Source organism: Microcaecilia unicolor, chromosome 7 (assembly GCF_901765095.1).
Source record: "Microcaecilia unicolor chromosome 7, aMicUni1.1, whole genome shotgun sequence".
Classification (NCBI taxonomy): Eukaryota; Metazoa; Chordata; class Amphibia; order Gymnophiona; family Siphonopidae; genus Microcaecilia; species Microcaecilia unicolor.
This window is the reverse complement of record NC_044037.1, coordinates 103,700,616-103,941,613: the sequence shown is the minus strand read 5'-3', so window position 1 is coordinate 103,941,613 and position 240,998 is coordinate 103,700,616. Positions and strand designations below refer to the sequence as shown.

At 43.7% G+C, this 240,998-nt stretch overlaps 2 protein-coding genes across 13 annotated transcripts; one reads left to right on the top strand and one right to left on the bottom strand.

The window, feature by feature from the left end:
• Positions 1-17,041: 17,041 nt before the first annotated feature.
• On the bottom strand, positions 17,042-209,413 carry FGFR1OP (FGFR1 oncogene partner). Of its 10 annotated transcripts, XR_003942774.1 has the most exons (16): positions 203,815-203,899; positions 203,222-203,407; positions 197,812-197,865; positions 189,790-189,847; positions 170,206-170,294; positions 161,619-161,756; positions 140,051-140,134; positions 124,680-124,739; positions 89,447-89,673; positions 72,462-72,545; positions 71,756-71,865; positions 64,061-64,126; positions 46,238-46,280; positions 41,490-41,583; positions 19,016-19,966; positions 18,467-18,477 (listed from the first exon to the last, which is right to left on the bottom strand). XR_003942774.1 is itself a non-coding variant. In XM_030209094.1 (15 exons), exons 2-15 carry the CDS (start codon positions 203,303-203,305, stop codon positions 19,892-19,894), a joined length of 1,266 nt encoding a protein of 421 aa, XP_030064954.1. In that variant the 5' UTR covers positions 203,306-203,407; positions 209,330-209,413; the 3' UTR covers positions 17,042-19,891. The 10 variants fall into 10 exon arrangements, 9 of the variants coding, with proteins under 9 accessions (XP_030064954.1, XP_030064952.1, XP_030064955.1 ...); XM_030209094.1 differs by lacking the exon at positions 203,815-203,899 and adding an exon at positions 209,330-209,413 and having other exon boundaries at positions 17,042-19,966; XM_030209092.1 differs by having other exon boundaries at positions 17,042-19,966.
• A 215-nt stretch (positions 209,414-209,628) lies between these two features.
• Positions 209,629-230,813, top strand: LOC115474291 (keratin-associated protein 5-5). 3 transcript variants are annotated; one of them, XM_030209697.1, is made up of 5 exons: positions 209,629-209,826; positions 225,081-225,233; positions 225,510-225,653; positions 229,350-229,496; positions 230,424-230,813. In XM_030209697.1, the coding sequence occupies exons 2-5, from the start codon at positions 225,228-225,230 to the stop codon at positions 230,544-230,546; spliced, it is 420 nt and encodes a 139-aa protein (XP_030065557.1). In that variant the 5' UTR covers positions 209,629-209,826; positions 225,081-225,227; the 3' UTR covers positions 230,547-230,813. The 3 variants fall into 3 exon arrangements, with proteins under 3 accessions (XP_030065557.1, XP_030065558.1, XP_030065556.1); XM_030209698.1 differs by lacking the exon at positions 209,629-209,826 and adding an exon at positions 209,878-209,938; XM_030209696.1 differs by lacking the exon at positions 209,629-209,826 and having other exon boundaries at positions 224,731-225,233.
• The last annotated feature ends 10,185 nt before the right edge of the window (positions 230,814-240,998 follow it).

Below are 240,998 nucleotides of genomic sequence, written 5' to 3'. Positions count from 1 at the left end.
ACCTAGCAGCCAATGGGTAATGGAGCGAACATGCAAACTGAGGTCCCTTTTGGGTCTGCAGATCCACCAACATCAGTAGACGAACAGGATCAAAAGACCATGAGCTGGGAGTCCTGTGAGGAGACTGGAGATGAAGAAAGGATGGATTTTGAGCCTTTCTTCCCAGAGGTCCCATGTCATGATGGAGAGGGGGCACAGGAAATGGCTGATGATGGTGGCGAGGAGTGGCAGCATACATGTCATGGGCATCAGTAGGTGTGATGTGCAGAGAGACTCATGGAACAACAAGGACTGTGCTGGAGCAGAGGGAGAGGAAGCTACATATCCTATAGAGAATGTTGGACCTTCAGGAAGCTAGGGTGGTTGCAAGTCGGCACAGTGGTTCATGGACAGTTTTCTAAAGGACAAGTCCATAGACCGCTACTAAATGGACTTGGGAAAAATCCACAATTTTAGGAATAGCTTGTATAAAATGTTTGTACATTTGGGTAGCTTGCCAGGTGCCCTTGACTTGGATTGGCCGCTGTCGGGGACAGGATGCTGGGCTCGACGGACCTTTGGTCTTTTCCCAGTCTGGCATTACGTATGTACTTATGCTATAATAACATCAAGAATGGATTACTGTAATACACTCTACACTGGACTGATTGCAAAGGGATTACACAATCTCCTATTGATTCAGAATCAATTCAGCAAGACTGATAGAAGGTTGTAAGCAACGTGACCACATCACACCATTTTTGCAAAAATGTCACTGGCTAAATTTATAACTATCTTCAAAGCCCTTAAAGGAAATTACCTAGAGTACTTGAAGAACAAGATCTCTCTCTACATACCTTTAAGGTCATTAAGATCCTCCCAAGAATTATCCCTAACCACACTCTCTCCAAAGGACATCATATGATGTTTTACCTACCAGTGAGCCTTCTCTGGGTTTACAGAAGGTCCCAGTTTTGTATATACTAGAGTGTGTAATTAGGGGAGATCTTTAATTTTGGATAAAAGGGGTCTGTTAGGCAAGATCAAAGGAAAAGCCATACTATATGTAATAATTGTATTTACTGTAAGTATGCTTTGATAAAGTATTATACATCCAGGATAGCGGAACATCTTAGTAATTTGTGAGTATATAAACAGGAAGCGCAGTTAGTAGTGCATTGGCAAGAATATCACCATATAGAACAGGATTTACTTTACTTGGTACTTACACAAGTATATTTACTGAGAGGAGGTAACATTACAGTGTCTTTGATTTGGAAAGAGCAGAGATTTATTTTCTCTTAGAATACGGTAATTCCAAGAGGTTTGAATAGGGAGATAGAATGGTTAACATTGTAGGCCTAAGATTTATCCAATTAGATTTTGAGGGGAAGGAACCAGCACATATTCTATGAGATATAGTGTGCATGCATTGGCGTTCTGGGAAGGTTTGATAGTTGGAGCGAGTAATTATCATCCAAGATAGCTGTGAGAGATTTGTAGAAGCATTATATTAAAGGTATTGTGTTTTGAAAAATCCAAAGGAGGAGGCTCCAAGATGGCGGAGAAAAGCTCACCGCCGTCACCGTCGGTGAGTTCCGTATGGGCCTCGGAAATCGTGGCAGAGGTTAAGATGGCGATGGAAGACACCATGAATCACCAACTGCAACAAATAATTGACAAGCTGGATGGCATGGATCACCGGTTTACAACTTTTACAAAAGACTTTCAGGATGTCCAGCAGCGGCTGGGAGAAGTGGAAACAGACGCAGGAATCTTCCACAGCCATAGTAGACCTTACAAGAAAAATAGCAGTTTTGGAAGATAAAGTGGATGATTTAGAAAACCGTTCTCAATGGAATAACATCAGACTGGTAGGAATACCTGAATCTATAAAGGACGGTGAATCTGAGAGAATATTTGGAATCCTGGTTAGCTAAGCTACTGCCCACCGCAAGCACAGCAGGCCTCCTTAAAATAGCGCGGGCACATCGTTTGGGACCCAGGAAAGCCCCTAATGAGCGGCCAAGGGTGGTCATAGCGCGGCTGCTACACTACCACCACAAAATGGAGATCCTTACAGTGCTCAGGAAAGGAGAAGCTCTCGAGATAGAGGGTCACAAGATACTGTGTTTTCAGGATTATTCCACTAAAGTCTCTCTCCAGCGTAAGCAATATTCACAGGTCTGTGGGAGACTGCATAAACTGCAAATCCGTTTTGGCCTATTGTATCCAGCGAAATTACGGGTCCAGCACAATGGAGCCGTGAAGTTCTTTGAGACTGTGGAGGCGGCCCAGGCATTTGCAGACCAGATGGAGAGAGAAAGACCGAGTCCGTCTAAAAACAAGTAGACTGTGTTGGTGAGATGGGAATCCTGAGTAAATACGGGAAGAATAGTAGAAGAGATGAAAAAGTCTTATGCTGGGATGGAGTTAATTATCTCTGCAAAGGTTAAAGCGGTTAATGCTGTTATAAAAGTTATGTTGTACAAAGGGGGGGGGGCACACGGTTACATAATTTGCGACACATTTGTTAAAGGGAGTCCCCGATCAGAGACACGGAAGTCGAGCACCTTAGGTGCCCAGGAGGTCCGAGAGTAAGGGGAAGGAGGTACGACAGGGGGAGGGAGGGACGGAAGTAGAGCACATGGGTGCTGCAAGGCAAGGGGGGAGGCGGGGACACCAGGGATGGGATGGGGGGAGGGCAGAGGGGGGAACATTGAGGAACAAACATTTCGTGGTTCAAGGAGAACAGGAGAAAGTTGATAACATCTTAGAAATGACACGGAAAGCATATTCTTGTAGAACACTGTCTGACCACAGGTGGTGGGGGTATAGGCTGGGATGCCCCTCCTGCCCAATTAGCGAAGATATTGGGATCCTGTACCCTAGGTCTAAAGATCATACGTGATGACCCTTAAAGTAGTGACCTGGAAACGTGGGAGGGATCTCATCGCCGATAAAAAGACAGAAAATACTCCAAGCACTTCATAAACAACAGGTCTCAATAGCAATGCTTCAAGAAACACATTTAAATGCCAAAGAGCACGAGAAATTATGCCGCTGGTGGGTGGGCTCATATTATGAATCTCTGGCACAGGCTAAAAAAGCGGGGGTCATAATCTTGATTAAGAAAGGGGGTCATGTTATGACACACAAAATTATTGCTAATGAGGAGGGCAGATTTGTACTGGCACATTTAACAGTAGAGCATCAACCTATAGTCCTGTGTAATGTCTATGCTCCCAATACATATAGCAAGGTGTTCTACAAACAACTTTTGCACCATTTAATAAGTTTTGAAGGAACTCCCCTGCTGGTTGGAGGAGATTTCAATGCAGTGGGAGACCCTAGACTGGACAGGTCGCAGGGGGAGAAAAGGGGATTGGGAGCGGACTCCAGAGACATAGGAATGTTGAGTGAGGTCCTTGACCTGGTGGATGTGTGGAGAACCCTGCATCCATCAGAGCGTGACTATACTCATCTGTCTCGCGCACACGCCACCATGTCAAGGATTGATTACATATTCATTTCTCGACCCCTATTTACAAAAATTCGTGCGGCAGAAATAGGCCCTATCAAAATATCAGACCATGCTATGGTAACGGTAATGTGGGAAACATCAGAAGGAGATCCTGGCCCATTTCAGTGGCGATTTCCTATTCAGCTATATAAAGATCAGAGTTTTCGAGAGTCCATACTTTAAAAATATAAGCAATTTCAAGACACTAATCAGGTAAACAGGACGACTCCAATACTCTACTGGGATGCGGCCAAGGCATGGGAGAAGGAACAGCTTCGGTTAGAAAAGGAAGTAACACGGGCTCGGCGAGAATATGGACGCCATCATACCATAGCACTAAAAGCCCAGCTTTTGGAACTGCAGCAAACCATGAATGAGAGGCTGCATAGCAGGGCACAAAAAAGTTATGCCTATTATAGATATCATTTATACAAGCATGCCAATAAAAGTGGAAGAATGTTGGCTAGATTAGCAAAACCTCGGCAAGGCCTCTATAAAATAAATACATTGTACTCAGCTACAGGAACCTTGGAAAACGAGGATATTCAAATTAATAAAATCATGCAGGAATACTATAAGAAATTATATGCCATTCCAGATCCACCCCCGCTAGACAGTGAGATATATTTGGATGGGCAGGATCTTCCGCATATAGATACAAAGAGCCTAGACATGCTAAATGCTCCCATAACAGTAGAGGAAGTCTCGTGGGCTATACAACAGGGGCCCTTGGGGAAAGCCCCAGGCCCGGACGAGTATAGAGGAGAATTCTACAAATTATTAAAAGAAGAAATAGTAGCACCTCTTACCTCAATGTTTAATACCATAGCGCAGGAGAAACAAATGCCCACCTCTTTAAGAACAGCACAGATCATAGTGATCCCGAAACCAGGGAGGGATATTCAGAAACCTGAATCTTATAGGCCAATATCATTGCTTAATTATGAGGCTAAACTATTCGCTAAAGTCTTAGCCAATCGCCTATCTCGAATACTGCCAGACATCGAGGAATCTCAGGTGGGATTTGTACAGGGCAGAACTATTACCAAAAACATGAGAAAGATTTTGGCAACATTAGAGAAGACGTCCACACAAGCCATGCCGTCGGTATTAGTTAGTTTTGATGCCGAAAAGGCGTTTGAAAGGGTAGTATGGGGCTTTCTATTTGGAACTTTAGACGCCTATGGTATAAAGGGATTTTTTTAAGAGGCGATTCGAGCTTTATACTATTTACCACAAGCCCAGGTGTGGGTTAATGGTATTTTGTCTTCTCCCTTTCCCATATATCAGGGAACTAGGCAGGGCTGCCCACTGTCACCCTTATTATTTGTTCTGACCCTAGATCCATTGATAAGAAATATCCGGCAGACACCCGATGTACAAGGTGTTCAGATGGGAACAGAAAATTTCAAAATAGCAGCTTTTGTTGATGATTTACTAGCCCATGTAATTTACCCAGAAGAATCACTGATGGCTCTCTTAGAGTGTATGACAGAATATGGCGACTTCTCTGGATTTAAGCTCAATTAAGAGAAGTCTGAAGTTTTGCAGAGAGAGGGAGACCAACTAAGAGATAGGCTGGGACGGTTACCGTTAAAGTGGGCAGAGGAATCTTTTAGGTATCTGGAAATTCGTCTGACAATGGACACCACCAAACTTTATAAAATCAATATAGAAAAGCAATTACAAGATACTAGACACTCTCTTGAAAGATGGAACCATTTACCGATATCATTAATAGGTAGAATAAATCTATTTAAAATGATCATATTCCCAAGATGGCTCTACCTCTTGCAGGTACTGCCAATACATTTGATCAGTAAAGATTTACGACAGCTGAATGGGATCTGTAGGGGATTCCCATGGGGAGGGGGAAGAAATCCAAAGTGCGCTTTGAATATTTGAATGATGGATGGGCAAGGGGTGGGCTAGGATTACCTTGTATTAAATGATACAATCAGGCATGCCTTCTGAGACATCTTAGGGATTGGCTATTTAACACAAATCAATATACCCCACTTAGTTGGGAGCAGGCACTATTTAGGCCTTGGAATTTGAATTTCTTATTACAAGCAAAAACAAAAAGCTTACCACTTAGCATTCGGAACAGCATATTGCTTCAACCTCTGAGAAGTGCTTGGAGATTTCTTATCACCCCAATGTTAGTGACCAGCTCCCATTGCGAGGGAATGGGGACTTTCCACCAGGGCTGGAGAAGGGTTTATTTGATAGATGGTCGGCACAGGGGTTTACTTTGCTAGAACATTTAATGAATGAAGAGGGTGTTCTGTACAATTTTCCGGACATGCAGCAGAGATTCTCTTTAGCCACTAAAGATTATTACACATATCGACAATTGCATCACTATTGGTTCAGTATGGACCAAGATGCACTAGGCACAAGGTTGGGCTCTAGGCTTTGAGATTTTTTGAAAGGGGATGCACACGGACAGGTGTCAATATCGAGTTTACATAAAGTATTGGAGTCCCTTAGCCCTCCCCCCCCCCCCCCCCCCCCCCCCCGTGCCTATGAGATACTTGAAAAGACATGGAGCAAAGACTTGGGCTATGAGCTGAAAGGAATAAATTTTGCAAAATTGATAAAAGATATACCAAGACAAGTGGGAGGGGCGGAGCTGCAGGAGAGTCAATACAGGATAATTCACAGGGGGTACATATCACAATCACTAAGGGCAGGATGGATATCTGATGCTCAATGTCCTAAGTGTCATAGAGATAATAACACTTTTTTGCATGCATTTTGGCGTAAAACACTTTTGGAAAATGTTACAGAAATATTTTGAACAACTATTGGGACATAGACTGCTTCCCTCCTGGAGTGGAGTGCTTTTGAATAAAAGCAATGCTTATGGGATCTCAGACAAAAATCAGGAGTTATTCTTGTGTAAGGCCCATGCAATGGGGAAAAAATGTATACTCAGGCATTGGCTGCAGGCTGAGCCACCCCTCCTTTTGGTACTGGAGAAATAGGTTCCATGAGCTAATGCTCTGGGAGGCCAGGGAGGCTTACGGTAACCCAAAGAAAAGAAAGATCTTTGTTAATATATGGTCTAAATATTTACAAAATATCTCCCACAAGGCTAGAAGTGCAGTGCTTAACAAATTGTATATGTCCTACGCACTCGGGGCAGATCGGCCCTCCCGCAGGAAAGAATGGGGTCCGGGGGGGGGGGGGGTTCGCGCCGTACTGCACCTGGGGGGGGGGGGGGTGCGCAGCGGCGACCCGTCCCGGGTGTCATTAGCCCTCGCTACGGCACTGCGTCCTAGATAGTGAGACATCCAGCAGATATTTGCTCCGGATTTTGGACCGGTTAAGACCTGTAATAGATATTGCTAATTACCATGAAATAAGGAGATAAAGGTAAAGGAGTAAAATAAAGGGGAGGTTGGGGGGGGGGGGGGGGGGGGGAAGGGAGAGGAAAGGAAGTAAAATAATGATGATGATGTTAGACTAGATGCATATGTACAATTATGACATGACTGAATGTTTACAAAATGTTTGACTATTGGTTTTGTTTGACGTGGTACATCATCAATAAAAACAATTGAAATATAAAGGTATTGTGTTTTAAAATAAGATATTTTATGTAGTTAATTATATGTAGCTCTTTGAAGAGTGGGAAATGATTTGTTTTTCGTTTTCAGCTCTGTTCTCCTGACGACACTTTTGCTAGCAAAATATGGTTCCATGTCAGGAATGGAACAAGTAGGTAGAAGACTTTGTTCTCACTATATCATGTCTTGAACATTGGACTGTGGATTAGCATCATGGATTGAAAGGTTTGCTGGGACTAACATCAATGAGTATTCTGTTTAATGACATGAGGATTACATGATAGACTGGAAGACATTAGAAGATCAAGTGAAAGTTGAACAGCTGCAGATAAGTGCAAATATTAAGGTTTTTTAAGATGGACATTTGAGTATGTTAGAAGCATATATTATTATAGAAAGTTATAGATGGTCAACAATTATGATGCAGCAAGTTTTGAAACATCGCAATATTGTTGAAAAGAGGACTGGCAATAAGGGTTTGTAATTGTTAGTTTTTTTTATGACAAAGGCATCCAGTGTATATTAAGGTTAATATCCACTATTTTGAGCACATAAAACAATCTTTGATACATTAAAAAATAATAAGATTTGAATAAATAAAAGTATTACAAAATTTGAAAAAAATGATTGAGGTTTCTTAGTATTTTTTTTTTAGTCAATATTTTTGAAACTGGACATTTATTGATACCCCATTGTGTATTACATTAGTTAAAATTTAATGCCAAGAAGTGCAGAATGCTGAACTTGGGGTGCAGAAATCCAAAGGAGATGTGCCAGATAGGAGAGATATTAATAAGCACCGCAAAGGAGAGGGACCTTGGGGTGATTGTATGTGAGGATTTCAAGGTGACAAACATTGTGACGAGGCGGTGGTCATGGCCACAAGGATTCTAGGCTGCATAGAGAGGGGTATAACCAGAGGCGTAGTCAGGTTTTGATCTCAGGGGGAGCAGATTTTTATAAAATAGGCGCCAGTTGGTGTCAGCTAGACAGCAGTGTTTGTGTTGTTGCTCAAGGGCTGTGGTGGGCAATGATTAATACAGGCTGTCTCTATTGCGTCCTGTCTACAAGGAAACAGTAAGTTACATCAGGAGGCAGGACGCAGAAGAGGTCCATGGAGTGGCCTGAGCAGGTAACCTGTCTTCTTAACTTCAAATAAAAATATTCAAATCGAGACCATCACCTCAGGAATAGCACACCCAGTCCTTCCACTGCTAGACACCTTGTTTAAATCAAGATGGGCTTTTGTTTGTGTGGTGACTCTACAGGATGTGAAGAACACTAGTCTTGAGCATTTTTATTTTGGGTGACCCTTGCCCCAGAGCCTACTTTCAAACAGGGCTAGACACTTTGTGAAATAACAAACCCCTGCAAAAAGCCACCCAAAACCTACACTGAAAACTTACCACACCATAACAGCCCTAACCCACCTAGTACTATAAATATTACAGTGGGACCTAGAGAAGTGTTTCCATAGTTGGTCCTGGAGTATCCCCTTGCCATTCAGGTTTTCAGGCTATCCACAAAGAATCTGCATGAAAAAGATTTGCATGTAATGGAGGCAGTATATGCAAATCAATGTCATGCATATTTATTGTGGATATCCTGAAAACCTGACTGACAAGGGGGTACTCCAGGACTGCCCTAGAACACAAAACATACCACACCATAAAAATAGAAAAAAATGTACATTTTACAAAGCAGGTACATCTCAGTCCTTACAAAGTATTAAATAAAAATAATTTTTTTCTACCTTTGTTGTCTGGAAATTTGGCTGGTCCCAGTCTTTTTTTCCATGTTCCATGAGTCATCCTTACAAATTCTTTTCCAGGTTGGCCTTTCCATTTCTTCGCTTGCTTCTTGTCTTCTTCCTTTCCTTCTCTACATCTGTCTCCACCATCCTTTTTTCCTCTGCACCACTATTTGTCCTGTCCAGCATCTCCCTTCTGTGTCCCTTGTCCATATCCTACCCCCACGTTCAGCATCTGCCCTTTCTATGTCCCCCATCTCCCCCCCCCCTTTTCAGCACAAGCCTATCTGGTCTCTTCATCTCCCCCCTTTCTAGCATCTGGTGTCCCCACCTCTCCCTTTTTTTAACATTGTCCTGTGTCCCCATTTTCCCAGCATTACCCCTGTTACCATCTTTCCCCTTTTCCAGCATTACCTCTTTGTCCCCATCTCACCCCTTTTTCACCATTGTCCCTATATCCCCCTTCCAGTGGTGCCCGTGTCCCTATCTCCTTCTCCCCCTTTCCAGTAGTGCCCCTCTGTGTCCCTATCCCCCTCCTTTTCAGTAGAGCCCCTATCTCTCCCCCTTTTCCATAGTGCTCTGTGTCCCCATTTCTTCTTTTTTTAGCATTGCCTCTTTGTGTTCCAGTGTCCCTACCCTCTCCCTGTCCAGTATTGATTGTGTGTCCTTCTCCCTCCTTGTCCAGCATTTACTATATCCTTCTCTCTCCCCATGTTAACCTTCTTCCCCGTCTCTTTCAGCGCTCCCCATCCTCCTTAGGGCCATATATCTCCCTGGCCTGCTCCCACGGCCCATCCTCTGGCAGCTCCAAGGAGGTTTTAATAGAAAGGAGACCAAGTGACGTCAAAATGTTAAAACCAATTAGGCCAGTCTCAGTTTCCCCTTCCCCGCACAGCTGTCATCGCCGCATTCTCAAAAGAAAGCAAGCAAACCTATGAGTTGCTGCATCCACGTTGTCACTCTTTATTATTGGTAGCATTTGTATTTAATCTCACTTATATTTTCAAACATGTCGATTTGTGCAGTATACGGATGTACACAGAAGTATAATAACAGAATAACTTTTCATAGGAAGAGTAGTAATTTGTTATAAATCGTAATCAGTGTGTCATTTGGAGGGGCTGGTTATAGGGACACTCTAGCATGTGTTATATATAAGCCACACTGAATCCAACTTTGCTTGGAATAATGTGTGATATAAAGGTTAAAAAAAAATCCTTTATCCTCCACGACACTGCCTATCCTGCTGGATAGTGATGGCACAAGGAAAGCAAGTTTGGTCCAGTGAAGACTAACTCAAAATAACTTGTTCCTTAGCTGGGCCCTAGTATTAGCATATTAAAAATGCAACCATACCATGCTTTTGTGGCTATGTTCCACTAATGTTAAACAATTAACTGGATTTCTTGAAAGGATTATATAAATGTAGGATGCATGACTAGAGACCCAAACATATACTTATTTATCCAATATCACAATTCCTCATGCACTGCCACAAAACGAACTTTTTTTAGGGTGGATAGTGTTCCTTTATTATCGACCAGTTTTGGCACAGTATAAGTCATCATAAGAACAAAATATAACAAAACAAATGGACTGCATTAGGAGCTTATTGCCCATTTATGTTTAAACAAAAGAGATCTGCATGAAACAAAATATTTAATTTTATTTTGACTTATAAAATCACATGCCCCTAAAACATGTTCAAAAAACAGAATAATCCATTTGTGTATCTAAAAGGTAAACTTCTACAACACAGATGAAGATGTGATTCCATGTGCCCCAATGAAAGGAGAGTTTAATTCTATTTCCATTTAATTTCAGTATATTCTATCATCTGAAACAGCTTTAGCATTTTTACAGATGGACCAACAATAAAGAATGACAGCGTGTAAGCAGCAGATTGTAAGTTTGCTTGCTTTGAACGTCAACCAACGGCTGCGCGTGGGGGGGGGGGGTGGGGAAACAGATTACCAAAATTGGCTTCACCCTCTCTTCTGCCCGTCTCTCCCGTCCCGTCCACGTGGTCACTTTTTACATCCCTGAACCCTTCTCCGTCTCCCTCCTGCGCAGCACCGGCAATTCATTTCACAGTCAGCTTTCTGCCAGCGTTGGGGCCTCTCTTTCCTCAGGCACGTCCCGCCTACTCTATTGCAACTTCCTGTTTTCCGCAGAGGTGGGACGTTCCTGAGGAGAGAGAGGCCCCCGACGCTGGCAGAAGGCTGACTGTGAATCGCCGGTGCTGCGCAGGAGGGAGACGGAGAAGGCTTCAGGGAAGTAAAAAGTGACCACGTGGACGGGACGGGAGAGATGGGCAGAACAGGACTTGGGAGGGAAGGAGCAGAAAAAAATATTTATTGCCACGAGGCACATAGGCGCCATTTTTTCAAAACAGCTGTTTAGGGGAGCGACCGCTCGCTCCCCCTGCGCCCCACCTAGCTACGCCACTGGGCTGTATCTATATTTTAATCTGTTGGATCCTGACAGTAGACATTAATGAACTAAAGTCAATTCATACCATTCACAGGGTAATCAGAAGAAACTCTAGGGCACTGGAAAAGAATAGTGAGTTGGTCAGGCAGCCATATTCATCAGTAGCACAAAGTACAGCCTGAATTTGAGATTTTAGCTAACTATGCTTCTTCAGTAGCGAAGACATTCACTACTACCAATTTCCAAAATAACTACAGTACCACATTAATGAGGTGTACACAAAATGTACATTTAAGCAAATTTCCATGTAAAAAAGGATTCCAAAAGTGTTTACCATTCAGAATCATACCTCATCCTCTCTTGAGGGTATTTTCAAGAAAGAAGAAATACAATGATACCATCACAGCCCCAATACAGGTGAGTAAACAGAAGCACAGCAAGACTGTAATAAATGGATGACAATTTGGTGGAGAACAACAGGAGGCCCTTGGAAAACAGCTGCCTTCCCTTTGGGTTGAGCCCTCCAGTACTCAGAAGTTGCCAGGACTTAAAAGCCCAAGCCCAAGATGTTCTTTTCAGAGTTTAACCTGGATTGTCCAACCACATTCCCGACCCTTGTACAAAAACAAAGGTCAGGAACGTGGTTGGACAATCCAGGTCAACAGTAACGAATCAGGAACAGTACAGAATCAGCAGGCAAGAACATATTTTATAATCAGACACAGGCTGCAACTTGAGGAACAGATTCAGAAACTATAGACAAGCAAAGGTGGGCAATAAAAGACAAAAAGGAGTTGTAGTGCACTCAACTCTCACATGTGAATCCCTATCAAAGGGTAAAGCAGAATGAGAGTTCTCAGGTTTAAATAGCTTCAGGGAAGCAGAGCAAATCACATTATCAGGATGCAACTTGTGATGGCTTAAAATGGCAGGAGGAAGCCACAGCACGTTTCCCGTGAGGAGGGCATCTTGGGTGAATGTGTAATAAAAATAAAGTGAATGCCACATGATCAAAGAAGAATTATGACCACAACCCAGGAATTTGGACACCTACCCACAAGTCCTGATCAACATGAATAGTATCTGGTTATAGTATCTGTAATATTCTACAGCAGCGTTTTTCAACTGGTGTCCTACAGCACGTTTGTGTGCTGTGGCTGCTTCCCAGATGGTCCGCGGGCAGGGGCAGACTTTTTGGGCAACTGAGCACTGCCAAAGGACCCAGTGCACCAGGAGGCCCAGTGTCTCCCCCTTCGCAAACTTGTATTTCTCCCTGCTTCTTCGACTCTCCCTCACTCACCCCCCCCCCCCCCCCCCCCCCCCCGTCTACCTTAAACCACATCTTGAAGTAGATTCACTGACAGTGGCAGTAATTCACAGCTGCTATTGCTTGCAGCCTGCTTAGAGCATCTTTTCTGCCCTGGTCCACCCCCTTGTAAACAGGAAGCCACATCAGAAGAGAGACTCCTCGCAGGGTGAAAGCAGCGGTTGTGAATTACTGTCATTGCCGGGGAACCTCCTTGAAGAAGTTGTTAAAATAACCCGGGAGGGGAGGGGGGGAAGGTTGGAGACAAAGAGAATGATTGCACCCTGGGGTGGAGGGGGAAGGGAAGAAAAAGAGAGGTTGCACCTGGAGGTGGAAGGGGAAGGAAAGAAAGAGAAAAATGCTGGCACTATGAAGAGGACGAAGAAAGAAAAATACTGGACCTGAGGAGTTAGGGAAGAGAGAAAAGCCATGAACCAGAAGTGGGGGAAAAACAAAGGACCAGAGGGGTGGGGGGGGGGGGGGCGGGGAAGAAGTGATGGATCCAAGGGGTGGAAGGAAAAAAAAAAAGAGAGAAATTATGGATCTGAAAGTGGAGGGGAGGGAGAAAGATGTTGGGCCACAAGGACAGGTAAGGAGGAAGGAAAGGAAGAGAGAGGATGAGATATTGGATCACAAGGGCTGGGAGGGATAGAAGAGAGAGGAAGAAATATTGGACCACAGGGGCAGGCAGGGAGGGAGGGAGGGAGGTATGAAACATGCAGATGTCAAGCTACAAGGGAGGAGACAGGAAAGGATGCTGGCCAACAAATGGAGGCTGGAGGGAGAAGAGAAACTGGGAAAGGGGAAACCATGAGGGACAGGGGTCATGGGCGGTTGTCAAGGAGATGAGTGAGAGGAAAATAATATATACACAGGGTAAAAATGCAGTAGTGGGGAGTAGAGGAAAGATAGAAGGGATAAGGAGACAGGGGAATGAATGAGACGGGAACTGGGAGAGTTAGGGGGTGAAAGAAGGAAATGGAAAGTTGACAAGTAGTTGAGAAGTAAAAAGTAGATGGAGGAATGATGAGTGGTTAAAATCCGAGTTAACAGAGAAGCAGAAAAAGAACAAGAGAAAAGAGCTAAAAGAAAGATCAATATGTCAGAGATAATGTAATAAGGGAATGGAACAAGACAGGAGAGAAGAGAAATGAGAAATCAACAGCAGTCCCTGGAAAGAGAGCAGAAGACAAACAAGAAAGCAGAAAAGAAAAATTAGGATCAACACGATGGGAAAAATAAAAAAAAGTGTTTTATTTTTGAGTTTATTAACTACATTGTTACTTTAGGAAATGTACATCATGGATGTCTTTGCATTATGTTCAGTATAAGTCAAAATGCATTTCTGTTTTTATTTCTGCCATGTTGTGGTACATCCTAGTTTGACTTCTTGGGGTTCTCTGTTCAATGTTTGTCTTTATATATCTATTTCTAATTTGTGATCCTGTTCTGCATTTGGTGAGGGTCTGTGTTTTGCGTGTAACTGAGGTACAGTATTCTGTGGGCATGTAGCTTCTGTACAGAAAGCTGTCCAACTTGTTCTGTTTTACCAGTAGGAGAAGGTGTATTGGTGTTTTTGGGCCCAGTGAAATATTTGTTCTGCTGCCTATTTATATGTAGGGTTCTTACTATTTGAATCATAGGAATTAGTGCTACTGCTGTATGACATATTTGTACATGTTAAGGATTTTTTTTTTTTTTACATAATGTGCTTAGTAGTGGAGAGTTTTATTTTGCTATGGCTCAGATGACATGAGAATCAGAATATTTTTTGAATGGTGCCTTCCGTGTTTTTGAATGCATGTATTTGTGGCTAATTTTGTTATCTTTGCAGTGTTTTGTTGCCCTTTTGCCACCTTGTGTCTTCAGTAAAAAAAATTAAATTATAAAGATAGCACAATGATTAAAAATATAATTATTGAACTTTAAACACAATCTTAATATTTGTTTGTTAAATTACATATAAATCCTTAAAAATTGATGGCGTGCCTTGACAATTTTTGCTCCTTTTCAGTATGCCATGAGATGAAAAAGGTTGCAGGTCACTGTTTTATAGGGATAAATTACATTAAAAAAAGAAACATTCTGAAAATAAATAAAACATGATTTTTTTTTTTAAAGCTGGCACATTCTTCCAAATTTTTATTTTACTGCTAGAAGCACATCTTTTATAAACAAAATACAAAGAAAAAGAACAAAACTAGACAAGGTGATCAGGCCATTTTTCTACTGACTTTTAGGTCTCTATCCAAAAGAAGAGAAATTTGTTCTTACTTGTTAATTTCCTTTCCTTGAATCCTGCTAGGTCAGTCCAGACAGCTGCATGTATGTGCCATCTTGCCAGCAGATGGAGACAGAGAACACACTCTTTCTTGAAGCATTATCAGTAGTAAAAGGAGAGAGCTGCACATGAACTTGTTAGTTTACAAAAAATAAAAACAACAAATCTCAAAGAAGAAACTTTATAAACTCTTGAACAAAGCACTCCTGCCCCATAGGGACTGCCACCACCTCAGTGAGATGATACCCTCTTCCCTCTCCGGCTCTGACAAGGGAAAGAGCAAATTAAAGTTGCAGAAATTCTGAGCAGCTGTGGACATCCTGGGAAAGTACTAGACTGGTCTAGCAGGATTAAAAAAAGGAAATTAGCAGCTACTAGATCAGTCCAGACATGAAGTACCACCAGCCCTAAATGTAGAAAATTGCTTAGCTCTTGTATCCAGCTTGTGATGCTTGCCAAATGAATGCAAAAAGGACCTGTAGCAGCCACATAGATATCATCTGGCACTCCCACATTAGGTTCCCCTCAAAAGAGGCTGGAACCCTCATAGAATGCACCTGCCAGACCTCTGGCACCAGACAACCCTTCAGCAGATACACCAGTTATAGCATTTCTGATCCACCTAGACAGGGCTCACCAATACAAGGGTCACCAAACAAAACAAAGAGCTATCTGACTTCTGAAAGGTATTAGTAACCCAAAAATTGCAGAGAGCCCAGTGAAAATTCAGAAAGTGGAGATCTTTGCTTCCTCTGAGTAGTCTACTTTGGAAAACATTGGGAGGGGTTCCTCTTGGTTCAAATGAAACAGCAAAACCAATTTACGCAAGAGAAGAGAACCAGTAAAAAAGTTACAGTTCCAGGAAAAGATCAGCTACAGATTTTGACAAAATAGCCCCTCAATGTCTGAAATAAGAGCTGAACCAGCAGATTATCACAAGAAACACCATCTCGAAGAACAAATCTTTTAAGGTGGCATGCATCATGGGCTTAAAAGAAAAACGCCACTAAGAAACAAACGGATATATTGCTGAGGAACTAAAGCCTGGTATAGGGAGCTAATGTGCTAGATCAAACACATGAATTGGGCTACATCCAGGTACATAGCCAAGGAGGATCTCACAACACTGGCCCGTAGTAGAAAGAACCACTACCTGAATCTTTGAAGCGTTCAGGGCCACTTCTTGTGCAGACATTTCTTCAGGAAGGCTAGGATACTCACTATGTCTACATGCCAAGGAAAAATGCTACATTCCCAACACTAGTCTTCAAATAATTTGCACACACAGACACAGGAAGGTTTTAAGCTCCTTTCTTACACAGCCTGTCCCTTTTAAGAGCCAGGCTGTAAGCCAAAAAGGATTTGGATTTTCCAATAGAATTGGCCTTTTATGCAATAACCCATGACCTTGAAGAAATGGCTCCTCTAATTTCAGATGAACCAGATCCTTATGTCAGACACCACAATAATCAGCAAAGGATAGTTTTCTATTTTCTTTAGTATATGGTGTATGAGAGGTCAGAATAAAGCACAGAGCAGTTCATCCAATAGAGCAGGACTGAATCAGTCCTGTTCTTTCCTCCAACTGAAGAACTTCACTATGTCAGTCATACTCCCGTCTCCTCATATTGTATTGCTCTTTTCTCTTATTTTATATAAACTTTATATAAACTATTAGGCTGTTATGCTAAGTTATTCTTATGTTTATTGTTATTTTGTGTTGCGCATTTTGTCAATCCCAAAATAATGGGGTCAATATTCAAAGCAATTTAAGCAGGAAGGAGAGGCTCTGGTCTGCTTAAATTGCACTCAGCAAGCCGGATGCCAATATTCGGAAGCACTTAACCAGGAAGAACCGCTGAATTTTTGAATAGGGCTGGAGAGGGGCATTCTGAGGGTGGAACTAGGGAGGAGCTGGCAGCTATGTGGGTGCTGGCAATATTCAGTACCAGTGCTCGCATAGCTAAATGACCAAATAAGACTGAATAAATAGCAGTTCTAACTTTGGTTATTTAGCTATGTAGGTGCCGGCACGGAATATATGACATATGCTGATCCCACCCCTTCCCTCCTTCCCACTCCCCCAAACATCCAAACCTCCACTACGCCCCCCCCTTCTCCAGGATCCTCCTCACTCCCACCCCCTGGAACATCTTGAACCCCCCCCCCAAGTTACCCACCTCCCTTCCTTCCACTCTCTCAGAACATTCTGAAATCCTCTCCTTTCCTCTTACAACCCCCCCTCCAAGGGGAATATCCATGATTCCCCCCCAGCTGCCTCTTCAAAATGGGTGCCATGACTTCTAGCAACTGCCTCGCCGAACTACCGTAGGGAAAAATCCCTTGGAACCATTACAAGACCAAAGGGAAGGACTCTGAAGTGAATATGCCTCCCTAAACTGGAGAGATCTTTGCTGGTCCTCCTGGACTGGAATATGGAAATATTCCTCCAAGAGATCTAACAAAGAGAGAAACTCCTCTTCTGATTACCATGACAGATTTTTAACATCTCCATGTGTCAAAGACATCTGTTGATTCTTTTTAAATTAAGCATGGTACAAAAGGTGCCACTCTTCTTTAGCTTCTGAGTTGGGCTTTAAAGACCACATCTGCAGCTCAGTGATGCAGTCACAAGAACCTACATGCCATAATCACCAAAGCTGCCAACCTGGAAGATATACTAATTAAGTCATACAAGGAATCAGCCAAATAGGAAGCCCCCAATTCTAGGCATGCAACCTCCAAGCTCTAAGGGAGTTGCTGAATCCATGAGAGTAGGAATCATGTCATGTAGGCCCCACAAATCAAGACCTGAATGGCCATGGCCAAAGCAAAAATAAAACAAAAAATCCCCCCTAAAAAAAACTTTGCTTCAGCAAAGCTTCAATCCTAAGAAACTGGGGTTCTTCCAGAGTTGTTCCACTCTCCATGAAAACAGTAGTCTTGCAAGTAACATCTGATATCAGGGCACTGTGATCCAAGGAAATGGAATAGGGACTCCCTCTCTCCCAAGGGAAGGGAGTAAATCCTCAAAATCAATTTGGTCCATCTGAGAGTCCTACCTGGAGCCTGTGTTATGGAGAAGGAATACCCTCAAAAAGCTCCTCTGCAATGGGCTCCAATATGCACAGGGATGCAGTGACCTAATAAATAAGGACAGAGAGTTACTACTTCCAAAAAAGGTGAACTACAGAAGAACCATCCCTAACCTCTGTGTCCAGACCACCAAAGACACTCTAAAAGTCCTCCTCTTCCTTCCCAAAATCTCCCAATGGAGAACCCAGGGAGGGATGGGTAGTCAACAGGCTCATCTATTGTGTATTAGAACAATGCATCCCTGTGAGCTGCAGCCCCGTCCCCATTACCTCCAGGCTTCTGCATGCTGTAGACCACTTGGCACACTGCTAGGACAAACTCCAGGGAGAAGGAAGTCCAGGAGGATCCTTTGAATGACTGTGTCCTGCCCATTGGGCACCAGAAACAAGGAGAAAGAAGGGGGACAACCAGGAGGACCTGTGGGCACATTGCAGAGGACAAGTGACTCCAAGATGGTTGTCATGTCTGCCACAGTGGAAAAACCACCCCAGCATAAGGTAATGTATCAGCCTCTGGATCTAAACCTGGGAGCTTCTTGGGAAAGCCTGTCCAACATGTTGCTTATGCTACTTGGCCAAGTAAGAAGGAAGCATGCTGCAAATAGGATAAAAGAAGCCAGCTGTGCTTCTTACTTGCTGGACTCCACAGCTGCCACAGTTCCAATCCCTCTCTGCCACTGCTACTAAGAGCATAGACTTCCCTCCATATGGCCAGCCACTGCTCACTATTGCTGCAGCCCCAATTGCACCATGGGACTCCTCTGAGCTGCTCTGGATTCCACTCTTTGCCTCTCTAATCAAAGAAAGGAAGGGAGAGAAAGGGAAGAAGATTGCCCAGAAACAAGACCAAGGAGCTTTTAAAAACTAGGATTCCCATCATGGCCACAGACCTTACCAGAACAAGCTCTGAAGCAACTTTCCCCCACTCAACTAGACACCTGGAAGCCCTGGGAGCAAAAAGACATCTCTGATCACACTGTGCTACCAGAGGGTCCCCTCAGCCAGGGGAAGGTAGCCTATTGCTGTGGGAGGATGGATTCAGCTCCACCAGGGGAAAACAAATCACAGAACACTGCCCAGGATCCAGCTTCATTAGGGAAACATCGCATCTGCTATACAAATCAAGAATTCCTATGCTGCATCTCTCGTTATACTACTCCTGTCACAAAAAGTGTATGTTTTCTGTTTCTATTTGTTTGCATGGTGGCATATAAACTAACATGATTGGACAAATCTAGCAGGATGAAAAGGAAACAGCATTAAAACAAACCTGCAATTTGAAACAACTTGTTGAAGAATCACCAATGTCCATGACCTATACAAGTGTACTATGAAATGTCATTCATTTACATGAAATGAATCAATCTCAATGAACTGGTTAAAGCCCTAGTTTCAGTTTCATTTTTTGGATATTCTACCAGAAGCTACTCATAGGCATGTAAATGTGTCAAGTATGTACTTCTTGTTCTGGATCTCTCCAACGTTTTACCATCCTGAACATCTGAATGATAGATGAGCCACAAAAAGAAAAGCTGAAATGGTTAGCCAATTCCTCTGTTTCTTTCTTTGTGTATTGGTAATATAGGTGATCAACAAACAAAAGCACATTACAAATTCATGGAAACAGTAATGTGTTGATGACTAACACATATTGTAAACAGAACAACATCGCTTAACAGTACTAGAAGCCAATTTGTTGTTCTAGCGTCAAAAGAACCTGCTCTTTAAAAAATAAAGAATTATGACCAAGTTCATACCCTACATAAAATGGCCTACTCTGGTGAGTACCTGTTGTGGTGTGTTCACAGTTACAAAATAATTCAGAATTTATTTAAAATAAAAGGCACAAGCTGAGAGTAGACATTCCAGCAAACAGTGATTGTCTGAAAAATACAACCATCCACAAAAGTCTTCCCCATAGTCCAATAACTTTTTTTTTCCTTTAATATCTACTCAACATCTTCCAAATAATCCGCTACATTACTTGCATGAGAGAGAGTGTGATCCAGCGTGATATCATCAATCTGAAAAAGAAAAAAAAATTACAAGAAGTAATGTGTCCTGAACAGTTTTACAGGCTACTACTCAATATATTTGTAAAGCTATTTCCAATGTGAAAACCAAATTGATACCACCAATTTGCAACTGACAGCCTCCTAACTTAAAATAACCTGGACCCTCCATTGTTATATTTTGTACTTGTGTTTTTACAATGTACTGAAGGAACAAAGGCAGATCGTGAATACTTGGGCTTACATAATATTGTTTATTACTATCCCAAAACAGAACCAGAGAAGTGGGAAAGCAGCAGGAGATGGCTACTCATGTGAACTGTATAAACTTATACAAGATTACATCAATATTGATTGCAGTATTTAATGCAGTTTATAATCAAAGAAATCATCTGGATCTATGTAAAAGTCAAGATGACATAGGAACAAAAATTCACAATTATGCTAATTACAAGCCAATCTTGATCCTAAATAGTGATGTGAAGCTCCTAGCTAAGATACTGACCCAGGAAATATAACACAATAACTAAGATTGTTAGAAACAAGTAAGCTCTATTAAAGGCCACCAGACTGCAGATAATGAGCACAGAAGTCTTGATGCTTTAAAGCAAATGTGGGTTCTAGAGGCTATTGGCACTGGACTAGAGCCCGCATTTCCAAGTGCACATTACTCAGAGGCTGGGAGCACAGGAACCAATATGCTGAAGAATAGAGCAATAAGCATGAAAATATAGTCAAAGGGATGCAGATGAGGGCATTTCCTATGCCATCCAATGCACAGCAAACAGCACAGCTAAAAAGGGCGCTTTAATGCTGTAAATCCTACTCTAGCTCAGAGCTGGCGTTAGGGTGTTTGTGCTGAGTTGGAGTGCCCAGAAGCAGGTTTTGCCCCACCCCACCCCCAAAATCTCCCATCCTTGCTGAAGTGACAGAGATTTGGTCTGGCCTGAATTCAGCACTGTTAGCTCTTCTCTCAGGTCGAGCCCAGCCCAGCCAGTGCTCAGTAGGGCAGGATCTTTCCACAGTGGCTCTTCCAAAGACCTGCCTAAATCCGTGCGGATTGTCCCGGGAAAAGCTCTGCTCCATCTCGCATGCTGTAAGTAGGGGAGTCATGGCAGTTCCTCCTCCCCCCTCTGACATTTCACTGGGCAGTGGGCATACCCACAAGAGCTGTGCTTAACGTACAACTCGAGGGTGTGCACCAGCCACAATCCTCCCTAATGCTCAACGCTAACAGCGCACCTATACTTATACTTGCATAGAATTAGTGTTGAGCACTAGAGAGTAGTTTTGCTGCGCTCTTCCGGACAACGCCGGAGTTTTGATCATCATGCCAGAGTGGTTATTGGATAAAATGAAAAGAAGAAGGAGCTTTTACTACCTCTGGATGCAGAAAAAGCTTTTGATGGGATAGATTAGAGACACCTATATAATCTTTTAGAGAATGCCAAGACTCCCAAACACAACTCATGGACTTCATCTCGAACTCTTGCGTATCTGCCCCAAACATCCTTATACTAGGAGACATCAACCTACACCTAGAAGATGACACCTCACCAAGCACACGAGAATGCAAAGAATTCCTAAAACTCTGAGATCTACAAGCACCCAACACGCAACCAACACACAAAAAAGGACACACACTAGATATCATAACAAATTCGAACCAGACTCAAATATCATACTCACTGACACAAGATGGACACCTACATTATGGTCAGACCACCATAAAGCAAATGTCTCTCTCTGCTGGCGAAAAACACACATAAACACAACCAATAAACATGAGCGAACAACATACACAACGAGAGGAAAAATAGACCCCACAACATTCTGGCAACAGATCTACCAGAACGAATGGTCAACAAACGCTGACACCATCCAATTCCTCCAAGAATGGGACGATCTATGTACAACAACATTAGACAAAATCACCCCAATCCAAACCAGAACATCACACAGGAAAAAAGCAAATCCATGGTTCACCGAAGAGCTGAAAAAACTTAAAACACAAGTCAGGAAACTAGAGCGAGTATGGAACAAAAAGAGAGACGAACAAACACTAAACGCCTGAAAATTACTTCAGAGAAAATACAAATATACCATAAAACAGACCAAAAGACTACATTACAAAACAATGATAGGACCAAACTACAAAGACACACATAAACTCTTTAATCTTGTGAACAAACTGTTAGACACCACACCAGTTACAAACAACGGCAAAGACATACCAGATGTTGACAACCTTGCAAAATACTTCAAGGAGAAAATTATACAACTACAACTCAAAATACCCGCTAGCCCTATTGAATACGCCACACTTCTAGATTGTCTAGATCCAGAAGAAGGAACACACCCAGCAGACAGAACCTGGACCGAATTCGAACTACTAACAGAAGACCTCATCTCTGAAACTCTCAAAAGATATGCCAAATCCCACTGCAAACTAGACATATGCCCAAACAACCTCATGAAATCTGCTCCTCAACAATTCATAATAGACCTAACGAACCATGTAAACTTCATGCTACAAAACGGACTTTTCCCCAAAAGAAAAAGGAAAAATCTTACTCACCCCACTTCCTAAAGATACAAAGAAAAGCACGAGCGAAATAACCAATTACAGGCCAGTAGCATCCATACCACTAATAACCAAAATAACCGAAGGAATGGTAACTAAACAACTCACAAACTATCTAAACAAACACTCAATACTGCATGACGCCCAATCAGGATTCCGGTCGAATCATAGCACAGAAACAGTATTAGTCACCCTTATGACTAAATTTAAACAAATAATTGCAACTGGCAAACAATATACTCCTCCTACAATTTGACATGTCAAGTGCCTTCGATATGGTCGACCACGGAATCCTATTACACATACTTGAATACTTTGGCATTGGAGGAAATGTCCTGAACTGGTTCAAGGGGTTCCTAACCCAGCGTTCGTATCAAGTCACATCAAATTTAACCACGTCTAAGGCATGGACACCTGAATGTGGAGTACCACAAGGATCACCCCTCTCACCAACCATTTTCAACCTAATGATGATCCCTTTGGCAAAACTCCTATCAAACCACAACCTCAACCCATATATATACGCCGATGATGTGACAATATACATCCCTTTCAAACAAGACATCAAAGAAATCTTCAACGAAATCAATCAAAGTCTACACATCATGAACACATGGGCAGATGCATTTCGTCTGAAATTAAATGCAGAAAAAACTCAATGCCTGATACTCACCTCCCAATACAACACGAAGGAATTTACCACTATAAACACACCAAACCTAAACCTTCCAATCTCAGAAACGCTAAAAATCCTTGGAGTCACTATCGACCGCCATCTAACACTCGAAACTCACGCAAACAACACAACTAAAAAGATGTTCTACTGCATGTGGAAATTGAAAAGGATAAGACCATTCTTCCCAAGATCCGTCTTTCGCAGCCTAGTGCAATCCCTCGTACTCAGCCATCTGGATTACTGCAACTCACTATATGCAGGTTGCAAAGAGCAAATACTGAGGAAACTTCAAACAGCCCAGAATACAGCAGCCAGACTCATCTTCGGAAAACCAAAATATGAAAGTGCAAAACCATTACAAGAGAAACTACATTGGCTTCCACTCAAGGAACGCGTCACTTTTAAGTATGCACATTAGTCCACAAAATCATTCATGGCGAAGCCCTAGCCTACATGTCTGAGTTAATAGACTTACCACCCAGAAACGCTAAAAGATCATCCCGAACTTTCCTCAACCTCCACTTCCCTAATTGCAAGGGCTTGAAATACAAGACGCTACACTCGTCAACCTTTTCTCACATGAACACGCAGTTTTGGAATACACTGCCGCGCAACTTAAGAACGATCTACGAGCAAGCTTCCTTCCACAAATTATTGAAGACCCATCTTTTTGAAAAAAATCTACAGAGAAAGCCAAAACACAAAGTCCACACTCACTGTTCATTAATGCATCATACACCACCTTTGAACTCTCATTCCCCGTAATCTCACATCACTCATACCTTTACTCACAGAAATATGTATACCATATGTCTTAGTGTCTTATATTGCCCTTTAAGCTTCCCATTGTCTCATTCCAATGTTTCAATGTTTGTGTTCCATTGTTATATTCCTTAATGATACTTCGATTGTCTCGCATAACTCTGCACAATATAATCCATAACCAAGTTGTAACAAATTGTATTTCCATTATTCATATCATATTGTAAGCCACACTGAGCCCGCAAAAAGGTGGGAAAATGTGGGATACAAATGCAATAAATAAATAAATATCAACATGGAGTGTGGAGGGAGGACCTTCTGACCTTTACAGTAAGACTACAGTAGTAATTTAAGTGTATGGTTGAAAGATAGCACCCTTTGTTAGAAAGGAACCAAGCAGGTGTGTCCGATGCTCCCACTTTTGTTTGCATTGGTGTTAGAACTCTTTGCTTGTAAAGCAGCATTTTTCAACCGGTGTGCTGTGGCTGCTCCCCAGGTGTGCCAAGGGAGTTTGGGAATCCCATGGACACTGCCTGATTTTTTTTTTTTTTGGTTTGCAGCCACATATTTTTTTCCCTCTTGCTGCATTTATCCCTCCCTCCTCCCCAAGTGCAAGTCAGCAGGTCTCCTGACACTCCCCCTCTTACCCCAGGACTGAACACCTCACTCACTTCTCCCAATGTGGTGCTTTAAACTTTTCTCCAGCAGTGATCAACACATGCTGTCTGCAGCTGGCTCTGGAACCTTTTCTCAGCACGTCCTGACCTCTGCTGATGCAATTTCTTGTTTACACAGGGGCAGAGACATGCAGAGGAAAGGTTCCAGCATCAGCGGCAGACAGCATGTGTTGATCACTGCTGCAGCAAAGAGCATGGGCATGGGAAGAAGCTTGAGAGGTGCCTGGATCCGCAGGAGGCATCAGGAGAGCTGCTGACTTGTACTTGAGGAGGAGGGAGCATGGAGACAAGTTAGAAGCGCCACAGGGCTAGGCAGGGGAGGGATAGCTGCTGGATTCACGGAGGGAGGGCAGGAAAGATGCTTGACTGGCAGGAGAAGGGGCAAAAGAAAATCTGGACCTGCAGGGGAGGGTGAGATGCTGAACTATGGGGGGGGGGGGGGGGGGTCTAGAGAAGGGAGGTGCCAAGCTACCCAGAGGGGTTGGATTAACTACCAGGGGCAACTGAGCAGAGAGGGGGAGATTGAAAACTACCCAGGAAGACTCAGAGAGAGAGGGGAAGATGAGATGCCATAGTGGGGAGAGATGTGGGACTGTGGTCTGTGGGAGATAAAGGGAAAAGGGGGGCATTCTGGACTCATAGTCGTAGGGACACATGTTGCACTGGGTATTGTTAAAAAGAAAAATAGTAAATCAGTGGTTAGAATAGGACTCAAATTTCTGAAGCAAAAGGGTTTTCAAATATTTCCTAAAAAGAATATAGGACTGAGAAGATTTAAATATAGATGAAATCATAGTCCATAATCTTGCTGCTTGAAATGCCAACCCTAATTCAAAGAAATGTAATCTCTTTTTACCTTTTGATGATGGAAAAGAATAACCTACAGTACCAGTACGTCTTGTTCTCAAAGCATAAATGAATATAAAATGTGGATATAGGTAGTCTGGTGCCAAGCCATGTAAAAGTTTAAAGAGAAAACACGCAAGTTTGAAATAAATTCTAGCCTTTATAGGCAACCAGTGTAATGACAGATAACTGGGAGTGATCTAGCAAATGTAGACAGTCTGAAAATCATTCGAACTGCTGTATTCTGTATTGTTTGCAGTCTCCTCACCAAACTTTTACTATATCCTAAATATACCAGATTACAATAATCCAATTCAGAAACTAAGAGAGATTGAACCAGTATTCTGAAATGATCTTATTCGAAATAATTCCGCACGCATCTCAATTTTTTCATCAGGATATAACATTTCCTTGTTAACGAGGAGACCTGTTTTTCCATGATTAGAGCACTATCAATGAACACTCTTAATTTAATAACTGTAGAAAATTCAAAGGTAACTTGGTTAATAGTGATAGATTTTGGAATATTTTCTGATCCATCTAGCCTAAGCCCCCTGATTGTTCCAATTCAGCATGTCTCCTCTGTCCCCGCTTCCCCCCCTACACACACACCCATCCTTGCTGCTTTTCTAGATGAGCCGACACGCCCCCGTGAATTTTGGTCATCCCCGTGAAGGAAAGCAGTTGAGGACGCCCAAAATCAGCTTTCGATTATGCCGATTTGGGCGATCCTGAAAGAAGGACGCCCATCTCCCGATTCGTGTCGGAAGATGGGCACCCTTCTCTTTTGAAAATAAGCCTGTAAGTAATCTATCTGGGAGAGGGATAGTGCATGGCCCGCTTCCACTGACAGGTGTGCCAACAGATTAAATTTTGCCCCGCCAGGAAATAATAGGGGGACTACTGGAAAGGGGGAAAGAGACAGGGGTGGGAAGGGGAAATTATTGCTGGAGTGTATGAGATATAACTCTACCTCACATTAACGTGTTTTCACTAGGGATGCTGATCGCTTTGGGTATAGTTACATTACTGACATCATAGAAACTCTTACCTTTAAGTAAAATCATATGAGACATGGAGGGGCATTTTCGATCGGGGACACCCATCTCTAAGGGCGCCCATCTTCGAGGACGGCGCCGCGAAGGGGCGGGGCCAACCGTATTTTTAAAACGAAATGGGCGTCCATCTTTCGTTTCGATAATATGGTTGGGGGACGCCCAAATCTCGACCTAAATGCTGAGACTGCCGGATTTAGAGATGGGCGCTCTCAGTTTTTCCCCATAATGGAAACCGATGGCGCCCATCTCAAAAATGAATAAATCCAAGGCATTTGGTCATGGGAGGGGCCAGGATTCGTAGTGCACTGGTCCCCCTCACATGCCAGGACACCAACCGGGTACCCTAGGGGGCACTACAGTGGACTTCGCAAATTGCTCCCAGGTACATAGCTCCCTTACCTTGGGTGTTGAGCCCCCCAAAACCCACTCCCCACAACTATATACCACTACCATAGCTCTAAGGGGTAAAGGGGGGCACCTACATGTGGGTACAGTGGGTTTTGGGTGGGTTTTGGAGGGCTCCCATTTTGCACAAGTGGAACAGGTAGGGGGGATGGGCCTGGGTCCGCCTGCCTGAAGTCCATTGCACCCACTAAAACTGCTCCAGGGACCTGTATACTGCTGTCATGGACCTGAGTATGACATTTGAGGCTGGCATAGAGGCTGGCAAAAAAAAGTTTTGAAAGTTGTTTTTTTGAGGGTGGGAGGGGGTTAGTGACCACTGGGGGAGTCAGGGGAGGTGATCCATGATGCCCTCCGATGGTCATCTGGTCAGTTTGGGCACTTTTTTGGGGACTTGGACCTGAAAAAAAGGGACCAAATAAAGTGGACCAAATTCTCGCCACAGACGCCCTTCTTTTTTCCATTATCGGCCGAGGGCGCCCATTTCTTAACCACGCCCCTGTTCCACCTTCGCTACCCTTCTGACACGCCCCCGGGAACTTTGGCTGTCCCGGCGACAGAAAGCAGTTGGGGACGCCCAAAATCGGCTTTCGATTATGCCGATTCTGGCTCCCGTGAGAGAAGGGCGCCCATCTCCCGATTTGTGTCGAAAGATGGGCGCCCTTCTCTTTCGAAAATGAGCTGGTTAGTGTTTATGTCTATATATGTATGGGGACTTAATATCAAGCATCAACTTCTTTTTAAGGCGGCTGAATGTTTGATAACAGATGTAGAGTTCATCCAGGAGACTTATCTTTTGCATGCACATGAATGTCTTCTCTGTTATAAGAAATATCCTATGATATACTTAGCCTGCAATAGACTACAAAGGAAGACCAAGGGGGTGAGAATTTTCTTTCCAGCTTCCTAACCTTGGCAGGTGAAGAAGGTGGCTTGAAACCAGGAAGGGAGATATATTTTAGTTAAAGCAAAGATGAAACAACAACTTATATTCTTCTTAACATTTATGTGCCCAATGCAAAACAGGGCGAATTCCTGTATGGGCTCAACATGCTTCTCTCCAAACATATAGAGGGACAACTTTTGGTTGGAAGAGATTTCAATCTGACTTTGAATTCTTACTTAGGTAACACTGCCTCATCTGTAACCTATGCCCAAAAAGAAAGAGAAAAATTACAGAGCTTTTAGATTGCTGGGACCTAGGAGATTTTTGGGTACAGACAATCTCACCTTAATAGGAGAGATTTTACTCATTTTTCCCAGGTACACAGCACTTACTCTTATACAGACCTGTGGTTGGGCAACCCTCTTATCTCGCACTCCATGCAAAATGTCTCCATCCACACTCGCATGTGGTCAGATCATGTGTCTATAGCATTCATTCTCATTATCTAACCCAAGCACAGGGGACAAAGATATTCGAATTTTGATAATATTTTATTGGACGCCAAAAACAGAGAACAATTAGAAAGAGACCTGACAGAATATGCAAAGTAAAATAATAGCTATACAAGCCAACGTTAACAAGCATCGCCTAGCCCAAGAAACTCGGCTGCACTAGCAGACTGATGACTTGGAAGTCCCTTGCAAGACGGGGAAAAGCTCTAAACCTCTACTTGAATGTTTAAATCACTTAATAGACTTCACCTAGCAGAGGTCCAAAATAGCCTACAAAGGGCTTGCCAGGATATTTAGAGTTTGGGAATGGGACCAATCACCTACTGGCCCATAAACTTAAAAAGCAGTGTTTGTGCAATTATACATTTACTGGTGTTTGATTGAGTAATGTGTGGTCTTGTACCTTCTTTTGCATGATTGTACCCTTTCTTATCAAATTTTGGAATTGATTTTCTTTATGTATTTAATTTTTTTGACTGTGTACACCACTCTGCTCTGTTCAGGCAGTTTGAGCAGTCTAGCAAATCTAAATAAACATAAATATTACACATCACATGGGTATAATATGCTCAGATAGCAAAAAATATACAAGAGACTTTTGTACATTTTTATTGGACTCTCTATAGCCCAGAGGAGACTCCTTTCCAAGCGGCTTTAGATCAATACATAACTGAGATAGATTTGTCTCACCTGACACAAGCAGAGAAGAACCAACTGTCCCAACCCATTACTTTGGAAGAAACCTTATGGGCCATTTCAGACTTACCCCATGTGGTGCTTGCTCACACTTCTCATCAAAATATCCTCGAAAAGCAAGACAATGTCCCTCTATTATCTTACTACAGAGGTTGTTTTTAAAGCCAACTGAAGCAAGAGGAAAGCCTTTATTTTTCCAGCGGCAGAAGAAAAACAAAACAGCTTATTTTTGTAAAGGGGGTTAGATGTTGATTTAGGGTACACCTGGAGGGCACCATCCCCCGGCCACGGTGCAAAGTGGGGGTCGCCGGGCCCGATCCCTGGATGCGGATGCATGTTTTGACACCGCTCTCGCCCTCTGGATGTGTACAATGCTGAAAATCCTCACCGAGAAGCTCAGGAAGCAGAGTTTGAGCGAGCTGCAGCCTTTCCAACTGAAGATTTCATACTCCCCCCCCCCCCCAGCGACGAGGAGGGCAGTGATGATTCTGAAGGAGAAAACCTGGAACTTGCACAGATTGACAAAGGGAGAAGAGGCTCCTGTCTGTCTGAGCTGCGGTGCGAGGAAGCGAACCGGGATCCCAGCAGGAACTGCCTGGCCCTGACCCACGGCGGCTGACCGCCGAGCCCGCCGCCAGCGTTGCTGACCACCGCCCGCAACCACCTCCGACAGATTGTCACGCCTGGGCAAGGCGACTCGAGCAACCAGCTGGGACTCCATCATCACGGGTTCAGCGCTACCCGGACCCAACGGACGCGCCGCACTGCTCGGCATCGCTGAGGGAGGATCGGTGCCCTAGTCCAGGGGCCTACCAGGCGGAGGATTGGCTGGTGAGTGCCTCGACCGACCCGGGGTGCGCCAGAGATTGCAGACCAGGGCTGAATTCGGGTGAACTACCGGCGCGATCGGGTGGGCTGGAGGCCGACCGCTGCTACCTGCCAGCCACGCGACCGCCGCACCACGCTGACCAGGACGCATCGACGAGGTACAGGGACTGGGCAATCACGCGGGGACATAAGGAGAAACATGCTTTATAGCCATGCCTGATACTACAAAATTGCCTTTGACTTTACCTGCTTGCTTCTGAGTTTGCCTTATAGCCTGCTGACTTTGCAAATCACCCAGACTGCCCTGGACATCCAAATTGTGCACTGGAGAGTGCGATTCAATTGTCTGAATATAAGGAGATACAGGGCCCCTGCCGGCTTGCTTTTGATTCGATTTTGCTTTATAGCCTTGCATGACTTTGCAAATGCCTTTGATCTTGCCTGCTTGCTTTTGATTTGCTTTTTACCTTGCTTGACTCTGCAAATTACCTTTGATTTGACAAAAGACCTGATAAGAACTGCCACCACTGTTGCCAGGACGCATATGACCTGTCTGCTTTGCCTGCTCACTTTCGATTTGCTTATCGCCTTGATTTGATCTAGCAAAATTGCCTTTAACTGCTAGCTTTTGCTCTGCTTCTGCAATTCTGCAATACTGCCTACAAACACACACCAAAAGCCTACCCTATATACTGTAAGCACCTGCATTACAACTGAATGATACCCTTACTACTTAAATCACTAACCCAAAGGTCTAATTATGCTAGCGCCTTGTTGAATTAATTACTGCTATGGACCACCTGTTCTAAGCACCGCAATACCTGCTGACATAATCACTGTCCTGAACCAATTGTTAAGACAGTCGATGCACTACAGATATCACCGACACCGCCCAACACTGTCCACAAACAACTGACATCACCAACAACACCCAACACTCCTACGAATACCATCCACAAAGCCAACATGAATACCAACAAACTACTGATAATAATCTACCTCACTCCCATAATCTACCACGCATGGACCACCCCTAACATCAATAACAACCCAACCACAATCCACAAACTCTATGCACAAACAATCAACAACCCACCAGACCAAAAATACAACAACCAACCTAAAGGAAAAAAAACTCCACATATGAATCTCACCAACAGAAAGAAAAAAAGAAAAACAACAATGACAAATTCAACCACCGAGATAACAAACAACTAATAAAAATAAATACATCTAACCTCCCTACAGAACCATACCGCTTCATCCGAATAGGATACACCAACGCAAGATCAGCAGTAAGTAATTCAATAGACATACTAGACTGGATTACCACAGAGAATTTAGACTTTCTGTTTATCACCGAAACATGGTTCCATGGCCCCACAGACCCCGCCATCAAAGAGACATGCCCACCAGAATACAAAATCACCCATTGGGCAAGAACTGGAAAAAGAGGCGGCGGAATAGCCATAATTTACAAATCTGAGTTTACCATAACTACCACTGGCGAATCCACCTCACCACAACTCGAGATCGCCTCAACAAGAATCACTCATACAAACCTACAAGGACACCTCAACACAATACTATTCTACAGGCCACCAGGAAAATGGAAAGACTCCAAAATGCAACTCACAGACTTCATCTCCAATACATGTGTCTCTGCCTCAAACATCCTCATAATAGGAGATATCAACCTACACCTTGAGGACGACTCCTCAACAGGCACACAAGAATGCAAAGACTTCTTAAAACTCTGGGATCTACACGCACCTAATAATCAACCAACACACGAAAAAGGACACACACTGGACATCATTACACACAAATTCAACCCAGACCTTACCCTCCCCTACTTACAGATACAAGATGGACACCCACACCATGGACAGACCACCACAAAGCGGTCTCCCTCCACTGGCGAAAAATACACAGAAACGCAATTAACAAACATGAACGAACAACATACACCACGAGAGGAAAAATAGACCCCACAACATTCTGGCAACAGGTCTACCAAAGCGAATGATCAACAAATACAGACACCATCCAATTCCTCCAAGAATGGGACGACATATGTAGGACAACATTAGGCACAATCGCCCCAATCCAAACTAGAACATCACACAGGAAAAAAACAAATTTATGGTTCACCGAAGAACTGAAAAAACTCAAAACACAAGTCAGAAAACTAGAACGCACATGGAATAAAAAGAAAGACGAACACACACTGAATGCCTGGAAATCACTCCGGAGGAAATACAAATACACCATTAAACAGACTAAAAGACTACACTACAAAACAATGATTGGACCAAACTACAAAGACACACACAAACTCTTCTATCTCGTAAACAAATTGCTAGACACCACACCAGTAACAACCAACAGCAAAGATACACCAGGGGTCGATGACCTCGCAAAATACTTCAAGGAAAAAATCATACAACTACGGCTCAAATTACCCACCAGCCCCACAGAATACACAACATTCCTAAATTGTCTAGACCCAGAAGACGGAATATACCCAGCAGACAGGATCTGGACCGAATTCGAACTATTATCAGAAGACCTCATCTCTAAAACGCTCAAGAGATTCGCCAAATCCCAATGCAAACTAGATATCTGCCCAAACAACCTCATGAAATCAGCCCCTCAACAATTCATAATAGACCTAACTAACCACATGAATTTCATGCTACAAAACGGACTTTTCCCAAAAGAAAAAGGAAACATTCTACTCACCCCAATACCCAAAGACACAAAGAAAAACACAAGCGAAATAACAAACTACAGACCAGTAGCATCTATACCACTAATAACTAAAATAACCAAAGGGATGGTTACCAAACAACTCACAAACTACCTCAACAAGTTCTCCATACTACACGACTCCCAATCAGGATTCCGGTCAAATCATAGCACAGAAACAGTGTTAATTACCCTAATGACCAAATTCAAACAAATGATTGCAACCGGCACCAATATACTCCTACTACAATTTGACATGTCAAGTGCCTTTGATATGGTAGACCACGAAATCCTACTACACATTCTCGAATACTTTGGCATCGGAGGTAATGTTCTAAACTGGTTTAAGGGGTTCTTAACCTCACGTTCATATCAAGTCACATCAAACTTAACTACGTCAGCTGCATGGACACCTGATTGTGGAGTACCGCAAGGATCACCCCTCTCACCAACTATTTTCAATCTAATGATGACCCCCCCCTGGCAAAACTTTTATCTAACCATAACCTCAATCCACATATATATGCCGATGATGTAACGATATATATACCATTCAAAAAAGACATCAATGAAATCTCTAACGAAATCAGCCAAAGTCTACACATCATGAATACCTGGGCAGATGCATTCCGAATGAAACTGAATACAGAAAAAACTAAATGCCTCATACTTACCTCCCAATACAACACGAATAAATTTACCGCCATCAACACACCTAAACTAAATCTGCCAATCTCAGAAACCTTAAAAATCCTTGGAGTCACTATCGACCGCCACCTAACTCTCGAGACTCATGCGAACAACACAACCAAAAAAATGTTCTACTCCATGTGGAAACTGTTTATTTACACCTTATATGTGTGTAAACAAAGAAACTGACACCTATTATAAAGAAGAATAATCAAAAATGTTTATTTTTTCAACTGTCCTCCCTTGGACAGAGGCAGCATGAGAACATCACACTGGAAGCAAAGTATACTTACAAAATATATTTTTAGCAGTAATACAGAGATATATGTTTGCTCAGCAGTAATACAGAGATATATATATGTTTGCTTTGCTTTGCTTGTTTCACATATAGGTTGCTCTGTTTATATACACTTACTTTCATACTGCACCCAATGTGTGCACATCAGCAACCCTTTTCTTTGAAGCCTGTTCTCACATTTATCTAAAAATGCCAGCTACATTCTTTCTGCTACCTTGCACAGACTTTCTCCTCCGTCTCTACTTCACTGGCTACATAGCTCAAGGCTATTTCCATGACAACCATATTGCTCTCATATGTTTGTGACTCATAGTTCTTTTGCCTTAATACTTGCACTTCACTGACCATAGGAACTTTCTTTTTTCCTCATTATATTTAACAAATCCTCCCTTGAACCTTGTAAAGCAAGGTTCACCAAAATTTCATGGTTATAGTTTTCATCACTGTTAGACTGGGCATCATCCTATAAATAGGTAACACCTCAGGCCGTCATGGCAATGACAAACATTTTCTATCAAACCATAGAACTTTCGGGAGTCATCAGTAACCCAGGACAGTTTGGATCATAGTCACTGGTTTCAGCAGGTATTATATTTTGTATCTGAGTTACCATGGTCATTTTCAATGAATCTTGACATGCTCGTCTGCAACAGCCAAGCAAACAAGGCAAACAACATAATAAGAGTCCTGCAACACATATGAAAACAATACATCCAGTCACAATCCCTCTTAACCATGGACCTAATCCTCCAAACCAATTTTTTATGGTATCCCACCATGACGTGTCTAATATTCCTTCATAATCACTTACTTGAGTTCTTGCTAGAGAAAGAATGCGCTGCATTGCATTTTTCACTATTATTGATTTCTGATAACAGTACAACATGAGGTATCATTAATAAGATCACAAACATCATCATCAATCTGCCTTTGTAGGGCGGTTAAAGCAATGTCCAATTCATGGGTAACAACATGTAATAATGATTGTAAATTGTCTAATTGACATTCCTATTTCAGCAGTGGCAGCTGGTTCTGTAAAAGGTATCCAAGATGTTGTAGTGTTGCTGCGGCAGCTTCAGAGCTCTGGTATGAAGGAGGCTGTTTTTGAAATTCCTCATCTGCCTTCATGCATGCTGTTTCACGCGTCTGTGTCTCAATTTTCATTTTATCAGCATGGTATAAGTCTGCTGGGTTCAGCTGATTGACAGTCTATAACCTACTCAATCCAGGCTGGCCATTTCTGGAGATCATAGGAAAGAAAGTCACACGATTACCAATCCAAAAACTTAATCAGAACGACGGCAGCCGCGTCCTGCCGCGACCAACTGAAAAGAATTAGACCATTCTTTCCAAGATCTGTCTTCCGCAGTCTAGTGCAATCACTCGTACTCAGTCACCTGGACTATTGCAACTCATACGCAGGATGCAAGGAACAAATACTGAAGAAACTTCAAACAGCCCAGAATACAGCAGCCAGACTCATCTTCGGAAAACCAAAATACGAAAGTGCAAAACCCTTACGGGAGAAACTACACTGGCTACCACTCAAGGAACGCATCACTTTTAAAGTATGCACCTTAGTCCACAAAATCATTCATGGTGAAGCCCCTGCATACATGTCCGACCTAATTGACCTGCCACCCAGAAACGCTAAAAGATCGTCCCGAACCTTCCTCAATCTCCATTTCCCTAAGTGCAAAGGCATAAAATACAAAGCACTGCACGGATCAACTTTCACATACATGAGCACACAATACTGGAATACACTACCACGCAGCCTGAAAATGACCTACGAACTGACCGACTTAAATCTACGGCAAGGATCAAAACACAAAGCCCATACAATCTCATAGACACGCACCAATACACTCTCTGAACCTCTACTCCCGCGCTCTCACCACTCTTAAACCCTACCCACTGATAAAATTGTCAGACCTCCCTGTTCCCTCGATTATGTTTTGCCCCCCTCTCAACTCACCCCTGTTATATTCCACTGTTCTATCCCCTAAGAATATCCTGAATTTACTCTGTCTTATATAATTCTTCACAATGTAACCCATAATTGTACTGCAACCAATTGCACTTCCACCTTTTACAATGTATTGTAAGCCACACTGAGCCCGCAAATAGGTGGGAAAATGTGGGATACAAATGGAAATAAATAAATAAATAAATAAAAGGCTTCAGACGCTCAGTGAGCCAATCTTTTAAATTTATAGGCTCACTGACTCGTTTGGAGGCACTTTGATTACTTTACTCTGCAAAGTTTCGCCTACCACGAGCATCCTCATTAGCCGAAAAACCTCTGCATAATTTTTTAACTTTTTAATCCTTAGGAATTGTCACTTTACTTCATATTACTTAAAAGGTACACTTATCTTCTGCTGCTTTCTCATACAGGACTCCCGGTACGCCCTACAGCGAGCTCCCGTTTCGCCAACAGCTTCTTAAGGAGAAGTACCGTCTATCTCTAAAAATATATAACAAGCAGATTATTACTATACTAAAGAGGGTAGAGAAAGTCATACACCAACTGCTAGGAAACTTACTTGAGACCTTCCTGTACTGAACAGATGCAGCGTCCTGCCTTTCAAAATGGCGGACGCTATTTACCATGACGCCATCAACGTCTATCCAATCATATGCTCTTTGCTATTTAAAGAGCTAGATTATCAATTAAACTAGAAAAAAACCTTCAAGTCTACTCTTGTATTTAACCCTATGGGACTAAAGCTTGTAGTCTGTGTAACCATCTTTGTTCTTTACCGGGAGTCCTGTATGAGAAAGCAGCAGAAGATAAGTGTACCTTTTAAGTAATATGAAGTAAAGTGACATTACTAAGGATTAAAAAGGTAAAAAATTATGCAGAGGTTTTTCGGCTAATGAGGATGCTCGTGGTAGGCGAAACTTTGCAGAGTAAAGTAATCAAAGTGCCTCCAAACGAGTCAGTGAGCCTATAAATTTAAAAGACTGGCTCACTGAGCGTCTGAAGCCTTTTCTTCTGTAGTAAGATAATAGAGGGAAATTGTCTTGCTTTTCGAGGATATTTTAATGAGACTTACCCCATGGCAAGGCATTAGAGTTAGATGAGTTTACCAATAGATTTTATAAATGTTTTAGAAAATATCACCCCCCCCCCACTGACATGGGTTTTCAATACATTTGATGAGAATACTGAATTACCCCACTCCAGATATCTGGCGGAAGTGACAGTATTCATAAGCCAGGGAACGATCCAACATCTTGTGGATCCTATAGACCAATTTCTTTATTGGGAACACTTTACAAGATATACACTTAAAAGCTTGGGACAGAAGGGAGATCGTGGGTTTATTGATACTCAATTAAAAAGAAAACTTAATTAATTGCTTGTTTAAAGAATCTCAAAGCAATTTGCTCTAGCTTTATGTAGTTTGTTACAGCCCTAGAACAAATAAGATAGGTATTAAATTGGTGCTTGAGAATCCATTTGCCCTAGCTTTATTTAGTCTTCTTTCTTACCCCCTACCCCTATATACCCCTGGCACATCTCTTAATTTATAGGCATTTTTTCATCATAGGGTAATTTTACCACAATTAACACTGAACAATTTTTTTTTTACAACTGAGAAGCAAACATAAAATAACAACATAAAATATGCCAAATAATCTCTTTATAATAAACATTGTCATACTAGGACAGACTGAAGGTCCATCAAGCCCAGTATACTGTTTTCCAACAGTGGCCAATCCATCTTGTAGCTATAGTTTGGGTTGCTCTTCCTTACGTGCATCCCTTTGCACTTGCTCACATTAAATGTCATCTGCCATTTGGATGCCCAGCCTTCCAGTCTCGTATGATCCTCTTCAAATTTTCACAATCCTCTTGTGATTTGAATAACTTTGTCTCCTCAGGAAATTTAATTATCTCACTCGTTATTCTCATTTACAGATCATTTATACATTTGTTAAAAAGAAGACACCCAGCACAGACACCATTTTGATGATTGCTACCTAGTTCTTTAATGTTTATTTGTGTGTGTTTCATATTAGGGCATGATTTAACAAATATTGTAACTTAGTCTAAACGCAACTTCTCTTACCAATTTTAAATAACTAAACAACTTACCAATACTAAGATGCAGAAAGCAGTACAGCAGCTAGATAGGTGCTATCTAATCTTTCGTATTGAGTGATAACATGTACAATTAACACCCAGTTGGTGAGAGAGTGTATGCGTGCACTTGATGCAATAAGCTTTCTGGTTCTCAAAAGAATGATTCTGATCTCTTGAGGTAAGAGTAGCAGACTTAGAAGAGCTGAGGCAGACAGAGGTATACAGAGGAGACTTACAGGGACAAAGTAGAGAAGTCCCATCTCAGTTTGGCAATCTCTGAGCTATCTTAGAAGAGAAATGTCATCTGGGAAAAGCCAGGACTTGCTCTCCAGGGAATACAATATCCACTCCCAAAAAGGATGTATCTAAAGGAGTTAGGACAGCTGTTTTAGTTGGCAATTCAATCACTTGGCATGTAGATAGCTGGGTGGGAAATGGGTATGAGGATTGCTTGGTCACTTGTCTGCCTGGTGCAAAGGTGGTGGAATTCACCAATCACCTAGATAAGATTTTAGACAGTGCTGGGGAGGAGTAGTACAAATATTCTCTATGGTGGGGCAGGGTTGGAGGGGTGGGGTTGGGATGGGTATGATTACTGCCTTAATGGTGCTGCAGCTCCATTGTATGCATAGTTACACAAGGGTTGTAGATGGACAATGGCCACTGTTGGACAATAGATGGTAGTGGGCACTTGTAACAGTCAGCTACCATGTATAACTGGCTGCTATGGCATTGGGGTGGGGGACTTGCCATGGCACTCACTAAGGGACTAGTGGATTCCAAGCATGTGGTCAATGTTTGCCATGTGCTTAATCAGCAGATAGGCAGACAGGCACTCATCAGTGCTAGCTTCATGGCAGGTTTTATGTGGAAGGCTGGCTACACAAACTTCCAGGTACTGAATGGTCATTTCCTATTCCTGATCATGTATTGTCAGTGACTCTGGTAGTAAGGGGATAGCACTTAGCATGTATGTTGGCTGAGCAGGCCAATATTGCCAGCTTCCTTCTCTGATGCGAGTGTGTCCCATGGTTGTGACAGCATACACATCTTATAGGGGTTCACTGCGCTAGCTGAATGGTCTGGGCATACATATATGGATGCAAGCCTTTCCAGCTCACTTAACTTTGCAAACACCAAAGACAAGAGTGACACTAACTTTCTAAGTATGCTGCATACCCTTCTCAGCAGTCAGCTGCTGATGTATCTGCTGTGGTATGTTGAGGTGGGTCCTCCAGTTGGCCTCAATGTCCCAATCTTAAAGAGACATTCACAGGTTTAGTGGATGTCAGCCTCACCATCCCAGCTCTTTCTCACCCCGTGACTAGGTTTTGATCGTATTCTACAAAAGCAAGGCACATTAGAGGACAGGTGCTGGTGTACTTGGTAGAGTAAGAGCTGTATCATATTGATGGCCTAGGTTCAAAATGTGCACCTACCACTAAAGACCAGAAGACTATATCTGATGAAGAAAAGGGGCCCTGCATTTCAGGCCCTTAGCATCAGCTATGTGAATTTGGTATATATTGTTCCTCTGTTTCACACTATAATGTTGTGCATTGTGTCCATGATTCTGTAATGCTAAATTGCTGAATGTAGTATATGTGCTGTTCTGATTTTGTTTGGGGGAGAGGAGGCGTGGCAGGTTTCAGCCTGACTGCCTTGCCTTCTTGGATGGATATGGCAGATTGCAGATACAGTGTGGCTGTTGCATGCATGTAAGCTGTAACCATATAGGTTTATGGATCTCTTAGCATAAGAACAGTATAGAAAAAGAAGTTTTCAATACTCAGAGCCATGGCACTATACTTTGTTGAGGGAATCTGATGCAGGCTGACAGAGCATTTGTGCCAGTTAGGTGCCTATGTGCCATCCCCATAGATGGCACTCTTCAGCTATATGGTCGTAGGCAGGCCTTGTTGTGGGTATATGGGTGCACATGTTTCTGCTTACCTGGACAGGTAATCCAGATTCATTCCTTGACCTTCCTAGCTGCAGTATGGGCTGGCCTCTGTCTCAAAGGATGGAACAGTGTGCCCTTATTGGCAATTATAAGACATGCCAGGAGGCTGCTCTCTGTATCAGAGAAACTGCGCTTCCTCCTGGCAATATGTTGATGCTCTCTCAAGATGACCCACTAGAGGCCTGGGAGGTGCAGGAAGAAGTGTAAGTGGAGGGCATAGCTGCTAATGCATACTCTACTCATGAAGACAGTGCCATCTAAATGCGGGTATCCCCACAGGTATTTTGCGGCCAGGTGCCAGATACATATATCTCGATTCTCCCAGACTTACATATTTTGTCCCCCTTCATTTGCCATAGGCATCTTGCACGTGTTACTGCTGCCCATTTTGAGACAGTTGACCATAGATGCTCATAGCTCATGTTTCTCCCCCCCCCCCCCCCCCACCCCAATGTGGACAAGTCATTAAAATTTTCAGTCCACTGTGCCATAGTTGCCAAAAAAGCAAAACGAAAGTTATGGATTATTTGAAAAGGGACATCATTATGTCTTTGAATAGTTCACGATGCAGTAAAACTCTTTTGACTACCTGTACAGTTCTGGTTGCCCCATTTCAAAAGAAGGGCAACTAAAATGATAAAGGATTTGTCAGCCAAGAACAGAGAAAAGACAGACCACCCCCCCCCCCCCTTTCAATATTCAAAACCATTTAACCATCCAGGAACGGCACCTGGCTGGTTAAATGGCATTTAACCAGCTTTCTGGCGACATTCAGCAGGGGATAGCCAGTTATCTCCCACTGAATATTCCCAGTTAGCGCCTAGGATATAACCAGCTACACTGCATGATCTAGCTAGCTATCTCCGAATATTCAATTTATATCCAGCTATTGTACATAGCCACATTGGGCCACTTAAATAGCTGGTATATCTTTAGCCAGTTTGAAGTTAAACGGCTATCTTCGAATATCGACTTAGCCAGTTTAACTTTAAACCTCTAAAAATAAACCGGATATTCAATGCCAGTCACTAGAAACAGCCCAGCATTGAATATCCAGGCTGACCGCCGACTGAGGGAGTTAGCTGGGCACCCTCCTGCGACTTGAATATTGGCCCCAGAAGGAATATGATGCAAGTTTAGACAATCATGATTGGGGTGGATACTCTGTTAAATTAACAACCAACAGGCTGCTCAGTTAGAACGGCGACAAAGTGGAGGCCCCTCAGCCACCAGGGCTTTGAGAGGTGCATAAGGTCCAACTTTTGTGTAAAATGTCTACGCTAGCTGCCCTAAGTTCTAATCGAATAACATATTTTGAGAAGATATAGTCATATTTTCTGGGATGGGAGAAATCGTCAGAGGATTAACCCTGGGAAATTATTGAGATGGGGGAGGATGGTGGGAAAGGGTATATATATTATTGGAAAATAAATAAAACAGAGTTAAAAAAAAAAAGCCAGGAAGCTGAAAAAAAATTGTATAAAATATTCTTTTCATGCATATACTTAACCCGTGGAATCTACTGCCAGAGAACATGGTTAAGCGACTTACAGCAGGGGTTCAAATGAAGATTGAAATCATTAGTCAGGTACACTTAGGAAAGCCATCTCTTTAACCCTGGAATGACCTAAGAGCAGCTTGATCTACTCTTTGGGATCTGTTGGGTACCTGTGACTTAGACTGACCAGAGACAGGATGCTGGGCTTGATGGAGCTCAGTCTGACTTGATATGGCTCATCTAATGTTCTAATAAGAGAACAGAACACTAACTTAATTTTATTTTTAATATACAAATTAAAGAATGCCTTACTTTATCACTGGCATTGAAGTCTTCTCCTTCCACAGAAATTTCTTCTATCTCTTCACCAATACTAATTTCACTTTTATCAGATCGATGACTCATACTGGAGTATAACAAGAAAACATACATCAATATATTAAATCTTTTTTCTTCTTTTCTACTTATATTTCTTAGAGCTCTGTGTCATCTTTGGTGAAAGTATTTCATCCTGAATTAATCTGAACTAAAGTAAATAAGAAGAAATATTTTCCATTTCCTTTTGGTAGGAAATTAGGCTCTTAGATATTTCATCATCAGAAAGATTTATCTCCACGGGTCTTCTCAAAAGTGAAAGATAAAAGGGAACTGGTAGAGTCCAAAGGAAGGAGAACAGAGGTGATGCACATAATGGGAAAGGAACAAGAATGACAGGGAGGGAGATAAATAAGGGAGAACAGTACAGCCAAATAAGATAAGCACACTACAAACCCATGGATTTTTCTGGATTTCTGGTGATTTCACTTAAGGCTGAAATTAAATTAAGATGGAATTTTTAAGTGCTGACAATTTTAGACTGTTGGAAAATATAGGAAACTTGTAAGATTATATAATAAAGATAACTGGGGAAAAGGAGGAATTACAAGAAAACATTTTAAAAATGCAAATGAAGGAAAATCATGACTAGGTTTTTTTTTTAATAGAAACATTCAAAGTTAGTTAATATGATGCTGGCCTCATGGACTGACGTGCTGTATGAGATGAGTAAAGATGAGTAAGGTTTTTTGAAAGACGTTCTTACTGACAACAGAAATAGTGGCCTAGAAAAATCAGTACTTTGTTATATGGAACCTCATGCAGAAGTTACAAACATGTACCAGTTACTTTATGCCAAGTCAGATGAGGTCACTAACTGAAAACATTTTTGCACCAGTATCCTGCAGAAGCAGGAGGAGCACCAAAAGCCCACATTTCAGACATTCTCAATGACATTTAGGGGAATTCCCTGGCCATGGACTAAGGATATGATAGCCAGAGTCAGTCACTTTGTGACAGGTTTTATACCATGGGAAAGGTGCTCCATCATGCTGAAAAACAGTTACTCCACATATTGCCATGGAATTTATTATTATTTGTTACATTTGTATTCCACATTTTCCCACCTTTTGCAGGCTCAATGTGGCTTACATATAACCGTTAACGGTGTTAGCCGATTACGGTTTGAACAAATACATAGTATGAATGAATACAAAGTGATATTATGGTATAATGAGGTATATGTATGGTAGGAAACAGTTGGGGGGAACTTAGAGAGGGAAAGGGGGAAGAAGAGTCAGGTAATGTCCGTTGCAGTCTTTGGTTATGTTGTGTCACAAGTGACCGGTATTTTTATGTTGGGTCAGTGGGGTATGCTCTTCTGAACAGGTCTGTCTTTAGTGCTTTCTGAAAATTTAGGTGGTAGAACATAGTTTTTACTGCTTTTGGCAATGCGTTCCACAGTTGTGCGCTTAGGTAGGAAAAGCTGGTTGCATAGGTGGATTTGAATTTGAGTCCTTTGCAGCTTGGGTAGTGGAGGTTTAGATATGATTGCGCAGATTTTGTGGAGTTTCTGGTTGGCAGGTCGATGATGACTGTCATGTATCCCGGTGCCTCGCCGTAAATGCTACCATAATTGATGTAAAAGTTTTATCAAGGTACTATGTGCCAGTGTATGGCGAGGTCATAGCTATGAGCCTGCAATATATAATACATGTGCCATGCAGAGATGAATTCCCTTTCAAAACTTAAAGGGGTAATTTCTAATATCCAATCCTGTAAGTACCGCAATAGACATCCTGATTATATCATTTTAAGTTCAGAAGCCCCCTATCCTCCCTGCTTCCAATTCACGTGAAGCTTCACAATTTTCAATTTAATCACCCTCCCCCCCCCCCCCCAAAGCAAGACTTAGTGCACTCCCTAGACACACTTATCAGATCCTTTTTTGAGTAAACAAATTTGAATTTGCTGTAGAGTTCTGGGGTGTGTATGCCATTCGGCCCAGGTGATTTATCACTCATTAACTTGTCAATTTGGCTCAGTACATCTTCCAGTTCACCGAGATTTCTTTCAGTTCCTCCGCATCGTCACCCTTGAAAACCATTTCCGTACAGGTAGATCTCTTACATCATCTTCCATAAAGACTGAAGCAAAGAATTCATTCAATCTCTCCGCGATGGCCTTGTCCTCCTCGAATGTCCTTTTTGCTCCATCATAATCTAACAATCGCGTGGATTCCCTCACAGGCTTTCTGCTTCTGATGTACCTGAAAAAGGTGTTACTATGAGTTTTTGTCTCCATAGAAAGTTTTTTTTCAAATTCTCTTTTAGCCTTCTTTATCAGTGTTTTGTATTTAGCTTGACAGTGCTTATGTTGCTTCTTATTTTCTTCATTCGGATTCTTTTGTCATTCTTTGAAGGATGCTCTTTTGGCTCTGCCTCTTTCACTTCACCTTTTAACCACGCTATCATTTGCTTTTCTTTTCACCTTTGTTAATAAGTGGAATACATCTGATCTGGGCTTCCATTATGGTATTTTTAAACTAAGTCCAGCCTGATTTAAAGTCCAAACCTTTGCAGCTGACCCTTTCAGCTTCTTTTTAATCATTTTCCTCATTTTGTCTTAGTCACCCTTTCAAAAATTGAATGCTGCTACAGTGGATTTCTTTAGTGACTTCACTCCAGATAGCAGCTCAAATTTGATCCTGTTATGGTCACTGTTTCCCAGCGGATCCAACATCATTACCTCTCGTACCATGCCCTGCATTCCACTAAGGATTAGATCTAATGTAGCTCCCTTAACAAGATCGAAAGCCTTCTATGCATCAAACCTATGAGCAGAGAAGGCTCTCCTCTCTGTCTCAAAACCTCCAAGGTTGCCAAGATCTTTCAGATAATTTTAACTGCATACTGCCCCTGCACAAATCCCACTTTGGGTTCAGCCACCAAGGTAGGTAACACCTGGACAAGTCAGTTTGCAAAGTCCTTAGCTAGCAATTTAGCCTCAAAGCAGAGTAAAGAAATAGGTCTAAGATCAACGGATCCTTTCCTGGCTTAGCTAACACCACTATTTGCGCCAAAGACAGACAGATTTAACAGTCATTATCTGCTCAAACTTTGTGGTGATTGGTTTTATCACTTCATCTTTCAAAAGCTTATAGAACTCCACCTTGCATAGCGGGCTTCATTGAATAGCTTAACCCACCTCTTCCTCAGTAAATGGAACACCCAACAGTTCTCTATCCTCATTTGACAGATGAGAAATGTCTGGGCTGCCAGATATGTCTCACTATCCAAAACAGCTGGCTGGGATGTGGAATAAACCTGGGCTATTTTCCGATCCTAACGAACTAGCTATCCATACTCATTATGCAACAATAAGATCCTTCAGGGTGCACTCCAATTTTTAGCCAAACGAGCCAGCATCTTCCCATTTTTATTCTTAAAACGATGTAATTGGTACTGGTAATATAATGTAGTCTAATGGGATCACTGATCAGAAGGAATTCGTTAAAGCCGTTTGTGTGGCTAAGAACTGTGCCTTATTACCCCATGCTGGGAATTGCCCAAATTTTTGGTGATCCATTCAAACTTGGCGTTTTAACAAGATTTCACTATCTTGTGATTTCTTTTTATAGCTGGATTATGCTATGATTTCACCTTTTATGACTGGCTTAGCCATCTCTCAATACAAAAATGCATCTCTCACATGAATTACATTGTTAATCTTGTAATAATGGAACAAGAACAAAGGGAATAAACAAAAAACACTGAAAGAGAGCAAACACAATGAAGTTGGTCAGGAGTAGGATAAAGGAAGCAGCTTTATTAAATACCCAACACAGGCCATGTTTCAGCAGATTGCCTGTGTCTAGGGTCATTATCAAATACAAATAGTAGCATATGTGTTACATAGTAAATGATGGCAGATAAAGACCCGCATAGTCCATCCAGTCTGCCCAACAAGATGGCCAGAGTCATGCCTGCCAATCTGTTGCGGGCCCCAGTCACCCATGCTGCTTAAATGCTGGTTGTCAAGTCTCCATCTTACCAACCATATAGGCAGCCAAACATGATGGGGATGTTATGTGGTTATTACCAAGACTCCAAGTATTGCTGACAATATTCAATATTAAATAGTCAAGATGTCTTCCCCTCCACCTTTAGCTGCACAGCATCCTCACTCACAGCACATGGCAAAGTGATGTACAAAACTGAAGCTGCCCAATCTTCTTTTAGTCTTTTGCTATTTGCGGGACACAGACGTAGAAGTCTGTCCGGCATTGGCCTCAGTTCCCTCATGCTGGATTTGGCTAATCTTCTTTCAGTCTTTTGCTCCCACCCGCTGCCTTCCAGGTGCTGTGGAGGACTTGCAGCTCATCTGCATATCCTCATAGCCTTCTCCGGGGTGACTCCCAGGTCCACTCAGATCCACTCGGTGCCTTCACTCAAGGTGCCCAGTGCTCTCACCAGCTGCCTTCCAGATGCTGTGGAGGACTTGCAGCTCATCTGCATATCCTCACAGCCTTCTCCGGGGTGACTCGCAGGTCCACCCTGATCCTCCCAGGGCCCTCGCTCCAGAGCATTTTCTCTATACATTTTATATTTTCTCCCAGTTACTACTTATGGCTCCAGTACAATAGAAATCAGAAGAGGACAAGGAGGTTGACCATTTTAACTGAGTTTCCTTGTTGTATATTTTATTCAGAATGCATGCATTTTAAAGCTCAATATATATATTACCTGTTAAAATCATCAATATAATCATCATCTTCATCTCCAATTCCTAAATGAAACAAGAGAGGGTTTAATAAACATCCAAAATCAAAGGAATGGCTCCCAGTTGATCTGCTGACAGATAAGAATGACAAGGAACACTGCACAGAGAACACAGATTAATAGTATGTGGAGAATATCTGGTGGGAAAAGGATTCAGACTTAATTAAAAAAAAACTTATCAATGTAATGAAAAGTAATCTGTAGAATGATAGTGCTATGATGTTATAATCATTCTGACTACAGTATTGATAAGAAGGAAAAGCATGACATAAATTTTTACAATCACAGTTGTAGTAGTTACTCTTGTATTATTATGAATTTGGAATCCCATATTATTTTTCATTTTAAATTTTATATGTAACTTTGGCTTTGTCTAGATGTTATTAAAAATGATATGTATATATAGTTGTAACATGTTTTAAACATTGGATAGAGCGGGCTATAAGTTGTTTATTAATAATAATAATCCTATATAACAATTCTCATCTCCAACGTTCTATGTGTCTTGCTGCCTGTGTCCGTGGCTTTCTTTGGAGTTGGTCTGCTAGGCTTCGTAGATCAGGCTGACGTCACACGCAGCACTAACCAACCACATGATAGCAGCACGAGGCCCCGCCCCTGCCGCCCTCGCCCCCCCCCAAGGTCGCCACTGCTCACCCCTTCACCCCCCCCCGAGGTCGCCACCGCTCCTCCCCTCCACCCCCCCGAGGTCGCCGTAGCCACTGCTCCCCCCTCCGCCCCCCCCCTGAGTTCGCCGCCGCTCCCCCCCTCCGTCCGCCACCCAGCTGGGCCCCCTGCATTGAAATTCCCTCCAGCCACCCATGTCCAGCGAACCTCCTCTCCCCCCCGCCCCCCTCCAGCCACCCATGTTCTGCGACCCTCCTCTCTCCCCTGCCCCCCCCCTCCTGCCACCCATGTCCAGCAACTCTCCTCTCTGCTGAAGTCTCAGTGGCCATTTTGAAGAGCGATCCAGTAGCGGGGGAGGGTCAACGCCAGCAGTGGGCAGACAAGACTAGGGATCTTTCCTGCCTGCCCCGAATAATTCGCTGGACAACCTGGGTGGCTGGAGGGGGGACAGGGGAGAGAGGAGAGTCGCTGGACATGGGTGGCTGGAGGGGGGGCAGGGGAGAGAGGAGAGTTGATGGACATGGGTGGCTGGAGGGGGGGGGAGAGTCGCTGGACATGGGTGGCTGTAGGGGGGTAGGGGAGAGAGAGGACAGTCGCTGGACAAGGGTGGCTGGAGGGGGGCAGGGGGAGAGGAGGGTCGCTGGACATGGGTCACTGGAGGGGGAGCAGGGGAGAGAGGAGGGTGGCTGGACATGGATGGCTGGGGGGCAGGGGAGAGTCGCTGGATATGGATGGCTGGGGGGGCAGGGGAGAGTCGCTGGACATGGGTGGCTGGAGGGAGGGCAAGGGGAGACGAGGGTCGCTGGACATGGGTGGCTGGAGGGGGGCAGGGGAGAGAGGAGGGTCGCTGGACATGGGTGGCTGTTCAGAGTCTGTGTATCGCACACATACTCTCTCACACATACTGTATCTGTGTGAAACACACTTTCTATCACACTCACTGTGTCTCAGATACGCAGTCGCACACACTCTCATTCTCACACACACACTCTCACCCATTCTCACTCTCTCGGTCATACACACACACTCGTACATTCACTCTCTCTCTCTCTCTCACACACACACTCTCTCAAGCATACACACTCCGAGGAAAACCTTGCTAGCGCCCGCTTCATTTGTGTCAGAAACGGACCTTTTTTACTAGTAATAATAATCTTCAGTCTTCAGTTTTATGTTGTGACATCTAAATCAGGACTTCCCAAACTTATTCTGGATACTCCCACAGCCAGCTGTTTGTTTGTTTTTTTTACAGGATGTCCATGAAATAAATCTGCATAGGCTTTATTTCCAATACATATAATATATGAATCCATGTTGCCAGGATCAAAGCCCGCTGCAATAACCATTAAGCCATTCCTCCTCTGTTTTGGACGTCTTGCATTTGGACGTTTTTTGTTCTAAAATGGACCAAAAACAAGGACGTCCAAATCAGAAAGACATCCAAATCACAGGACGTCCTCGGTATTTTTGAAACAAAAGATGGATATCCATCTTTTTTCGAAAATAACCTTCTCCCCGCCTCTGAATTTGGACATCTTTGTAAAACATCCAAATTCCGACTTAGACGTTTCTATCTAAAATGCCCCTCCACATCTCCTTCAGTCACTTCTCTTATTCTTGTTGAAAAAGGACCTGCATAAATTTTATCAGGTATTATCAAAATTCTGTTGGGCAGGGAAGAAGCCAAAATTGCCCCTTCATCAGTTTGTGGGAAGCTGGAGTTAAGGAGGATTGGGCTTACCAAACTTGCACTTACATAACAAAGCATGCTTGTTGCATCACCTTAGGGACTGGACGTTAACTAAATCTCACTTTACACCTTTGGAATTAGAGTGGGCTCATTATGCCCCTTACAATGTATATTCCTTATTACATCATCCTAAGGCTCAACTTCCACCCAGGCTGAGGAAAAGTTTACTTCTTCGCTCGCTGTGGGATATTTGGAGACCCCTCATTCGAGGTCTGGGAGGCAGTGCACTGGTCACTGATTGTTTACCATTGGGGGTAATTTGGGTTTTCCTATGGGTATGGAAAATAAGACCTTCCAGGACTGGGAGCGGTTAGAATGGGCCTCACTAGAGCAGCTTTTGGATACTGGGGGTCAGCTCCTTCCCCTTGAGTTACTTCAACAGAAGTTGGAGATTGGTTGGGCGCATAGATACGCTTATTATCAGTTGCAGCACTACGTGGCCTCTCTGGATACAGCTCAGCTTAGGCTCAAAATGGGTCAACGGATTAGGGAAGTTTTTTTTAATGGCATTTCAGAGAGAACAATCTCTGTATCGATGACCTACAAAGCCCTCCATTAGTTTGAAAGGCCAAATCTTTGGAGGTAATTTGGACACGTTGGGAGGGGGAATTGGATTGACAATGAAGGTTTGGGATTTAATGTTAAATGTACAGAGTATCCCCTCTCTTACTGCCTGTGCCTGGTTGCATGAATGCTATTTTAGAGGCTTGCTTAGGGCTTATGGTACACAAATGCAAATGTACAAAGCGGGTCTACTCAGTATACCTACCTGCCCAAAATGCTCCAGAGAACGGAATACTTTTGTGCATTCCCTGCTGCACTGTATTAAGGTGCAGAGATTTTGGATGCAACTGCAGTGATATATCGGGCAGTCACTAGGTATTTCTGGTATAGGCTCGGTGGATCAAAATGGCCTTAATGGCAAGGAAATGTATTATGCAACACAGGTTGTCATCGGAAGCTCTGACCTATTGGCACTGGAGAAACGTGTTTCATCTTCTGGCTCAGTGGGAGGCACGGGATGCCCATGGTCCCCCCCAAAAAAGCAATTGTATTTATGGGTTTAGAAACCTCTTTTGCTAACCTTGCATCCAAAAGGCTGTAGCCAGATATTAAATACCCTGTAAATCTTAGTGTAAACTATTAGGAGGGGGGTAAGGGGGATAGAGTCTGGGGGGTGGTTGGTTTTCAGGGGTGGGTTAGGCAGTTGACAGCAGACTGAGAGGCCACACATGTCCTTCGCAAAGTTACATTTATTTGCCTTAGTCATCTAATATACTTTGTTTGTTAGAGCCATTTCGGGGGGGGGGGGGGGGGTTAAGAAATAAAGTTCCTCCTCCTAAAACGTACTGTGTCTGTAACTGAGGGTTGGGAGGAAAGAAGGGGGCTCCAGGGGGTTTGGGGAGGGAATAGTGTGGGTGGAATTGTTATTACACATGGTACGTTACATTAAAGTCTCTGAGTTTGTTTATTGCTAGTTACTCATAACAACTATACAACCTTACAATACTTTGAATGAAGGGTCGAGGGGGGGGGATAGGGCCAGAAATGTAAATTGCTAAAACTAATTGAACTACCTATGTTTCTGTTTGAACTGCTGTATTTTTATTCATTTGTTCAACAAAAAATTGTTTACACTAATAAATTAACAGAGAAACGAAACAGGTAACACATGAATTAAAAACATAACTTTAAAAAACACTTACTATTCTAGTGGAATAAAGCAGTCTTCAAACACACAGTGATGTGAAAAAGTCCACCCCCCTCCCAACCACATTCCCAGTTAGAGACCAAATGTACAGTGAATGATACAAACCTGTAGCAGGTGTTCTCCGAGGACAGCAGGCTGATTGTTCTCACGACTGGGTTGACGTCCATGGCAGCCCCCACCAACCGGAACAAAACTTCGCGGGCGGTCCCGCACGCAGGGCACGCCCACCGCGCATGCGCGGCCGTCTTCCCGCCCGTGCGTGACCGTTCCCGCTCAGTTGAATGACAAGCAAATGATCAAAACGCAACTCCAAAGGGGAGGAGGGAGGGTAGGTGAGAACAATCAGCCTGCTGTCCTCGGAGAACACCTGCTACAGGTATGTATCATTCACTTTCTCCGAGGACAAGCAGGCTGCTTGTTCTCGCGACTGGGGTATCCCTAGCTCTCAGGCTCACTCAAAACAAGAATCCAGGTCAATTTAACCTCGCAACGGCGAGGGTACAACAGAAATTTGACCTACGAAGAACAACTAACTGAGAGTGCAGCCTGACCAGAATAAATTCGGGTCCTGGAGGGTGGAGTTGGATTTACACCCCAAACAGATTCTGCAGCACCGACTGCCCGAACCGACTGTCGCGTCGGGTATCCTGCTGGAGGCAGTAATGTGATGTGAATGTGTGGACAGATGACCACGTCGCAGCCTTGCAAATCTCTTCAATAGTGGCTGACTTCAAGTGAGCCACCGACGCTGCCATGGCTCTGACACTATGAGCCGTGACATGACCCTCTAGAGTCAGCCCAGCCTGGGCATAAGTGAAGGAAATGCAATCTGCTAGCCAATTGGAGATGGTGCGTTTCCCGACAGCGACCCCTATCCTGTTAGGGTCGAAAGAAACAAACAATTGGGCGGACTGTCTGTGGGGCTGTGTCCGCTCCAAGTAGAAGGCCAATGCTCTCTTGCAGTCCAATGTGTGCAACTGATGTTCAGCAGGGCGGGTATGCGGTCTGGGAAAGAATGTTGGCAAGACAATTGACTGGTTAAGATGGAACTCCAACACCACCTTCGGCAGGAACTTTGGGTGGGTGCGGAGCACTACTCTGTTGTGATGAAATTTGGTATACGGAGCATGAGCTACCAGGGCTTGAAGCTCACTGACCCTACGAGCTGAAGTAACTGCCACCAAGAAAATGACCTTCCAGGTCAAGTACTTCAGATGGCAGGTATTCAGTGGTTCAAAAGGAGGTTTCATCAGCTGGGTGAGGACGACGTTGAGATCCCATGACACTGCAGGAGGCTTGATAGGGGGCTTTGACAAAAGCAAGCCTCTCATGAATCGAACGACTAAAGGCTCTCCAGAGATGGCTTTACCTTCCACACGATAATGGTAAGCACTAATCGCACTAAGGTGATTCCTTACTGAGTTGGTCTTGAGGCCAGACTCTGATAAGTGCAGAAGGTATTCAAGCAGGTTCTGTGCAGGGCAAGAACGAGGTTCTAGGGCCTTGCTCTCACACCAAACGACAAACCTCCTCCACTTGAAAAAGTAACTCTTTTTAGTGGAATCCTTCCTAGAGGCAAGCAAGACACGGGAGACACCCTCAGACAGACCCAACGCAGTGAAGTCTACGCCCTCAACATCCAGGCCGTGAGAGCCAGAGACTGAAGGTTGGGGTGCAGCAACGCTCCGTCGTTCTGCAAAATGAGAGTCGGAAAACACTTCAATCTCCACGGTTCTTCTGAGGACAACTCCAGAAGAAGAGGGAACCAGATCTGATAGGGCCAAAAGGGCGCTATCAGAATCATGGTGCCGCGGTCTTGCTTGAGCTTCAGTAAGGTCTTCCCCACCAAAGGTATGGGAGGATAAGCATACAGGAGGCCGGTCCCCCAATGAAGGAGAAAGGCATCCGACGCTAGCCTGCCGTGTGTCTGAAGTCTGGAACAGAACAGAGGCAGCTTGTGGTTGGTCTGAGAGGCGAAAAGGTCCACCAAGGGGGTGCCCCACTCTCGGAAGATCTTGCGTACCACTCTGGAATGGAGCGACCACTCGTGCGGTTGCATGACTCTGCTCAGTCTGTCGGCCAGACTGTTGTTTACGCCTGCCAGGTATGTGGCTTGGAGGAGCATGCCGAACTGGCAAGCCCAACGCCACAACCCTACGGCTTCCTGACACAGGGGGTGAGATCCGGTGCCCCCCTGCTTGTTGATGTAATTCATTGCAACCTGATTGTCTGTCCGAATTTGGATAATTTGACAGGACAGCCGATCTCTGAAAGCCTTCAGTGCGTTCCAGATCGCTCGGAGCTCCAGGAGGTTGATCTGCAGATCCTTTTCCTGGAGGGACCACAGACCCTGGGTGTGAAGCCCATCGACATGAGCTCCCCACCCCAGGTGAGATGCATCCGTCGTCAGCACCTTCGTGGGCTGTGGAATTTGGAATGGACGTCCCAGGGTCAAATTGGTCCGAATGGTCCACCAGTGCAGTGAAGTGCGGCAACTGGTGGAGAGGCGGATGACATCTTCTAGATTCCCGGTGGCTTGAAACCACTGGGAAGCTAGGGTCCATTGAGCAGATCTCATGTGAAGACGAGCCATGGGAGTCACATGAACTGTAGAGGCCATATGACCCAGAAGTCTCAACATCTGCCGAGCTGTGATCTGCTACGACGCTCTGGTCTGGGAAGCCAGGGACAGGAGGTTGTTGGCCCTCGCCTCAGGAAGGAAGGCATGAGCCGTCTGAGTATTCAGCAGAGCTCCTATGAATTCCAGAGACTGGGCTGGCTGGAGATGGGACTTTGGGTAATTTATCACAAACCCCAGCAGCTCCAGGAGTTGAATAGTGCACTGCACGGACCGGAGAGCTCCTGCCTCCGAGGTGTTCTTGACCAGCCAATCGTCGAGATATGGGAACACGTGCACTCCCAGCTTGCGGAGATACGCTGCTACCACCACTAGGCACTTTGTAAACACCCGTGGGGCAGAGGCAAGCCCAAAGGGCAGCACACAATACTGAAAGTGCCGTGCGCCCAGGCGGAATCTGAGATACTGTCTGTGAGCTGGCAGTATCAGGATGTGAGTGTATGCGTCCTTTAAATCCAGGGAACATAGCCAATCGTTTTTCTGAATCATTGGCAGAAGGGTGCCCAAGGAAAGCATCCTGAACTTTTCTTTGACCAGGAATTTGTTCAGGCCTCTCAGGTCTAGGATGTGACGCATCCCCCCTGTTTTCTTTTCCACAAGGAAGTACCTGGAATAGAATCCCTGCCCTTCCTGCCCGGGTGGTATGGGCTCGACCGCATTGGCGCTGAGAAGGGCGGAGAGTTCCTCTGCAAGTACCTGCTTGTGATGGGAGCTGAAGGATTGAGCTCCCGGGGGACAATTTGGTGGCAGAGAGGCCAAATTCAGGGCGTATCCGCACCGCACTATTTGGAGAACCCACTGGTCGGAGGTTATGAGAGGCCACCTTTGGTGAAAAAATTTTAACCTCCCTCCGACCGGCAGATCGTCCGGTACGGACACTTTGAGGGCGGCTATGTTCCCATGGATCCAGTCAAAAGCCCGTCCCCGGTTTTTGCTGTGGAGGCGCAGGGGGCTGCTTAGGCGCACGCTGTTGACGAGAACGAGCGCACTGGGACTGTCCCTGTGCCTGACGAGGCCTTCGGGCCGGCTGGGTGAACCTACGCTTGGTAAAAGCATAGGGCGCAGCCTGCCGGGCCCGGGAAAAACGTCCACCTGCTGAGGTGGGTGCTGAAGGCGCCCGGTGGGAGAGATTGTCGAGGGCGGTTTCCTGCTGATGCAGTTGGTCCACCAGCTGCTCGACCTTCTCGACTTATATTATCCCCCCGGCAAGGGACGTCGGCCAGTCTCTGCTGGGTGCGGTTGTCCAGGTCAGAGGCACGCAGCCATGAGAGCCTGTGCATCACTATACCTTGGGCCGCAGCACGAGATGCCACGTCACAGGTGTCATATATACCCCTGGACAGGAACTTTCTGCATGCCTTCAGCTGCCTGACCACCTCCTAAAAAGGCCTGGACTGCTCCGGCGGGAGCTTGTCAACCAGGTCCGTCAGTTACTTCACATTATTCCGCATGTGGATGCTCGTGTAGAGCTGGTAAGACTGGATGCGGGTCACGAGCATGGAAGATTGGTAGGCCTTCCTCCCAAACGAGTCCAGAGTGCGAGACTCCCGCCCCAGGGGGGCCGAGGCGGTATCCCTCGAACTCCGTGCCCTCTTGAGCAGAGTCCACGACCGCCAAGTCATGAGGCAATTGGGGCCGCATTAACTCTGGGTCTGAGTGGATCCTGTATTGGGACTCTGCTTTCTTGGGGATGGTGGGATTAGATAGTGGTCTCAACCAGTTCCGAAGCAGTGTCTCTTTGAGGACATTGTGCAACGGTACCGTGGAGGACTCTCTAGGTGGTGATGGATAGTCGAGGACCTCGAGCATCTCAGCCCTCGGCTCATCCACAGAGACCACGGGAAAGGGAATGCAAATAGACATATCCCTGACAAAGGAGGCAAAGGAGAGGCTCTCAGGTGGCGAGAGCTTCCTCTCTGGTGAAGGAGTGGGGTCGGAGGGAAGGCCCACAGACTCCTCTGAGGAGAAATATCTGGGGTCCTCCTCCTCCCCCCACGAGGCCTCTTCCTCGGTGTCGGACATAAGCTCGTGCAGCTGAGTCCTCAACCGGGCCCGGCTCAACGTCGAGGCACCGAGGCCTCGGTGGCGTCATCGAGCGGTGGACTCCCGCGCCGGCGGGGATGAAGCTCCCTCCATCGACGTCGACGGGGACTCCACCTGCGTGGCGGTCGAGACCGGCGCCGCAAGCGGCATCGGTGTCGAAGGCCTCGGCACCGGGCTAGAGCTCGCCGGCGCCACAGTCAACGGCGCCGAGGACGCAAGCACCCCCGACACTGGCACAGTCTGGCGCATCAGCCCTTCCAGGAGCCCCGGAAGGATAGCTCGGAGGCACTCGTCAAGGCCTGCTGTCGGGAAAGGCGAGGGGGCCGGTAGAGGCGTCGGTGCCGGAAGCTGTTCGGGTCCAGGAGACTGCACCGAAGTGCTGGGACCCTGACGCGGCGGTACCTCTACTACAGAGGGGGACCTCTCCTCTCGACGCTGCCGCTTCCTCGGCGTCGACTCATCTCCGGCGCCGGGAGCCGGATGCATCGAGGGCGACCGATGACGGTGCTTCTTCGTCTTCTTGCGATGCCCGTCATCGGCACTTGGTGGAATCGAGGAGGAGGAGGTCGATCCCCCTCGGCCTCGAGGGACCGGGTCCGACAGGGTTCGGTCCCGAGGGCCCTGGGTAGAGGGAGTGACCGGGGCCGATTGCCCACGCGGCCTCTCACCCCTGCCTTCACCGGAGGACCGGTGGGCCGACGGGACCTGTGCTCCTGGGGTCGATGCCATCGGTGCGAGGGGCCGGCGCAAGTTCCAAAAAGACGATCCCAAAGAACTTGCCTCGCTACTTGTGTCCGTTTCCGGAGACCGAGACACAAAGTGCACGTCTTGGTATCGTGCTCCGGCCCGAGGCACTGGAGGCACCAAGCGTGAGTGTCGGTCTGCGAGATATGCCGGCCACACCGACCACACTTTTTAAATCCACTCGGGACCTTCGAGGACATCGACGGAAAAATCGCGTCGGCGAAATCAAAGTCATCGATGGTGGCGGTAAAATAAACCTCGAAAACAAATCGACCGCGCGGCCACAAGGCCGCAGCGCGACGCCCCCGCTAAGAGACGAGGGAAAACAAAGTTCAGCGGGTTTTTTTTTTTTTTAACTAAACAGAAAAAACGAAGAACAATGAAACGAAAAGAGAAAAAGAGAAAAAAATTTGCGGTTAGCGCGATCCGGTTTCCGGGGCTGACAGAGAGAGAGACGAACATGGCTCTCTCCAGCGCGGAAAAGAAAAGACTGAGCGGGAACGGTCACGCACGGGCGGGAAGACGGCCGCGCATGCGCGGTGGGCGTGCCCTGCGTGCGGGACTGCCCGCGAAGTTTTGTTCCGGTTGGTGGGGGCTGCCGTGGACGTCAACCCAGTCGTGAGAACAAGCAGCCTGCTTGTCCTCGGAGAAACAAAGCTACCTCATGATATTCATTAAAGATATCCTGAAAAATCGACTGATCATTACGCCTCCAGGACAAGGTTAGCAAACACCAAAAGTAACTGAACCAAAAGCAGATCTGTGTCACACAAACGGTTATTAGGACAGACAATTCTAAATTTCAGTAAGTTATTGGTAGTATTTCTCTCCAAACAATCTTACATTAGTTGTGTATTTATAGTTTTGTACAAAGTCTGTAAACATTTAGGGCTCCTTTTACTAAGCTGTGGTAATAACTGGTCTTAGTGCGTCCTTACATGGATTTTCCCGTACGCTAGACCACTTGTACTGCAGCTGGAAAATGGCAGATTTTTTTTTTTTTTTACTATTAATGGCCATGCACTAATGTTTTCACACAATATCAATAGTAATGAAAAAATGTTCAAAAACTCTCCCGAGAACAGAGGAAAAAGAGCCTCAGTATAAATTGGACATATATATTTCCGGAAGCACTCAGTAATCTTCACTTAATTTCTTCCAGCCTAGTTTCAATCAATATTCTTAACATTAAACATCAATATTCATCCCAAGGATTCTTGAACCACTATATACCCAAATCAATTGTTTTTTTCATGCGGGTAAATCATAAAGCACTTATCTTTATCTAAGACAATCCTGATGGGGACCCGTTTCACAGATCGTTTCTTCATGGGATGTCCATTTGTGCTTGACTCTCTGCAACGCAAACATAGCACTTAACCACAAATTTTTATTCAGACACATATTGTTACAAACTCCTCTGCTATAGAACAGTTACTAAGTATATTGCAATCAGCTTCTTAAATCCAAGTATCATTCCAGGATATTTCAGCTTTAGATCACCCCTCCAGTGGTAATGAAAGTGGAGATGATTTTTTAGAAGGACCTCCACATGGAGGAAGAGGCAGGAACTATAGAAGACGGAGAGAGAGGTCGCGAAACAGAATGTGGGGATCAACTCGACCCCAGAGAATGTCCAGTCAGTGGTAATGAATTTATCTTCTCACAAGTTATCACCCTCTGATCTATCTCTGTTGACAAAGGGTCTTTCATTTGTACCGACCCAAAGTTTTGATGAATTTCAATTTTTTGTAGATCTTGAAGAATTTATTAGAGAGTTACAATTGAAAATACTTTTTTCAGACGAGGACAGTGGACATGATAAGTCACGGGTATCACTGAAGTCAACATGGATTCCCCTGATACCACTAGATCCAGTGGTGAAAGTATTTAAAGAACTAAAGTCTTTGAAGAAATTAAAGGATAATGACCAATTAGTAATTAAAAGGGCAAAGGGGGAGAAGTGATAGTACAAGACCGCTCTAAATATGTTCGTAAATATCCTCACATGGGGATAGTAGAAGTTTATCAGCCCTTGGATGTAGATTTAACTCCAAGAATACAACACACAGTTGACCAATAAAGGTTTTGAGCAAGGGTTTTTGACGGCTAAAGAAGTGAGATTTTTAAACAGCCCACATCTAATTATCCCATTTTTTATGCCTTACCAAAAGTGCATAAAGATGCTGAAAATCCATCAGGATGTCCTATTTTGTCATCTAAAGGATTGGTGTTAGAACCCTCTTTTGAGGTCTGTGGACATATTTCTTCAACCAGCAGCTCAGGTAGCCCCTTCGTACATCAAAGGCACTACTCATTTTTTGACATTATTACAGGAGATGGAATGCAATAAACAAAGGAAGTTTTTGATGGTGACCTTAGATATTATGTCACTATATACCTCGATACCTCAGGAAGAAGCAATTGGAATAATAGAGGAAGCTTTAGAGGCAAGACCTACACCTAATGAGGTTCCTGTAGACTTTCTAATAAAATTAGCTAGTATGGCTTTAAAAGAAAAAATTTTCTTTTTCAGGATACATTTACAAAAAATCGGAAGTAGCAATGGGAGCTACATTTGCTCCTAGTATAGCAAATCTGTATATGATGAAATCTGAAGATCAGTGGATTAAGCACTCCCATACACAGAGAAGATTTGCCTTTGGAAACGTTTTAAAGATTACATTTTCCTTTTATGGAATAGGTCAGAGTCTGAATTGCAAGAATTTTTTGAGTGGTTGAATCACCGTAATTCTGCATTAGTTTTTTTTTACACAAGAACATTCATTTGAAACTATTCACTTTTTGGATGTTCTTATTGTACAAACTGAAATTTATTTTGACGAAAGTATTTAAAAAAAACTGACTGTCAGGAACACAATGTTAGAATATGGAAGCTGTCATCCTAGAAGATTAAAAGATAGCCTACCATATTCCCAATTCCTCAGATTTAGAAGAATTTGTACTACAGTTTCTGATTTTAAAAAGCAATCAGAGGAATTTTCATCTGCACTGGAGCAAAGAGGATATTCCAAAAAAAGTCATTCATAAAGCACATACGAGACCTCGGTTTAAATGACAGAAGTTGGCTGTTACATAGCAGTGGACCTAATTCTATCTCTGATGATACAGATATTTGCGTTTTGAAATTTATGATGGAGGGGGGGGGGGGGGGGGGGGGAGTGGTGGCTAACAGTCTGCGTAAACATTGGGAAATCATTAAGACACATCCAGTTTTTTTTATAATAGATCATTGTGTATAGTGTATTCAAGGGGTTCCAACTTGAAAGAAATTTTGAGTACCACAGCATTACCAGCAACTATGACAATAAGATCAAATGGGAAACAATGAAAAAGCGGAATTAGAAAAGGTTCAAAGAAGAGCGACCAAAATGATAAAGGGAATGGAACTCCTCTCGTATGAGAAAAGGCTAAAGAGGGCTCTTCAGCTTGGAAAAGAGACAGATGAAGGGAGATATGATTGAGGTCTACAAAATCCTGAGTGGTGTACAACGATTGGTGTACTCATTCCAAAACTACAAAGACTAGGGGACATGCGAGGAAGTTACATGGAAATACTTTTAAAACAAATAGGAGGAAATATTTTTTCACTCAACGAATAGTTAAGCCGGAGGAGGTGGTAACAGTGGTTAGCGTATCTGGGTTTAAAAAAAGGTTGGACAAATTCCTGGAGGAAAAGTCCATAGTCTGCTATTGAGACAGAAATGGAAGCAAATGCTTGCCCTGGGATTTGTAGTATGGAGTGTTGCCACGATTTGGGGTTTTCTACCGGGTACTTGTGACCTGGCTTGGGCCACTGTGTGGAAAACATGATACTGGCTAGATGAACCATTGGTCTGACCCAGTATGGCCACTCTTATGTTCTTATGGACAGTGTAAATCTTGCAGTATCATGAAAGAGTGCATACTATTTATTAATCCAGTAGACAGAAAAGAATACGGTTTACGACATGTTACAGATTGTAAATCCGATTATGTGAGTTACACTTTGTGATGCCCTTGCAATACAATTTGTGGACAAGATGGCACGCCCTTTACGTACCAGGATGAACATTGATTCAACATCAAAAGCAGAGTGCACTGCTGGTAGTGCATTGCATGGCTCTCAAGCATAAAATGGAAGATTTTGAATGTATTGTCATTGATAGGATACCGCCAAACAGGAGAGGGGGTGATGCAGAAGAAACTGACTCAGTTTAAGCAGTGCTGGATTTTTCATCTAAAAGCACTGGAGCCAGAGGGCTTAAACAATATGACTGAATGGGCGATATTCCTTTATATTACAATTTGAAATGTATGCATGCGCTGGTGTTTTTGATAAATTGAGGAGCCATTTTGAAAAGCCTGTAGAGCAGAATTTAGGAAGCTGATTGTAATATACTTGAGAATTGTTCCCTAGCGCAGCAGTTTGTAACAATATGTGCCTGAATGAAAATTTGCAGTTAAGTGCTATACTTGCATTGCAGAAAGTCAAGCATGAAATACAGTTGGTTTGGGTACATGGTGGTTCAAGAATCCTTGGGATAAATATTGATGTTTAATGTTAAGAATCACGAAGAAATATTGAAATATATAAAAAAAAGAAATGATTGAAGAAATAATGTAATAAAGACTGTCAAGAGTTTTTTTAAGAGGTGATGATTGAAATTTGGCTGGAAGAAATTTAGGGCCCCTTTTACAAAGCAGCGGTAAGCTTACCGCTCGCTAAAAAGGAAGTACCGCTGGGATACTGCAGCAGCCCAGTGGTACTTCCCACCCCCAGTGCGACGTTATATCCGGTGCTTCAAAAATATATTTACTTTTATAGTGCTGGTGTGTACCCACGGTAATCGGGCAGTGCCACACGCTGCCAGGTTACCGTGAGAGCCCTTACCATTACCCAAGGGCTCACCCCCCCCCCCCCCCCCCCAAAAAAATGGCTGCGCGGCAAGTGCTTTACTTACCACGTGGACATTTCCTGCAGAAAAGCAAGACCTACCTTTTACCTGCTGTGGTAAAAAGGGGCCTCAGTACGCATCAAAAACACGTGCCGACGCCAGCGCAGGCCCCCTTTTGCTGCAGCTTGGTAAAAGGGGCCCTAAGTGAAGTACTGAGTGCTTCCAGAAATATATATGTCCAGCGTATAATAAGGCTCTTTTTCCTCTGTTCTCGAGAGAGTTTTTGAACATTTTTTCACTACTATTGATAATGTGTAAAAACTGCGTTGTAGTGATATATTCTTTATTTTCTCAATATATACAGACATGCACTAATGCTGACATTAGTGCGAAGCCATTAAAACCACTTACTAACACTATTTGTAGGCAATAAGGGCTCACATGCTAATTCTGTGCTAATCAGTTAGTGCATCTACTGCAAGGGAGATGGGTGAAGAGGAAAAACGGTAAGCGGAATCAAACATGCGTGGGATAAACATAAAGGAATCCTGTTCAGAAGAAATGGATCCTCAGGAGCTTAGCCAAGATTGGGTGGCAGAGCTGGTGGTGGGAGGCGGGGATAGTGCTGGCCAGACTTATATGGTCTGTGCCAGAGCCGGTGGTGGAAGACGGGGCTGGTAGTTGGGAGACGGGGATAGTGCTGGGCAGACTTGTATGGTCTGTGCCCTGAAAATGACAGTTACAAATCAAGGTAAGATATATACAAAAAGTAGCACATATGAGTTTGTCTTGTTGGGCAGACTGGATGGACCGTGCAGGTCTTTTTCTGCCGTCATCTACTATATTACTATGTACTGCGCTCTGATTAGCACAGTAATGCCCACTCTGCCCTCCTCCCCTCAGACATGCCCCCTCTGTGGAACAATTAAGATATTTTTTATTGTGCTGTTTGTGCGTTCAGATTAGGAACTTACCACAGGAGGCCCGAGCACATTCCATGGTGAGCCCTTTTAAGCTGCAGTAAGCACAGGCTAACGCTTATCGCAGCTTAGTAAAATAAAACAACCTCTTAGTGATGTTATTGGTGAAGAGTGGGTGGGGATGAAAGCATAGGCGTAGACTGGGGGGGGCGAGGGGGGGCAATGCCCCCCCCCCCCAAACGATGAGGACGTGGACTGGCGCTACAATGAAAAAAAAAAAACAAGCAGGCACGCGCTCGTCTCCGTCCGCTTCGCTGTTTCCCTGCCCTCTCTGTCTGCGTCCCGCCCGAAAGGAAATGACATCAGAGGAAGGCGGGACGCAGACAGAGAGGGCAGGGAAGCAGCGAAGCGGACGGAGACGAGCGTGTCTATCTACCCCCTCTCTTCCTACCCTCCGGCGCAGGCAGCACCAATCTTCTCTAAGTCTTTCTTGTTCCTGGCAGCGGTAGCGACGTACACGCTGCCTTCAGCTCTGCCCCGAAGCCTTCTCTTCAAGTTCCTGTTCCCGCATAGGTGGGAACAGGAACTTGAAGAGAAGGCTTCCGGGGCAGACCGAAGGCAGCGTGTACGTCGCTACCGCTGCCAGGAACACAGAAAGGCTGAAGAAGACTGCTGCCTGCACCGGAGGGAGGGAGGAAGAGAGGGGGTAAACGGAGTCACGATCCTGGACCTCGCGGGGGGGGGGGGGCAGCAGAGGGGAGATGAATGGGACTGGGAGGGTGGAGAGCAGAGGGAAGGAGTAAGAGATGAATGGGACTGGGAGGGTGGAGAGCAGAGGGAAGGAGTAAGAGATGGATGGGACTGGGAGGGTGGAGAGCAGAGGGAAGGAGTAAGAGATGGATGGGACTGGGAGGGGTGGGTGGGGAGCAGAGGGAAGGACCAGGAATTGGATTGGACTGGATTGGGAAAGGAGGTCAGAGGGAAGGAGCAGGAGATGGATGGGACTGGGAGGGGTGGTGAGCAGAGGGAAGGAGCAGGAGATGGATGGGACTGGGAGGGTGGGAAGCAGTGGGAAGGAGCAAGAGATGGATGGGACTGGGAGGGGTGGGTGGGGAGCAGAGGGAAGGACCAGGAATTGGATTGGACTGGATTGGGAAAGGAGGTCAGAGGGAAGGAGCAGGAGATGGATGGGACTGGGAGGGGTGGTGAGCAGAGGGATGGACCAGGAGATGGATGGGATTTGGAGAGGTCAGGCACAGCAGAGGGAAGGAGCAAGAGATGGATGGGACGGAGGGATGGTGAGCAGAGGGAAGGAACAGAAGATGGATGGGACTGGGAGGGGTGGGGAGCAGAGGGAAGGAGCAAGAGATGGATGGGACTGGGAGGGGTGGGTGGGGAGCAGAGGGAAGCACCAGGAATTGGATTGGACTGGGAAAGGAGGTGAGCAGAGGGAAGGAACAGAAGATGGATGGGACTGCGAGGGGTGGGGAGCAGAGGGATGGACCAGGAGATGGATGGGATTTGGAGAGGTCAGGCACAGCAGAGGGAAGGAGCAAGAGATGGATGGGCGGAGGGATGGTGAGCAGAGGGAAGGAACAGAAGATGGATGGGACTGGGAGGGGTGGGGAGCAGAGGGAAGGAGCAAGAGATGGATGGGACTGGGAGGGGTGGGGAGCAGAGGGAAGGAGCAAGAGATGGATGGGACTGGGAGGGTGGGGAGCAGAGGGAAGCCTACTGGAAAGAAGACACTGCATAAAACAGAAGACACTGGGATCAAAGCGAATAGAAAAACTACATGATCAGATAACAAAGGTAAATAAAAGTTTATTTTATTCATAATTTATTAATTGAAATGTGTCAGCTTTTTGAAATGTGCATCTGTGATATTTTGCCTGTAAATTTCATTTCCTTCCTCCATATTAGCATATTCATTTGCATATGTATATATGCAAATGATATGCTAATATGCTCCGCCCATTTTTTTGCCCCCCCAAATGAAACAGTCAAACTACGCCTATGGATGAAAGGGAAGAGTGGTTTTAATTTAAATGGATGACAATTCTGATCTGAGAATTTTTGTAATGTATTGTAGGGAATTAGAGGTTTGTCTGTCTAATGGATGGTTAACATTATTATTATATATTTATAGTTGCAACTGTACGGATCTGTTTTAAGATTTTGTTGTTGTTCTCATTACAATGATGTTACTGTTATTCTGTTTGCTATTGTCTTTTCAAATTTATATTTGTTGATTTTAAAATAATAAAAAGTGTTGAAATGAAAAAAAGAAACCACCCAACAATAATTCAAGCTCTCAAGTGCAAAAGAAACATCTCATAACTATACCATAGCAAAACCCTGGCAGCTGATGATGTACATAAATGTACATAAATTCATGAAATGGGACCAGAACCTGCCACTGTAAAACTTAAGTCTAATAAAATAATAGCACTTACCCAATTCAAGTGATCCAATGTTCTGGGTCATTGCCTTTAGATCCTTCAAAACTGTGCTTCTGTTTTCTTTAGTTATCAAAAAACATTGACAGAAAAAAAACCCACAGAAAATAATAAGCATAAAAAATTTCATAGGAAGGCTGGCTCAAAGAAGATATTGTAACCATCTGACTACCCTATATTTTGCCCTTTTGATGTTCCTTGCCCCACTACAGCAGCTCTTCATTCACACAAGTGTTGCGTTAACTGTGCTTTGGTGCTGAACACAGATTATTCCAGAAAAGCCTTTCGGTTTTTATGTGGTAGCTCCCATGCTGCTGCAACCATGCAACTCCCCTCTGTTCCATTATAAAAGCTTTGATACAGGGAAGAATAAATACGAAAATTAAGGAGAGAAGGTTGTGTTAATGGTGAGTTGCTGTACCTGGTCATTAGCACAGCAATAAGAAAAGCCTGAAGCCTATTCTTTAAAATACAAACTGCTCTGAGTGCCATCTTTGCATAGAGGTAATAGCAGAGGCATCGGCGCCAGATCTGTGGGTGTGAGTACCTTCAATATTCTCTCCTGTACGCCCCTTGTTTAGAAATTGAGAGCTTCACGCTGAAAGGAAGCAGAGAAAGGCAGGAAGAAAAGATGGTGGTTACTAGGCTCTGCCACCTACCTCCCCATGTGGTCTACAGGCTGGCTAAGGAATACCTGACCAATGGGCTGCAGAGAGTAGTGACAATATAGACCAGACAGGTTTCTTGCCTTTGGTTTGCCATATGGAGGAGGAGAGGAGCTGATGCTCAGAACTGCATTCCAGCACATGCATGGATACATGCAAACAACTCCAGATGCTGATACAGTTTTCTTATGCTTATGCTGCTGCTACTACAGACCATTGTGCACGTCTGTCTGGCACATACTCCCATGTGCACACAGCCTATTACCATACAATTTGCTTACTACACTGCAAGCAGATTTTTGTTTTTAAGAGTGCGTTTGATTGTAAGCTGCTCAGAAGTTTTACTGCAATGGGTGAATACTAAATTTTTAATAAACATGGAAACCCTGCGCTGGGATTTAGCACAGAGCCCTAACACATGGCTTTCTGCATTGGCCCCTCTTGAGTCTTTCCTGGTTTGGCTCCCTGGCTTCTTTCCTGTTTAACTGCTGAACTCCGGCTCTTCTACTTGCTTTTAATTAAGCTCTGCAGCCACCTCCCAGCTCTTGAATTCCTTGGCCATTGAAGCAGTATCTGGTAGAAGGCATAAGTGACTTAGTGTGACTGCATGCTTCCATGTCCTGGGCTGCTGTAACAGGCTCTCCTACCCAGTATTGTGATATCTGAAGTTTCAAGTTATGACCCTTCTTGTGATTCCAGGGCTTAGGAGGGGCATGTGGCAGAAAATCTAATGTGGACTCTACAGACCTGGGATTGCCACTAACCTGGAATCTGTGAGTACCATAAATACTGCAGGGGATGGGGAAACAGGACCAGTTCCAAAACACAGCAGGAAATGATCTCCTTTGGGAGATGGGGAACTACAAATTGAGAAGAGTTAAACCTGCCAACGAAAAGAAGTCTACCTGCAGAGAGAAATGAGAACTATGGAGCAGTTAAGGGGAGCTGGCTAGGGAGCCCGCTGGGAAATAGAGGGAACCAGAAGACTAGGTCATGAGGAAGTGACAAGCAGAGCAGGCTAAGAGGAATTAGGGAGTGTAGCAGGCGGAGAGCTATTAAACTTCCTGCCCTCAAATATTTAAAAAAAATCCAACAAAGCAAACAGGAACCAAAAAAATCCTATGTATAGTCCAACAGGGCACAAATAGGGGTGGACCAAAATACTTCCAGAAACCAAATTTGAATGAAGAATGTTCACTAATAGAGCATCTCACAAAACAAGACCCGTGTTTTGGCGGAAGGCTGCCTGCCTCAGGGGTCACATATACTATTGCAAGAAACAAGCTTGTAAAAAGGTGCTATGTATGTGATGGTCAAATACCACAACAGCTTTTCACAGCAGAAGATTAAGTACTAACGATTTATTAGGAGACTCTCAATATCTATGCAGTCAGCATAACATGGGAAACAAAATAAATACTACGCTGGCTGCATACATAAAAAGTCTCCTCATAAATTGTTAGTACCCATGTCGGGTCTTCTTTTGTGAGGTGCTTTGTTAATAAACATTTCTACATTCAAATTTGGGTTGTGGAAGTATTTTGATCCACCTCTACTCTTATGCCTCAAATATAAAAAGTCAAACTATGTTTGTGCAGGAAGGGAAGAATTATAAAGTGCAGAGAGAGTAATTAACTGCTCTTTTGAAGAAAGGGAAAAGATAAGAAGGAGAAATTAAGAAGAGAAATGTGAGAGAATAGGGTGAAGTGAGTATGGTGTAGATGGGATAAGGGAAAGGGAGAATGTTGAAAACTGGTTGGGGGGGGGGGTGCATGGGCTGAAGTGGAAGAGCATGGCATGGACACATGGACAGGCCACAATGGGAATAAGGGAAAGAAGTTGGCAGGATCTCGAGTACTTCCCTAGATTTTGATTTGGCTACAGTTGTCTTCCGAAGGGAGGGAGGGAGGGAGGGGGAATCTGTGCTTAGCTCATAAATTCAGCTCTGTCAATCATTTTTATAATTTGGCTCCTATGACCAGAGGTATTGATATGTGATAGTAATGGACAACTATAAGAACATAAGAGTAGCCATACTGGGCCAGACCAATGGTCCATCTAGCCCAGTATCCTGTTTCCAACAGTGGCCAAGCCAGGACACAAGTACCTGGCAGAAACCTAAATCATGACAACACTCCAAGCTACCAATACCAGGGCAAGCAGACGCCTGCTTCTTAAATATAATGAGGAAAACAAAAGCAGTGAAATCAAACAAATTTTCCTTCCCACAAAGATAGCCCAAGGAGAGGGAAAAAACTGCCCAGTTGGTCTGCTGTGCTAAAGTGAAAACACAGCTTTACTTAGCAGATTAACAAAGAAAAGAAATTTAACTACAAAAATTTGTCTGAAAATCTAATTAGGGCAGCGGTAGTCAACCACAGTTCTAGAGGACCACAACCCATTTGGGTTTTCAAGATTTCCACAATGAATATGCATAAGATCCATTTGCATACAATGGAAGAAGTAAATGGAAACAATCTCATGCATATTCATTGTGGAAATCTTGAAAAGCTGACTGGGTTGTGGCCCTCAAGGACTATGGCTGTCTATCCCTGAATTGGGGCAATCATGAAGACCTTCAATAAAAAAACCAGAGAGAAGAAACAGATTAGTTTCTTAAATTTCAAAGGGCCACAAAGGATGATTTTGGGAGACAAATGCATACTGAAGAGAGCTGCAGGGCACTGGTGTAAGGAACTATGGTGCAGGGTTAGTGAAAGGCTTTTGCTTTTTTCAGAAAGCTCTGGTAGAATCCATCTGTTTGGCAATGTGTTCAAATGACCCATGTGTGAGACTCTGTAAACCATCTGTCACAGAATGGACTAATCTCCATTCTTAACCAGGGCACTAATCATTATTGGAAATGAAGGACATCATCCTAAGTGACATTTCAATCATGCATATGCTTCATCACTAATCGCATATCAAGATTTTATAAAAACCTGACAATTGTTTAGATGTGTGGAGAGGAAACTTGGTTGTGACTGTATGATTCTTAGTACTTGAAGGCTGGTGATGAGATGATTTACTGATAGGTCTGGGGATTCTGGAAAGCGAATCAGGGATAGGTTGAAGAGCAGTTGATGTTGCTGAATAGTTGCCGATAGTTTCAGGACTAGGCTAATTTTCAATCTCTCTTGTTTGGGAGCCTTTTTTTTTTTTTGCCAATTTATCAGCACGCAGCATCATTACAAAATGCTTGTTTTGTTGGCTGTGTTTCTGGATTGAGCTTGGGGGGTTTCTTTGGGGAGTTGCTGGGTCTTACATTTGGTACCTAGATCCCTAATAGTTTGGACTGTAAGGTGGGTTTCCTATTCTATTTGCTTTGGCATCTTAGATACAGGAAATATTTGAAACAGCTGTCTGTTTGATGAAGGGGTTAGGTCTATATGCCCTGAATGCAGGGGATGTGGGTTTGATTTCCCATGTGGGTGTGTTTGGGGTTGCTATTGTAAAGTCCATAAGCCATTATTAAGATAAACTTGGGGGAAATCCACTGTTTATTTCCAGGATAAGCAGCATAAACTATATTGTACTGTTTTGGGATGTTGCCAGGTACTTGTAACCTGGATTGCCCACTGTTAGAAACAGCCTATTTGATAGCTTGGCAGGGGAGGGGAGGGGGAATTTTGGCAGAACAATTGAGTGATTAAGATGGAACTCAGACACTACCTTAGGAAGGAACTTAGGGTGTGTGCGGAGAATTACTCTATTGCGATGAAACAGTGTAAGGTGGATCTGCTACTAGGGTCTGAAGCTCACTGACTCTGCAAACTGAAGTGACTGCCACCAAAAACACACCTTTCCAGGTCAAATACTTCAGATGACAGGAATCAAGTGGCTCAAAAGGAGCTTTTGTCAGCTGGGTGAGATCCCATGACATGGTAGGAGGTATGACATGAGGATTTGTCAAAAGCAAACCCCTCATGAAGTGAACAACTAGAGGCTGTACAGAGATGGGCTTACCTCCCACACATTGATAAGCACTAATTGCACTGAGATGAACCCTTACAGAGTTGGTTTTTAAAACAGATTCAGAGAGGTGAAAGAGATATTCAAGCAGTTTTTGTGTAGGGCAAGTGAGGGGGATCTAAGGACTTGTCCACACACCAGATGGCAAACTTTCTTCATTTAAAGTAGCAACTCTTTGTGGAATCTTTCCTGGAAGCCAGCAAGATGCAAGAAACACCCTCAAACAAAGCTAAGGACCTGAATTCTAGGCTCTCAAGTCATGAGGGCCAGGGATTGGAGATTAGAATGCAGAAGGGATCTTCAGTCCAATCTCCATGGATTTACAGAGGATAACCACAGTAAGCAGAAGCAGCTCTCGTTGTCCACAGCAAACAACAACAGAAAAACAAAGCAGACACACGATAAAAGTCCAGTAAACTTTGAACAGTCCAAAAAGAAAATTTTATTGCACAAGTCCAGATGTAGCCATGTTCGCCAAAGAGGCTCATGAAAAAGATCTAGGTGTCATTATAGCCAATATGCTGAAATCTTCTGCCAGTATGCAGTGGTGGGCCAAAAAGCAAACAGGATGCTAGGAATTATTAGGAAAGGGATGCAAAATAAGACCAAGAATATTATAATGCCTCTGTATCACTCCATGGTGTGACATCACCTTGAGTATTCAGTTCAATTCTGGTCGCCGTATCTCAAAAAAGATATAGCAGAATCAGAAAAGGTTCAAAGAATTGCGACCAAAATGCTAAAGGAAATGGAACTCCTCCCATACAATGATAGGCTGAAGAGATTAGGGCTCTTCAGCTTGGAAAAGAGACAGCTGAGAAGGGATATGATTGAGGTCTATAAAATATTGAGTGATGTAGAATGGGTAGAAGTGAATTGATTTTTCACTCTTTCAAAAAGTACAAAGACCAGGGGACACTCTATAAAATTACATGGAAATACTTTGAAAACAAATAGGAGGAAATATTTTTTCACACATGAATAGTTAAGCTCTGGAACTCGCTGTTCCAGAGGATATGGTAACAGTGATTAGCGTATCTGAGTTTAAAAAGGTTTGGACAAGTTCCTGGAGGAAAAGTCCATAGTCTGCTATTGAGATGAACATTGGGGAAACCACTGCTTGACCCAGGATTCGTAGCATGGAATGTTGCTACTAATTGGGTTTTTGCCAGGCACTTGTGACCTGGATTGGCAACTATTAGAAGGATATTGGGGTAGATGGACCATTAGTCTGACACAGTATGGCTATTCTTATGACTCCAAAATATCAAACAAGAAAAGAGCGGGTTTATATGAATGGGAACCCTGTTCAAAAACAGTGATAAGGAAAAGTGGAAAGGACCTCAGATAAGTGACATACAGCAATAATGCTGAACAAATTGTGCTCTACATAAGCGTCACTACAAATCAATCACTGGTCACTTTCTCACCATCCTCCCATGTGCTCAAATTTTGTAACAAACAAATCAAATATTAAATATCAAATATTAAATATCAAAAGCTACATTGCCCATAATGTTAAACATCACTTAGCTGTGTCCTAAGGAAGCTACCTCCCCCAAGGGACTGGACAATGACCCACCTTGACGAACATCGACACCAACACTCTGTGGGGCACCAGCATTGATGAATACGCAACAGATATAGTGTCAGCCTTCAGGATAGCTCCAGTGGGTATGACATCAAAGCCCTTGATAACTGTGCACTGCACTGAGCCAGAAGGCACCCCATTTCTTCCTGAATAATCCCTCAGATCTACTCTTTATTTAAAGACACCTGGTCTACTAAGGTCTTTATTGCAACCTCACTATTGGGATGCCCTATCTTCACTGTTTTGATGATATCCTTCAAAGATACCTTGTTCCGAGCCATGCCCTTTTGAATGACTGTCGGCCTTCCCCCAGTTTCTAGTTTAAAAGCGTCTCTATTTTCTTTTCAAATGTTGATGCCAAAAGCATGGCTCCAAAAACTAATTTGCGCTGTTTCTCATGATCTCTAGTACTTCTACTTGACATATGCAAACAGAGTTTACAAGAAGGATTATGATCAGGCACCAGAAAATGTAGGCAACAGGTTATCAGGAGGGATATGGTCCTGGAGTACCAGGAGCACTTTTTTAAAACCACTGTGAATTTTCTGGGATGTAGCTGGAAAAATAGCCAAGGTGAAATCAGACTCTAGGATAGCAAAAATTCAACCCCAATCAGGATGCTCAAAGCCTAAGGGGGCCTAATGAGGCTCGGCAAAAAAAGAAAACTTAAAAGTGCCAAAAAACCTGGGACACTAAGAAAGGCACTGGCCCCATGAAGACATTTACATGACTGGAAAAGAACAAACAACACTATGAATCGCTACAGAGAGCATCAACAGAGGCGCAAGCTGAGGGGAGATCAAGAAGACATAATTTCTCTGCTCAGCAGAAAATTAGAGACTGGTTGGTCCCATGTGCCATTGGCAACAGGGAAAAAACACGCATACACAGTTGGGACACTTGTAAAGCTTCTAAAGATAGAACGTTGGAGGGTGTCTCTACGTTGGGGCTTCATCAGTGATGGGACTTTGTCAGTGATGTCACCCATTAGCGTGGATCCTTCATCCTGCTTGTCCTTAGAGAAATGTACTCATTTGTACCCGCAGAAGAAAGAAAAATGAGGTGGTCCCATGCAACAATCCACACATGCATAGTTATCTTGGTTTATTTTGCTATGTCGCGGGATCTATACTATTTTGCTCATTCACTGAGAATTTCTCTTTTCTGCCCTTTCTTTCCTCTGACTTCACCCTTTCACAATACACTGCTCTTTTCTCTCTCACTCTTCCTCACTCGGCATTTTACTTTATTTAGTAGTCTCTTTCCTGTATTTTTATCATCTCTGCCACAATATTCCTGCATTCTAATTCCTCCCTTCTGTATGTAATTCTTTTTCCCTCCTTATAGGTTTGCTCACTTCCTTTCTCTTACCCAACCTTCCGTAGTCCTCTTTTGCTATGATCACTACTCTATAGCTTGTTGGTATGAGTTCATTGGCAAGAGGAATTTGGATTATGTACTTACTTTCAGTATCCACAACTAAAGGTGCTCCAGTGAGGGAACTCAGGCCACTGATTAAACGGGGAGCATTTGAAAGAGATGCAAGGCCTCCGGTTTTACTGGGCTCATAACTCCTAAAAGGAATTTTTAAAAATGAATATACATATATATCATAACAAAGTTTCTTCTGCTTTGCTGCAGGACTTAGGGGCCCTTTTACTAAAGCTATGGGCTTCTTGGAATTTAGCGCATGCTAAGCTTTAGTAAAATGGGTCCTTAGTGACTCTGAATTTGAGGTTTGTGCATAACTGGTTTTATGTGGTGTTCTCTGTTTATGAATTATGAAATATTTCTTATATTACAATGTGATCTGCCAATAACTTCTGGACTGGTGGGACAGAAATGTTTATACAGTAAATAAATGGTACATATTTTCTGTCAACTAAAGTTAAAGAAATTTTGCTGAGATTTGAAGTGGAGGAGGAGCCTAGTGGTTAGAGAACTAGGCTCACAAAAATCCTACTGCTGCTCCATGTTATCTTGGGCAAGTCACGTAACTATCCACTGCCTCAAATACAAAATTAGATTGTAAGCCCTCCAGGGACAAATACCCAGCGTACCTGAACATAACTCACCTTGGGCTACTACTAAAACAGGTGCCAGCTAAATCCAAACAAATAAATGTGTCATCCAAAAATGCCATAGCAAGGGAATTAAGTCACATTCTCACCTCTCAGGACCAGTTGGATTGCCTCCTGTTTTAATAAGCTGATCATCTGCATCTTCTTCAGTATCACTATTTTTACCAGTGCTCCTATTCAGTTCACACATCAAAAAGCAATCAAGAAAACAAATATAGAGAAAATAAAACATAAGTAACAGTACTTCTCAACTAGGTGCTTTTGCATAAATTTAATCCTATCCTCAGAACAGTGTCATTCACTCAACGGTTTCTCCTTTTCTTAAATAGCTCATATAAAATGGAAACCTAATTCATTTGAATCAACCTTCACCAAAATATTGCAGACATTAACATAGAAGCTAGATTAACTTAAAATATAATATTTTAATATTTTAACAGTGCTCAGAACTGGGTGCGTGAGTGAAGCTGTCCAGCAGCATATCCCACCACCTTTATCGACATCACTGCACCGTCAGCCCTCCCTTCCTACCAAAATGTTGTACATATACTGTTACTAATACTTAACTTCGGCTGGCTGTACAAGGTCGGAGTACAATGCGCTGATCAGCTGTGCTTGACCCAGTTCTATTTTCTTTTGCTGTGTAGTTAATATTTTCAAATGTCACGCTCTCGTTTGTGCACTCAATAAATCACCAAATCACGCTCTCAACATGTAGTCACATGTCAACTTTTTGCAAGGACTAGTTTCTTCTGTTTTTTTGGACAGATGCCAACTGACACCAGGGCTTTGACTTTGATAGCCCCTAAACAACTGATAAGGCTACACAAACACTACCCCCTACCCCCATACCCATCCTGATGCCCAACCTATGACCTAATATATAACATTCCATTCCTCCAATCCTTGCTCCTGGGGACAGATGATAGATGTAATCATTCTAAATCAACAAAAAAGTTTTCTCTCTTTTGATAGTGCCTCAAGCTCCCTGAAGCTCCATTGTCAAAAGATTGGGAACTTTATTCCTCCATATTCAATAGGATGGTGGGTTTTCTTGGGTGCAGCATTAGAAAACAGATTTGAGACCCACTATGTTAGCCTTGCAAAGCAAAAAAAAGTTTTCCTCCTTTCCCTTGTGCATAAGCATCTGTGCTCACCAACAAAAATCCAAGGGGTCAGGTAATATTTATTGCTCAATCTTTCCAAATAATGAATGATCCATCTCCAATATTGCTCAATTATTCTACAATCCCATACTACATGACAGAGACCATTGTCCTCCAGTTTACATTTTAGATATATGGAAGTCTCAGTTTGGCCCGATTTATGAAACTGGGCTTGTGAGAAATACATTAGATAAAATGTCTCCTCACCACCTATCAAACACCTTTGTCAGATTGTGAAGGGGTAATGATTTGAGAGAGCACTCTGAAAATGAGAGATAGCCACTGTTCAATATTAATACCCATAAATTGCTGTACCTTAGTCCCATAATGAGTAGAAGGACGAATACTGTCCAAGAAGCTGCAATAGTGTTGTAATTGACAATATGCAAACTGAATTCACAATCCAGAGGCAGTTTTCTATTGTAGTTTTATACATGGCATGAGACCCCCCCCCCCCTCCTCTTAACGTGCTCAACCAAAGAGACTCCTCCTTGATAGCCCAGGAGAAAAAGCTGCCTTTTCTATACCAGGCCAAAAGTTAGCATTTCCCAGAATTGGTAGTAAACTGTTAGTACCCCGGTTCTACTACTACTACTTAACACTTCTAAAGCGCTACTAGGGTTACGCAGCTCTGTACAGTTTAACAAAGAAGGTCAGTCCCTGCTCAAAGGAGCTTACAATCTAATGGACAACATGTGCAGACAATCAAATTGGGGCAGTCTAGAGTTTCCCTGAATAGAGGTAGAATGGTTAGGTGACGAAGGCGACATTGAAGAGGTGGGCTTTGAGCAAGGATTTGAAGACGGGCAGGGAGGGGGCTTGGCATATGGGCTCAGGAAGTTTATTCCAAGCATAGGGAGAGGCGAGGCAGAAAGGGCGGAGCCTGGAACTGGCGGTGGTGGAGAAGGGTACAGAGAGGAGGGATTTGCCCTGTGAGCGGAAGTTTCGGGTAGGAGTGTAGGGGGAGATAAGGGTAGAGAGGTAATGAGGGGCTGCAGATTGAGTGCATTTGTAGGTAAGTAGGTGAAGCTTGAACTGAATGCGGTATCTGATCAGAAGCCAGTGAAGTGACTTGAGGAAAGGGGTGATATGAGATCTGCCATAGTTCACAAAAGGGCTTCACCACCACACACTACCTAATTTCTGAGGCAGCATGCTACTTCGGGTATGTAATAAATAGTTAAAATGCCGAGGAGAAGCAATCTGTTTCAAAATCAAGGGAAGAGTAATCTTGATGGACTAATATTCAGTCTCTAAGATGACAAAGTAAGCATGCCCAATTGTATTTAAGTCTGGTAGTCCTAAGCTTCCCTGATGCCAATTCACAAGTGCTCTATCCTTATTTCTGTTTTTTAACATCCCCCCCCCCTCCAGATACATTTAGAAGAGTGTCAGATTTGTTTAGACATCACTATCTACGGCTTCTTCCCAGGCTGCTCTCCAAAGTTACTCAGCATTCCACAGACCCACGCTCAAGCACTGCTGTGTCCAACAACCCTACCAACAGGAAATGTGTTGAAGAAAGGGGGAGGAGACACAGCAGTGTTTGATCACAGGCTTCTACTGTGCCAGTGCTGAGTACATCTGGAGAAGCCTGAGAAGAGGTAGGGCAACAACAGAGAGGGGAGATGCTGGGGTGGGAAGAAGGGAAAAGGTGTTGTAGGCCACTTTGGTGGTGGTGGTGGTGGTGGGGTTGAGAAGGGGCATGCTAGCTACCTGGGGAGAGGGGAAGGGAGATGGTGGACCATGGGGAGGGGCAGATATGGCCTTGAGCCATCTCTAGGAGTGGGGATATAGGGTTGAAGGTAATCCTAGGGTGTAAGATACACTTGGGCTCCCCCTGGATAAAGTAGGTGATAACAAACACCATTAGGATACTTGGATGAATAGGAAGAGGAATGGTCAGCTGGAAAAATGATATGATATTGCCTCTGTATTAGTCTCTGGTGAAATCTCGGAGTTCTTTGTATTGTTCTGGAGACTGTTCCTTTAAAAGGATATAAAAATCAGATAGAGATAGTTCAGAGGATGGCTAATAAAATGGCCAGCAGTCACTATAAAGCCCATGGGGGACAAAGATCTAAGCATGTATAGCCTGGAGAAAAGCTCATATAGAGAAGGTATGATAGACACAGAAATACTTCCAAGGTATAAATAAATAGAAGACAGTACTTTTTCAAGGGAAATAAGACTTTAGAATGAGGGGCCATAGGATGAGGGTGAAATGATGGGGACTCGGGAATAATCTGTGAAAATATTTCTTTACAGAAAAAAAGTGACAATGCATGGAACAGCTTCCCAAGAAAAGCATGGGCCACCAAAGCATCTCTGTGGGAGAAGAAAAGATAATACAGCAGTGCTGTTGGTGGGGATGTGCAGACTAGACAGACCATATGCAGTGGCGTACCTAGCATACTTGACACCCGGGGCTGACCTTTTTTTAAACCCCCCCCCCCCCCCCCCCCCCCCCCCCCCCCATGGAAAAATTATTTTTAGCAATAATCATGAAATGAGATAAATGGTCAGAAAAGAAATAGACAGTAAAAAGCAAAGAATTAATACTTTTTAATTACATTTTCTTTATCATTTTTCCAGCCAACTCTGGAACGCTCTCCCTAGACCTATCCGAGCAATCCATAACCACCTACCATTCAGGAAAGCACTAAAAACCCATTTATTCAAGCAAGCCTACCCAAAGGACCCAGATTAATCTTATGAACCCATCTACCTTTGATATACTGAAGAGAAAACGACATTGACCCAGACTCTCTCCCACCTTATCCTCCTCTCTATCACCTGTCTCTACCTACCCATCCATCCTATTACTATGTTATACTTAATTTCCTACTTTACATAACAAAATTCTGCGTTACCTATTACTATGTAAGCCGCATTGAACCTACTTTTAGTGGGAAAGTGCGGGATACAAATATAATAAATAAATAATAAATGTTTCCTTTTCTTATCTTCCTTTATTTTTCTGTGACTAGCTTTCTTTTCTAAGTTGAGATTATTTTGTTATTATTATGGAATAAATTATAGTTTATGTTTCATATGTAATAGATTTATGGTATTCTATATTATAAAATGCTAATAAGTACACCATTTATAGATAAATAAACAAAACGTCCACAGACATGGGATTCCCAGTTTGGTGACTTCAGAACCAGGAGCTCCGAGTTGTGGACCAAGAGTGTCACAAGCCGCAAGTGCTCCCTGTGTGACATGCCCCCAAAAGCTCCTGGTGTGCTCCCGCCCTGTCCTCTTGTATCTCATTGGCAAGGGAACCAATGAACAGGGTGCAAGTTTGGCACCCCAGCTTCCCTTGAGCTCTGTGCAACTACACCAGCCAGACATAGCTAACTATGGCCCTGTTAGGGACCTCCAGAGCCCAGAACCCCCCGTTGGCCCTGAAGCCCAGAATCAGGGATCCCCAGAACTGACAAATTTTCTTTGGATTTAGCAGCAAGCCCAAAAGCTTGGAAACCAATGGCTGAGACCTTCCCCCCACTACCACTACCATCAATTGCTTCCATTGAAGTGGGGAGTGGGGGGGATGACTCTGGAGGTCTGCCACAGCTCCTTTAAGACCTGATTTACTAAGGTTGTTTTCCCATTCTTTGTCCAAGGAAAAGAAAGCTTAGCAAATCAGACCTTTAATGTACCCTTAGAGCCAATGACAGAAATACATAGCCAGCAGCAACCCTCTCCCATCCAGTCTTTCAATCTCTCTCCTCCCCTCCCCACCTCATTATCACCCACTCTCTCTCTTTTGGCCCCTTCTTCCTACCAGTCTCTCTCCCCATCCCACCATTTCCCTCCTAATTTAAATTGGCCAACAACCGAACTCTCCACACACCAGTTTGCCCTCACCACTCAGCAAAAGCAAACCAGTGACTACCTACCCCCCTGTGCCTGTACTACCCCAACACATCAGCCACCCTCAGCTCCTACCCTTACTCCCATCAAAACAAATAGAAACACCCCTAGCCACCCCTATCCTTACCCCAGTCAGGAGCCAAACACCGAGAGGAGACCATCCGTCGTTGACGTTACTGCAGTGCAGCAGGAAGGTCAAGGCGCACTGGCGCGCAGGGGGCCGCAGGGGGAGAAACAAGGAAGGCGTCTGGCATCTGGCGTCATGACGTCAGATGGGCGGAACTCGACTCGGACAAAACAGAAAGAGGGAGAGAGAGGAGCCGCTGGGAGCGGGAGGAGACAAGTGAGCCCGAGCTGCAGAGGTGTGTAAGGCACGCGCCGCTGCAGCGTTAGGGCCCAGGGGAAGTCCAAACTGACAGCCGGAGCAGCGGAGCGCCAGAGCAGAAGGTAGAAGTTATAAGAACACCCCCCATTGGCTTGCACCCAGGGCGGTCCGCCCCCCTCCCGCCCCGGTACGCCACTGACCATATGGTCTTTTTTCTGCCATCATGTTCTATGTTTACAGATACTACAGAGAAAGTCTAAAACTAGATAGCCATTTGTTCAAAAGTCAGAACCAACATTTCATCAGGAACAACAGTTTTGCCTGGGAACCGAAATGTAAGACATTCATTTTCATGTTGATTTTTTTTTGGATTGTCTGATGTATTCTTCATCTCAAAGTATCCAACATCCCATTTCTAGGAAAACGTACAGAACAACTAGTATATGTTGAACTCAATTGGCTAGAAGAGAGAAACTGGTTAGATCCATGTCAATCTGGATTCAGAGCCAGTTACGGTCCTTGTATCATTACTAGATAATCTTCACAGAAACTGAGGCGGGAATTTGCCTCAGTATTACTATCCGCCTCCGCATACGGTTCAAACTTCTCCTTTTGACCTACAAGTGCATCCACTCCGCAGCTCCTCAGTACCTTTCCGCTCTCATCTCTCCCTACACTCCTCCCCGTGAACTCTGTTCGCTGGGTAAATGTTTCCTGTCGTCCCCCTTCTCCCCCACTGCTAACTCCCAGCTCCGTTCCTTCTATCTCGCTGCTCCCCTATGCCTGGAATAGACTCCCTGAGCCAGTACGTCAGGCTCAGTCTCTGGCTGTCTTCAAGTCTAGGCTTAAAGCCCACCTCTTTGCTACTGCTTTCGACTCCTAACCATGACTCTCTTACTCAACACCTTCACTTATCACCCCTACCACTGCAATTACCACCCCTAACTGTCTGTTCATCTGTCCAATTTAGATTGTAAGCTCTGTTGAGCAGGGACTGTCTTTTCATGTTAATTTGTACAGCGCTGCGTAAGTCTAGTAGCGCTATAGAAATGTTTAATAGTAGTAGTAGTATTAGTACTGCTAAATTTCTCAGCAGCTTTTGACACTGTGGATCATGATATCATGCTAGCATGACTGGCAGAAATCGGTATCAATGGAACAGTACTTGCTTGGTTCAGATCCTATCAGACAGGCAACTGTCCATAATGTTTGGCAGAACCTCATTACCACCATGGGCACTGATCTGCAGGTTACCACTTGGTCGGTGACTCCTAGCATGATGTAGCTATAATTCGGGTTCCTCTTTCCCACATGCATCACTTTGCACTTGCTCACATTAAACGTCATCTGCCATTTAGACGTCCAGTCTCATAAGGTCCTCTTGTAATTTTTCACAATCCTCCCGCGATTTAACGACTTTGAATAACTTTGTGTGGTCAGCAAATTTAATTACCTGACTAGTTAACCCCATCTCTAGGTCATTTATAAATATGTTAAAAAGCAGTGGTCCCAGCAAAGAGCCCTGGGGAACCCCACTATCTACCCTTCTCCATTGAGAATACTGACCATGTAACCCTAATCTCTGTTTTCTATCTTTTAACCAGTTTTTAATCCACAATAGGACACTACCTCCTATCCCATGACTCTCCAATTTCCTCTGGAGTCTTTCATGAGGTACCTTGTCAAATGCCTTCTGAAAATCCAGATACACAATATCAAACTTTCGACATGGTAGATCATGGAATATTACTACACCTGCTAGAATACTTTGGAATCGGAGGCCCAGTTCTCAAATGGTTCAAAGGATTCCTCACCACCAGATCCTACCAAGTAACAACGAATAATGACAGATCACCACCTTGGACACCGGAATGTGGAGTTCCTCAGAGATCCCCCCTTTCGCCAACTATTTTCAACCTTATGATGATACCACTAGCCAAACTTCTAGCCAATCAGAACTTTAACCCCTACATATACGCGGATGTCACGATCCACATCCCATTCAAAAGTAACTTAAACGAAATAACCAACGAGATCAACCAGAGCCTCCAAATCATGCACTCTTGGGCGGACTCATTCCAGTTAAAACTGAACGCAGAAAAAACTCAATGTCTAGTTCTCACTTCCCAATACAACACAATCAACTACCCTACCATAACCACACCATACTGCACACTCCCTATTTCAGAAAATCTGAAAATTCTTGGAGTCACTATTGATCGATACCTCACACTTGATACCCACGTGAAGAATACAACGAAAAAAAATGTTCTACTCGATGTGGAAACTCAAGAGAATAAAACCTTTTTTCCCAAGAAACATCTTCCGTACCCTAGTACAGTCATTAGTAATAAGTCATCTGGACTACTGTAACACTTCGTACGCAGGCTGTAAAGAACAGACCATTAAAAAACTCCAAACAGCCCAGAACACCGCAGCCAGACTCATCTTTGGAAAAACTAAATACGAGAGGGCGAAACTAAGAGAGAAACTACATTGGCTACCACTCAAGGAACGAATCGAGTTCAAGATCTGCAAAACCGTCCACAAAATCATCCACACAGATGCCCCACACTCTATATGTTAAACCTAGTGGACCTACCACCTAGAAACGCCAAAAGATCGGCCCGCAAATTCCTCAATCTGAACTTTCCCAGCTGCAAAGGAACTAAATACAAACAGTCATACACTAATACTTTTGCGTATAAAAGCACACAGATCTGGAATGCATTACCCATGGCCCTGAAAAATATGGACAATCTAACCAGCTTTCCCAAATCTTTGAAGACACACCTCTTCAACAAAGCCTACGAAAGACATCCTTAATAAATCATTCCTCAAATCACTCAGGTGCATCAAAAACGCCTCTCACAACACCTTTCTAGCACTTTGCATCTAATTCATCTACTTTCAGCTTATGTATTTAAAATCATGTAATGACCTTGCATCTAATTCCTTTACTTTCAATATATGTATTTAAGATCATGTAATGACTACATCATAACAACACTCTGTAAGCCACATTGAGCCTGCAAAAAGGTGGGATAATGTGGGGTACAAATGCAATAAATAATAATAAACGTCTCACCTTTATCCACACGTTTGTTCACCCCTTCAAAGAAATGTAACAGAATGGTGAAGAAAGATTTCCCTTCACTAAATCCTTGTTGGCTTTGTCTCATTAATCCATGCTTTTGAATATGCTCTGTAATTTTGTTCTTTATAAAATAGTCTCTACCATTTTGCCTGGCACCGACGTCAGACTCACCGTTCTATAATTTCCTGGATCTCCTCTGGAACCTTTTTTTAAAAATCGGCGTTACATTGGCCACCCTCCAATCTTCTGGTACGACACTCGATTTTAAGGATAAATTACATATTGCTAACAATAGTTCCGCAAGTTCATTTTTCAGTTCTATCAGTACTCTGGGATGAATACCATCCGGTCCAGGAGATTTGCTACTCTTCAATTTGTCAAATTGCCCCATTACATCCTCTAGGTCTATAGCGATTTCATTCAGTTTCTCTGACTCGTCAGCTTTGAATACCATTTCTGGCACCGGTATCTCTCCCAAATCCTCCTCAGTGAAGACCAAAGCAAAGAATTCATTTAGCTTTGTCTTCCCTAATCGCCCCTTTTACCCCCTCAGTCATCTAGCGGTCCAACCGATTCTTTTGCCGGCTTCCAGCTTTTAATATACCTCAAAAGTTTTTTTACTATGTGTTTTTGCCTCCAACGCAATCTTTTTTTCAAAGTCCCTCTTTGCCTTCCTTATCAGCACTTTCCACTTGACTTGACATTCCTTATGCTGTTTCTTACTATTTTCAGTCAGTTCCTTCTTCCATTTTATGAAAGATTATCTTTTAGCTCTAACAGCTTCCTTCACCTCACTTTTTAACCACACCGGCTGTAGTTTGGTCTTCCATCCTCCTTTTTTTTTTATGTTTAAATCATTTTTATTGGTTGTAACAAACAAATAAACCTTTCTTTGCCGAAAAAACAAAATTTATACACAAATTTGTCGACCAGCAGGCCGAAATAGCTTATCATGTTACAGTATAGTATTTGTATTTTCTCCCTTTCCTTCTCCTCCTCTTAACCTTTAGCACTCCCTATCTCTTACCACATTCTAGTATTACAAATGTAACAAACCTCCCAACAATTGACAAACGTCAGGCTAAATTATTTCAAAATAAACTCTCTGTTGTTCGGCTTCGACTTATATGAGTTATTTAACTACATGAATCTGGAGGAGTACCCTACCCAACCCCCCTGCCCTATCCCTCCCTCCCTTGACCCTACCCCTCCCCCCCTCCCCCCCCCCCCTTGCTCCGTTACAAAGTCAACTGTATTTGTAGTTTAGTGCACACAAGAAGTCAGCATCTAAGGAAGTGGCAGCTCTCATTGTACATAGCGTACCCGACTTTCAGTAATTATTGAGCCTTCTTTACCATAATCCATCGCCCCTCTGTTTAATAATAACAAGCCCATGCGACCTTGCATTGGTTTTAGAATTTCAGCAATAGGCTTTGCGCCTTAACCGGGAGGGTAATCCAAAGCATTTCCCACTGGGCCTTAAACTTGAGACCTGCGGGGCTTTCTAGATCAGGCACCCCACACATCTGTCTATTCTCATTTGTCGCACCATTTGTGCCCGCCAGGCCTGTAAGGGGGGTATTTCTTTTGCCCTCCAAAATTGCAATATGGTGGTTATTCCGAAATATATAGCCATCTTGGCAAATGCCTTAAAGCCCTCTGGAGCCTCTGCAGTTAGCTTAAAGCAGTTAAATAAAATTAGGGGATCATAGATGAGAGTGCAATTCCACAATTGGTCTATTCCCGCTATGATTTGCCTCCAGAACTTTCCTGCTAATGGGCAGCCCCAAAACATATGCCCTAGAGAAGCCGCTCCCTGGTTACATTTGGGGCAGGTTCCTGTAGTATCAAACCCCGCTCTTAGCGCTCTGTAAGGAGATATGTGTGTTCTCAACAGCCATCTATATAACCTCTCTCTCTGGGGTATGGATAGTCGTTGCTTATACATAGCTTTCAAATATGATCTACATTCTACCTCTGTAAATGTGCAACCCAGGTCCTCTGACCAGTCCCGTGCAATCCGTCTAAAGTCCAATTCTGCTGCAGTATCCTTCAATTGCCTATGATGGAATCTCAATGGTACTGAGAGTTGCGCTCCCAGAGTAAACTCCTCGGAGAGAACCTCCACCACATCCTCCGTGAGGTCGGTCCACTCTAGGGAAGCAACATAGTGTCGCAGCTGACAATATGCAAATTGATATGTCGGGGGGATCCTAAATCGAGTCTGAAGCTCTAGGTATGAGAGAATTTTCCCCTGTTCCGTGACTATGTGTGCCAGGTAGATTATCCCTTTTTGCGCCCACCTACTAAAAACACTAACCCCTTGTCCCGGGGGAAACGCTGGGTTATCGCATATGGACAGCCAGGGGGATGTACGGGCAGAGAAGTGATAACGTCTACACACCCATCTCCATGTTTCCCTGAGGGCCTTCAGTAGGGGATGCCTCCTGAATGCTCCAGTGGGCAATGGCGTTCCAGAATGAAGCAGATGACTAAAGTGTATGTTTGGGAACATCTGTGTCTCCACTGGCGTAATGGAAAACCCAGAGGTCCCTCGATACCAATCATTTATGTGTCTCATGGAACTTGCGATAGCCAAAAATTTAATGTTCATAAGTCCCATGCCACCCCCCTCCCTTGGGCCTATCATCAGATGATATGGAATTCTCGGTTTCTTCCCTTGCCAAAGGTACTTTTGTAGTAAACGTTGTAAAGACTTTTCATCTTTTCGTTTCAAAAACAACGGTAATTGCTGAAAGACGTATAGCCACTTGGGTGCTACCATCATATTAAACAGCGCTATTCTACCCCATATTGTAAGTGGTAATTCCCTCCACATAAACAACTTATTTTTAGTCATCTCCATCAGCGGACCTATGTTTTCTTTATATAGGGAGGCCCCATCTCTGGTTATATACACTCCTAAATATTTCATTTTTGTTGTCTCCCATCTCAGCAAAGCCTCTCCTTGCCAATTTAATTTAACGTCACTATCCATGGACATCGCGCATGACTTTGAGAGGTTAAGGCCAAACCCTGATAACTGCCCATACTCCTTAATCAGTGTTAAGGCAGCCTTAAAGGACTCTTGCGGGTTAGTTAATACCAGGAGGACGTCATCGGCATAAGCTAAAGCTCGAACTTCCTGTTCCCCTAATCTCACCCCCCTAATTCCCGGGTCTGAATTTAGATAACGTAGTAATGGTTCTAATGTAAGATCAAACAAAAGTGGGGAGAGTGGGCAACCTTGACGTGTTCCTCTACTTATTGGGAACCCCTCTGAAATCCCTCCATTTGCTGTGACATGGGCTTTCATACCGGAAATATAGGGCCGCTATAATTTTGCTTCATTTCTGCCGGTCATTCCTATCCAGTCTAAAACACAAAATAGAAGGTCCACTCGACCCTGTCAACAGCCTTGGCGGCATCAAGGCTCACCAAAATCCCTGGGATCCTCCTCATGCCGACACTTAGCCATTGCCAGTAAGACTCTTCGGAATGTGTGTACCGAGTGTCTTTTGGGATGAATCCACTTGTGTAGATTCAATCACACTTGGGAGATATGCATTGAGCCGTGTGCCCAAGATCTTGCAAGCAGTTTGATATCGACATTAATCAACGAGATAGGCCTATAGGATTCGGGTTCCTCCCCGCATTTCCCCGGCTTCAACAGTAGTGATATGGAGGCAACGTTTTCATGCAATGGGAATCTTCCCTCTCGAATTACCGCCTGGTGATATTCAAATAATGGACCTAGCAACTGAGGCTGGAGTATTTTGTAAAATTCTCCTGAATACCCATCCACTCCAGGAGCCGAGAAAGACTTTAGCCCTTTTATTGCGTCTAACAGTTCTTTATTTTGGATAGGGGCCTCCAGGCCTGCCACTTCAGACTCTCCTAATTTTGGCATTTTTGCCCTACTGAGGAAGTCATTCATATGAACCTCCGTGGCAGGCCTATTGGCCCTGTAAAGGTCACTGAAATGTTCCTGTAATATTTGGAGGATCCTATCTGGGTTATTAGTAAGGTCACCTGTCTTTTCTTTCAAGGCTGATATTGCTCTATTTCCCTCCCGCTTCCGAACTAGCCGGGCCAGCATACCTCCTGCCTCTGTTTCCAACAGCGGTGGAACTTATATTTTTGGAAAGTTCTATTCTGTAACATTTTTTCATGCAATAGGGAGTTTACCGCGGCCTGTAAGACAATAAGCTTCTCTAGCAGCCGTGGACTTTTGTTCTATATACTGAGCCTGGCTTCCGCAGCCGCTTATCAACTGTAACAGGCTAGCTGCATTCTTTTTCCGTTTACTTGCTACATATTGCTACAGATCCCCCCGCAGCACCGCCTTCCTGCACACCAAAACAACTGTGGATCGATTTGTGCTCTTTATTGAATAATTCATATTCTTCCCACTTTTTCGTTAGAATTTTTGAAACGATGTCTCCTTTATCAGGTGTCCAGGGAACCTCCAGCGCCTGGACGGCTGAAAGCCTCCTGGGGCCTCTAGCTCCAACCAGACCGGGCTATGATCAGATATCAGAACCTCCTCTATTTTCGTGTCCCTTACACTATGAAACAAGGCTGCTGAAATGAATATGTAATCTAATCTTCCCCATGACCCATGGGCCCTGGACCGATGTGTATACTCTTTTTGATCTGGATGCAAATTACGCCATGTGTCCACTACAGAGAGAGAGTTAGTGAACTCGTTTAACATCAGTGACCCCCTCCTACCTTCTACTCCCCTGCCACCCTCGCCTGAATAATCCATTCTGGGGTCTATGGAAATATTCATATCCCCTGCTACAATCAGGTGTTTGTCTTCATATGGTATCAGCCTCCTCAACAACCCTGGGAAAAAGGAGCCCTCAGGAGGGGTAGGAGCATAAACATTCAGTAGATATAACTCCCTCCCTTGTAACCAGAGCTTAACCAGGAGGAATCTTCCTTGGGATCATGAAAGATCTTCTCTACCTTACAGGCCAGTCGACGATGAATACATATTGCAACTCCCCCCCTTCGCCCATCTGCGGATGCATGTATCACCTGTCCTATCCATCCCTGTTTGAGTTTTTCATGTTCTGCTGCCGTCAACTTTGTTTCCTGTAAACAAGCTATGTCTGCATTGAGGTGTTTTAAATGTGCCAGAATCTTTTTCCTTTTAATGGGAGATGTAACGCCACCTACATTCCAAGTGACTATTTTACAGTGTGTGACTGTGTGGGTTTGCTATTTTCCAATATTTGTTCTCTGATAATTTAGCCCCTGGGTCCCAGCCCTTCCCCAGTGGCTTCATACATTTCCTTTTCCCCATTGGTACGCAGTTCCTATGTATGCTTCCCTTTTGCTTAACCCGTGTGTGCCACCCAATTCCTTTAGCTCTGGAGCACCCTCCCCCCTTAAAACATTGTGTCTTTCGAAGTCTCCATCCCCTTATCCCGTTGCCTGAGCCCCCCTCCCTTCCAACCCTAACCGTTGCTTCTCTGCTTCCAGGTGACACGTTACCGCTATGAGATTTCCCCTCCCCCCCCCCCATTCCTCCTCTCGGCCTAAGTGGTAGCTCCCCCCCCTTTTGTTTAGATCAATTCTAATATGGCCCTTGCATGTATAAACTTCCTCCACCATTAGTTTTATCAATCTGGCAGATATCATATTATCACTTTAACTATGTAACATCAGCAAATGCCTTATACAACCTTAGTAAATCACATCATCATGTTTCCTCCTATACTTGCAAAGGTTATGCGGTTCATCAACTGGATTTCTCTTTTCTCATAGTCAAGTTGGCGCCTCATCAGGCGCCTTTAATTCAGTGTCTATAAATTGCTGGGCCTCTTGCACTGATTGGAAGGAACGCCATTTGTTTTCGTGCTGAATCTTTAAAACAGCTGGATAAAGTAGCAAGAATCTTGTTTTCCGGTTGACTAGTGTCGTGCAGAGCGGATGAAATCTGCGCCTTTGTTCTTGCACTCCTGCAGAATAGTCTTGGGATATTCTTATCTGGTTTCCGTCATAGCTCAGAGTGTCTCTTTTTAAACGGAAGCCCCTCATAATTTCTTCTTTGTGCAAGTAATTGTGAACTTTGATTATCACCAATCTGGGTCTTTGCTGCCCCTGTTGCCACCGGCCCAGCCTGTGGGCCCTTTCGATGCACAGTTCTCCGTAGCTATCAGACAGAGCCAGCTCTTTTTTGAGCCACTGCTCCAGAACGTGCCCTAAGGTTTTCTCTGGAATTGCCTCTGGTAGACCCACAATGCGCAGGTTACATCTTCTTGCTCTGTTCTCCATATCTTCAATCTTGTCTTGTTGTGCCTTGAGTTGATCCGTCATCCGGGCTACATCTTGGGTGTGCTGTGCTCTGGTATCTTCCAAAGCGGATATTCTGCTTTCCGTTTCTCCCAGCCTCTTCACTGTATCTGCCATGTTAGCTTCCATGTTACTCATTTGGCGTTCTAGCAAATCAAATCTGGGGTTAAGTGCAGCACTCACTGCCATGGTGATTTGGGCCAATTGTTTTTCAGAGAAGTCCCCGAGTTTTTCAAGTTTGCCCTCAGCCATTCGCGCTCCTGTGGGTGGGGGAGTGTTTTTCCCCTTGTCGAATTTGGTGCCACTTCGGGTTGTGCCGGCAGATTTAGGCTTTAGGTATTGCTCCATGCAGTCTATGATTCGTCCAGTACTGTGCTTTGTGCACCTGCACTATGGAGCTGTCGTTCTTATCAGAAAATGTCTGTGGGACCGGATTTTCTATGCCCCGTGTGCACTGCTATTCCACCCTCAGGGATAGTTTGAATATTATGACCAGGGTAACACTCTCTTTAAGTTGATTCTTTATCCAACATATATTATAGAATCACTCTGAACACAGTTCTTCTCCTTTATATGCAGTTGTTTTGTCTAGAGATTGCGGGGCTGTTACAATGAGTTCTTTAATTTACCCAAGTCATTATTATGTCACTGCATCTCTATTGCGTAAGGCATTGGCTTATTTCCCCCTTCAACTAAGGAAATTGTAAGGGAACGGGCTAAAGCCCTCTTCAGATCGGGGAGGGAGCAGCAGAAAAGGAGTGTCTCTCAATCTCTCCTCTATTTATCGATCTTCCCTGCCTCTGGGCCCATTTCCTTACCAGGCCGCCATCCGCCGCGTTGTTATGCTGCCGCTCATTCCTCTGCCCGCTCTAGGAGTCTTCCGGCCGCCATCTTGAATCGCGGCACATGCGGTGGAATTAATTCGGCCACGATACCGCGGGGCACTTTTGCCGGCACCCGCCTGCATCTCCGTGCTCTCGGGACCTTTATGTATCGTTGCTTGCCGCGGGTGAGCCCAGTAGGCGGGGGGAGAAGGAGATCTCTCGCGCGGCGTCGCGGAGCCCTCTAGTCGGCGGCCATCTTCCCGCTCGGCTCCACCGGAAGTACCTCCTTTTTTAATATGTGGAATATATTTGGCCTGGGCTTCCAGGATGGTGTTTTTGAACAGCATCCACACCTGATGTAAACTTTTGACCCTCACAGTCGCTCCTCTAAGTTTCTTTTTCACAGTTCTTCTCATTTTATCATAGTCTCCTTTTTTTAAAGTTAAACAATAATGCATTGGATTTCCTGTGTATACTTACTTCAAAGCTAATATCAAATTTGATCATTATTATGATCACTGTTATCAAGCGGCCCCGGTACCATTACCTCCCGCACTAGATCATGCGCTCTACTAAGAATTAGGTCTAGAATTTTTCCTTCTTTCGTTGGCTCCTGTATCAGCTGCTCCATAAAGCAGTCCTTGATTTTGTCAAGTAATTTTACCTCCCTTGCATGCCCCGATGTTACATTTACCCAGTCAATATCGGGGTAATTGAAATCGCCCATTATTATTGTGTTGCCCAGTTTGTTTGTTTCCCTAATGTCATTTAACAGTTCTACATCCATCTGTTCATAGTTGACAGGCGACATTTTTCAGTGCGGGACCACTTCCGCATGTAGACGTTTTCCCGAGGGTTATTTTCCATTGGCGGACATTACTATCTGATAACTTGTATGTCAATCTGTGATGCGTCTATCGAAGACTTCTTTGGGGTATTTTTGAACATTGTCAGGCATCTTTCTTGGCAATCCGTTATACCTGTGGCTTTTCTGGACGTTTTAAAATACACATTTTTTCATTTGAACGTCATATTGAAAATGCCCTCTATATATCTATAATAGAGAAGATGTAAAACAAACTAACCATTGTGCCTGCATACACTGGTTTTGACAATGAAAAGCCTGCCAAACCATTTGCTACTGAACAATGGAAAACTACTGCAAGCAAATTTAAAACTATTAAAAGGAAGAAATATCTACATAACTAACAGGTGTAAGAAATTGATTGATTGGGATTTATTAACAATCTTTATGAAGAGACTCACCAAAGGCTCTGTACAGCATGTACACTAACATAAAACTTACAATTAACAATATAACAATAGAAAAATGACAAAATATAAGCATAAATACAATCAATGAGGTAAACCTGGAGATGGAAAATTGAAACCTGGATCATTACATGTAACTCAGAGTCAACTATTTAAGACTACGAAGATGACTTATTCATACTGTGAGGAGACCATATTAACTTACCAATCAAAAGACTTCTCAAGCTTATGTAAAGAATCATCAAAAAATGAGTCCCCTTCGATGTCATCGTCATTTTGACCCACGATGCTTCTCTCTCTGGCATCCCATGTTGTGGCAGAAGTGGTGGTGATTTTTGACTCTGGTTTTACCTTACTGGCTAAAGACTGGATGTTGCTTCTGCCTTTGAATTCTTTTGGTAATAGGTTGGTGTCATTATTACTTTCAATGACCTTCAAAAAATGGAGATATAGTGGTTCACATGACTAATGCATCTGCTTTTCAAGGAAAACTGAGAAAAAGTAAAGGATCCTATTTTAAATCAAGATTAAGAAATATTAACTATTAGAATTATATGTTGTATTACTACCAAACATGGACCATCAGATTCCAAGAAGCACATTTATTTAGACTTGCTATTCTGCCCTTCAATTATAAACACAAGGTGGATTATATAAACAAATACATAATATCAATACAAAATACATGTCAATATACAATCAAATCAATAGTAATAAAAATAAAACCAAACATAAAATCAAATAGCCCTAATAGCTTTTGTTCTAGCCCAAACACCTTTTTACAAATTTTCCAACCATATTCACAATCCCAACCTGATCACGGATAGCAATCTAGAAAAGCTTGAGTAAGGAATATGACATTTTCCTTACCTGTTAATTTCCTTTCCATAAGTTCTGCTAGACCAATCTAAAACAATGGGTTGTATTCCCACACCAACACATAGGAGGCAGAGAAATTTCTTCTTTACTCCAGCAGGATAGAAGGAAGAGGTGAACAAGTAGAATGTGGTCATTGTCAGTGGTGTAGAACAGGAATGATGGGCCCCATTTGGTGTGCCCCTGGTAGAGATAGTATCATTCGACTGAGAGAGAGAGTCACATGTGATGCGAGTAATGTGGTATACAGTATTATCTGTCCCTGTGGACTGATTTATGTAGGGAGAAGTGCTAGACCGATAAAAGTTTGATTAATAGAACACAAGTCCAGAATTACCACTCAGAATATGCAGGCACCTTTAGTAGCCCATTGGCTAGATAAAAATCATACGGTTGATGAGATACGTTGAAGAATCCTGGAGTATGTAGGCCCGGGGGAGGAGGGAGGCTCAGTTAAAAAGCAGGAGTTCGGAGGCTCAAAAGGAGGTTTCATCAGCTGGGTGAGGACGACGTTGAGATCCCATGACACTGCAGGAGGCTTGACAGGGGGCTTTGACAGAAGCAAACCTCTCATCAATCGAACGACTAAAGGCTCTCCAGAGATGGCTTTTCCCTCTACACGATGATGGTAAGCACTAATTGCACTAAGCTGATTCCTTACTGAGTTGGTCTTGAGACCCGACTCTGACAAGTGTAGAAGGTATTCAAGCAGGGTCTGCAAAGAACGAGGTTCTAGGGCCGTGCTCTCACACCAAACGACAAACCTCCTCCACTTAAAAAAGTAACTCTTCTTAGTGGAATCCTTCCTAGAGGCAAGCAAGACACGGGAGACCCCCTCAGATAGACCCAATGAAGCAAAATCTGCGCCCTCAACATCCAGGCCGTGACAGCCAGAGACTGAAGGTTGTGGTGCAGAAGTGCTCCGTCGTTCTGCGAAATGAGGGTTGGAAAACACTCCAATCTCCACGGTTCTTCGAAGGACAACTGGAGAAGAAGAGGGAACCAGATCTGACGGGGCCAAAAGGGCACGATCAGAATCATGGTGCCGCGGTCTTGCTTGAGCTTCAGTAAGGTCTTCCCCACCAAAGTTATGGGAGGATATGCATACAGGCCCTTCCCCCAATGGAAGAGAAAGGCATCCGACGCTAGTCTGCCGTGTGCCTGAAGTCTGGAACAGAATTGAGGCAGCTTGTGATTGGTCTGGGAGGCGAAAAGGTCCACCGAGGGAGTGCCCCACTCTCGGAAGAGCTTGCGTACCACCCTGGAATGGAGCGACCACTCGTGCGGTTGCATGAGTCTGCTCAGCCTGTCGGCCAGACTGTTGTTTACACATGCCAGGTACGTGGCTTGGAGAAGCATGCCGTGCTGGCCTGCCCAGCGCCACATCCTGACGGCTTCCTGACACAGGAGGCGAGATCCGGTGCCCCCCTGCTTGTTGATGTACTACATTGCAACCTGATTGTCCGAATTTGGATAATTTGGAAGGACAGCCGATCCCTGAAGGCCTTCAGCACGTTCCAGACCGCTTGGAGCTCCAGGAGATTGATCTGAAGACCTGCTTCCTGGAGGGACCACACCCCTTGGGTGTGGAGCCCATCGACATGAGTTCCCCACCCCAGGAGAGATGCATCCGTCGTCAGCACTTTTTGCGGCTGAGGAATTTGGAACGGGCGTCCCAAGGTCAAATTGGTCCGAATCGTCCACCAGCGAATTGCGACAACTGGTGGGCAGGCGGATAGCATCTTCTAGGTTCCCACCACTGGGAAGATAGGGTCCAGTGAACCGGCCTCATATGAAGACGAGCCATGGGAGTCACATGGACTGTAGAGGCCATATGGCCCAGGAGTCTCAACATCTGCCGAGCTGTGATCTGCTACGACGCTCTGGTCTGGGAAGCCAGGGACAGGAGGTTGTTGGCCCTCGCCTCAGGAAGGAAGGCCTGAGCCGTCTGAGTATTCAGCAGAGCTCCTATGAATTCCAGAGACTGGGCTGGCTGGAGATGGGACTTTGGGTAATTTATCACAAACCCCAGCAGCTCCAGGAGTTGAATAGTGCACTGCACGGACCGGAGAGCTCCCGCCTCTGAGGTGCTCTTCACCAGCCAATCGTCGAGATAAGGGAACACGTGCACCCCCAGCTTGCAAAGGTATGCCGCAACCACCACGAGACACTTCGTGAATACCCGTGGTGCAGAGGCGAGCCCAAAGAGCAGCACACAATACTGGAAGTGACATGTCCCCAGACGGAATCGCAGATACTGTGAGCTGGCAGTATCGGGATGTGAGTATAAGCATCCTTTAAATCCAGGGAACATAGCCAATCGTCTTTCTGAATCATGGGGAGAAGGGTGCCCAAGGAAAGCATCCTGAACTTTTCTCGTACCAGATATTTGTTCAGGCCTCTCAGGTCTAGGATGGGGCACATCCCCCCTGTTTTCTTTTCCACAAGGAAGTACCTGGAATAGAATCCCTGCCCTTCCTGCCCGGGTGGCACGGGCTCGACCGCATTGGCGCTGAGAAGGGCGGAGAGTTCCTCTGCAAGTACCTGCCTGTGGTGGGAGCTGAAGGATTGAGCTCCCGGTGGGCAATTTGGTGGGGTGGAGATCAAATTCAGGGTGTATCCGCACCGCACTATTTGGAGAACCCACTTGTCAGGGGTTATGAGAGGCCACCTTTGCTGACAAACTGTCAACCTCCCCCCGACTGGCAGGCTTGTCTGGCACGGATACTTTGATGGCGGCTATGTTCCCATGGATCCAGTCAAAAGCCCGTCCCCTGCTTTTGCTGTGGAGCTGCAGGGGGCTGCTTAGGTGCACGCTGTTGATGGGAACAAGCACGCTGGGACTGTTCCTGTGCCTGAGGAGGCCTTCAGGCCAGCTGGTTGTACCTACGCTTGCTGTAAGCGTAGGGTGCATTCTGCCGGGCCCGGGAAAAACGTCCATCTGTGGAGGTGGATGCTGGAGGCGCCCGGTGGGAGAGCTTGTCGAGAGCGGTTTCCCGCTGGTGCAGTTGGTCCACCAACTGCTCGACCTTCTCGCCGAAAATATTATCCCCCCGGCAACGGACATCCGCTAGCCATTGTTGGGTCCGGCTATCCAGGTCAGAGGCACGCAGCCATGAGAGTCTGCGCATCACTATAGCCTGGGCCGTGGCTCTGGATGCCACATCACAGGTGTCATAAATACCCCTGGACAGGAATTTTCTGCACGCCTTCAGCTGCCTGACCACCTCCTGAAAAGGCCTGGACTGCTCCGGCGGGAGCTTGTCAACCAGGTCCGCCAGTTGCCGCACATTGTTCCACATGTGGATGCTCGAGTAGAGCTGGTATGACTGGATTCTGGTCACGAGCATGGAAGAATGGTAGGCCTTCCTCCCAAACGAATCCAGAGTGCGAGACTCCCGCCCTGGGGGCGCCGAGGCGGTATCCCTCGAACTCCTTGCCCTTTTGAGAGCAGAGTCCACGACCGCTGAGTCATGTGGCAGCTGAGGCCGCATCAACTCCGGGTCTGTGTGAACTCTGTATTGGGACTCCGCTTTCTTAGGGATGGTGGGATTAAATAAGGGGTTCAACCAGTTCCGAAGCAGTGTCTCTCCTTGAGGACATTGTGCAACGGTACCGTGGAAGATTCTCTAGGTGGTGATGGATAGTCGAGGACTTCGAGCATCTCAGCCCTCGGCTCATCCACGGTAACCACTGGGAAGGGAATGCTAATAGACATGTCCCAGCAAAAGAGGCAAAGGAGAGGCTCTCCGGAGGCGAGAACTTCCTCTCCGGTGAAGGCGTGGGGTCGGAGGGAAGACCCGCAGACTCCTCGGAGGAGAAATATCTGGGATCCTCCTCCTCCACCCACGAGGCCTCCTCCTCAGTGTCGGACATGAGCTCTTTGAGCTCAGACCGCAACCAGGCCCGTCTCGACCCCGAGGAACCACATCCTCGATGATGGTACCGAGAGGTGAACTCCCTCCATCGACGTCGACTGGGATTCCAATTGAGTGGCGGTCGAGACCAGCGCCGCAAGCGGTACCGGTGTCGACGCCCGCATCACGGGGCCAGAGCCAGCCGGCGCTTCCATCAATGGCACCGCGGGTGCAAGCACCCCCGGTGCCGGCAAGTCCTGGCACATCAGCCCCTCCAGGATACCTGGGAGGATGGCTCGGAGGCACTCGTCTAGGCCCGCTGTCGGGAGAGGCTGGGGGGCCGTTGCGGGCGTCAGTGCTCGAAGCTGCCCGGGTCCAGGAGACGGTACCGGGGTACCTGACGACCTGCGTATCGACACCTCTACAATAGAGGGGGAGCGCTCCTCTCGGCGTGGGCGCTTCCTAGGGCTGCCCGTGCCATGCGCCGTGGGCGACCGATGACGGTGCTTCTTCGCAACTTTCTTTCGATGCCCGTCATCGGCGCTCCGCGGCATGGACGAGGAGGAGGTGGAGTCTCCGCGCCCTCTGGGGGTCGGATCCGACAGGGTTCGGTCCCGATGGCCCTGGGCATCGGGAGCAGCCAAGGCGGACTGCCCACTCGGTCGCTCACCGCCGCCGTCAGGTCGTCGGGCCAAGGGAACCTGTACTCCTGGGGTCGGTGCCATAGCCGGCGTCAGACGTCGACATCAGTACCGATACCGAAGTCCCGGCCGTCGACACCAATGCCGCCGACGAGCCGGCGCAAGTTCCAAAAAGACGGTCCCAAATAACTTGCCTCGCCACCTGCGTCCGCTTTTTCAAGCCAAGACACAAGGTGCACACCTTGGAATTATGCTCCGGAGCGAGGCACTGGAGACATCAAGCGTGAGGATCAGTCTGCGAGATCTGCCGGCTGCACCGACCACACTTCTTGAATCCGCTCGGGACCTTCGAGGACATCGACGGAAAAATCGCGTCGGCGAAGTCAAAACCGTCAATGGTGGCGGTAAAAAGTAACACCACGAAAATAAAGAAATCGTACGTGCGCGAAGCGAAACAAAAGAGAAAACTCGACGAAAGGGAATTTTTTTTTTAATGAAAGGAAAAAAGGGGCGCACGTGAATCAAAAGAAATCGCGGACTAGGCTGCAAAACGGTTTTCCGGGGCTGACAGAGAGGGACAAAAACGCGTCTCTCTCCAGCGCGGAAATCGAAAAAACTGAGCGGGAGCACACGAGCAGGAAGACGGCTGCGCATGTACGGTGGGCGTGCCCCGCGTGCGGGACCTCCCGCAAGATTTTCTTCCGGTTTGAGGGGCTGCCGTGGACGTCAACCCAGTCTGAGAACAAGCAGCCTGCTTGTCCTCAGAGAACCCAGTTACATCAGTGCTGCATTGGAGTAGCCCTCAGTGTTTTCTCGGTCTCCTTCACAGCTGGTAAGTATCTGGTCTCGTAGGAAGAGCACCAAAGATTAACCCCCCCCCCACCCCACCCCCCAATTCATCGATATGCTGATTTTACCAATCAATGAACATGCACAACAAAATCAAAGCTGGAAAAACGACACTACCAAATCTCTTACATGCTCCTCCATGGTGGTTATCATACTCTTGCTCAATTTAAGATCTAATTTTTGTGAGTAATTCCCAAATCTCTTAACTGTTGAAATCTTCTGCTCAACATGCAGTGGTAGACATTGTCAGTAATGATTTGGAAAGGAATAGAGAATAAAATATATATATATCATAATGCCTCTGTACTGCTCCAATGCAACCACACATTGATTATTGTGTTCGGTGTGCAATTCTGATCACCATAATCCCCCAAAAATATTAAACTACATTTTAATTCTCATTTTGGGAGGGTTGAATTCTACTAAAGTGATATTTGTGAACTGCTACTCTCCCCATCTTTTTCATATTAGCCCTGGGTATGCATCCATATCACATCACTTTTCAATGGCCATTTGTTAGACTGTTCTTAATTTATGCCAAACAAAATTGAAACAGTTATAGGTAATAGAAAACTGTGACATTTTAAGAAAAGTTCAAGACAGCCTGATCCAAGATGCAATAGGAATAATATAAAAGTAGTTCCAACATTAAAACAAGAATGTTCAACGATTTCAATTACATGTTCCTATTTGAATATCAGATCTATAGGAAATAAAATGAAGATACATACCTGTAGCAGGTATTCTCCGAGGACAACAGGCTGATTATTCTCACAACTGGGTCGTCATCCGTGACGGCCCAGGAGACCGGGAAAAAATTTGCACAGCGAAAAACAAAGCGCTTTCTAGAACGCTCCGTTGCGCGGGCCGAACACTCTGCACATGTGCGAATGGCTTCCCGCCCGCGACGCGAGTATGCCCTCAGTTGAATAAAAAGCAAAAAGAGAACGGAAACAACTCCAAAGGGGAGGAGGGTGGGTTTGTGACAATAATCAGCCTGCTGTCCTCGGAGACTACCTGCTGCAGGTATGTATCTTCATTTTCTCCGAGGACAAGCAGCTGGATTATACTCACAACTGGGGTATCCCTAGCCCCCAGGCTCACTCAAAACAAAGAAGATTGGTCAATTGGGCCTCACAAAGGAGAGGACATAACAGAGATTGACCTGAAACTAAACAAGTGAGAGTGCAGCCTGGAACAGAACAAAAATGGGCCTAGGAGGGTGGAGTTGGATTCTAAACCCCAAACAGATTCTGCAGCACCGACTGCCCAAACTGACTGTCGCGTCGGCTATCCTGCTGAAAGCAGTAGTGAGATGTGTGTGTTGACTGATGACCACGTTGCAGCTTTGCAAATCTCTTCAATGGAGGCTGACTTCAAGTGAGCCACTGACACAGCCATGGCTCTAACATTATGAGCCGTGACGTGGCCCTTTAGAGTCAGCCCAGCTTGGGCATAAGTGAAGGAAATGCAATCTGCTAGCCAATTGGAGATGGTGCGTTTTCCGATGGCAACTCCCCTCCTGTTGGGATCAAAAGAAACAAACAACTGGGCGGTCTGTCTAAAGGGCTTTGTCCGCTCCACGTAAAAGGCCAATGCTCTCTTACAGTCCAAGGTGTGCAACTTGTCCTCACCAGGGCGGGTAAGTGGATGGGGAAAAAATGTTGGCAAGACAACTGGCTGGTTCAGATGGAACTCCGACACCACTTTTGGCAAGAACTTAGGGTGTGTGCAGAGTACTACTCTGTTATGATGAAACTTGATATAAGTGCATGAACTACCAAGGCTTGGAGTTCACTGACCCTACGAGCTGAAGTAACAGCCACCAAGAAAATGACCTTCCAGGTCAAGTACTTCAGAAGGCAGGAACTCAGTGGCTCAAAAGGAGCATTTGTCAGCTGGGTTAGAACGACGATGAGATCCCATGACACTGGTGGAGGTTTGACTGGGGGCTTTGACAAAAGCAAACCTCTCATAAAACGAACTACTAAAGGCTGCCCAGAGATAGGTTTACCCTCTACACGTTGATGATAAGCACTAATTGCACTAAGGTGGACCCTTACGGAGTTGGTCTTGAGATCAGACTCTGATAAGTGTAGAAGGTATTCAAGCAGGGTCCGTGTAACACAAGAAAAACGATCTAGGGCCTTGCTGTCACACCACACGGCAAACCTCCTCCATTTGAAAGAGTAACACTGTTACGTGGAATCTTTCCTGGAAGCAAGACTCGGGAAACACCCTCTGAAAGACCTAAGGCGGCAACTTCTAAGTTCTCAACATCCAGGCCGTGAGAGCCAGAGACTGGAGGTTGGGATGTAGAAGCGATCCCTCATTCTGAGGGTTGGAAAACACTCCAATCTCCGTGGTTCTTCGGAGGACAACTCCAGAAGAAGAGGGAACCAGATCTGACGGGGTCAAAAAGACGCAATCAGAATCATGGTTCCGCAGTCTTGCTTGAGTTTCAGCAAAGTCTTCCCTACTAGAGGTATGGGAGGGTAAGCATACAGAAGGCCTGCCCCCAATGTAGGAGAAAGACATCTGACATTAGTCTGTCGTGAGCCTGAAGTCTGGAACAGAATTGAGGGCCTTTGTGATTGATCTGAGTGGCAAAAAGATCTACCGAGGGGGTGCCCCACGCTCAGAAGATCTTGCGGACAACATCCATGTTCAGTGACCACTCATGAGGTTGCATGATGCTGCTCAACCTGTCGGCCGACTGTTTACGCCTGCAAGATACGTGGCCTGGAGAAACATGCTGTGGTGGTGCACCCAAAGCCACATCTGGACGGCTTCCTGACACAAAGGGCGAGATCAGATGCCCCCCTGCTTGTTGGTGTAATACATTGCAACCTGATTGTCTATCTGAATTAAAATGATTTGGTTGGACAGCAGATCTCTGAAAGCCTTGAGAGCATTCCAGATCGCTCGTAATTCCAGGAGGTTGATCTGAAGATCTTTTTCCTGAAGGGACCAAGCTCCTTGAGTGTGAAGCCTATCTACATGAGCTCCCCACCCCAGGAGGGATGCATCCATCGTCAGCACTTTCTACGGCTGAGGAATTTGGAATGGACGTCCCAAGGTCAGATTGGATCAAATGGTCCACCACTGAAGGGAACTGCAAAAATCGGTGGACAAATGGATCACATTCTCTAGATCCTCTGTGGCCTGGCACCACTGGGAAGTTAGGGTCCATTGAGCTGATCTCATATGTAGACGTGCCATGGGAGTCACATGAACTGTGGAAGCCATGTGCCCTAAAAGTCTCAACATCTGCCGAGCTGTGATCTGTTGAGACGCTCAAGCCAAGGACACTAGGGACAGGAGATTGTCTGCCCTTGCCTGGGGGAGATAAACTCGAGACATCCGTGTGTCCAACAGAGCTCCAATGAACTCCAATTTCTGAAATAGGACAAGGTGGGACGGGATAATTGATTACAAACCCTAGTAGCTCTAGCAGTCGAATATTCATCCGCATGGACTGTAGAGTCCCTGCCTCGGAGGTGCTCTTCACCAGCCAATCGTCGAGATAAGTAAACACATGCACTCCCAGTCTGCGTAGCGATGCTGTACAACTGCCAGGCACTTTGTGAAGACCCTGGGTGCAGTTGTGAGGCCAAAGGGCAGTACACAGTACTGAAAGTGCTGAGTTCCCAACCAAAATCGAAGATACTTCCTGTGAGTTGGGAGTATCGAAATGTGAGTATAGGCATCCTTTAGGTCCAGAGAGCATAGCCAATCGTTTTCCTGAATCATGGGAAGAAGGGTGCCCAGGGAAACCTTCCTGAACTTTTCTCGGACTAGGAATTTGTTCAGGGCCCTTAGGTCTAGGATGGGACGTATTCCCCGTTTTCTTTTGCACAAGGAAGTACCTGGAATAGAATACCAGCCCTTCTTCCCCTGGTGGAACGGGTTCGACTGCATTGGCCTCTAGAAGCGCGGAGAGTTCCTCTGCAAGTACCTGCTTGTGCTGGGAGCTGAAGGACTGAGCTCCCAGTGGGCAATTTGGAGGTCTGGATTCCAGATTGAGAGTGTATCCTAACCGGACTATTTGAAGAACCTACCTGTTGGAGGTTATAAGAGGCTACCTTTGGTGAAAAAATATCAACCTCCCCCCGACCGGCAAGCTGTCCGGCATGGACACTTTTTCTGAGGCAATGCTGCACTGGAGTCAGTCAAAAGCCCGTCCCTTGCTTTTGCTGGAGAGCCCTAGGGGCCTTAGGTGCACGCCGTTGACGGAAATGAGCATACTGGGACTGAGCCTGGAGAAGCTGCCGAGAAGCAGGAGTGTACCTACGCCTATTACAAGAATAGGGAGTACTCTTCCTCCCTCCAAAAAACCTCCTAGATGAGGAGGTAGTAGCAGAAGACGCGGGAGAGAGAATCCATAGCATCATGGTGCTTTTTGATCTGATTGACCATGTCCTCTACTTTTTCTCCAAAAAGATTATCCCCCCGGCATGGAACATCCGCCATTCGCTGCTGGGTCTTATGATCCAGGTCAGAGACACGCAGCCATGAGAGTCTGCGCATCACTATACCTTCAGCAGCTATTCGGGCTGCCACATCAAAAGTGTCGTAAGTACCCCTGGCCAGGAATTTGCGACACGCCTTCTGCTGCCTGACCACCTGGTAAAAAGGTTCGGCGAGCTCCGGAGGAAGTGCTTCAACCAAACTGGACAGTTGCCTCACCGAGTTCTGCAAGTGGATGCTCATGTAGAGCTGGTAAGTTTGGATCTTGGCAGCGAGCATTGTGACCTGATACATTTTCCTCCCAAAAGAATCCAAGGTCCTAGACTCTCTGCCTGGGGGCGCTGAGGCATAGTCTCTAGTACTCTTGGCTCTTCTGAGAGCACAGTCCACCACCATGGAATCATGAGGAAGTTGGGCCTTCACCATTACAGGCTCTCCATGGACTCTGTACTGGGACTCAGATTTTTGGGGGACCACTGGATTAGAAAAAGGGAACGACCAATTTCGCATAAGTACTTCCCTGAGTGTATTATGCAAGGGGGCCGTTGCCACCTCAGTAGGTGGAGAAGGATAATCCAAGACCTCGAGCATCTCGGCTCTAGGCTCATCCACAACCTCCATAGGGAATGGAATGTCCTTAGACATTTCCCGAACAAAAGATGAGAAAGAAAGACTCTCAGGCGGAGTAGGATCAGAGGGAACCCCATATGACTCTTCCTCCAAAAAGTATCTGGGGTCTTCTTCCTCTTCCCACGAGCGCTCTTCATCGGTATCGGACAAAAGCTCCCTAAGAGCAGCCCGAACCCGAGCATGCCTCAACGTCGAGGAATGACGACCTCGTGGGGGGTGTTGAGAAGTCAATCCCTGCCTGGACTCCGGCAAAGCTTCCTCCACCAACGTTGAGGGGGAATCGACTCGGGTGGCGGCCGACACCAATACCGCAAGCGGCACCGAGGACGGGGACCTCACCACAGGCGATGACCCAGATGCCGCTTCAGCAGTCGATACAGAAGGCGCAAGCACCCCCGACACCGAAGCAGACTGGCGCAGCAACCCTTCCAGAAGCTCTGGAAGAAGGGCCCTGATGCGCTCATCGAGAGCTTCCATTGGAAAAGGCTGGGGGGGGCCGGTGGTAGAATCTGAGGGGGCTCGAGAGCCGGTGCCAGGCTGCCAGATGACCGACGCATCAGCAGCTCCTGTATGGAAAGTGAGCGGTCCTCCCGGCGCCGACGCTTCTCGGGTGCCGAATCTCGGCTCCCCCAGAGCTCTCAGTACCGTGTCTGGAAGGAGAACGATGACGGTGCTTCTTAGCCTTCACTCGACACCCGTCATCAAGACTTCTCGGTACTGAAGAGGAGGACGAGGAATCCTCACGCCTCCTCGGGGCCGGGTCTGACGAACGTTGGTCCCGGGGGGCCTGCATAGCAGTAGGCCTCGAGGTGTAGACCCACTCGATGCCTCGCTGCTCCCAGTGCAATGCAGTCTTTCAGCAGCCATTACCTGCGCTCTCGATGTCACTGCTTCTCTCGACGTCGACGACCTTGGTACTGATGTTGATGCCGACATCAAAGGACCGGACCGATCCGCAAAGAGCTTCTCACGTTGAGCCTCCCGAGACAATTGGGTCCGATACTTCATTAAAGAGCACAGCTTACACGCAGCTGGCAAATGCTTGGATCCAAGGCACTGGAGACACCACGTCTGAGGGTCGGTACCCGAGATGGTCTGGTTGCAGCGAGTACAACGCTTGAAGCCGCTGGGAGTCCTCGATGTCATGGACAGAAAAACAGCAGCTGCGAAATTAAAAGACTCGATGGTGCCAAAGAAAAAGGCACAAAAAAGGGAAAAATGACCCGGCCGAGCAGTCTAAGGGTGGCCGCAACGAAACTTAAACAAGTGAAGAAAAAACTAATAAAATAAGGAAAAAAAAACTACTTTTTTTTTTTTTTTGAACACTAATAAGGAGAAAACATGAAAAAAGGGAAGCGGTAAACGCTGAAAAAGGTCTCCTGAGCCGAAAAAAGAGCGAGAAAAAATCGTGTCACTCTAGATGCGGATGAAAGAAAACTGAGGGCACGCTTGGGTCACGGGCAGGAAGCCATTTGTGCATGCGCAGAGTGTTCGGCCCGCGCAACGGAGCATTCTGGAAAGTTCTTTGTTTTTTGCTGTGCAAATTTTTCCACGGTCTCCTGGGCCATCACGGACAACAGCCTAGTTGTGAGTATAATCCAGCCTGCTTGTCCTTGGAGAATACATATCAGATCTATAGGAAATAAGGCAGATCTTATAAAAGACCGGTTTGCAGAAAGAGAACCAGGTTTTTTGTTTCTAACAGAAACCTGGTTGAAATCAAATGATGATACCATTATAAACTATCTATACCCTCCGGGTTATACGTTTTTAGCATTAGCTAGGCAAGGAAGAAAAGGTGGAGGCTTCGGATTACAGAGATTTGTTTTTATTGTAGAATAGTAGAATAGAATAATTTAGTCTTCTATCATTAGAAATGTTATTGTGCAGAATTAGTGACCCTTAATTGTAATTTATTCTATGCCCCTCCATGCAAATAGACATTAGGTAAGGATTATTTTTATGGTTTTGTGACTAAAAACATTCTGTACTCTGCAAATAGCTTAATAGGTGATGTCAATTTACATCTGGAGCAGCAGGATAACTGTAATGTATATGATCTTGGGAATCTTTTGAATAACACAGATCTTATAACTCCCATCAGTCAACAGATACACAAAAAGATACATCAATTAGACCTGATAGCTTATTCTTACACTGAGAATATTTCCTTCTCTAGTCCAATCTAGACACCTACATTATGGTCTGACCATTTTCTCTCTGGCTTTACAATATTCTGGAAACAATCTAATGTAAAATGACAGGTAAATCAAAATTTAGGTAGATATATTACAAGAGGGAAGATTGATCAAGAACAGTTTGGGCATTTCATTGCACCTACTATCCCTAATTGTCCAGAAGAGCAAATAACTTGGTTAACTTATTAGAATACTGTCTGTGATCAGGCCCTAGATGTAATTGCTCCGGAATGAAGAAGAAAGATTAAGAAGCAAAACAACAAATGGTTTAAGTCTCAGTTAGTTAACCTAAAACAAAATTGCAGAAAAATGGAACAGAGGTGGTGTAAGATGTCAAATGATCTTACTAAACAGAATTTGATAAATGCTTTAAAAATATATAAAAACACGATAGTTGAATCAAAAAAAGCTTACTATTCTCATATAATAGAGATCTTTCCAACTTGAGTATAAGCTATTTCAGAAAGTAAATGATCTTACCGATACAAATTTTATTTCTAGTAAACCAGGTGAGCTGCTACCTAAGCCTCTCAATTGGCAATTTATTTTAAATAAAAAATACAAAATCTTTATTCAAACTTACAAACAGGGGGTCTTTTACTAAGGTGCGCTAGTGTTTTTAGCTCGCACTAGAAATCAGCTGGCGCTAAACGCTGAGATGCCCACAGAAATATAATGGACATCTCAGCGTCTAGTGTCAGCTGATTTCTGGCACAAGCTAAAAACGCTAGTGCAAGTTAGTAAAAGACCGCCTATGAGTGAAACTAAGGAACATCATTTAATTAACAGACCTGTAGATATGGCATGGCACTCTTTTCCTCCTATATTAATGGATGACCTTAATAAACTGATTAATAAGTATTCAAAATCACACTGCATACTTGATAACTGCCCTACATGTTTAATGAAATTTGCTCTAAAATGTTTTAGACACGTACTTCTACTATGGCTTGAATCCCATTGTACATCTGGTGAATTCCCTAAAGATACTGGTCAAATTATTTTCATCCCAATTACGAAAAATCTGACCATCTCCTTAACTGATGTAAAAAACTACAGACCAGTTGCTTCTAATACCATATTTTATTAAAATTATGGAAGGTTTGGTTACTAAATATTTGGAAAGCTATCTAGATGAATTTTATCTTTTTCATGCCTCTCAGTCGAGCTTCCAAGCATCAGCGGCGATCCTTGGTCGGCGGCCACCCGGGGCAGTTCGCTGCTGTGCACCCCCCCCCCCCCCCCAGGTGCACTGGCATCCCCCCCTCCCCCCGAGTGCAATTGCCTGCTGAGAGCAGCCGCGCAGCTGTCAGTTCCGCTGGTTCCCTGCTCCTTCTGCCCCGGAACAGGACATAACCTGTTCCGGGGCAGAGGGAGCAGGGAGCCAGCGGAGCTGACAGCCGCATGGCTGCTTTCTGCACCCCCCCCCCCCCCCCCAGCGGCTTGCACCTGAGGCGGACCTCCCCCACTGCCAAGCATTAAATAGCACAGAGACATTATTAGGTTCACCGAGTACACAAGCAACTTATGAGTAATGGTAATTAATAAAGCAACTAGATCTTTCGAGTGCCAGAATTGGTATACAGTGGGGGAAATAAGTATTTGATCCCTTGCTGATTTTGTAAGTTTGCCCACTGACAAAGACATGAGCAGCCCATAATTGAAGGGTAGGTTATTGGTAACAGTGAGAGATAGCACATCACAAATTAAATCCGGAAAATCACATTGTGGAAAGTATATGAATTTATTTGCATTCTGCAGAGGGAAATAAGTATTTGATCCCCCACCAACCAGTAAGAGATCTGGCCCCTACAGACCAGGTAGATGCTCCAAATCAACTCGTTACCTGCATGACAGACAGCTGTCGGCAATGGTCACCTGTATGAAAGACACCTGTCCACAGACTCAGTGAATCAGTCAGACTCTAACCTCTACAAAATGGCCAAGAGCAAGGAGCTGTCTAAGGATGTCAGGGACAAGATCATACACCTGCACAAGGCTGGAATGGGCTACAAAACCATCAGTAAGACGCTGGGCGAGAAGGAGACAACTGTTGGTGCCATAGTAAGAAAATGGAAGAAGTACAAAATGACTGTCAATCGACAAAGATCTGGGGCTCCACGCAAAATCTCACCTCGTGGGGTATCCTTGATCATGAGGAAGGTTAGAAATCAGCCTACAACTACAAGGGGGGAACTTGTCAATGATCTCAAGGCAGCTGGGACCACTGTCACCACGAAGACCATTGGTAACACATTACGACATAATGGATTGCAATCCTGCAGTGCCCGCAAGGTCCCCCTGCTCCGGAAGGCACATGTGACGGCCCGTCTGAAGTTTGCCAGTGAACACCTGGATGATGCCGAGAGTGATTGGGAGAAGGTGCTGTGGTCAGATGAGACAAAAATTGAGCTCTTTGGCATGAACTCAACTCGCCGTGTTTGGAGGAAGAGAAATGCTGCCTATGACCCAAAGAACACCGTCCCCACTGTCAAGCATGGAGGTGGAAATGTTATGTTTTGGGGGTGTTTCTCTGCTAAGGGCACAGGACTACTTCACCGCATCAATGGGAGAATGGATGGGGCCATGTACCGTACAATTCTGAGTGACAACCTCCTTCCCTCCGCCAGGGCCTTAAAAATGGGTCGTGGCTGGGTCTTCCAGCACGACAATGACCCAAAACATACAGCCAAGGCAACAAAGGAGTGGCTCAGGAAGAAGCACATTAGGGTCATGGAGTGGCCTAGCCAGTCACCAGACCTTAATCCCATTGAAAACTTATGGAGGGAGCTGAAGCTGCGAGTTGCCAAGCGACAGCCCAGAACTCTTAATGATTTAGAGATGATCTGCAAAGAGGAGTGGACCAAAATTCCTCCTGACATGTGTGCAAACCTCATCATCAACTACAGAAGACGTCTGACCGCTGTGCTTGCCAACAAGGGTTTTGCCACCAAGTATTAGGTCTTGTTTGCCAGAGGGATTAAATACTTATTTCCCTCTGCAGAATGCAAATAAATTCATATACTTTCCACAATGTGATTTTCCGGATTTAATTTGTGATGTGCTATCTCTCACTGTTACCAATAACCTACCCTTCAATTATGGGCTGCTCATGTCTTTGTCAGTGGGCAAACTTACAAAATCAGCAAGGGATCAAATACTTATTTCCCCCACTGTATCTGGTAAAGTGATGAAACGGCTTAGGGCAGCATTTCCCAAACTGTGCACCGCACTGCACTCACTGGGGTGCCACGGCAAATCCCGACCTCCCTTCTACCCGAACCGCTACTGAAGACAGCAGCGGCAGAAAATCAAATAAAAAAAAAAAAAAAAGCGAGTGCAGGGCTGCAGCAGCATTCAAGCATGTGCTGTCAGTTCTGCAAGTCCTCTACCCACGGAACTGGAAGTTGAAGTCAGCGGGGGCAGAGGACCAGAAGAGCCGACAGCACATGCCTGAAGGCTGCTACGGCCCTGTGCCTTTTTTTTGTCACAGCCACTGGGGACAGAGAGCAGGAGGTGTCCGAGACTCGCAGAGGTGACTGCCAAGGAGGCTTAGTCCTGATTTGAAAATACACCTCTATGTGTGCCTAATGAAAACAGGAGACTGGATGAAGTCAAAAAGTTGAAGTTAATTGGTCAGTCTCTGTTTACCTTCCCATTCAAAAAAAGGCAAGCAAACCTATGAGCTGCTGCATCCAAGTTGTCTTTCTTTATTGTTGGTAGCATTTTTTATTTAATCTCACTTATATTTTTATGGTACAACATTTTTATTGATGACAAATTAACAAATACATCCAGAATCTGAGTAAACATAGTTTCAATTGTCAGAGCATACATAAGAGTACAAAAGGATATAAGTCGTCATCAAACTTTTAACGTTTCCCCCCTCCTCCCCATTAACTATATGTCTATTCCTAATATTAAATTCAGGCAAACAAACATGGTATATGAAAGTGTCCCAGTTCCGCTTACTAGACAATGATGTACCTAACTCCACTCTCACCTACCCCTACTTTATCATTACCATTTTCCAAGTTTAAAAAGTTTTTATTGATGAATCAACAAAGTATACATTAGTCAGCAATAGAGTGAACAATGATATAAAAGTGTCATATACTCAGGCAGAGAACACAATATAGTATATGTTTTCATTAAATCTGACCCTTTCCCCAACTCCCTCCGAACAATTGGAACCAACCAGGAGAGGGTCCCGAAAACAGTGTACCGTATCCCCTTCCCCATGTCTCCCCCAACCTTTACCAACTCAAAGACCCCAGCCAGTATCCAACCCCACCCCCTCCCCATAAGACCAACCAATAATTTAATCTCTTATATTTTTAAACATGCTGGTTTGTGCAGCATACAGATGTACAAAGAGGAAGTAGAATAATGGAATAACTTTTCATAGGTAGAATAGTAATTCGTTATAAATTGTAATCAGTGTGTCATTTGGAGGGGCTGGTTATAGGGACACCCTGACACTATAATATTTGTGCAGAAAAAAAGATGGAGACTTGTGTGGATGGGGGGGCGGAGACCTGTGTGGTCAGGGGCAAAGGTCGGTGTGGTGGGAGGGGGGGGGGGCAAAGATAGTTAGCCTCCTACATAAGCAACCTTGAGCAACGAGCAAATAATCTAAACCTATTCTATTATAACGAGAAAAAAATAGAAAGTTCATCAATTCGGTCTTGTACAGCAGTAAAGGCAATGTTCAATTCATGAGTCAATACAAGTAGAAGAACTTGAGGTCGTCTTATAGACATGCCTAATTCAGCAGTAGAGGAAGGAGGTGCAAATATGGGAATCCAAGAAGTAGCTGAGAGGGCATCAAGTCTAACTTTAGTCAGAGAATAGGTAGAATTAATGTATTCCAAAGATTTTTCGAGAGCTTCATGTTCAGGGGCTACAGCAGAAGGGATGGAAAGAGAACGTTTAGAGCGGGTGTTGGAAGAGGAAGAAGTATTAAGTGGAACAGCAGCAGAGAAATTATTAAGGGTGGAGAGAACACAAAAGGAATAACTGGAAGGTAAAATAAGATAAAGAAGATTATCACAAATCCAATGATGATACATGAAGATAATGAAAAAAATAAAAAGCAGACCATATAGCTTTAGGGTAGTAGACATCAGGGCATGGTGCATGAAATGTACCATGTAGAGCTGATACGCTGTTACTGTTGGATCTCAATATGATGCCCTGAAACATCTTCTCACTTCTAGATCCAATGTTTTAGGATCCTTGCCAGGTGGGGTGTTCAAGAGTTCTTTGAAATATCTTGCTCTATTTAGAGTCCACTTTACAGCTACTCTACATCAGCAAGTATCACACGACAACAAATCCCAGGTTGGGTTGGCCCCTGTACTTCAGATCCAGCTTCCCAGTGGTCAGTCAGCAAGATACCAGATTTTTACATTTTTTGAGCACTTCCAGAAGTCCATGTACTGATGCAGCTATAGTCTTTAAGATTCTACTGCCAGCCTGGAAGTGGTTCAGTTTCTAAGAGAGCCTTGCAGGAATGAACCAAATAACCTCTCACCTACCACCGTCCTCTCACCCCCATCCACTGTGGTTAACACCTCCTCTTGGGGGATGGGCATCCTGTTTCTGTTGGGGACAGATAGACAGGCACACGGAATATACAGAAAACTCAGTCTTTCCTTGGATTCCTTGTGAGAGCTCTTTCTTCATCCCACTCACATTGCCTTATGCTATTTGATTCTTTGCTGTTGCCCTACTATGGTCCCAACCCCAATTCTTTACTATGAAGAAGACCTCTATCTTGAAGGCATCCTATTTCTGTTGAGGACAGATAGACAGGAACACAGAACATACAGAAAGTCTTTCCTTGCATTCCTTGTGATAGCTCTTTCTTCATCCCACTCACATTGCCTTATGCTATCTGATTCTTCACTGTTACCCTACTATGGTACTGACCCCAATTCTTTACCATGAAGTCTTCCTCAATCCTGAACAAGTTCCCCTGCTGTGGTCTGGCCTTCTTCATGCATTGGGACCTCTTAGTGACTGTCAGCATGTTCCTTTGGTATCCAGTACGCATCCCAAGCTCCGGTTTATAGAGCTAAAGTCCAACAGCCACCAGCATATAACTCACGCAACTCAAAGGGAAGGTAGTTGCTATAGGCAGAGGATTACACACCTGGTTTCTCAGTCTGTTTATTTAGTCCAATAGCTTGTCTTATCTCTGGACCTCAGCCTGATCACTACCTCTAGGTCCCTCTTACTGATATGATCCATTACGTGGATGTTGGATTATGTGTCTGAAGAACACAATGATATTTCTCTGTCCTCCTGGATCCTCTCTGATCATCCTCTCCAAGAATCTGACTTACCCCGAGTCCTCACACTTCCCCATTCAAGCAAATACTTCCCCCCTCCCCCTACAAGAATATAGGGAGTCCAACAAAGATGATGTGCCTTGACCCTTGTTTGGACAGTTCTGAACCAGATTGCACAAACCTACAAATGCACTCGATCTGCAGCCCCTCCTTACCTCTCTACCCTCATTTCCCCTTACGTCCCTACCCATAACCTCCGCTCTCAAGACAAATCCCTCCTTTCAGTACCCTTCTCCACCACCGCCAACTCTAGGCTCCGCCCTTTCTGCCTCGCCTCACCCCGTGCTTGGAACAAACTCCCTGAGCACATACGCTAGGCCCCCTCCCTACCCATCTTCAAATCATTGCTCAAAGCCCACCTCTTCAATGTCGCCTTCGGCACCTAATCACAACACCTCTACTCAGAAAATCGAGACTACCCCAACTTGACATTTCATCCTTTAGATTGTAAGCTCTTCTGAGCAGGGACCGTCCTTAGTTATTAATTTGTACAGCGCTGCGTAACCCTAGTAGCACTCTAGAAATGTTAAGTAGTAGTAGTAGATTGCTGCCCTCTGTGGGCAAATTATGCTGTGGGCAAATTATGCTGTGTGCCATGAACAGGTGAGAGTAGGCATTTGAACAACTTATTATGTCTAGGGGTGAGAAAATGGCTATCAAGCTCACCTTGCAATAGAAGCAACTGGCTTTACTGGAATAAATTAAATCATTGAAGAACTTGTTGACCAGTTGCATTAAGACATTCATGTCCAACTTGGATACTATCATGCCCTGCTGCAATGATCAGTCTTCAGAAGTAATATGGGTATTCTTTGTTCCAAAAGCTCTGGTGTCAATTTGACTGTGCCAAGCTAGCTGATTACACTGATGGTGAAAGGCATGCTTACGGAGAATAAAGCTTAAAAAAAAGTAGCTCCTGTCAGCCCCATTTCAAAAAAGAATACAGTGCAACTAGAAAAGATTCATAGGAGGGTGACAAAAATGATAAAGGGAATGGAACACTTCCCTTACAAAGAGAAGCTAAACTGGTCACGGCCCTTCAGCTTGGAAGAACAAATGAGAGGGGATATGATAGAAGTTTATAAAATGAGTGGATTGGAGCAGTTAAACAGGGTAACAGTTTAACCTGTCAAAACACAAAAGCAAAAGGACACTCAAGGAAACTAATGTTCAGCAAACTGAAAATAACTTGCATAAAGTTGTTTCTTTTTTCTTTCATGCAGCACATACTTAAGCTGTGGAATCTGTTGCCAGAGAATGCAGTAAAGATCAACACAGCAGGATTCAAAAGCAGTTTGGACATGTTCCTGGAGGAAAACTCCTTTATAAATTATTAGCCAGGTAAAGTTGGGATAGCCATTTCTCATCCCTGGATACGAACTATGAGAAATAGATCTACATTTTGCGATCTGCCAGGTATTTGTGACCCAAACTGGCCACTGTTGGAGACAGGATGTTGGGCTCAATCGATCTGGGCTGACCTAGCATGGCTTACACTTATACACAGGAATCCTGGCATGATGAAATGGATACCGGCAGTGGTGCAGTCATCGCCAGAGTTTTCAACACTGATTTAGGGGCTGTCTTCTGCATGGATGCTGATTTAGACATCAGTCCCAACATCAAGTCCTGTGGCATCACAGGATTCAATCCCCATCTTTCTCGCATGCACATTCATATGAATACCTCCTTTTTCTAGTTTGGCTCTCTGTCCTTCAAGGGTAACTTGCTCTCGGAGGTGGTGTGATCTCTGTTCCTATAGTCATCCCTCTTTCCAAAGATATTTTGGGTTTATTTGTGGCTAGAGCCAGCAGTGGGGACTACAGAACCTCCATTTTGTAACCCAGGAAATGTCACACCCTTGGTGAAATTCAGGTGTAACTGGAGCACCTAGGGTCATCATGTTCTGGTTCCAACCATCCACAGGAAATGCTCTGGAAATGTATGAAGGCTATTTTCTATTTGCCTTGCTTTAATTTGCCTGCTTGCAAGGTTGAACTAAATCATAAGAAGGGAGTGTTATGAGATAACCTGCATGTGGCTCCATGGTTTAGGCAAGAGCAAAAATATCCCAAAATCCCAAGGGCAGCAAAAAAATGCTGAAAAAACAAAACAAAACAAAAACACATTGAAGAGACAAGGTGGACAAAAAAAAACAAGCGTCCTGATGAAGTGGTAGCTATATGCGAACTCCTGCACATGATCATAAAAACCTTCTTAGACCTCAATGCACAAGATATTGACTGTTTGCACAGTGACACGAACACATCAATGCAGCAGTTTTTCTGCTGTATATATATCATCTGTTGTGACAAGACAATGGTGATAGTTTTACAGATACTTTTGACTCCTGAGGCAGGCATATTGTTCCCGAAACACAGGACCATCAAGGCCATTGTATCTTCCTTCTGGCAATAAAGTCTTTTTGTTTACCTACATCTGGAGTCCTACTGATCACTGGTTGACCTATGTCTCTTTCACCATTGACATTTTGAAAATTCGTTGCACCTGACCCCTAGAAATGCAATAGGAAAGTGGTCTGGTAGTGAATTTCTCAAACTCCGAATAACTAGTTTGAATACTTGAATTGGAATGGTCAAAAAAACAGAGTTAATGATAAGTGACACTTCTCTTTCCTTACATGAAAAGATAAATCATTAAGTGTTTGATTAGAATGTGATGAGGTAGGTATGGAACAAATTAATCTAATGAGGAATGTGATGGGGTACATATGGAACAAAATGTAATTATTATTATTATTTATTGCATTTGTATCCCACATTTTCCCACCTATTTGCAGGCTCAATGTGGCTTACAGAGTTTGGTTATGACAATCATTTTATGATGTCAGTTACAATTAGTAGTGTTCAAAGATTAGGTAAGGGAAGAGAGAAGGAAGTTGTTGGGCAGGGTTGAAGGTGTACTGTGATAACTGTGTGGATTGGTGAGGTAGTTTTGTAAGGCTATGGCTTCTCTTTGTAGGCCTTCTAGAAGAGATGTGTCTTCAGGGATTTGCGGAAGTTGGCTATTTCGTCAATAGCTTTCAGGGCTGTGGGTAATGCATTCCACAACTGCATGCTCATGTAAGAGAAGGTGGTGGCATGTATCAGCTTGTATTTTAGTCCTTTACAGCTGATGGGCTGTTTGGAGGGTTTTTTTTTTTTTTATATCTTTATTGAGTCAAAGGCATAGCAATTACAGTAACAACATTGTTCAAACAACTGAATACAACGCTATTCGTACATCAATATAATTTAGTTACACGTTTCTTCAAGTGCAACAAAAACCACTAACCAACAGCAATAGTGCAACACTTAGTAGAACCACCCCTGACCCTCCCTTTTTTTTTTTTTTTAATCTTTTTCTCTCTTCCCCCCCCCCCCCAAAAAAAAACATTAATGTAGAAAGTACGAAAAAGATGTTCCACTCCATGTGGAAACTCAAAAGAGTAAGACCTTTCTTCCCGAGATATATCTTCCGTACCCTGGTACAATCATTGGTAATAAGTCATCTGGACTACTGTGACGCACTGTACATTGGCTGCAAAGAACAGACTATCAAAAAACTCCAGGATCTGAGAACTGGAGTTTTTTGATAGTCTGTTCTTTGCAGCCAACGTACAGTGCGTTACAGTAGTCCAGATGACTTATTACCAATGACTTTACCAGGGTACGGAAGATATATCTCGGGAAGAAAGGTCTTACTCTTTTGAGTTTCCACATGGAGTGGAACATCTTTTTCATTGTTTTCTTCATGTGAGTATCGAGTGTGAGGTTTCGGTCGATGGTAACTCCAAGAATTTTTAGATTTTGTGCGACGGGGAGAGAACAGTATGGTGTGGTTATTGTGGAGTAGTTGTTTTTGTTGTGTTGTGAGGTGAGGACAAGACATTGAGTTTTTTCTGCGTTGAGTTTCAGCTGGAATGCATCCGCCCAGGAGTGCATGATTTGGAGGCTTTGGTTGATCTCGTTGATGATTTCGTTTAGATTATGTTTGAATGGGATGTAGATCGTGACGTCGTCTACATATATGTAGGAATTAAGGTTTTGATTGGCTAGAAGTTTGGCTAAAGGTATCATTAGGTTGAAGAGAGTTGGTGATAGGGGGGATCCTTGGGGAACTCCACATTCAGGTGTCCATGGGGGTGATATATCCGCATTCGTTGTTACTTGGTAAGATCTTGTGGTCAGGAATCCTTTGAACCATTTGAGAACTGTACCTCCTACTCCAAAGTATTCTAGTATATGTAATAGTATTCCATGATTAACCATGTCAAAGGCGCTGGACATGTCGAATTGTAGGAGGAGTATGTTGTTACCAGTTGCAATTGCTTGTTTGAATGAGTTCATTGCAGATACTAGTGCCGTTTCGGTGCTGTGATTTGACTGAAATCCTGATTGAGACTCATGCAGAATTGAGTGTTTATTTATGTAGTCAGAGAGTTGTTTCGTCACTATGCCCTCCATGAGTTTGGTTATGAGCGGAATTGATGCTACTGGGTGATAATTGGTTAGGTCCATTGTGTTTTTCTTAGCATCTTTTGGCAGCGAAGTAAGATGTTTCCTTTCTCCGTGGGAAAGAGACCATTTTGAAGCCTGTGGTTTATATGATCCGCGAGGTCTTTTTTGAATTGTTTGGGGTCGGATCTTATTAGGCTATTGGGGCAGATGTCTAATTTGCATTGTGGCTTGGCGTATTTTCCGAGCCATTGTGAGAATTCATTTGACGATATCGTGTCAAAGTTGGTCCATGATCGATCTGCTGGGCTTTCCCCAGGTTTTGGGTCAAAACATTCAGAGGATGCTTGTGTACTCAGTGGTGTTGGTAGGTATCATGAGTCGGAGCTTTATGATTTTTTCATTGAAGTAATTCGCAAGATTGGTTGCGGATGGGGTTTCTATATTGTTAGAGGTAACCGGTGTAGTAATGAGAAGTATGATGGGGTACATATGGAACAGATTAATGTAATGAAGAATGCATATGGTAAGCTGTGAATGGTATAACAGAAGACCATATATAGAAGACAACGCAATCAGCAGTTCAAAACATGGCTATTGGGATTTTGGACTACTATAGTGCAGGCCTTCCAACAACATTACTTTGTAAATTGCAGGTGATTCAGATTATAGAGGCACACTTCTTTACAAAAACAAGTAGGAAAGTGCTTAACTATCACTGGCGGCCTTATATTAGCTTCTAGTAAAAGAAAGATGTAAATTTAAAATTTCAGTAATGATTTTTAAGCCCTTGCATTCTCAGAAACCAAATTATTTATGGGAAAAGTAGGTAACAGCTCTACAGAGTATGGTGTCTTCAATCCTCCCAAAATATTTTGTTAACTTCCTTCTGTAAAAATGTTCAAGGTCAGACATGGGCAAAGTCATTCTCCATGGTGGGTCCAGAACTGTGGAATGCTCTTCTAAATAAGTAGTGGGAGGGGGTCACATGACGACAGCTTCCTGGTAAAGCACAGGTGCTTTGAGCTCTGCAGGAACCCTGCATAAATCTGCTAAATACCATTTGAAATAAGGGATCATACTTATGGTTTTTGGTTGCAGACATTTCCTGAGTATCCTGGCCGGTGAACTCTTCAAGTGAGAAATCGGAGAATGCCCGCGAAATCTTCAGGCACAGCCAGGAAGACATCAACTACGCAAACAGGCAAGATGGCGGACAGTGCTGCACTGATAACTGTTCCGGCAGGAGATTGGGCCCAAGAAATATCTAACACAATGTCAGCAGCCCTAGAAGACAGGCTCAATAAATTACAATCTGCAGTACATGAAATACACAAGAAATTCAATACTCACTCCCATAGACTAATGGAAGTGGAAAGGAGGGTATCAGAACGAGAAGATGAAGTGGAGCGCATGTTCAACTTGCTGGAGACTCTGCAGAAGGAAAAAGTCCAAGACACGTGACTGAGTGGAGAAACAGGGAAATTGAGCATGTAGGAAAAATCTGCAAGTTGTGGATCTCCTGGAGGTGGTTTCAGACCAGGAGTTGTACTCCTCTTTTAGCTCCTGGCTCCCTAGTCATTTGGGACTGAACTGTAATAAAGCCACATTCTGCTGCGAGAGGGCCCACAGGATCGGAGCCGGTAGAGCTAATAACCAATGGCCATGTGCAGCTATAGGCCACTTCCTCAACTAGCTGGAAAAAGAAGCTATACTAAAAGCATACTGCAAACTTGAACATTTGGATTATAAAAATAACAAAATCTTGCTGTTTAATGAGTATTTCACTTGGGTAGCTCTCCGGATAAAGGAGATGGCCCCAGCATGCTCAGAGATGTACCGCAGGGGAATGAATTTCTCCTTGATATATCCTGCTAAAATTAAAGTGTGGTATGAAGGTAAAATGCTGTTGCTCACAGATAAAGAGGCAGCAAAAAAATTCCTCGACAGCCTTAATGTAACAGGTGAGTGCTCGGGCCTGATTTCGAAGCTAATGACAGAGGTCAGCTCAGAAGGTTGGGACATCGGCGATGATTTGGGACAGAGTAATGTGGAGGAGTGTGACTGTTGATAAGTGGGGTGCTTAAATTTCCACGATGTTCTGTATTTAATTAGACCTGCATACTAGCGGCAAATCCCACTGCGTCCTGACTTCAACTCTTTGGGGACTTTGAGTGGTCAACCATGATGGTCCAGGAAAAAGGTATTGTCGCTGGGAACCTCTGCTTACCGTTTTTGGAAGGCGCCACAAGCCATACACCTTTGCTTGGGGCAACGATCTGCAATGGTGCAGATAATGAGATAGCAGCGAGGTGCACAGAGGCTGAGAAATGTCTACTCAGGCTGGTGACTTAACTACTATATGGTGCTAGACATTGCCTAGTCACCAAAATTATGTGTAGTTTATCTACAATGTTTTGTTTATATCTATCCCTAATCTTTGGCATTGAAGAATTGGCGGTTAATTGCTCGATCCCCTATACAAATTTCTGCAGCAGATGGGGAAAGGAACTTGTGTGTTTGGGAAAGATTACTCTTCTGGGGTGGGAATAGGATGGGGGATTGGGGGAAGAGTTTGGGGGGAGAGGATGTATGAGAGTGAGTGGGTGCATGGCTGTTGAATGAGAACATTCTTTTGTGTTGGAATTATCATGGGTAGTGGGGCTACAGAAAATGGAGGCTCTTTTCTGGTTTTAACATGTGCACATACAAGCGTTGGCTCTTTGTCTGGTAGGCCTAGCTGGGGAGCCTGTTGGACATATGCTGTATGGAACCTTTACATCTCAAATGAATATGCATTATTATGGTTAACCTGAAATTGTTTTCCCTGAATGTGGCAGGCATCAACTCTCCAATTAAAAGGAAAAAAAATTCTAGCGGCTCCAGAAGGCCACATCTGACAGCCTTAGAGCATGAAAAGCTAAAACGAGGCTGAGTAGGAGACCTGAGCTATTCCACATACAATGGGCAGCAAAGAGGGGTGGCTATTTTAACTCACAAGCAATTGCCATTTCACCAACACAAATTACAACAAGATAGAGAGGGGAGTTATGTCTTGCTGGCAAGGGAATTGTAGGGTCACAGACTAGCATTTTGCAATATCTATGCACCTAATGTTTATAAATTATTTTCAAACTTGGCGGCAATTCTGTCGACCTATTCAGAGTATCAGCTAGTGCTTGGTGGTGATTTTAACATCACAGCTGATCCTCTTTTGGACTGTAATCCATCAAAACCCAGAGAGAAAGATTATACCTACCAGGGAATTAAATTTCCTCATAGAGCACTTGGGGGTGTTAGACATATAGCAGGTTCTGCACCCGCAGGAGAAAGATTACATGTTTTACTGGAGAAGTGGCCTAGTGGTTAGGGTGGTGGACTTTGGTCCTGGGGAACTGAGGAACTGAGTTCGATTCCCGGCACAGGCAGCTCCTTGTGACTCTGGGCAAGTCACTTAACCCTCCATTGCCCGCCACATTGAGCCTGCCATGAGTGGGAAAGCGTGGAGTACAAATGTAACAAAAAAATAAATAAATTTTAAAAACCCTCATAAAGTCTATGCCAAATTAGACTATTTTCTGCTCTCGGTGTCTATGATCTCTGGGGTGGTGGATGTGAAGATTCTAAGCCCAGAACTCTCTGACCATTCACCAGCAGAACTTACGGTGGCCATAGTATCGGATCCTAAAGAGAGGGTTTGGAAATTCCCATTGTCTCTTCACCAAGATGCGGGATTCCGCAATTACTTACAAGAAAAATGGGTGGAGTATCAGACAACCAATGACACAGAGGAGGTTAGCTCTATCATGTGTTGGGAAGCATCTAAAGTGGTCATGAGAGGTTATATCATTGCCTACATCAAGAGAATAAGAAAGACTAAGAGAACAGAAATTCTTCGGCTATCCAACAAACTTAAGACCTTGCGTCACACCCAAGTCCCGCCTGAATGATGCTACTAAGCAGCAGCTTCAGGAAACGTGAGACAAATTAGACAAACTCCTCACTGAAAGGGTGACTCATGATAACTATTATTATTATCACTATAACCTTCACAAATTGGGGAAGGGGGGGAGAGCAGGTAAATGTCTTGCCAATTTAATACGACCCTGCAGGAAAAAGCAAGCTATTCTGTCCATACAGGATAGCCGGGTAATACCCACAAAGAAGAGGAGCAACCAGGTAAACAATTTACTCAGTTTTACAAAGCCCTATATGAAAAACGATCCTTTGCGGAGGAGGACAGGGACAAATTTCTCCGGGATCTTACCTTGCCCTGTCTCACCTCAGATCAACTGACTGTTTTGAATGCACCATTTATCAAAGCAGAAATAAAGATAAGTACTAAATAACTGAAATTGGCTAAAACTCTCGGACCTAATGGGTATGGTCTCAAATATTACAAAATCTTGGGTGACCTTGGTGGCTGACCTGCTTTGCTCCATGTTTAACAACTTGAGGAGTCATGCCATGTAATAAGATGGCCGACGGACAGGAGCCCTGGTGAAGAGCTCCTGAGCCAAGAGTGTTCCCGGACTGGCCAGAATCGCCGAGCCGCGATTCAGGGAGCGAACTGAGTGGCTCAAAAGAAACTCAAAAGAGTAAAACCTTTCTTCCTGAGACACATCTTCCGTACCCTGGTACAGTCAATGGTAATAAGTCATCTGGACTACTGCAACGCACTGTACACTGGCTGCAAAGAACAGACCATCAAAAAACTCCAAACAGCCCAGAATACCGCCGCCAGACTCATATTTGGAAAAACTAAATATGAAAGTGCAAAACCCCTAAGAGAGCAGCTTCACTGGCTCCCACTCAAGGAACGCATTGCATTCAAGATCTGCACGATTGTACACAAAATCATTCACGCAGACGCTCCAATCTACATGCTAAACCTTGTGGATTTGCCTCCCAGAAACGCCATAAGATCATCCCACCAATTCCTCCATCTGCACTTTCCCAGCTGTAAAGGACTAAAATACAAGCTGATACACGCCACCACCTTCTCTTACATGAGCATGCAGTTGTGGAATGCATTACCTACAGCCCTGAAAACTATTGACGAAATAACTAACTTTTGCAAATCTTTGAAAACACATCTTTTCAACAAGGCCTACAAAGAGAACCCATAACCTTACAAAACTACCTACCAGCTCACCCAGCTATTAAAGTCCACCTTCTATACTATCCTTCTATACCCTCCTTCTCACTACCCTTTCTTAATCTTTGTACATTACGAATTGTATCTGACATCCTGGAATGACTATGTCATAACAAAACTCTGTAAGCCACATTAAGCCTGCAAATAGGTGGGAAAATGTGGGATACAAATGCAATAAATAAATAAATAAATAAAATAAGTAAGTAAGTACCGGATAGTAGAGCAAACATAGCCCATGTGGTATTGTTGCCTAAGCTGGGAAAGGAACCCTCACAGGTGGGATCTTATCGCCCCATTTTACTGCTGAATCACGATAACAAATTGTTAGCTGCGATTTTGGCTCACAGGCTGACTCATTCCTTGCCCCAACTAATTCATGCTGATCAAGTAGGACTTGTACCAGGCCAGTACGCATCAATGAATCTTATTAAGGATTTGACTGCCATCCACGAACATAAAGGCCGAGAAGGAAACTCCCCTATAGTAGGACTTGATATGGAGAAAGCCTTCGATATTATATCATGGGAATACTTGTTTTGGGTCATGAGTAAGTATGATCTGGTCATCGGTTTGCGGAGTGGGTGCACGCCTTGTACAAGTCCCCGAAAGCCCGCCTCCTCATAAATGGAGGGCTCACGCCCTGCTTTGACCTACAGAGAGGCACTCGCCAAGATTGCCCATTATCCCCCTTACTTTTTTTGTTAGCAGTCGAGCCACTAGCTGTAAAAATTAGATAATGCCCTGAGACAAAAGATATTTTAATAGGTGGAGTGGAATGTAAACTTAGTTTATTCATGGACAATATCTTACTATACATTCAGCAGATCCCAGGACACTTAGTTGTTGCGATATGTATAGTTCAGAAGTATGGAAACACTAGGAAATAAGGCCCGTTTCCGACACAAATTAAACGGGCGCTAGCAAGGTTTTCCTCGTAATGTGTATGTTTCAGAGAGTGTGTATGAGAGTGTGTGAGAGAGAGTGAATGTGCAAGTGTGTGTGAGTGCGACAGAGAGTGAGTGAGTCTGTGTGCAAGTATGTCTGTGAGAGAGAGAGTGTCAGAATGAGAGTGTATGTGTTTGAATGAGTGTGTGTGTGAGTGCGTGAGAGTGTGTTTCACACAGATGCAGTGTGTGTGAGAGAGTGTGTGTGTGAGACAGAGTGTGAGAGAGTATGTGTGCTATCCACAGACACTCTGTGACACAGAGAGTGAATGTGATACAGTGTGAGACATAGTGTGAGAGACTGTGTGAGAGTGTGAGACAGAAAGACAGTGACTGTGAGATAGAGAATGTGTGTGTGAGACAGAGATACCTCCCCCCTCCCCTCTGGTCTGAGGATCCCCTCCCCTCTGGTCTGGTCTCAGGACCCCCCCCCCCCCCCTCTGCATTCCCCTCCCCTCTGGTCTCAGGACCCCCTGCCCCCTCTACATGGTTGGCAGCACCATGCAAAAGTGTGTGTGTGTGAGAGAGAGTGAGACTGGGTGGGAGTGTGTGTGATTGTCCTCTCTCCCCTGCCCCCCTCCACTGTGCGTGGTTGGCAGCACCGTGCGAGTGTGTGTGTGTGAAAGAGAGTGTGTCTGATTGTTCTCTCTCCTCTGCCCCCCTCCAGGCACCCAGAAAATTGTCCCCTGGCCCCCCTGCAGCCACCCAGCGATTATCCTCTGTCCCCTGCCCCCCCCCCCTTCAGCCACCCAGCGATTATGCTGTGTCCCCTGCCCCCCCTTCAGCCATCCAGTGATTCTCCTCTGTCCCCTGCCCCCCCTGCAGCCACCCTGCGATTCTCCCTGTGCGCTGCCCCCCCTTGAGCCATCCTGCGATTGTCTGTGCCCTGCCCCCCTCCAGCCACCCAGCGATTATCCTGTGTCCCCTGCCCCCCATCAGCCACCCAGCGATTATGCTGTGTCCCCTGCCCCCCCCTTCAGCCATCCAGTGATTCTCCTCTGTCCCCTGCCCCCCTGCAGCCACCCTGCGATTCTCCCTGTGCGCTGCCCCCCCCCCTCGAGCCATCCTGCGATTGTCTGTGTCCTGCCCCCCCTCCAGCCACCCAGCAATTATCCTGGGTCCCCTGCCCCCCCCTTTCAGCCACCCAGCGATTATGTTCTCTCCCTTGCCCTCCCTACAGCCACCCAGCGACGAACACATAGAAAAAATGTTCTTCTCATTCTAGCGATGTTCCTCTCCTCCGTGCTGCACTGAAAATAAATGACCCCTGCTGCCTTCTCCTCCTGATCCCTCATGCATCTGCCTGGCAACAGTGCAGCGATCCTTCCTGATGCTCCTCCCTTCTTAGCATACACTTCCCTATGATAGGTGTTCTGCCCTTGACGTCATCCACATTCTCGTTGTCCGTGGTAGTCGCATGAGCTGAACGCCGAGGCAAGGAGGGAGGGAGAGAGGAGGGGAACGGTGGCTGACTGTCAACTGCAGAGAGGTTAAAATTTGTAAAGGAAAAGCCGAATTTGCTGTGGAAAAGCGCTCTTGTTTTAACACTGATGTGCCCTCACTCCTCCTCTGTGGCAGAAAGCATGGTAGGTCCTTGCCCGGTTGATCCGCCCCCTTCTGACGCTTATGGACTCTCGCGCTGTACTGTGATTGGGTGAGGAGATGGATACAGAAGAAGCACGAATGCTTCAAGGTTTTTGTCCATGCTGCCAGCTTCAGAACGTTAGAGGTGTGTTTTATTATATAGGATATCAGGATTTAGAGTGAATTGTGACAAATCTGAGCTGTTGCCGCTGGCAGGCAGCAGATCAGAACCTTGGCATACTGCTCTGCCAATTTCCCCAGTGCGTAAGCCTATGCGATACTTAGGCATATATTTAAGCACAAGTCCACAGGTCTTGTATATATGTAATATATTGGACCCCATAGATAGGATCTAGAATCAGTGCCAAATGTGGAAGGCCCTCCCGTTTTCGTTGCTGGACAGCGTGACCCTTGTTAAGATGGTCCTGCTGCCCAAATTGTTGTATCCGTTGCAGACTATCCTGATATGGATGGTGTGCATAAATGAGGCAGTCTTTCGCTGTATCATGAGAAACTCGAAAAGCTTACTCACCACTGAGCAGGGATAAAGTTAGGGGAGGCCTAGGCCTTCCTGATGTAAGATTATACAATGTCGTTTCTTTGTTGAACTTGATTTCTGAAGGAGTTACAGGTATTGCCAAGTTCTTGCCAGAAGGGCGGATGGAATTGGTGGAGTGCTCCTTTTACATTCAGTAATCTGTTACATATGAAACTAGCATCTCAGGCCTGTTTGTCCTCGCAGATCTGGTTCATACGGCCGCTGCAAATGGCGTGGCATTGGTGGCAGACAGCCTAGCTGCGGGAGGTGAGAGCATCACCTTTGTTGCAGTTCAGGGGCAATATGGAATTCCCCTCAGGTCTGGGAGCAAAGCCATTTCGAGAACGGACAGGGAAGGGTTGTGGGTCATTGGGCTCTTTGATGGCGGTGGGGAAGGGTCCTTTTCCCTCGTTTGAAGAAATGCGGGAACGATGGCAGCTACCTGCTCAGCACTTTTACTCCTACTTATAGGCTCATCACTATTGGGCTACCTTACAGAGCCAGTATGAGGGAAAGTGGCACTGGGGGAACTTGGACCACTTTATTACTCAATATTCCTGCTAAATTAAATAAGCTCTCTACTTGGTATTTGGTACTTAACACTGCAATACCCTAACGTAGGAACAGATCGCCTTCTTAGGCTGTGGAATCAAGAGCTCGGAATATGCTACGACCGCCCCCAATTCCTTGAGCTTTTTAGTGATTTGTATGCTCTAGTGAAATCCACAGATTTACAGGAAACACAGCTAAAAATCCTCCATTTGGCTTATATTACCCATCAACGAGGGGTTACTCTCAGTTTGTGGAAGGAAGGGCAATGCTTAAAGTGCAAAAGTGCTTTAGGATTCTTCACTCACTCTTTTTTGGAATGTCCAGGCCTTGATATTTGGCGGAGAGTTCTGGCTATTATAGAGCAGATGGTACCAGGGCAGATTACCTGGGATTATGAGATTTTGTTGTTGGACGCTCAACAAGGGCTGATAGTGCAAAATGTCTCGCTCCCCTGCCGCATATTCATTTATATCTGTTTACTCCTGGTTGAAAAAAAATATATTGCAAAATTGGGCTTCCTCAGAGTTTCCCCAACTGATCAGGCAGGAACAGCACATGAAGGAAATGGCTAAATTTGAAGTCCTTACATACAATAGGAGTTGCAAATTAGAAATGCATCATTATGCAAACATTTGGAAACAGTTCTTGAGAGCCTATAACACCTTTGTTGATTGCTTGATGATGACAGCTCCCATTAAGGAAGGGGAGAGGAAAGGGAGGCTGTTCTTTTCCTTTTGCTTTCTATCTCTGTATTGGTTGGAAGAGTGTGAATGCATGTTGTGCAACACAGAAAGCTGGTTGATTTGAGTGGTACAGGAAGTATGGTGGAGAGTGGAAAACTCTGGAAAACTCTATGTACAACAAAAAATGGACAGGGCAAAAGCATGGAAAGCATTGTTTTTATGCAATATTTTTTTGGTTTAGCTGTTTGGTATCTTAAAGAGGCAGTATTATACTGTTAGTTCTGTTGGTACTGCCGGTTATGGTACAATTTCATTGTATGTGTTTCAAGAGGAGCTATTCTTGGTCCTTTCTGTAATGGATATTGCATTTCCATGTTATGCACTGACATGAAAAATAAAGATTTTTTTTTTGTAAGTTGTGGGAAGCAAACACTCCTGATATTTCAAAAACAGATGAAAACTGTTTTATTTCCATGGTAAGGTTGAGGTAGAGGATTAACTCCATACTGCAGAAACAAGGTTAGATAGCAATTGTCCTGGGCTTCCTTACAGTTGAGAATGTGCTTATGACTTGTTTTTTATTTCCTATTTTAAGTTTATACTTTTTATTGATGTTGTATTTTAATAGTTTTGAATGATCTGTATCATACTGGTGATTTATAAGATTTTAATGAATCAATAAAAAAGGCAATGCTTCCTAGGGGGTTAGGCACCATTTTTCAGGATAGTGGCAGTGAGAGAAACACCAATGGATGACTCCCTGAACCAGGTAAGTTTAACTGTCGATGGGTGATTGTCCAGCAACATCAGAGGCTCTCTAATCCAGGAACTCCCTGAGCCAGGTATCCAAGCCAGTAGTGCCCTGACCCAGGGTGCCCTGTACTAGACAGCCTCTTGAGGATGCTAAATGGGCCCACTTGAGCCATGAGTCCTCAGGAGTGATATACTACACTTGGTCTCAGCTGACTTTTGTGCCCCTACACTGCACCTTTACTGCAGCCCCAAGCTGGAGTAAAGATTCAGTGCTATGAGATAACTAAAAAAAATAGTGTTAAATATATAACTTTTTTTTTTAACGTTGGAGCAATTTAAAAGTCTGGTTATTGCATGTCCACCGTGCTGCCCTTTAATGCAGTGGTTTAACTCTGATTTTCAATTCCTATTGTGTAGGGAGCAAAATTAGCAAGGGAAATTTATCTGTAAACCGCTACACTATCTGCAGAACCTCTGTTTCTAAAATTCTAACACAGCTGGCCCATGTCAGCAATATTGGTTAATATCACCCACTAGTGTGACAGATTTTATACAGCATTTTAAAATTGGAAAAGTCCTTTAATTTAGCAAAAAGGAAATATCAGGCATATAGGAGAGATGAAACTTTTACAATCCATATTTTCTGTCAAGCTATGTAGCAAGAGAGGGCTGTTAAGAAGGCGGAACGTAATAATCAAAAGGGAAAAAAGTTGTCCTCTACAGTTATATGTATGTTAATGCAGAAATGCATACATTATTGCTGGTACTTTAGAAAGGATTACTTCCTCTAATCATAACACAATTAAATGAGCTTTCTAAAAACATTAGTGTTTGTACAAGGTACCAAAAAAAAAAAAGACCTCAACAGCCTTTCTAAACTCATGCATTTTACCTGTTCATTAGCCTTGTCCATGCTCTCTGTATGTGTATGAAGTCCTTTATACCTTGGTATCTAAGCATAAGAATAAAACATGATTTATCATCACATGAACAAAACCCTATTCAGTGTGTTCACTCAAAAAGGAAATCTATTATAAATGGACACCACTGAGAGAACTTGTACCTATGTCTTTCTGGAAACATGGTTTTCTCATACAGAAACCACTCAGACCATCTGTGCAGGTTATTCAATAAGTCAAGCAGCAAAATTGTGCACGCAAGGGCCTTAAATAGGTCCGATTTTTAGGATGACCAAAATGTTTCCTCTGTTTCACAGATCAATCTGGGGCAAAAAAAAATGTAGAAAATCTGGGCACCAATACAAATTTTTAGAAGTGGGAGAAACATGATTTTATTTATTTTCCTCTATATTTTGTGGGGTTGGCTTTTTTTCCCTCTCACTCTTTTGTCTCTGTTTTTTATTTACTTGTTCTGAGGGGAATTTTTCAAAATTTCCTTTGCTTACTTTTTTTTCTCTCTTAAGTGTCCCTTTTATCATTTACCACTTTTACAAGTGGAGGTATTTTGTTTATTAGTCACTTCAACCTCTTTTGCTCATCCACCACTTATGGGCGGGAGCTGGAATGGTAGAAATCCTTCTGATTCCCATTCAGTGTATAAACATTAATCAATGTCATTTCTTTACCCTGCAACCACCCTCTGACCACTATACAACACCCTTCCTTATCTTGGCACAATTGCTTTGAGACAAACCCACAATTATGTCAAATCAAAATAGCCACCCCGCCCATCTTCTTGGGCCCCTCCCCTTGATGTACCACCACCTCTCTATATTGTCTGCGCTGTAACAAATGTACATCCCTCGGCCTCAAGTGTGTTTCTTGCAAAAACGTAATCCCCCACTGCAGCCTACCCAACTCCTTAAACACCCTACTCCATTTCCCTCTATTATTTAACCCATTCACATTCCATGTTCCCAACACCAGAAACTCCCCCTTCCCCCCTCCTTCACTCCCCCTCCCGCCTCTTCCCACCCAACCCCTCTCCCTTTCCCTCTCTTCACCTGTACTTCCCACCTTTCCATCCCCTTGCCGAACCCCTCCCTCCCCATCCCCCCCTACATTCCATGACCTGCCCGTTCGCAGATCAGCCAAATCCAGGAAATGACTCACACCCCCAGGGCTTTACCCATACTTTCAATCATTATATCCTTTACTCCCCGCCTGTCCCTCCCTTAACCCCACCCCCTCCCCTCTCAAAATTCCTTTAATAAAGCCTACCCTGACCATCCCCTTCATCTCCAATCCCCCTCCCTTAATTAACTCCCTTCTGTTTATCACATTTCCCCTCCCTGCCCAATGAACAACATAACCTCCCAACCTACATTCCCCTTCAGTCATTACGACTTCCAGCCCTCTGTATCATGAGCCCGCCAATCTCAAATCCTCTCCACTCTGCTGACAGACATTTCACCGTCCTCTGCCGCTGTCAGCTCCCGGACTTCCCTCCTCTGTCACATTTGAGCCCTTCTCTTTTCCTTGGTCTTCTCTCACTCCTCCACCGGAACTGGAACCTCCCTTTATCCCAGTGCCCGCAAGGCTGTCCACGCTTCCTCTCGAGTCTGCACCTTGCGCGACTTGCCCTGCACAGTTAACCACAAGGCAAAGGGGAAACGCCAACTATAGCTTATCCCCTTAGATCTCATAAACTGGGTGACCTCTCTGAAGGACCTACGCTTCTGCAAAGTTATCCAGGCCAAATCCTGGAACACTCCAATCTTGCAGTTCTTCCACTTTATTTCCCCCATTTGTTTCGCCTTGGCCAGTATCTTCTCTTTCAAAGGGAAATCCGCAAAGCATACCACAATGTCCATTGGATTAGAACCCCGGCGTGGCCCCGCACTCAATGCGCCCTCTGGATATGGAATTCCTGCCATTCACCTTCTCCATCAGGGTGTAGTATGTACCCACACAACTCTTGAATTACTACATCACAATTAGTAAAGATATCTAGTTCAGGGATCCCTTTGAAACGCAGATTATTCCTGCGGGACCCATTTTCCAGGTCCTCCAGTTGATCCTTCACCCCTTGCCAGTCCTCCTCCTCTTTTTGAAATCTGCTTTTAACTTCACCTATATCCTTCTTAAGGCTGTCCACTTCCGCCTCCATTTCTCCAACCCTGGAGCCCAGGACCCTGAGTTCAGCCCGGAAATCCCTCATGGCAACCTGAATGTCTCTCCGGACCCCTGCAAATTCTGCTTTTAGTTCTTGAAACCACTTCTCCACTTCCTTCCCTGCCATTTCTTCACCCAAAGGGGCTTTCTCCACCACATGCAGTGCTCCTTTGCCGGGCATCGCCACCTCCCTCCCGCCAGTGCTCTCCACCAACCTTCTCTCCTCTAAAAGTTGCACTTCCTCCACAGTCCCCAGCACCTCATCCTGCTTGCACCTCTCTCCTGGGCTTTTTCCTCAGCAGGCTCCGCTCCCGCGTTTCTCAGAGGCGCCGCCATCTTGGTCATGCGCCCCTCCGCACTCCACTCCGCCTCCGCTTTCTCCTGCCTGGGACTCCCGTCTGCCGCAGCGCACCTCCCCACACTCTCTGTTCTCCTCTCCGCCTGAGCCTCCGCCGTCCTATCTTCTCTCGGCTCCGGCCCCACCACCTTCTCCGCCACTTTCCTTCCCGGGGTGGCCATAAATTAACATTTTTCCAGCCCCTTTTTCGCGGGCATGATGTGGCCGATGTCTGCACACTTTTCCCCCCTCTGGGCAGCGTTTCCACGCAGGATATTAACTCTTTTATTCAGCGCCCTGATGGAGCTTCGATCTTAAGCTGCCATCTCGCCGCGTGACGTCACTTCCCCCTGGAATGGTGTCATATTTCAATCAATTTTTTTTTAAACCTCTGTCCTGATGTTCTCGGAGAACACCTGCTACAGGTAACTTTGTTTTCTCCAAGGACAAGCAGGACATCATTTTCACACATATGGGGTAATAACCAAAGACTGGCAACAGGCTATGGTGAAAACATATTTCTTCTTCTTTTTTAAAAATTTTATATTGTTTTTTTCTTTTTTTGAACAGCCTGGAACAGAAATAAAAAGGGCTGGGGGAAGAGGGGAGTAGGATTCTAGATCCCAAATACATTCTCTGTAGGACTGATTGACCAAACCAAACGTCGCATCAGGAATCTTGCTCCAAACAGTAGTGAGATGTGAATATGTGAACTGAAGACAACATTGCAGCTCTGCAAATCTTCTTTATGAAGGCGGACTTCAAGTGGACAACTAACGTAACCATGGTTCTGACAACATGAGCTGTGATATGACCTTCAAGAGTTAGCCCTGCCTTGGCATAAGTAAAGGTGATGAAGTCTGCTAGCCAATTGGCATTTGTCGACGGCTGTCCTCATTCTGTTAGGGTCAAAAAAACAAAGAGCTGGGTGGAGTGTCTATGGGCTTTAGTCCGCTCCAGATAGAAGGCCAAGACTCTCCTGTTGTCCACAGCATGCAGTGCGATTTCACTGGGATAGGCATGGGGCTTCGAGGAAAAGGTTGGCAGAACAATAGACTGGTTAAGGTACAAATCCAACATCACCTTGGGAAGGAACTTAGGATGCGTGCACAGAACTACTAATGACTGCCACCAAGAACAAAACCTTCCAGGTCAAAAACTTCAGGTGGCAGGAATCAAGTGGCTCAACTGGAGCTTTCATCAGCTGGGTGAGGACAACATTGAGATCCCATGAAACTGTAGGTTTGATTGGGGGCTTTAGCAATAACAAACTTCTCATGAATTGAGAACAACTACAGGCTGTACAGAGATGGGCTGACCCTCTACCTGGTGATAAGTTCTAACTGCACTGAGGTGAAACTTAGAATCAGGTCCTGAGACCAGACTCTGACAAGTGCAGAAGGTACTCACACAGTTTTTGTGTAGGACAGGAAAAAGGGTCTAAGGGCTTGCCCTTACACTAGACGGCAAACCTTCTCCACTTAAGTTGTAAGATCTCTTAGTGGAATTTTTCCTGAAAGCAAGCAGGACATCCTCATGCAAGTGGAGCAAATCAACTACTATCCTCTCAACATCCAAGCCATGAGGGCCAGGGACTGGAGGCTTGGATGTAGAAGCGACCCCTCACTCTGGGTGATGAAAGTCAGAAAACACTCAACGGGTTTGTGGAGTTTCAGCAAAGGTTTCGCAATGAGCGGTAAGAGAGAGTATATAGAGAGAAGGCTTGTCCCTCAAAGGAGGAAGGCATCCAAGGCTTGCCTGTCATGTGATCTGAGTCTGGAACAGTGCTGAGGGACTTTGCTGTTGAGGTGAATTTGTGGAACGGCCTCCTGGTGAAGGTGCTGGAGATGAAAACTGCATTTGAATTCAAGAAAGCATGGAACAAGTAAACAGGATCTCTAAGGGAGTGAAAGGGAGAGTACATGGAATGGATGGACAAACTGGATAGGCCATATGGTCTTTATCTGCCTTCATTTTTCTATGTTTTTATGAGTGGCAAAGAGATCCACAAAGGGAGTGCCCCACTTTCGGAAGGTCTCTTAGGCAATGTCCTTGCTGAGGGAAAAATAGAGGAGGGGGAGGGGGAACTACATAGAAAGGAAGGAGTGGATAGGATGCAAGAAGGAGGGGGAGAGTAGACATGGAGGAGGAAGGGCCTAGCATTCAATGACTCAAGTATAGTTAAAGGATAGCTGGAATAACCATGACTTAATAACTCTCTTGAATCTGGGGTAGGACACCTGAAAGCAAATCTGGATAAGCAGTGAATTCCAGTGGAAAGGTCCAAGATAGCAAAACACAGAATTCCTGAAGATGTCCAATCTCAGTTGTGCTGGTGAAGAAAGAACAACCAGCCCTGCCTCGGACAAGCGAGAGAACGATCAAGTGTATAAGGTGATACAAAAGTGATAGCAAGAGGCTGGGTAAACCAAGTCCATTCAAATCTCAGATACCATTGTGATCTTCTCATTTTGAGGCTATAGAAAACTACATGTGCTACAGTTACCATATGGCCTAAAAACTGGAAGAAGGTTCTGGCTGCAACTGTCAGGGAGTATGGAAGCTTCTGGATATAATGCACCAGTTCTAGATGTATGTCTCTTCTGGCAGAATAGCTTTCACTTGAAGTGCATCCAGAATCGCTTCTATGAATGAAATCTTGCTTGTAGGCTTTTAAGTGTTGATATCTCCAAAGTTGATGTGAAAACCTAGGCCTTGAAGGAGATTAATTTTTTTGTCTCCGAGGAAAAGTGCAAGAGCTCCTGAGGAAGCTGCTAGAGACCAGTCATCGAGGTATGGAAGGACCTGACGTCTCGTCTTGTGTAGATGAGCTGTATAACCACATGACATTTGATGAAAATCCTGGGAGGGGGTCAAGGAAAGGCCAAAAGGGACGACTTTGTACTGCTAAAGGATCAGATATTTTCTGCAGTAGAGATGAATTGGAGCTTGAGTATAGGCATCCTTAATTAAGATCTAGCAAACACAGCCAATCTCCTTCCATCAAGTAGGGAGAAGTGCTCAAGCTCCTTAACCTGTTCATTTGCAAATAATAATTTAGTGTGAAGTCTAGCACAGGCATAATCCTCCTGGTTCAAGAAAATGGTGACAGGTGACATCATCAGGTAATATGTGTAATAAAAGCCCTAATTCCTTTCCTGATGTTACAACAACTATGGCATTTGCTTGAAGGAGAAATTCAAATTTATTCTGAAGAATAAATGAAGGGAGGGAGAGAAGCTGGATGGGTTGGGGTTGGAGAGGAGAGAGACACTACTGCCAACTCCAGACTTTGCGCCTTCTATCTCACTGCACCCTACGCCTGGAATAAACTTCCTGAGCCCCTACGTCTTGCCCCATCCTTGGCCACCTTTAAATCTAGACTAAAAGCCCACCTCTTTAACATTGCTTTTGACTCGTAACCACTCGCCTCCACCTACCCTCCTCTCCTCCTTCCTGTACACATTAATTGATCTGATTACTTTATTTTTGTCTATTAGATTGTAAGCTCTTTGAGCAGGGACTGTCTTTCTTCTATGTTTGTGCAGCGCTGCGTACGCCTTGTAGCTCTATAGAAATGTTAAATAGTAGTAGTAGTAGTAGTAAGATGATGAGCACAGGTTTGAGGAACTTGAGATCAGGGTAGGAGTCTTTCCAGTAGAATTGAAAAAAGCATCACTCCTTTTTGACAATGCAGAAAACCCAGATATTGTTTGTGATGAATGTCTACTCCTAGAGAAAGAATTGTACCTGATTTTCTACAGGTAGAACATAATGTATATTCTAAAAGGAAACTCTTTATGATAGCGAGGAGAGCCAGAAAGGAGAAGGCTGCTTCTGCTGCTCAAATGCAGCCTGCTTCAGTTGTTCTCTTTCTTGCAGATGAGACTTAACAAAAAGATTGGTACTTGGCTTGTAGTGGATGTCTGGAGAGGGGAACAAAATGTATCCTTCAATAGTAGAAAACTTCTGTGTTAAAGGATTTTGGATTTAGCTCATGCCTTTCAGTAGCAGTTCAAGGCATGTTACATTCAGGTACTGTACAAAGTGTTGTACTTTTTCGTCTACAGAAATCAAGGCTGAGGCAAACAGTAAGTTCGCTATCCTACAGGGCTTACTGAAGCTCTTTAAGATGTTTCCTTTACATGGGGGGCTCCACATGTTGGTAGAGTGGGAGGCTCTGGAAGAGATGCTAAAGGGCAGCCAATCCAGGGTATGGAGGCTCAACCACAAGGCCACAGACCACACAAGAATCTGCTGCACCAGTCCACACTGGAACCATGTGTGTGAGGCAGAGAATACAGACAAGTTCCAGGACTATACTACTCCTTAAACTGGTGTTGTCACCACTGGAATACAGTTTTCTCTACCTCTATCTGCTGGTTGGGGGGACAAGGGGGATGGCATAACCCATCAGTCTGGATGGTTCCAGCAGGATGAGAAAGCTTAAATGTTTATGCCTAGATCATACTTACTGTGCTCTACTCTTTTTCCAACTAAGGTATTTTTGAGCTCTTCAACTGTATTTCAGTTTTTTTTGAGCTGCCAACACAGAACACCACTTTTGGCAGCTACCTTTCTTTCTATGAAAAAGATTTCTTGACATTTCAAATTCTCTCAAGTCAGAACCTTGGATCATGATCCTTTTTGCTGAAGGACATCCTTTCCCTATATCTAATGAAAGATAAACATATTTTATCCAGTTTAACTGATTAAAGTAATTTCTCTTACAAAGGTCTACAAACCCTAAGGGCAAATCATTAAGGTAAGCATTATGATACAATATTTACCATATAGTACACTTAGGTACCCCAGGTTGGAGCCTATGTCTGGTGCAGTGTGTGTACATGCATACATATCCCATCAAGATGTGATGCATGTATCTGGCTCCTATGATGCAAAGGATGAGTAATCTCCAGCATTCACCTGGGAAACAGTAGTTTAGCCTGTGTAAGTCAGTGGATCCAGCAAATAGCTACAATGGCTGGATCACCTATATGCAGGCTAGAGGAGGGAGCAGTAGGAGGGCATACTGGAGTTAGACAGGGAGTGGAGGCATACAAAGGCTCCGTAAATACTTTGCTAGTTCAGGATGAATTCTTGATAAGCTTGACAACAGAGAAAAATTATGACATCAAAATAAGGATCAGCATTATACAGCTTCATGGACAATTGGTGGGCATTTTTATCAAATAGTTCACTTGCATTCCAACCTAAAATGACACGTTAAGTACTGGCAACAACTTCCTGAACCAAAAACGTAATGGGATATATCACTTAAAAGCTCATCCAAGGCCAATAAGTTTTCTGTTAGATACCTGCTAATGCCGATTTGGGCCAGTAGAACATGAAAGCAAAGTTAGATACCTATAAAAGATGTTCACCAGAGAGAGCAGGAACAATCAGACCCCAAAGTGGGTGACATAATTCAAAGGCACCAGGACTGAATAGCTCTACTAGAACTCAGAACTAGTAAAATAAAGTTCTCAGCATATGTGGCCCTTCCATTACTCAGAACCCTCAGTCTCTTAAGTTAATTTACAGAGAGGTGAGCAAGAGGGAGTGTCTGATTAATCTTGCAGTATATGGAGAACACCTGTTACAAAAGTGATTTTGCTTTTTCCTTTAACAAGCAAAATTAAATCAGCAACACAAGCAGCAGAACAGCATTAAAGCATAGGCAAACTAGGTATGTGCCTCAAGCCCAAAGGTTTGGGGGCAGGCCCTATCAGATGTGCTGAGGACACAGGAGCCTTGGATCGCCAACTGTCTGGATTTTTTATAGGATTTTATAAATTTGTACATTACTGGGCTCAAGTCAGAATTATGGCTAAAGTGTCTGGATACTTTTCATAGTTTAGCCCTCTGTAGGTCTCCAATTCTCCCTATTTCCAGTGCAGAGACTGTGATAGGATTCAGAGGCTTCTAGTTACAGGAAGAAGAGGCTGAGCTGCAAGGGTTGGAGTAGGTGAAGGCTGAGCCCTGTATTGTGGGGGGTGGGCAGGAATGATGCATTTAAGAAGAATGGGAGAAAGTGTGAAGGATCTGCTGCAGGCTGAGGAAAAGAACTGGCAGCAAACACAAGAACTTTGCATGATGGTGTGGAGGTGGGGACACTGCCTGAGGGAGTACATGCACTTGTGTATGTTTCTGTGTCATATAAATAGAGACTCCCATTGAAAATGTGGGCTGAGCTTCCCTTTGAAAGTCCATTGCTACAAATGTACCTGTACACATACTAAATAAAAGGACATTTTCGGCCCAGGAATTTATCCAGCTAGCTATTAAGTTTCTTGGGCAAATTCCTTTGAACACTGAATTTTTTTATTTTGCTGCTTCCATTTGTGAAACTTCTCTCACATGTAAAGCTTTCTAAATATATACCTCAGGCACACTGTCCCTTGGCACCTTTGGTTTGTAGCAGAGGCAATGGAGGGTGAAAATGACATGAGCAACTTCTTTGGTTCTTGGCTCACTGCTGCAGAGCTGCCAAGTTACCTAGCTCCAGGAAGGAGACTTTTTGGCCAGTGTGGTGACTGAACTTATAAACCAACTCAGTGTGTTATTTGTAGTCCCTGATACTATTAAGTTAAATAAGTGCTTCAAGTCCCATAATGTACCAGGACAGGGTTGCAGAAATCCAGACTAGATCAGAATTTCCTTCCTGCAACTGGGTAACTTGGCATCTCTCCAGTTCTAACCATTAAGCCTCTCCATTTGAGGCATGTGCTTGCAGGGTCCTCCTGCTCACTTACAAAGTATTGCTGCCACCACGCTTTCCCTGCTACTTCTGGAGAAATGAAATGTTGGGAGGGAGGAGGAAGGGAAAACCTTGGTAGGGAGGCCCACAAATATATGTTTGCCTGGGGCCCAATATATCTTTAATCCAGCCCTGTGTGGGATTCCCAAACTTAAGACTAGACCAGCATCTGAGAGAACTGTGCCATGAAGCAATCTGAGAGCTGAATAGTTTATACGGACAGAATTGCTTGACCAAAGGCACTGCTCTTAACTAAAGATTGGTCCAGGATGTAAGAGAAATAAAACTATGGCTTGAGGACCACATACCCCCCCCCCCCCCCTCCTTTGCAGAAGCTTGTTAGTGATGAAGACTTCAAAATGTAATCGTGGTAGCAGTGGCTCTGGTCTGATAAGGTTTAACACTGTTAAGAGACATACCAGCTTGATCATAGCAAAACTGAATACATTATATTAGCCAATTTGCAAAGATATGCTTTGCCATAGCAGTACTTAGATGGCTTAAGTCAAAGGAGACAAAAAGGTATTCAGACATTCTAATGGATTCTGTCTTTTCCAAGTAAAGTGAAGATACATACCTGTAGCAGGTATTCTCCAAGGACAGCAGGCTGATTGTTCTCACGATTGGGTCGTCATCCGCGACAGCCCAGGAGACTGGCAAAATTTTTCATAGCAAAAACAAAGAACTATCCAGAACGCTCTGTCACGCGGGCCGAACACACCGCGCATGCGCGAACGGCTTCCCGCCCACAACGCGAGTGTGCCCTCCTTAGTTTAATAAAACACAAAACAGAAAACTGGAACAACTCCAAAGGGGAGGAGCCTGCTGTCCTCGGAGAATACCTGCTACAGGTATGTATCTTCACGTTCTCCGAGGACAAGCAGGCTGCTTGTTCTCACGACTGGGGTAACCATAGCATCCAGGCTCACGCAAAACAAAGAACATTGGTCAATTGGGCCTTGCAACAAATTGGGCCTTGCAACGGTAGAGGACATAACAGAGATTGGCCTGAAACTAAACACAACTAAGTGAGAGTGCAGCCTGGAACAGAACAAAAATGGGCCTAGGAGGTTAGACTTGGATTCTAAACCCCGAACAGATTCTGCAGCACCGTATAGCAGTCCACTGCAGTGCCCCCTAGGGTGCCCGGTTGATGTCCTGGCATGTCAGGGGGACCAGTGCACTACGAATGCTGGCTCCTCCCACAACAAAATGGCTTGGATTTGGTCGTTTCTGAGATGGGCATCCTTGGTTTCCATTATCGCCGAAAATCAAAACAACCAAGTCTAAGGACGACCATCTCTAAGGTTGACCTAAATTTCAGGATTTGGGCGTCCAAGACCGTATTAACGAAACAAAAGATAGACGCCCATCTCATTTCAATAATATGGGTTTCTCCGCCCCTTCATGGGGCCATCCTACAAGGACGTCCCCAGGAAAACGTGGGTGTCCCTTTTGATTATGCCCCATGTGTACCATGAGCAAATTATTCTACAACTGAAGGCTTTGCATTGGTTGCTAACTTTGAAGCAAATAGGGATCAAAGTTCCTATTTTTGATGTTTTGTGCTGTGCATAAAGGGTACTATCAGTTATATTCAAGCATTGGCAATATCTCAGGTACACATAAGACCCTTGCAGTCCTCAGATAACAGGTTTGCTAATAACTGAAGAGCACTTTTCCAAAACTCACTCTTGTCCATCTTTATGTCAGTTTTTAATTTTGTTGATCAAGGCAAGATTCATTTACTGTAGCTTATTCCTGTGCCAAAATTCACTAAGCCCACTGTATTTTAATGACTTTGTGTTGAATATTCTGTGCAAAACCCACTCAGTCCAAAAGCCTCTACCTATTTTTCTCGAAACTGCTGTTGATGGACTAAAGGGCTCATTTTCAAAGCACTTTAGATTTACAAAGTTCCATAGGTTTCTAGACTTTGTAAGTCTAAGTGCTTTGAAAATATGGCTCTGAGTGAGTTTTGGAAAAGTGCTCCTAAATTCCTTCTATCAGGCATATTTAACTATTACAAGAGATCATGCATGGTCCACTGCCTGTCTCATTTATGAAATTGGCTACCTTTATCTCTTCATATGGAAAATGATTTTCTTTCATTTAACAGGGAAGTTAAGGCTTCCTTTTTTATATTTCAACTTTTTTATTATGAAAAATCAAAGCAATACAATATAAACTTCAAGCATAGTGTGTATACAATGTTTCTCTTCTATTGCTCTGTTTAAATACAGCACTTACAATTGACGGCCTTAAAATAATATGATCCCCTTTCCCTGCTCCCCCTCCCACCCTCTTACCCCTCCCCCTTCCCTCCTCATCACCTATCTCCCTTTCCCCCCCAATTATCCCATGTTGTTCACCATACACTGTAGTTATTATCCATTATTCTATAATAAGGTATTAACAATGAGACTTTGTCCTTTCTGAGTCATTTTATCTAAGTAGCATCCCCATATTTTAAGAAATCGGATTTTCCTTTTGCAGTGCCCTTTAGCCTCTTTCGCCTCCCATACCAGTAACTGAAGTACCCGGTTGCGCCAATGCCAAAAAGTCGGTGGATTGGCCGTAGTCCAATGTTGCATAATACATTTCTTCACTACAAGACATAGTTTTCGATATAATATTGTTTTGTCAGCGTTCAGACTCAATTGTGGCTCTTTCAGATCTAGTACTAACTGCAGTGGATTCATTTCTACTCCACTGCACAGTATACAAGATAGGTAGTTAGCTATTTGTCTCCAGTAGCGCTGTATTAATACACATCAAGGCTTCCTTTTTTAAGATTGTTTTTCCTGATTGCTTGATGTTGTACTACTAATTTATTTTATATATATTTTTGTGAGCCACTTTGGTCAAATGCATTTTTTGGATCAGTGGGTTACAAATATTGTAGATAAATTACAGCCTCAGAATGGGAGAGGAGAAATATAGTGGAAAGAAATAGTCCACTAAACATAAGAGTTAAACTGGATCCTGAGCAGACTGATTACCATGGCATAAAGAGGAGCATAGAGTGGATTATGTCATCTAGAGCAGAGTTTGGGATGGATCTTTGTAACTGGCTCCTGGATTATCTTTGCAGTAGCCTTTTACAAAGCCATTGAACATGCTTTGCAGAAAGGAAATGAAACAGAATAGGGGGGATTCATCCACCACAGTATCCAAGAGATTAATGGCTTTTTACACAGACTGGACCAACAGGACCCCATTGCACAAAGCCATGTCACCAAGTTGGTAGCAAAAGCAGAGAATTTGTGCAGGCAACAGAGAGGATCTGCATCTGTTCTGCATCAGAGGAATCTCTGTAATGAGATATCAATGATGCAGATGTACAGAACGTATCAAAACATATAGAATCTTACACTGAAGCTAGCACAGTAACTTGGTCCATGCCAGTATGATGAAAGTGGGACTTCTCTGGTGCACAAAAAAATAAATAAATAAAAATCACACAGGAGGCAGCAAGTTTCTTTCACTTCAGAGCAATGCCTTGACTGAGAATGGTAGCTGGAGACATCCTTGGAACTATGTGCTTTAGATTGTTGCTCCTACTCAAATCAATATGCCAGTGCTGAGGAACCACGTGCTTTCAAGTTGAGAAGCCTCAGACAACATCTGCAGCTTCTTGTGACTCTGGGCAAGTCACTTAATCCGCCACTACCCAGGTACAAAATAAGTACCTATATATAATATGTAAACCACTTTGACTGTAACATCCCATCCCCATTTACACCTACTCTGAAGAAATTTTGCAATCCCTTTTCTCCACATGACTTTTTCGGCCACGGGAAACCTGCAAAGAACAGGATCTAATGAAATGTGCAGAGTGTCAGTTTCTGTGCCCAAAACTTCCTCTTTATTTTCAGGAAGCATTTGTCAGATTCATAATGTTTGTGAAGCTGCAAGAGACACTGTTTCCCGGGGAACATTCTTCCATAATCACAGCAGTTGCCATCTATCTGGGTCCTACTCACCAACAAGGCAACTCTCATGGTGTCAGTCAGCATACTCCTCTTACAGGAGGGACAGGCACAGAATCCAGATTTAGCCTGTACCATGGGCTCATATTCAGAAAGAAAAACTAAAGCTTAACAAGAAACTATATATTTGACCCACTGAGAGAAAAGGTACCAAAAGTGGGATATTTATACCACAAGATAAGAGGGATATCAACTGCATAATCCTGCAAAATTTCACCCTCAGGTATGGACTAATTACATTTTAAAAAATGAAAAAAACATCAATAAAAAAGTAATTACCCCAGAAATCACATACCCTATAGGTACCTTTTAGACACTTACAGTTTTTAGGCTGTAGAACAAAAACAAACATCAAAGTTGTGAAATACTTTGCATAGTCCCTTTCTACTGGCCCTACAGTACACAAAACTTTCAAAAATAAAGTTGCCCAAATTTACCCCTCCAGATCTTTATAGCCTTTACCTCTGTTATTTGTAACCCCACGTTTGGTACCTATTCACTCAGTGGGTCACATACACTTTTTTTTTTTTTTTAAGAGGACTAATAAAAAAAGAAAAATTAGAAGAAAATGATGAAGACTGTGTCAATAACATGAAGAAAATGTCTTCAAAATGCATATAAAGAAAAGTTGTTTTCACATCTATTTGGCAGAGCAGAAAAACAGAACTGAGACGATTGAGGGACTATTGCATATAGGAAGGGCCAGACATGCTCAGAACTTTAGATTAGTTCTGATCTCTGTGACAGCTGTTCTGTTCTGGCGTCACTGAAAGATGTCACCCACTTCTATGGCTCATTCAATCCAGCTTGTAGATGGAGAATATAAGACACATCTCTAATCTGGGAATAATGCTTCTAGTCATATGTTACAAAGGAAAGGCATCCAGCTAAAAATTTGGCATTAAATGCACACTCCTCAGTTGCTAGTAACACTTATTTCAGCAAGATCAGTCTGACATCAGCTTATTCCCTATTCTGCTATATAGCAGAGGTGGGCAACCACGGTCTTTGAGGGCCACACCCCTAGTCAGGTTTTCATTTCCACAATAAATATGCATGTGATTGATTTTCATGTACTGCTTCCATTATGTGCAAATAGATCTCCATGCATATTCATTGTGGAAACCTTGAAAACCCAACCGGATTGTGGTCCTCGAGGACTGTGGTTGCCCACCCCTATACTATAGGGAGCAGATAAATCAACATTATGGCAGCTGTTAGTTGTTTAAAAATCAAAATGTTTTAGTGAGACATTCTAGTTTAGGATAAAACATGCTCAATGAAACATGAATACCACAATAAAATCTGGTTCACTACTTTGTAAAATGCCAATTTCCACCACTGTCAAGCAAATTTGAGAAGAATATGAGGTGTACTAGAGAACAGCCGAAGCAACAGGCTATATAATGTATATGACATGATGTCTATTCTCCAGAATATGTTATGATCTTAACAAATAAAACACACAAATACAAAAAATATTATGCAAAACACTATCAACACCACTATGTTAAAGTAGGTGGAGAAGTAGCCTAATGGTTAGAGCAATGAGCTGGGAACAGGAAGATCCAGGTTCAAATCCCATGGCAGCTCCTTGTGATCTTGGGCAAGTCACTTAATCTCCATTCCTCAGGAGAAGGCAATGGCAAACCACTCCTGTGTCATGCAAAAACCTATGAGGGGATGGGGTGGGGTCCCTCATTATGTGGTCATCAGGCATCGGTGCAACTCGAGAGCACATCTAGAACTGGATGTTGACGTCGAGTTCAAGATGATGTGGTTTGCAAAATCTTAAACAATTGTTTTTTAAATAAGAATCAAAAGAATATGAAGAAACCCATAAAACAGATCTGCCAGTACATTTGTAACACTGGTTAAGAGGCTCACAAATTTTTGACATCCTTGGCAAATATCAAACAAGGAAGCCAAAAAAAATTAATTTTATTAGCTTTTTTTAGTTAATGTGGATTAATAAAATGTCTTTTCGGCTTCCTTTCTTGGTGTTTTCTGGATTCTTCTGCAAAGGATTTCCTCTTTCTGCAACTGGTTGACATTCTCTGCTACTGTTATTTTAAATAAAAACGACGACAACTGACCTACCTTGCTTGGTGCTGCCTGTGTACTTGTCTTTCCCTCTGGTAGTTTCCGTGGAGAATATACAATGTCAGATATATCATGTGGTACCTATGCAAGAAAGCACAGACCTGAAACTTACTGCAACAACATCTGAGTAATATTAAAAATAATCAAATCAACTGTGGTATCTTAACAAAATACAATTGCAGGATTTGAAAATAACTATATAGGTGATGGCAGGTAAGGATCACTTAGCTTATTCTCTCTGCTAGGTTGTTTCTGTCTCTCTGGTTCTCTACCATTTTGGGTGGTACATATAGGAACTGACATTCAATGTAAATTTAAACCTCCAGAAACGGCTCCTGGACGATTAAAAATTGCTTGTCCAGGGCTAAGCAGGCATATTCAATGACACTTAAACCACTGAAAACGTCCGGTTAGAGCCCAAGTCAAAACCAGTTACTCTCTGGGCGTTCTGGGTCAGAGAAGGTACTTAGCCAGTTAAGTGCCAATATTCATCGTTAACCAGCTAGGATAAACACAAAAATAGGACCGTGTAAAACACAGTCCTATTTTTGTGTGGTTCATCATAGTCAGTTAAGTGCTGAATGGAGAAATTAGGTCTTACTTGATAATTTTTTTTCCATTAGTCCTTCCCTCTATTCCAGGACTTGTGGGAATAGTTATGTCCATCAACCAGCAGGTGAAGAAAGAGAACAAAGAACTAACTAACTGTGATATATCTATAGTGAGGCAGGCCAGCTCTTCAGTATTTATGTAGACAAGTAGTAAAGAAATTTTCAGAAAAAGACACAACCTTAAACCAACCTGTAAATCTAACAATTTCTGCCACTCTTATTCCTCTGGAAAACTTGTAGAGAGGGTGCACCAGGTATGAGAACCCCAGTAAAAAAGTGAGCACACTGCTGTCCACTCAGAAACCACGGGTGGGCTCCTAGAATAGTGGGAAGAACTAGTGGAATGAAAATTATCATCAGGAAAGACCGAATATCTCCTTCCATTATGTAGCTTTCCACTATTCCAGGACTTGTGGGATGTTCAAAAGCAATCCTTAGAGAGGGTGGGCTCCTGGCACTGCTGCCTGAAAAACTGAAGTTCCAAAAATGACTTCCGAGCAAGCCACAACATCCAACCTATAATGCTTGGCAAATTTATGAAGAGATGACCAAGTCACTGCTTTAAAAACATCCACTAGAGATGAAAGGCCTCAGCCCAGGAGGCAGCTTTGCGTCTCATAGAATGAACACACAAAGACAGAAGGGGGTTACTTCCCCAGCAAATAGGCCAAGGCAATAGTCTCTTTCAGCCATCTAACAATTGTAAACTTGGACACAATCAGGCCAAATTTCCATTTGCCTAAATGTACAAAAAGCCTGTCTGATCTTCAAAATTTGTTTGTGACCTCCAGATACCTGAGGAGAACCCTATGCACATCTAGGAGCTTCAGGGAGAAATAGTGAGACTCTCCACGCTCCCTGTGAAAGGATAAAGTTCCATCGATTAATTAATACGAAATGCTGACAACCACCTTAGGAAGAAGGAAAGAACTGTTGTGAAGAATATTGCTGTTTCAGTAAAACAGAGGAAGGGATCCTGGCAAGAAAAGGCCCGGAGCTTAGAAACACGACGTGCTGATATAAAAATGACTAAAAATGCTGCTTTCAGCGTAAGATCCTTCAGCTTTCCTGAGAGCCTCGAACGGAGACTTCTGAAGATCTCAATCTGGGCAAGGCAGCTGGAAGGGAAGCAGCTAGTGGCCCGCCTAGTGTAGTGTGCTGGTAAATATTTAACAACAGGCTCTCTCCCCGGTCCACCTCTGCGCCCCCCTCAAAATTGCAGAGCTGGCTATAGCCGGGGAGAGAACCTGGGGTGGGGGGCAATGCACTACTCTCTCCAGGAAAAAATAAATTAAATGATCCCAGGTTCCAATCTAATTCATGTTTAATGTGGGATAAAATGCCATAAATAAGTAAATAAATATAAACTTTTAACATTGAGCACCTGATTCTCAAAGTGGACATATTCCAAATGACAGTAAAATTATTTTTTTTCTACCTTTGTTGTCTGGTGACTGTTGTTCTGATCATGCTGGCCCAGTATCTGATTCTGCTGCTATCTGTCCTCTTAACTTCATTTCCAGGGCTTCCTGTCCATTTATTTATTTATTTATTTATTGCATTTGTATCCCACATTTTCCCACCTCTTTGCAGGCTCAATGTGGCTTACAATACATCATGAATGGTGACAACATGAGAAAATACATTTAGTGTTACAGAAGGATCGTGGGAACATGATAATAAAACATAATATTAGTTTAACAAGTAAAAGTTGTAAGACATTTCTGGATATATGTATAGGAGTGCTCATTTATTGATCTTTGTGGTATGCTTTGTTGAATAGATGGGTCTTCAGTAGTTTGCGGAAGTTAGTTCATAGGTTGTTTTTAAGTTGCGTGGTATCGCGTTCCAGAATTGTGTACTCAGGTAGGAAAAGGTTGACGCATGCGTTATTTTGTATTTTAGGCCTTTACAGTTGGAGAAGTGAAGATTAAGGAATGTGCGGGATGATTTTTTAGCATTTCTGGGTGGTAAGTCTATCATGTCTGACATGTAGGCTGGTGCATCTCCATGAATGATTTTGTGAACTAGGGTGCATATTTTGAACATGATGTGTTCTTTAAGTGGGAGCCAGTGTAGTTTTTCTCGTAATGGTTTAGCACTTTCATATTTTGTTTTGTTTACTTTCTTCTTCATTTCTTGCCATACATCCGTAAGTAAAAGCTGAGTCCTCCGCAGACTTGACTGTCCAGTGGATCCCGCTTCTGCCTATTTTCTCCATCCATGTGCAGTTATTCTCCTCTCTTCCTTTTCCCTAATCTCCTTCCTCTCTCTTCCCTCCCCTCCATCCATGTCCAGCATTTCTTCTCTCTCCCTTCCCTCTCCTGCATCCATGTTGTAACCAGGTACCTCTCTGGTGCAGCCAAGGATAGAACAATCTCCTCTAGCCACAGGCTCCCGGTACAATGAAGAAATAGATGTCCACCAGTAACTTCAATCTTAAGGACTTTTATTCCATGCAGGTTTCTAGTACACAGTTCCAACAGCAGCATAGCACATACCAGGATTCAATACCGGCTTTCAGGCTCCAGTCTGGGCTCTTTATCCAGTGCACAACAAACAGTAATTCAATTCCCAAGACAAACAGTTCTTTCAGTTCATCATCACAGTTCAGTCAACAAGCAGCAGTTTCTACCTGCTATCCTCTTTACCTTCAGGAGAGTTCAATATTTTAGGGACTCCTTCTACCCAAGGGTTTTCCCCTGCATCAGCTTCACAGTGAATTCAATACTTTTGGGACTTCCTCTCACCCAAGGAATTTCAGCCTGCTTCAGTACTTTAGGGACCTCCCTGCCCCAGGATTTTCAGCCTGCAACTGCTTCTCTCTCCTGAACTGAACTCCACTCCTGGGACTCCTTCCCACCTGCCTAATCAATCCCTGGCTTCAGCTACTACCACCAATCATTCTCCTTCCATTAGCTTCCTCACACCCAAACCAGCTGAGTTAAGCATTAGACTAAGCATTAGACTAATGAGACCAATGATGAGCTCCTGCACACAGGGTTTCCTAACTCTTGTTCCGCCTAGTGGCAGCCCCTCTACACAACCTGCCAGCTTACACCCATGTCTTCCCTGATTGCAGCTAGGAGTCCAGTCCGGGTTCTTCATCTCACCCTCTGGCTCCTTGCCTGCAATGCCTTCTGGGACTTGTATTTCAGACAAACTGCCTTAACCAACTATCCTGGAGGTGACTTTATCACAATGTCCAGCATTTCTTCTCTCTTCCCTCCCATCCATCCATGTGCATCTCCTTCCTCTGTCTTCCCTCTCCTGAATCCATGTCCAGAATTTCTTCTTTCTCCCCTCCATCCATATATCTCCTTCCTGTCTTGCCTTCCCTCCATCCATGTCCAACAATTCTCCTCTCCCTGCCCTCCCCTCTATCCATCCATGTCCAGCAACTCTCCTCTCCCCTCCCCTCCATCCACCCATGTCCAGCAACTCTCCTCTCACCTCCATCCACCCATGTCCAGCAACTCTCCTCTCCCCTGCCCTCCCCTCCATCCATGTCCAGCAACTCTCCTCTCCCCTCCATCCACCTATGTCCAGCAACTCTCCTCTCCCCTCCATCCACCCATGTCCAGCAACTCTCCTCTCCCCTGCCCTCCATCCATCCCCAGCAATTCTCTTCTCTCCCCTGCCCCCTCTATCCATTCATACCCAGCAATTCTCTTCTCTCTCCTGCCCCCACCGTCCATCCATACCCAGCATTTCTCTTCTCTCCCCTGCCCCCTCCATCCATCCATACCCAGCAATTCTCTTCTCTCCCCTGCCCCCTCCCGTCTATCCATACCCAGCGATTCTCCTCTCTCCCCTGCCCTCCCGCTCCCATCCATGTCCAGCGATTCTCCTTCACCCCCATCCTCCCCTCCCATTCATATCCACCTGCCCACCCTCTTCTCCCCCCAACATCCTCATTTTTCTTCCTGCCACTGTGCCACCCTATGGGGTTTAAATCACTTTTATTACCTCCGTTGAAGCCGCCGCGTCATTGAAAGCCCTGCCCATCTCTAGCTTTCCTTTCGTGAGTTCGTTCCCTCAGAGTCCCGCCCTTGCGGAAAGAGGAAATGACGTCAGAAGGCGGGACTCTGAGGGAACAAACTCACAAAGGGAAGGCTAGAGACGGGCAGGGCTTTCAATGACGCGGCCGCTTCAATGGAGGTAATAAAAAAGATTTAACCCCCCCCCCCCCCCCAAGGACGGTACGGGGCGGGCGCAGGCAAACGTGGGTTATGGGAGATGAGGTAAGCATGGCTTGTGGCGCCCTCCTGCCATGCTTACCTTGTTTACTGGAGCTGGCTCGCTGTGCAGAACAACCGGCTCGCAAGATCTTTAAAAATTTAACAACCAGCCCTTGTGAGCCAGTGCGAGCCAGCTCCAGCACACCACTGGGCCCGCCCCTCTGAAGAACCGGGTGCACTGCCAAGGACAACTTCTGAAACAAGCAAAGGCCACCACCTGCACCTTCAGAGAACCCAATAATAAGCCTTTCTGCAAGCTCGCCTGGAGAAATGCCAAAATGTGATCAATCAAATAAGAGAACAGGGAAATTCCACACTCTGCACACCAACCCTCAAATGTCCTCCATACCCTGACATACATTGTGGAAGAAAAGTATTTCCTAGTCTGTAGCAGGATAGCAATGACTGAGTTAGAGCACCCTTTCCATCCCAACCAAGTGTGAAAGATTACAGGAGGACCTCGCGAGACTGGGCGATTGGGTGTCCAAGCGGCAGATAAAGTTCAATGTTGACAAGTGCAAAGTGATGCATGTGGGTAAGAGGAACCCGAATTACAGCTATGTCATGCAAGGTTCTGCGTTAGGAGTCACAGACCTAGAAAGGGATCTGGGAGTCACCGTTGATAAGACGTTGAAAACTTCTGCTCAGTGTGCTGCGGTGGCCAAAAAAGCACACAGAATGTTGAGTATAATTAGGAAAGGGATGGAAAACAAACACGAGGATGTTATAATGCCGTTGTATCGCTCCATGGTGCGACCGCACCTCGAATATTGTGTCCAAGTCTGGTCGCTGCATCTCAAAAAAGATATAAAGGAATTGGAGAATACACGAGTAGTCGGGTAGAGAAGAGGGATAGAGTGGGGGGGGCAAGGGGAGAATTGGGGGTAAGGGGAGGGAGAGGGAGGGAGGGATTAGGAAGGGGGGAGAGGGGATGGATAACAGAAATTTGACAGTGAGTATGATGGAAATTGGGGAACCCACAATTACCAATATCATCTAAAGTGATGAGGTGCTGATGTACCGGACCGGGTGAACACAAATGTAAATGTTAGTGGAATGTTTGACTCTCAGAGAGGGAGCCACAAGAGTACGGGCTCCTTCACGGAACAGAGACCGCCCGATGAGTCAGTAAAAGCGGTACATAAGAGTGGGCTAGGACCAAAATGGGCCAGTAGAAAGGTTTGATGGTTTGGAATTCCTGAGTCCAGATCCAGAATACTAAGGTGTTTAACTCACACTGGGAATGTAAGAGGGAGGGGGAAGAAAATTTGAAAACCCTGTTGATGGCACTTGATATTCCATTTGTACCACTGTTTGGTGTAACCGTGCAACATTGTGTTTGGAGTTATTTGGTTGTGTAAATAAGGATGATCCATCAATAAAAATGTTCAAACATAAAGGAATTGGAGAAGGTGCAGAGAAGGGCGACGAAAATGATAAAAGGGATGGAACGACTTCCCATAAGGAAAGGCTAAGAAGGTTAGGGCTCTTCAGCTTGGAGAAAAGGCAGCTGAGGGGTGATATGATAGAAGTCTACAAAATAAAGAGCGGAGTAGAGCGGACAGATGTGAAGCGTTTGTTTACACTTTCAAACAATAATAGAACCAGGGGACACAAGATGAAGCTAGAATATGGTAGATTTAAAACAAGAGAAAGTTTTTCTTTACTCAGCGTGTACTTGGACTCTGGAACTCGTTGCCGGAGAATGTGGTGGCAGCAGCTGGCCTTACGGAGTTTAAGGTGGGTTTGGACAGATTCCTGAAGAAAACGTCCATTGAACATTAATTTATTTTTTATTTTTTGGGGTTTGCCAGGTTCTTGAAGCCTGGATTGGCTGCTGTCAGAGACAGGATGCTGGGCTTGATGGACCCTTGGTCTTTTCCCAGTATGGCGGTGCTTATATGCTTATGAGATCTTTCAATGGTCAAGTCTTAAGACCTAAGGGGGGAGGATCCTCCATGAATACTGTACCCTGCCTCAGCAGACCTCAATCCTGAGAAAGACCGAGTGGTTCTCTGTCCTGTAGCCGAATCAGGTCCATGAACCATGGCCTTCATGGCCAATCTGGGGCCACTAGAAATACCCAGCCCCAATGCACAGCGATTCTCTTCAGTACCCGGCCTATCATCAGCCAAGGAGGAAAGACATAGTAGATCGGCATCTGGTCACACCTGAAGCAGAGTACTGAGGCCAAGCGAGTATTTCCCCTCTGATAGCTGAAGAACCTGAGCACTTTGGCATTCAGCTTTGTTGCCCATCAAGTCCAGATGTGGTGAATTCCAGCGATCCAAAATTTATCCAGATTGTAAGCTCTTTGAGCAGGGACTGTCTTTTTTTGTGTATGGTGTACAGCACTGCGTATGCCTTGTAGCGCTATAGAAATGATAAATAGTAGTAGTAGTAGATGAAATGCACTGCTAGACAATTCTCACGCCCCCAAATCTAAGGAGTTCCTGTTGAGAAAATTCACTTCCACATTCAAGGATCCCACAATGTGCACCACCAACAAGTTGAATAGATTCTTCTCCACCCAGCACAAGAGCAAGCTGGCCTCCATTGCCAGCTGCAGGACCTCCTTGTTGTTGACATATGCCACTACTGTCACATTGTCAGAAAGGAAGTGAAGGTGAACAAGGCTTTCCAAATTGCCCTGAGCTCCAATCAATTCATTGGCCACTGAGCCGCCTCTTCCATCCAGGTCCCTTGCTTGATATGAAATTGGTAACAGGCCAAACAGCCCGACAAATTGGCATCCATGGTCAGCACTTCACAGTGTGCTATTGGAAACAGAACCCCGATGGTCAAATTCTTTAGTGATAACCACCACTGCATGCTCTGCCTGGCAGCACATGTCTAAGGAAGTTGAAGGCTGTTATTCTAGGTGACTGGAGACCAGTGGCTGAGAAGCGATTGCTGCAGCAGGCGCATATGCACACAAGCCCAGGGCTCACCTCCATCGTTGATGTCATAGGCCCAGTACCTGGACACAGTCCCAGATAGGAGGCTTGCTCTGCAGAAGGCAAATTTGACAAATGCATTTCAAATTACTGCATTCCATGAGGAAGACTCTTTCCTCGTGTTGAGCAGAACACCCCGATACTCTAGTGACTGTGTAGGAAGGAGCCTACTCTTCTTGAAGTTGATCCCCCAACCCAACTGAAGGAGGAGATGAACAACCATTTAAGTTGCTGCCATGCTGTCCCGATAAGGATGCTTGAATGAGTCAGTGATCTAGCTAAGGATGAACACGGATTCCTTGGCATCAGAGGAAAGCTGCCACCATCACCATGCCTTTGGAAAATACTCCTGGAGCTGTGGCCAGCCTAAAGGGCATCACTCTGAACTGGATGACTATGCTCAGCAAAGTGCAGGCACTGTTGATATGGAGGACAAATAGGGATATGTAATTATGTCTGTTTGAAGTTGAGAGCGGTGGGAAATTCCTTCACTTGCATCAAGGAAATGGCTGATCTCAATGTCTCTATGCAAAAATGAAAGACTTGGAGGTAACATTTCAGGCTTTTGAGGGCCAAAACTACACGATAGGTGCCCTCTTTTTTTGGTGTAATGAAGTAGATGGAGTATCTTCCCTGTACTAGATTGGACTGTGGAAATGGCACAATGACCTTGAGCAGCAGCAAAAAAATCTATGGTGGTTTGAACCTCGGTGACTTTGGCACCCCCCCCCCTCCCCCAATAGGGAGATTGTAAGAAGAGAGGAGCAACCGGGCGGGATAATTCCAATTTGTAACCATCACATAGAATATCCAAGAGTCACTGGTCTGTCGTGATTTTGGCCCACTCTAACCAAAACTCCCGAAGACATTCCCCAACAGTAAGAAAGGAAGAGTGGGACAGCCTCGCATCATTGTGAAGCCTGGGAGATGTTGGACATTGAAGCTGACTTGTGCTCCACAAGAAAGGAAGACTGCCGTGAGTGAAAAAAGGACTTCTGTATATAGTGCCGACAGCCAGGTCTGTACCTCCTGTTGTCCAGGAATCTATTATGGGAGACCCTCGAAAAGCGAGTAGAGGTTTTAGGCCTATCCTCTGGCAACCGTTGAGGCTTAGTTTCACCCAGTTCCTTCACAAGATTGCTAAGATCCTCTCTAAAGAGATATTTGCCCCAAAAAGGCAGCTTCACTAGGTGGGACTTAAGAGGCCATATTAGCCACCCAATTTCTCAACCAGAGTTGCCTCTGTGCCGTGACTGTCAAAGACATGCTCCAGGCCATCACAAAGGGCATGTCATAGACAGCATCCGCCAAGTAGGCCAAGCCAGCCTCTAACTAAACAGAATGGAGCTCTGCTTGTGGCCCAGACTTCTGATGCCACTTCAGGCATGCTCTCACCATAAACAAGTTGCAGGAACACTGCTTACCTGCCGCTGCAGGAGCCACCATGCACACAGACCTCCGTTGCACTGCATCCGAGGTGCTGTAATACATTTATTTATTTATTTATTTATTGCATTTGTATCCCACATTTTCCCACCTTTTTGCGGGTTCAGTGTGGCTTACAATATGATATAAGTGAAGGAAATACAATTTGTTACAACTTGGTTATGGATTACATTGTGTAGAGTTAAGCGAGACAATCGAAGTAACGTTAAGGAGTATAACAATGGAACACAGACATTGAAACCTTGGAAGGGGACAATGGGAGGTTTAAAGGGCAATATTAAGGCATGAAGACATATGGTATACATATTTCTCTGATTGGAGGTATGAATGATGTGAGATTACGGGGATGAGATTGCAGAGTTGGATGTATGATGCACTAGTGAACAGTGAGTATGGACTTTATGTGTTTTGGCTCTTTCCGTATATTTTTTCAAAAAGATGGGTCTTCAATAATTTGCGGAAGGAAGCTTGTTCGTGGATCGTTCTTAAGTTGCGCGGCAGTGTATTCCAAAACTGCGTGCTTCTGTGAGAGAAGGTCGACGCGTGTAGAGTCTTATATTTCAGGCCCTTGCAGTTAGGGAAGTGAAGGTCGAGGAAAGTTCGAGATGATCTTTTGGCGTTCCTGGGTGGTAAATCTATTAGCTCAGACATGTAGGCTGGGGCTTCGCCGTGAATGATTTTGTGAACTAATGTGCATACTTTGAAAGTGATGCGTTCCTTGAGTGGTAGCCAGTGTAGTTTCTCTCTTAATGGCTGTGCACTTTCATATTTTGGTTTTCCGAAGATGAGTCTGGCTGCTGTATTTTGGGCTGTTTGAAGTTTCCTCAGTATTTGCTCTTTACAACCTGCGTATAGTGAGTTGCAGTAATCCAGATGGCTGAGTACGAGGGATTGCACTAGGCTGCGAAAGACGGATCTTGGGAAGAATGGTCTTATCCTTTTCAATTTCCACATGCAGTAGAACATCTTTTTAGTTATGTTGTTTGCGTGAGTTTCGAGTGTTAGGTGGCGGTCGATAGTGACTCCAAGGATTTTTAGCGTTTCTGAGATTGGAAGGTTTAGGTTTGGTGTGTTTATAGCGGTAAATTCCTTTGTGTTGTATTGGGAGATGAGTATCAGGCATTGAGTTTTTTCTGCATTTAATTTCAGACGAAATGCATCTGCCCATGTGTTCATGATGTGTAGGCTTTGATTGATTTCATTGAAGATTTCTTTGATGTCTTGTTTGAAAGGGATGTATATTGTAACATCATCAGCGTATATATATGGGTTGAGGTTGTGGTTTGATAGGAGTTTAGCCAGGGGGATCATCATTAGGTTAAAAATGGTTGGTGAGAGGGGTGATCCTTGTGGTACTCCGCATTCAGGTGTCCATGCCTTAGACGTGGTTGAATGTGATGTGACTTGATACGAACGTAGGGTTAGGAATCCCTTGAACCAGTTCAGGACATTTCCTCCAATGCCAAAGTATTCAAGTATGTGTAGCAGGATTCCATGGTCAACCATATCGAAGGCACTTGACATGTCAAATTGTAGAAGGAGTATATTGTTGCCAGTCGCAATTACCGGCAAAAGTCTTCCCCCTTGAAGAAAACTCCAAATATAGCCCTTAAATGGCTCTGAGTAAAAGACACTTGGACTTACCACTGACGGCTCTCCCCCAGCGCACAGTTTCCACAAGCCTTACCATGTGAGTGGTAAGACCCAGTTCCCACTGCCCCAGACACACTCCACATCAGTAGCAAACTAAAGCTGCAACGTAGCTTTTTCTTTCTGGATGCACTCTCAGGAGAGGCGAGGCAGGAAGGAGGAGGAGGAGGTGGCAGAGGCTCTGCGAGTTAGAGACACTGAACTGAAGACCTCCAGATATGTCTCTGTGGAAGCTAGGCACCTGCCAAACTCAACAGAGAACCAGCTGACCAACTGGACCAGAAACAAACACCCAGAACCAGAGGCTGAATAACATGTCCATCCACCTGCTGGAAGTAGAAAATACTGATGAGCTGGCCTGTTCATTACAGATATATCACAGCTCAGCGTTCTCTTTCTCCACCTGCTAGTTGATAGACACAATTATTTCAACAAGTCCTGGAATAATGGGAAGCTATGTAATAGAAATCTCACTTACCAGCTATGTTTTATCCACCTGTGTATGCCCGGCCCGGCATTGAATATCTGGGAATAAAGCCGGCGAAGCTCAGTAAAATGCTAGCCGCCACCAGCTGAATATCTACCCCATATGGCCTAATATTCAAAAAAAGCTGAGCCCCTAATTTTGTCCCCTATTTGCAGCCTAATTTATAAGCATAAGTTTTCAGCTGAAAATTCATCATAATTTAGGTGCTTGAAAGTTATGCTAATAAACGTAGGCCTGCCATTCATTTGCCTAGATTTAAGAGCCTAATTTATGAGCCAAGTGCTGAAAATCAATAATTGCACCTTCTCCCCGGCACCTTACAAATTAAAATTTCCTGTGTAAGAAATCAAAGGTGTTATTTTATTAATCGTCAAGGCTAGCATTATTCTTAATGAAGTGATGAACCTTAATGCTCCCTCTGAATCTAGTATCTATCTAATCTAATGCTGTACAGTGCTGTTAATATGACCTTCTATCTCATGCTGTTTAGGAACAGTGCTAAGAATATATTTATGAATTCCTTAATATGGCCTCTATTTTAGCAGAATTTTATACTCAAGACATGATTAGATTATATTCTAAACCCCACTAAAGAGAAAGATAATGTCAGTGAATTAACAAACAAAAAGGACCATTTTGATCATTTATTCAACAATTATCACTGTATGAAAAAAGTAAGTAGTTAACTTAGGGACCCTTTTACTAAGGTGCAGCAAAAGTGGCCTTGGCACACTCTTGCATGTGTTTTTCCCATGTGAGGAGGAGGCCATTTTTGCCACAGTCATAAAATGGCCGATTTTCCATTTTTTGTATTAATAGCCATTAGCTAATGTTGCCATTAGTGCACAAGAGAGAAGCAAGTGGAAACACAGTTTCAAGAGATCAAACCAGGATCCAACGATTTATATTCTACCGAAGATACATAAATCTATGACTGATCCACCAGGTAGACCTATCATTTCAGCAAACAGTTCTGTTTTGGAACCCCTTTCGATATTCACAGATTACTTTCTTAGACCATATATTCCTAAAATCAAATCATATGTACGTGACTCATCCCATTTCATTAATATGTTGGAAGAATACAATGGTGATGTAGAAAATCTATTATTAGTTACATTAGATGTTGAATCATTGTACACTAACATACCACAGTTGGAAGCACTAATTGTCATTGAAGAAACCCTACGTGATAGGCAGACTGACATACGGATTCCTAATAGGCTCATTTTAGCCCTAGCTACTCTGGCCCTGACAAAAAATTATTTTTACTTTAATGGCAATTTTTATTTACAAATTAAGGGCACAGCTATGGGGGCATCTATGGCCCCCGATATAGCCAATCTTTATATGGCCAAATTTGAAGATTTATATCTATTAGATCATCCATACAAACAGCATGTTAAAATGTATAAGAGATATATAGATGATATCTTTATACTGTGGAAAGGTGATAGTGCTTTATTGCAACAATTTCATGAATGGATCAATACATGTGATTCAAATTTGAAATTTAAAATGCAATTTGATAAAGACTGTATTTCTTTTCTAGACATTGAGGTTAAAAAGGACAGACATTGGCTTACCACCTCATTATACAGAAAACCCACAGATAAAAATTGCTATTTACATTATTCAAGTTACCATAATAGAGCACTAAAAGATAATTTACCATTTTGTCAATTTTTAAGACTTAAGAGAATATGTGCTGATGTAGATGATTACTATAAACATTCTAGAGATTTAAAGAAAAGATTTATACAACGTGGGTATCCGAATAAATGTATCACAGAAGGTTTTAAAAAAGCCAGTCTGAGAACTAGAGAAGAACTGTTGAATACTGGCGCTAAATCCCTTTCTAATCCAGATTTAGTCTGTGCTCTTAGATTTTCATCCTTAAGCCATTCTTTTAAAAAAATTATTTTAAAACACTGGCATATCGTTCAGATCCATCCATGTTTCAAAGAAGTCGTTCCAATTTTTGCGCTTTCTAGAAACCCTAATTTAAGAAATCATTTAGTTCCATCCTTCCTTCCAATGATCAGAGATAATTCTATTCATAAATTTGGTGGACACAGGCCATGCAATTCTTGCACTGTCTGTGCCCACTCCCTCCAGTTAGATTTATTTATACATCCCTCTACAGGTAAAAAATATGAACTAAGATTTGATAGTGATTGCAATTCTGATAATGTGATTTACATGATTTTATGTCCTTGCAACATGATCTATATTGGTAAGACTAAAAGGAAAATAAAAACTCGGATAATAGAACATCGTAGTTGCATCAGGAGGCAGGTTAAATCAGCTCCATTAGTTGAACATTGGATCGATGCTGAACACAGCATTGATGATTTAAAATTCTTTGTATTACAGCTTATTAAACAAAATCCCCGTGGTGGAAATATTGACCAGAAACTATTAAGAGCAGAACAACGTGCTATATATCAAGCTGAATGTGTAGCTCCAAAAGGTCTTAATAAAGAAATTGAATATTTACACTTTCTTTGAAAAAATCTTTTCATTAATTCATCCATTATTTTGATCTATTTTTTGTTATTAACTCATATATATATACATTTTGATATTATTTATATGTTTACGTTACGACCAGTATCAATTTTTTATGTTAGTTTTCATTTTTTAATATTTCATTTTTTAATATCTCATATCAATTTTAATATTTCATTATAGTAATTTATTGATAATTCTGTCCATATATATTCAAAATATAAATTTTAAATGTTATTTTGTAGTAGAAGTATAAAACCACTTTTTATTTTTATTTTTATTTTCATTTTTGGATTAGATTTATGTTCCTTATAATGAAATTCTATTTGCGATGACAGACCTCTTTCTTTTTTCCTTTTTTTATTATTATTATATTTTTATTATTATTTTTATTTTTATTTTTATCCCATGATAGTAATTTATTGATAGTTCTGTCCATGTGTATCCAATATATTTAATTGCAATATATGACCAAATCATTTTTAAATATTATTTCTTAGCAGAAGCATTAAACCATTTTTTCTATTTTCATTCTTGGATTAGATCTAGGCTCCTTATAATGAATATTCTATTTTGTTTGTGATGATAGACCTATTTTTATTTTTAATTTTCTCTTTATTACTATTTTGTCATTATAGGATTTTAACAGCCCCATAACCCCTTTGTTTCAATAGAGAAAGATATCTGATGTTATACAAATAGGTACTAATGTGCCTGTCATCACGAATATTCAATCAACATTTGTTTTAACGTTTTTTCGTTTTATATATTGATTCCAAGGAGCTAATTTATAGGCTTATTCTTTTGTTAGCTATTGATTTAAATTACTATACATATTTCTTATCTGATCTTTTTCCAGTACCATTTAAATTAATTAAATACCTTGGTTACTACGTCATGATTTTAACTATTTACCACTGCTGCTATATGTACTTATATTTTCTGTCGAGTCCTTCAGAGTTGTACTTATCTCAGTCTAACTTCTTATGACATTTCTTACTAATAGGTTGACACATCGTTTACAAATTTTGGCATCTTTACATATATATTGTGTAAATGATTGTTTAAGTATTACATGATTAATTATTTGGTTATTAATCTATTATCCCTTATTTTTGGTTACTTCTTAAATATCAATTCATTAATTTATTATCCTATTGAGCTCTTCAAAGTCGTTTTCTCAATTAATTTTTTAATTTCTATGAATTCTTTTAGCTTTTCATCTAATTATCTTTTAAATGATTGTGTGACATATTTATCACCTCATACCTCCATCTATTTCATTCACTGACCCCTACAATGATTGTCTAATATAACTGTCACTCGCTTTTCATTAGCTAGTATATGTGCCAATCCTTATTTTGAAATTTGAAATACCCTATCCACGGGTTCCACGTTACATCATAGCGTTATTTAAATAATGTCTTTTTTGGCGCCCTTTTTAATACAATTTCAAACTATACCTGTTGGTACGAGGCTACATTTTTACTTCACTCAAGGTAAGGTATTCTTTCTTTTTTTGATTAGTTTAACATTTTTACCCGACACGGAACCACTGATGTATATGTAGCTGGCTTTCATTCTGATTACATGATAACTTTACTATCGATTTTTGTTAGAACTTTGGGCGTTTTTAAACGTAAGGTACATACATATATATATCTATCTATATCTCACATATCAGCATGGAGTGTATCTTGGCATTTAGTTTTTTATTACCTTACCAAACTGAATTCATATACACGGAGTTTTTTTATCAAAACACGACGACCGATTGATACAACACCATGAATATATGTATATATTCCTTAGTTGTTGCCCTTTTTGCTAATACCCTCGGTGCTCTTTTTGTTAGGGATGTGCACATATACACATATCTTATGCGCTAACATAATTTGAAGTATATAATTTGTATTGACATGTAGTCCTCTTTTAGGTTTGTTGGAATGTATAAGTGTAGACCTTTTCTGTCCTCTCAGGTTTTTGGAGGTTGGGTTTTTTACGTTTGTTGATAAAATTACCGGCATTTGGATACACATGTTCAAAACCTTTTAACTTTAACTTCATGATTTTATAGATGGTGAATTTATAAACCTTTTTTTAATTATATATTTTCACTTAATATGATAAAAAAAATTTTTGCTATCATAAGTTAGTTATATATCTTTTAAGCATAACAAAATTTTGGTCGTTAAACGTTTTAATACAACATATTATTATAATATTGATTATGATTTTTAATTATTTAAAATTTTTTATAGAGACTACATTTTCACAAGCTCCTTTGTCTGTCAGTATATCTCCTGTGCTACTACTGATTGGTATGTTCAATTGATTTTTTCTTTCCATTTCATTTTATATATATGCATTAAGAAAACATCTGCTGTAAATCTTCTGTTACTTACCTGTTATTTATTTATTTTTCATTCAGCATATCATTGCTTTTTCTCATTAAGAAAATATCTGCTGTAAACCTTTTGTTATTTACCTGTTATTCATCTTTCATTTAGCATATCATTGTCTTTTCTTAGTCAGCATATCATTGCCTTTTCTTTAATACATGACATTAATGCCTTCTGTTAATTTCATGACATTTATATATATATTTTTTGTTCTTCCATCCATAGACACCAGTTCTGTTATATATCATACATAATTTATACACTATATTATGGGTCATATTTATACTTAATCAAATTATTTTAATATATAATATTTTCGGAAATGGTTTTATAATGTTGGTTTAATTACATATAATCAATTTACTAATTGTCTCATAAATTAATTACTTATAATTGATTTACCATTTATTCCCTATGACGTCCATTTGATAGTAACAATATATGTATGGATTCAGTCGACATTTTTAATCAATGAATTTGATTCATAATAGAAAATTTTTTTAAAAAAAATTCTTTTTATTTATACATTATATTTGTTATATGTGGTGTATTTTTACATTTCTATATTTGTTGTAATGTATTTGATTCAATTTGTTTTTATTTAACAATATATATGATTGATTGTTATCTTTTAGACCCCTGATGAAGGTTTTTTAAAAAACCGAAACACGGACCGTGTTGGGTCCGCAATAAAGTTTTTTGGAGCATCTCAACCCTGATCCTGGTTTGATCTCTTGAAACTGTGTTTCCACTTGCTTCTCTCTTGTGTTGAACTTCTGTGGAAACTTTTGGACCTTTTATTGCTACGGCCATTAGTGCACAGCCATTAATAAAAGAATTAGTGCATAAGCACTTACCGCCACCCATTTTGTAAGAAGTAAGGGCTCACGTGGTTATCTTGCACTAACCAGTTAGCACATATTAATGTGGCTGTGCTGATTAGTGTAGGAACACCAGCCTAACACACTCCATCCCAAAAAAGTTGAAAAACATTTTAGCACAGGGATTAGCGCACACAAAAATGGCACTTAACACAGGACACCTGAGCATGTTCCACAGTATGCCATCAGCATAACAGAATCTGTGTATCCTCTCTTATATAACGATCTAAAAGGTTTTGAGTTTAGTCTTCACCATTAAAGTTAATGGGAATTCATTTTGCCATGATAAAGTGAAGTTATGCACCTGTGCAGGTGTTCTCCGAGGACAGCAGGCTAGGTATTCTCACAGTTGGGTGACACCATCCGACGGAGCTGGTGCAGATGCTATCAAGATTAATGTAGAATTTTCTAGCAGCATCCCACTATGCATGCGCTAGTGCCTTCCCGTCTGAAGTGCGAGTACAGATCCCTCAGCCATTTAAAGGAACTACAGAATACAACTCCCAAGGGAAGGTGGGAGGGTATGTGAGAATACCTGGCCTGCTGTCCTCAGAGAATACCTGCCCCAGGTGTGTAACTTTATTTTTTCTGACGACAAGCAGGCCACAAGTATTCTCACAGGTGGAAATTCCTAGCTACCAGGCTCACCGAAAACTACAACGCTAGGACAATAGGAACTTGAAATGTCGAAGCCTTGAAGTCAAGCAACCTGAAACTATATACATTCTAGTTGTGAAGGTTCAGCCTGGAACAGAACAAAACTAGGCCTAGTGGGGTGGAGCTGGATTCTAGACACTGAACAAATTCTTCAGGACTGCCTGCCCGAAATGGCTATCACGTTGGGTGTCGTGCTCAAGGCAGTAATGAGATGTGAATGCTACCCAGTGGTGTGCTAGAGCCGGCTGTTAAATTTTCATGAATTTTGTGAGCCGGTTGTAGAGTGCTTGTCAGACATAAGCAAAGCAGCTCTGCCATAAACAAAAGCAGTCACTGCTTCCAAGCAATCAGGTTCAAGAGGATTGCAGCAGTACTCTAAGACTTTATTGTGAGCACTTTTTGATGTGACAGCTGATTGTCTCTGCTGCCTCCCTTTCTTCCGGAGCATCAGTGGGCACTGGGTGGATGTGACGCTTTCCCTCGGTTTGCAGTTGCACCAGATCATTAAGAGCAAATGAGAAAAAGCAGTCTGTAGCTGCACGAATTTAAGTGCTAGTAAGCAAAACAAAACATGAAAAATGTACCGTGAAGCTAGGCATGCAAGAAGCTACAAGTAGGATCAAGGAAAGCTAAGCCGTTCTTACAAAAGTGAGTGCAGTGCCTTTCAAAGAAGCTTGAAAGCTGTGGAGTGCCGAGAATGTTGCTAACCAACATGGCTTCTGCATTTTCTAGCCTTGTAAAACTCTGTGATGCACTTTTAAAGCCATATGTCAGGGTCAGGTCAGAATAACCACAAGAAACAGTTAATAGCTGTGGATAAAGTCCTGTGAAATCCTACACCTCAGAGTCTGTATATGCAAGTGAATGCTCCAGTTTTGTATAAGAAGGGACTGAGCCGGCTTGCTGTCTCTCTGTTCCTACCATGTGCCTCAATTGCTGCTTCAACAATGCTGAAACAGCCAATTTCTGAGCAGGCAGCACCATATCAGATCTCTGCTTTAGCAGCTCTCAATACTGACATGTCTATCTTTGAGCAGAAGTCTTAAAGGTGCCCCTGAGAGGTGAGTGCATGGGTGCAGTCCCCAGGGACATGGGAGACGAGGAAGCTACCTCAAGTCATTTAAAAGCCAGCCATCTGTTCTTTCTCTACTTCAGTCATATTGTTTCTTGCCTCATCTCTCCATCTATTGCCTTTCCTTATGCTGTCCAGATTTTATTTCAATTCAATCTATTTTTCTATCTTTCCTTTCTCCTCATCTGTCCACTATTCACTAGCTTCCCTTCCCTGTCAATCCAATTTCTCTCTCCTCTTCCAGCCTACTTCCCCATAATCCCATCATCTGGCATCAACTGCCCCTCTACCCTTTTACCTTCCCTCCTTCACTATTTAATTTCTTGCCTTTCGTTTCTTACGTAGTCATTCACACTCTCTCATTTCTGTGTATCTAGACTCTGTTCCTTCCTTACCGTTCAGTGAATCCAGACTGCCCCAATTTGACTGCCCCTATCGGACCGACCGTTCACTTGTCTATTAGATTGTAAGCTCTTTGAGCAGGGACTGTCTCTCTTTGTTAAATTGTACAGCACTGCGTAACCCTAGTAACGCTCTAGAAATGTTAAGTAGTAGTAGTAGTAGTTATCTGCCTACTCTTTCTCTTTCTATCCATTTTGTCTAATCTTCCTTCCAAACAAGTTTCCAACCATACAACAGGGAGAGGGCAAAACTTTCAGAACCTAGTGAGGTTTGAGTTACTGAATGAACACACTTGGCATTTGCTTGTAATCAGGGATTTGTTCCGTGAGGTTGCATGGCCATATGGAATTTACAGTAAAGAGTATTGTATATTTTAATATTAGTTGTAAATTAGTTGCTACACTGTACCTTTGTACTAATAAAATTAATAATAAAGTTGCGTAAATGTTTTTTCTTGGGAGAGAGAGCCCTTTGTTAAACATTTACCAGCACACCACTGATGCTACCCCATCTGGTTTGGGTGGACTATCTATGGGCTTTAGTCCACTCCAAATAGAAGGCTACGGTTTGCTTGCAGTCTAAAGTACGCAGTACACTCTCGCCAGGATAGGCATGTGGTTTTGGAAGAAATGTTGGGAAAACAACTGACTGATTAAGATGGAACTCCGACACTACCTTAAGAAATAACTTAGGGTGCGTGCGGAGAACTACTCTACTGTGATGAAACTTAGAGTAAGGTGGACCTGAAGCTCACCAACTCTGTAAGCTGAAGTGACCGTAAAATACTTCAGATAGGAGAACAGGTTGGCCAAATGACGAGCCAATTCAGGAGATGTTGCTTGCAAATACTTTTATTCAAAGCATCAGGAGAAGGACCCGACACAGGCCGTGTTTTAGCGGGTAGAACAGCCTGCCTCAGGGGTCACAACAATATTCTCTATAACTAGAACGTCTAGTTTTGTGACAGGTGCAGATTTGTTGGAAGAAACAGAAGGGACTCCTGGAATGGCCATTATACCTGCAGCTGTCAGAGCCTGATATGTACTGTCAAATTCACCTCTTAGTAAGGTCAGAGGGGGTCAGTAACCAGCGGCGGGGGATTAAGGGAGGGGCCATGCCTTTATCCCTCCAGTGGTCATCTGGTCAGTTTGGGCACCTTTTTGGCACTTAGTCGTTACTGAAACAGGTCTAGCCAAAAACATCCTATTTTTTGCCCTGGACATTTTTACAATGTTCCACTGTCGCAGAAAAACGTCACAATCGTAAACCCGCCCTAGTTCCACCCAAAACATGCCATCAACATGCCCCACTGAGATTTAGATGAAGTGCATAGAAAAACATCTTAAAAATGAATTTCAAAAACAGCAATTTGGACGTTTTTACAAAAAAACTGCTATCTGCTGCTTTGTGAAAATTTCAGACTTTTCCTGTTTCAAAAAGGAGCCCCTTTATGTTTTTGATAACCAAGTCAAAAGCCTAACTCTAAAAAAAAATTTGATAAAATCTTAAGCTGCTCATACAATCAAGTTCTGAAATGTCAGAGCTGATAAGTTCTATATGAAAAAAATTCCCTTGAGGAATTTTGGCCCAATATGAAGAACTAAGCTACGGTTACAGGAAATGTTTAGTTGAAGTTATTGCAGCTGCAAGTGATACTACCAATTACTAAATGAAAGGTTCACAATCTTTTTTGCACAAGGATACTTATTGTTGAAACTTTTTGTGGAATAAATCAAAATATCTCCTTTTTGTCTTATTTTTTTCAATGGGGTTCTCTTATCAGGTTTAGATCTGATTCTAATCATGTTCTGAGTATAAACTGTGCTAAAATACCAACCATCCTGTGAGGGAGGTCACAAAATTTCTCAGCGCTGTTATTTCTTCCTTCCTTAAGGATGACTGCTTTTGTTTTCCTTTCTTCGCCATTTAACCTGGATCTCTTCAACCTTAACTGTGTCCTGGATATTGTTTAATTTTGTGATTGTTAGGATTTTTGTTTAGTTTCTACGTAGATATTTTCTAAATTCAATTTTTTTACAAGTTTAAATTGCTAGATGTAAACTTTAAAACTTTTAATATAAAATTTAGAACAATGTTGTCAGCATATCCATTAGACACCTACATTCAACTACAAAATAGAAAAAATAAAACTACATCAATTAATATTTTAGTCAAAACATGTGCTTCACATTTAAAACAACTGATACAGACAGTAAGAATATTTACTAGAATTTAAAACAACACTTACATCGCCATTGCTAAAAACCTTATCCTTCTGATGACAGCGCTTAATCACTTCAAGTAGCAAGGGTCCAGTTTTAGTGTTTTCAGTTTCTACAATTCCTAAATCATTTGCTAAATTCTCTCGATCTTCTGGTCTATTAGACTGAAAAACAAAATAAACATGATGCGATATATATAATTGTTTTTTTTTTTTAATTAGGGCAATATCAGTTCCACAGTCTGAATCAGAAAACAAGATTTAAACATTTCCCTGACTAGCAATTCACATCTGCAGATTAACTGATATTAGAGAGATTATTTTCTTTGATGGTACATTTATTAGTCTTTCACAACACTTACTATATCAGGGTTCCACAAACCACAGGTCACCATGGCATCTGGAAATTTTACCACGGAGTTCTTGTCCTGAACGTCTTTCCTCATTGCCACTGCCCTCCAAAAGAGCTTCTATTACAATCCAGCATGCCACATCCAAATCTTCCAAGTCTCCCGCATTAAACGGGAGACTCCTGCTTTCGCGGGTCATCTCCTGCATACCCCCTGGAGAGCTAAGAACTCCCACTCAGCAGCCTCAAGTGCCTTTCTCTTAGGACTTTGCAGATTGTGAGGGCAGGAAACCATTTGTCTTCCTCTCTCATGTACCTCCTACCACAATTCAGTATTCCTCACTCCCTCCGCTCTGTACCCCTCATCCAATAATTTCTCACTCCCTCTGACCTCCAAGTTCATCTTAGATCGTCGATGGTGGCTGTGCTCCACCAGGACTGTTTCCAGCCAGCCTGCGGGACATTTCCTCTGTCAGGTCCCACCAGCCAAAAACAGAAAGTTGCTTCAGAGCGGCGGCACCTGGCAGAGGAAAGGCCCATGAGCCGGCAGAGATGGCACAGGTGAAGAGCTGCTACCACTGGCTACCTAAGACAAGCTTGGAGGTCGGGAGGACTGAGAGATGACTGAACCAGGGGGAGGAGGGGGTGCAGAGCAGAGGGAGTGAGAGAAAAACGCCGGGACCTGGGAACCGGAGAGAGAGGGGGGGAGGAGGGAGGATACTTGTTGGATTCCTGGGGAAGTGGAGCAGGAAGAAGGGAGGAGTAACAGAGATGCTGAACCCTAGAGAGGGATGGAGTGAGGGAAGGAAGAGAGAAGACGACATGCTGGTCCCAGGCTTGGGGGTGAGGGGGACAGGAGGAAAGAAGAAAGTGGGAGACATGCTGGTCCCAGAGTTGAGGGATAGGGGACAGAAAGGAAGGAAGAGATGTTGGCCCTCAGAAGTGAGGGGTGATCGACACTGGGAGAGATAAGGAATACAGAAGGGTGATGCTCGACATGTGGAGGGGGAACAGAGGAGTGATGCCAGTCACATGAGGGGGACAGACACACAGAACAGCAAAGCTGGACAGGACAAGAATGAAGACAGAGAGTGGAGATGCTGTATATAGTTGGAGGACAGGGGCAGGGACATAGAGGAGATGCTGGACAGAGTAGATAGGAACACAGAGGGTGGTCATAGAGAGAAAAGAAATTATCAAAATGGACAAGAAGACTATGGCAAGAGCTAACAGACAAGCAGAAACCAGATACTGGGACAACAATTAGAAAAATAAAATGACAGTCAACCAAAGGAAAAAAAATAATTTTATTTTCTTATTTATTGATTAGAATATATCAGTTTTTGGAATGTACATCTGCTAGATCTAGTGTAAGACATGGCTGGGGCCTATGAAAAAACAAACTCATTTATTGGCCTGAAATCTCCAGCTTTGGGATGGACCACCCTTGGCATCTCTGCCTCCCCATCTGTTGGCAGCAGGAGACCCATTAGCAAGATATCACCTCCTGATACTACAGGACTAGGTTTGTGATAAAAGCTGCAAATTCTCACAGCTCTTATGAGACTGGTCCTGTGGCAGCAAGAGATGACATTTTATTAAGGTGTCTCTTGCTGCCAACAGAAGGGAAGGTGGCTTGTTGGTGCTGCAAAGAATTAGAGGAAAAGACTGTGGAATTGAGGCGGACCAGGAAGTGGAGCAAGGAAGTGGAGTAGAGTGAGTGGGGCTGGGGCAGAGTTGGAGGCATGTCCCCTTCAAAAACTGGTGCCCCTTGGCAGCTCTGCACATCCCTCGCCGAGCTTGAAATTACATAGTCCCCCAAATCCAGTGCTGGTCTAAGTCTTACAAGATTTGAAAAAACTGCAAAATCAGCATGGGATATGAACATCCATGTAGCTCAAACATATTGAAGGTCTTACAGACTTGAACCAGAAGGGAACAGGTGATCTGAGGCAGCCCCTCACCTTGGTGGTTGCTGGTAAAAAGGTAGCTGGTCAAGTTTTTTTTTCCTCCTCTTGTCTACAAGTTAATTGGCTATGTTCTTCCACTTAAATATGCCATTAAAATACAGTTCCACAAACCCACATTATATTTTGTCCCAGCTGGAAGCAGTGGCTACTCGAGATGACTCAGGCTGGATGACTGGTGGGCTTGGAGAAGGCTTAACCATTGGGTTAAGGAATCCTAGTTGAACTTTCTTTCATAGCATGGATTCTCAGAACTTTTCTCTTGATTACCTTTCTAGTTCCCTCAAGCAAGCCACTGCCAGATCCATCCTCAAGAAAACATTCGATGTCTGTTCCTTTTGATCTGCCCTGCAGTGGCAGAAGGGAGTAAGTCCAATTATACTCAAAAATAAGTGCCTACCTGTAATCTAGGAAGTATGTCCATCATAATATTTGTTAGACTTCTGCATAGCCCTTTCAGAATATTGTCTTTTGCTTCGGAAATATGGGGTAAGTTCACTCCAGTTTCCCACAAATTAGTCAGAATGGACTTATTTTCTTCTGCCACTGCAGGGCAGTAATTATAGGCCAGTCTCCAACATCCTTTTCTAAGTTGATTTTAAAAAAATATTTGTACCCAATTGAGTGAACTTGTGCATAAATCTAATATCTTGCATCCTTGACAATCTGGTTTACACCATGGATATATTACAGAAACTGCGATAACAGCATTTCTGATTGAACTTCACAGCTATATGGACTCTGGTTATATAGCACTTGTGGTGTCATTAGACTTTTCTGCCCCATTTGATGTCATTTATTTATTTATTTATTACATTTGTATCCCACATTTTCCCACCTATTTGCAGGCTCAATGTGGCTTACATAATACCGGAGAGGCGTTCACCAACTTCGGTTTGAACAAATACAAAGTTGTGTTTTGGTAGGATGAGGTTCATGTGAAAAGAGACATTAGGGAATTGTAGAGCGGAAGAGTTATGTTGTGTCCGTTACGTGCTTTAGTTTCGTTGTGTTGCATGGTTCAAACATTTAGGTTGGATCGGTCGGGTATGCCTGTTTGAACAGATTGGTTTTTAGTGATTTCCGGACGTTTAAGTGGTCATACGTTACACAGTTGTGTGCTTACATAGGAAAAACTGGATGTATACGTTGATTTGTATTTCAGTCCTTTGCAGTTTGAGTAGTGGAGATTTAGATATGATCGTGATGATCTGGATGTGTTTCTGGTTGGTATCAAACAAATTCTGGTAATATTATCAACATAATCTTTTCATGTCAGTGTACTAAGTGGTGGAATCCATTAGGAAAAAAACATCAGATTATACTAGCTTCTGGAAACCTCTAAAATCTTTTTTTTTTTTAAAGGAATTTTTTGCTATAAAATGATGAATCCTAATCCATGCCTATATAGCCTGTTGATATTTCTGTCAACCTTCCTGTAGACTAAGTTGAAATTTAACCATTCTATAACTTTGGGAAACAATTTTCACTTGTTTTTCTACCATGACCTTTACGACTTACTGTAAAATTACTCTATGCTTAATTAGTTAATTGTACTTTACATTATGTACTTCTATATATTTGTATCTGTAAGCCACATTGAACCTAAACATTGTTTTGGGAAAGCAGTCCACAAGGATACAGTAAATTGGCAAGGAATTTTGGTTCTTAGAATTCCAGTGTTGAAAGATACATTTTCTTCCCAATCAACAAAGCTTTTCAGACTAACAATTTCATGCCCTTACTATGAACCCCAGAGTTATTTATCATATCTAACAGAAAAGCTTCTTGAATAAAGCAAAGAGGCTGAGCAACCAAAAGTCTCAAAAAAGTATGAACTTCTGAAGAGCAGGATCACAGGGCATGAAATGATTATCTCCAGTGCACTTTGAACAAAGAGCAGTGTGCTTTGTGCATTTGTAATTGTGAAAAAAATATGCTCTATATTGACTCTCTCTAAAATCTGCTCCCAAGATTATATAGGGCATCCCTTTGATAGCACCCTCGACGTCCCAAGATCCGAGTGGCCTAAACCTTTTCCCAGTTGGCTTTCAAATTGTTGTAATTTATAGAACCTCCTAATTGCTGTAAAGTTGTATACGTGCTGCAGAAATAAATTTTAACTAGGGAGACTGAATGGAAGAAATCATTTAATTTTCCCCTAAATGGCTTTGCAAGGTCCTAGAACACAATGAAGAAATATGTTTAATTTGGCAATAGACGAACCTATCCCCCCAATCCGCTCCTATTCATTGCTGGAGACTCTGACAGGAAATCAAAGAACCATCTGTGTCCAGCAAATGTGTTAAAATATAAGCCCCTATGATGCCCATCTAGTAAACGTCCTATTTTCTATCCCTGGTAAAAAGGTCTTATTCCTTGAATAGGTAAGTTGGTCAGAGATTTTGGGGTTAAAATCCAAGTTCTGTTTTAAGCTTTCCACAGATCTCGTTAAGGGGAAATAATGATGCTACCCTCAAGTGATTGGTAAGGGTTCTATAAGGAGCATGCAACAAATAATTCAAGTGCCAAGGTTACATCAAGGTCTGTTCAGTCTACAGGAGTGTAGATAGTGTCTCCCATAATCCATCACAGAGATGCCTTAATAAACAATCTTGATTATGTATCTGCAATTCAGGGAGTCCCAAACCAACCTGTTACCAGTTACCATACAGATTTTTATCTGCAGCTTGGACTACCCCACCCCCCACACACACCAGCAAAATTTAGTTAACAAATTTTGAAGTAAAATCACATTCTTCCGCAACAGATGAATTGCTAGTACTTGAAGAACATACATCCATTTTGGGAAAAGTGTCATGTGAATAAGAATGATTCTACCTAACAGACAATGGAAGATTTTGCCAATTATTAAAGTGGACATGTGTAAGGTCCGGTATCCGATTAACATTTAGGGAATATAAGTTCCCAACTCTCATGGTGAGAAAGATTTCCAGATACCTAAATGAGTGTTTGGCCCATAGCAAAGTGCTGGGCAGACTTATACGGTCTGTGCCAGAGCTGGTGGTGGAAGGCGGGACTGGTAGTTGGGAGGCGGGGATAGTGCTGGGCAGACTTATAGGGTCTGTGCCAGAGCTGGTGGTTGGGAGGCGGGGATAGGGCTGGCCAGACTTATACGGTCTGTGCACTGAAGAGGACAGTACAAATAAAAAAGTAGCACATATGAATTTATCTTCTTGGGCAGACTGGATAGACCGTTCAGGTCTTTTTCTGCCGTCATCTACTATGTTTACTCTTCCCGAAGGGCCTTAACTGAAATATCATATAGAAGAACCTCAGAGTTAAGTCAATTCAATTTGCAACCTGAAAATTCCCCAAATTCACTGAAACTTTCCATTAAAACCACTAGAGAATGCTGGGGATCCGTAACGTGGACAAAAAGGTCATTGGCAAAAGCCGCTGTCTTAAATTCAGAATCTTCCAGCCTTATCCCTTGAATGTCCGGATTTGCATGAATTTTCCTAATTAAAGGATCTAGAGCCCAAATAAACAAAAAGGTAAGAGGATAACCTTGCCTCATACCATGATGAATGGCGAACTCCTCTGAAAGTACCCAATTAAACCACATCCTGGCTTTCGGGTTATGATATAGTAACCGAACATCATCTATAATTCTACCCTCCAATCCATATGCTCTCAGAGTTTTGTACATAAAGCCCCAAACATGATTAAAGGTCTTCTCCGCATCAAAACTGATTAGCAAAGAAGGCCTTCAAACAGAAGTAGCCACCTCCAGGGAAGCTAAAATTTTCCTCACTGTTAGCTCTAAACCTATCCCTCACAAACCCAGCTTACGAATCATGGATCACATTGGGGATAACCTAGCCAGCCGATCTGTCAAAAAGTTTGCAAATAACTGTTTCAAAATTAAGCACAGATATAGTCCTATAGGAGTCAGTAAGCAATGGGTCTTTCCCAGGTCTAGGGAGTACTATTATCTGGGCTGTATTGAGAGTACAGGGCAATTCCCCCCAAATCTATAAAGTGATTAAACATGGAAGTTAGAGGTCTAGTGAGCTCTGCAAGAATTTATAAAATTTGGCCCAGAATCCATCTACCCAGGGGCCTTACAAAGAGAGCTCTGCGTATGGCCCAACCCACCTCATCCTCTGAAATTTTTAAATTAAGAAGCTGAAATTGACTGGCTGAAATGGGGTAAATCCAAACTACTCAGATAAGTATCTCCATCTAGTCCCAAATCAGAAGATTGTGCATAAAGCCTTTCATAATAGTCACGAAAAAGGAAGTTACATATCTATCAATATTGGTTTCCACTCCCAAATTTTCAAATGAGCTATTTTCCACCCTTCCAGTTACAGACCAACCTAAACAAGGTCAAGTCACCTGCAGGGCCATTAAATGAGATTTCCAAGCCTCTGTAGGTGATACCCCATAGAAATGGTGGGCCTCTGTAACTTGGTGCTCCAACTTCAGAACAACTTGATCTTGGGCCTTACTTGAGTAACTTACGATACCTTCCACACAACACAGCTTTCGCTGTTTTCCAGAAAAGGATCAAGTTTTCTGCATATGCTATATTAAGCTCATGAAAATCCTACCATTGTACACTGAAGAATTCCCTAAAGACAGTGTCCTTGTACAAAACCAGCTGGAAATTCCAATGAGGCCCCGCTCACCCCCACTCAAGCCAATGCATGATCTGAAACCTCACAGGGCCAATATCTGCCCCCTTCACCTTAGACAAAGTCCCTCAAAATAAGGATATAATCAATTCCAGACTGGGGTGGAGTAGGCTCTAGACAAATGGGCATAATCATGCTCAGTTTGGTGTAGGACTCTCCAAATGTCCAACGAATCCAAAGTCGATGCTAGATGGGAAAGACCCCTTGAATAGTTAGCTACCTTATGGCAAGGGTTATGAGTCTTACCTAAAGTTGGATCCCAATACCACATATAAATCTCCCTCCCCCCATTATAATAGGTATACCCTCAAAGCCAAGAAGCATTGTCAATAAAGTTTTGTAAAAATGTTTGTCAGAAGTATTTGGAGCATATACATTACACAGTACTAACAGGCTTTTATGTATACCAAGGGACAACAGTATGAATTTGCCCTCCTTATCTTTATTACTTTGCGTTGAACTACATTCAAGCCTTTTCTGAAAAGGATTGCTACCCCTGCTTTTTTACCTAGGGCTGGAGCTTCCACATAGGTTTCTTGAAGGAATTTCCCTATTACTTTTTCACATATTTTTGTTTTCATTACCTACCTTGGTACTGAGAATTAGTGGCTATTATTCAAACAAAATTCTTTTAGTATCCTTTACAGATCCCAATTCTGACTTGGGCTTGGAGGCAGTGGCTAACTGGCTATGCAGTCATCACCCCAAATTGACTCTCTCCAAATCTTCTGCTATTTGACTTAGAAGGAGACAGCTTAAGCCTTTACTTTCACAGTCTTCTTTCTAAGTCCTTAGGCTTATTCACTCTCTAATGCAATACTTAGTGCCGTCCATACTCACACTGCTTTATGCCTTAGTCTTCCTGAAATCTGACTACTACAATATTGTTTATTGTGGTATTCAGGAAGTCAACATGCATCTCTTGCAGACAACTCAGAATACAGCTATCCATCTGGTATATAATCTGTCAAGGTTCAGCAACGTATCTTCTTTCTAATATCAGGATCACTGGCTACCTTTGGCCTACAGAGAACACTAAGGTGCTTTGATTGACCCACAAAGCGATACATAGGAGCCTTCCTTCTTATTTATCTGCCTTGACTGTCCCTTATGTTCCTTTTAGGTCGTTATGTTCTCAAGGAGGTAAATTATTTGTCATTCAGCCATGGCCCACAAGCATCTGGACTCTACTAAAATCTCTGCATTATTTTATTAGCTCCCTCTTTATGGAATTCGTTACCATAATGTATCATAAAGAGCCCTCATATAAGAAATTTAAGACAGTTCTGAAGGCTTACTTTCTAAGCATTGCTTTTCAGTGTCTTTGATTTGGGCAGCCCTCAGTGGGGGCCACTCATGGAGCAGTTTTTCTCCTTATGTCTTGCTTTTGATTTTCTCCTTATTCTGTCTCTTTCCTATTTATGATTATTTTAACTTGACACCACTTTGTGTTGTAGCCAAAGAGCGGTATAAATATATAATTAAATACAAAATACAGTGATTACAAACATCTCTAATGCATATTCATTTGGGATATCCTGAACATCTGCCTGAATTGTAGCCCTCCAGGATTACAGTTTGACACCCATAAATAGGAACATTAAGATAGTCTCCCAAGAAATTCAAACACTCACTGTGCTTGTCTCCGGCTGAAATACTGCCAAGGTGAAGTCAAGATTGAAAAACTGAAGAAATTCCATAATAAGACTGGATACCAAGCGACCTAGAAGTAAAATTGAAAAATGAAAAATAATTGAATAAGTTTTGTTTGCTCCCAGATTTATTAACTATACATGTCATTTAAATAGTTTTAGATTTTAATTCCCAATAAAATATTTACTGGGTGGTTCAACTCCAAATGTGTTTTCATAATATTTACTGTCATTAAACAGGATGTTCAACTATTATTTGTGCTTGAAAAATCCAAAAAGCTAACTAAAAGGCATCAAAGAGAAACCTGAAGCACACAAAAGATGGAAACCACCTATGCTCTTTACTAGTGATACAATCCACCTGATCCCACCTAGATACATAGTTTTAGCTGTCACCTAATGCATTATGGACTCCAATGAAGCAGCATAAAGCTAATTCCGATATAGCTAATGTATGTTGGTCTTGTAATAGCATTACCTGTAAAAAGGTATTTGATACAAGCATGGCGGGTTGTCAGCCAGATCTTTGAGTGGCTCTGAGTGGTTATTTAACCCCCAAAGCAGGCTGTGTTGCCGAAATGCCATTGTAGTTTTGTGGGCATTGGGTGTGTGACATGGAGTCACTGCTGCAAATTAAAGCTAAGTGACTGCTCTTTGTTTTTATAGTAATGTATTTCTGATTAAAGTATTTTGTGAATGCTATGGCTATTAGATGTAGGTAGCATGGAGGTTGAAGTGACAGATGACTGACAAGCCATGTGAAAAAGGCTACGACTTGGGACAGCTGTGCGTTGTGAGGTCCCATTATCTTATATTTATAACTCTGATGTCCTCCTTCCCTGCTCTATTTAATTATTTTGTATTTATATAGTTTTTGATTGTGAATTAATTGGGATTACGGGTTGCAGTTTTATCTATCACCCTATTGACTTTTTGGTACAGTGTTGAGGGTTAGGTTTTTTTCCCCCCTTTTTTTTCGTCTTTTTGATCCTGTAATAGTGACATCAGTACTTTAGAACATATGTGCTATGCTTGTCCCACGTTATCATACTTTTGGGATGAGGTCTAAAATAGAATAAAATTACTAATGTCAAATAACCTTTATCATATAAATATTTTATCTTGCGCGCTGCATGTTTACCTACTACTATCTCTGTTATTCTTATGGCAGTTGCATTAACAACTATAATTCACAATTGGAAGAGTCATAACCATATTTGCTTCCAATTTTGGTGGTCTTCAACATGCAATATAGTTAAATACAACCATGAATTTCAACACACAAAGGGGCTCATTTTCAAAGCACAGACTTTCAAAGTCCCACATGTTACTATGTAACTTTGCAAGTCTAAGCGCTTTGAAAATACACATCCATGTATCTGATCTTACATCTTTTTCTTTATCCATTTCTTTCACTCTATATTCATTCTCAATCACCTTCTATGCTTACATCTATTCTGGCATATACTGATTAGTCATTATAACACTATTAGTTTGTTTGTTTTTTATTAAAGGATTTTTAATAGAACAAGCAATTTATTCTTTAACAGCTATAAAACAGGCTAAACATAATATTGCTGCCCCATCTCATCCTTCACCCTACCCCTCCCCACTTGCCATCTCAACACAACACAATCCAGATAGTGTCCCTCTCAGGTCCCTAAAGAAGTCTGTAGTTCCGTCTATAAAGTCAAACAGGTGGAGCTATTAGCCGTGGTGCATCGAGATCCACCCCTGAGAGGGATCTCCAAGTGGTGTATCTGTCCCATTGTTTGTGGAATTGCACAATTTGACCAATTCATATGGCTGTTAGTTTAGACATCTGGTAGAAGTGGAAAGGGGCTCCTCCAAGCTGCTGCCAGTGCAATTTTTCCTGCCACCAAAAATATAGAAGTCAGGCGGTGAGTAATGTTCTGAACCCCTATAGGTCTAAAGTGTAGAAGGCAGTAGTCCATAACCTTCCATAACCCTATTGTTAAAGATGACATTTATCTACTTGTCTGAAAATGTCATAGTTTACTAGCGCTATAGTCGTTTAAGCGAAGTTGCTCACCTGTAGCAGGTGTTCTCTGAGGACAGCAAGTCATGTATTCTCACATGTGGGTGACATCATCCAACAGAGCCCAGTGCGTCCCACCGCACATGCGCGAGTTCCTTCCTGCCTGATGTGCCAGCGCAGGTCCCTCAGTCAGGTAATATATCTAAAGGGATACAACTCCTAGCAGAGGTGGAAGGGTATGTGAGGAAACCTGGCCTACTGTCTGCGAAAAACACCTGCAACAAGTGAGTAACTTCATTTTCTCAGAGGACAAACAGGCCCAGTTGTATTCTCACATGTGGGAATCCCTAACTACCAGGCTCACCGAAAACAATGCTAGGACAATAGGGACTCGAAACATCAAGGTCTCAAAGTCAATTAACCTGAAACTATATACATACTAGTTGTAAAACTGCATCCTGGAACATAAAATTGGGCCTAGGAGAGTGCAGTTGGATTCTAGACACCAAGCAGATTCTGAAAGACTGTCAGAACAAACCGGCTCTCATGTCAGGTATCCAGCTCAAGGCAGTAGTGAGTTGTAAATGTGTGGACGGACGACCACATTGCAGCCTTGCAAATCTCCTCTATGGAGGATTACCTCAAGTGGACTAGTGATGTAGCCATGGCTATGACATTATGAGCCTTGACAAGAGTCAGCCCAACCTGGGCATAAGTGAAGGAGATGGTGGCTCTGACAGTATGAGCCTTGACAAGAGTCAGCCCAACCTGGGCATAAGTGAAGGAGATGGCAATCTGCCAGCCAAATGGAAATTGTGCTTTTGCCGATGGCTACCTCCATTCTTGCTTGGGTCAAAAGAAACAAAAAGCTGGGTGGACTGTCTATGAACTTTAGTCTGCTCCAGATAAAAGGCTAAGGCTTACTTGCAATCTAAGATATACAGTGCATTTTTGACAGGATGGGCATGTGGTTTGGGGAAAAATATTGGCATAATGATTAACTGGTTAAGATGGAACTCAGACACCACCTTAGGAAGGAACTTAGGGTGTGTGAGAAGAATTCAATTCAATTTAGGTCTTATATACTGCTAATATCCCCTGTTTAGGGTTCAGTGCGGTTTACAACATTAGTGGAACAACGGTTACAGATTTGTGGGTAGGGCTATGGGTGAATACTATAAAAGCGTAATCCGGTGTGATTATATTCTGTGTCAAATTAGTTATTTCCAAAGTTCGTTAGGGGATCAATGATCGGCGAGTATGATGTTGCAGTCCTTGGAAAGAAGGTTTTTAGCTTCTTCCAGAAGAACGGTGAAAAAAAAAAAAACTTAAAGGAGCGACTGCGAGGGTCAAAAATTTACATCATGCATGGATGCTGTTCAAAAACACCATCCTGGAAGCCCAGGCCAAATATATTCTGCATATTAAAAAAGGAGGACAGAAGACCAAACGACAACCAGCATGGTTCAAAAGTGAGGTGAAGGAAGCTATTAGAGATAAAAGAAAATCCTTCAGAAAATGGAAGAAGGAACCAACAGAAAATAATAAGAAACAGCATAAGGAATGTCAAGTCAAATGCAAAGCGCTGATAAGGAAGGCTAAGAGGGACTTAGAAAAAAAGATTACATTGGAGGCAAAAACATAGAAAAAATTTTTTTTTAGGTATATTAAAAGCAGGAAGCCGGCAAAAGAATCGGTTGGACCACTAGATGACCGAGGAGTAAAAGGTGTGATCAGGGAAGACAAAGCCGTAGCGGAGAGATTAAATGAATTCTTTGCTTCGGTCTTCACCGAAGAAGATTTGGGTGAGATACTGGTGCCAGAAATGGTATTCGAAGCTGATGAATCGGAGAAACTGAATGAATTCTCTAAACCTGGAGGATGTAATGGGGCAGTTCTACAAACTGAAGAGTAGCAAATCTCCTGGACCAAATGGTATTCATCCCAGAGTACTGATAGAACTGAAAGATTAACTTGGCAGAGCTACTGTTAGTAATATGTAATTTATCCTTAAAATCGAGCGTGGTACCAGAAGACTGGAGGGTGGCCAAAGTAATGCCGATTTTTAAAAAAGGTTCCAGAGTTTTGAAGGTTATATGTTTGCACAGGCACGGTGGCACACAAGTGAAATGCACTGATCCCAAATTGATAGCAACAGGAAGAGTGATATGTTAGTGATAGCCAAGTGTTAGCCATGACTTGTGTCAAGATGATATGAAATGTAATGTAAGGTTTATTTTGTATTGTTCTGTTGGATATTGTATTACTTGTCAATAAAGACTTCATGCAAATAAAACATTTAAAAAAAAAAAAAAAGGTTCCAGAGGAGATCCAGGAAATTATAGACTGGTGAGTCTGATGTCGGTGCCGGGCAAAATGGTAGAGTATTACAAAGAACAAAATTACAGAGCATATTCAAAAGCGTGGATTAATGAGACAAAGTCAACATGGATTTAGTGAAGGGAAATCTTGCCTCACCAATTTACTACGTTACTTTGAAGGGGTGAACAAACATGTGGATAAAGGTGAGCCGACTGATATTGTGTATCTGAATTTTCAGAAGGCGTTTGATAAAGTACCGCATGAAAGACTCCAGATAAAATTGGAGAGCCATAGGATAGGAGGTAGTATTCTATTGTGGATTAAAAACTGGTTAAAAGATAGAAAACAGAGTAGGGTTAAATGATCAGTATTCTCAATGGAGAAGGGTAGTTAATGGGGTTCCTCAGGGGTCTGTGATGGGACCACTGCTTTTCAACATATTTATAAATGACCAAGAGATGGGAGTAACTAGTGAGGTAATTAAATTTGCTGATGACACAAAGTTATTCAAAGTCATTAAACGCGGGAGGATTGTGAAAAATTACAAGAGGACCTTATGAGACTGGGCGCCTAAATGGCAGATGATGTTTAATGTGAGCAAGTGCAAAGTGATGCATGTGGGAAAGAGGAACCCAAATTATAGCTACGTGATGCAAGGTTCCACATTAGGAGTCACAGACCAAGAAAGGGATGTAGGTGTCGTCGTTGATGATACGTTGAAACCTTCTGCTCAGTGTGCTGCGGCGGCTAAGAAAGCAAATAGAATGTTAGGTATTATTAGGAAAGGAATGGAAAACAAAAATGAGGGCGTTATAATGCCTTTGTATCGCTCCATGGTGCGACCGCACCTCAAATATTGTGTTCAATTCTGGTCGCCGCATCTCAAAAAAGATACAGTGGAATTAGAAAAGGTGCAGAGAAGGGCAACGAAAATGATAAAGGGGATGGGATGACTTCCCTATCAGGAAAGCCTAAAGTGGCTAGGGATCCTCAGCTTGGAGAAAAGGCGGCTGAGGGGAGATATGATAGAGGTCTATAAAATAATGAGTGGAGTTGAACGGGTAGATGTGAAGCGTCTGTTTACGCTTTCCAAAAATACTAGGGCTAGGGGACATGTGATGAAGCTACAAAGTAGTAAATTAAAACAAATCTGAGAAAATATTTCTTCACCTCAAGGTGTAATTAAACTCTGGAATTCATTGCCAGAGAATGTGGTAAAGGCGGTTAGCTTAGCAGAGTTTAAAAAAGGTTTGGACGGCTTCCTAAAGGAAAAGTCCATAGATCATTATTAAACGGACTTGGGGAAAATCCACTATTTCTGTGATAAGCAGTATAAAATGTTTTGTACCTTTTGGGATCTTGCCAGGTATTTGTGACATGGATTGGTCACTGTTAGAAACAGGATGCTGGGCTTGATGGAACTTTGGTCTGTCCCAGTATGGCAATACCTATGTACTTATGACAGACAGAGGGAGTGAGTTCCATAATGTGATCCCTGCCACTGAGAACAGCGAGTTAAAGATCTTCTGGGATCGTACTCCCTTGTAAAATGGTGGTCTGTTGGCGTGAACTAAGCAAAATTTCTAATTTAAATTCATTTGTCATATGGCTGAATTTGTGTAACGAGAAGATTCAATTTACTGTCAATTATTCTTTTGACTGTATATCGTTTTTGGATGTAGAGATACTTCAAACATCTAAAGAGTTCATCACGAAAGTCCATCAAAAACCTGTGAGTAGAAATATGTTCTTACATTCAATAAGTTGCCACCCTAGACACTGTAAAGAGTCCTCAACATATGCGCAATTTTTGCTATACAGAAGAATATGTAGCAAAAAGAAGATTTTAAACTACAATCTAGTACTTTCACATCACGATTGAAAGCACGTGGATATAAGGATTGTTTTTAATCACCCCTCTCTAGATCTCCGCTGGAGGTGAGGAGAGGGTTTCAGAAGGCTCGTTCTAAGTCTGTTAAATAGGATCTCGGCTTTCTGACTCCTAGCATCTAAGAGCATCTTTGTGCATCTATTCCCCCACATAATGTACTAATGAGTAGGAGTTTCCTTGCTTATGTGAATACTAGGAATAAATGCCCATTTCTGAGGGCAATGAAACGGGCGCTAGCAAGCGGCCCCCTCCCTCCGAGCTACTTGCCTTGTTCGGTGTTGGTGTCGCTGTGTGTGGGTAGGGTTTTGTGTTTTTTTTTTGTTTGCTTCGCCTCCGTGGCCATGCCTATGGCGTTTCGGTTTCGGGCCTCGAGTGTTATAGCTCCGCCCTCGACGTCATGACGTTTTGACGCGAGGGCGGTGCAGACACTCCAGGGCACACCGGATATCTCGGGCGCCTCAACTTCCGTGGAGGCTTCAGAACGTTGGGGTTGCCTTTTATATATATATAGATTATGGGGAATGATTTATCTGTGTAGGTGTATTCAGAGAATTAAGTATGTAGCCAAGAAATTGATGCATACAAGAGAAATAGGTGTTAGGATTGATCTTTATTCTTACCAACTGGTACTTTAGTCAATCTGGCACGGTTATCAGTCAAGATCCTAGGTTAACCGACCGTAGTTCTACCCTCTGGGTAGCGTTGGGGATAAATCCAAACTCCTCCCAAATTGGCAGATCTTAAATACTCTCTCCACACTCATTAAACCCAATGGGCACACATTTTTTTCATATGTGAATCATATTTTCTGACAGCTAGCTCAACCGCAGATCGGAAGCCCATCTCTCCCTCCCTTTACCTATTTCTTCAAAACTGTAACATCCTGACTTGTAAACAAGTCTTTAAAAAAATGCAAAGACAAGTATTCATATTTCATGAACAGGACTCCATCTTACAAAAACAGACTCCATTTTGTTGATCTAACTTTTTACTATTCCAGCCATTTATTCCTCCATCTTGGCGCTTACACTGTATTGGGATGTCACACCAGATCCTAATAAGCCTTGTCAGCCGGGCCCTGCTTCCACAAGTATTCAGCTGCAAAGCCATCATCAGATTTCTGGCCTAGTCAGTGCTTCTTAGCAGCCTAGGCTATAGAGCTCGGCCCACCACTATTCCAGTGGAGGGGTCTCAAGCTGTAACACATATTAACATTCCCCTCTTCACCCTATCTCATAGGGTGACACAAGGGTTGTCTAGCTTGGTACCATCTATTCCAGAAGGTATCCGGCAAAGTTATCAAATTTGAGGGTATGAATGAAATCTGGTACGGTAGAAATTTTGGAGTCCTAGTCACAACATGGATACTATCTTTGCCTCATTCTAACCCCTCTTGGGACTAACCCATACCTGTGGTTCAGCAACCAAATATAATCACAAGGGTAATATCATTAAACCTATTAATATGCAGGTCTGATTATATATATATATATATATATATAGCTCAAAATCATCAAGCTAATTACTCTCTTCCTTTTTCTGTTCTGTGGTTTTGCCTCAAGGTTATCTCCTTGTTTCTCTAGCTGTACGTTTGTTTTAAAGTTTTCCCTCTCCTACTCTTTGAGCCCTACAGACTGCATTCTCTCTGTTTTTATTTTCTAAACCAATCTATTTTTTGCCGGCGGCATTGCCATCTGATTTTCTTTTTTCTGTTCTACCCCCCTTGACTGACCCGTGCCCACAATTTCCTGCCTTTCCCTCCGCAAGCTGCCTATTTCTTGCTGTCCCCGATACATCCAGTTCCATCCCTACCCATCTTGTTAAGTTACACCTTTTCATCATTGCTCTTTATGTAGGTGCCGTGAAGAAAGCTTACAATAGAGCAAAATACGATAGGGACTGGCTCTTAAGAAATTCTGAAAAAACACAAGATAACAAAAAAACTTTGACTTTTGTTAGCAAATATACAAATGCAAGCCCAAGAATCTCTAACATAAGGGATCAATGGCATATATTACAATCAAATGATATGTTTAAAGACACAACATTATGTATTTCATATAAACGGGGAAAAAATGTGGAAGAAATTTTAAGTCCATCAAATCCAAAAACTGGGTTTAAGAAAAAAACCCAACATTCCAGTACGTCACTTCAACTGTGGTAAATGTAAAAATTGTGACATAACTCTGCAGTTAAAATCTTTTGTAAATCCACATGACTCTAAAAACTATCAGTTAAAACATTTTAGTAATTGTGATACTACTTATGTAGTGTATATAATTCTTTGCCCATGTGAAAAACTATACGTGGGGAAAACGACACGAAGTCAGCTTGGAGAAGAGACGGCTGAGGGGAGACATGATAGAGGTATATAAAATAATGAGTGGAGTGGAACAGGTTGATGTGAAGCGTCTGTTCACGCTTTCCAAAAATACTAGGACTAGGGGGCATGCGATGAAACTACAATGTAGTAAATTTAAAACAAATCAGAGAAAACTTTTTCTTCACCCAACGCATAATTAAACTCTGGAATTCGTTGCCGGAGAACATGGTGAAGGCGGTTAGCTTAGCAGAGTTTAAAAAGGGGTTAGACGGTTTCCTAAAGGACAAGTCCATAAACCACTACTAAATGGACTTGGGAAAAATCCACACTTCCAGGAATAACATGTACAGAATGTTTGTACGTTTGGGAAGCTCACCAGGTGCCCTTGGCCTGGATTGGCCGCTGTCGTGGACAGGATGCTGGGCTCGATGGACCTTGGTCTTTTCCCAGTGTGGCATTACTTATGTACTTATAAGTTTTAGAATAAGACTAAATGAACATCGGAGTAATATTAAACGAGAACGGATGGAAGCACCTTTAGTCAGTCATTGCAGTAAGTTTGGTCATACTTTTGATAATTTAAAATGCTTTATAATTGATGTGGTGAAATCCTCAGAGGAGGAGACAGAGAAAGGCAGCTTGAATTCATTGGAACCAGTTGGTTTGAACAATCTAATTGAGTGGCGTGCATTCTATTGCTAATAATGACGATCAAAAGAATGTTGTGATCATGTTTCATATAGCTTAATTGAGTAACGATCTAGGATTGAAGTAGATTGGAGCTGTTGACTGGTGATGAAGATCTTGTCATCTTTGTATTAACCACTGATTGGTAACTTTAAATAATGCAACGAAGTGATTGGTCAAGAAAAGTTTACCTGCTCATTGGAGGACGGATAATTGATAGTGAGTCTTAAGCAATGAGGACAGGTTGTGCAATAACATATACTAACCTGCTTAACAGCTAAGAACGCTACATGAAAGAATTGGGGTTTGATAAGATGAAATGTAAGTAAATTATGAAAGAAATATAAATCTGTTTAATAGTTAGAAACTCTGTATGAAAGAATTAGGGTTAGAAAAGATGTTTTATATGTAGATTGTGAAAGAAATATAAACGGTTATTTCTCAACTGAAGCAGCATTTACATGTGTATGCTCATAATTGTTAACAAAATATCTGCTACTTGGTTCAGAATGTTCAGCCTTTTATTCATGAAAACTGTGAGTATGATAGTGTTAAAAATATTATCTTGCAAATTGTTTTGGAAATATATTGAACCAGTATTGTTTATCTACCCTTGTGTTTATTGAAGTAGTTGCTAGCTAATCCAAAATAATAATTTTTATAAGTATGGTGAAAGAATTTGGGTTAGATAAGATGTAATTAAAGTAGATTGTAAAATAAATATAAATCTGTCTAACTGCTAAAAATGCTGTCAAAGAATTTGGGTTTCAATGAGATGTAATGTAAGTAGATTGTGAAAGAAATAGAAATGATTGTTTCTTAGTATTTACGTACGTATGTTCATAATTGCTAACAGAATATCTGTCACTTGGTTTAGAACGTTAAGCCTTTTATTTAAACTTGGCAGTATGATAGTGTTAAAAATATTACATTGGAAATTATATGTTGATGGAAGGAAACTTCAAATGGTTCAGAATACTGCAATATGTATGCTTACTCATGCTCATTGTTATGACCATTGAACTCCCCCCCCCCCCCTCGCTGAAGAAACATCATTGGCTTCCTCTCAAATTCTATATAGACCACAAGGTTCTCATGCTTTCAAAAATCTTCACCGTGGTACCCCTTCCTACCTTGCATGTTTCATGACTCCCTATAGGCCCTTCCCATGCCCTTTGATCTTCTACTGGTCACCATCTTTCAAACCCACCCCCACCACCTCTGTACTTAAGTACACTTGAATGCACCCATCACGCCTTCTTTTCTATAGAATCTTCTATCTGCAATTTCCTTCCTACTGATATGTACACAAAATTATCTTATCTTCGGTTTCAAAGCCTTCTGAAGGTCCACTTATTCTCTCAAGCTTTCACTGTAGACATCTGAGCTCTGGGCTGCTCTCTGGCAGCTATAACCATGTTTTGTTTTGTGTCTTATTTCTAGCTTTACTGTCCCTTCACTGCACTATCTGATTTGTAGTTTTATTGCAAATCACCTTGATCGTGCCCTAAAAGGCAGTATATAAGCACTTCAATGAACAAACCCAAATGGATTCTTGCACTCCCCCCCCCCCCTCCTGTAATGTTCTCTTCACTAGCCAATCATCCAGGAAGGAAAACACAAACTCCCAGTTTACATAGAAATACTGCAACTACTGCTAGACATCTAGTGAATACTCTGGGAGCTGACGGAAGGCCAAAAGGCAGACAGCAATACTGGCAGTGGTGTTAACCTATTTCCTGTGACTGGGAAATATGGAAATTTGGATATAGGCATCCTTCAAGCCCAGAGAACATAGCCTATCTTTTTCCTGAATCATGGGAAGGAGGCTGGCTCTTTCACCAGGAATTTGTTCAGGATCCTTAAGTCTAGATAGGGACATAATCCTCCTATTTTCTTTGGCACAAGGAAATACCTGGAATGGAATTCCTTCTTCCCCTGGTGGCACGGGTTTGATCGCACTGGCCTGTAGAAATTCAAAACCAATTTAAAAACATGGCTTTTTCATAATGATTTTGCTCACTCAGACTGATTGGGATCCTACACTGGTAAGTCTCTTTCTTTGTCTCCATCTCCTTTTCCCTACTTCCTTTGCCCCATGATTTACTCAGAATTCTCGTTGTACGAATAGAACCTCCTTTACTTTCCTGTCATATTTTGTATTTCCTTTTCTTATTATGTTTTTATTTTGATTGTAAACTGCTTTGATCTGCTAGTTAGCAAAGGAGGTATAGTAAATATGAATAAAACTAACTGTAAACTGTAGCAAGGGCGAAGATTTCCTTACAAGAACCTGTTTGTACAGAGAGCTGAGGTAAGATGCTCTCGATGGTCGTTGAGGGCCAATGAAGTGTGTAACTGAGAAATTATTTGAAAAATCAACTAGACAGAGGTCCATCTTTGATGGAAAAATCTGAGCCTCCCTTCTATCGGAAGGTCATCTGGGACAGTTACTTTGACTGTGGTTATGCTCTTCTGCAGCCAGTCAAAAGCTTGTCCCTTGCTTTGACCAGGGAACTGGCTGGGGTTTCTGAGGGCATGATTGGTAAGAGCGAGAATGCTAAGACTGGGGCTGCTATGCAGAGCAAGAAGGCGTTGGAAACTTATGTCTTTCAGAGTAGTAAATCCATCACCTATGCTCACTCGAAAATCTCCTAGTAGAGAAAGATGCAGCAGGAGGCTGCCAAGAGAGGGACTGGATGGTGTCAATGTGCTTATCAATTATCGATGAGGTCAGCAACTTCATCTACCTTGTCCCCAAAAATATTATCTCCTCAGCAAGATACATCAGCTAATCTCTCCTGAACCACTGGTTCCAGGTCAGAGACACACAGCCATGAGAGTCTGCACATCCCCACACCCATGGCAGAGAATCTGGACGCAATATCAAAAGTGACATAAGTGCCCCTGGACAGATACTTTCTGGGCCTGATAAACTTTCCTCCCAAACGAGCCTAATGTTCAAGCCTCTCTATCTGGGGGAGCTGAGGCATGAATCCTGGAACTCCTGGCTTGTTTGAGGATGGATTCAACTATCAGAGAGTGGTGAGGCAGTCGAGTCCTCTTGAATCCAGAAGCCTTCTAGATATGGTACTACATATCCACCTTCTTAGGAGCGAACTGCACTGAGAGGGGAGATTCCCAGTTCTCCATCAGTGCATCTTTAAGAATAGGGTGTAATGGAACCGTGACCCCTTACTTAGGGGGCAACTCGTAATCCAGGACAGATAACATCGCTGCCCTGTCCCTCCTCCATCTCCAACATAAATGAGATTGCCAAAGTCATCTCCTTCACAAAATCTGTGAGAGGCCCTCAGGTGGAAATGTACAACTCTCTTGAGGTGGGGAAGCATCAGAAGAGACTCCCATAAGACCCATCCTCCGAGAAGTAATGAGGGTCCTCTTCTGAGTCCCATGAACAGTCTCAATCAGACTCCTCACTGTAGTCAGATTGAACAGAGTGAGTCTGTGCCTGCCACAGCTCAGTGGGACCATGCCCATGCCCTGAAGGGCATCTGGGTACAGCCCTACCCTCAGAAGCTTCCTCCCCCAATGTCGCGAGTGGTACTGCATGAGTTGACTCGTCAGGGCATGGCATCAACACCACTCCACAGGCCAAGGCAGGAGCCTCAGGAAGAAGAGGTGGCTGAGCTGTGCTGGCCTCAGTGGTATGCAGCTGTAGCATCTGCGCCAGCTCCTCCTGAGCATGGCTCGGTACCACTCAAAGTTAGCATCGGCAAAGGCTGGGGAGCTGGGACAGGGACAGCCCACAAAGGAGCCAGTGCCAAACAGAAAGCAGGAATCTGGCTGCCCGGAGACTGGAGCAGCAACACCTCCACCAAGGAGGGGAAGTTCTCCTCTCAGTGCTAGCACTGCCGATGTCTCGGTGTTCCCAGTACTGTGTGTTAAAGAGGACCGATGCTTGTGCTTCTTGGTCTTCCCCGATGCTGAGCATCGTGGTCCTTTAGTGCCAATGAGGACAAAGTCAAAATCGTACCCATCCTTGGTGTCAGGTCCTATGCTGACTGGTCCCAGGGCCGACTATCAGTGCCCAATGTCGAAGGAGGTGGAGACCTCCTCGATGCTCGTGTACTCCAGTAGTAGCTGATGTCTGGGCAGCCATCGAGGTTGATGCTTCTGGTGCCGATGGATCGGCATTCAAAAAGCCAAAAAGTCTCTCCTGCTGGACCTGACGCGCCCTCTGTGTCCTTAACTTCATTTTTAAACAAACAGAACAAGAGTTAGGCTCATGTTTTGGCCCAAGACACCCAATGCATAAAGTGTACAGGTCAGTCACCAAAACCACCCAACTACAATGGGCGCCCATCTTGAAGCCAATAGGATCTTCTTGGACATCACAAAAAGTATCACGGATAAATTAAACTCCTCAATTTTGAACTATAAAAAGGGACAGATTTCAAATCGAGGTTGGTGCTCAGGCCTAAGTGGGCCTATTGAGCCATGAGAGAGAGAAAAAACTTGAAGGGCTAAAAACACTAAGAACTAAAAGGGGAAATAAAAACTTAGAAGAATAATGAAGACAAGCGTAAAAAAAACTGCATGGGAAGGCACTGCAAAGACAGAGAAAAATGTGCTGAGGGAAGACCACGAAGACACTTCCTCCCTGCTCTGTAGAAAAACGAAGCCTGAGGGACCCACACCCACACAGTGGGATGCTGCTACAATTTTCTTAAAACATCTATACGCTAGCCAGCGTCCACACCTGGCCACACCTGGGCCTGCTTGTCCTAAAAGAATATTTGATTCCTACAGAGGGGTATTTTCGACATGACATCTAAGTCCGACTTTGGACTGAGCTGTGGTTGAGGAAGACATCTAGGAACTGGAAAGTTCCTATACCAAGAAAAGCCAGGGAGGCAGTGACCTTAAGTTGCACTTGCACATGGTTGCTCCTCTGTGTCCTGTTCTGAAGGAGGGGGCTCTAGCTGCTGACAGCAGTATCTTGTAATGCAGTACCTTGTAATGCACTGCCGATCACTAAGGTCCATGAACTGGGTCCTAGGCCTGAAAATTCTTTTGACAGGGGTACCTCCTCCTAGCTCTTCCCTCCCAACTCTCAGCCAAATCCAGCAAAGTATGTGTTGAAACAGGTTTGCATTTTAACAGTTGGCCATAATTTTATAGTCAGGTTTGAATCACTGGCCCATCTAAGGTCAGCCTCACAAAGATTTGCAAAGCTGCAGGCTGAGCCCAGTCCACTCTCAGATCCTTTTGCTACTTGCTCCTGACATGATAACAGGTTTGGAGAGTCTATTCTTCAGGATTTTTTGTGTGAGCTAAGTCCCAACTCTGGCTCCCTGTAAGACCCACAGTTGGTTTTAGAACTGATTTACAGTAAAATAATTTTTGCTCTAGTAATACACTCCCACGGTTGGCACTATCTGATATCATCACCACTGTGTGTAACAGGGTAGTAAGAAAGGGAGGGGGAGTGGTATTATATATTAAAGATATCATATTAAAGCCACACAATTGCAGGTTTTAGAGGAGGGAAATAGGAAAAAAAAAATTTTTCGGACTATAAGACGCACTTTTTCCCTCCTCTAAAACCTAGGTGCGTTTTATGGTCCGGTGCGTCTTGTCCGAATCTCTCCATTTTCCAGGGCCCCCCCTCCCTCCGTCCATTTTGCAAGGTTCCCCCCCTCCCTCCGTTTTGCAAGGTCCCCCCCCTCCCTCCCTCCGTTTTGCAAGGCCCCCCTCGCTCCCTCCAAATTTTAGAAGTTTTACCTGGTCGTGGTCAGGGCAGCAAAAAGCATACACGCTGGGCGCATCAGTCTTCCGTTCGGACATCTCTCTCTGCTGAGAGAGACGTCAGAACGGAAGACTGACGATCCCAGCATGCATCTTTTTGCTGCTGCTGCCGCCGCAACCACGACCAGGTAAAACTTCTTTTAAAATTTGGAGGGAGCGAGGGGGGGACCTTGCAAAATGAAGCGAGGGAGGGACCTTGCAAAACGGAATTTCGGTGCTTTTAAAACTACATTCGGACTATAAGACGCACCCCCCCCCCCCCCTTTTCCTCCCAAATTTGGGGGGAAAAAGTGCGTCTTATAGTCCGAAAAATACGGTACTTCTTCATGGAAATGGTAGTGAATTCATGGAACGGCCTCCCAGTGGGTGTAGAAGAAAATAGCATCTGAATTCAAGAGAGCTTGGGAGAACTACATAGGATCTCTAAGGGAGTGATAGGGCGAGTAGATGGCATGGATGGACAGACTGGATAGGCTATATGGTCTTTATCTGCCACATTTTTCTCTGTTTCTATGTATCACAAACTCATTCAGCTCATTCATGCTGATTGTACAGCTACCCCACCACCACAGGTGCAACACACTGACCCCACTAACACAACTGTGTACACCACCACCTACTGTAGGACTACACACCACTTAGTGAGACCCTTCCCCTGCACCAACACAGAACATACCCCAAACACTCACCCACAAGCAGCACAGACTCAACTAGCACCAGTACAGAGCACAGAGCAAACACTTACCCAGCACCAGCACACTGACCAACAGGGACTGCACAAGGTCAGAGGAACTATAATAAACACAGTAGAGGTAACTCAGGGGGCTACACTGGGATGTGTTGTTGGTTGGAATCAGTGAGGGGTTGGTGGTGGAAGGACACCGCAAAGGGGGAAGGAGACCTCAGTGATAGCAAGGCAGTAGGTGTGGTCAATAGATTCAGGGAGGGACCCTCAGAACAGGCAAATAGGATATGTGGGGTCAAACATTGTACACTGGAGCATACAAAGGGAGCAAGCAATGCACAATCCCCCTTCTCCACTCTCAGCAACAGCAGAAATGGGTCAAAAAAGACCAGTTGCAGCTTGACTTCGGTCTAGGGCCCTGATGTTCGTTATCACGTGAAGATGTCCAAATTGTAACACCACGCTTGCCACATCTCTGACACGTCCCCAAAATGCCCATTCAGAAAATGCCTTGAGACATCTACCAGCTCACCTACCAGCTCACTTGGACGTTTTCTGTTTGAAGGTTCCAAAATAGCAATTTGGACATTTTTGGCAGATGGACCTTTTTTTAGCCATTTTGAGATGTCCCACACCTTCTCAATAGGCCAACAGCTGTGATTAACCATACACTAAACATGGTGCTATTCACTATCTGGATGGAGTTCACAGCCACACAGGGGCAAGCACATTAATCAACCTTCGAATGACTATTCCCTTCCCTACTTTACTCAAAGTGACCACCTAGACCACATAAGTGCAAGTTCAAGTTACCTATGCCAACTTATAAACAGGCATAACTACTACTACTTAACATTTCTAAAGCGCTACTCTGGTTACGCAGCGCTGTGCAGTTTTACAAATAAGGATAGTCCCTGCTCAAAGGAGCTTACAATCTAAAGGACGAAATGTCAAGTTGGGGCAGTCTAGATTTCTTGAATAGAGGTATAATGGTTAGGTGCCGAATGCGACATTGAAGAGGTAGGTTTTGAGTAGGGATTTGAAGATGGGTAGGGAGGGGGCTTGGCGTATGGGCTCAGGGAGTTTATTCCAAGCATAGGAAGAGGCGAGGCAGAAAGGGCGGAGCCTAGAGTTGGCGGTGGTGGAGAAGGGTACTGAGAGGAGGGATTTGTCCTGTGAGCGGAGGTTTCGGGTAGGAACGTAAGGGAAGATGAGGGTAGAGAGGTAATGAGGGGCTGCAGATTGACTGCATTTGTAGGTTAGTAGGAGAAGCTTGAACTGTATGCGGTACCTGATCGGAAGCCAGTGAAGTGATTTGAGGAGAGGGGTGGTATGAGTATAACAGTCCAGACAGAAGATAAGACGCGCAGCAGAGTTCTGAACGGATTGAAGGGGGGATAGATGGCTAAGTGGGAGGCCAGTGAGGAGTAGGTTGCAGTAGTCAAGGCGAGAGGTAATGAGAGAGTGGATGAAAGTTCGGGTGGTGAGCTCAGACAGGAAAGGGCAAATTTTGCTGATATTATACAGGAAGAAGCGACAGGTCTTGGCTGTCTGTTGGATATGCGCAGAGAAGGAGAGGGAGGAGTCGAAGATGACTCCGAGGTTGCGGGCAGATGAGACGGGGAGGATGAGGGTGTTGTCGACTGAAATAGAGAGTGGAGGGAGAGAAGAAGTGGGTTTGGGTGGAAAGACAATGAGCTCGGTCTTGGTCATGTTCAGTTTCAGGTGGCGGTTGGACATCCAGGCAGCAACGTGCCCACACGTGCTATACCAGTTTATTTTTCTAAGACACGCTAATTGCCAAACACATTTTATTTTTAGGGCTTTTTTTAGGTTCTTGCAGGCATTAAACTTGCAAAAAACCTAAAAGGAAAATTCCTTAAAAACAAATGCACTAATTTTGCAATTAGAATGTCTTAGTACAAGTACACCGGTAGAGTGCACCCACAAATACAGCATGCAGGGGGTACATGCAGTTTGTAAAAACGTATACAACGTGTGCATTATATTCATGAAAATATAGTAGTTCTTTTACTGAATGGAAGGTGTCATGCATAACAATTCCTACTGACCAGAGGACTAGGATTTACAGCCCAATAAAAAGTCAGTACTTGGCGTGTCAAGATGGCGACCTGAGCGTTTGTGTGGATCGAACACGGCGGATTTGTTGGTAGCCTTTTTCTTTCTTACCTTTTGCCGAAGTTATGCCCCACACTAAGAGGAAGGGGATAGTGAAAGGCCCGACGCCAATGGACCGAACTTCCTCCCCCGTTCCAACAAACGCTGGATCGAATTACCACGCCTATTCCCGTACCAAGGGTGAGCAAAGCCAATTTAGGGGCCGTTGGAGGAGCTATGGCCCCTTCGGACTGGGAAACATCACTTTCGCCCCCAGATAATCGACCTCGGTGCCCAGCGATATCAGGGCGGAGAGAGGAGGCAGTGGCTGCAACAGAAGGCGTTCAAACTCAAACCTCGGATGGCGCCGACTCTGTCCTGAACGCGGAAGAAACAACCTTGGAGGAAGAACCTCCCGCGGAGATAACTCTACAGGCGATATGGAAGACATTACAGGGCTTAAATCAGACGGTTTCAAAAACAGCTCGGGAAACCGCGCAACTAGTGAGTAAAATTGATTCTCTAACACTTTTGAAAAATCTAAGCAGGAGACAACTTTACAAACTGAGCTACTTCAGCAGGAAGTAAAAACTTTAAAATCTGTGACTGACTCTGACTGCAGATAAAATACTGGTACATAGGAAAATAGAACAATTTGAGAATTTCAATAGAAGATTGAACTTAAGAATATTACATTTTCCTTGGATTAAAGAATTGAGTCCTGTTGAAGTCTTCAAGAAGTATTTACAAGAAATCTTGCTATACCCAGATTCAGCTAGTCCTCCTTTAAATAAAATTTATTTACCAATTCCACTGCAAGCTGATCTGCGGGATAGCGTTAAAAAAAGCAATTTGAGAAATCTGCCTTCGGACTCTCATGACCAGCTGGATGTATCATTAATCTTAGAAACATCTCTTTCTGAAATAGATCAACGAAGAACTTTATTGATATCATCTGTTTTTGAACAGGACCTGAATTCAGTCTTGAAGTTATACTTTAAAAATGCTATGAAAACTTTCTGTGGTCAGAGAGTATGGGTATATCCTGATGTTTGCAAAACAACTCAAGATAGGAGAAAAAATTTTTTTGCTGTTTAGAGAGGAGACCCGAGCGTTGGGAGCTACATATTTACTTGCATATCCTTGCAAATGTCTGATTAAATATTAAGTATACCTTTTTTGAGCCAAACATCTTAAAGCATTTTTAGAAATGAAAAAACTGTCCATTAAACCTATAGAGTAAGTGATATCATCTGATTATAAAAGATATAAAGGGAATGTATAGGCCAGGCCATATATGCAAAGTTTCTTGTTTTCCTCTTTTGAGATCTCCTATTATCTAAATCACTCCCCCCTTTCACTGCCTAGTAGTGGTCTAATTAATTGTATAACTTGTTTTTTCCTAGGGCTAATGTGTGAGCCCGTAATTCTTGATATTTATAGTTAATTTTGTTCTTATTTTTATTATTCAAGTTATGCAATGTATTTCATTTGCATGTTAAGCGTGTAAAATTAAATTGATGAATAAATACAAAAATAAAAATAAAAATAAGTCAGCACTTTCAGATAAAGTGTACCAATAAGATAAGAAATTGTAAACCAGTACTTTCTTTATAGTCCACTGCAACAGCTGCAGCGTTCCAAAAGTCTTGGACTTTTTCTGTCCAAGTAGTAGATCATCACCAGTCCTGCTTTTACTGCCTTCCAATTCTACATAAACATTTCCATTGCGAGCAAAGACAATAATTTCAGAAGTTTTATGAGCTTACCATCTTTGGTATTTAAAAACTTCTTTAAGCTTTCATTCACAAGAGGGGTTTTGTTCTGCTGAAAAGCAAAAAGGTAGAGACAATTAACAATACAGCCAGAATCATCTTTGGGGCATATTAATCTAGTCTCTTAAGTCGATGGCCTTTGCTAATTTTTAATTCAGGGCTACTTTGGGTCCAAAAAGGCTGAAAGAGCTGACAAATATATATCTTTCCTGCAAGGTCATGACTGAGCATTGTATGCCGATGACATCCATCCCAATTTACCTAGACTTGTGTCACCCATATCTCTCCCTCCCCTTCCCACCCCCCACTATTATCCATCCTACTCCCTCCCTTTCCCACACCACCAAATCCAGCATATTTCTCTCCCTCCCCAGCTCTCCCATCAGACATCCAGTCACCCCTCCCTCCTGATTCTGACTTCCAACTCCGCACCCACCTCTATAGACAAGAGCAATGCCATCTTTCAGAATGGCAGAGGCTGACCCCTGATGGAGAAGTAGCCTAATGGTTAGCACACCGGGCTGAAAACCAGGGAATACGATCAAATCCCACTGCTGCTCCTTGTAATCTTGGGTAAGTCACCTAACCCTCCACTGCCTTAGATACAAACCTAGGGCCCAATATAGCACACCCAGTGGGCCAGCTGCTGAAATTCAGTGGAATTTAACCAGACAATGCCACTGAATAGTGACACTAACCAGCCAAGTCAAACCCAAGCAGAAGAGGGGTGTTCAGTGGCAGAGGTGGGGGGCAGCCAGGAGCTGTGTGCAGGTACCAGCAATATTCAATGCCGGTGTCTGCATATTTAACTGGGCACATAGGACCATATAAATAGCAGTTTTAATTTTGCCCAGTTATGCAGGTACTGGCACCTGCTTAACTATCAAGTTGCAGGCTGAAGGTAAACTCTCCCCGCCCCTAGCAACAAAGTGCAATCCTTCCCACTCACTCTGACCAAATCCTAACTGCCTCCAGGCCTACATTAAAAGTCCTGATGGTCTAGTGATGATCAGGGCAAGAGCAAACCCCACCCATTCCTGCCCCACACAGTTCCTGCTAGAGACTAGTGGCCATTTTCAATCAGGAACTTCAAGGGTTCACTCCTGCCCTGACCACCAGACCTTTTAATTTCATCATTTCTCTTATACTCTACCAATACCATGTAGTTCAAAGTGGATCACAAAAGAGAACTGAGACATTACTTAAGAGTTACAATCAATCAACAGATATAAAATTAATTAAGCAAAACATACCTATGCGTGCACCTAGTTTTATACAAGTGCCTCTCACTGAAAATTAAACTCAGGCACAGTGCTGAACATCTAAGAGCCATTTGAAAATTAACCTTCATATGTCCTCCATCCATCCTTTTTTTTTCCCTTGGAGAGAAAACCACTGTTTAGCTAGACAGGAGTCTTATCCTCCAAATTAGTTCCAGCCCATCCCACTGGGCTCCTCACTGAACTCTGCTCAGGTCCTGGGGGGAAAAAACCTTCCTTCCTCCTGCTCCATTATTACTGAGTCCTCTTTGTCCAGGCATTCTCCTCAAAGCTCCTTTCCATTCTGAATACTCCTCTGGGTGGTTCCCTGGTTCATTGTCCCATCCTTCTGCAGGTTCAACAGGGTAACCCTCCAAAGACAATGCAACTCTCTTCCTCTAGTCAAAGAATGGAGCCATAACGTCTTTACCCATGGGCAAACGAGAGAGCTGCCTGGGCCCAGCTAACAGGAGTCCATAAATAAAAGCGGTCCGGGGTTGGGGCATGGAGCGGTGAGGAGGGAAGTTAGGAGACTCCCAATCCGTAGCAGACACCCTCTCTTTCAGTCTTCGTCAGTGTTGGCGTGCTTCCTCATTCAGATTTTGAACTTAGTTACACTGCACACCTGCATTTGAAGGCCTTCAAAAATACAAAAAAGTATCACAAGAAAGGTCGCCCGGGCAACACTAAGATGGCCAACAAAAACGCACCTTCTTCACCATCCCCCAGTTCCAAATGGGCAGCAAAAATTATGGCTGAAGTGTGGGTAGCCATGAAGCATACCGGAAATTGCACACAATGGAGCAGAGGTTCGCTTCTATCTCTAATGAGCTTCAGGCTACACAGCAAAGAGTGAGTGCCACTGAAGACATCACAAAGGAGCTGGAAAAAGAACAGCCTCAACTGTCATTGAAGGTACGTGCAGACTGGAGGACAAACTGGATGAATTGGAGAATCGGTGCAGAAGAAATCTTCATTTAGTCTGCCTGTCAGAATCGCTGTTGAATCATGAGCTATGCACCTTTTTTGGAGAAATGGATTACAAATTCACTTCAGCTTACACAATCTGCTGGTCCCCTGCAAATAAGAGTGGGTACATCGGCTGGGACAAAAGCACGATAATATGGTGAAACCACAGGTAGTGATTTTTAAAATCCTGAATTATACCCATAAAATGGAGATTTTACAAGCACTCAGAAATGGGAAATCGCTGGAGTAAGAAGGTTAAAAAATATACTCTTTTTCCAGGACTATTCTGATGCAGTCTCCACCTCAAGGAAGGCAGTCTCACCGATATGTTCTAAATTGGTGCAGATGCAAATCTGGTTTAATCTGGTTACCCAGCTAGATTGAGAGTAACACATGAAGATGTCTTAAAACTTTTTGATCCTGCATCAGAGGCTGCCAAGTTGGTGGACCAGTTGAAGTCTGGGAGCCATGCATGAGTGCAGGGCTGGTCTTAGGCAGACTCCTGACGCAGGCCTGTACAGCCGAAACATAGCTGTGTCGTCCTTTTCTCCCCACTATTTTATGGCTAATAAAGGAAATATATTTAATTTTCATAATCAGAGTTTCGTCTTTTTCATGTTTTTATATTTTTAAACACAATTTTACTTTTGTTTTTATTTTTTCATTTTTACTTTCTATTTATTTTTGTTTTTGATAGTCATCTTCGCTGTTTTGCCTTCTTTCTTAGGCAGGGGTGGACATACAGGGCCTCATGCTCCCAGGGGCCCCAGCGGCCCTCCCCAAACCTACCTCAACACAATGCACCTTAGTGGTCTAGTGGCCTCTTCAGGGCAGGAAAGAACACCACTCTTTCCTGCCTGCTGTCACTGCCACATTCTTCAAAAATGGATGGCGAGACTTCCATGGCAGCAAGCAGAGCAGTGGTGTTCTTTCCTATCCTGAAGAGGCCACTAGACCACAAGGGCACATTAAGATAGGTTCAGGGAGGGCACTGCAAATAAATCTTTAAAAATACAAAAATCAACAGAGATACAATGGTTTCGACACCAACACTTTGCAAGTTGGTTGCATATGCCCTCAGACACCAAAAAGACTGGGGGCGGCGGCTCCAATCTTCAGACCTCTGCAACGGACATGGAGATGGTTGACAAAGCATTATGCACTGACCACGGCGTCCTCACCATTATTACCAATTAGGGGCAACCCAGCATTCCCTGTGGGGGACACGTCCAAGATATTCAAGAACTGGGAGGAACATGGAGTTAGATACCTGTTCCATGTGGTGACAGAGCAAGGCATGATAAAGCCATTCGAAGATTTGTGCACGGAATTCAAGTTGGACAAGAAAGATGCATTCGCATTTATGCAATTACGGCACTATATTCAGTCCCTTCCCAGCTCATCGCTTAGCGTGGGAAGATGGGAGACGTACAACACAATGTTGGGTCTGGATGATCAAACACGGATACCACTTAAATGCTTTCACTGCCTTCTTCGGGAACATGTAAAGAAATATGACTATGACAAAGATGCGAGACAGTGGACAGCAGATTTGGGAGTAACTGTTACAGCGGAACAGCTGGAAAATTGTGTACAAAGGACCTATAAATTGACTGAAAATGCATGCTGGCAAGAAACGCAATATAGATTTATCCTACGCCTTTATGTATCACCACACAGGACCTATAAAGCGACACTAAGACAATGATAACTGTGCAAAATGTGGTTTAGCAAATGCTCATCTAGGCCACATGTTTTGGTCATGCCAAAAGGTACATGAATTCTGGAAAGCCCTGGCAGAGCAGGTGTCAGACATGTGGAAAGTAAAATGGCACCACTCCCCGAGACAATTATTTCATAGATTTACAATACAAAGTCATAAACCGGCTGGCATGGAAACCTTTTTACAGAGGACAGTCTTAATGGGGAAAAGGGTGATCTTGCAAGTTTGGCTGTCTTCAGAAAGCCCAACGATATCACAGTGGAGAGCACTTATGATCCACATGTGTTCCTTAGAACGGAGAAGAATTACGGACTTAGCTTCCAAAAAAGGAGATGACTACTGTAAGATATGGGCCCCATTTTGGGAGACTTTAACTGCAACGACAAAAAGTAGAATATTAAACTCTTGAAAGTAAGGGAAGGGAGGGAGGAGAAGGCGGGATAGAGGGAGGGGGAGGATAATAGGGGGGGAAAAGGGGGGGAAATAAAAAAGGAAAACAGGGGGAACTGTTTTGGTTGTAAGGATTGTTATTAACATTGTATTTTACATGTTTGTTCTAAGTTTCCTTGTGTACCGATGTGAATAAACAAGATTAAAAAAAAAAAAAAATACAAAAATCTTGTCAGAAGGCGGTGGGGATAGGTAGGGGCGAGGATAGGCCAGGTAAGCAGCCAGAGGGCCCCACCTGGTCTGCACAGGGCCCCACAATTGCTAACAGCAACCCTACTTGACTGTTTGCTTTGGGAAGCGTGAAGCTACCAGGTCATACTGCAGTGCGCCTGAGGCAACCACAAGAATCAACAAAGACAGTCCCGAGATACTGGCGACCAGCGGCTCAGGACTGCGTGTTGTGGAGGTTGCATGTGAGCCCTAGCCCATGGCACCACCTCAAGTGTAGCCGCCATTGACTCCAACACTTGAACATAGCCCCAAGCTCAAGGACTCGGCAACCGCAAGAGGCTGTGCACTTGCGACATGAGCTTGAGCCTCGTGCCCTCCAGCAGGAAGACTTGCCCTTGTGCTGTGTTGAACCGGACCCCCAAATACTCCACCATCTGGGATAGGTGACTCTTGGAGAAGTTGATCAACCACCCGACGGACTGGAGCACTGCCACCACTCGCTGGGTAGCCCGCAGATTCTCCTGCTCTGATGATGACTTGATCAGCCAGTCGTCTAGATAGGGAAGTATTCAAATTCCTTCCTTACGCAGAAAGGCCGCCACCACAACCATATTTTTGGAAAAGGTGTGCGGGGCTGTAGCCAGCCCAAAGGGTAGCACCTGGAATTGAAAATGTCTCCCCAGTACATTAAACCGAAGAAATCGTTGATGTGGTGGCCGGATTGGAATACATACTCCTGTGGCTGCACCGCCAATATCACCGCTCGTAGAGTTGCCATACATAAATGTCGAACCCCGAGGAATTGATTTACCTTCCTGAGGTCGAGAACAGGCCTGAAGGAACCTCCTTTCTTCAGTACCATGAAAAGCATAGAGTACCAGCCTGTGCGCCTCTCGAGCAGGGGAGCTGGAACTAAGGCCCCCAACTGCCACCAGATCCTACAATGTTGCTTTGATTGCTGTCGCGCACCGGGATTCCAAGAAAGAATCTCTTGACAGGAGAACCAAACTCTAGTTTATAACCCTCTCTGATAACCTCAGCCAACCCTCTATTGCCAATACCAAATAGTGAACCAGCACCCCATCATTGCGAAGAATGACCAGCTGTTTCCTGTTGGGCTGCTGAGCCCACTTCTTTTTTTTAACACTATGAAAGGAAGATCGCTGTTGGAACCAGGAACGCTGGAAGGATGAAGATGCCCGACCTGGGTGATAATGGCGAGCCTCCTGAAACCAACACCTCAAAGGGCTGGTCTTAGCCATCGCCCTGAGCTTATCCTCCAGAAGCCGTTGTGATTTGGTATTCCCCAAAAACTTAATCTTCTCCAAGTCCTCACTAAACAGAAGTTTGCCTCGAAAGGGCAACTTGGTTAAGACTTTGTTTGGACACCCGCGGCCCAGTGCCATACCCAGAGCAACCTGCGCAAAGTCACTGTCAAGGCCAACTGCTTTGCTGAAGTTCACACGAGATCATATAAAGCATCTACCAGGTAGACCAATCCTGCTTCCATCTGGGGTAAAACCGCCATCACAGAGGGCGCAGCATCCTGAAGCCCGGGCCACGTACAAACTATAAACAGAAGCTTGGAAGGCCAGTGCGGACACCTCAAAGGAACGCTTCAAAGAAGCTTCCAGGCGCTGATCCTGCATGTCCTTGAACGCAACCCCCCATCCACCAGGAGGGTGGTCGTCTTGGTGACTGCCGTCACCAGTGCATTTACACTAGGTAGGACAAACTTTTCTGCATTGCTTCTTGCCAGTGGATACAAGCGAGACATGGCTTTGGCTACCTTAAGAGACAAATCTGGATCAATTCTACAATTTTGGGGGGTTGCCGGCAACTATTAGAACAGGTCTTTCTCTGGGCAGCCCCGGGGTCCTTCCTTCTGATGCGACTTCCTTTTGCCGCATGGGAGATTGCCAGAGGAAGGCGTGCTCTAATAGTTGATGGCAAACCAAGTTTGTAGGTTCTGAATTATTTTTAGTACTTACTCTTAACATTCCTATAATTTGTGGGTCTAAGAAACCTCATCTGCTTTAGCAAATTTGTTTATATGGACAAACAAGATTAGGCTTTTAGTTCATTTAGTAAACTGCACCACAAGTTAAGAAAAAACATTTTAAAGCATCATACTAAGATGTTTGAATGCTATTAACTTATAGAGCCAATTTAAATTATACACCAAGGAAAATTCTTGGACTGAAATTGAAGTGACTATTTTTTTTTAATATGCCATTTGGTTTGCTCTCCTCTTTTCCCTCTACCCCTCCTCCCGATAAATCTTGTTGGCCATATGCAGCTCACTGTTACCTCTTTCATTAAGCCAACCTGACATATTGTAAGCTTTTATCAAATAATGGCATCAAAAGCCTGCCTGTGGGATATATAGTCATTGTTTACTTGGGTTGGTTCTGCATAGGTTTAAAAAAAAAAACGGCACAGAAGAGGGAATTCGCTACAGGTTTTCATTCGAGGCCTTTGTTATATAGGTGTATACCTGATTATCATGATTGTTATTAATAACACTATCCAACGTATATAACTCTTTAAATTCACAGTATGCTGTCCCTGCTTCTTGAAGTTTACAAAAAACAGAGGGACTGACAAGTAACACAGACAAATTGGGGGTACGAGTTAAAAAAGTAGGATCAGCTAGAAGGAGTAAGGCCTCTTCAAAGTATCAGCGCTAGGGTAGTAGGTTAAGTTGAACTGAAGAGGCCTAACTTACTCAATTACTTGAATCATCAGGAAAATCTTTGCCTGAGAAAAAGCAACCCAAGAGGTGGGAAGGGCCTTAAATAATTAAATACCACTAGCAGTTGAAGTGTCCCTATCTTCTCTGAAAATAAAACTTAGAACTGTAGCAAACAAAACAAAAATGCATGAAGCAACATAATTTAGACATAATACCAAAAAAACATGAGTTATGTGGGTATTTTTAAATTTTGTGTCTGCTGTTTTTTTTCCAGTTTATAATAAAACAATTTTATGCTAGTTATTACTTCGTAAAATAATTTGGCTCTAGACTATTTTGAATACAGTGCACATCAAGTCTCAATAAATACTACATTTTTGGTTCAAATTTTCAGAATTTAAATACAAATATATATAATGTCCCACCCTCTGCAGTCTTTTTTTTTTTTTTTTTCAACCTGCCATTGGTTAGTGTCTATCACCTAACTCCAGTTTTTACCTACATTCCTTCAGGGAAAAATTAAGTACTTATTACACAGAAAGTCACATAAGAAATGCCATAAACACGTGCACTAAAGAATGAGCCAGGCTCAAGAACATCTTGAACATTTATGTAATAAAGGTCTTCAGCACGTGGTATTACAAGTATAAAAGCATAATCTTCAATGTATCACAAACACTTCAAAGAGTATAGAGGGGGATAAACAGTAATTCTAAATCAACAACTTCTTTATAGTTTTGTCATCCTACCTCTATTTTCTCTTGCTCTTCAAGGGCCAGAAATACAGCTGCTCGTAGCTCTGCCTAACACACAAACATATAAAATAAATTTTATAGAAAACTAGTTAAAAAAGGCCCGTTTCTGTCAGAAATGAAAAGGGCGCTAGCAAGGTTTTCCTTGGAGTGTATGTTTGAGAGTGTGTGTGAGAGATGTAGAGTGTGACAGACAGAGAGTGTGTCAGAGACAGTGTATGTGATAGACAGAGAGAGTGAGTGTGCACCCCCCCCCCCCTCTTTATGGTCTGAGGCCCCTCTTCCACCCCCACATTTCTGGTCTTAGGACCCCCCTCACCTCCCTTCCCCCCCCCCATGTCCACTGACCCTCCCCTCCCCGCCCCCCCCCTGCAGCCTCCCATGTCCAGCGACCCTGCTGTCTCACCTGCCCCTCCTTCATCCACCCAGGTTGTGTTTAACAAAATCTTCGTGGCAGGCAGGAAAGATCCACGTTCCTGCCTGCCCGCTGCTGGCGCTGACGCTCCCACGCTGCCGGATCGGTGTTGAAAATGGCCGCTGAGACTTCTGTTGAAGTCTTGGAGGCCGCCCTTGTAAGTATCGGCGGCCATTTTGAATAGCGATCCAGCATCGGGGGAGCGTCAGCGCCAGCAGCGGGCAGGCAGGAACGTGGATCTTTCCTGCCTGCCACGAAGATTTCGTTAAACACAACCTGGGTGGATGAAGGAGGGGCAGGTGAGACAGCAGGGTCGCTGGACATGGGAGGCTGGAGGGGGGCAGGGGGAGAGGAGGGTCGCTGGACATGGGTGGCTGCAGGGGGGGCGAGGGGAGGGTCGGTGGGCATGGGTGGCTGTGTGGGGGGGGGCATGTTTGATGTGCCGGGGGGGGCTTTGTTTCCGCGCTTGTAGTTTTTTGATGTGCCGCTCCCTGCCACTTGCTCCGAAGTGGCAGGGAGCGGCGCAATGACAGCTGATTCCCAGGCAGGGGAAGGAGTATTACTCCTCCCCTTGCCTTGGAATCAGCTGTGAGTGACATCACCCTGGCTATGGAGCCTAGCTCAGCAACTCCAGGAGCCACGGGCACAGGCAGTCCCCCATTAGAACGTTGGTGGTGAGAATTATTATATAGGATACTTCCAACATGACATTAATGACATAGGGGAAATCAGCATCATGAAGTTACTCACCTATAGAAAGTGTTCTACGAGGACAGCAGGACACAATTTCACAGATGGGTGACATCACCTGAAAGAGCCTGGCGCAGACGCACTCTCCAATGTTCTAAAGGGAAGGTTTTTGGAGCAGCACTGTGCATGCATGCAACTGCTTGACTGCAAGTTGCACGCAGTACGAAGGCAGTCTAATATTATAGCTATCAGAATGCAATAGGGGAGGAGGGCGGGTATGTGGAATTGGAGGTCCTGCTGTCCTCTGAGCTCACCTGCTACAGGTGAGTAACTTCACTTTCTCTGAGAACAAGCAGGGCAGTATAATTCCAGAGAAGGAAATTCCTAGTTACTTGGCTTACCAAAACAAAAAGGGGAAAATTGAGAACAAGGCGTGGAACATGCTAAGGCCAACAGAGACCACCACATGGAACGTTCTAACCAAAGAACTTTTTTTTTTTTTTTTGCATGGCAGGCGGGAGGAGAGTGGGTACAGCCTAGAACGGAAACATAATAGGCCTGGAGGTGGACTGTTAGATTCTAGACCCTGAATACGTTCTGCAGGAATAACTGACCAAACTGGCTGTTGCTTCAGGAATTTTGCTCAGTGCAGTAGTGGGATATGAATATGTGGACCGAAGACCAGGTTGCAGCCTTGCAGATCTCCTCAATAAAGGCTGATCTTTGGTGAGCCACTGACACTACCATGGCTCTGACAATTGTGAGCCACGACATGGCCCTCCAGAGTCAGCCCAATTAGGGCACAAGAAAAAGGAGATGCAATCTGCTAGCCAATTGGATAAAGTGCAGTTCTCAATAGCTGCCCCATCCTGATTGGGTCAAATGAAACAAAAAAATGAATGGACTGACTATGGGCTTTAGTTCACTCCAGATAGAAGGCAGGGCTCTCTTTCAGTCCAAGTTGGGCAGCGGGCTTTCACCAGGATGGGCATGAGGTATCGGGGAAAAATGTTGGCAGAACTGACTGGTTAAAATGGAATTCCAACACTACCTTAGGAAGGAACTAAAGCCTGGAGCTCGCTGACCCTGTGAGCTGAAGTAACTGCCACTGAAAACAAGACCTTCCAGGTCAAGTACTTCAGATGGCAAGTATCAAGCAGCTCAAATGAAGCTTTCAACAGCTGGGTGAGAACAACATTGAGATCCCATGACACCAAAGGAAGTCTGATTGAGGGTAACATCAAAAGCAAATCTTTCATGAAGTGAAAAACTAAAGCTAACAGAGATGGGCTTACCTTCTACCCGCTAAGCGCCAATCGCACTGAAAACTCTTACAGTTAGTTTTGACACCAGACTCAGAAAGGTGCAGAAGGAATTCAAGCGGTTTACGTATAAAAAAGGAGAAAAGATCTAGGGCCCTGACCTCACTCCAGATGGCAAACCTCTTCCATTTAAAATTATATGACCTTAGTGTAATCCTTCCTAGAAGCAAGCAGGACCCTGGAAACCCCCTTGTCTAGGCGGAGAAAGTCAACCTCTAATCTCTCATCATCCAGGCCATGAGGGCCAGGAACTGGAGAATGGGATGCAGAAGGGTCCCTTTGTTCTAAGTGATGAGGGTTGGAAAACACTCCAGTTTCCAGTTCTGAAGACTAGGGAACCAAATCTGTCTCAGTCAGTCATTAATAATCAGAATCATACTCTCGGATCTTGCTTGAGTTTCAGCAAAAGGTTTTCCCTATTAGAGTTATAGGAAGATACACATACGGAAGGCCTTCTCCCCAATACATGAGGAAGGCATCATCAAGTTTGAGACCACTGGGAAGCCAGAGTCCATTGGGCAACTCTCAAATGTAGGTCAGCCATGGGAGTGACATGCACCATGGAGGCCATGTGGCCTAACAATCTCAACATCTGCTGAGCTGTGTCCTGCTTGCTGCTTTGGACTTGCGAGGCAAGCACTATCAAAGCATCTGCTCTGACTTGGGGCAGAAAAGACTGAGCCTGCACCACAACGAGCAGGGCTCCTATGTATTCCAATCGTAGAGCTCGAAGAGGGTGGGACTTGGGGTAGTTCAACAATCAATGAGGAAATCTATTTGGCTCCAGAACCCAAATAGTTCTCCACATTGATTCTTGCACTCTCTCCTGTGATGTGCTCTTGACCAGGCAATCATCCAGGTAGGGAATCATGTAAACTCCCAGTCTGCGTAGCGATGCTGCAACTACTGCTAGACACTTGGTGAAGACCTGGGAAATTACACGAGGCCGAAAGGCAAAACAAGATACTTCCTGTGGCTGGGAAGTATCGAAATGTGGGTAGAGGCACCCTTCAAGACGAGAGTATAGCCAATTATTTTCCTGAATCATGTGAATCAGGGTGCTATAGTTTTTTGGGCATAAGAAAGTATGTGGAATAGAATCCCTTCTCTTCATTCCCTGGTGGAACGGGTTTGACCACATAGGCCTGTAGAAGGGCAGAGATTTTCTCCACAAGAACCTGCTTGTGCTGAGAGCTGATGTAAGATGTTCTCGGTTGGCAAATCTGATGGTGTCTGATGCCAATAAAGTTTGTAAATGAGTCAGACTACTTGAAGAACCCACTGGTCAGTGGTTATAACGGGCCACCTTTGATGGAAATATTTCAGCCTCCTTTCCACCAGTAGCAGTCTGGGACAGTTTCTTGGATTGCAGTTCTACTCTCCTGCAGCCAGACAAAACCTCATCCCTTGCTTTGACTGGGCAGCGTCAGCATCAAGGACTTGAGCTCATGGTCTGCAGTGCCGGAGAGGAAGCGGCAGTGTTAGCGTCAGGGACTTGAGCGCATGGTCAGCAGCACAGGAGAGAAGGAGGCAGCGCTAGTGTCGGGGACTTGAGTGCACGGTCAGCAGCACAGGAGAGAAGGAGGCAGCGCTAGTGTCGGGGACTTGAGTGCACAGTCAGCAGAGCCGGAGAGGAGAAGCAGCATTAGCAGCGGCAACGCTGAAGGAAGAGGCAGAGAGTTTTGAGCTGAGCAGTGTGAGCACTAGCACTGGGGGAGAGGAGGCAGCAAGGTCAGCACGTGGTCATAGTGCCTATGGAGAGCAGGTGGTTGAAGGAAGTGTGTAGACTCCATTTTAATTGTTCACATCCTTCCGAAGTAAGGCTATAATGTTTGAAAATCCATGTCCCAAATTATTATTGCTCTTAAGTTCACCTCCTTGTACTTTGCCTACTTAGGTGGGATGGGGGGGGGGGAGAGGACAGGAAGCAAAGCGAAAAGTCATCCTGGCAGCCTGGGTAGGATGAAGCTGTGCTGGAAGGGAGAGAGACTGCTAGAGCTGTTTCGGGAGGGAGGGAGTGTTGGAGTTTTGCTTGGAGAGAGAGAGAGAGAGTGACAGGAAAAGAGTGCTAGAGCTGTGAGAAAGGGAGAGGGCTGGGACTGTGATGGGAGGGAGGGTGGGGGTTTGGGCTGGACTGGGAGAGGATTATGGCTGGAGTTGTGTTGGGAGAGAGAGGTGGGGGAGAGAAGTGCCAGGACCTTCAGGGAAAAACTTTTTGGTTACAGTACACTACTTATGCCTGAACTGTAACCAAAAGTCTTTCCATGAAGGTCATAAGAACATAAGAGTAGCCATACTGGGTCAGACCAATGGTCCATCTAGCCCAGTATCCTGTTTTCCAAAGAGTGGCCAAGCCAGGTCACAAGTACCTGGCAGAAACCCTTACTACTCCTCCCGATATCTCTCTCTCCTCCAACAGTCTCCCCACTGCCTTTGATCTGGATGAGCACTTTCACATTAGGATTACTACTATGCTTAGATCTTACATTCCCCTTCCCTCCTCAACCTCCTGACACTTTTCTTTCCCCTCCCCCAGAACAGCTACAATCCATACCGTTCTCCCTCCCTCTCTCTCAGTACAGACCCAGTCCCCATCCTCTGTCCTTTCAAATATTGAGCTTCCTAGACCAGAGCTGTTTTGTTTGAATAACTGGTTAAACCGTGAATAGCATTTTAAAAGGCATATGACAGTTCTGAAAGTTTAAATTACAGTACCACATCGATTTTCACTTCAGTTTCAGTATTACATTTTGTTGTAATTACACTTTATGGCCAAAAATGCATGCTGTTTTAATTGCACAATTAAATATGATTAAAATGTTTAATCGTTGCCCACCCTTAGTATTTTCCAATAGAGCAAAAAGTTGTACCTTTCAAACTTTTGTCAGCACCCAACTTCAGACACCAGCTTCTACAGCAATACTATTACTACTGCATTCATTTGAGACTATTCAGAGATACAACAATGTCCAAAGCTCACCTTGATTTTGTTAAGGACACCGCTGTTTTCTAGAGTCTGAACCAATAGATCCCGAAGCTCTGTGTCCTCTTCCATTGCAGACATATTTCTTTGCCAAACAGAAGTTTATCAGTATCTGAAACTCATTCACCATGCCAGAGTGTCATACTCAGAATCCAGCAGCAAGAAAACTAGAAATGGGAAATTCTAGAGGAAAACAGAAACAAAACTTAAGTAAATTAAATCGCCAAGTACCAAAAGCAGTTTTTGTAAAATGTAAGTTCTGACCATCATAAGATTTAACATAATGCCGTACACCATTTGCTGTAGGGTTGCATTTAAATCCTCTTCTACTTGCAGGAAAACAAATCAGCACAAAAGCGATAAAAAAAATACCCAAGGCATTTAATTCATCACATAAGAAACACAGATAAAGGTCAAATACCAACAACAACACTGACTCCAAAAAGTAAAGTAAGAGTCACACACGTTTGGTGCCCTCATACAAGCCGAACACTCTTCTTCACATACGACCGGCAACCCTTTCTCACTCCTCTACCGCGGTCTACCATGTATCCCATTCTGACATTTCCCAACACCCCAGGCCCACCTACCAACTCACGTTTGAGATCGCCAGTACCAGCCAGCCCTACTGTTTTCCTTCTCCAGCCTCCCGCCACCTTTGCCGCAATGTTTTCCCTCAGCCTTGTCCCGCCCCTTCTGATGTAACTTCCTGTTTCCGGCAGGACAGTCACACAGATGACAGATGATCGGAGCCGAGCAAAGACAGGATGAGAGAGAAGCGAGGGTCCGGGGAAAGAAGCTGCGGTACAGGTTTAGATTGAGAACAGGAGACGGTACGAGGCTATCTAGCCCATAAAAGATTATTAGAAATAACGGACTGCCTAATGTGTGGTCCATCTGTAAAAAGTCAAAAGCTGTTTCATTTGGATAGCTAGTGCCTTAAAAGGTGGTGGAGAAAAAATTTTTTTAATTTGACAACGTTTTAATTTATTTGAAAGCTTCCCCTATGTAGATATAAATATTATGAAATAAAAACTGAATATCAGCTTTAAAAATTATTGTAGCTGGTGGAAACAGCACTTATAAAGGCTGTACTTTGTGCTCATTTATCTACAATGTTCTATACAATACAGTAATACATGGCCAAATGTCAGTGAGGATATCCTATTTACTAATGGGTTCAGCTTAACTGTTGTTTATGTATTTAGATTTTGCTCACACCTTTTTCAGTAGTAGCTCAAGGTGAGTTACATTCAGGTACACTGGGTATTTCTCTGTCCCAGGAGGGCTCACAATAAGTTTGTACCTGAGACAATGTCTGCCTTGGGAAGCCTGCTGTTATAAAGATTGTAAGTAAAATTAAACTCTCCTTTCATTGAGGCACATGGAATCACATCTTCACCTCATCTCTTGTTCAAATGGATGATTCTGTTTTGACCATATTTCAGGGACAAATGCGTTTCATAAGTCAAAATAATAAAAATAATTTTCTTTCATGCAGATAGCACTCATTTGTATAAGCCCCTAATTTATTTATTTATTGGGATTTATTAACCGCCTTTATGAAGAGTTTCACCCAAGGCAGTGTACAGCAGGTACAATTTAACCAAGAATAAACATTAATATAATAAAAGAGGTAAACTTGAAAATAATAATTTGAAACTTAATAATAGAACTACCATGAAACAGTATCAAAAATATACACAAACAGCACTGGAATTCAAATACCAGAAATATAGTGCAGGTGCTTATAACAGGTGTTTGCCGAGGACAGCAGGCTTTATTTTTTTATTACATTTGTACCCCGCGCTTTCCCACTCATGGCAGGCTCAATGCGGCTTACATGGGGCAATGGAGGGTTAAGTGACTTGCCCAGAGTCACAAGGAGCTGCCTGTGCCTGAAGTGAGAATTGAACTCAGTTCCCCAGGACCAAAGTCCACCACCCTAACCACTAGGCCACTCCTCCACTCATATTCTTTATATTCTTACAAGTGGGTGACGCCGACCCGCGTTGCCCAGTCTGCAATTTACCAAAGATCAATGAGAGCTTTGTGGAGTGTGAGACACGCTCCACTGCGCATGTGCGAGTACGCAATCTCCTCAGGTTAATACTACAGCAAAAAAAGTAAAAAGTACGAAGGATACAACTTCAAGGGGAGGCGTAGGGATTGTGAGAATATAAAACCTGCTGTCCTCAGAGAACACCTGCTACAGGCAAGTATCAGCATGTTCTCCGAGGACAAGCAGGCTTGTAATTCTCATGAGTGGGGAATCCCTAGCATCCAGGCTCACCAAAAACAACAAACATTGGTCAACTGGGTCTCACAACGGTGAGGACATAACACAGATTAACCTGAAACTATATACAATCTGAATGAGAGTGCAGTCTGGAACAGAATAAAATGGGCTTAGGAGGGTGAAGTTGGATTTTCGACCCCAAACAGATGTTGCAACACTGCCCAAACTGACCACAATGAATATCCATAACACATTTGCATGCAGTGCCTCCGCTGCATGCATATCTCTCTCATGAATTACGTTCAAGATATGCACGACTGTATACAAAATCATTCAAGCGGAAGCCCCAAGCTACATGCTAAACCTTGTGGACCTACCTCCAAAAAACGCCACAAGATCATCCCGCAAATTTCTCAAAATTTCTCAACCTACACTTCCCGAGCTGTAAAGGACTAAAATACAAGCAGACGCACGCCACCACCTTCTCTTACATAAGCACTCAATTATGGAATGCATTGCCTACAGACCTGAGAACAATCGACGAAACTACTGTCTTCCGCAAATCTCTGAAGACATATCTCTTCAGCAAGGCCTACAACGAGAACCGATAATCACACCTGTACACCTCACCAACCCACTCAATTAGAAAAAAAACCCACCTTCTATAAACTATCCTAATCACTCCCTTCCTTCTTCTTTCTCCCCTTATCTAATTTCTGCACAATACTAAATGTATCTGCTACCCTATAACGACAACTTACAAAACTATGTAAGCCACATTGAGCCTGCAAATAGGTGGGATACAAATGCAATAAATAATAATAATAATTACAGTAAGGAATGGCTTCCTGACCAGGTTCAGATTGTTCTGTCAAACTACTATCATGTTTTTCATTATCATGCTACCCAAGATCTTCTGCTATTACTAAATGTACATTTTCTTTATAATTCTTATATATTTCTTAATATCTCTTACTATGTTTGCTTGTTAAAATTCTACCATGTTTTATCATTATCATGTCATCCAACATCCTTCTGCTATTACTAATTGTATACTTTCTCATGTATTCTCATTATTCATGATGTATTGTAAGCCACATTGAGCCTGCAAAGAGGTGGGAAAATGTGGGATACAAATGCAACAATATAAATAAATAAATTGTGGATATCCTGAAAACTTGCCTGCCTGGGGTGCCTCCAGGACTAAGTTTGGGAACCATTGGGTTTGCCTAACTATCATCAGAGGCAGACATAGTCATATAATTAACATTATAATTGTGTTCAGATTTGGGTAATAACAGAACACGCTGTTATCAGATCATATTAGGAAGCTCGAAGTCAACGTCTGCTGAATATCAAACAGCTAATAGTTTAAAGCCTAGATTTTTGATTGCTGAACTCATGCTGACTCATTTCCACGCCACCAGATTTGTTCCTGTCATTCAGCTCCAACTCTTTTATTGATGCTTTCCCTTAGCCTTCATTACTCCTAGGATGAATATACAGTGCCGTAGCGAGGGATAATGGCACCCGGAGCGGGTTGCCGCTGTGCACCCCCCCCCCCCCCCCGCGTGCAGCACGGCGCGACTCCCCCCCAGATCGCATTCTTACCTGCGGGAGGGCCGATCCGCCCCGAGTGCACGTCACTCGGAGCTGCGTCGGCCCCGCTGGTTCCCTGCTCTCTCTGCCCCGGAAGTAACCTGTTCCGAGGCAGAGAGAGCAGGGAACCAGCGGGGCCGGCACCCCCGGAGCAGACCGCCCCCCCTTCCTACGCCACTGTGAATTTATACATTATTTAATATCTCTCTTATAAACAGTAATAAACAATATTAAGTGAATTTTTATAATATGCCACTGCAGTCCACAAAACAATAGGAGCAAGTTCCCATAAACCATCTTTCTCTTTTGATCTAGGCACAGAAAAAAAAAAAGATTTTAAATGCTCCCAGGTTTCAACCTACTACTATTTATCACTTTAATAGCGCTACAAGGCATACACAGCTCTGTACACCATACATGAAAAGACAGTCCCTGCTCAAACAGCTCACAATCTAAATAAGACAGGTAAACAGGCAGAACAACTAAGAGGTAATGGAATTAAAGAGGAGGGGATAAAAGGTACAGGGCAAGTGAGTAGTGGTTAGGAGTCAAAAGCAGCGTCAAAGAGGTGGGCTTTTAGCCTGGACTTGAAAACGGCCAAAGACGGGGCTAGACATATAGGCTCGGGAAGCCTATTCCAGGCATGAGGTGCAGCGAAATAAAAGGAACGGAGTCTGGAATTAGCAGTAGAGGAGAAGGGGACAGACGAGAGATTTATCTACAGAGCCGAGTACCCGAGGGGGGGGGGGCTGTAATGCTATAAATTTACAGCCTGTCTTACTAATAGACTGCTCAATGAATACCGTGGATTCTTTTGGATTCGTAATAAGATATATGAAACCTTTATTAGAGGAACTAAATTCTACAATTGGTTAATATATACATATACATACTGGTTAGCACATATACACTGATTAGCTATATGAAAACAATGGTTACATCACTGATCTCTACATCTCTCAGACCAGGAAAAGAAGCAAACACAATGATTAAGACAATTATTACATCACTGGCCTCTACATGTAAGCAATGCAAACAGTTCTTTGACCAGGAAAGAAACAATAATTACATACATACACACATCACTGATCTCCATCATCCAAGCTCTTATCAGCTGAGGAGGGCCCGACACACTCACAGTGAAAGAGCTTGGAGCTTTTTGGACCAGGAACAGATTTCTGCGTAGCCCGTACATTGCTCACAGATGAACCCCACTGTGCTGTGACAAGCCCTCCCTTTTAGTCTCATGTCCAGCTTTGGAAAGTTACAGAATGTACATGAGGATGCAGTCACATGCTTCCAGCCCAAGTAAACAAACCACTGGCCAGGTGGTTCATCTCCCGAGCTTGAGCATATCCTCTTTCCCTCCTGCACAAACTGAATTGGTTTGAGACATGCCTTATCTTCCACATTCCAACGTATTTTTGTATTCACAAGGAAAGTTAGTTTTGGTCAGAAAGACAAGATTTCAGAGGGTATTATCGGACAAAAGCAGGATTGAAAAGCAATCATTTAAAATAGCACTTAAACAATGAATGAAACAGAATTACTTCCAATCAACAATACAGACCCCAAGTGCACTAGTCGATCCAGACAGGGTTGAAAAACAATCTTTAAAATTCTATTCCATTACAGGGGCGTAGGGAGAGACAAGAGTTGAGAGGTACTGGGGAGCTGCAGAGTGAATGCACTTATAGGTCAGTAAGAGAAGTTTGAATTGAATGCGGAAATGGATAGGGAGCCAGTGAAGTGACTCGAGGAAAGGGCTAATGTGAGCATAGTGACTTTGGCAGAAAATGAGTCACGCAGCAGAGTTTTGGACTGATTAATGTTTTTGATGTGGAATATAAATGTGAATAGATAGAAACTGTAAATATTAAGCACCTGATTTTCATAACATCTGTTTTAGTGGTGCTTTACCGAATAAAACACTTGCTAGGGAGTCTCTATAACCAACCCCTCCAAATGACACGCTGATTACAATTTATAACAAATTACTACTCTACCTATGAAAAATTATTCCGTTATCATACTTCCTCTGTGTGCATCCGTATGCTGCACAAGCTAGCATGTTTGAAAATATAAGTGAAATTAAATAAAAAGGCTACCAACAATAAAGAACTGCAACATGGAAGCAGCAGCTCATAGGTTTGCTTGCTTTGGGTGTACGCAGAACGACGGCTGCGCGGAGAGGGAAACAGACAAACCTAAGTGGCTTCAACTTTTTGACGTTATGCCGTCTCCTGTTCTCAAGCAGACTTCCTTACCTCGTATTGTCTCCTCCTGGTCTCAATCTAACCTCTTTGCAGTACAATTACAAACTCCGTCTTGTATCGCGTGCTCCCTTAAGGCGCAACTAAATTTATGACGTATGAGAAGTTGCCCTGCCCCTCTGTCATCATGGCAACGCGGAGACGCTGGGAAGCCAGAAAGCTTCAGTATTGCCAGAGATAGAAATAATTATTATCGCATTAGTACATATGTTTTTCTTTTTCTCGCTGATTCACTTAAACTTTCTGCAACAGGGGCCGAGACAGTGAGGACAAAAAGCTTACAAGCAGAGGCAAATGAATTTAACTTCAATCTATCTTGCTGTGCAAGCATGCCCTCCAGTTTCACTTCCTGGGTACCCGGGACCAATCATCTGATGCTGAATGAGTGCTCTGATCTGTCTGGCCAATCAGCTGAGTATGAGCGAGTTCCGTCCACCCACCCAGTCTCCTGCAGTCCAAAGCTTTCGAGGGTATTGAAAGTGTAATTTGTGGTAAGTTGTGGGTGTGCATGAATAATAATTAGTTACTGGACGCTGCAATATGTTACGAGCAAGAGGGTTATCTGCGCAGTCTTAGCCCTGGAAATTGATGTCCTCATGTGATGTAATTTTCACGTCTCGTCTTTCCTTCAGGCGGGGAATTGTCCTACTTTATACAGTATACTTCTATGGTGGATGCAATTCTTGATTGCCCCATGTTTTTGTTCAGGTTTAAATCGCTTTAAGGATGACTCTAGGCATCAGCAAAGTAAGCATATGCTTGAGGTGGTTTCTTTTTAGAGATCTGAATGGCAATTTTGGCATGTAAAGACTAGAGATGCACATTTGTTAGTGTGCGTTTGGTTCCTAAATGTGTGCCCTAAACATTTTAGTGCAAGTGAAATTGATTGAATGCATGTAAAGTGGACTTCCATTACCTAAGTTCCCACCCGCAGCATTGGACAGCGGATGCAGCTTCAAAGTCGCATCTAAACTAGGATTACCATATTTTGTCCTCTCAAAAAGAGGACACATGTCCTGCCCCGCCCCTTTTGCATCCTTGCCCCGCCCTCTGTCACATATTCCCCTCCCCCGGGTCACATATTCCCCCCCTCCTCCCGTCCCCTGGGTCACCTCCCCTCCCCTTACATACTATCTACTGTCCTGGTGGTCTAGTGACAGGGGCAGGAAAGAGGACATATGGTAACCCTAAGTTAAACTGTCCTTTTGGGGCAAGTGGCTATTTGGAGAATATTTCAGTAACTTGAGGAAAGAACTGGGGGAAACTAAGCCACAATGGTTGCTGGAGGATAAGCCGAAAGCCTCTGGTCGTATGTCTGCAGGGGGCTCTAGCTTTTAAGACAGCAGATGATACTGTCCTGGTTGTCATTTGTCAGCAGTGTGGTCAGAAGTTCTTATTCAGGCACGCCAGTCTTCCTTTCATGTGGACAGGAAGTCCTCTCAAGTCAGCTAGTGTGCCCAAATTTCAGTGTTGCCACATGGGAAAAAATGTTCACGCCCCAAACCGCACAAAGTTAATTTGCATGTGAATGGCATCATCAATAAATATTAATGAGGTAATTTGCATATGAATGACACTGTTAATAAATATTGATGAGGTCATTTGCATACAAATGACATAATTGCGGCCGCAGAAAACCAGTGGAAAAAAACACCGGCGGGGCAAGAAGAAGCCGCCCAAAATCCCACAACCTGCACGCGGCGTGAAAAAGCCGCAGCAGGTCATGGGAAGGAGCCCTATTGGGCGGGAAACCTGCAGCCCAGGCAACATTGTGCCCAATGCCTCCCGAGCTTTGTAGTGATGCAAGGCTAGTCCAATCTTCTCTTCCTCTGGTAGGGGGACATCTTCAGGACCACTACGCCTCTATTCAGGAAATCTTGACTGCCCCAACTTGACATTTCGCCCTTTAGATTGTAAGCTCCTTCAACCAGGGACTGTCCTTCTTTGTTAAACTGTACAGCGCTGCGTAACCCTAGTAGCTCTCTAGAAATGTTAAGTAGTAGTAGGAGGAGGAGGAGTTTTGGGAGGGCTAAGATCATGTTAGATCACCGAGTTCTGGCTATTCTTACAGAAGATTCAAGTTGGAGTTCTCCCACCCAGTCGCTCCTCTGTTCTTGAAGTCTCCTTGTAAAAAGAGAACCAAGGTGGTCGTGGTTCAGGCCACTATTGATTCCTTCCTGGTGCTCCAGGCCAGTGTTCCAGTTCCCCAGGCCGAACAGGGACAAGGCAGATACTCTGTGTACTTCATTGTCCCAAAGAAGGCAGGCAACTTTCATCCAGTCTCAGATCTTAAAAGTCTAAACTGCTGCCTCCGAGTCCCACTTTCGCATGGAGATACTAAGAGCAGTCATAGCTTCGATTAAAGCAGGAAAATTTCTCACTGCCCTTGATCTGAAGGAGGAGTATTTGCATATACCCATATGGCTGCCACATCAGAAGTTTCTCTATTTTGCGGCCATCATTTCCAATTCAATTCTTGTATACCGCTAATATCCCCTTTCCAGGGTTCAGTGCGGTTTACATTCTAGGTGAGACAAAAGCAGATAGTGTTGGTGTGAGGTATGAGAAACATTAGAGATGGTGCAATGCATGAGACTAAAAACATTAAAGCAAAGGATAATGGTTGATACTAGGAAGTAGAAGTCATGGTGGATTATTTTGAAGCAGTCTTTGGGAAGAGAAAGGTTTTTAGCCTTTTCCTGAAGTTGAGGTAGCTGTTCTCTGATGGAAATAGATAGAGAGTTCCATATTTTGACTCCAAGTACGGGGAACAGAGAGCTGAAAATCTGATTTCGAATTGTCTTTTGAAATGGTGATTCTAGCATTAATTGTTGCTTCAGTCTGTTAGACTGGATCAGATATTGCGAAGCGGTCTTAGTCAGCAGGTCAAAGGTGAAGTCGTGTAAGATTTGAAAAACTAAACAAGCAGTTTTGAACCTGAGTCTTTCTGCTATGGGAAGCCAGTACAGTTTGTTTAGATGAGTTGAATCACTAGTATATCTTTTCAATCTGTATATTAGCCTTGAAGCAGTATTCTGTATGATTTGCATTTTTTTTTCTGATATTGACACAATACCAAGAAATGGATTACAGTAATCCAAGTGAGATAGGACTAACATTTGGACTAGTAGTGCGAAGGCTTTTTGGTCGAAGAATGGTTTGACAAGACATAGTTGTCTCATTTTGAATATTGTTGTTCTCCATAGCAGATTAATATGGGAAGAAAAGGTGAGTGAAGAATCAAGCAAGACCCCTAATACTCTGGTTTCAGGTTCGACTGTAAAGCTTTGACCATTGGACAAAGATAAATTGATGATGGGACCTCAACTCCCTGATGTCGGAACCACAGGACCTTGGTTTTTTGCACATTCAGTTTCAGTTTATTGGTCAGGGCCCAGTTGCTAACAGCAGTCATACCATTCGCTGCAGACTAAGTTGAATCTTTGTTTGATAGTATTACTGGTAAGAGAAGCAGGATGTCATCAATGTAGGATAATAATAGTTTAAGTTCCAGGTGTATTGAGGCAAGGGATGATATAAAGAGGAGGCAAGGGATGATATAAAGAGGAGGCAAGGGATGATATAAAGAGATTGAATAGGATCTGTGAGAGGGGAGATCCCTGCGGGTGGACCAGGAGTTGGAAAGTTGGTTGAAAGGAATTATCTGAAGCATTTGAGCACAGTCCCTGTTATTCCTATCTGATCCAGGCGTTTGAGTAACAATGTGTGGTCAACCACATCGAGCGCTGCTGATATATCAAATTTGAGAAGAAATACTTGGTTGCCTTTGCATAGGTGTTGTTTGACATATATAGTTAGAACTAGCAGTAATGTTTCTGTACTATGTGACGATCTGAAGCCAAAATGTGACCAGTGTAAAATAGAAAGTTTTCCAGATAAAAAGAGGGTTGTTTACTAATGTAGGCTTCTAATGCTTTAGTAAAAAGGGGTATGCTTGCCACTGGATGGTAGTTTGCAGGCAATGTTACATCTAGCCCATATCCCTTCAGTAGTGGAGTGAGAACAATTTTGCCCATATCATGAGGAAGAGAGCCAGTTTTTAACAGTTTGAGATCATTAACCAGATAACTGCTTCCATAGGGATGGATTTGAGTAGGTGTTTTGGGCATTGATTCAGGGAGCAGTTGGCTCAGGAGCATTTTAACAGTATTGATCTTATATCCTCAGTGATTGAAAAGATTCCCAGTTTTGGTCAGTTTTGAGTGCTTGGGTTGTAGGATCTCCGGCGATTAAGGCTGAACTACTGGTTGGGCTATTTGTTGGAGTAGCCTTGGATAGTTCGGACCTAATTTGGAGAATCTTATTGGTGAAATGATCAGCGAGGGCTTGGGCAGTGGGACATGTTTTCTGTGAATGTTCATCCTTATTAGTGGAAGCCTAGTGTTTTAACTAAGGAGAAAAGTTTGTTTGTTTTTTTTTGTCAAGATCATCTTGACCTATTAGGCTGCTATAGTATTGGTATTTTGAGTCAGCTATCTTCTTTTTTGTAGCGTCGGAAGGCTGACTTCCATTTGGATAGTATCTTTGTTCTTTCTCCATTACTTTTCAAGGCGTCGACATTCCTTTTTAGGATGGATAGTTCCTCTATAAACCATGGCAAACTTATGATTATCTTGACCTTTTTAGTGGTAAATGGAGCAATTTGTTAGTATGGCTTTCACCTTGGTGTCCCAGCGGGATTTGATCAAAACACATGTAGGAGATGCGGTAGTGAGGGAATCTGTTGGCTCCGACCAGAAAGTGGCCTTGTTGATTTTACCTCTGGTGGAGATGAGTTTGGATGACTTGTGTCTGGTTAAGCTTGACATACAGATATCAGTGGTGAAATACAGTTGGAAATGGTCAGACCACGGTACTGGCTTCCATTTGAATGAATTAATCAAGCTATTAGGATAGGACGTCATGAAGTCTAACATATGTCCTTTTTCATGAGTTATACCCTTGGAGAATGTAGTTAGTTCACAGTCCTTCAGGAATGATTTGAAGTTGTGGACATTGGTGTCTGCATCATTTTCCAAGTGTAGGGTTAGGTCTCCCAGGAAGATAATCCTTGAGAACTGTGACAAATTGTGACATGGCAGAGGAAGTAATCTCTAGAAATATTGGTTCTGCCTTGGACCAAGCTCCCGGAGGATGGTACATGAGGAGTAGGGTGATTTGATTTGCCTCTTTTGAATCATTGCAGAATTTGCATAGCATATATTCCAGTTCAGGGAAAACCCCAGAACTAACTAAAGACATGTGGAACCAGGGGTGTAGCTACGGGTGGGCCTGGGTGGGCCCAGGCCCACCCAATCACAGTTCAGGCCCACCCAGTTTCTCTTGATGCTCCAATCGGGATTCGGCGTAGTCTTGGTTCCAATCCAAGCAGCAGGCAGCTCTCAGCAGTGGTGTAACTACCGAGGGCGGGTGCAGGTCGTTAGGGGGTGCTGCCTCCATCCATGGACGTCTTCCCTCCTCCCCCAACTGGTGTGGTCACGATGTTGCTGCGTACGTCTTCACCCCCCTCCCCCCAGCTGATGCGGTGCTGCATGGGGTGTCCCATCCCCCCCCTCCCCCCGACGTGCGGTTATCGCTCTCCCTCCTCCTCACTATGGGTTCAACAACACCCGGCTGGAATACGCGATTGTTCGGCGCTTGCTTAACCAGCAGCAAATCGCTCCGGAACGCGGCCCAGGGGTGGGGTGGCCAGGAGGGAGGGGAGATGGAGCTCCGTGACGTCATGCCGCCCAACCCAGCGCCCGCGCGCTCAGGCCGTTTTGGGAAGAGTTCTTTCTTTGCATTGAAGTCTGTTTTCTTTGCAGTTCCTAACAAGCTGCAACCTGGAACTAGTGGGGTAGCCTACGTAGCATATCTCATCATATTCTTGCTTGGTGAGGCAGTTTGCGATGGGTTGAGGCAAATGTGGGGGCTATTTTGGGGGAGGTGCTTGGAGGAGGTTGTATTGCTTCGGTATTGCAGCCTGCTCACTCACCACAGTCTGCTCACAGAATAAAATACTACAGATTCTTTTAGATACGTATTGGGTAAATGAAACTCTTTATTTGCACTTTAATTGGAGAGTGTATAAGTCATTATTGTTACTGCATCACAATGATTAAGAAATACACACACTAATCGAGTACATTACTAAAGGAAAGCTATAGAAAAGTAAAATAAGAAAGATATTTATATATATATACATACATCAACATCACTGGTCAGGAATTACATCATTCAGGCCCTTATCTCATCAGCTGGGAGACCCGTTGCAGCGAAAGCCTGAAGCGTCCAGACCAGGAACAAGTCTTTTCTGCATGATGCGTCCACCCACAGAATGAGCCCCAAGGCTCCGCTGCAAAAAGCCCCCTTTTTAAGCTAAAACTTATCCAGAAATGTGCATGGGGATGCCGTCACACTCTCTCGGTTCAAGAAAACAAACCACTGGCCAGGTGAATTATTTACCAAACCTCAAGAGTACCCGCCCCCCTTCTGCACAAGCTGGCTTCAGGGATATACATTGTTCTTAAGAGGTGCCTTATCTCATACATTGTTCTTGAGTGTGCCTTATCTTATACCAGCCTGTTCTTTGAGATGTACCAGGAAAGTCACTTTTGGGTCAAAGACAGGGGATTTAAAAAATGTATTATCGATTAAAGCAAGACTGAAAAGCAATTTTTAATATTTTCCATCACAGAGGTGCAGTTGCAACTTGCAGGGAGGGCTAAGGCAATTGCTTGGGGATCATTGTGGGGTGCGTTGTTTTAATATATGGGGCTATTAGTAAGATGGAAGTACAATAGTTTTTAAAGCTGGGGCAGTTTGCAGAGGGGTAGTTTTTGGGTGCAGGATGTTGAGGGGAGAGGGGGTGGAGAGAGGGATGCCAGGTCCAAGGGAAAAGAGTGGTGGAGAGAGGAAGGAAAGCAATGGGAAAAAGGGGGGGTGGAGAAAGGAGTGAGAGTGATGCTAGACCAAAGGGAAGCAAGAGGGGAGAGAAAGGTGGGACGCATGAGGGAGAGGACACTGGGAAAAAGCTGGATCTGGGGAGGGGGAGAACGAGATGCAGTACTATGAAGCAGGGGAGAGAAGAGGGAGAGAGATACTGGCCCCAGGGTGGGAGTGCAGGAGAGAGAGAGAAAGAAGGGTGAGGAACATGGGAAGGGGACACAGAGGGCAGATTCTGAACATGGGGGGGAACAGGGATGGGAACACAGAGAGCAAATGCTGATCACAGGGGGAATAGGGACAGGGACACAGAGGGGAGGTTATGGATAGGAGAGAGAGTGAGTCAGAGGAAATGACAGTGGACATAGAAAAAAGTCAAATAGAGAAGAGATAAGCAGAAGATGGAAATGGATGGAGTACAGAGAGAGGAGAAATAAAGATGGAGAGGGGGAAGATACTGGAATAAATCTTGTAAAAAGGAGAGAGGGAGACAGGCAGGATAGAAGGGAAAGAAAAGGCAGGCAGTGGATGGAGGAGGCAGAGAAAGCTGGCAGACACCGTATGCAAAGGGGAAAAGGGCAGACAGTGGATGGAAGGGGCAGAGAAAGCAGACAGCTGGATGAAAGGGAGAGAGAAAGAGAACAGATGCTGGATGGAAGGGAGAGAGTGAAGAGAAGACAAGGAAAGCAGAAACCAGAGACAACAAAGGTAGAAAAAAAAGATTTATTTATTTGCCTTAGAATAAAGTAGTATTGTAGCTGTAGTGATAAATAGAAAATGAAAATAAGGTGATATGTTTGTTGGACTATTTTAATACATTTTTGACCAACTTTCAGAGACCAAAACCTCCATCCTTATGTCAGGACAGGACCGTAACAGCAGTATACTGTACTGGCCTGAGGAAGGAGGTTTTGGCCTCTGAAAGCTAATTGAAAAAGCATTATCAAATAAAACGGTATTATCTTATTTTCTATGTTTTGTTTTATTTCTGTTGTTTAATTTGTAAAGTGTTGATTGGTATTTGTCAGTTTTTTCAAGTTTACTTCTGCTATCTTTATATTTTGCACAGTACTAGGAGACATGCATCACTGTTTCTGTGGTGTTGCATTGTATGCAGAATCTGGCCTCTTGGGGGTTCAGTTTAATTTTGTCTACATATTTCTATTTTAGTTTGTGGTTACTTATGCTATACATGGTGAGGATGTATCTGTGTTCTATGTTTGTGAAAAAGACATGGTTTTCTGTTGGCAGGATCATTTTTACTAATGTCTTGTTTAGTTTTACAATGTGTGTATTGATGTTCTAATGCTCACTGCAATGTTTAAGATGCTACCTTTCCTAGGTACATACTTGTTGTGTGACTCATGGATTATTACACTGTCTTATATTAATTTTTGCCCCCAAAAATGCGCTAGGTCTTATTTTCAGGGCCTGTCTTATTTTTCGGGGAAACATCGGGGTTGGCCCGCCCGCCCTCCGTCGCTCCCGGAACTAACCTTAAATGCCTCCTTTCACCTTCTCAGCAAGCAGCAGCAGGGCATGCCACTCCTTCCTTCCCTGCCCCGCCCTCACCTGACGTAACGTCCGCGAGGGCGGGGCACGGAAGGAAGGAGAGGTCTGCCCTGATGCTGCTTGCTGCGAAGGTGAAAGGAGGAGTTTAAGGTTAGTTCCGGGAGCAACGGAGGGGTGGGTGGAGGTGGGGGGGGGGGGGGGCGGCCCGGGGGCGGCCTTGTCCGGCTCTTGGCAGCCCTGCTTTCAAACAAAAATTTGCTAGGTCTTACTTTCGGGGGAGGCCTTATATCTGCCAATTCAGGAATACCTCTACTAGGTCTTATTTTCGGGGGATGTCTTACTTTCAGGGAAACAGGGTAGTAAAAATAATATTTTCATATAGAGGAGGGGGTGTTAAAAAAAGATCGGCCCCGGGTGTCAAATACGCTAGGTACGCCACTGGCTCTCAGTTCTATATTTTTAAATGTTTGATATAAAGCAATGTTTGAAGGATATATGCCATTGCTGTTATATTGCAGGATCTTGTCATGAGATGTTTTCTGTTATTGCAGACTTAAGTCTGGTCAAGTTTAAGATATGGGATAATGTAAAGGTTGTTTTTTCCATTATGTATGTATGTGGTTTATATTGATGCAGACTACTTACAAATCCATCATCAAGTGTATTCTATGGCATTATTTTGTAGTGTCCCAAGAAACACTACTCATATGCACAGTGGCCACCCATATTAGTTCTGGGCCCACCCAAAATGGTGGGTCTGGGTACGCCACTGTGTGGAACAAACTCTTAAAGATAAGAGCAAGTCTGCCTCCTTTTTTACCTTGTCTTGGAGAATGAAGAATACCATTACTGGGTGGATAGATGTGGGGCAGTATCGGACTATCAACTTCTGTGAGCCATGTTTCTGAGATAAACAGAAAGCCCAGATCTGAAGATTCTAGCAGATCCCTGAGTAAGAGAGTCTTGTTCCCCACAGATCTAGCATTGATATAGATGGCTGGGTCAGGAGTGAGTTGAGACTGCAGGGCTTTTCCCTTCCCTCTAGCCACGGCACCTTTACCAAGGTTATGATGATGGTGGTGGTGGCGGTGGCAGCGGCCTTCCTGCAGCGCCAGAGAGAGTCAGTTTACCTGTATCTCGACAACTGGCTAATTTTTGTGTCATCCTATTCATGTAGCATGGAGGCGACGCACAAAGTTGTCTGTCTTTTGCAGTCATTGGGTTGGGCGATCAATATTGTGAAGAACAGACTCCGCAGACACTGGAGCATCTGGGCGTTCTATTTCACCTAGCAGGAGAGAGGAATTTCCTCACAGAACGCAGGAAGTCAAAGCTGGTTCAACAGATTTGTCTTTTCCTCAGTCAAGACAGGATTGGGACTACATCCAGGTTCTGGGACCAATGATGGCAGTGATGGAAGTGGTGCTGTAGGCAGAGGTTCAAATGCGGACGTTACAGGAGTCTCTTCTCAACCGCTGGTCTCTGTCATCACAGCAGTATGACCGTCAGTTTCCTTGGAAAATTTAACCAAAAGAGTAGCTCTTTTTCAGTGGCGTAGCCACAGGTGGGCCGGGGCCCACCCACTTGGAGCTCAGGCCCACCCAACAGTAGCACACATTTAGCAGTAGCAGGTGGGGATCCCAAGTTCCACCAGCTGAAGTCTTCCCCTTGATGGTAACAAAAATGCCAAGTTCCGCCAACTGAAGTCTTCCCCCTGATGGTAACAAAAATGCTACTCTGCACGATACTGGCACCTGCGCATGCTCAGTTTTCAGTGCATGCCTGTTACAGACTGCTAAGGTGGAAAAAAGCATTTTCCTGCCAGCTGAGATATTTTTCTGGTGGGGAGGGGGGGAGGAGAACATGGTGCCCACCCACTTCTTGCCTAGGCCCACCCAAAAGCTGTTGTCTGACTATGCCTCTGCTCTTTTTGCTATCAAGTCCTGTGAAGACTCCAGAAATTGAGATAAATCCAAGCTTTCTACAGGAGTGGACATTACTTGATGCTTTTCACCCTCACCTCTTATCTGAACTGAGCTTTTCTGGATATAAAATATACTCTCAACAGATAAATTATCTGCATGAGGGTACTCAGGAACCTTCTTTAAATACATTTTCAAAAGCTCTAAAGGAGCCAAATAATGAGTTACTGGAAAATTAAGTATCCTAAGATTTTTAAAATATTGCCTATTTTCCAGAGCTTCCAGGTGAGAATGAATTGGGCAGCTATCATTAACAGCAGAAACTGCAGTAGATTGCAGTGTTACAACTGATTGTTCAGTCTTTTGTCATGCAGTTTCAACCTTTATAAGTCTCTGATCAATCTCTCTATCATTTTAAGCAAACTTTCTTGAGGGAATTTACACAATGAGGGAATAGTTACTTGTATCGATTGCTCAATCCTCTTTACAACCTGCCAAATGTCTTGAAGCAAAACCACTTTATCAAACAAGACTGGACCTTCCTGGGAAGAGTCTAAATAAATTTGAACTGCCTTCGGGAGAGGAGCAGATGCTCCTTGCACAGCGGAAGTTCCTAAGGATTCTTCATTAACAATACCAGGTCAGTTTGAGTTTGCACATTGCTACTCCCGACCAAAGAAGTCATACTTGGTTGAGGAGGTGGAGTCTGTTGTACGGAGGAAAATGAAGCCTAAGTTGGAGAGGATGTACTGAATACTCCAGTCATTACTATCGCTGAAGTAGGAATCAAATGCTGATCAATTGGACCTTGTATCACAGGGAGTCCAGCACTGTCATTCCGAGAGCCCTAGACTTCCTCTTCTTGCCCATCACTGGGAAGATACTCTCCTAGCCCCATTTCTTAAGGCTCTGAAGTGGCGTGGTCATGCCCCTTCTGTCACATGACCACAGGCCACATACTGTGGCTCTGTCCCAATGATAAAGGACAGCAGGACCCAACACTGATGTCAGAAAAGAGGGCCTGTAAGAGTGCCTACTCAGCTATTCCAGAGATCACTCCCAGCAGCTTCCAGCAGTTCCAAAGAACCACACTCTGTCCCGACAATGAAGGACAGCAGAACCCAATGCTGACGTCAGAAAGGAGGGCCTGTAAGAGTGCCTGCTCAGCTGTTCCAGAGTTCACTCGAAGTGGCTTCCAGCAGTTCCAAAGAATCGCGACTCTGTCCTGATGATAAAGGACAGCAGGACCTAACACCAATGTCAGAAAGGAGGGCCTGTAAGAGTGCCTGCTCAGCTGTTCCGGAGTTCACTCGCATTAGCTTCCATCAGTTTTTATTTATTTATTTTATTTATTTACGTCAATTTATATACCGTATCTTATTGCTACTGCAAGACAGAACGGTTTACAATTTATAAAAAGAAGCAATACAATAAGTACAAATTGGACAAACATTAGAACTCCAATCATTACAGGAAAGCACAGCAAACCCACAAACTAGCTACATAAGATGAAAACAATATAACTCATGATTAGTACACAGGAGAACACCGCAAATACAAAATTAAATACATAATATAATCTACACAGACAGATAATACAGTTTTGACTTAGGTTATAAATTGGGCATCTGTAATATATACTTTCTTCCATTATTCTAAATTCTGATCTACATACTCGATAAAGTAGAAGGTTTTCAAAAGTTTCCGAAAATGAAAGTAAGATTTCTCAAGTCTGATCTCTTTTGGAAGGCCATTCCAAAGAGAGGGAGACAAATAGAAAAAAGCCGAATTCCGTGTAGATTCCCATCTAGCCCTAGTGAGAGGAGGAATCACTAACCTGTTGTCTGTCAGGGATCTAAGGGTTCGTGTGGCAGTGTAAGGAATAGTTAGATTTGACAGATAGTCAGGATTTAGTGTATAAAAAGCCTTATGGGTCAAAACTAAAGCTTTAAACTTAACTCTTGCTTCAACCGGAAGCCAGTGCAGTTGATGTAGCAAAGGTGTTACTCTGTCATCCCTCCGGGCCCTACAAATCATACGTGCTGCAGTATTCTGTATTCTTTGTAGTCGCTTCAAGCTAGCTTGAGTGATCCCTGAATATATGATATTACAATAGTCTAAGTGTGAGGTAATATAAGCAGATGTCAACGTTTTAAGGGAATCCTTACTAATTGAATTCCTAACTGACCGAAGTCTCCTAAGATGGAAAAAAGATTTTTTCACTACGTCAGATATTTGTTCCTCGAAAGTCAGAGCAGAATCAATTATAACCCCAAGGTATCTAAAAGATTTAACTGTAGGGATGTTCTTGCCAAATAGCATAGGTACCACTGCTGGACATGTGCCCTATCCTACTATCCAAGATGTTATAGTCTTATCTGGATTTAATACTAATTGATATGTTGTGAGCCAATCTGCCACTTTATCCAGACAAATTTGTAGTGGTGTAAGATCCATATTAGATGGTTTAACCTAATGAATAAGAAGAAAATCGTCCGCATAAGAATAAAAACTAATACCCATTGTTTGAATGAGTTCCCTTGATAGATATTATGCTAAAGACAAACAGTTCTTGCTGGCTGTTGCATGAGCTTCAGGTTCTTTTGATGGGATCCCTTTCTCCACTTTTCGGAGACGGGGATCTCTCTGCACACGGTTCCTTCCTTTCTTCCAAATGTGGTATCAGCATTTCATCTTAACCAATCTGTGGAGCTTCCGTCCTTTAGCAGAGAGGACGAAGAGGCTCAGTATCCTTCCTTGAAGCTTCTGGATGTGCATAGAGGCCTCATTAAATAACTGGAAATCACGAATGAGTTTCGTAAATTGGATACACTGTGCTTTTTGGTAAGCAGAGGCTTGGCCTCGTGGCTTCCAAGCCCACAGTTGCTATATGGCTGGGAAGCTATGTAATGGAAGGAGGAAGTAGGTCTTACCTGATATATTCTTTCCATTAGTCTTCCCACCATTCCAGAGGCCCGCCCGAGGTTTCTGAGATGTTTAGTCAGTGCAAAGTAATGGGTCAAATAACAACTGTCACCTTACATGGTGCTTCCTGTGTATCTCTTGTTCTGTACAAGTTGTCCAGGGATGACAGAGGTGCACACATGTTTGCTCGTCTGGTTACTGTTAGGTTAGAGAGTTGTTTAAGGTTGCTGTGTTTATTCTAAGTTTCTCCTTACTGCTTATCTATTTAAATACTGAGGAGCTGGACTGGATGCCAAGAGATGTATGTCTTAGCTCAGTTTTCAGCTCTGTATCTCCGCCTGCTGGTTGAGGGACACAACTATCTCACAGGTTCTGGAATAGTGGGAATGACTAATGGAACGAAAATTCAGGTAAGACCTAATTTCTCCTTGTGTATGCCAAAAAGGTTCTTCCAAGTAAGTGAGCCCCAGGAATAAACTTTTAAACTTCAAACTAAAATAAAACCAAGAGGACACTGGGTGAAAGAGCTATTCCATGGCTCATAGAGCTGAAAAATACTTTGACAATTTTTTTAGGCAGACCATTCAAGCTCATATAACTATCATGAGTCCTCTCACTAAACTTATGTGTTCAGAATTAAAATATAAATTATTTTTGATGGCGCCAAATATAGTCCATAAGTCAAACTTCCATACGTAGAGAATGCATTGCCTAACAGACATTGAAGGGAACGATGAAACTTATAGACAGATAAGATAGAGCAGTGTTTCCCAAGTCTGGTCCTGGAGTACCCCTCACCAGTCAGGTTTTTCAGGATATCCATAATGAATATGCATGAAAGAGATTTGCATATAATTGAAGCAGTGTATGCAAATCAAGTTCATGCATATTCATTGTGGATATCCTGAAAACCTGACAGGCAAGGGGTACTCCAGGACTGGACTTGGGAAACACTGAGTATGGCAAATTAATTGAAATAGATAAAGAGTGACTAACTTGAAGGAAAAAATCTGTATGTGCAGCTGGTCCCAGAGTATGTGTGGTAAGCTAGTCCTGTCACAATGTTCAGTTGACGTCAATCCAGGTACAGCTGACCAGCTGGTCAGTGTCTCACCCATTTTGCTTTGAGTGTAGTTGCATTGTGTGGTGTTCCCATTGCCGCCCTCTTCCTCCTCCCCAGAGCCTGCTGCCCTAGGTGACTGTCTAGTCTGCCTAATGGTTAAGCTGGTCCTGATTTCATGGACCATAGTATGGACACCCCTAGGTTAGTCTAAAATTCCAATCTGTCTGTTAGTCACAGGCCTCTGACCTCAATGCAGTTTATCTTCTACCGGACCTGGCGATCGCCTTTATGGTATTATGTAAGCCACATTGAGCCTGCTAATGGGTGGGAAAATGTGGGACACAAATGTTACAAATAAGTAAATAAACCTTGTGTTAGCCCTGTGCTCTAAAGTTCTGTGCACGGTTTCCTAATATAAACCTAATGCAAACATTTTTGCTCCACAATACAGTAAGCAATAGCACTCAATTGAACACAGCACAAAAAATGTTGGTGGAATTATTCTCTCAAAAAGTGAGAATTAACATGATGACTAGTACATTGATTGTTTTGTTATATAGTTATATTATCTTGTGTATTGACATGATGACTCTGTATGTACCACTTGTTATCCGCCAAGAATTTGTAGATTATGCAGGCTATAAATACTGTACATGATTATATAGACAAATGTGGGAGAGCGCACTGGATATGTGCTAGTAGCAACTGTCTTGCATGAAAACATTCTGCACTCGTCGGATTGCATGTGCATTCATGTACCAGAATGCTATTCTGTGAATAAAATGTTAATATTTATGCACAATAACATTCTAGCATATACACAGATATATGTGCATGCAATCAGACAAATGCTGATACTCTGTCAACAAACCAGCACTTTACTCTTGTTCAGCACATCTCCCCTCAGCTGTCTCTCTTTTTATAACATGCTTTTCATGGAATCCAGATAAAGGTCATAGATCCTTATGTTCACAGCAAAAGGAAGAAACAGCCATGACATCCTCACTAATGCTGCTGCAGAAGAACAAGCTAATCTTTTACTTCTCCTCAAACCTTGTGTTAAAGCTCTGTTGTTGTACTTAGCCTTCTTGTCTACTGCACACTTCACAGGCTAGCAAATAGGTTTGTTAGTATGGATTTAAATGTGCTGTACACTGATGTGCTTGTGTGCAATACTTGTTTCTGCATAGTGTGCATACAGAATTGTCTGCAAAAGCTGAGCCAGCTTGTGCACAAAGCCTATTGCACTTGACTGTATAGGGGCCTAAATCAGCAACCATTCCTGTTAGTCACATTCCCTCTAAGTCAGCCATTATCCTCTTACCCTTTCCCCCATGGTATCATCTTTTTATAATATGTGTTTGTTTTTCTCTGGCAGGGATGTTCGCTGGAGATTAGGTGAGGGTGATAAATCCCTTCAGTACCACAACATAGAACCCTTGTAAGGTAGTGAGCAAAAAACAGAAAAGGAATCTACTTCCTTATTTTTGAAGGTCCCTCTGGTGGGGAGGTGACCTAAGCAGTGATGGCTGTGAGTACAACATTGATCAAGGCATCTACCCAGGACCTCTTCTCTGCTTCCATCCACATCCTTCCCTCTTTTTCCCTCACCTTGGTCCATTATCTGAACCCACAATCCACCTGTGGTTCCCATTCTGCTGCGTCCATCTGTTCTGTGCTTCCCTTCTGGATATGGGATTGACTGTTTCTCTCCCTTTTTTGTGTGTCTTTTCTTCTGTTTTTGTAGGGGTTTTGCCCTTGTCTTTCTCCTAATGTATTTACACACTCTTTTCCCTGTGTCCTATAGCCCCTGACCTTCCCTCCCAGCTCAACACCGCTGCATGGGTCCATATCTGGGTTAATGCTGCCACTTCCTGCCATCGTGCTCCTGGCTGTCACAGCATATCTGCTATTCCTGCTGTTGGTTATTTCTTGTCAACAGTGCCTGCTGGTAAGTAAAGGGACCAGGAGTTATGCCATGTGCGGAGGTGGCTGCTAAAAATCTAGGGGTGGTCCCGAGAGTAACAAGCAAGGCTGGCGCTGAAGACGGCTGAGGGGGACGTCCTGGACACAGCCTAATGACTAGGCAAAACATGCATGTCAGGCAAGCTGAAACCCCCAGTCTGACTATTATAGCAGATAAGTGCTTATGATCATTAAAGCTTTAAAATTAATTAAAAGAATTAAATGAGATTTAAACAATCTAGCTTTTTGATAAGCCGATGAAGAAGTAGGTGCTACTTACATCACCATAGAAAATTGTTGGTGATGAGCACCGCTGAGGCAATAAGTGGGTAAAAGTAAACAGATAAATGGTTTATATATATATATATATATATATATACACTAGTAAAAAAGGCCCGTTTCTGACACAAATGAAATGGGCACTAGCAAGGTTTTCCTCGAGTGTGTATGTTTGGGAGAGTGTATGTTAGAGTGACTGTGTGTGAGAGAGAGAGAGTGAGTCTGGGTGTGAGTGTGTCAGAGTGTGTGTGTGTGAGAATGAGAGTGTGTGCAAGTGCGTATGTGAGACACAGTGTGAGAGAGAGAGTGTGTGTGTGTGTGCGAGAGAGTGTGTGTGAGACACAGATTCTCTGTGAGAGTGAGTGTATGAGACCAAACGAGTGTGTGAGTGACTGTGTGACACATAGAGAGTGAATGTGATACAGTGTGAGACAGAGTGTGTGAGAGTGAGAGTCAGAAAGACATTGTATATGAGAGAGAGAGTGTGTGTGCGACAGAGATACCTCCCTTCCTCTCTCTCTCTCTCTGGTGTCAGGCCCCCCCCCTCTCTCTGTTGTCTGAGATTCCCGCCACTGCACCCAAGCAATTGGTGTGCTGGAGGAGGGGGAGAGAGAGAGAGTGTGTGTGTTGGGAGGGGTGGGGGGATGTGTTGGGGGGTTCAGCTTGGAAGAAGAGGGGTGTGGGGGGGTTCAGGAAGCGCTACCAGATGTGAGTGAGAGAGTGAGTGTGGGGGGGGGTTCAGGAAGCGATGCCAGATGACAGAGTGTGTGAGTGTGGGGGGGGGGGGAGGGCAGGGGGTTCAGGAAGCGCTGCCAGATGAGAGAGAGAGAGAGAGAGTGTGTGTGTGTGTGTGTATGGGGTTTCAGGAAGCGCTGCCAGATGAGAAAGAGTGAGTGTGTGTGTGAGTGTGGGGGGGGGGGGAGGGCAGGGGGTTCAGGAAGCGCTGCCAGATGAGAGAGAGAGAGAGTGTGTGTGTGTGTGTGTATGGGGTTTCAGGAAGCGCTGCCAGATGAGAAAGAGTGAGTGTGTGTGTGTGTGTGGGGGGGGGGGGGGGGTTCAGGAAGTGCTGCCAGTTGAGAGAGAGAGTGAGTGAGTGTGTGTGTGTGTATGGGGTTTCAGGAAATGCTGCCAGATGAGAGAGAGGGTGTGTGTGTTGTGGGTATGTTGGGGGGGTTCAGCTTGGAAGAAGAGGGGTGTGGGTGTTCTGCAAGTGCTGCCAGATGAGTGTGTGTGTGTGTGGGGGGGGGGGGGGTGATTTATTAAGCATTGCCAGATGTGTGTGTTTGGGGCGTGGGTTCAGGAAGCACTGGCAGAAGAGTGAGAGTGTGTGTGTGTGTGGGGGGAGGGTTCAGGAAGCGGGGCCAAATGAGAGTGAGTAAGTGTGGGGGGGGGGGGTTCAGGAACGACTGCCAGATTAGTGAGTGAGTGTGTGGGGGGGGGGGGGCAGGGGTTTCAGGAAGCGCTGCCAGATGAGAGAGAGTGTGTGTGTGTACGGGGTTTCAGGAAGCGCTGGCAGATGAGAAAGAGAGAGTGTGTGTGGGGGGGGGGAGGGGGTTCAGGAAGCGCTGCCAGATGAGAGTGAGAGAGAGTGTGTGTGTGTGTTGGAGGGGTGTGTGGGGGTGGGGGTGTGTTGGTGGTTTCAGCTTGGAAGAAGAGGGGTGTGTGGTGCTGCCAGATGAGTGAGTGTGTGTGTGGGGGGGGGGGTTCAGGAAGCGCTGCCAGTTGAGAGAGAGTGTGTGTGTGTGTGGGGGGGGGGTTCAGGAAGCACTGCCATATGAGAGAGTGAGTGTGTGTGGTGGGGGGGGGGGGGTTGCCAGATGAGTGAGTGAGTGTGTGTGTGGGGAGCAAGGATTTCAGGAAGCGCTGCCAGATGAGAGAGTGTGTGTGTGTGTTGTGGGGGGGGCATTGAGGAAGTGTGGCCAAATGAGAGTGTGTGTGTGTGGAGGGGGGTTCAGTAACCACTGCCAGATGAGTGAGCATGGGGGGGCAGGAAGCGCTGGCAGATGTGAGAGTGTGTGTGTGTTGGGGGGAGGGGGCGTTGAGGAAGTGTGGCCAAATGAGAGTGTGTGTGTGGAGGGGGGTTCAGTAACCACTGCCAGATGAGTGAGCGTGGGGGGGCAGGAAGCGCTGGCAGATGTGAGAGTGTGTGTGTGTTGGGGGGAGGGGGCGTTGAGGAAGTGTGGCCAAATGAGAGTGAGTGAGTAAGTGTGGGGGGGGGTTCAGGAAGGGCTGCCAGATGAGAGTGTGTGTGTTGTATAGTTCAGTTTTGTGGGGGGGGGGATCCTGCTTTGAAGAAGAAAGAAGGAAGCGCCTCCTCAGCGCGATGCCCCCCCTGCTGCCATCCCACCCACCGCGATGCACCCACCCGCTGCCATCCCACCCACCATCGCCATCCCACCCACCGTCGCGTAGTTTTGCTGGCGGGTGACCCAAAATCCCACCAGCAGAAGTCCTGTGTTGTCTGCTGAGTCTCACTCCAGCGATCTTCGGCGTTGCTTGCTAGCCTGTGCAGGGCGGGGTTCTGTGCGTCTGACATCCTGGACGTGCAGGACGTCAGATGCACAGAAGCCCTGCCTGCACAGGTTAGCAACACCGAAGATCGCTGGAGTGAGACTCAGCAGACAACACAGGACTTCTGCTGGAGGGGTTTCGGTTCCCCCGCCGGCAAAGCAACACGACAGTGGGTGGCTTGGGGGGGGTGTTGCACCTCCTGCATTCTGTGGGCGGGGCTTCTTTTCAACTGCAGCTTTGGTGGGTGGCTTGAGGGGGGGGGGGGGTTGGACCTCGAACACCGGTGTCCGGAGTCATTTGGACTCCGGAGCCTTGGAGGTGGTTTCCCTCCAGATTTTTTCCGCGGGTGGGTCAGGAGGTTGGTATGCTGCGTTTCCTAGGCAGGGGGAGGAGTATTCCCTACTCCTCCACCTGCTTGGTTGCGATCCCCATTCCCTTCCTTTAGTTTAGTGTTCTGAAGACAACGTTCTGACGTTTGACGTGTGGGCGGGGCAAGGGTCAGTGGAGTGGCTTCACCACCATGAATCCACGAACCCTTCAGGGAGTGATTGAGTGACTTCAGAACGTTGTCTTCAGAACGTTGAAGGTGAGTTTTATTATAGTAGATATATATATATATACAAACAGCAAGAGGGAGAATAAACTTATAGACCTAGGACCCGACAGATTGGAAGAGTTGGATATTGCTGGGGTCTTATAGAGATATATTGGAGAAGATTGCCTAATAGAACGTGAATTATACGAAGACAAATATGGCTGCTAAAAATCTATGTCATTCTTTATTGAGTTGTACCTTAGCTCTAATTCTCTGGCTGTCTTGCTGATCTTGGAGTAAGTAATTTGGTTTTCCCATGCCTCGATTCTAAGCCTCAGCTGTTTTTCCCATACCCAGGCCCGAGGTTTCTGTACTGACTGCTGCTCCTGGGGAAAGGCCGGCCAGCTGGGCTTGTGTGATTGTTGCCTGGCCTGTGCAGAATCATGTGACTGTCGTGTACCATCCATGACCCACTTCCTGGATTCTTGCTGTCCCCGTGGCACTGTAAGTATTATTGTTCTTCTCTCTAAAGGGGACATGGATTTTGCATACTACTACTACTAATAGCATTTATATAGCGCTACCAGACGCACGCAGCGCTGAACACCTGACATAGAGAGACAGTCCCTGCTCAAAGAGCTTACAATCTACATAAAACAGGCAGACAAGACATTACGGGCAAGGGAATTACAGGGTAAAGAGGAACAGGGGGGAGGAGGGCAAATGAGTAGCGGTTAGGAGCCAAAGGCAGTAGTGAAAAGATGAGCTTTCAGCATAGATTTAAAAACAGGTAGAGATGGAGCTAGACGTATGGGTTCGGGAAGACGGTTCCAGGCATAAGGTGCCGCAAGATAAAAGGAACGAAGTCTGGAGTTAGCGGTGGAGGAGAAGGGGGACGTCAAGAGAGATTTGTTCAGAGAGCAGAGTTCACGGGGAGGAGTGTAGGGAAAGATGAGAGAGGAGAGGTAATGAGGGGTCATAGAGTGGATGCATTTAAAGGTAGTAAGAGGAGTTTGAACTGTATACGGAAGCGGACAGGGAGCTAGTGAAGTGATTTGAGGAGTGGGCTAGTGTGGGCATACAGTCACTTATCTGTGAGGGAGTATTTATGTGCATCCATGAAGCAATATATCTGTGAGAATGTGAGGGAGTGTATGAAATTGTGGGTTGTCCATCTGCGTGCTTAGTGCATATTGATGTAGATTTGGACTTTTGTGTATAATTACTTGCCTTTTCCAAATCAGAGCTCAAGGTGACCTACAGTTCAGATGCTACAGTTTATTTCTTTGCCCAAGAAGACTTACAATCTAAGTTGTAACTGGTGGTATTTGTTCCTCAATGGTGTATGTACGTGTATACACTAGATGAATGGATGAGTGTATTTCATCTCTCTGTACCTCACTTCTGACATTTCCACTTCTCTGGTTCCAGACATGTGACCCTGGAAGCTGCCTGACCAGTCAATGCTGCCCCCTCTGTGATTTTGCCTGTGCCTACCAGCCCCCTGACTGCGAGACCATCAACTGTATATGCTTTGAGGTTCGATTGAGATGAAAGGGCATTATGCCAGAAAGCTGGGGTGCATCTCACCAAGCAGAAGAGACCTCAGATTTCACAGCTGTGTCCCTATGGATTAGGCCTGAGCTCTAACTCTGGATAACAGGACTCAAGCTAGGTATGGGATCCAGGACTGTTTGAACCATTTCAGAACTCTCCACTTCAGATGGAATGCTTTTCGAACTATATTTATAACCTGAGTGAAATTTTAGTTTTTTATTCATTGATGTGAAACTTTTCATATATTTTTTTTATTCTTTGCTTTTATACTCACTGAATTATTGTCTAATTGATGATTTTTTAAATGTTTTATATTAAAGTATGATTTAATGATACATCTACATAATTTCTTCACAACATGCTAGGAAAAAATATCTGATATGGGAAAAGGGTTGAAGTAAGTTATTCACTATACACATGGGGAAAAAAAAAACAAAGCTGTGTTCTAAAATTACAGTAAGAAGAAAAGCTTCCTGAGTGTTACCACAGAAACAGATTTATAGAGAAATAGACAAAAGAGATGCTGATCATGATCCTCAGCTACTGTTCAAGATGGATTATTGATATACATGCAGAAAAAAAAAGGATTTTCAAGTTGGTGTCATAAGCTACTGAGGGACCAACAATTTGGCAAAGAACAGAATTTTGGGAAAGGGGATGGGATTGGGTATGCTGCATTTCTGTCATTACAATCAAAGATTACAATCAAAGTGCTTACATATTATATACAGGTACTTATTTTGTACCTGGAGCAATGGAGGATTAACCAGTTCATTTTCGAAAGAGATTGCCGGCCATCTTCCAACACAAATCAGGAGATGGCCAGTGATCTCCTGAAACCAGCCAAATCGGTATAATCGAAAGCCGATTTTGGCCGGCTTCAACTGCTTTCCGTTGAGCAGCCGGCAAAACTTCAAGGGGGCGTGTCGGTAGGGTAGTGAAGGCGGGACGGGGGCGTGCTCACGAGATGGCCGGCTCTGCCCGATAATGGAAAAAAAAAAGCCAGGCTTGATGAGCATTTCGCCGGCTTTACTTGGTTCCTTTTTTTTCACGACCAAACTTCAAAAAGGAGCCCCAACTGACCAAATGACCACCGGAGGGAATCGGGGATCACCTCCCCTTACTTCCCCAGTGGTCACCAACCCCCTCCCACCAAAAAAAAAAAACAAAAAACTTTTTTGCCAGCCTCTATGCCAGCCTGAAATGTCATACCCAGCTCCCTGACAGCAGTACACAAGTCCCTGGAGCAGTTTTTAGTGGGTGCTGTGCACTTCAGGCAGGTGGACCCAGGCCCATCCCCCCCCCTACCTGTTACACTTGTGCTGGTAAATGTTGAGCCCTCCAAACCCCCCCAAAACCCACTGTACTCACATGTAGGTGCCCCCCTGCACCCCTAAGGGCTATGGTAGTGATGTACGGTTGTAGGTAGTGGATTTTGGGGGGCTCAGCACCCAAGGTAAGGGAGGTATGCACCTGGGAGCTATTTTTTTTTTTTTTTTTTTAATTTTTAGAAGTGCCCCCTAGAATGCCCGGTTGGTGTCCTGGCATGTGAGGGGGGCCAGTGCACTACAAATGCTGGCTCCTCCCACAACCAAATGCCTTGGATTTGGCCGGATTTGAGATCACCGGCATTAGTTTCCATTATCGCCGAAAATCGATGCCGGCCATCTCTGACATTTGGCCGGGCCCAACTGTATTAGCGAAAAAAAAAGATGGCTGGCCATTTTTTTCTAAAATATGGTTGGCTCTGCCCATTTACAGAGCCGGCCCTGGAAATGGCTGCCCATAGAGATGGTCGGCGCCGTTCGATTATTTCCCTCTAAGTGAGTTGCCCAGAGTCACAAGGAGCCAGAGTGGGAATCAAACCCAGTTCCCAAGGTTCTTAGGCCACTGCACTAACCATTAGACTACTCTGCCACTACAGGAGGGGTATAGACATTTAGGGGTAAATTCAAGAAATGGCGCCAAAATTTAGAGGCCAGGCTGATTAGACGGTAAGAGCAAATTCTAGAACTGTAGTTCTACATGGAACTGCTGTTATAGATACAAGCACAAGTCTATTCTGTGCCTAACATTAGATATGAGCACTTATATAGGCAGTTAGATGTTTAACTGATGCAGAGAAACATGACACAAATGATAAAGGGGATGGGACGAGTTCCCTATGAGGAAAGGTTAAAGTGGCTATGTCTCTTCAGCTTGGAGACGAGATGGCTGAGGAGAGCTATGATAGAGGTTTATAGAATACTGAGTGGAGTGGAACAGGTAGACACGACTCGCTTGTTTACTCTTTCCAAAAGTATTAGGACCAGGGAGCACACAAAGAAGCTACTAAGTAATAAATTTAAACTGAACTTGAGAAAATATTTCTTCACTCAACAAGTAATTAAACTCTGGAATTTGTTGCCAGAGAATGTGGTAAAAGCAGTTGTCCTAGCAGGGTTTATGTTTAAACGGTTTTTATTGATGATCAACATTTGAAACAGCTTTATGAAAAGCAAACAGTCTGTAATCATAATGACACATCATATGCATTTATGTACATCTTAGCTGCATCATCAATTTTTACAACATTTTCTCCCCTTCTCCCCCCCACCCTTCTAATTTACCTTTTTTTTATTGATGTCACAACCACAACATTTAAGCATCAATTACAGTAAAGTCAATAGCACATCCTTTGTTAAAGTAACAGCAAACTTTACATAGTCTTTTCATCCCTCCCCTTCCCCCCCACCCCCCAATCCCCTCATCCTCCCTCCCGGTAACCCTCCCTATAATCTGCCTAAAGGCAACAATGGAGTCTCATAATTTGTTAAGGATGAGGCTTCTTCCTCTTTGTGTGAGTTCATCCATAAAGGGACTCCACGTCTTTAAAAAACGTGATTTCCGCTTAAATGAACCCCTGGCCTCTTGCGCCTCCCAAGTCATCAGTTGGTGTACCTGATTGCGCCAGTGCCAAAATTCAGGTCTATCCGAAACAGTCCAGTTTTGCAAGATACATTTACGTGCTAGTAAACAAAGCTTTCTACACAGCAGGACTTCCTCCGCCGTCCTAGCAGGGTTTAAAAAAGGTTTGGATAATTTCCTATAAGGAAAATTCATAAACCATTATTAAGATGGATTTGGGATTATCCACTGCATATTCTAGGATAAGCAGCATAAAATCTGTTTTACTGTTCTGGGATCTTGTCAGGTACTTGTAACCTGAATTGGCCATTGTTAGAAATAGAATACTGAGCTTGATGGATCTTCGGTCTGTCCCAGTATGGCAATGCTTATGTTCTTATAACCCACACATGTACCTCCTAGTAGACACACCTCCTGAATCACCCAGGTCTAAGCTATGGAAATTGTGTGCCCAGTTTATAGAATGCCAACCAAGGGCAGTTAAGCAACTACCAATTAGGGCCAGTTAACCCCAATAATTGGCACTTATTGGTTGTTAAAGCCAATTAGTGTCTTATTAAATAGGCACAGAACTGCTTCTATAAATTGTGTGCGAAGCATTAGTTGGGTGTGCAGCTTTATAGAATTAGGGGGTTAGGGAATGGGCTTAGACACCTGGCAAGAATAATAAAATTGTCTATTCAGGTAAGAAGGAGGAAAACCTATATTATATTGCCAAAATCAATACATAACACAAAGTCTAGTGGCAAGGATGGGGTTTGGGGTATCTTAGTCACTGGACTATTTAAAGAACAATAGAGGGCTGTACTGGGCTGATAACTTCAATCTGTGGGAGAAGAAAGGATCTTAGGAGAGAAATTTACTTCATATTTTGGCAGATTTTTAAATTAGAGGAGGGAGATAGTGGCTGGGAGATTGATTGATTGATTATTTTTGGCTGCTATTCCTGAGGAACAAATAACTAGGGCAAAAAAGTGAGGATCTCGCAAGATTGTTCTTGACCAACAGGGTGGATAAAGGGGAGCAGTTATAAGACTATTCAGAGACCAAAGGGAGGAGAAAGAGTTGGAAGACTATAGTACAAATACTCATAGTTTAGGCATTGAAATGTCAGATCTGCAAACACAATGCAGGGCAAACCTGTATATTGTTGCTATACTTTATATGTATGAAGACTTATTTCAGTGAGTTCCATGAATGACCTGTAATTTGTTCACAAAGGGTGGGGATGACAGAAAAGGAGGAGCAAGTAACCCTTTATATAAAAATAATATTGCTGATGAAGTGCAAGAGGCATAGGGAAAGGAGGAGTTATCTAGGAAATGGTTCTTCCATCTGCGCTGGTATTACTGGATAGAGATCTAATCAAAGTTATTGAAAAGGTGGGAGTGAAAGAGGAGCTTGTGCTGGCTGAGGATTTTCACCTGCCAGGTGTAGGCTGCAGTATCCTGTTAGCTGAGCTGCTCAAATAAAGTGATCCTAGACTCCCCTTCATGACACTTTTATCAGACAAATGGTAACGAGTTCTACTGGACCTGGTACTATGTAAGCCACATTGAGCCTGCAAATAGGTGGGGAAATGTGGGGTACAAATGCAACAAATACATAAATAAATATCAATAGCATCTCCAGTGTCTGGGTGGGTGCTCATCAGATGGTATGGTTTGATATATTTGTAATCTGCTGAGAACAGTGAAGTTGCTGGAATATACATTTTAATAAATAAATGTAACAATCAAGGCAGAGAAGAATCGCACAAAACTCAAGTCCTGGATTTCAATATACTGCCAGCCAGTCAAATGGGAGGTGCCTTAAGGAGTCACTGGCAGGAAGGGTTATTTGCAGTAGAACTGTGGGTTAATCTAAAAAGAATGATATAAAATGCAACATATGTTAAGAGAAAAAAAGAGACCAATATGGATGTAAGGGCAAAAGGATTTGAGAAAGAGGAGCACAGAGAAGAATATTTGGTCGAGGAAAGAGTAGGGGAAGTAATCAAGGTGTCAAAGATGTGAGTGACAGAAAAGACAGCTAAAGAGTTAAGGTCAAATGACAAGACTTTTTTTCCAAGTAGAGCAGTGAAAGGTGGAAGGATAGAGCTAGGATTGTAAGACTGAGAAAAGGAAAGGAGGACTCTTTGAAAGTTTATTGGAAATCTTAACATACTACCTTTCAAACCCAAAAAGGGCAAAGGAAAGTGGTTTACAATAAAAGCAACAATTGGAAAATTTTAATAAATAGAAGAGAGCCAATGTTCTTCAGAACCCCAGGTCAAGGATCACTGATCTCCAAGTGCTAGAGTGAATAGATAGTTGTTTTTTTAAAGCTGTTTTATAGTGAGTCCAATTTAATTCTCCCATTAAATAGGAAGGGATCAAGGAAAGAGCAGAAATGCTGAACAAATACTTTTGTTCAATATATAGTAAAAATTGGAGAAGGGTTTGTGAGTAGGGGTACATAAATAGTGGAATAGATGCTGCATCTTTTATGAAACAAGGACTGGCAGTGGACAATCCTATGAAGAAGGATGGGATACACCCAATATTAAGGGAACTCAAGACAGTTTCTGCTGCGCCCACTAGATGATTTTTAATAGATTTTTGGAGTCGCGAGGAGGAGTAACGATCATTATGACCCTTCTGTATGAAGGTTTTAAATTAAATAGATAACTTTTAAAACAGAATATTATACTAAAAAAAAAGTGAGAATTGACATAAATAGTCTATACCAGAGAGATAATAGACAGATGAATGAAATGGGATAAAAGCCAATCTGGGTCACCAATGATCCATCTATTTATTTATTTAGATTTTGCTCACACCTTTTTCAGTAGCAGGTCAAGGTGAGGTTACATTCAGGTACACTGGATATTTCTCTGTCCCAGGAGGGCTCACAATCTAAGTTTGTACCTGAGGCAATGGAGGGTTAAGTGACTTGCCCAATCCAGGTCACAAGTATCTGGCAGAAACCCAATTAGTAGCAACATTCCATGCTACCAATCCCAGGGTAAGCAGTGCTTTCCCTCATTTCCATCTCAATAACAGACTGTAGACTTTTCCTCCAGCAACTTGTCCAAACCTTTTTTAAACCCAGATACAATAACTGCTGTTACCAGCAAGTTCCAGAGCTTAACTATTCTTTGAGTGAAAAAGTATTTCATCCTATCTTCTCATAATACTGAGTAAAAGGGAAGAATCTATTATGAGTGATTCATTTATGCTGTTGTTTCAGAATTTCTTTATTATTTTGACTCTCAAGATGTAATTCTGTATTTTTACTTGTTTGCTCTCTACTTTGAGTGGAATACATTTTAATAAATTTGAAAAAAAAAGTGTTAACAAAGGAGGTTGGAAACTTCAGAACGATGATCTAACCTCAATGGTGGGAATATTAAGGGAGATCCTACTGAAGGAAAGGATAGTGGACTATTACAGCCTAGTGAGCTGCAGGATTCCTCATGGTTTTACTAGATGGAGACTGTGAGATGTCAAATTCAAGTCAATCCCCCCATGGGAGGCTCATAACTGAACTGGTCTGCCTGTGGTTGGGTTGCAAGGTGCTAGACAGATTAGAAACTGAGTGATTGGCAATAGAGGGTGGTGGTAAACTCAATTCAGTCCAAGGAAAGAAAGTTGATTAGTAAATGGCCTCTCACTGACTAATCCTGGGGCTGATTCTGTTTAACATTTTTATGAGAGATATTATGGAGAGGTTAGAAAGAAAGGTTTGCCTTTATACAGATGACATTAAGACCTACAGCGAACTGGATGTCCCCGAGGGAATAGAATGAGAAGTGATTTAAGAAAGCTTGAGGAATAGTTGCATGCTTATCTAGAGATTCAATGTAAAAAAAAAAAGTGCAGTCATGCATCTGAGTTGCAGAAAACTAAAGGAGAGTGCATGGAAGGGGATGAGGCACTAATATGTGCTGACCAGGAGGAAAAAAACTTGGGATGACAGTCTCTGATGATGTTAAGGTACCAAAACTGTGTGATAAGCATGGGAGCCAACTTTTCAAAATGATTGGGGGTGCTAAACCCAATGGAAATTATCCCTCTCTGTATACAATCAAGGAGTTTGCTCAATATTGGGGGTGCTCAAGCACCCACAGAGCTGGCTCCTATGGTGATTAGGAAGTGACCAAAGCCATAGGGGTGCTAGGGTGTATAGAGGGAGTTAGAAAAAAGAGGAGGTGCTAATGCCTCTGTATGGAGCAGATAAGTAGCTTATTGGTTAGAGCAACTGGCCTAGGAACAAAGGTCTAGGTTCAAATCTCACAGAAGCTCTTTGTGACCTTGGACAAGTTACTTAAACCTCCATTGCATTGCATTGGATCCAATGCTGGGCAGGTCCTACCCCCCCCCCCCCTCCCCATGTGGGGCAGCAGCAACATAGTGGTGCCTCACAATGTACAAGAACAGGCAGTGGCAAATCACTTGTGTGGCATGCAAAGAAAAACACAAGGAAAGGGAGAGGGCAGTTTGAGTTAAGGACATTTCTGGATCTGGGCTGCCTCTATATATCTCTATATATCTATAAGATCTCACCAATTCTGGAGACCATGGGGTCATTTTCAAACCACTTAGACTTACAAAGTTCCATAGGTTACTATTGGGCTCATTTTCGAAAGAGAAGGACATCCATATTTCGACATAAATCGGAAGATGGACGTCCTTCTCCCAGAGACGTCCAAATCGGTATAATCGAAACCCGATTTTGGATGTCTCCAACTGCAGTCCGTCGCAAGGACATCCAAATTTCAAGGGGGCATGTCAGAGACGTAGCAAAGGCGGGACTTGGGCGTGTCTAACACTTGGACGTCTTTGACCCTTAATTGAAAAAAGCAAGGACGTCCCTGATGAACACTTGGCCGTTTTCACCCAGACATGTTTTTTTTTTAACGAATAAGGCACAAACATGTGCCCAAAATGACTAGATGACCACCGGACAGAATCGGGGATGACCTCCCATTACTCCCCCAGTGGTCACTAACCCCCTCCCTCCCTCCCTCAAAAAAATCTTTAAAAATATGTCATGCCAGCCTCAGATGTCATACTCAGGTCCATGACTGCGCATAAGCGTCCCAGGAGCAGTTTTAGTGGGTACTGCAGTGTACTTCAGACAGGCGGACCCAGGCCCATACCCCCCACTACCTGTTACATTTATGGAGGAAACAGCAAGCTCTCCAAAACCCACCACAAACCCACTGTACACATATATAGGTGCCCCCTTCACCTGTAAGGGCTATGGTAGTGGTGTACAGTTGTGGGTAGTGGGTTTTGGGGGCTCAGCACACAAGGTAAGGGAGTTATGTTACTACTACTACTTATCATTTCTAGACATACGCAGCGCTCCTGGGAGCATTTTATGAAGTACACTGCAGTGCCCCCTAGGGTGCCCAGTTGGTGTCCTGGCATGTCATGGGGACCAGTGCACTACAAATGCTGGCTCCTTCCATGTCCAAATGGCTTGCATCAGGATGTTTTGACATGGACATCTTTGGTTTTAAAAATCGCCAAAAGTCAGAAACGTCCATGTCTAGGGGCGTCCAAATTTAAAGATTTGGACATCTCTGACGGTATTTTCGAAACAAAAGATGGACGTCCTGTAGGGCAATAGCTCAGAGGTACTTATCAGATAACATTACCAGATAGCAATGAAATGAACTCAGGTCTAGGGGTGTACCTCTGTAATCAGACTGACATGCTAGCTTAGCTGTGCTGTAAGAATAAACCATGCCACAGAGATTAAATATATTATGTTTATTATGTAATAAAAATATATAAATAGTTCCAAAGCAAAGTGCCAAGTTAAATACAAAAATAATTGGCTATACGATTAGAATATCACCAAAATAGATTACCATGTGATTACCCTACAATCCTAACTAAAGAAGTGATTATACCAATCACAACCGATAACCTAATTATTATTATGAGAACTTATCACATGTCATGCCAAATACAGTTAGCAGCTGAAAACACAGATCAAAAGTCCTGATGTAACCTATCTGTCTCAGATAAACTAAGAACTCACTATCCCCATCTATAGGTAATAAATCCTGAATCTTACCGTGTCATCCGGCAGTCTCCCAATGGTAGAGAAGTGGATTTTTCCTCTGACTCAAGCTGAAGCCTCAGTGAGCCTCCCAGGAATAGGTCCAAGAATTGTATCTCTGAATGCAAAATGGTACAGTCTTAGATGAGGTCTGATGTGAAAGCTGAGCTAACCTTGAGTTTGTTACAAGAAGTGGTGTGCTGGAGCTGGCTCGCACCGGCTCTGCAGAGCCAATTGTTACATTTTCAAGAATTTAGCGAGCCGGTTGTTCAGCTGTCAGCTCTCTCCCTGCCTCTCCAGTCTCTGAGTCAACGTCACGATACCTACCTCCTCCCAGTGGCTCCTCTCGTTTTCTCTCCGCCTCTCCTGTGTCTCCCAGTCCTGCCCAGCGGCCCATCTGTCGACGTCAGGACACCGTCCTCCTCCCAGCGGCTCCTCTCGCTCTCTCTCCGCCTCCCGCTCTGTCAATGTCACTACGCCCGTGCGGCACCCTGCCTGCCAGTGACTGCGCTCCCTTCCTGCTTCGGCTCCTGCAGGTGTTAGTTTGGCTCCTGTCTGTCCCAGGCAGCTCGCGTCTGACTGCACTCTTCATTGGCCACAAGGTAGTAGCGCCTTCTGTTGCACTGCTAGTGCACTCCTCCACACACCCCTGCCGCCAGCCACCAGTCTATCGTTGACCTCCTCGTCAGTAGAAGAATCTTGGATTGGATCACCACTTCCATTCCAGCCAGGTAGGCCCCACGGCGCAATCTAATATTTATTTATTTAAATTGACATTTTTCATTGCATTTTCTGCTGCTGCTAGTGCTAGTTTGACAAGAGCAGCAAGCTGCAGCCAGGGGGGGATCATAAAATGTGAAAAGGAAGGACGGGGTGGGGGAAGATGGAACACTACTCTGAATGGGAGAGAAAGAGGGCAATGGCAATGGGCATGAATGGCCAAATTTCAGTGAGGATATCCTGTTTCCTGATGGGTCACTCTTAACTGTTGTTGTTGTTGTTGTTGTTGTTGTTGTTGTAATCTACCATGGGAAGCCTGGTGTTATAAAGTTTGATGGAATATATTGAAATTAAATGGAAGTAGAATTAAACTCTCCTTTCATTGGGGCACACATGAAATCAGATCTTCATCTGTTTTGTAGAAGTTGACCTTTTAGATATGCAAATGGATTATTCTATTTTGAACATGTTTCAGGGGAAAATGGTTTTATTAGTCAAAATAAATATTTTGTTTGCAGATTTCTTTTGTTTATATAAATGGGCTATATAAGCCCCTAATGCAGCCCATACTGGTTTTCTTATATTTTGTTCTTGTGATAACTTATACTGTGCCAAAACTGAAAACTCTTATCTCTGTCTGGTTGGTAATAAAAGGAGCTCATTGTGAACACTATCTAGCCTATTGTTAAAAATTTGACCATTTTGCAAAGACGTCCAAATTGCAACTTGGACGTTTCTTTTGAAAATGCCCCTCCACGTAACTTT

Excerpts from the sequence above, each read along its gene's own strand:
- FGFR1OP (XM_030209094.1), bottom strand. The coding sequence starts at position 203,305 with ATGTCTGCAATGGAAGAGGACACAGAGCTTCGGGATCTATTGGTTCAG. Across the intron at positions 189,848-197,811 it reads AAGAGCAAGAGAAAATAGAG|CAGAACAAAACCCCTCTTGT; the intron begins GTAGGATGACAA and ends TTTGCTTTTCAG. Across the intron at positions 72,546-89,446 it reads CTTGAGAAGTCTTTTGATTG|GAGCACTGGTAAAAATAGTG; the intron begins GTAAGTTAATAT and ends TGAACTGAATAG.
- LOC115474291 (XM_030209697.1), top strand. Across the intron at positions 225,654-229,349 it reads CTTGTCAACAGTGCCTGCTG|GCCCGAGGTTTCTGTACTGA; the intron begins GTAAGTAAAGGG and ends TCCCATACCCAG. Across the intron at positions 229,497-230,423 it reads CTTGCTGTCCCCGTGGCACT|ACATGTGACCCTGGAAGCTG; the intron begins GTAAGTATTATT and ends CTCTGGTTCCAG.